The following is a 285,269-nucleotide window of genomic DNA, read 5'->3' on the forward strand; positions in this document are numbered from 1 at the left end:
TTACAGCCACAAGCTGCAGGGGCCTGACCCACAGAGAAGCCACTCCCATGTGATAGTTTCTTCACAATGTTTATGTGGGGAAAGCAGAGTGACTGGGAATCCACAGCATCACCATCGCTCCCTACTTGTGTCTTGGTGCTGAGGACAGTCCAGGCATCCATAGGGATGGGCTCAGTGCTCTTGGGCCTCTCTGAGCAGTGGGCAATGCTGTCACCAGCTCTGCACATTGCTGGTGTCCACAGAGACATTGTTCCCGTAGCAGACTTGACTTTTGTTTTATCTTCTCACTGAATAGTCAGACATTTTTGTGGTCTGACCTCATTCCGGTGTGGGTGTGCAAAAGTATGCCTCATTTACCCAATAACCTTATCATGCCTCTGGCCACGCAGCCTAGCAAAGTACAGCACTGGTTCTGATGCTGCAGAAAGACACAGAGACAGAAGTAACAGCACACAGGCAGAAGACAGGCAGTGCTTTTATTGCTGGCTTTACCCCGGGAAAGGGGATCGAGCACAGTGAAGGCACACTCCTCATGGTGCAGATCCCAAGATCCAGGGCAGCAGCAGCTCCTGTCGGCAGCAGCTTCACAGGGAGCACTGAAGATGGCAACATCTGCAATGGGACAGGAGAGCAGGATCACCCTTTGCTCAGCCATTACTGCTCCAGCACTGCTGCAATTCTGCATCTGGAGTCAGGTGTCGGAGGAAAGGGAGACCCCGGGAAGCCACTGGGTGCTGTGCAGCAGTGAGACAAAGCAGCGCCAGCACCCCCAGCTTACCAAAATATGCCCATTGCCCTCCTCCGGTTGATGTCTCTCTTCAGCTGGCAGAGTGCACACGGGCCGCACCACCAGATGGAGCAAAAGTCTTGTAGGATGGAGCCCTGCGGAGCGAGGGATAGTGCATGAAAAACCCCTTCCCACACCAAACGTTAAGCCTGTCAGCCTTTCTATTTTACATCGTCAGCACCCCGTGACATCTCACCCGGCCCTGCAGCATCCTGCTGCTCATACCCAGCAAGGACTGGGATGAAGCAGTGGGTGCTGGGGTCACCTCCAGCTCACGGTGGCGAGGCAGACGTGTCCCAGCTGGGATGCTCATGCAATACCTCTGCCCTTCCCCTTGGGCACGCCTTTCTCCTCCCCTGAGCCCCCAGCACCCATCGCCCATCCCGCGGCTGCTGTCGCTGCTGGGACAGCCGGGCACTCACCGGGATGTTGTATCTGGTGCGGTACAGGGTCCTCATGGCCACGCTGGAGCCACACAGGCAGCACTCGTTCATGTCTCCAGCCACTTGGCACGCCAGGCAGGGGAAGCAGAACGTCCCACAGAGACCTGGGGACAGTGAGACGTGGGCTCGGCTGAGGGGTGCAAATAGGGAGGAAAGAGGGAAAAGCCAGCCGAGAGCTGTGGATCTGGACATCAGGGAAGAGTTGACCTGCCTCCGGTACCCATGGGAGCGGGGTTTGCAGCAGGGGTAACGCTGCAGGAGGAGCAGGGTAAAACACCACGAAAACATCACGAGGAGCAGTAGGAATGAAGGCTGCCTATGTACTCACAGACACCACAGTCGGCGCAGCAGTCCAGCAGCTCTGTTTGCCACTCTCCCGGCTGCTGGGCAGCTGCAAACTGGGATTGGACCGTAATCACAGTTTGAGAGGCCATTGCCAGCACGGGCTCAGGTCCCTCCAGGAAGTCTGTGGTCTGGAAAGAAAAGCCATCAGAGGAAGATGCTGCGGGTGTTTCTGAAGTGGGCATCCTGCTCAGGCTGCTGCATTCAGAGAGAATTCCCTGGGGAGTCCCCACTGCCAGGGTAATGTCACCCTCACCACAAAGTGGGGGGCACAGCTCTGCCAGAAGCTGCCACTACCCTCTGAAGCGAAGCCCTCCCCAAAACCAGTCTCTGACCAAAGGCAGCAGCACATCATCCCTATGCAAGTAAAACGCCTCTGTGAAAACAGAGGTTCTCCTGCTTCAGAACTGCAGTGTTTCAACACTTCAAAATAGTCTTTTCAACTCCAAGTCATCTTTCATCATTGTCTGCGTAAAATCAGATAAAAATATCTGTGTAAAATTGTCTGCATAAAATTGTCTGCATTTTGGGCTGTTTGTTTGTTTGTTTGTTTTATTTATGATCACAGTCTCCCAAAGTTACTACTGCTTAGTTCTAGCCTCCCCAAGCTCTCAGGAGTCACCTTAATCTTTGCTTTGTTCTGTGAGAATCTCAGCCTGTTTGCTTCCCCATTTCCCTTCCTTCTTCACTTGCCTTCTTAGTGTGCTTCAAGACAGTGGGTTTTCCTTGTTTCTTTCCATCACCCTAAGCCCTGCCATCAGTTCCTCTCTCTCCTCTACTTAACTGTCTGTGCCAACAGCTCATCCTCTTCTTCCTCAGTCTTGTGGGGTCACCATGGCCTGTGGAGTTCCTCTCCATCCCATCCTTCCTCAGCATTGTTTGAGAGTAGGAAAGCTCCTGCTCCACAGTACCATCCCCAAAATCACCTGACCAATGTAACAACTCCACCTACACATCCACCAGTGGCCCCTTCCCTTCCTGACACCCCTGCAAGGCACAGCACCAGCTTCTGCCACTCTCACTTTTTGTTTTGGAGCTTTTGTTAAAACAAACAAACAAAAAAATAGAGGATTCTCCTACAGGAGAACTCCCATGCAGACACACGCTCTGGCTTTTGCCCAAGCTCAGCACCAATTTGTTAAGTACCCTAAGAGGATTGTTTTCACACCAGAATTGCACAGTTACACAAAATTAAGTATTAAAAAACACAAGAAATGGGGTGGAACAATTACTATGCCCAGCACTCAAAGCTCATTACCCACGTCAGAGTGGCACCAGCTGTGGCATTGCATTTGTACTGACTAATGCCAACAGCTGGCAAAGGGTTGATGGCTGTGCTGGAAGCTCCTGTGACTCCCCAGCATACAGACACATCCCAGTTATCAGAAACAGCCTGTTGCTGTAGGATGAGCCCTTGTTCCTGGCAGTCCCAGGAAGAGGAAAGAGATTGTTGAATTATGGTGTAAGAGGGAAGAAAGCTGGTAAAATTCTCCACATGGCTTGCTCCTGACTTTTTGCAGCTTTCTGTAGGCAGTGGAAGCATGGCTGGGCTGTCCTTATCTGAGATACCTGTGAGTGCAGCAGGGGACACTGCACCCATCATCCCTCTCCAGACACCTTCTGGCCCTGCCTTGGCCAGCTGTCCCTGTTTGTTCATCCACGAGATCCCAGGTAATTCCCACTACCTCTGCAGCCAGTGTAACACCTCCTGGCATGCCAAAACAGCAGCCCCTTCAGGAAGCCTTGGCACATGGTGATTTAAGAAGCAAGAACCAGGAGGGGCAGGGAAGGAGACAGACCATGGACAGGCTGTGCAGTGGTAAGCCCAGCATGGGGCTCCCCTGCAGCAACAAGGATGTCCAGCAGCAGGCAGGACCACAGGGACCATAGGGAGAAGTGTGCACAGGAGCAGCAGCAGCGAGAGAAATTTTAGTGGCAGGATCCCTCCAGTCAGGCTTCCCCTTCACCTCCCCAGGTAGGAGCACACCACATCCCTGCACAGATGGTGGCTGCAGTGTGGAGCAGGCAGCAGCCTGGAGAAGCCTCTGCCACAAACTCACCTACTAAGAGATGGCCCAGGCCCAGCACACCAAATGTATCACAATTTCACAATTCACACCCCCTGGCATCACCAGCCATGCTGGAATGACTGAAGGGGACAAAAGGATCCTGAGGCTCATGCAGTTACATTTCACCAACAGCCAGAGTCATAAAGCTGTATCTATAGGCACTGTATGTGCACAAATACAGTGCACTATATGAGCAACACAGTACAAAAACTGCTGTCCTCTACCTCTGTTCCCACATTTGTCAAGATGCCATCAGCAGCACCCACCATGCTGTGGTTAACCCTGAAGCAGCTTTCCAGGTAGAAAACCTCACCTTTTCTTCCAGCCCTTCCCCTTGCCCAGCATCACCACTTCAGCCACAAGCAGCTCCGTGCCACAACCAAAGCAAAGCCATGCCATACGTACTTTCCAAGCTGTCCTTGTCCCAGCAGACACTCACACCCTCTTAACACCTTGTCCTTTTCCTGGTTCTCATGCTTTATATGTGCTCTGCCAAACGACCTCTCCTCCCTCTGACTAATAGAGCAAATGGTAGCTTAGGTGCAGCTTTGTACAGTGGCAGCTTCCCTGCTGCATTCCTGCTGCCAGCCCTCGCCTTTCCCCACCCAGGCGTTCTCCAGGCCCAGAGCCCTGGTGGAAGAGGTTTCGAGAGAAGGGCAGTTTGTTTCCAGGCTCCTGTCCTGCCCTATGTGCTGCAGGAGGTGCAGCACCTTTCCTTTGTCAAACCTGAGCATCTGCAAGAACTGCCTGTAACTGCACTGGGTGACATGGGGGCGGCCTCTCTCAGGCTAAAAGTGCATTTTTCTGCATTGCCAGACATCATCCATAGGACCATCTAAGCCATCTGAGTTTAAGCAGTTGGGAGTACCGTCACACCCACCCACCCCTCAGCATGGACAGAGCCACTACTTGCCCTTAAAAAAATCTGTGGTAAAGGTGAAGACAGAGTGGGGACAAAAAAACAATCATATTTTCCTTAAAGAATGAAGCTTGGAGATATTTGCAGGGATCAAAAGTCCTTTAGCATTTCTCTTGAGAGTGATGGAGAGAGAGTGGATGCAACCTCCACCTTCTAGAGGGGAATGCAGACAGATGGGCTGTGTAATGCCATGCAGGAAGATGACACTGTTTGTACCTGGAGGACACATATAACCCATGACCCAGCCAGGTGGCTGTCCAGGGCTGTTGGTCAGTGAACCTGAAATGAGCAGGGTCTATGTTGTAGCTTCTTCCAGTAGCCGAAGGGGGAGAAAGCATGCAGAGTCTGTCCCTGGAGTCCCCGTGGCACACTGGTAGCCAGAGGTGAGGAGATGTCCAGTCTGTATCTGCAGTCCCAGCAGACCATCCTCTCTCCTTTCCTCCTGGCACACTGGTAGCTGCAGGGTGGGGGGGATGTGCAGAGTCTCTTGCCGAGGTCCAGCAGCAGCTATCCCTCTCCTTCCCTCCTGGTAACACCAGGAAGAGTGTCTCTTTTCCTTGTGCCTACTTCCCACAGCCCAGTCCAGTCTGGTCCTCTGCAGGTTATGGTGACAGGTCAAACACAGACTAGGGATGGGGTTCCCTTTTCCCCAACCAGCACACCTATCCTGCCCCCTCCACTGTGCCCATCTTTTCCATTTAGGGGTGTTTTCATCCCCAAAACCCCCTCCCATGATTCCACTGGTCTCCCTATTTTGCATCCCAGTCCTAGAAAGGTAGTGAGGGTGGGGCGGTAGGTGATTCCCAGGAGCAATTAGCTAATTAACATTTCAGTGTCAGTACTTAGTTCGAGCCAAGTGTCCCAGCCAGGCTGTTTTGTTCATAACAAACCCTTTCTGAATTAGGGGCTCCATGGCATCAGCTCATCTTGGTGTTGAAGAGATATGGACCCTGAGCGTTAATTCCTCTTCACCTGCACTAAAAACCTGGCTGGGTTGTGAGTTTTCTGTGTTATCTGGAGCAGGAGAAGGATGGGTGCTCTCAGGTGGTGCACAAGTGACATACACAGAGGTAGGAAGACAAACTCAAAACTTTATTTCTGCAGTTAAGTACAGAAAATCAAATGCAATCAAGGCAAGCTCCACATGGTGCATTTCCCAGCAAGTCAAAGCATCGGCGGCTCCTGCTTGCAGCAGCTCCAAGAACGCAGCGAGGATGGCAGCATCTGCAACAGGATGGAAGAGGAGTGTCAGGACTGAGCTGTGCCTCACCACACTGTGTATCACCCCAGTCCTCCCCCCCTCCACAAGGTCCCCAGTGACATTTCGCTTCAGGACAGGTCACTCTGGTCAACTGTCCATGGTCATTTGCCCACTGCAGCAAACTTGGTCTGGTGTCGACATGTCGGCAGGAGAGGCTCTGGGAAGTCACCTGGCTGTGTGTGATGGCAGCTTTATGGACCAGCACCAGCACCCCCAGCTTACCAGAATATGCCAAGCTCCCTCCTGCGGTTGATGTCTCTCTTCATTTGGCAAACAGAGCACACGGTGCACCACAGGGTGACACAGTAGTCAGAGCAAATGGACCCCTGTTAGGGAGAAACTGGTTAGGGACAGAGGCTTCCCAGAGACCATGTTTCAGCCAAGAAAATGTTAATCACATTCTAGGTCAAGTGCTCTTTTTTTTCTCAGCAGGCTGCAGCATCCAGAGTAGAAAACATTGAAACCCTAGGCTGGCAAACCACAGGCACCATGGAAAGAAAGGAAGGAGCCCTTTGTGCAGACTGCAGATAGCTAGTTATCTTTTGACTTCTGAGGTTCAGACTGGGAAGAAAAATGCTCACAGGAACACACAATGTGGGCAAAGTGAACTTGGGACCCTATGGTTTTGCCCTTGGGATGCCAGCAACCACCTCCTCTGCAGGAAGAAACACCCTCACGTATGCACTGTCCACCCTTCTCCCAAACCTGATTATGGATCTTTATCCGAGTGGCCAGCTTCACCTATTCTTTATTCAGCCCACAGTTATCTCAAGTCTTTCCCATCATTCAAAGCTCAAAGAAAGAAGCAGCAGCTGAGGTAGATACGAATGGGAAGAAAAGGGGAAGTGGAAATCACTTCTGTCCTGAGCCCCTCCCTTAAGAGGGGCCTTGGGGCAGCCTGCCTTTCAGCAGGGTGATGGGGAGGCGCAGCACTCACCGGGATGTTGTATCTGGTGCGGTACAGGGTCCTCATGGCCACGCTGGTCCCACACAGGCAGCACTCGTTCATGTCCCCAGCCACTTGGCACGCCAGGCAGGGGAAGCAGAACATCCCACAGCAGCCTGGCGGGGGAAGAAACACAGCATTGGCTGAGGCTCTGCCAGCCCACCTGCAACCACTGGAGCAGCTGGGAGAGCCAGGCTGTCTGGCTGCACAGTGGCACCACCAAGCCAAGCAGCAGGGGCAGGGAAAGTGTGTCCTGGGCACTCACAGACACCACAGTCAGAGCAGCAGTCCATCAGGCCTGTTTGCCACGTGCATCTTGAGACAGAGGACACGTACTGAGGCTGGATCGTCACAACAGTTGGGACAGCCATTCCCAGCTCCTCTTCTGAAAGAGACAGGAAACAGGACACTCAGTGAAAAAACTGATTATCAGTGGGAACTGAACCTCCAACCAAACTGCTGGCTAACACCCTTCAGCAGGCCACCTTTTGCCCAGCTCCCCAGCTGCCACTGGAGGTGATAGAGCATAATCATATCTTACATTTCTATCTGTTCAAGGTTTTTGCTTTATCTGACATTTTATCCAGCCTTCAAAACAGCATCAGGCCACCGATCTTCCCCACTCCACTCCATAAAGGCTTTGCTAGTACTTAGGTATGGCTCATTTTCCTTGTGCTGAGCTGGGCTGGGCAGTGAGCCCAGGCTAAAGGGAGTGACTCGGGCATTCCAGTTGTTGGACTTGGTGTATTTTACACAAGATGGATTTAGCATGGGCACAGAGCATGTGGGAAACACCTGCGGACCCATTTCCTCATAACAAAGCCAGGCTACACACAAGATAGCATAGAAAACTCGTATCTCTGGTTTCTTGACGTAGGGAGCCAGAAAGGAAGAAAATCAATGTCCAAAGTCTGAAACAATCTTCTTGCCTTTCTGTGGTTAAGCGAGCAAGTAAACCTTGAAAACCAGTAAGCCTCAGGTCTAAAATAATAATAATGATGATGATGATAATAGTAAGAATAGCAACAAGAACAATTCCTTTCTGCTTCTAATTCCCTAGCCAAGTAAAAAAGCATCGAGTATTTCTAGGTAACAATTCTAAGAAAGTCTGGGCTTGGGTGAGGTTCTCTGAGATAAGATAAACTGCCTGCTCACATTTGTTGAGCCTTCCTTTCTGTCAGTTGAGCTGGTTTATGTTATTTCTCAGAAACAGCAGTTCAATGAAGGCAGACCCATCCTACTGAGTGGTGAGCCTCCTCCTCCTCCTCCTCCTCCTCCTCCTCCTCCTCCTCCTCCTCTTGCTTCTGAGCTCAGAAGCCAGAATAGAAACTCAAATGAAGGAGTGATGCTGGGGGAGGGGAAGCACCTTCTTTCTCCATCCTTTGGGGTAACGTGTGATTCTCCAGAAATCCCACTCCTAGCTTCAGCTGGCAGCACACACCAGCCTCCAAGCCGGGCAGGGGTGCAGCTGGAGGTGGTATCAGGTGTGTGTCCACAGGGAAGTGTCTCTGCCCATCCACAGCTTCCCTCTGCCCACCAACACCAGTGCCATCCACACAAGTATTATTCACCTATTTTCTCCTCTCCTAGCCTCAAACAATAATGAAGAGTTTGAAGCATAGCTGCTCTTGCCACCAGCAGCACACCCCACTGAAGGGACAAGCAAGCACACAGAGAGACCAGGTATAAAAAGCAATCAATATCCAAGCTTCTAGTAGGGTAGCTCAGTTTAAACACAGAGTAAAGTACCAGTCGGATTCCTTCAGCACATTTATACAATTGTGTTAGCATCAGAAAGCAGTAAGCAAAGGTAAACTCTCCATAATCCAGCTTTTTAAAAGCGCCCCCCCACTTCCCCAAGTAGGATTTGCCAGATAGTTTGATTTATATTTTGTGCTAAGCAGGAACAAAAATAATCCCTACTTTGACACTATTATCCCACTCTTCCCAGGCTAACAAGTTACTAATATTTCCATACTTTTAGAGAACGAACCTGGTGAGCAGCTTTGGCCAGTGCAGACTTCCTCTCGCTGCACAAAGAGGCTCTGGCGAAGATGAAACTAAACTTACTCCCTCGGATGTTCTCATTGGCAGCCAGCAGTAAAAAAAATACAATGGGTGGGAAGTAACTTGAAGGGGGAGGTCAGGAGCTGTGCCCTGACCTACAGACTTTACACGTGCAGAACATAGTAATTTATTTTTCCTTTTCCCAGGATTAGTTTTTTGTTTTGTTTGGTTTTTTTTTTGTTTTTAATGTTTGCATGTTTATTGTCTTATTCCCTTAACTTTGCCCGCATGTTGTTGCTGCTCAGGGAAGAGCAGCTCTGAATAATGTACTTTCATTGGAACAGATATTTAGGTTTTCATTTCTTAGAAAATATGGGGACGATTTCCATAATAATTAGGCTGATTCCCTAAGAACTTGTCACAGACCATGTAGCCCAGCCACTACAGTAAAATTAACTGAGCAATTACCATACACACATAAATTTCATTTTTTAAAATACTAATATTACCGTTTCTACACTAACATGTCCCAAATACATAACCACTCATGCCCTGTGCAAGTCATGACAGTTTTGGATGTACTTCCAAATTTTGTGGAGAATCTGTGGCACCAGGACAGCACTTCTTGTTTCCCAACAGGATGCAGATAGCATGCAGAGATCCCAGAGAAGGTCTGGGTGGCTGTTTCTCAGGAGGAAGTCAAGTTCAACGCATCCCATGGGAAGTGCTGCTGATGATATTCCCTTCTCTCTCACCCTCATGAAGAATAGGGAAAGAAGTTTGGACTAAACTTCAATATGGCAGTTTTGTCAACAGGCTGGGATTTAGGGTGCTTTAAGTGAAGGCTTTTACCAGAAGTGCTGCTGAGAAAACAGGGAGCTGTGCCTTGAAATGCTTCCCTTGGCTTGCAGCAGCTCCAAAGTTTAACTGTGTCTGCCCCTGCTTTACAATGGGGCTGCCTGGCCACTCTCTGGCTGCATCATACACAATTGGTGTTCTTTGCAAGAACATTGCAATAGGCCATTGAAAACTGAGGTTTGCAAAAAATTGTAGATCAGCAGTTTTTCCCTAGAGAAGACATCCCACCAGCTGGCTGGATGAGGCTCATGGCCTAGGTGTCTGCTGGGGAGTAGGGAAACAAGAAGCTGAAATGCAGTCAGGTTTTTTAGGTGGTAAGAAGGAAAGGCTCCAGAGAGACCTCAGAGCATCTCCCAGTACCTAAAGGGAGCTACAAAAGAGCTGGAGAGGGACTTTTCACAAGGGCATGTAGTGACAGGGCAAGGGGGAATTGCTTTGAACTGGAGCAAGATAGGTTTAGTCTATATTACACAGAAATTCTTCACTGTTAGGATGGTGAGGCACTGGAACAGGTTGTCCAGCAAAGCTGTGGATGCCCCGTCCCTGGAAGTGTTCAAGGCCAGGTTGGATGGGGCTTTGAGTAATGTGGTCTAGTGGAAAGCATCCCTGCCCATAGCATGGGGCTTGAAACTAGACGATCTTTAAAGTCCCTTCCAAACCAAGTCATTCCATTTTTATTTTTAAGAAGACAATGGAAAAATTCCACTGAAATCAATACTCACAAATTAAACATATACTACAGTAAATGTAATAATGATGAAGATTCAGGAGCAGAGATTTTTAAAAAATCTCCCTTAACACCTTTTTCCTTTCTCTGCAAAGAACAAAGTACAGATTACACAGTAGACCACTGTATTTTATGGAGCAGCTACAACCAGAAACTCATTTATTCCAGTTTGGGCCACTCACATGTGTTATAAATGAAAATCTGTCCAGCCAAATTAAAATGAAAAAAATAAAATATTTATTTGCAATCAAATTCTACCTAGCCAGCCACAAGGAAAGAACAGAGCCAAGCCTGGGAATCGGCCCTGGGTGTGCAACAAGGAGTCAGCCTCAGCAGAGGTTTTCCTCTATGCCCACCCCTCCATCCTGGCACAAACGGGTTTTATAGGGAAAATTCCACCTGAGGCCAAGATTTCGGCCAGCAGTCTTTTCTTCCATTCAGAGTCCATAGGTTAATAAGATTTTCTTTTTTGGTGCTGAAGAAGAACAGTTCAGTGTCTGGGAGTTGTTGAATCCCTTGATGAAGTTTACGGAACGCTGCATTCACATGTATCTGCCTGAGAATTTCCATGATATCCATCTCAGGTCGTTTAGCGATGATCAGCGCCTGGGCTCCTGGCAAGCCACATCCTTTTACTTGTAAATCGGGTTCTAATATACACCAGGTCTCGACTTTGAGGGTGGGGGGACTCCTAATACAAACGTGTATACTCCAACAAATATTCAATATCACATATATCATACTAGAAATGGCACAAATTATATCTACTACACATAACACACGTAAATGTTTGAGCCTGTTCTCTGTACCACTTAAAACAAGTCCAACCTGCAACTTCAAACATGACCACAAATGAGCAAAGCTGCTTTCCCCAGCATGCTGCCTTGTGCTATTTACACAAACTAAGGTGTTTTCAGTGGTGAGAGGTGTGTTCATTCACAGAGGGTCCATGAATCCCATTGGTGTGCAGGTCAGGGTTCTCTCCAAAGCTCTGGTCCCACCAGTCCTTTCCAGAGACAGAGTAACAGTCTCAGGGTTTGTTTCAGACATGGAAAACGTCTTCTGCACAAGAAACTTCACCTTTTTTCTAGATGTCTCCACAGCTTCAATGGAAGAACATGTTACCCACAAACCTTGCTTCCTTCCCACAGCCTGAAATGGCTCAGGCAAAAGGGAAATTCCTGCAATGATAAAAGCTGCAGAAGAATGGAGCTGAGTAAGGCAAGGGAAAGTTTTTTCAGCCCTTAGAAATATAGCTGAGGGTCCAATGCATATCTCACCAACACAAGCCACTGCAGTTGGTACAAGCAGAGAGCTGCTTCCATGTCTGCACATCCTTCATCTCTCCCCTGCCAGGGATACTGCACACAGTGGAGAGGGTCTGCTTGGGTGGCTGATCAGACAGGAAATGATGCTATGGCTGGGAGTGTGCAGTGCCCTCTGGGCAAGGGGCCTGAACCCCTGTCCACAGGCACCCAAACATAAAGTCCAGCATACTGTGAAGAGCTCACAGCCAGGGCCAAAGGATAGCACCAGTTTCCCAGCAGGTCTTAGCCACAGCTGCTCAGACCTAAAAGTGGTTTCAAATCCCTCTGCAATGGCATGCTAGCGCTAGCAATGGTTTGTCACAGGATGTTTCACACGTCTTCTGCTTCCTGTGACTTGCTACCTTTCATGCTTTCAGTGGTGCCACTCTTTCTCCAGGTCACTCATTACAGGATAATGCCCTGTGGGAATCAAGCTTTACCTCAGAAGCTCACAAGGTAAAAAACAACTAAATAAAAAATCAACAAATAAACCCTCGTTATAAACAGGCCAGTCCAACTAACACATTTTGTGGTCTGCTGCTTCATTAACTGCCTAACTCAAAAACTCACTGAGTTGCACCTACACACAAGCAGAACTACTAGAAGGTGCAAGTGCAGATCTTCCTGTATCCATCCCCATCACCATAAAATGGTGGGAAGCAGGAGAACCTCAGCAGTTCAACTGCTCTTGGGTCAGCTCCAGAGACTTTCTGGAGTAAGCTGACCCATGGAAAATTTCCAGCTTGGACATGTGCTCTGTGCCTTTTCTATGGCAGTTTTATCCAAAGCTGACAGCTTCTTCCAGAGCAATGCAGGGTATGACAGATCTTCCATTCTGCTGTCCCCTGTGTGTCCCTGTTTTAACACCTGAGCAGGAGCTAAGTGAACAGCGACACAGGATGCACCACGAAGTTAATCCAGAATTAACCAAGGTATTGGACAGAAGGACTTCCAAAACAATTTGCAACAGTATTTGATGGGTGAAAAGTATTTTTTTTAATGTATTGATGTTACTTAGCAGAATAAGTTGTACTGTGGATTAGAAAGGGCCTTTACAACTTAATAATAATGATGTTTTTGAAGACAGATGAGAGAAGGTATTGAAAGAGTTCAACCAGGAGAGATGATGTGCAAGATGGGGAAGCTGTATGGCTCCATACCTGCTGCATGTTCATAACCCCAAGTCCTCTTTGGAGGAGAGCTTTGCTTCTCCATGTGTCTCATGACCCAACATTGTTCACCCTGATGGAAGAGTAGGTTATAACCTCTGATGGAAGCTCCCCAGCTGTTTTCTGACTTAATGTGGCATAAATAAGTCAGCACTGAACAGCTTGAATTCTTGAAGGCAATTTTTTGCCTCTCACTTCCCCTCCTGCCACTGATTTTTCAAGCAAAGCCCGAAGACAGCAGACACAGCACTCACTGCCTTTGCACCTGCCCCATGTGGATGGCTTCCCTGTGTGCATGTCCCAAGATCTCAGAGGACCCCTGGCAGCACAGCATCTCATGGCTGGGCTGAGACACGGGAAGGAGTGACAGAACACTTCCCCCATCTTACCCAGCACATGAGAAAAAACCCACTAGCAGTGGTCCTGCTGTGGAGAGTGCATTCATCAGATAAACACACAAGAAGGAAGAAACTCTGTAGGTGCCAGAGTCCTGCCTGGGGTTGAGCAATCAAAAGTTTATCACCCGCCACCTGGGAGAGGAGGCATGCACTGCACACCAGACCTTCTGCCTGCCCTTTACCTAGCCAAGAGCAACCTCAGCCCCACCAGTTCCAGGGACAATCTGTGCCTACACGGCCTTGGCTTTCTGCCCAGGGTTTTCCTCCCAGGGAGGAGGGAGGCAGGAAACTCCTACCCCTCATCTAACAGATACAGTCAAAGTAACGCTTAACTATGATCTGCCAAATCCTTCTTTTACTGCCTTGCTGCACCCACTGTGTAGCGTCATGAACGTGGAAGTGCAGGGGAAAAATGGATCATGCCAACTCTAAGCAAATAAATTCAAGGTGCCTTCCAGCAAATGCTTAAAAGCACAATAATAATGCATGTTACAGTGTACATGAAGTCTGTGTTTTCCTCCATTTTCCTCTCAAGTACTTTTATTTTCATTTATATATATTCCCTGAAAAAGTGAGTAATAGCACGACAGAATTCGGGGGAAATAAGCTCTGATGGAGCTGAAAAGCACACAGGTTTTTCTACTAAGCAGCCACCTAAGTGGTGTGGTTTCCCAATGTTGAAGTGAACACTGAACAGTGGTTTCACCAGTGTTGAAGTTTCTTCCCAAAGCAGTCCCCTGGTGTTATGTATGTGCTGCTGCTTGCGAGGTTGAGCATTGAACAGCGATAACCTAAACAGAAAATTATTCCCCTCCAATATCAAATCACAGAAAAACATTTATGTTGGAAAATACCTCTAAGATCATTGAATCCAACCATTAATGCAGCACTGCAATGTTCACCACCATGTCCCCAGGTGCCACAACCTCACACCTTTTGAACACTTCCAGGGATGGTGATTCCACCATTTGCCTGGGCAGCCTGCTCCCATGTGTGACCACCATTTCAGCAAAGGGATTTATATCCAGTCTAAACCTCCCCTGGTGTAACTTGAGACTGTTTCCTCTCCTGTCACTTGTAACCTGGGAGACGAGACCACGTCCCACCTAGTCACAAGGTCCTTTCAGGGAGTTGTAGAAAGTGAGATAATTTACATTCAGAGCTGAACTCTCTGAACACTTTGACATCAGTGCAGGGAAAAAAATAAGGTCCTGTGGGATGGGCAGGGCACCACTTTCCCCAACTGCCCTTACAACCTGTTACAGGATTGGTTCTGTTCTTTACGCACTTGATAAAACTTATTTAATATTAGGTATATTTTATTTAATTTTGTATTAGGTGTATTTCCTTGTTACTATACCTGTCACAGACAAGAAGCTCTGCAATTTGGAGGAACTGTTTTGCAGGCACAAGAAGTCAGGAGTGGCTTTGGATTTTGTTTTCCATTACGATGGGAATTTCCACCCCAGAAATTACAGCTATATTGTTAGAAGCATTGAACTTGGCATAAACACTGTTCTTTTGTTGTTGGTTTTGGTTTTGTTTCTTTTAAGTGTATTGGGCCTCTTTTTGCTTTATTCAGACAAAATCATTTCTGTACAGCTGCCTGGAAGACATAGTTTTTGATGGTTTTTTTAAACACCACCATCCATCCAAAGAAAAATGCTGTAAAACCAATGAAACTTTTTTCCATTTCCTTTGTAATTCTGGTACTGCATCTAGCACACTGCATTAAAGTTTGCTCTGGCCTTCTGCCTCCATCACAAAATGCAGGGAGGCGTTGCAGGAAAAGCAACATCACCTCTTCAGTGTATCAGGAGCCTTCAGCTAGTACCTAAACTTCTCATTATCCATGGCCAGCTAAGATGCACATTTTTTCTCGGCAGCTTTCTTTTGAAGCTCAGAGCCTCTCCTGGAATTTGCACTGTGAAGTGTTTAGCAATCAATTAATGGCCCTCTCCTAGCTTTTGCCAAAGTGGAAGTAGAAAAGGAGTGCCTTTTTTTACCAAGTCATGTCACCAATGGCTGGCGAGATGCCCGACCTACTGTCACCATGGTGTTTGCCAGTCTCCCTGGCAGCCAGGTCTGCTGCACAGACACTCCAGGTGTTTGCACAGCACAGCTCCTGCAGCATGAACTCGGGAATACAGGGAGGGAAAACCCTGACCCCTCCCATTAACAGCACTGTATTTACCAAGAAATACTAATAGCAGAACCCAGGCAGAGTCTGCCTTGGCTGACCTTCCTCTGATGAGTCTTCTCCCTGGGAAAGGACAGTGTGAGAACTCCCGTGTGCCACTGTAGGAAACAGGCTTCTAAGGCAAAGATCCAGCCACCCTGCAGGTTTCCAATGCCTGACAACCTCTCCCTTTATCCCTGCAGGAGTAGCACCCTTACCTCTACAGGGCTAATCCTGGACAAAGAGCTGGTGTTGCTTTGATACACCCTTCTACAAAGCGCAACACACAGGCAAGGGTTTCTGTTTCCCTGAGCAACTGGCAGTGATTTAGTTTGCCAGTGTTAGGGACATTTGACCTTTCTGCTGCCGGAAAAAAGCATTTGTCATCTCAACATCCTGTGGAAATACTTGGAAAAGGAGGTGAGGGAGAAAGGCAATGATAGTGGAGAAGAAACTTCCAGAGGATGTTGTTTTTGTTCTGCAAAAGCACACTAATAAAAAGCTGATGCTTAGAGACAGGAGTATTTGAAAACTTTTTAAGAAACTGTATCCAATTACAGCAGAGAGCATCTTAGTGAAGATTTGGAATAGAACACCTTGGAAATGAAGGGAGGAGATGTACATATATATGCCAATAGATGCAAACAGGAAGGTTTTAGCCAGGAAGCAGCTCGGCCTTTATCTCTTTTGCACTTTAAAAATCATTCATTTCTGTGTATTAATCATGCTTGTGCAACTAACATCCTTGGCAGCCTTTACCTCTTCTGCACTTTCAAAATTATTTATTTCCTTGTGTTAATCATAAAATTTTCATGAATTTAATATCCTCAGTATTACAGCCTGGAACCTAAATCTTTCTGTTTTTCAGGCAATAAACCTAAAATACAGTTATGTCTTATCTGTGTAAAATGAAATTAAGATTAATTTGGACAACTCTCACAGAAAACATGAAGTGATTTTCAAGTTCTGGACATGAGGACTGTTTTGGAAACTTTAATTAATATTGTATTTAGCAAGATCTTTTTCCTCTTCTCATTTTAAGACAAACACTTGTGACAAGCAGTCATCAGACAACGGTCACCAGAAGGTTCAAAAGCATGACAAAATATGAGTTCTTCCCAAATCTGAGCTACTTAAAGATACTTTAGTATGTTAAAAGAGCAACCACCTCACTAAAGTAACATTACTGAAACTGATGCATACTAGTTACAAGACTTTTTAATTACTAGTAAATGGCTAATTAACAAAGTTCAACTTCAAGTTGGATGCATCAAATTCTCCCTCTACAAAATGCAGCTATGCCACAAAACTCATCAAAACCTTAAACTGCTTTTCTAAAACTTAATACTTTCTCCATCCCAGAAATACAAACCATATTTAAGAACAACTTCTGTGTAAGGGCCATTTAGTTAGCCTGCACTTGCTATATTTACAGTTTCTAGGCATTCTCCTAGAAACAAGTTTTTCCAGTAAGACAACAAATAAGACTGATAGGCATAAGTCTAAACAAGCAGAATTAAAAAAAAAAAAAAAAAAAAAAAGTGTCAACAGTTTGTGTGATGAATTTGCAGCCCAGGGTCAACCACTGCTCACACACACTTGGCAACAGCTCTGGACTACTCTATTTTTGTTTTCAATCCTTTGTGTTCAAAGCACTCTTGACAAACAAGCTCAGCTCACTTTGTGCAGGCAACTTTGCAGAAGCCTGTCCTTTTCACATGGAAAGCACCTGCTGCAGCAGTCGCAGCAAGAGCACAAAATCTTCTTAAATACTTCTCTACTGACTCCTTATTGTGGACCTCGCACACTCGGAGTCCTGATTTTTCCTAGACATCCCAGAAGAAAAACAGTTATTGCAACCCCTCCATGAAGCAAGCTCCAACACAAACTGAAAATTACCTTTGTAATAAATCAGACCATCAAGCATGTACAGCCAGATTTTATTTACATCCAGGAGTTATTCTGCATTTTTACCTGTGCTATCACTAACAGACATCTGCTTCATATAAAATCTTGGGTTCACAGTCTCCAGAAGCGAGACAGAAATTTGCTGCTACTACACAGGACCAGCACAGCTTTTAGGAGCTTCTGTGCAGACTGAAGTTATTCCCAGATAACCAAAACTTCCATTATAGAATTATCTCAATTGCATGATTTCAGAAACAAGAATGTTTCCACCAGCTTTTATAAATAAACAATATAAAGCAGCTATATTTATATTAAAAATGTTTTCCTTCTCATGATACTTACACTTCAGTTAGATTAAAATATCAGTATAGTGATTTCAACTATCTGTTCTCTGAAGACTCTTCTACATTTAAGTCTTTTCATTTCCACAGATTTCCAAGCACAATCCCTATGAAGAGCAGAATTCCTACAGTACGATTTGAAGCAAATTTTTTCCAACAATCTTCGGGCTTGTCTATGTCCAAAGTGTAAATCTGAAAAAGCACAGTATAACATTAGAGAATTATTATTCTACAGACTCATAAATAGCTGACACATCACAAAATTATCTGCAACTTAAAAAAATTATTCTTAATCTCTAAAGTCTACCCTCAACTCCACAAGAAACAGGAATACCCTGTTTAAATTTTTTTTTGCATAACTGGCATCTGTGTTTGACAGATTTTTTTCATCATACAGCAGAAAAGTCAAGGATCTCATATGAATAGGATTCCCAGACCATCTCAATGGAAGACTATATAAACAGCTCAGTTACTAGGTGTGTCTGGTTTGATATTTAAAAGTGCAAAAATATCTGAGCATGTAAGTCTCTGAGATTTTCCTCAGTAGGTTGCCACCTAATTCTTCAATGTAACTTACATACACATAAAAATTAATGCACTTTTTCATCTCTACTGCAAGGTGTTGTTCCATGTTTCAGTAAAGACATGGCACTGGAGAGCCAGAAGTGAACCAGAGCAAGTGCCAGGCCCTGCCTTGCCACACAGAACTGGTTTCAGTCCAGTTGCTCTTAGGCAAGTCCATGCAATTCCCTTCCAAACAAGGACCTGGACACCTACAATAGTAGCCAGAATCAAGGCCTGGCTTACCCACATGGCAACTGCCTGCTGTGAGTCAAAACTAAAAGTAAAAAAAAACCAAAACAAAAAAAAAAAAAAAAAAAAAAAACAACAAAAAAAAACCAGGAACCTGAGAAGGAGCCCCTAAAACCTCAAACTGCACTTCAGCCATTGAAAAAGTTAAAACAGAAAGTATTTGACTGAAAGAAGTGAAACTTTTCCCAAGAAGTCTGCTTCATTTGTGGTTGTAGAGAGAAATCAGGGCTGGGTCCTGGTCAAATAATCAAAAACACTCTTCACAAGCTTCTAAAATATGATGTGATACACACCCTTAAACCTGCCAGCTACTCAGACACTGGGAACTTGAAACACTGAAGTGGCAAATTAAACTAAACAGCAGCTAAGATATTCTTTCAGAAACACAAGGAAAGTAGATGATATTATTTTTTTATTGGCGCACCTCTTGAGAGGGATATAATTTCATGTCATCATGACACAAATTCCTCTGCCTCAGGCAAAAATTCAGTGAATCAAGGAACTCTTGGAAATCCTGGTCCTCAAGCATCTTACTCAGCTTTCTAAACTCAGTTAAAGACACAATCAGAAATCTTGAACAAGAAGATAAGCATAAAAATGTTTAAGCAGGACTAATATTAAAAGAATTCCTCAAAAAGCTACTCTGTGGTACACAGAACAGTTTGCTCTTGTGACTTTGGCAGTCCACACAATTGTGAATTCTCCATCATTTATACTCATTAATCTGCATCCTCACTTATAAAGATTCTTAAAAGTGGTTCCCATTCATGACAGAACTACAGCACAAAGGCTCTCTGACAATTCAAACTGTAAATGATTATGCATTGGATGTAGTATTCTTTCCCTCATACATTTCCAAGCACAGTCACTACAAAAACAGTGGCTGAGTGCCAGACTACATCACTACAAGGATTCTCTTACTCAGTGATATGTTTAATATCCATTACCTGCATGAGCTCCACCCATTAAAATGCAACATTACAATCAATGTGCTTTCTAAAAAGTTCCACATTACCACAGATCTAACTGCTCAGACTAGCAATGGTTTTACTACTTGCAGCACACAATACTCTGCCATCACTTACCTATCAAGACCAGCAATTAATTTTTGAATAGACTGACTTGTCACTTACTACAACACTGTATAACACAGTTGGTAGGATTCAGAAAGAACAAGATAACAAGATCCTATCTGCATCCTTTACTGACAAAGTTATTCTTTCTATTATTCATAAAAATATCTAAACGAATGCAACTACAAGGCTGAACTGGATTGTTCTCTGCTTTTAAGAGAACTCTTTACAACTGTCAATTAACATAAAATTGTAAGGTCAACATCTGCTATTATGTGTGCCAGACACTGCAAGAACTGAATCAGAACAGTCAACACCAGAGTATTTTGCAGCACATGTCTATGTAGCAGCAGCTGCTGCTCGCAGTGAGGAGAAAATCCTTTCCTTGAGATTGCAGCTTAATGTGTGGCACTTCTGTTGGTTACAGACTGAAACACAGTGCTCCACTGTTTTTGGTCAGGACTGAAGGTCTCCTCAACCAAAAGGTCTGCAAAAGGTACTTCAGAAGACACAGCTTATTGTCAGAAGACTTTAGTTCTCTTTACAGGAACTGCTTTTCATGGGTAGCTCATGAATATATGTGTCTTGAAAAGCCCTCTGATTTCTTAGTAAGAATTTCCTCATGGAAAAAATATTAATAAATCCATCAAACCTGGTGTGCCAGGTGAGCCCCTACGGCAGCCACAGCCGAGTAATACGGGAAGGTTTGGTTGCAATTCATCCCTGCCACGCACAAACTCAGGAGCATGGCCAGGCTGAAGCCACTGAGCCACAGCTTTGTGTCTTCCTTGAACTGCAATGCAGTTGACTTCACACCAATCATGATGTCGTCCCTCTTATCCTGGAATGAAAAGGTGAATTACCACAAAATCCATAATCCAATGCCACTTCGTATGAAAAATAAAAATGGGGGATTTGCTTAAATTTTCAGTGCTTCTTACTAGGAAGCCAATTTAAGGGCAGCTGTAGGTCCCCACATTAAAATTTAAACTAGAAGGTTGGTCTTAGAGTTGTTTAGCAGCCAGGAGTTAATACCACTGCTGAAGTTATTTCCACAATGTAAAAGCGTAAGAGCACAAAGGGTACTTTCCATCTTTCCACCTGACTTGTAAAACCTTGGCAAACAGCAATAAAATATCGAAGGGCTGGGACTTCTTTGGTGCTGCTTCAGCTCAGCTGAGGGTGAAAAACTGCAAGAGGTTAGTTCTGCTGTTTGACAACAAATTTGTAAACAAAACACACAAACTTGTATCTGGAAAAACACAAGTATCTGGAAGGTTTCACTGTTACACTACCTGATGAGCATAAATGGTGTCGTACACCAGTGTCCACATGACTCCAGCAAAGTACAAGGGCAAACACACAGACCACTCACATGACCCTTTGATGGCAGACCAGCCAAGAAGGGCTCCCCAATTAAATGTAAATCCTAAAAACATTAAGAGAATAAAAAAATAGAAGTTACAAGAATGCCAGCAGCAATTAAATACAAGTTCAGAGTGTATCGTATCAGCAGCCTTTTGTATAATACCGACATTTCTATTTTTCTACCACTTATTTTCAGGCAGGTAATAAATATAAATAATTTGACATTAAATACTCTGGACATGCAAGAAAAAATACATATGCCACATATTTTTCCCTAATTTGAATTTGACTTCATTAGTGTAGGGAAACATTTGCACAGAACTATTCCAGAATACTTGAACAATGGGTCTGAAGGTAAAATGCTCAGGTGTCAGTGTAACAAAACATGTCAGCATAACTGGCTACAAAACAGTACACAGCAGCCAACTATGGTACTTCTAGCCTGAAAATGACAATTTTGGTTTAAAAACCCCTGAAGACAGATGGAATAGGAGAGCCAATATACACAGGTATATTTTAGTAGCTCAACCTAAAACATAAGCACCTTCAATATCTATTCAGGAGTTATTTTAGAAGCTGAAGACTGAAATGCTGTACAGACAAATCTGTATTTAAGAAGGGTTTTGAAATAACCCCAAAACGACAGCTCATTCTCAAATAACAAATGTTTATTTCCACCCTACTCTTCTACCTCCTATCACTGCATCAAAATAAGGAACTGATTTCTAACAACAAAAGAAAACCAACCCCAAAGCCACACATCAACTCCAATGCCTGTCATAAATTAAGAAGCTTGTGGCACAACAGAGCTTTATCTGTAAGGGATTTCTACTTTGATATAAAGTTTTAAAAAGTCAGATTGCTAAAACTCAAGTACTTGTTGGAGAATGGTTGCAGGAGAGGGATCATGGATCAATGGAACAGTTATTCATTGATACCTCTGTCTAAGACCCCAGAATCAGAAGCAGCCTGTGTCTGGCCTGGGAACAAAGCTTGGGAAACAGGCTCTGTGTCTAGGCCTGGGAAACTGTACAAGGTCTGTCTAGGCCTGGGAAATAGAACAAGGTCGGAATGAGATAATAAGGACAGGCATAGCCTTGAAGATATGCTCTGTCCTTGGAAGGCATGACTTAGCAATGAGAACTTGGCTTGGAGAACTTAGCTACAGCTGTAACCACCCATAGGAGAAGTAAAACAAAGACCTTTGTAAACTTGACCAATGAGAGCTGTTGCTGACTTTGCTTGTAGCAAACCCTATATAGACTGACAGGATTTTTGAATAAATGAAGCTTGCTTATCAATCATACTGATTGTGCTTGTCTTCCCTCCGCCTGCGCATCAAGTACTAATTTGTAAAACACCCCAAAAACTACATCTGAAGTTAAAAAAAGAGAAAAAAATCTTTCCATCTCACCCAAAACTAGCTGTGGCCAGTATGTTACTCTCTTCATCAGAGGGTAGGTGATCACAAGCAATAAAGAGGATGCTCCCAGAATGATACTGTGAAAAGTACCAAGAGGATTATTGTTTGCCAGGCTGAAGATCAGTAGACACAGTGCAGCATTGCAGAAGCTGTACACAGTACTGACCTAATTATTTTCCTTTCAATTACAGTTCCATGACTAATAAAATCCTCCCACTGACCCCAACACCTTTTCTACTCAAAATCTCTGTGCTTAACTCAGGACCCAGAACCAGACTTTAAAATCCAAAAGATAACTTATACATCACCTGTAGTAATTCAGACACAGAAGCACACAGAGTGCCAGGCTGAGCTGTCCCCCGAGAAAAACCAAGGACTGGAAAGTGGAGATATCTCCAGCTGCCAGGGGTCTGCTTGCTGTCCTTGCAACCTAAAAAAGGGAAATAATATTACTACCAGGTACATCTGTAACTGATAGGCAATTTACAATATTTGTTTCCTATTTTCTAAAGAGAAATGAAAAGGCCCTAATTCTGTTGTTTGCTTTTGTTTCTCTCTAACGGCATTTTCAGAATTCAGTCTCACTGATGTGGAGTTAATAGCTGTGAAAAGACATTTAATCCCAACTGGGATACAGTGGAGTTTAGGAACTCTTGTCTGGAACAAGAAATCATACAAGTTAAACTGAAGAAAGAAACAAGTATCAGAAAAAAAGTTAAAATAAATGAATGGTGAGTTACTTGCCAAAGGTGAGCAACACCAAAAAAACTCCAAATGACTGAATTTCACCTCAACATGAGGAAGAACTTATCTACATTGAGAGTGGAAGAGCACTGGAAGAGGCTGCCCAGGGAAGTTATGGAGTCTCCCTCTCTGGAGACATTCCAAACCCCAGCTGAACTGTGTCACTGGCTCCAGGTGACCCTGCCTTGGTAGGGGCTGAACTGGATGATCTCCAGAGATGCCTTTCAACCCTAACAATTCCATTAAATTGTTAATGTTGATGAAAATGGTGTCAAGTCTATTCAAGAGGTTCAAAAGCCAACTTTTTACAAAATATTCTGTACATAAAAAGTATCTTGCCTATGCTTGAATAATGTGAATTTAAATAAACTCTTTTAGCTTGTTCTCCCCACTGCCATCAGGTTATTCTGCTTTTCAGCAGTAAACATGCACTTAACATACCTATGACCATTTTCACTACACAGTGCAACTAAACACGGGATGTTTCACTTAAAGAAAATATGACTCAAATAATCAGTAACACAAAATCTAAACCCCAAACCACCATCACCTACACCTGTTGTTGTCTTGGCTTCTATGGCACTTGTGTTGAAGGTGGCCTTTTAAGGTACCCCAGGAAAAGCTGTGAAGGCAATTTTTAAAACTTTCCATCTGACCACATCACATAATACATAAATTAAATCATTATATTGAAAGTCCCTCTTATCACATCCTGACATCAAATCTGTTTAGCATACATAGTTGTTAACACCTTCCAAAACCTAAACCATCCAAAGCTGCCATAAACCACACCCTGATTCCCCACCTTCGCAACAGCACAAATACAAGTGCCATACTAAGAACTTCAGATACTGGATTGGCTCATTATTCTGTGTCTTGTAGGGCCGAAACCCAAACTCCAAAACCACAGGAACAATACAGGGACAAAAAACAGAAGCAAACAGTGACACATAACCAGGATGTTCCCCTCCAAGCCTGCACCTGTGCATGTTTCAGAATCTCACACTGGGCACTGCCTTATGGTTATTTCCGTCTTCTGAACAAATGGGAGATAATAAATGAAAACATACAACATAATAGAAAAGGATTAGCTCAGGGTTGGGCATGATACCCTGAACAGCCAAAATTAACAATACAACAACAAAAAGAAACACTGCTTCTAAAATTAAGGAAAAAAAAAAGTTGTTCTTGGATAGATTGTCACTAACAAGTGTAGCAAAAATGTGTTAATTCTGTGGTGCAAAACAAGGTTGAGAAATAAACTTGTTCAAGTTCAACTGCCTACAGTCAACAACAGCATGTATTTTATCTTACACAGAGGTGAGTATTCTAGAAGACTTACTACACTCCCGGACAGAGAAATGTTATACGTAATAAAATACTTTCTACTATTTTTGGAGGAAATATAGACAAATTAATTGCATGCATCTCGGACAGAAACATGGAGGAATTCCTGAACCTGGAATCCTGCACTCAGCAAGGAATCACCGGCAATGTTCATGTACTTCAGTGCCTTCAGAAACCTTGGTGCTTGGCTGAGAAAAAACAGCATGTGTTAAGTGGAGTCCCCCTCCCTGAAGACATTCAAAACTCACTCGGATGCATTCCTGTGTAACCTGCTCTAGGTGAGTTGGCCTTGGCAGTGGGGCGGAACTAGATCATCTCCTGAGGTCCCTTCTAACCCTAAAAATTCTGTTGATTCTGTGACGATGGAGATGAATGGGCATATGCTTGGTTCTCTGAATCACAGAACGGCGTGGGTTGGACGGCGACCTTAAAGATCACCTCATTACAACCCTCGTATTGTGGGCAGGGACACTTTTCACTAGACAGATTACTCACAGCCTCATACAATCTGGCAGTGAACACTTCCAGCAACGGGCCACCTAAAACTTCTCTGAGTAACCTGTTCCAATGCCTCACCATCCTCAGGCTGAAGAATTTATTCCAAGTATCTAACCTAAACCTGCTCTTTCGGTGTGAAGCCATGCCCCCTTGCGCTGTTCGTGTAAGCAGCCTTGCCCCACGGGTCGGTCGCTACCTGTCTGTCATAGTCGCGGTCCCACATGTCATTGATGGTGCAGCCGGCCCCTCGCATGAGCACGGCTCCCACGCCGAACAGGGACAGCATGCGCCAGTCCGGCAGGCAGCCGGGCGCGGCCGCCAGCCCGATGCTCCAGGTACACGGCAGGTACAGCAGCCATGTCCCTGCGGGAGACAAAACCCGCGGGGGGCTCAGCGGGGATCGGGACCCCGGGGGGGCAGCGGCCCCGACCCTCCCCGCCGCGCTCACCGGCGGGCTGGTGCAGCCGCATCAGCCGCAGGTAGGGCTGCAGCGCGGCCGGCGCGGCGCGCACCAGCTCGGCCGCCGAGAAGCAGCGCGGCCCCGGGGGCGCGGCGGGGCGGCGGAGCAGCGGCGGCGGGGCGGCGGCGAGGGGCGGGCGGGTGGCGCGGAGCCCGAATGGGCCCCGGAGGCCGGGGCCGCCCCAGCACAGCCGCGCCAGCAGCGCCGCCGCCATCTTAGCGCCGCCCCGCCGCCGGCGGGACGCGGCTGTCGGCGCTGCGCATGCGCGGCGGCCTCAGGCGGGTTGGGCTGAGGCGGGGCGGGGTGTGGGGGCAGCGCGTTCTGGGTGAAATCCTCCGAAACTCAGCGTCGTCGTTCTTAACATTCGTGTCATCTCCAAGACCTTTCCCCACTGTAGATAATTAAAAAAAAAAAAAAAAAAAAGAAAAAAAAGAAAAAAAATCAGATTTCCCATGTGGCCTTTATATCTCCTCGCTCACTCGGTTGTCCCGCCGTCTGTGTGAGGGACCGAGATGCTGGGGCTCAATGACGGCAACAGCCAGCGAGCTCCTAAAGCCGTGTGCCTCGGCTGCCGAGCCGCAGGGGACGAGGAGAGGGCTTGGCGTGGTTTGGGGAACCTCAGACCTGCACTGGAGCAGCCCGGGCGGCCACAGCAAACCCACCTTCGCTTAGCAGCAGCGGAGGTATCCGGGCATCCCCACCTGAACCCATTGGACTTCATGTTTCAGGGGCTTCCCCCACCCCTGGTGGATCAAGACTGCGATCATCGCACATGAAAATTCAGTGCATCAATTAAGTCTTGTTGCTGGGTTCGCAGGTTATCTGCGCGGAAAAATTCACGGCACCAGAGGTTTATGTCCAAAATGGAGACAGAGAAGTCCCCTGACTTTACTCAAAAGAAAAAAAAAAAAAATGGAGAGGCCAATGGGCATTGCTCTGGAGTCTCTCAAGTTTTTGAAGGACGTCCCTTTCTTTTAATCCTATTTCCCCGGCTGCACGACCCTCTTCCTTTCCCCATTGACTGAGGTACTTGAGAGGTCCAGGCTGCCTGAATCACCTAATGTGTATCCCCTACACCCTTCTCCCCGCCGCCTTTTCTTTTTATCTCTAAATCCAGGATTTTAATACAGTCTTAGATGAGCAAGTCTCTGTCAATTAGTAACATTCCTCTGAAATTCATGGTTACTCCTGTTTCTTCTTTCACCTATCAGCATCTAGCTGAGATGTGAGGGAGACTCGCAGTTTGTTTGTAAAGATGCGTTCTCCTCATTCCTTCCATATCTTCCCACTATCTTGTTCCTTCTGTTTCTTTTCCTTATATATTTTCTTAAATTCTGTCTTTATACTATCTATGGTTATATGTCTATAGATAATAGCCAAAACAGCTGCATACCTCCTTTCCATCGTTCTGAACTAAACCCCCTATATATAAACACCAGTCATTCATGTGTCATTTCACTGTTATCCATCCCAAGAGACCCATTAACAGGAACCTCAGTTGCCTCACCTTCAGGGTCATAACACCAACATATGAGTTATTGCACAAACCAGAGAGCAGAGAACAGAGCCATAAAACATGGCATAGTTTCAGTGTTTAAACGTCTTCAGATCTGCTGCTAAAAGATTCCTTGGGGAGTTCATTGTCCCTGTAGAGTATATAGATATATATATATATATTTTTTTTTTTGCATCAAACACTTCCTTCAGCTTGAATGACTCACACACTGGTAGAAAACAATGGAAACCATTTTGAACTTTAACTTCCTAAGATGCTGACTAGCAGGAGGAAGTGAAATATGATTGCGGTGGACAAGTGACTTCACTGTTTTGCCAATATTTTGCCATTGTTTTAATGAGCAGTACTCCACAGCAGTAAAATGATTTTCACAGGACCATAAAAGAAAGAGTTGCTCAACTCTGGTAGCTAATAATCTAGGTTCCATATCATGTTGATAAAGTCATCATGGGCTTTATTCAGATACAGACAAGTACCTGAGGTGTGGCTGAATAGTGAATCCTGGAAATTAATCCCCACAGCCTCTCTGCCTGCCATGTGCATAGGAACACGGATGCTCTGATTGTCACCAGGTAGATTTCCTCTATAGACACTGCTTTGGTGTTTTTATATGTGTGAAGTGGCAAGAAAACCTTGGACTGTCTGCAGGAAATTTTTAAGGAGATCATGGAAAACGAGCAATAAAGTAAACTTTTACAAAGTAAACTTTTACCATTACTGCCACTGTATTTACATTCATAATAAAGTGGCCTGGCCCTTCACTGAAATATAATCTAGGGAATAGTTCATTTCCGACTAATAAAGCTCGGTTGTCTTGTTAACATGAGTTGAACCTGATGGTCCAAATGTCCCAGACTCTAAGGAGGTTATTGGTTTCCTTATTTTCACATACACCAAATGATCTGTACCAAAGTGTGATGCAAATTACTCCACCTTCCAGGAACTGATTTACAGTAAATTCAATGTGAGTAATCTGACCTCCAGAGTCAAAGGACTAAAGAGAATTGGAATGAGTGTGAAATATGATTCTCCCTGTTCTCAAATAAGTGTACACACATATATTCAATCCCCCAAGCTTTACGACATTCACAGAGGAATAAAAACCCCAGAGATAAGGTTGGGGCAGGCACTGATGCTGTGAGGGTGCCGTTCATCTGTTTCAGACCATAACTTCCTCGTAATGCTGGGATCCAGCATCTTTCCCATTCCCTGCACTTATGTCCCTCTTGCTTTGTGTAGCTCCCTCTTGCTGCTGTCTAACAGCAGCTATTAGCTTGATGTGCAACGCTTTGTAAAGAGAAAGGTGGTTCCTGAACTGTAGAGCAAAGCTCCCCAGCCCACCATCAAGACCAGGGCTCAAGAGGAGACACGGTTGGCAGCAGCTGTCGTTTGCATGCACAAACATCCCCGGGGCCCCTCCTGGTAGTTCCTGTGTGCCAGTCACCAGCACACTGAATCACACTGAATTGGGTGGAGAGCTTCTGAACTGGTGAGCAAACACACTTGAAACACACCAACCCATGTAGGATTTCTTTCGTTTTTGTGTACTTGGGTACTTTTATTGATAATAAAAAGAAGCATGGGTAGTTATGACCAGAAGAAAAATAGGGAGTGTCCTGGTATCAGCATGTCAAAAAAGAGTCTTAAAAAAAATGAAGACTGCCAAAAGCTGGTATAAATTGGTTTCATTAAAATCTTCAAATACAAACTCACAAGCATTGGAATAAACAAAACTTTTAGAAAAGTTCTAAAAAGAAGCTACCAGGCAAATAATAACTTTGATGTTTTAGTTGTAACTTACATTTTAATAAATAATAATAATAATAACAATAATAATATATTATTAACTTTATGTTGACTGTATGTATGACTTTCCATCTTACACTCTCTTCCGTTATGGAACTTAGACAATGTAAACAAACTCAGCCTTCCTCATTTCTGATCTGTTATCCCCTGATACATAACCCTTCAAAGAATGCCTCTGCTCCATGGACACACACACTCCTTTGACAAATTGAATTAAAATATAACATTTTTAGTGTGCAGGTTTTCATCAGAGCTACAAAAGTACCTCAGTTTTGAGTTGTATCATTAAAAAAGGTTCCTTGCCCTGCATTAAACCCCATGTAGCTGGTAGCAATTTTTTAAAGCTTAAAAAGGGAGGTACAATAATGTGGGGTTGTTCTTCCCTGCTGTGCTCATAAATATAAGGCATTGAGAGTGTGGTGGGTTACATACCTTCAAGAAAGGTAGATGCAAATACATATATGCAGAAGGCCATAGCTACTGTCCTAGGCTTTTTGTTTCCTGGGGACCAGCAGCCTGTGTGCCACAGGGAGCTATTGCCAGCACAGCCAGCAACCTTCCTCATGCACATCCTCATGCAACTGCAACAGGGTGAGCATGAGAAAGGCACAGCTGGGGAGAAAAGCCACCACCAACACAGATTTCTGTCCAAAATTGCTGTTTTCCCAGTAGGAAGGATGTCAGCCTGACTGGGCACTTCTGTCCCCAGGATGCTCTATAGCAACTGATGTCCCTCTGGTGGTTGAGGGGCGAGTGGTTTCCTCAGGCTCTTTTCTGTCCCATTTCCCCAAGACAGAAGAGACCTGCGTGCATTAGGGAGTGTAAAGCAGAGAGAGCTTGAGAGCTTTACTCGTGCACAGGTTCAGGAAAGTCTTTTCCGCCTGCAGGGTGGTGCAGGTTGAAGAGTCATGAGTACTCACTGCACAGCCCTCTGATCACAGAGGGTTATTGCCAGGGCCTGGTAGGCTCCTCCTTTCCTTGCAGGGAAGAAGTGTGTGATGACAGAGGTTGACCACCCTACAGGAACAACCCGCATTTGCTGCATCAACTCGCCTTTGGAAAGCACAGAGCCACAGCTCCATCTTGTGACTGAACAATCCTAGTTTGAGAAAAATGTGTGTTGTTTCCCCAAATCTAATAGAGGATCTGGTTTCTCTGCAAGGCTTTTGCCCCTGCAAGCATCCTGACCTTGGTTTGCTTTGTGTGTCCACACTTTCCACCCCAAGATTCCCTCAGCAACCACAACCCCCTCTCAGGCTTCCCCACATAGTGTGAAGTCCCAGCTGTACAACTCAAATAAAAACCCTGCTCATCCTTTCTGAAGGCAAGCTTTTGAAGAAACTGCTTTAGGAGCTGCACTTGCAGAAACGAGAGGGAGAGAGGAGGTTGCAGTGCCTGGGCTGGCAGAGCCCCAGGTAGTGTGAAAAGCTCTCTGCATAGTGTGGAGAAGGGTTCCATGCTCAAGTACAGTGACAGGCTGGATCAAGAGCAAAACCAGCCTCTTCCTGGTCTTGTTCTACCTGGATAATTCTCCTGGAATCTTCCTTGTACCAGTTACCCAGTGAGACCTTATGTCTTCCCCAGCTAACAGTTGTACTAGCACTGCAACCTTTGCATCCCTTACCAGAATTCAATCCCATAGAAGTGTGAATTTCTAGGATTAGAATTTCCTACTAGCTAAATGCTTTACATTTATCCTGTTTGTGTTGACCACTTAAATGCAAGCAATAGCTTTGGCATTTTTGATAACATAAAAGCCGTAGGAGAAGGCTGGAAGGCCAAGCAGTCTGCCAGGACCAAGGGGCTTTTCCATAAGTTCTGGCAGTGTTTCATCATCCAGCATCCGTAGCACACGGCCGTTCAGCTCAATAGACCTGGAGAGGGACAGAGAGAATGTTTGGGCAGCTGTGCTCTGTTTGCCATTGAGTACAAACTGCTCTGGGCCTGAGTGTAAACATTAACTCAGCCCAAAGCCAAACCAAACTTCCCTTGAATGTGTGTGTACATAAATGCTCACAGACATCTGTAGCACTCCCAACTACATGGACTCCTTCAGAGAGGTAGCACAAGCACATTTAAAAGTACAGTTCCTTCTCTTCCAGTGAGGTCAACAGCTAAACAGGCTTTGAAAAGTACAAATTTAAATTGCTCTTTCTCCTGAAAATATTAATATTCTTTTTTGCACACACAGCAGATCTTTTCCCTGTGGATGCATTAACAATGTCGACAAAAAGACCCCACCCACATACATAGTCTGAACATGTTGCTGTAAATCAGGAGCTATCACTTGGGAAATCTGTGCTTGTGCAAAAAAAACCAAAACAAAACAGGACTTCAGCAGCTGGTCCAGAGCACTGACACCTGCTAGGATAAACTTGCAAATTAACATCAAGTAAATGTCCTTACAACTTAGGAAGCTTTTAGCAGCCTGAGTTTAGGAGACATGATTTAACAGAAGTCAGATCTTACTGAAAAAACCCCAGATGAGTAAATGGTAACCTCTTATTTCCCCTTGCAAATTGAATAAGGCGAGGTTTTAAAGACCACCTAAGCCTACTCACAGTCTTTTCCACAGGGCCTGGAGGAATTGCAACTTACCTGGAAAGAATATTCTCTTTGCCATGAGGCAGTAAGAGGTATTGATCCACGTGCTTGCTCGATAGGTAATCTGGTAGCTCCAAATGTTGGGTGACGTTGTAGAGGTTTAAGGCAAACAGTGTCACATCCCCTTCTCTGTACTTTGGGCTGCAAGGCAAGAGAAGGTGATGGTGGGGATCGGAATAATGTGTGACCTTGCACTCTCCCATATGGCATTTGTTGACCCAGGGGTGGCCATGAGCTCAGTTTCCAGGATATTTCACCCTTTCTGGAGGCTTACTTGAGGCTGCTTGTGCAGTGGAGGTAGACACGGAGCTTCCTCTTGTTGGCTCCTGACAGGCCAACCTGCAGCACCTTGGTACCCACCAGCTTCTTGTAGAGCAGCGAGAGCCAGTAGTCCTGGGAGGCACAAAAACACATGGAAACATTTGTGTATGTGCCACGTACTCCACACAGTGCTTAATCTAACCTTCATTTTGAAGCTCATTTCAAGGGGTTTTCCCCATAGCTTTTTGCTTTACCAAGCTTTTCACATCTACTTAAATTCACACAAACACCATAGCTAAAAGGGAAGCCCTGCCTTTGCAGGCAGCTGTGTTTAGAAGGTACCTTAGACATATTTTCCCCTTCATATGCAACTCTCAGAGCTGTCAGGAAGAGATTGCGCTTTGGAAACGCCCTTCTGCAGGTACAGAGAACCTCGGGACTGAATGCAGGGGTGTGAGCTGCCCTTCCTGCAGTAAAACTTGTACCTAAGGCACAGGTGCAGCACCAGGAAGAAGCTCCTAAACTTTAACCCCTTTCATTAACATTGTACTTTTGAACAAGTATCAGGATTTCTAAACCCAAGTCACAAGTGTATCCTCTGACGCGCGATGCCTTAGAGCAGGGCAATGTCCAGTGCAGACTCATTTTTTCCAAGACTTTCCTGGCTTTCAGAGAGCTTCTCCCAGCTCATCTGTTGGTCTTTGAGGTTTTCTTAAGAGGAAATCTGTTGTGTTTCTCCTCTGACTCACCACAAGCCCAGGAAATTACTTTTGCTATTAGCCTTCATGCTGAATCCCTCTGCAAGGAAATGCAGCCTTTTGACACTTCCTCATTTCTGTGCTAACTAAGCTAATGAACCTGGGTTTGGATTTCCCTGTCTCTGAAGCATTATTAGCTTGGATAGCATCTGTACCGCCTGCAGGTGAGGAAAAGGCACACAGTTTCAGTCCAAATTAAATCTATTTTAAATGAGGGAATGAAAAGCCCAAAGTCACAAGTCTGATGATGCAGCCTCTGGCATAGGAAGCAGCTGATCAAGTAGGATGGAAAATCCCTCTATGCTGGGTTTTCTTTCAGGCTGGCTCTACGATCACCAGTGAAAATCACAATTTGGAAGCAGAAAAATGAGAGGAAGGCTAAAAAAGGAAGATGCTGTCCTCTCACCCCAATCTAAGTGGTAGTAGTACAAAGAAATGTGCCGTATGTGCAAGAACAATTTATAATATAATGAAGTTTCATCACGGCAAAGTGTTATTTCCTAATAAATCAAACTATACTAAGTGTATATTTCAATTTAATTATCCTTCAGCCACCACTGTAGGATGAATATGCCCATGACCTATAACACTTAAGTGTTGACTTCACAGTGGCTTGGTTTTCACATGGAATATAATTGATTTAAATATCTCTTTTCACTTCTGTTTATAAACTACTTGTCACTCAGCTGAGGAGTAGTCAAACCAAAACAGGCCATCCAGAAAAACCTTGTGAGATCCAGGAGCTTCTATGTACAAACCAGAGCATTGTGTCCTACAAATCAGTTTCTGCTGTGCTGAAGACTGGCTGCACCCCTGCAGTTGGAGTAAATATTTTGTGTGCATACATATATATTTAATAATACATTAACCTGTAGTGGAACATGAGATAACTTTAGGTGCAAGGATACCTGTGACCATCCAAGCAAAAAAAGGTGTTATTAAAATAGCTGACTTGTCCCTCCACATCCAGTGTTGCCTATGCAGAGGTGCATTCAGGGGGTGTTATTTACATACCGGCAAAGGCTCAAAGTTGGCATCCACCAGGTGATAGGTCCCTGCCCCGAAGAAAACCTGCCTCATAACTACATCAATCCCCAACTTGGCTGAAAGCCCGAGTTTGTCCAACCACCTGCCAAAAAATGAGGCAAATATCATGCAGATGAAAGTGCTGACCTCAACAGTACTCTGTTGCCCTTCTCCAACCAGCTCGGGAAGCAGGAAAGCAAAACTTTAAATGACACTGACTTCCTTGAAAGCACACAACTAATTTCAAGTCTTGCATTGATTACATTAAAAAATAATTTCAGTCCACCTCTTGAAGTCCAAGTTGGTGGGAACAGTTGCTCCATTCCTTTGTTTGTAGGTGGTGGAAACAAGGAGTGGCAGCAGATTCTCCTGAACGGGCCAAGGGTCTGAAGGCTGAGAGAAATCATCACACCAACAACAAGGTTGCCTATCATTATCAGACTTTGACTTGCTGGCCCACCACGCCCTGATAGAAAGTCAGTGTGACTTATAGGATGGAAAAACCCTGCCTGCACTCCTCAGGAAGCTCAAGAAAGCCACACTCCTCCTGTGAGGCAGCCCCATTCAGCTGTCAAAACACAATTTCCCCACACCTCAGACACAGTACTCACATAAAGCCAGCAACATAAGTGTTAGACAATCTGGGAGCTCCTCCTCCATAGGCAGAGCTCGTCTCTCCCAGCCACACCTTCTTGTCTGGCACTGTCTGACCAACAATCTGGCCAGTGGGAAGAAGAGAAAGAGACAATGGTTAAATTTTTGGCTACTGAAATAAACAAAATTTAGTGTTTTAGCCAAAGGCTTACTTAGGATGTTTACATTTAAGGGATAACACTCTGAGATGGGATGTCACAGAAATTTGGATCAAAAAGGACTAGAAGTAGATTTACATCCTCCCCCAAAAAAAAAACCCCAAATTTGCCACCCATGTAAAACAGGGCAAACATCACTAAAATCCAGGTCCCATAATTCTTCTTGTGCTGAGTAGTGCTATATTCTAAATCATAAGTCTCTCAGGATCTCAAAATACAAAAAGAAAAAAAAAAAAGGCACTGGGGGGATGGGATAACCATAAATTACATCCCTGAGTAATTACTAGATCAATGAATGAGAATGTTGTAGGTGTGTGATGCACCTGGCACCACGTTTGCTGCATAGCAAACTGGTGGAGCTCATTTATTGTTAGCATCGTTAATTTTAATTTTTTTTTAATATACAATGTCAGCAGAACTCAAGCTTTCAGTATCCCTGTTTATTGCTTGTAAGAAGTAATGCTTTATTTTGGATTCTCTGTTAGTCCCCTGGAAACTGAACATAGGATTGATTGAATAGGTCAAGGCACCTCGAGGACTTCATATGTGGCTGTGGCAAAGGTATCCAGCACTTCAGGGCTCAAGAAATCTCCCCTAGTTGCACTCTGTCCATTCACATAGTAACTGGAAACGGGGAAAAAATATAGACAATATTAGGGAATAATACCACCAGTGGCACAAAACACCACTGAAAGTATTCAGTTGACTGGTACATTTATCCACAGCATGATTTTTCTGTCCAGTGCTTTTTAATTTTTTGTTTTCCAAATGTGTAGGTCTGTCACTTGTATTTAAGGGACTTCAACATATAATTACCTCAATGGGGTCAGGATATCACAGAAATTTCACCAGCAGAAGTAATAGGTTTGTTTGCATCTATTTATTTAGAATAAGGAAAACAGCACTAAGATCCAGCTTCTGGAGCTTGTTGAGGAGTCCAACACTCCTATGTGATTACTTGCTTTACTCTATCAAGTTATATATTAAAAATAGAAACTCACAGCATCTGTCCATCTGCTGGAATATTTTGGCCATTTGGAGAGAGCTGAAATGTGGGCATCCCTATGGTGTGAAGGTTGCCCTCCACGATGAGCAGAAGAGCTTTTAAGACTGGTTTGTCCAAATAAATTGGAATGGTGTTTTTTGCATTTCATCCTGCTATCACTCAGGCAGCAAAAACAGCTGAAGCCTTCCAGCCACAAGAGGAAGCTAAAACCTGATAATCCTAAATGAGTAAAGCACAGACCAGGAAGGGGAAAGGACATGTTTCATGCCTTTCTAGCAGCTCAAAATACATAGATAATGGATGTATATATACATATATATATAAAAAATAAGTATGTGCATCTTTTCTCACTGTGGTCTGACTGCTGCATGTCATGTCCTGCTTTTGACTCTGGAAAGAAAACTGCCTTCACATAGAAATCAATTTCAAACACGTGGAGTTCACGGCCCTGGGGCCAGTTTACCCCACTGTCCCTGTGTATGGGTATTCTCAGTTCAGTCAGAGAGAAAGAAGAGTTTCTAACCAGGCTAGAGCCTGGGAGAGAGTTGCAAAAGAATGTAAATAATTCTCTATCTCTCTTGCTGTTCACATTGTTTACAGATATGTTCTGCCACCGTGCGCCATTCACAGCACACCAATGGGGTGAGATGTCTTTACTTTAAGACTAATGAAATCAGTCTGCACAATGCTCTCTGTAAAAGAGTGATGTATTTGAAATAAAGTAGTTAGTGTTCACATCATCTAGCCATCTGAACTGGAGTTGTTTCGTTCCCATCCTGCCTCAACAGTGACATCCAGGAGCGCTTTAAACCTACAAATCAAAGTCGCTGCACAGGAGCAAGGGGCCAGGTGCCAGTGCTGTTTGCACTGCGTTTGGGATCTGAGGGTGAGTTACCCACACAGAGCTTGAAATTACTCGTAGAACAAACTCAAGGGAGCAGGAGGATCTGTTGGCAATTCTCCATGGACAAGGGTCAGCCAGATCTACAGGGATTTTTCTTTATATCAAACTAGACATAAAGTGAGCAAACAAAATTATCATCTTGCACATGTTGCATTCCCCGTGACAAACCCCCACTGCTGCTTTTGGGTCTCTGCACCAAGTAGATCCTTTGGAAGCTCCAGCATTTCTGTAATGTGTTCCTTCAATTCATCTCTTATTCGAACACAGAAATTTGTGGAGAGGCTCCCTAAAATCTGTTGAAAGGGGCATTTCATCCCCCTCTTTTCTGTTGAGATTGATAATTCTGTTCAAATTGACAATTTTTAAAGAAAATGAGGCAGTAATCAGAGTGACAGTGGTATCCAAGTGGTACTTACTGGTGCCATGTGACAGAGTCAATCACCTTCCCTCCCGATTTCAGGAAGCTGCAACCAGAGGGAATGGTGGAGAGTGGGGAGTTATTAGTGTAGTGCCATGCACAGCCCTCCCCTCTCCCCATGACTGGCAGTTCTGATAGTGAATGCTTGGGGGCCAGGCTTGCCATGGCTTTTAAGCAGGCTTTGGGCAGCCTGGCTGCCTCAGCAGGTTGCTGGGAGGATGAAATGACCTTTGTATAACATGTAGGTGTTTCTCAGGCTAAAAGCCCTTGTTAGCACAACCCTAGAGCCAGTACTCAATAGGAAAATGTGTGGACCACTGATGTACTTCCAGCAGCTGAGTTTTACCTGGCTGAGTACTCAGGCCTTGAACTCAAGCATGCAGGTAAGATTATAATTGTCATCTGACAAGGTAAAAAAACTTGCTCAACCCCCGCCTTAAAGCCTCTTCAGGCCTCCTGCATATAGGGGCAGACAAGCCACAATCCTCCACACCTGCCTCACGCCAGGGAGTGCTGCTGGAACCTCACACACCTACCTTCTCAGCAGTCTCTGTGTGTGCTTTCGGGGCTGCCCAACATCGGGGCCATACAGCCTGGCGTGCTGGTAGAGGGCATAGTTATTCAGCAGTTGGCGTAACTGAATGAAATCTTGCCCCAGCTGGAAGCCATCAATGCGGATGCCAGATTTCTTCCTGAAGCTGTTGGGCTCTGGGGAAGAGACATACACATCAACAACCCACTCTATTTCTTGGGCACAAAATAGGGCAGTTCCATCCACATGGGAAGCACCAGTTCAGGCTTCATCGGATCTGGCATGGTGTGGATGAGATATTTGAAGGTGAGCATGAAATCAAAAGCTCGGGGGATACAGTGTGCTGCTCTCCAGGACTCTGTCCCAGCCATAGGTGACATCTTCCACCTTGTGGGACATCATTCACTTTGTCTCAAAACCCTGGTAGGAGCAGCAAAATCATCTCAAGTTGCTCATTCATTTTGTCTTCTTCTAAAATCCCTCTGCAAATTAAGACCTTAATGTCTGTAAATATAACATCACCTTGCCTTTATATGCCATCATCCAAAATATCCAAAGTTACTAGCCCATACCCTCTGGTGGTATTTTTATAGGTGATGGCTGGTCTGGCCAACAAGCACTTACCATTCCCAAGCTCCCAGGAGATGTTGTACCTCTGGGAAGCACAGTAGTCCAGCAGTGCCTGGGCATTTGAGCTGTCCCACTGCAAGCCACCTTTCCGCAGCAAGGCATTGAGTCCAAAGATCAGGTGAAACCCCGAGCAGTTTGCAAAGCTGTAGAGAATATCCAGTGTATTTTCTGCACAGAGGAGAAAGGAAGGGTGTTTATCTCAAGGTTAGACCATGCTAGCTGAGCTCTGGCCAAGCAACAATCTTTACTGCCTGTACTTATTTAGCCTGATGTTGTAGATGTGCCCAACTTTCCTAGCCAGACAGAAGAGGTCAGGCCTCACTACACAACATCTTGCATACTTTGAGCACCTCCCAACCCCTGCAGTTGAATACTATTAAAAGCGGGATGGCAAACAGTAGAAAAAGAGTTCTCTGAATATTTTTAAAAGCGGGTGAAGTATTTATTTTTAGCTCCTAATAGCCTACAGCCCTTTTACTGTGGGGCAGAGAATTGCACCCCCTGTTTAAGTCTTACTTGTAATGGTGGTGTTTTTGTGCTTTTTCCAGTTCTTTTCAGCAAGAATCAGCTTCTCCTGGCTAGGCCATTGGGCCAGCAGTACCTTCTCAACAGCAGCAAATGCAGGCCTCGAGCCACAAGCCTCTGTAGGGCAGAAGGTTAATAGGAATTAACTCCTCACCTCCACAGCCAGCAAACCCTTGTTCCAGGAAGCTGGCAAAGCAGATAAGCCAACCTGGCATTCAGTGGTGTGGTAGGAATCATGACCCACCGTGCTGAGGGCAGGAACAGGGCAATGCTTCCTGCACTGGTCATCTCATGCGGGGAAAAGTGCTGATTTCCCCACACGGCTCACTGGCAGGAGCCATAATACACATTTCTTTCAAAGCTTATGTTTTTTCTTGGCATGCAAATCAGGAACAAGCCATAACCAGTGAGAAAGGCAGCAGCCAAACTCACAGAAGTGGCTACTTAGCAAAGTGCTATGAGGGGAAAAGTACCACTTGACTTCAAAACTGAGCATCACGCTGGTCCTACCTTAATGTAGGATTTCACAATTGTGCTATGTGCCACAGGAATATGCAGGATTTTGTTCTATCTGAAACACCTCTTGGCACTTTTGCTAAGTTCAAAGAGAAAACACCAAGCTCAAGCAGTTGACAGGAGTCCACCAGGTTTGCACTTGCCCTGTCAAAGCAGCAGGAGGGCAAGGGTGCACCCCCAGCAAAGCCCTCTGACTTTGGAAGAGAGACTGAACACTCTGTCTCCTCAGGTTATTTCTTCCACCTGTTCCTTAATTTTCATAATGAAGCCACAGCTTCTGAGCTGAACTTGACCACCTCCCAGACAATGAGGGAGCTCCCAAGATTGCTGCAGGGAGCAGAAGGCAGCAAAGGGAGAGTCTCAGCAGATGCCAGGGAGGATACAAGATCCCCTACATCCTTTCTCAACATCTCACAGCTGGCACAACTCTTCCTACAAACCATGCTGAAAGTCCACAGATCTCTTCTTCATGGATGATTGCAATACTGACCCTGTGGAGGGCCCCCAGTGGTGCTGCTGAACCCTTGCAGCATCCTCAGCCTGTGTCAAAGACCTTCCAAAACCTAGGATGGTTTCAAGTCTAACAAGTTGATGCCCACTTTACCTTGCTGTGCCTGAAATTCCCAGAGGACTTTTTCTTCTGAAGTTGAATCCTTGTGGGGATCAAAGATAAGAAAGTCTGTCTCAGTGCCACCAAACCTCAGGAAACCTGGGGACAGGGCCATTGCCAGGGTACGCAGCTTGGAATTGCTGAGGAGGGAATACCAAGAAACAGAAAATCATTATATTTATGCAGACTGTGTAGAGGGTTAACATGGCAAGTACTTTGAGAAACATGCTGCAGTAGGTAACCTGGGGTTATCCAGTAGGCTCAAAGAATTCCTGATGGCTTGCTGGGATCTGCATTCCAGCCCTCTGCACTGTACAAGTGAGCCAGGAGAGGGTCTAATGGGCAACAAGGGGAGAAGAACATACCTGAGGGAATATCATCAGGGAGCCAAATCCTGGAGGCAAAGTAAGGCAAAACTTTAAAACAATCTTGTTTTGTTTTTCACCCTAAATATCCTCCTCCCCTAGATTGTTTTGGTTTTGTTTGTGCAACACCATCATAAATGTCCTATGAGAATTTGGGCACAAAATTGACTTTACATCATCAGCCTCAACTTCCATCACAACAGCCAAAACAATTGCCTTTGTACCCAAGGGAGATTAAGAGTCCCTCCTGGGACAGGTGTTAACTCTTCCAAAGCAGGCATACAAAAGAATGTAACTGTGACTTGCTCACATCCCATGCAGGATGTGCAGCACCGACAGGCAGCCTTCTCTGGGGGAAACTGAAATGCATTGGAGGGTGGACGCTATCTGCTCTGTGGTGACAAACAGCAGATTAGAGGCCACCAAGTACTTCCTACTCCTCATGGTGGCAGGGCTGGCCTCAAGCTGAACCCCAAGGTGTGAAGGTGGGGCTGGATGTTGGACACCTGAGCACTTTCCAGTAAAGATGGTGACACCTTTCTCACCAGCTCAGTGAGGACGAAAACGTGCAGGAAAGCACGTGGGGAAGCAGGACTGGAGGAACCACATGTTTATTGAATGCTTTCATGGACGGTGATCCCACCATCTGCTTCCCTGTGCAACCTGTTCCAATGAATAATTTTTTCTTGATATCCAATCTAAAGCTCCCTTGAGGCTGTTTTCTCTCATCCAGTCTCTTGTCAGCTGTAAGAGACTGACCCACAGCTCACTACAACTTCCCTTCCAGTACTTGCGGAGGGTAATAAGGACACCCTGAAGCCTCAATTTCTCGAGGGCAATCAACCACAATTCCCTCCGTTTCCTTCTCCTTTTTTTTTCTGCTGGCAAAGCAGCTCCTCCACCAGGCTTATTTCCGAACTGAGCTTTTCCCTGCAACCCCGCAGGCCAGCTGCTCCTTCCCCGAGCACAAACGAGCCGGCGCGGCTCGCACCTGCGGAAGGTACCGCCTTCTGCCCTGGGAGGACGGAATTAGTGAACCCCGAAGCAGATGGGCTCCAGCAGCCTCTCCCCGACCCCATTTCTAGGGGTGGGGGGCTCCCCGTTGCCCCCAGCTCGCTCCACAGCGCGTTTGCTGGGATGGCCCGCCCCTTCCCCCGAAGACCCTTTCTCCTTTGCCCAGTGGGGCGAGAGGCGGCTCACCTGAGCAAGGCGACATAGCGCGGGTCCCGGGCGAGGCTGGCATCCAGGGTGAGGGAGAGGAAAGCCGAGCTCACCTCCCCTCGGGGGCTGCCCCGGAGCCCCATCCGCAGCACTGCCGCGCGGTGCCCCTCGGCCAGCGCCGGCAGCAGGAGCGGCAGGAGCGGCAGGAGCGGCAGCAGCATCCTCCACTCCCGGCCCGCCGCGCCGCCGCCGCCGGTCCCACCCCCGAGGAGGGCGGGCCGGGGCTGCAGAGCTCCGCTCCTCGCTGGGAAGAACCGCGCTGGCGTGAGCGCAGCCTTCCTCACCCTCTGGAAGAGCTCCGACAGCATCTTCGAGCCTCCCATCAGCAAGGCACCCGGCGTTACCCAGAGCGCTAACCACTGCAAAATGAACCTGTGTTTACAGCGGCTTCCTTTCCTGCTCACACCTTCGCAGCCTTGCAGCTGCTTCCTCCAGCATCCCGCCCTGCCCGAGCGGCCCTGGGCATTTCCGCGTACAAGCAGCCGGCTGGAACGTGGCTATAGGGCTGAACGCTGCCTCTCCAGGGCTGGATGTCAGCCTGGCACCCCGTCCGCGGCCTCCGCTGCGGGAAACCGGCTCCCAGCAGCGCACAGCGCTGTCAGGCTGGAACCTGACTGTCGCAACAGCCCGTGCTGCTGGAACAAGTGTTTGTCCTAATTGCAGAGGTATGAAGCTTGGAATTACTGTTACAAAATACTTTCAGGCAGGCTCTGGGGCTGTCCCCAGGTGCTCCCTGCAGAGTCCAGTCTGTATGGAAACTCCTTCGGCAGTAACTGGCCTTGCCGGGGAGGCCTGTCAGGGAAGGGCCAGCTGCAGCCACAGAGCAGGTATGGCTTAGTGACATGGAATGGCTTGGGTTGTTCCAAACCCTACACCATAGGCAGGGATGCCCCCCACTAGACCAGGTTGCTCAAAGCCCCATCCAGCCTTGCCATGAACACTTCCAGGAATGAGGTGTCCACAGCTCTGGGCAACATTTGCCAGTGTCTCACCACCCTCACAGTAAAGAGTTTCCTCCTAATATCGAGTCTAAACTGACCCTCCTTCAGCTTAAGGCCATTCCTCTCTTGTCCTACCACTCCATGCCCTTGTAAAAAGTCCTTCTCCAGCTCTCTTGTCATCCCTTCAGGTACTGGAAAGGTCACCCTGGAGCCTTCTTCTCTCCAGGTTGAACAACTCCAGATCTCTCAGCTTTTCTTCAAAGAGCTGTTCCAGCCCTCTGATCACCTTTGTGGCCTCCTAACAGGTCCACATTCTTCTTGTTTTGGGGAGCCCAGGGCTGGATGCAGTACCAGAGATGGAACAGTCTCCTCACCTAACATACTGCCCACTCTCCCTCTGACGCAGCCCAGAATACAGCTTGTTTCCTGGGCCACAAGAATGTTTCTAAGTTTCTATGCACACTACTGAAACATTTGCAGAGTTTTTAAACAACTAAATTTAACACCACCATTACATTTCCCACCTGCACCAATTCATCCTGAAGCATCCAAGTTTCTCAGGAAGTTTTGAAAATGGCTGTCTGCTGGAACAGGCTGTGAATCTGTTACTTTATTTGGGTGCAGTGCTTCCCACATGCACTGAAGTTGGGGCATTAATCTGTGGCTCAAGTGCTCGCCTGCCTGGCCCTTCCTGTTCCTGCTTGCTCTACATTTTTGTACTATTAAGTAACTCTCCACCGGAACTATAAGAACTTGACCAAATTAACTCTGGTTTTGATAAGCACATCCATGGCCCTGCCAAAAAGGAAACATCAGTGACACTTCTGACTGTCTCAGTATCTTTGTCAGGAAAATGCTTCCCATTTTGGGGGTGCAGCACCAATTATATGCCTACGCCCCAGGAAGGGCTGGGGTGACTATCTGCCAGAGGAATAACTCATCCATCAGCTGATGACTGAAGCACCAAACAAACCTCTCAGCCCCATGACTGATATCCTTATAACTAATGATATAAGAATGTAGTTCAGTGTGTGAAAAATCATCGCTGCAAATCTAGCCAAGGTTGTTACCACAGGTGCAGGAGGAAAGGTCAGAAGCTGTCAGGCAAGATGCAGCCTGTGCACAATTTCTTTCTGTTGGAATTCCCTACTTCTGCCTTTATTTCCTCCATGTTATTCTTTGAGAGGATGCATTTTGGGTAACTTGCTGCTGTGTGGTATTTCTCACAGCAAAGGCGCAAGGTGTGTATTTCAAATGGTCAAGGCTGTGTTTTGGGATCAGCTGCTGTGCACAGATATGTGTACATGAAGTCTGGCACGTGTTGTGTTTTTAGCAGCCTGTGAAGCCTTGTAGCTGGAAAACGGTGCCTTCCAGCATTAGCTTAAGGTACTAAATGAGAAGTGGCAGCTTTTGCCCGGGCATTTTTCATATGGTTTTATACATATTTTTAAATACTGCAGAGTAGGGGAGCTCAGTATAGATGAATTTGACTTATGGAAATTAGGGCAGAATTTGGGTGATGCCCTGTGAGCTACAAGGGGAACACTTAAGAACTAGGACTAGGCTTAAGTCCACTTGAGTGTTACTTGAAGCCAGCTCCAAACAAGTGTCCCATCCCTCTTCCTCACTTCAAACAAAACCTATCCCGTGCCTTGTGACATTCAAATGCTTTGGTCTTGCACTCCCTATCAGACAGTTCTGCTTCTCCCAGTAATGCCATTAGACACCCTGTGATGACTAAGGTTTTTTTAACTCAAAAGAACTAAAAATAAAACTTTCCAGGAATTTCAACTATCTAGCAGCAGCAGCAACATGCTATTGCTAGCAGGGGCACCTCTGCTGTACCTGGGCAAGCACCAACTGATACCTTTATACCTGTATCTATATATATGTCAGTGCTTTATCTTGTGTATATTGAGGGAATTCAGAAGGGAAGAGCTGCCTTTGCAAAAGGCAAACAATTCTTATGACACAGATATCTGGGCAGATGAACAGAGCTGACCTGTATCAGAATACTGTTTCTACATAAGAAGCCTCAGGAAGATGAAACGAAGGCTAAGCTGATGCCAAGAAAGCATGGAAACTGTAAAAACAGAGATGCCTGTCAGAGTGGTTTTGTGAGCTATCCTTCCTCCCTGCGCCAAGCCTGCAGCCAGACCTTGTCCTGACACAGCACACAGCTCTTGGTACTCCCTGCTGGTTTTATTTCTGAACCCAGATGGTTATGGGTGGCTGAGATGGCACACCCTGTTTATTCAGAGATGGAAATGACACCTTGGGTCTAGATTTTAGCAGCTCTCTTTGATATGCAGAGATGAAATGAAGCTTTAAAAGGAAGGACAAAGTGAAAGCTAGGAGGGATTAACTCATATGGAAATGGCTTTCCAGAACATAGGAATGCAGTAAGTTTCATTCACACAATGAAAATTAATAGCTAAATGTTATGCTAAGCCTGACTCTCTTACTAGTCCTTCCAGGGAGACAGTTTTCAGTAAGTTATGTACAGGGGTTCACGGAATCATGACTCAGAGGAAGAAAGGGAATCACACAAACACAAGAACTGGTCTATGTGGGCAAGCTGGAAAGTGGAGTGAATAGAAATAAACACTAAGAAATCTGCTCTGAGGTTTTAGGTCAGAACATTTCTCTGCACCTGAACAGACTTGCACACACAATAGCTCTCATCCAATTTACTGTGGGTTATGAAGATATTGGCAGGAACATCCAACAGAGTATATTTTTATGACCTACTTAGCTTTGAATCATCTACCATTATATCACATGGAAATAAGATAAATTCATCAATGTTGCTTCTTTTCCTTTAACACAGGCCTTAGGATACAAACATCCCATTGAAGCAAGTGAGAAATGTTTGGTTTCCAAAATATCTTGAATCCCTCCTCAGTATAAGTTTTCTCATAGCACATTCACCCATAACAGATCTTTACCAAACTAATGCATACCCATTACAACACCTGCATGTTTTATATATATATATAAGCACACTGAAGCATTGAGCATCATCTGGCAGTACAAAAATACCATGAGCAGCATCTGTTGTATTCCCTTTTTTCTCCTCTCCCATCTCCACCCAGGTGAAAAGCCCAGGTAAGAAAGCTTTATATGAAAAGCATTTAATCACACATTAATACAAGCAGTATGAAATACATGTACTGCTTTGCCTGGTAAGCTTGATTTCAGGAAAATAAGACAAGGTACATATAGGAAAGTTTCAGTGTAAATTAGTGCAGCTTCATTTAATTTCTGATCCTCTCTAAGGTCACAGAGAAAGCCTTAAGGGAATTGCACTCATCCATCAAGGCAGAGCACAGTCTGTGTGAATAGAACAGCAGAGACAACAATTGCCAATCTCTTTTTCTTTCCAGATCAGCTTTATGCAGATTTAAAACCACTGTCTTGTTTCAAACCAGGTTTTCCTACCATTTTCACAGGAGCTCTAGCATTTGTAGGGAATATTTGACTTTTTTCCTAAATGTGTATCTCATCAAAACCTAATTCCACAGCAGTGCTGGGTGTTATGTCATGTATAGTGTGAGGGTGCATTTAGCAAGTGACAGGAATAGTATTTTTCTGCTGTTCCCCTCTGGTATATAAATACATCAAATGTACACTTTAATTAGCACACAAGTACAAGTATCATGCAAAGATACCAGATGTTACTGGCTCATTAACTATTCTGTAATAAATGCAGCAATTAATGGATTATTTCCATAACATCTGGTATTGCAGTAACTCACTACTCAGAGTGAATAATTTTATAGTAACTTCCTGGGGTTCTTTTTCTTTCCCCCACCAAATCCACACAAAACTGTACCAAACTTTGGAAAAGCACCATCAAGTACCAATAAACATATAAAGTAGCTGTGTTTTCTTATGTGGGTGCTACATCTCCTGCCTAGATACGTATTCACAGTTAGGCTAGAGTGAGCATCATCTGCCTTTTGAATGTAACACAAACCAATAGAGAATTTAATGTTATCTATCATTTGGTCAAAAATAGATCTTAATTAAAAGGGCAAGGCATTAAGAGACAGACTTACATATAGCCTCAAGTCATGGCAAATATTGCTTCTACTCTTGAGGACCAACTTCACATTTTTTCATGTTTCCAAATCCAATTGTGCCTTAGGCAGTTAAATATCAGTAACAGAATTCCCTTGTGACCACTCAGTGTACCAGTGGAAATGAATCATGCTGCCTCTTAAAACTGCTGGTTTTAAATTCCTGACCGGTTTAATGCTGAATGCAGTCAAATATTGCATTTATCCAAACCATGTAAGCCAATATGAAATATTACAAGTATGGGTTTAGAGGCATGTTTATGCCAAATAAAGGCTTATAAAGAATTCAATTGCTACCTATGATTTCCCTAATGCAACAGAATGAGAAGTAGAATATTAGCATTTTCATCAGTTTTTCACCATAACCACTTTCTCTCAAGCATTCAACTCCTCACTTATTAAATTATTAAATCCTCACTGGATTTAAAAACCATTCTGTTTATTTCTAGAACCTCAACATAATTAACCTGACTATCAAGCCCCCAGTTTAACTAAGGTTTATCTTACTTTTTCTTTACTGAGAAGAGACCAAATTTTACACAGAAATGCCATGTTTAGGTGTGCCACTACCCTGGCTACCATAATTCAAAACTACTTTCATGCCCTCATGAGACCCCACCTGGAACACTGCATCCAGATCCTGCACAAGAAAGCCATGGGCGCTGTTGGAGCAGGTTCAGAAGTGGTCATGGAGATGCTCAGAGGGGTGGAGCACCTCTCCTGCTAACACAGGCCGAGAGAGCTGGGGTTGTTCAGCACAGAGAAGGCTCCAGGTGTTACAACAAATGAGGAAGAGAGACTTTTTAGAAGGGCAGGTAGTGATGGGACAAGACAGAATGGCTTTAAACTAGAAGAAGAGATATTTAGATTGGATATTAGGACGAAACTCCTTACTGTGAGGATGATGAAGCACTGGCCCTGGGTACCCAAGGAAGCTGTGGATGCCCCATGCCTTGTGTTCAAGGCCAGGCTGGGTGAGGCTTTCAACAACCTGGTCTAGAGGAAGTGTCCCTGCCCATGGCAGAGGGTTTGGAATGAGATGATCTTTAAGATTTCTTCCAATCCAAATCAGTTTATGATTCTGTAATTTAACACATCAGGCTGCCCCAGCTCTCAAGTCTGTCTTAATGTGCAGGCCATTGTCAAGTACTACACACCACCTTAGAAGTTTACTGTGTCACAGCTGAGGAAGGTTCAGGCTACTGTAAGTTCTAAAGTAGGTTCAAAGCTACTTTAATGAAGCTTAACTTTTTGCTGGAGCAAACAGTATTCAGATGCCTTTAAAAATCCCAACTAGGGTGACTGACACATGCCCATGGACTCTCAGAACTCAACAGGGCTTCTCAAATGCCAGTTCTTTAAGAATTCATCTTTATTTAGTCTTCATATTTAAGTAAGAAATTAAAAATCTTTTTTAAAAAAGGAAACTTTCTGTTTGGAAGACTGCTTCAAAGGCATCCTGTGAAAGAATTATCTCAGGGAACTGCCAGAGGCTGAATATGAATTTGATATCTGCATTTTTTAAAAAGGCTTAAACTAGGCATCCTTTACCATCTCTTGCACAATTCTGGGACAACTTCTTTGTTATGAATTCCAGCTCCTTCCATTAGCTACACTTAGAATACAGAGACTCCTGCAAGCAGGCATTTCTGGGTAGCTCACTCCAGTGCAGGTATCCTAAAGGGAATATCCAAAGATATTATTTAAGTCAGTTGTGAGCATAAGCTACTGGCAGATATACAAACAAAATAGTCAGTCCAATTCCCAAAGCACTCCTAGGGCTATGTCTAAAACCAAAAATGAAGATGATTCTGCCCTATCGCTCAAGAGAAGTTCATAATCCAAACCTTCAAATGAAGTCAACTTCTGAATTCAGAACTCACTCAAAATTGTGGTATACAAAAGACATTGCATATTAAATTACATTAAAAATTAAATTACAGCAGCTTTAAACAGGAGAGTTAAAAACTTGAAAATATCTGAATTCTGGATTCATGACAATCAGTGGGTCCCTGGGATATCTGTTGGCACTTTTAAGAGTTCTTCAACTTCTTCCTGTAAAGCCTCAGCTTTTTCACTCAGCAGCATCTACAAGAAGAAGAAACAAAGGAACAAAAATTAGAAAACAAATACAAGCATTAGCTATAATTCTTAGACAGATTAAAACACCAATGTTTCTTCCCAAACTTGCACCTGGGTCTATAAATGACCGCTGCTGCTGCTCCCAGGACCGCAGCAGCTTTGCCTCAAAGAGCCAGCATTTTTTTTGACAATTAAATTTATACCCATATAGAAAGCAGTCACACAAAAATTCATACAGCACACAGATGGTTTTCTGGATTCTGCTATCACATAATACACCAAATTTACAGAATATGAACAGTTTTGTCTGGAACTGTTAAGGAATATTTTTAACCTTAGACATTCATTTTACATGTTAGAATAATAATTTTTAAGTTGTGCCTGCCAAGCTGACAACTTTTTCCTTTATTTGAAATTTCTTACTACAGCATTTTACACCAGACATACAGGACTCCTGATATCAGCAGTTGTTTAATCCACTGCCCTGAACTGTTTGTTGCTGGCATGGAGAAGAACGGGACCCCACGCAAGCACTCTCCTAACTTCCCAGTTAGAGAAAACTCCATGAATTTAGGAGCTGAATATGAGAGTAGGGGTAGACTGCGAGATTTGTCCTTGATGTAGATAAGCAATCTGCATATATCCCTTTCTTTTGGCTCCCACAGCAGCACACTAAAAAAGCATCAAGAAACCTACAACATTATCTAAACATGACCTATTAAAGTACACAACCCCCAAAGCTGGTATGCTTACTTAATGAGAATGTGCAAACCAAAACTTTCTCATTGACTGCCTTATTTTTAAAACAACCACCCATCCTTTTATTCTAGATATTCCCTTACTTCACCAAGAGCTTGCTCTTTTAGTAGAATCAAACGTGAAGCCAATACCATTGCAGCAGCAGATCATGAATGGAGATACAGAGAGAATACCATCCCTTGATAAAGCACTTCCTGCATTTTTTGTTTAGACACAACTCAGTGTTTGTTATAAAACCCACATATTCAAAATGGAAAAGACAGGAAAGAATAAAAGGGTATGACAAAAGCAACCTAAATAGGTGAAGTCAATCCTGCACCTTGTTGGTTTCCACTTCTACAACCCTACAAATCCTATTCTTTTGTCACAATTACCACTAGAACTTCTGTAAATAAGTCCTGAGATATTGGCAGAACTGAGCATTTCAAGTATCAGATGAGCTGTCAAGCATTTTTGCCCTTTGCTTCCCCTCTGAAAAGCAGCACCACTTGGCTGTACACAACAATTGTTCTTACTACAGATCAGTATTTGGATCACAAATGTCCACTAATGCCTTTACTAGTAAACTGAATCCTTCCCTTTTAATGTTGTTCAAACATCCACTTTTGACACATTGGAGTTTTGAAGAAGTTTTTTATAGCTTTCTTTCTAACTCACCTTTGCAGATGAAATTATTTGTTTGGCTTGACGTCGTGACAAGTGCTCAATCATCCTCACCAAAGTTTCTGGATTTGCATAAGCCAAGTGTGCTAAAGTTTTGTATCCTGCATTGTAAAGCTGTTTTGCTCGTGCCTGAAAGTATAAAATTGTGTTAGATTATCAGAACAGGAAATAAGAATTACTGGTAATTACTGGTGCCAATCTCTGCACCAATCTCAAACATTTCATTCTGCATATCAATCCAATTCTCTTTTTCTAACATGAATACTCACTGAGAATTTTTATAGCCCAAAAGCACAGCTTTGTCACTAAGATTTACCACCCTAGCAATCTTATCCACCTCTTATGAATGCATTTGCCTTTATTTTCTCTGAGCCTAGATGATATGAATGCTGCTGTCTTCTCTTGTTGCCATGTTTTCTTTCATTCACTGTCACTGATAGGAATTACAGTCCCACATTCTTTGGAGGTGCCTGTCTTGTTTAGCTTCTCAGATTAAAACCGCACTGTCACTAAATTCGATGGTTTTCTGACAAACTGGTTCTACAATATGCTGGACAGGCAAGTTAAATCATTTTGCAAAGAGTAGAACCTTGGACTGAAGTCCCAGAAGAGCTTTTATTTTAACAGGAGTCTTTGATTCAGAGACTAGTTAAATTTCTTATTTAAAATACATGCAGTCCCAACATGACTTCACATGTTTCTGTAAGGATCTTCTAAATATGTAAATTCTTATTCTGCCTTACTCCCATGAACTGAAGAATCCTTACCACAAAAGAAACCTGGACTCTGTTTTCCACAGAATTCACAGAATGACTAAGTTGGAAGAGACCTTAAAGGTCATCTAGTCCAACCTATGCCCTAACACCTCAACTAAACCATGGCACTGAGTGCCACATCTAATCTTTTCTTAAACACATCTGGGGATGGTGACTCCACCACCTCCATGGGCAGGCCATTCCAGAACTTTATCACCCTTCTTGTAAAAAACTTCTTCCTAATATCCAACCTAATTTCCCTTGATGCAGCTTGAGACTGTGTCCTCTGATTCTGTCAGTTGTTGCCTGGTGAAAGAGACCAACCCCCACCTGAGTACAACCACCTTTCAAGAAGTTGTAGAGAGTGATAAGTCTCCTTTTCTCCTGGCTAAACACCCCCAGCTCCCTCAGTCGTTCCTCACAGGGTTTGTGTTCCAAGCCCCTCTCCAGCCCCGTTGCCTCCTCTGGATGCACTCAAGCATCTCAATGTCCTTCCCAAACTGAGGGGCCCAAACTGGATACAGCACTCAAGGTGTGGCCTCACCAGTGCCAAGTGCAGGGAAGAATGACCTCCCTGCCCCTGCTGGCCACACTATTCCTGATACAGGCCAGGATACCACTGATCTTCAGTACACTGCTGGCTCATGTTCAACCACCAGAACCCCCAGGTCCCTTTCTGTCCAGCCACAGCCTATAACATTGCAGGGGGTTATTGTGGCCAAAATGCAGAACTCCAACTTCCAACTGAGTATACAGCTAAATTATTGTCCAAAAATACAGTATTTTCACAGTTGCTGTGGCAGAAGCCAGAAGAAAACCATTGGCTCCAGCTCCCATTTCCTAAACAGATCACTTTTCCCCCAACCTCCAGACTGTTGTGAAATATCTGCATTATGCTGAATTCCCAGTAACAAATTACTTGGTTTTCCATATACACTTGAAAGGCACAGGAACATTTAGCACACAAGTTAATATTAAAAGGTTTCATTGAGCCACGTTTACTGACCTCTAGAACCCCTGCTACCTCCATCAGAGGGATGAGTTCTGTCTTAACACAGTATGTCAACTGCTTCGTAAGCTCTGTCAGCAAGGCTTTATAAACCCAGAATTCTTCCAATTCCTGCAGAGACAAAGATTGCTAAAAATCAGCTCCAAAGTTCTGTATTTGGGAAATATGACTGACAAAACTCTACTAAGTCAAAAAGTATCTATTTGTCTTTTAGATGGAGGAAGCACTATTATTTCTCTAAGTCATCCTTTCAGAGATCTGCAGAGGTGTATTCAGCATTCTTCAGCTAAACATCCCAAAGCTGGGGCAATTCTGAAGGATAAGCAGTGCATTATTTCAGTTGTTTCACCAACAGCACTGGCACTGATCAATGCCCTGTACAACTTGTATGTTTTCACAGTGCATAAAGCTTGCTTTTACTATCAGAAATATCATTGTATGAGCATGCTTTGCTCAACAGAAAAAATAACGTAGAACATGAAAGGTGAAGAAATATTTTTGCACAGGAAAGGTGAAATACCACACCCGTATTCAGTTCTAAAGTAAGATAACAAAACTCCAGATTTTGCAAAACCAAGCCACAAAAAAATTATTTACATTCTTTTAACACAGTACCTCACAGAAATGTAGAAGGCAGGATGCAAAGGAGGCAGCAGAATTTAGGAGATTCTGCACATATCCCCGGGACAAGTTAAATTTCTCTGAAACACTCCAAATATTGGTCTCTTTCAATAGTGTATAAAGCACAAACGTCAGGTAGAACCTGTTCACCACAGTGTGGTCCACATTCTAGGAATAAGACAAGCTAGAATTCAGAGCCAGTATAACACTGCAGATGTTCTGTTAGTACTACAAGGGAAATCTTTTCATCTCTATTCCCTTCACAACTTTAAAACATTTCTATATTACACACAAAGACATTAGAAACATTAAGAAAACTAATCAATGAGATTAAAAGAACTTTAATAATCAGAACAGAAATAAACAACACTAGCAGAAAAATAATCTCAAATTTGCAAATAATCAAATGAAATGACTAAACTGTTATCTTAGGTATGACAAATTGTCAACCTACCTTTCTGATGGTTTGACCAGAAGCCATTTTTGTAATAAAGCTTTCAGGTACTCCCACAATATCTGCTACTTTTTGCTCTGCTGCACTTAGCTGGTTGAACTAAAACAAAATTTTAAAGAATTTCCAGATATTTAGTTCTTTCAATATTATAGAAAACACAAGTACATTGTTCACAGTGCAACAGTGTTTTTCAATATCTCTATAGAATCAGTAGAGTAGTACTACAGTCACCAGTCACAGGCAGTTCTGAAGCTTCTTTGCCTACTTGTGTGAATTATCTGTAACTGTTCATCTCTGAATGCCTCATTTTAACAGAATTAAACAGATTTTAGTGCTCTCCAAGTTAAAAAAAAAAAAAAAGCATATTTACCATCAGATTGTTATCCCACTTCATGTACTATGAGTACATACCCACTGCAAATTTAATACAGAGGATTACTGAATACCCCAATGCATGTTTGCTAGCAATTTCTCACCTGTTTCAAGTATATCATCCAATCTGGGCTACAGGTAGAAGTCATATCATAGGGAGTTGACAGATATAGGAGATGAAGACTGCTCTCGAGAACCAGCCCCTCCAAACCCTTTTTCAATTCTCTGTACAGAATATTGCAGTATGCCAAGTCTATTGAACCTAGAATAGGCACACAGGGTAAGAATAAGCACAATTATAAACAGACACACAGAGTTAAATGAAGTACATTTTAACATAGAATCAGTATTGTCCTTACCTTCCACAAAAGCTAGTTATGCCATCTGAACTGGAGAGAAATATCTGTGGCCTGAATTACTGTTCTAACCTAACATGAGTAGTAAAGCAAAGCTGAGGAAAGGCAATCACCTGTTTCCATGTATGTTTATTCTGTGTGGTTTTAGAGTGCTTGCCAAATGTCTTGGCTTTACTGAAATCCCACAATGATTTTGTAAGTTGAGGGAACCCTTCAGACTCATCCCATTTCAACTACATTCCATACCCCAAAATCTTTATGATACAACAGGAAAGCAGAACATCCTGATATCTTTTTTTTAATTACAATCAGTCTACATGTCGTATGCTCCCTTTCCCTCTTCAGCTTTCCAAGAAATCCTTCTGTTTACAATAATCTGTTAATAACAATTAATTGTAAAACAAGGTCCTGAGACACTTAAATATTTAAGTGATTTTTTAAGGGTACAGCTCTGGTTTTGTTCCCAGTGGGATCAATATTATCACTCTTCATTCACATCACATTCAGTCATGTGCTACTTCACGCCCATTTTCAGTCTACATCATATAATAAAACTCTTTCTCAACAGCTTATTTTTCATTGCAGTTTAATAATAAGAATTAAAAAAGCCTTACCCTTATATGTAGCTTTACCCAAGGGTGTGATTGTCAGTGTAGATTTGGAATTGTGGTCCTTCTCAGATATTCTTCCTTTTAGGAGTCCTTTTTCTATCAGATTTTCCAGCCCATCTTTAATTATCTCTGAGAAGCTCTTCTCTTTAGACAGTAGCTGCTGCTGAACACCCAGCAGTGTACAACACATAAAATTGTCCACTTCCTCATGGGTAACTGCTATCTTCACCAGTTTGGGAAATAATTAGCATATTTAAAGTTATAACTTCACATGTTTAATAAGACATAGGAAAAAAATTACTGAACAAAGAGCAACCTTGTGTTTCTATAGAAATACATTCCAACAAATAAAATGACAGATTCTCAGTGGTGGATCTGGTGGACTGCTCTCCATCTGTTCTATTATTCTAGCTACTGCATCATGTTAACTTGTCTCCACTGTTTCTATTTGTATTTTGAATCAAGTATCAGAAATATAAATATTAATATTATATTGTATAATAAGATAGATATAATTTTGCTTTTACACATAAGGTAATTGTTGTGTTGTATGATTACTTATTGAGTTAAATGAGAAGACCTAATCAGATAAGGACAAAAATTTGATTAAAGCTTTTTTGAACTTGCAAGCCTGAATGTTTAAGCAGTTTGGTTTTTTCTACAGAATCAACAGGTGACATTTTCTTGGCATTTCTAAGCACTTAAGTTACTCACAGAGAAGAGTTAACCGATACCTTCAGTCCAACCAAAGACAACAACAGGCTCTGGATTCCCTTGGTCAACTCCAGCAGAAGATTGCTGTTGCAATTCTCCAAAGGACTGTGAACTAAATCCTGGACCTAAAAGGGGCAAGGAATATATTAGTACAGAGGACTATTCATGCATTAATTTTATACTTTCAAAAAATCAAACTGATATGCATGACTTGTCTTATAAAGAAAATAAGGGTAAACATCAAAAGCTTACAGTTCCCATCTGAAAACAAGCCACATAAAGGCAGTTTAAAGGTATTACATAAATCAAATGCTTACAACTTTAAGAGGTGAACAAAAATTAAGCTTGGCTCCTCCTGTTTATTCCACCATCTTAACCCAGCAATTTAAATTACCAACAGCTTTGTAAAAATTACCAAGTGTTTGTCTTTTTCTTGCACTATGAGAATACTTTCCCCAGCACTGTCAATGCCAGCTCGACCAGCTCTGCCCGTCATTTGTTTGTATTGGCTCTTCTTCAGGAAGTCATTGCCAACATAAGGAGCTCTGAGAATCACCCTGCAAAGAAGTCTTGAATAAGTTATGCTTTATATTCAAATTACTAAAGCAGCAATAAAATGTTACAAATTCAAATTAGGTCTTTATATGTGCCCTTTACCTCGTAACTAATAAAAATCAAATGCACCTCTTTGGACAGATGTGTAAATCAATTGTAAAGCATTAAACTATTTAAGGTGCATAAAATGTGCACACAGAAGTGGATTCTTAGCTAACAATCCTTGGTAACACAGAGTACAGCAGCCCTATAATCAGAACTTGCATATGAAAAGGTAAAACATTTTTGTTTTAAAACATTCCAACTGCAACTCCTTAGAAAAGGTTTATTTTATCATTTAAACATTATTCTTAGGAGTGTATCTAAAGAAAGCACCGTTCTTTTGAATAACACTACTAAAAACATTAAAACACTTTTCAATTTATTAAAACTTTCTTTACTCCATTTACATAAGTGCTCTTCAGTGATATACTCCGAGACACTTCCTACTGATTCACATTTCCTACATGAATACTGCAGTCTTGTGTCCCAAATTGAACACAACATCCATTATATTTCCAATTCGCTGGTAAAAGCACAAACACAGTTTAAATAGCACTGGAATTTCCAACTTATTAAAGAATTTTTTATTTTTACAAAGCAAAAATCAATGCAAAAATTAAATGCTTTGGCTCCTAACCTTCTAGCTGGTAGGTTCACTCCAGCAGCTAGAGTGGCTGTGCAAGCAAGCAGACATAGGACACCTGCAGAATAAGCTTCCTCGATGGCTTTTCGTTCATCATTTGTAAGGCCACTGTGGTGATAGGCAATACCAAAAGGGATTATTTGCTTCAAAACAGGACAGACAGTTCCATTTCCAATACTCTTTAGGTTCTTGATGAGATCTTGTTTTTCTTTCTCCTTATGAGCTCTAAATTCTCTTAGAGGAGGAAAAGCATTTCTTTAGACTTTAGACCAATCATTAAATAAAAAGAAAATAAAACCAAGAGACATGCTTACTGTCTACTTCTGTTCACCATTCATTTCTCTAACATCTAAGTTGGAGAAATAGTCATTTCCAGTAACTTTGAAACAGCAATATGCAGGAGGCTGATATAGTTGCAATAGAACTTTTCTTGTTAGGAAACACAGGAACAGAAGAGATAAAATACTAGCTGCTTTAGATTTTACAACTCAGTTTTCCCAAGTAGGAATGGGAACAGAGATATTCAACTGACTGCCAAAGTACATGACCAAATACCAGGGTACAGAGAAAAATGTTTGTTTTCTAGGCTTCCAGAAACCAGTGCCAAAGGGAAACAAAGTTAGATTAATTTAGTATGTTTCTCCTTCTTTTCTTTAGTGCTTTTCCTCTGACAATCATATTTTTCAACTGTTTTGGAATAAAAGTAAGAACTTTAAAAAAACCTTTTATTTATTAAGCCTTTTGCAATTTGCTATCACTTATGCAGTTAGCAACTTTATATGACTCCATGTTCAAAGCATTTACTTTTAATCCCCAGGGGAAAACACTTACAAACTAGATTACAATAAAGTTGTAAGCAATTATTTCATATATAATTTAAAAAAAAAAATAGAAACTTACTTCTTGAGGTATTTGCACACCATTGAAGCCACATTTTCACAATTTTTTTTAGTGGGACAAAAGATTAGGCAGGAATATTTAGGAATAACTTCAGTAACCAGTGCAATGATGTGGTCAGGATCTGCTTTCTCTAGATTACTAGAATACTGTAATAAGCACAGATTGACAAATATGTAAACCTAGGAATTAAGTTATAACCTGAATATTCAACACTTGTTCTCAACCACTGCTTGAATACTCCCATTGGATTTAATGTGACATAATTCCAAGAAGCTGTAGTATAAGCTTTTCTCCCAATCCTCACTTGAAAAACATCTAACTTAAGGGATACATGGATATGCAAATCAAATTCTTTGCTTTTTCCCTTAGTACTTCATTTTCTTTTAGCAACACCTGAGATACTGGCAGTCTACTATTAGACACATTTTCCTTTGTAAAGGTTGAAATTAATCCCTTCAAGGCAGTAGTAAGCTGGCAATATCCCCAAAAGGTGTATTTCAGTTTTGTCTGAGAGTGATGAACTGTTGAGATAATCTACCCCCGAACATAAAATATTGAGTATCTGGAATACTCAAACACATTACTTTTTGCATGTCAAAATACTGAAGAAACCTCTACCTTGAGGAGTCAAAAAGAAGTGAAAATCAAATTAAGCATTCAGTATTTTAAGGCTGTTTTTTTCATTCCCAAAGCCTAACACTTCTTTCTCATGGGTACTACAAATGAATTATCATGTTAATTTCTCTAGTAAAAGGTCTGTAAGTGAATCAGTGTAAAATAATGCATTTCACAACAGTTCTAAGAAGCTATAAGCACTTTGTTTTTACCTTGAAATTAAGGAGATGTGAAAAAGCAAATCCATTTTGTGTTTTGCTGTCCACTGTATAAATGGTGTCTCGTATCTTTATGTATTCCTTTAATTCTACCTAGCAAGACAGAAACCACAAAGAGAAATTTTAGTTAAGTTACTCAGTTTTCTCTAAAGCTATTGATGATGTATAGCTACAGCTTTTCTCTAAGCATCACAGGTCATATACATACTTGCACATAAGCACACGCCTTAGAATTTTTAAGAGAACTTAATTGTTTTAATTATTTGCCTTGATAAAGCATGGAACCATAATGAAGAATGCCAAAATTGTATCCCATGAACTATTTATAAACCATGCTGTCTTCACAGCATAGAAGAACCAGCAGTACGGATTCTAGTGGAATATAGTGATTCATCACAGTAGCTGTAATTTAGGAATTGCTTAAGTTAAAATGAAACAAATGCCTTAGCATTTGTATAATGCTAATGTATAAACATTATCGCATTTATGTATTTAGAAGTGCATGGTGCTATTTACTGGACTGTTAGCAATTAGAGAGCAATAGCAGGCCTTATATTATACTGTGCAATTAAGCACAAAAGCTGTGATACAATTCTAAACAGATTTACTATGATTTTAAAGGCAAATATCTTCTTTACTAGTTCCTGGTATCTTGTATACAGACCGGTCTAAAATTATTAGTGTAGTACTCTGCTTGCAGGAATTTCTGCAGGTCACCAACATTATTTAATGTTGCACTCATGCCAATGATCTGCGTCTTTTCTGTAAAACAAAAGTTGAGATGAATTCATTGTCACATTACCAATTTTTAACATTTCTGTTCAGTATTTAAGTCATGAGACTCCTTCTTCACCATCAATCTTTTCAAAATGCCAAAGTAGCAGGTTTGAAGGGAGATGCCACTACTAAAAAAATACTAAGAAATAATACTAAGCCACAAAATACTAACTGAGACTTAAATGTAAAACAAAAACAAAAACAAAAAAACATTTAATTGGATGCCTAAACAGCTCCTACAAAGAAATGGAAGACATCTGACAATACTCAGGATTTCACAGAGAAGTATTAGAAGAGCTTCAAAAACACCCTAACATCATTAGAGGGTCAATTAACACTTCAATGAGTAAATGCTGTTAATACATGGAGTCATGCCATGTTTTTCAAAAGCAGCCAAAACAGCACAAATCCAGAAAGTGAGCGTGTGACTTCTCTCAGAGATGCCACAACTACAAAATATTAATGACATTAACTGTAGCCATGACTTACTACTGGTGTAAAGAATTTTTGCCAGAGTAATTTCCAGTACTGCACCACGGCTTCCTGCCCCGAGCATATGCAGCTGCAGACAGAAAAGAAAAAGTAAAGGCAAGAATGCTAATGAGTTGAGAGTATTTCTAAAAAGACCTCCAAAATATATAGACATAAAGAAATACTACAGAACTGTTTGTGTTGGACTTCCTAAAGATATCCCTTGTGTAAATTTGGATTGTTAAGTTCAGATGTATTACCTTGCTTAAAAAGCATTTAAGAATCACAGAAAGGCAGGCTCATGGGCAAATGTAGAGAACAAGATTTACCTTCTATTTAGCTAGACCACAACTGACACAAACAGTTAACTCCTGACAGTAAACAGTGTGGAAATCTTTGTATTCACCAGTCTGAGGCAATTTTAAACAAAACTTGGTTTAAACAAGACTTAAAAGTAAAAACATTCCTACCAGCCAGGTTCTAGGAAAAACAGAAGTTAGTGCTTCAGCTGCCCTTTGTTTAGAAGGTACAGTGCTAAAGCATAGTCAGTCAGCCTGATGAATTCCAGGAATTAAAACCACCATTAGATGTTAGACACATTACTCAACCCCACAATCACACCTTGGTAGCACAACTCAGCCCCACCACTGCAACTGGCAATCCCCACAGCCAAATGTTACTTTGTAGTTTTCTTTTTTGTCGGTGTTTCACTGGTCATTAATACCAGACACAAAGTTGCATGGCTTCACAGCTATGAGTTAAGGTGTAGGCTTCAGAAAGTACATTCCATACAATTAAAATTATTTATGCTTCTTTTGCAACCCATTAGAGACTTCTAAGTGACAAGTAGTTACGCAGGAATTCACCATCAACCGCTACCACAGTAGATCTCTCAATATAAATCTATTACTCTGAAATAGCAATAAATGCTTCATTAAAAATAAAAAAAAAAACAAGTTTCAAAATTATAAAATTATGTGCCAATTCAGAACACAGAAAATAAAAGTAATTTTCATTATGAATACTCTAAGCAAAACCAAGCAGGCAAAGAACTGCTCCTTCCTAAATAATTGTTTATTAGAACCCTAAAAGAAACACGCATCTGATAAATCGGAGTACATCTTGTGGCCTACCTCATCTACCACAACCAGGCCGAGGTCACAGATCCTTTCTGTTTCAATTAAGGAGTTCACCAGAGCATGTCCTTTTTCTATAGTAGCAATATAAAGAGATTTTTTTACTCTCCTTTTGATTGGTGGAAATCTTCCTTTACTTCCTGCATATTCTTCAACCAGGAAACCCAATTCTATCCCAAAACTTGATAAACCCCTAACCTATAAAAGAAAAATCAATTAGAGAACAATTTCATGCTCATCGTGGATTTCAGAGCTGCCTCAACAACTCAACAGAAAACCAACCCACACCACAATCAGCTGCTGGAATTAGTGAAACATAGCTAAGAATATCTATTCCAGCTACAAAACTGAGTGTCTACACATATAATTTATATCACAGGAAGCAGTACCAGAAATACTGTATCCAGACCTTTTCCTGGACAATGGCAACATATGGCAGGATCATCAGAACATCCTTCTGCCTGCAGAGTAATTCTTGGAGAATTATTATTTCAGCTACAAGAGTTTTTCCACCACTGGTTGGCAATGAATATATCAAGTTCTTCCTTTGCTGTAGGGATTCTAACATTAAGCAATCATGCTGCCACTCTGCAAAATGAAAATGGAACTATTAGCAACCCCAGGGGTATGTTAGTTTATACAAAAATGCCTGTGTTTCATTCAGAAACTCTCAGCCTTTGAGAGTCTTTCCTCAAAAAAGCACTTAAAGCTTTCAGTGACTTCCAAAGTATTATGTAATCCAGATGAATAGATACCACCCATCCATCTAAAACACCAAAAGAGCCACTTCCTAAAACAGGACAACTACTTTCCAATGTGGTTCATGTTAAGCATTACCTTAAATATTTTTACAGTATAATGGGTGAAACAGACAATACTCCACTAGCAGCTCTTTTTTTTTTCCAACAGACCATTGATTATACTACCATAAAGTGTTTCAATCCCTCGAAGTTGTCTGAATAAATCTTTAACCTTGCTAGGTAATCCATAAAAAGGGCCTATATCAAGAGAAGATGATTCAATAGCTTTCCTAGCCACAAAAATCTCTTCAGATAAAACAGCTTCTTTAAGCTGCTTGGTCTTGGAGACCTGCAGAGTCTGGGCTCTGGCATTTCCAGTCATAGCATTTTTTAGGTGATCTTTGAGACTCTCAGATTTAAATAAAACACACTTGGAGTCTGAGGAAGTGTCAGTAGTTCTGTTCCTGTGTTCAGCACCAGCATAAAAAGACAATGGGTCTCTGATTTTGTCTGAGAAAGAATTCACACATTCATCCCTCCCTTTTGAGATTGGAGATGTTCTAGAAGCAGAAGAAAGTTCATCCATTTTTTCAAAACACAGAAGTTGTGACGATGGCAAGTCATCTAAAGTAGACTCCATTAATTCTTGATTGCCATCAGCTGGATCACTGTCACACATTTGGCAGGTGCTCTCTTTATCACTTTTGAGGACAACCACATTTGAAGCAGAGAAGTTATCTTGCTCTTTCTGGTGAACTCCTGACTGAAGGTTCCCAAGTACGATCTCTCCAGCTGTTTTCACATTTTTATCCTGCAGGTATTTGTGTTCAATATCAGCCACTTGAGCTATCAACGAATCGTTTCCATAAAAGCTATCATAGTCACCAAACATATCCTCCTCGCTATCGTTATTGCACTGCAAAAACAAAACAGGAGTTATGGACACGCTGAGGCAACACCACAGAAGGCAGAATAACTAGCAGAGCGCAAACATCAGAGCCAAGTCACCTAAGTCTGCCCCAACTTAACACAAAAGCATGTTGTGTGATGCCGACTGTGAGGAAAGCCCAGCTTAGGTTCTGAAGGAATGCCTTAACCAAGTGAAACAGATACAAGTAGGAGGATGCATGCGCAGGGAGACGACAGAGATGAATTTTTTTAAAGTTAAAGCCAAAGGGCAGCACACAAAGTCGGCCCTTCCCGACACATGCCATCCTCCCAGGCGGAGCTCCCCGGAACCCGCCATCCCCTACCGGGGCCTCCGCCGGGGGCCCCTCGCCCTCAGAACTCGGCCTCTTGCGAGCCACCGGCGAGCTGGCGGCCACGGGCTGCAATGGGGCCCGGCTCCGCTTGCTGGAGCGGCTCTTCCTGCGCACGGCCAGCTTGGTCTCCGCCATGGCGGGGGCTGCGGGCACCGTCAGGGCTGCGGGCACCGTCAGGGCCGCGGCGGGGCACGGCCGGAGCCCGCCGGGCCGGCCGCGGGCGGCGTGGCCGCCATGGCGGGAGCGGCACTGCCGGCACCGCCCCGCCGGGCAGCACGTGACCGCCTGTGGCCAATCGTCTGTCCCAGCCGGGCAGGCCGCGCTGCTATTGGCCGGCGGGCGGCAGGGAGGCGCGGCGCGGGTGTCATGGCGGCGCGGGCCGTGGCGGCGCGGAGGGGCTGGCCGCGCCTGGCTCTCGGTGCGTCCCTGCCGCTCCCCCTCTGTCTCCAGTGGCTGCGGGGTGTTCGCGTGCGTGCCGCGCCGTGCTGCCGCTAACCTTGTCTCTAATCTTGTCGCTAACCTTGACGCTCTCTCCCTTGCAGCGAAGCTGTGGGTGCGGCCGCGCCGCCTGCAGCATGAAGGACAGCCTGAGGGGCAGGCTGAGCGCTCGGACCAGGTGAGGCTTCCCTGACCTGTCCCGCCCTGCTGTCCCGCTGCTCCCCCGCCGCAGGACAGCAGCGGTGGCTGGAAACGCTTGTGCTGGTCGCTGTGGAGCTCGGGGCTCGTCAGACCCCGAGGACGGGGAGTCATCAGGCGCTGGAAGTTAAGGCCTCACGGATCTGTATTCCAACATCTTAACTAGAGCCTGTTAAACCTGATGTCTCTGTGGCTCAGACATGCAGTCAGCGACAGGACAAGGACCAGTGGCTATAAACTAGAAGCACAAGAAGTTTCACCTCAGCACGAGGAAAAACTTCTTTACACTGAGGGTGGCAGAGCTCTGGAACAGGCTGCCCACGGAGGTCATGGACTTGCCCTCTTTGGAGACATTCCAACCCCACCTGGATGTGTACCTGTGTCACCTGCTGCAGGTGACCCTGCCTTGGCAGGGGGTTGGACTGGATGATCTCCACAGGTCCCTTCAAGCCTGTTCTGTGACTCTGTGAAAAGCGAAAAATCACCTTTCATACCTTGTAAGAATTTGGTGCTGGGTGTATTCAGAAGCTTAAGCAGCCTATTCAGAAATACCTCCCAAGGAAGCTCCTTGGGAGGTATTTCTGAATCTCTTCAGAATATGTGTGAGCACACAGAAGCTTTCTTGGGCCATTTGCTTTGAAATTATTTTTTAAGAACGATTCTTGTGACTTGTCAGACAGAACTACATTTTTACCAGCTTCTGCAGATTTTGACTTCAAGTAGAAGGTGTAAGCGCTATCTTACTGAATGATTTAATAGAGTTGCTAGTGTCATTGTTACTGAAATATAAACGGCTGTTTACTTGTGAGAAGTCTTTGAAGTTGCAAGGTACAAAGAATTGAGTTAATAAAGTTATTGAAAAACTTAAGTGCAACACCAAATATCGCTTCTGGTTTCAAGGATTAAAAGTAACAAATGTTCTCTATATTCTTGAGAAGCTTACAGGTGTTAATCATTCTCTGATTTCAGCCCATACAAATGGAGAACCCCTACAAAGACCCTCCAAAGAGATGTGTCTTATGTGGAGTAAATGTGGACTATAAGAATGTGCAGGTAAGCTTTAAAATTGCTGTCCTTGGATGAAGGGAGCTGCTTTATTGTTTTTAAATGTGTGTGTAGTAAGTCAGAAACGTTTAAAAAAAACCCAATTAAAAATACATTCATATGCATAGGGGTTTAAAACTTATGAGTAGGAATGTGTGTAAGTCAAGGGACAAATAATATAGTCATGCTAAGATGCTTAATGTACTATGTGTGACAACTTTGCTGTTTAACAAATAGAGTCCTTGGTTACAATTTGGCTGCCACGAAGCATAGAAAAGCATAGAATATACTGTCTAGCTCCAAGCTGTACTTTTTTCTTCAGGTAGAACTGAATTCTGAAAAAACAGATGAAAAAATGAAAAATAGATACAAGTAGTAACACAAAGCTCAAAAAAAAAGTTCTTAAACTGACTTTGATTTTTCTTAATTTTAAATAGCTTCTTTCCCAGTTTGTTTCTCCATATACTGGCTCCATTTATGGCAGGCATATCACAGGTATGTGAAGTATTAAATTAAATCATATATGGGTTAATAATAATATTTTTGTGATTCTATGTAACTGTGCATCAGCAGTCTTTCTGGAAAGCAACTTCATACATTTTGTAACAGTATTCCTCTTAGTTGCCTGCATCAAGGAATTAAAATATCCCTTACTTGTATGCATTTTGTATTTAACAGTAAAAGTACACATGCATTTTTCTAGAAAGACTTAATCCTTGACTTGTTTAGTGTTGAAAATAATTCATCTCTTTAGGCTTGTGCAACAAGAAGCAGAAGGAAATTACAAAAGCCATTAAAAGAGCTCATGTATTTGGTAAGTATGATTTTGCTTTTGAATTTTCTAACTCAAGGCTACTTTTCCACTAAGAACACCTCCATCTATTTTTTTAACAGGATTTATGCCAGTTATGTTTAAGACCCCACAATTTCTCACAGACCCCAAGCTATGTAACATCAAGTATCCAGAGTGATATGCTGTACAGAAATAAACAATAAAGCTGTTTTTCATGTTTATATACTTGTTTGCTGGAAATGTGGTTTGCTAGCATTATGTGTGGTTGACTGAGGAGTGGATGTCAGTCATCCTTTTATTTTTCTTAATGAAGTCTCTGAAAGTCATTGTCTGAAGGAAGATTAAAGCAATATTAGAAACTGGCAGCTATATGGACTGTGGACCCCTTCCTCTGCTCAGCCGTCTTGCTAGCAGACTGGTTTTCCAGTGGCTTCAGGTGGCTGGTTTTCCCCTTGCTGGGTTGTAAGATGTGGAGAAGTAAATAAGCACTGGTTTCCTGAGGATAAATTAATGTTTTTAAACTGTGGCAGTTCACATAGACAGCTAATTCTGTAACGTGTTCATTTGATGCTCCCTGCATCAGGAGGGTAGCACTGTTTCTTCACCAGCAGCTTGAAGTTGTATCACTCTGAGGCAGTATGTGATGTGCTTATCTGACTGATAGCATCCTGTGGCATATGATTTCAGCCTTGAGAGAGACAAGACTGGTGGAACTCTGGAAGGCAAAGGGAGGGAATATCATCTTGGATTTATCTTTATGCTGAACAGGATTTGTGCACTAGGGAAAAAAAAACAACCTGCAAAAATGCCCTGTTACATACATCCTTGCAGTGCAAGAGATTGATATATCACTGGAATACACGAGCTGTAGCTTCTGGTGTGAAGTCATCTGACAGATCAGAAAGTAGGAGAGTGTGGGTATTCCTTTCCATCTCTGGTTTTTTCAAACACATCCTCATCTGTTTCAGTGCTACTCAGTATAAGCTTCCTTTCTTGGTCACTGTCCTCTTGGTCTTGAAATGGTTCTTGGTGAAGCTGCAATGATCTGGACTTCTTGGATGACTTTGAAACTGATGTGGTCCCCCTGACCTTACGCTTGTTTAGATGCCTTACTTCAGCTTCAGTGAAGTCCCTTTCCTCTACCATGAGAGTCAGTTTGTCCATGACGTTAATATGATGGTCTGTGTTACAGCAGTTCTTGGCTATTTGTTGGCCTTTGAAGGAAACAATGCATGTCTGAAGTCTGGAATTGGGGAAAAATGTTTGTAGTGCCTGGCAAAGGAGAACATTCTCCTTTGGCTCTGCTGGGTGGTTTTTGTCTTCTCCTGAGGAAAAAAAAAAAAATCAAAGTCAGTGTTGCAGAACCTCTTGCACAACTGCTGTTTTGGCTGCCTCGGGTTCAGAAGTGTTTTCTGCTTCTGCCACTTGAGTCAACTTTGGAAGGGCAAGGCTTGAATCACATTTGATTAACTTACCTGAACAATTTTGTTGCTTTTTCCTCTTTATTTCTTCTTTTAATTGGCTCACCTCTGCTAAGAGTTTCTCTACAGATCGTTCACTGACTTCTACTCTAATGCATATTTTCTGGAAGAAGAAGAGCATGTTGATCAGACTAACAGTATTCACAGTAGCTGACTTTAAAATTGTTGCAAAATCCTTGAAGGTACTCACGGTTAAATTGGACACATAGTAGTAAAAAGCTTAAGTAATGATTTGGAGGTGGATTTGTCAGATAACTTAAACCTTGTGTTGAATAAAGTGCAAGATGTTTTATTTGATCCCATCTAGGCAAAGGAGAACTAACAAACTACAGGTAGTCAGATAGTACTTCTTCAAAATAATCCTCTTGTGAGAATTTATTCATGGGCTTGAAGATTAAACATTGTACTTTAATCAAATGGGAACTTAAATCCTGAGCTTTGAGAATGTAGTGTGCAGCACAGTAAATAGAACTTTTTGACCTTTCAGTTTGTCTATGTTTTGGACAGGGCTTTGTTTTCTCATGCAGTGCAAGATGTTGTAGCCCTTGGCTGCCTTGGTTTTGTAGAACTGATGAAGGTAGGCAGGCCTTCCTGGCTTACCTTCAGTTCCTCCTGCAAGGTGGCATACATCTCATTTATCTTATGAACCTCTTGTAGGGACCCATCTTCATGGAAGAATTCTGACCTGCAACCAGGAGTAGAATGGCATAATTGGAAGCTAGTGATCCCAGTGCTTACTTAGTAGGAGTTTAGTGAGTAAAGAAGCATTTTGAACTTCAGTGCCAGATGCCTGTGTTGAGACAGACAGCTCCTGGCAAAATAAGGGACTGAATTGCCTGGTATGCTAGAATGGTAAGTAATTGTAGAAAACACGTCAACAGATGAAACAAGGTATGGCTACAGCATTTATAAAAGCACTTGTTTGCTTTTATAGAAAGGTAAGTGTAGTTGTGGTAGTGGGAAGCTACAGCTGTCAGTAAATACAACACATATTGTACCTGTGTTGTCTCACGGCTCTCACAAAACCAGAGGATACACAGGAACTGGACACTGTTCTGTAACCTTGCTGTTCTGCCATGCCCAAGTTGGTAACAACCAAAGGGACTTTCTGGAAAAGACTTAAAATGCGTAAGTGTGAAAACATGATCTATTAATATTCAAAGGTGTCTCATTGAAAGTTGAATGTTCTTGGCCATTCAGGATCTGAGGGGAGGATTACCCTTGCTAATCCTTGCTAAATGTATCATATCACATACAGATGAGGCTAAAGGCAAACTCTAAGAGCATCCAGAAGCTGATCAATGCCCGTAATTTCTCCTCTTTCTAACTACAACAAACATTAATGCAACATTTGCTTGGTAAGCCTAGCCTGTGAGCAGAATATCTCTGAAGATAAAGTTAACACCAATTTGAATATTTTGATGAACACCATATATGGTTGAAGTCCTGTACACAAAACAATTTGATCAGGAGTAGCTTATGTGTGTAAATAAACTGACAGTGTCTGCTTGGTGATGCTGGTGCTACAGATAAAAAGGGCAATCCCAGAATAGATTCCAAGGCTGTGGAATTCAACTGGGCTGTGGCAACAAAAGGAATAATCTTATTAAAAGTTTAAGTTTCAAAGGTAAAATAAACAGTGTTACTAATTCAGTTGCAACAAAGTAGAGAAACTTTCAAGTTCTAGCACATGCTGTAGACATTACCCTTCCTGAGGCCGATGTAGACCATGCTCCAATCTGTAAGTAGAACAACTTTCAGTCATCACACTAGAGGTTAAAAGGAGGAATACAAGCCCCTGATTTGATAGGTGTGACTGCAGGTTTTTATGAAGAACTCTTTCCCGGAATGTCATGGTCTGGTCTGTGTTACGTCTGAATTTGTACCATCCTATTACACTCTGCAGGCAGAAGAAAATTCACAGTTACTGTTGAATCATGGTTCCCTGTGTGTCACTGAAGCAAGTTTCATTCAGTGCAAAGTCATGTCTGAATTGTTTGCTAGTGGGTGCATAGTCAAGCAGTTAGTTACTTGAAACCTTTAAAACTTCTAAGCCTAATTCCCATCTTCTTTCCTTCAAAACCATGTGTTGAATTGGTCTGTTTCTTAGCCTGTGATCTAGTTGAAATTGCAAGCTTTCTTCTGTTTTGTTGTTTCTTTTCAGCTTCTACTTTCCCCTTGTAAAACTTTGTTCTGTGGAAAAAAGTTTATTTTCTTTTGATGAAGTGGTCCTTAACCACTTGTGAGCTGACCTCAACTGATCTTAAGGTGGAAATTGGTGTAATTCCTTTGGGATCCTTGAAGTGTTCACTTGAGAAAATGAATAATTCAAAATAAGGTTGTGACACGTATGTAGGCAAATCCTAGTCAAAGATAAGCTAAACTGTTTTTTAGGGAGGAAAAGGATGTAGCTGCCTCAACCAGCAGAATGAGGGACTATAAAAGTTTAAAATGAGAAAGGAAAAAACCTTGATGCAAGAGATAATCAGAACAGCCTCCAAAATTTGAGTGAGATCCTCAGTATGGTTTAGATATAAGAATAAAATACCTTCTTACAGCCTGATAGTATTTTCTTCAGGGCAGGTTCATTCAGTTCTCCTGCAGAGTTATAAAAGCTAGAGAAAATTAGGACAATTAGAGGGGAAGAAATTAGACTGGAAAAATAGTGTGCTGAGAATCATCTTACTTTAAAAAAAAAATTAATACTATTAAGGGTGAGGAGCTAGAATGTATGGAATACTCTTTTTTTCAGTGTGTTGACATTGTTCTGTAGTTTATATGGTATCGTAGGTCACCAGAAGGTGCAGTATGCCTTATCTCTATTTCTATATGCATAGACAAACATTAAAAAAAAAAAAAGACATAAAGAAGCAAAATAGGAATAGCATAAGGCATTTTGCATCTGCAATTCCAAAAGGTTGATAGAGCTACTATAGTTACAGCTGGGTGATTTTCTTAGGCAATGTAAATTTAACACCTGAAGAATTCAGGTTAGGGTTAATTTTAACTTTTCAGTATCCATTTCCTTAAGATTCTTACCTGAATAACTGGTAGCATGGAATATGCTTCTGTATGTCTGGAAAGAGAAGGTAACATTACTCTGCGTTCATTAGCTCAACATGTATATTCTTCTGCATGCTATGATCAACATGAAACTGATAGAAGGACCAAGAAATAATTTTATATAATTTCTTAAAATTAAATGCATTAACATAACATTAAGTAAGGCGAAGAAAGGAAATATTTTAAAATATGTTCTAATTAATTTTGTCAAATGTAAAGGGAACCACTTATATAAACTGTATTTTTTGTATACTTTTCTATTATGTCAACTGAAAAAATCAAGCTTCATAGTTTTCTCCTTTCTGTTAGGTGAAGGAGAAATATGTAGTATGAAGAATTTCACTTGAGTTATTCAGTGCACATCCACTCCAATCACATCAAGATGATAACAGAAAATACATCTGGCATTGCTTAGTGAAATTATTAAAGAGCTTGCCTTCACACACATAATTTTATAAGCTCCAAATGAGGTAACAGATGCTAATATATTACAGTTCACATCACTAATAGACAAAGATTTTCTAGGGCAGCTGTAGTCCAGGAGAGTTTGAGATGTAGTCAAGACAAGAGTCTAAACCCTAAGTTACATTTAATGTAACAAGATATTTGGCGAAGAGTAGCCATCCAAGGAACTAGGAACTGTTATTTCTTTTAAATTACTGTGCTCTCTGCAGTAAAATGGTAATCTTTTTAGCAGTTAAAATGTTACAAAATAACCCTTCTATGTGTTTTTGGTTGTTTGGGTTTGGTGTGTGTTTTTTTTTTTTGGGTTTTTTTTTTTTTTTTTTTTTTTTTTTACATCGGTGAAGCATATAGGATCTTGGAGCTTTGATCTTGCTGTGGACTGCTGTCCCTCAAAACTGAAAGCTGCCATTTACTGTCCAAAACAAAGCAGGCTATGAAAAATGTGGACACACTAACCGATTGTATAAACAACTTCAACATCATCCATTTGTGAGTCTGTAATGCTGTTCTTGGCTTCACCTTTCACATCTCCAAGGAGAAAACCTTCCTTTAGAGGGGAAGAGGAAAAAAACAATCACATTAACAGTAGCATTGAACAGACACTCTTGCTCTCCTCGGTGCTGGTGTGGCCTCACCCCCTGTCCTGTGTGCAGTTTTGGGTGCCACAATGTAAGAAAAATACAAAGCTATTAGAAAGTGTCCAAAGGAGGGCTGGAAACATAGTGGAGGATCCAGTGGGGAAGCCACAGCAGGAGTGGCTGAGGCCGTTTGGTCTGTAGTTAGGGGGAGACCTCATTGTATTCTACAGCTGCCTCAAGAGGAGAAGTGGAGCGACTGACACTGGTCTCTTCCCTCCACCGACAGTGACAGGACTGGAGGGAATGGTATGTAGCCGAGTTGGGGGAGATTTAGTCTGGATATGAGAAAAAGGCTTTCCCCCAGAAAGGTGTTTGAGCAGTGGAACAGGCTCCCCAGGGAAGTGGTCACAGCACCAAAGGGTTTGGACACCACTCTCACAGGCACGTGGTGGGATTATTGGAGTGTCCTGTGTGGGGGCTAGAAATTGGACTTACATGATCCTCGTGGGTCCCTTCCAACTCAGCATATTCTATCATAATTTTCTGTAATACCAAGTGTGAGTGCTGTTTCAGGAGAGGAAAAATGCTGTCAAAACGAACTTTTTCTATTTTTTTTTTTTTTAACAGAGCGGGTTCTCACTCATTTTCTAATACTAGCCCGCAGTTAGGAAGACATCCTCAGCGAGGCAGTGCTGTGTCTTGGTGGGTTTGCGGTGGCTCCAGCGTTGGCTGAGCCCGAGCAGTCCGCGGCCGTGCGGGAGGCTGGAGCCGGGCGGCCCGGCCGGCGCTGCGCTCTGCCCGGGCGGGCACGGCGCGGCAGCCGCCGCTCGCCTGGTTCGAGCGCGGAACAGCCGCGCTTTCCCGCCGCCCGCGCACCAAGCGGCTCCGGCGCGGCGGGACAGCCCCGCGCCCGGGCGCTCTCCCGGCAGGGCCGGGCGGGGGAGGCCCGGCGGCAGCGCGGCGGGGGCGGCCCGCCCCTCCCTCCTCTCCCACCGACCCGGAGCCGCCCTCCCCCACCGTGGCTCGGCACCCACCGTGTCTGAGTCGGTGCTGAGGTGCTGGAAGGTGAGGGCGCCGAACACGAAGCCCGAGAGCAGGGCCGAGGTGCTCTCGCCCTCCATGCCAGCAATGGCGGGACGGGCCGCGGGCGGCGGGAGCCCCCAGCGGCCGCCGGCGGCAGCGCCGCGCCCGGGCCGGCCCGCCGGACCTCCCCAGCCGCAGGACGCGGAGCGTGGGAAACGTTCTCTGGTGCTTGATCTTCCTCTGCTTTCAAGCCTAGTCAGCAAGGAGGGAGATTTAATACCGTGCCCTTTGAAACGGGACATACAGCTGTATGTCTATGCACTTCGCTCTGTTGAGAATGTGGGGAGAATCTTCCGAGTTAATGGCCTAATAAAATGTGATAAGGAGGTAATGATAATGCTAAATAATGATCTGACAGCAGTAAATTGTACCACTTCCTCCTCAGGTGTAGACTGTTTGCAGAATGCATGTTTTGTATTTTTTGAGTTGTCGCATTTTACTTATTTTTAATACTTGTATTAACATTTTTTCCCCATTATAGCAGGTATTCCTGACATAAGCCAGAAGAAAGTCCTAGAAAACAATTTCAGGAAGAGAGAGTTACAAGCGACAACATTCTTTGAAATGTGATCAGATATCTGATCTAAAGGCCACAGAGGTTTTACTCCTTTACTTCAGGAGAGCAAGTGTTTGATTTTGTCATTCATCAGGAATATAGGTAAGTACAATCTTATCCGTAGATGTTAATTTCCTGACTCTTGAAATAGAATGTATGGACCTGTGGTCTTTCAAGAGGTATTTCCATGCTTTTTAGGTCTCACACATAGTTTTTTAGGTTGCATATAAAATTATTATTTTCAGTACAGTTTCTTTTCCCTTAATTTTTTTTTTTTTTGCAAGATCTAGAAGGAGTTCTGGCATATTTATATTTAAATAAAATTCTTTAAGTGCTATTTGAAATATATGTGTATGATGCTAGTATTTAGAAGGGAAAACTGTTGTGATTCTTAATTATTGTTACAGTAGAGAGGGGGACCAGGTAAGACTTCCAATTCTCAATGCACTCATAAATTATCTAGATCTCTGAATAAGGGGATGATAAGTCTCTGGATAGTACAGAATGATGGACAAGGTTGATGGGAAAGAGTTACCATGCATTTCTTGCAATGCAGTAGTGTTAAATGGGTAACAAGTACAACACATCTAAAGGGATATATTACTACAAATGATTCCATTATGGACTATGTTGCTGTGGTAGAGACAACAAGAACAGATGATATGACAAGCTTCTTTAGCTGTTTGGGGAGGACACGTTGAAAGTGGAACTAAATGGTCCTTCAGTTCGGGAATTCCCCCAGAAGACCCTGTGTTGTGCTTGCAGTCATTCCTAAGCCAGACCTGGGAGAAAATTGTATGCATTTAATCAATGCAGTAAGTGTTAGGCATTGACAAATTAATTTATTGCATTCAGCGTCAACGATACACAAACAAGATTTATATGGACAATATATGAGATAAATACTGACAGCCGTGCAATGCCTACACATCTGTGGGTATTTATACATTGCTGAGACAAACAAATGTAATCAGAACAGTAGTGGATTTCCCTGTTTTGAGATACAAAGACTCAAGCCTGTTGTTAGCCACAGGATACAATAAATAACTTTCTGTAATTGTTGAATTTATCTTGTGTAGAAACAATAATGCTTCTGTAGTCAGAGCTGAATGTGTTACAGGCATCCTAATGAGTGTTACAGTAGTTAAAGATACTTCTTCAGTGTTTTTTTCTTCAGTCATAATTCATCTGTTGATGGCCAAAGATAAAAGCGTAACTAGCACAATCTTACTGTGGTCAGATATAAACATGCTCCTGTTTGCTGGCATAGATGGATTCTATAAAGACCTAAAGAGTAGCAGACATAACTCCGAGTGAGAATGCAGAGAAGCACATATTTGCACTTCAGTGCATGAAGACAGTGTGTTTTTCATAAATAAATATTGCACCTGACACTGCTTACTATGCAATAGGTGACCTCTAAGGTTATTCTGGCCTTTTGGAGAATTTTCCACATGTAAAGCATGAACCTCAGTCTTGATAGATATCAAAACAAATCTACCAGAGATTGTTTCACCCTTGAGTAGCAATCATGTAAGGAATTTGATAAATGTGGGGTTGAAACATTGAGAAGACATAAGCAAAACTAAAAAAGGCTTTTTGTTGTTGTTGTAGCTGGTTAAAGTTTAGTTGAAAAAAGAGATGGTCTTAGTAGTTTTCATTCTGAGTACACTCAGCAGAATTACTGGGGTGTAGAATGTTCTGATCAGTCCTGTTGGAACATTTTCTTGTCCTGAAAAACATGATCCTGGTATCCTTGGACATTAAATGATGCTGGCAAATCAGCCCTGTCTGACTCTGTGTCATCAATTTACAAGGCTTTTCTAAAAAGATCAGTCTGCTTTGTAGCATGGCAAAGCTCACAGACAAATACCAGGGAGCCCTACAACTGGTGTCAGAAGAATAATTTTAACAATAATTACATCTTCCCATGCCTAATGACAATGTCAGGATGTATTTCTGTATACTGGCTGCAAGCAGCTTTGGACAATGTTGCTACTCCAAACAGGTAAAAATTATACTCTGTATATTTCCTAAAAAAAGGATCAAATGATAGAAGGCTGACCTTCGCTGACAGTCACAATCACTGTATGTTGTATCGCGGGCTGCTCCTCACGCCGTGATACCCCGAGCGGTGCCGTGCTTGGCGGCGAGGGAAGAGAACGGGCGGCCGCTCCCCCTGTGAGCTCTGCAGTCCCAGTTCTTGGTGTGGGGACAGACAAAGGCAACATGGGACCTCGAGATGAACAGGATGGTTTTATTCAGTGAGCCCCAACACCCTCCAGGGAGGGCAAACAAAGGTTTTATACAGGAACTCAAGAGGCGGGGTATAGGAACAGCAACCAATGAGGGTAGGGCTGGGGAGGAGTCTAAGGAGGGACTAACATAGCACAAACCTATCAGGGGAAACAGGGGAGTGGAGTAACACAAAATAAGCAATAGGGTGTTGAGCCTCACTAAATAGACAGGGAAGGCTCTGGAAGCAGGGGAGGGGACTAGGAGGAATGACAGGGAATGTTCTGGGGAAAGAAGCAGGGAAAGGGAGGATTGACAACTTGGAGAGGAGGGAGTTAGGGAAGAGCTAGGGAAGATTGACAACAGGGGAGGGGAGTAGGTTAGGGAGAGGGAGGGTGAACAGACGCTGAACAAATATCAAATTAAAGAAAAAACACACTACAACTGTAATTTGCCTCAGGTTGAAATATCCCTTTGTTAATCCTTAGGGAGTGTGTTACTTCAGCATCTGAAGCACCACCTGGCTGAAACTAATGTGCCAGTATCTGCTGGGGACATGTGATGTTTGAGTGGTCTGATAAGAAAGGCGGTACAAGAAATGGAGGCTGCAGACTCTCTCCTGACATCCCTTTGGAGTCACTGGAATGGTTACTGTTGGACAGGAAGGAAGCATACCTGGAAAGAGTGGTTGCCAAAATTTCTGTGACTGTGTGATTCCTTCTTTTTGATGACCTTGGCAAGTGCTATTTCCAGGCTGGGTTCCCCTTGTGTATCAAAGGGAATGCAAAACCATAGTAGCACTCCTTGAAAGCTATCACCTCCCACTGCAGCTGTTTATCTGTTCACAGTGTATTTGAACCTGCTTAAGAGCTGACTGCGCTGCAGGAAAGGGCTGTTTATACCTGATTTAACCCTTCCATGTGAGGCAGTACAAATAGACACAGGTCCGTGCTGTGTTTGCTTCTTCTTGCACTGGAAAAATAAATGGGTTGTAATTCCAGTTCCCTCCGACAATTGGCAATTAGGCAATAGACAATGTTTTGCAATATGAAATTACCAGAACGACCTCAAAGGATCTAGAACCTAGAGTAGGCAGCTGATATCCATTCCATCTCCTTGTCATTTTCCTAGGAGACCAGAAGTTGTTTCAAGTGAATTTATTATACTTGTAGGTGTAATTTGAGATTCATTGAACTAAAGAAGCTTTGCTCTTGGATTCCTCCTGTCACCCACATCACTTCCTTCTAAGTTGGGTTCCATTTTTCCAAATGGACAGAGAGTTTTGCACATTTTCTGGTGGCTTTTCCTGATATATGGGTACTTCATAATAAAAAAGTGGTTATTTGGTATAAATTCATCACTTGTTATTTACTGGACCTTACAAAAAAAAAAAAAAAAGAATGCTACATTTTGTTGCTGCATGTTTATTTGCATTATTTGTAATACTTTCCCTCTTCTGGATAAGCTCTCTCACATCTTCTTAACAGATGTGATGCAGCAGGTTGGCTCTTGGTAATACGAACAAAAAGGGCAGGAGAATGACATGCATAATCTTTGTTTAGTCAGTGGATGGCAGAAATAATTCTGAAAGAAATTATTTTGCTGAGGAAATTTATGTAGTCACATTACAAACTGTAGTTATTCAGCTTAGTGTTGGATGCATATCTATTCACATTGGAATTTGACAAAAATTACATTTTATGGCTCTTCTGAAATAATAATAATTACTATTATATCATCATCAATTATTGTGTTATGGTGCAAAAAGCTATGCCAAATTTATGACCAAAATAGGAAGCATTTTATGAATTGCTTGAAGAAATAAAGAATTTCCTTTCTTCTTCACATCATGAGCAAATTCATTACCTTCATTCAGGGCAGAGATAAAATTTAAATCCATATTCACTTCTGTAGCAATCTCAAATGCTTTGGAGTTGACATACAGTGCTTAGACCACCAGGTCTCAGTTGTTTTTATGCTTATGGTCTCAAGAGCAGAAGGATGCTTTAGAAGCTTAAGCAGATATTTGTGGCAGAAATTTAACAAGATTAAACTCCTTGGTCATAATTGGACAAGTTCCAGTACTCAGGTTTATTCCTTTGATAGTTTTGGGACAATTTTCCATCTAATTACAATGTTTTTCCATATTGTTAATAGGTAGATGTGCAGAATCTCCTTGAATTTGGTGTCATTCCCAGTTTGGGTGGTTGAGGTGCGGGCTTTTTGTTTGTGTATTTGCTTCTTTTTCTCTCCAAACCATGTGACATCAGTGGTAACACAGTAGTAAGAAATCAAAATGGTTTTCATTATTTCAGGAGGTACAAAATGGATAAAGCAAAGAATAATTGTAAGGAGAGCCTTGGCCATATGGATCTTGTAGTACCTTTGGGCCGGATGACTTGACCACCTCAATAGAGAGGCTACTAGAAACTCTTCAGCTCTTTCTTTATATGGTTTCACAGGATGAAAAACAACTCTCCCTTATCCAGGAGAGGAAACTTCTTTCTCCCACCCAGGCTAGGCAAGTCTGTCTTTCCCTCTGTGCTTTTAAGAAATGATCTGTCTTGTTTGTGCCTAAACTTGCTGCTGAGGCATCCCACCAAGTGAGTCACCACATCTTCCTGTTCCTTGCAATACTTCATTTTGCCCACCTTTCCTGTCTCAAATCAGGTCCCAGAAATTACCTCCACCCTCCCGCCCACGGGGCTTTTAGCACTTAAGACTCTGTGCATACCGATCCCCTGTGCCGAGGCTGATGGCAGCTATTCACAGGTGCTGCCAGGTGGATCAACACCCTCTCCTCCAGCTCTCCACCACAGGCCCTGCTAGGGAATGTGTGTTAGCTGTGCAAGCCCCACTAAGGAATGGGTGTTAGCTTGAGGAAGAGACCAGAAAGGAGAATAAGGAATAGTAGCTAAAGAGAAATGAGTGAGCAAAGCTGTTTTACAATGGAGTGTTTTTCCTAGAGGAGTCTTTTGGCAGGGCAGATGAGAAATAGTGGTTAATGGTGTATCTGGCAGCAGTGGGGTGAGAGAGCTTAAGGTTGTCACTGAGAGCAAGAGCATTGGGAAGGCAGAAACACTTAAAAACTGAACCAGTGAGGTTTTGTAGAGGATGCAGAAGGCTCGGAAGGTGGCCAGCAAGGGAAGAGAGAAAGGTGAGGAAGCTAAGTAATGTAAAGATGCAAAAGAGAAGTCATATTGCTGGATAAGATTGCAATGTAATTTGAAAGACCTGAGGGATGTCATGCAGCAGCAAATTTGGATGTACAGAAGCTACTGGATTCACTATGTGGCACAAGAAGCGTGCCATGGATTCGCATGGGCTTGTGAGTGTCAGGAGTCTGCGTGCTGGAGCCTGGGTGTGTGGTGTTAATTAGAAGTGGTGCAGCCCCCTCTGACATCTGTGCTTCTCTTACAGCCTGGACGGTGTTGGATGCACATTTTACACAGGATCTTTGCAGCTTCTTCCATTTATAAGGCATCTAGTTGCTTCGCAACGCAAACCAAGCAATGGTACTTGAGGATGGGAATATTTTAAAAGGACAGCCCTGGCTGCAGACAAGCATACCAGTGTATTGGCAAAAGGAAGATCTTTTGTGGATGAGCATGTCATTGTCTTGGAAGTTGTGCCCTAAATCCTCCTTCCACCAAGGTTGGTTAATTTGTTCTGTGGGAAGGTTTTAAACAAGTAGCTGGTGGGCTCCCCTGAGGTTCTAGAGTAAATCACCTTTATATCATCTCTGATGCATGCAAAAAGACAGAAGGGTTGATGTAAGGGGTTGAGCTGGGTATTTTCTAAAAAATACTGAATTAAATTATTGAAATTTGATAGGCTAGAAGGAAAAACAGGATTATCTATTGCATTTCAATTCTGTAGTTGAATATGTGTGAAGATAGATGGCTTGTTACTTCATCACAGTGTATTTTGTAACCCTGTAATACAGGCCTTTTTGGCAAATTTGCGATAGAGTGGAGGGAGCAGGTTAATTGCCTCGTTAGTCCTTGCCTGCTGAAACTTGCATCTTCATTTCATATGTGCTATTAAAAAATAAAATAAAATAGAAAAAGCCTGACTTGCACTTCAAGCTTCTGTTTCACTCATTTGTTCAAATACCAAAACAAGACAATTATCTTACCATGAAATAGAAAATCTGAGTGAATAAGTCACAGATTTGTTCAAACATTCATGTGTATTAATAAGAGAAGTTTTTAGGCGATCTGAAAAACACACCCACCTACTTCTGTACTGTAATTTATTGGCAGGACACCTTGTGAAAACCAGTTGTCTCATTGACAAGGTTTCCTTATTGGCAGCATCTAATTATCTAGCATATATTATTACTTATCATGTCTTTTCTTTCTTCTCCCCTGGTGACCAAATGCTTATCAATTACAAGGAAGTGGGTGGAGTTAGGGTGGGACAAACGGTAAGAAATTACTTTATCACTAAGAGTATCAGTAGTGTCAGTCTTCAGTGAGCAACAGCCTTCTCCCTTAGAATGTGTAATTTTTCTTTGCCTCTGTCTCTTGAAGCGTGTTAGAGATTCTACACTACAGATGAGCATATATCCTCAGAAAGGCAGCTGGTTGGCATTTTGGAGGGGCAAACATGGAAGAAAGTAGAGAAGGTCGTGGCCTTACAGAAGACAAGATTTTGTCTATCTGGATGATTTTGTTTGTGGCATTAGTTTTGTTTCCTTCGATATTTCGAGTGTCACTGGGGATTTCTCATTTCTATATGAAAATTGTAATTGAAATGTTAGAGGTAAGTTGAGAAATTAGTTCAAAGGTATGTGTTTGCTACAGAACATGTCTAATAAAAAAATAAAAATCTGTACATTTGATAGAAATGCCATAAAAGTCAGCAGAAAAAAAAATCCATTAACTTGCATGTGTTATTTGCAACTTTATTTTATATTATAATATTTTGAGGAGTGTCTTTAATGATATTTAGTTATGTGCTGTCTTATAATCTGTTACTGGTTTGAGGGTTTTGGAGCTAAAGTAGAGATTCCATGGTATTTTCTTCTAGTTCATGCTTGTTAGAATGCTTCAGGCAAGTAGAATACTCTTGACAAGTATAAAGAAAAAGATATATTAGTTTGTGGGAGTCGGTAAGTAATAAAAACATGTACTTTAGATGTATATAAATTTCAGTGGTTTTATTTGGATTGTTTTAATTACATGGAATTAATATTCCAGGCAAGAACACTGATTCTGTGTGTTTGCTTCACCCAGTTAAATCTGGGGGATCCAGCAGTTACAAGTTCTGCTGTACAGACTTAAAGGAATCTGTGTGCAACCTTCTAAAAGTGCAATTTTTCTAGAGATAAACAGATCATGGATAAGATTCTGATCCTGCTTCTGTCAATAAAAGGTTGCTGGAGCTTTTTATAAGCCAGAATCCCATTTAGTTTTTCAAGATTGGCTTTTGATATCCATTACTAGCCAGAAGTAGGTGCTGTGAATTCATCATATTGAACAGTAAAGCATTTCCATTTTCTGGTAGATTGACTTTGTGCTTCTGGCATAAACCTGCTTTCTGTGAATATACTTTCTACTTGTGGCAGAAAACATTACTATTATTGTTGCTCTTATTATTAAGCACTTGGAGTGATCTGTTTTGCAGTAGAGCATGTCTATAACAGTGTGATCCTGTTAATATCATAACCATCTTACCTTGCCAACTGTCTTTTATCCTTCTTATGTTCTCTTTTGTTTGTTGTTGTTTCAGGCGGGGGGAGTTTTTGTTGATTTGTTTTAATAGTGATTAGGAGCTCTTGGGCAGTATCTGTCTTCAGCTGTATGAACATCATTTTGCAGATGACTGCAAAATTTTGGGGTTATATTTTTCAGATACTGATGTCAGTGGGCAGTGACTGCCTGCTGTGGTTGTATGTAATATTAGCCTTTATATGTGAAATATTTTTTAATCAGACAGTGGTATGCTAATTAGATGCTTACTTGTACCCTAATTAAGAGCTACTCTTCTATCAAACCTGTCTTTGGACAGCTTCACTGCTTTAGTTGGTGGGCATCAAAATAATTTCTGTTTTTTTTTTTTTTTCCTCCTGTGCATTTCCCAACTTCAAGAGATGTTTTGACCCACTCAGTGTGTGTTTTATGTAGGAAGGTAAAGCACATGAAGTATTTTTCTCTCCACAATTTTTGTAACAGGTTATGAGTGTGATAATTTCGTACTCACAATGTGGATGATCAACATACTGAAAAGGAAATAAGTTAATTGTTATGTGATCAGCTATAGCCTTTTGTGTCTAATTCCCTGTTGCCACAGCAGCTAATAACAGGAACAGCACAACTCCATGTGGAGTGTTATGTTTTGCTTGTAATGTGGCTCACTAGGCTCTTTGGAGGAAAGGGTAGGACTGGAAAACTCTGGGATAAAGCTTGTGTATGGAATTGCTGGGCCTGTTCTTGGAGTCTTGGGGGTTTTCACCAGAATAGAGCCAACACTGAAGCTTGGGATAAGTCAGCTTTAAAGCAGTCTTGTTTGAGATATGAACAACCTGACATTGAAACCCTGGCGAGCTGTTGGCTGGTTTCTAGCTGTGGTGTTGTGTTCCTACGATATTGCTAATGGGATAATGCCCAGAGACCGTGTGTGGGTCCTGCTGTCTCTGGAGTGGTGAAACAGGATGCCTTCCCGGAGAGCTGAGCTGGAAATGCTGAAGATGCTTAGACATGTATTAGCACACTACTGACTGTACTGAAGAAATATCACTGCTTGAGGAAGTGCCAAACAACTGCATGATGCTTCAGCAAAAATCCAACCTTTAGCACTATGGCTGGTCTCTCCACTGGGTTGCATTTGACTTAGTCTGTTATGTAGACCAGCAAAAATAATAGAAAACTTCTCACCCAAGGAGTTTCTTTCTATCTGTTTCTTACAACTGAGAAGAGGAAAAGCATGTTTTATTTTCTTCCATGTTCAGCAGCTTGAGAAAAATATTAGAGTGGAGCCTGAAATCAAGAACTTCAAAGTAAAAAGAAATATTTTTTAAAGTTTTGTTTTCAAAGGAAATGTATGATTTATTTTCTTTCTAAAATAACAAGTATCTAGATTCCTTGACAGAAAAGCAGCAGAAGGTAAAAATTATTTCCATGCATGATTTCATCTTTTCCAGTTATTCTAATCACTATTCACAGTGCTATAACACTTCAGTGAAGTCAAGAAATCAAAGTGACTTATCATATGCCACCATTACTCATTACTTAGTGATGGGTCTGAAAACTTGAGTTTTATTCTGAAACACTTTTTTTGTTCCCAACAAATTAAGTGAGGTCTAAAGATACACTTAATTTATCCTTCAAATATTTCTGGAAATTATAAAGGTGAACATGGTTTGGGTTTTGTTAGGGTTATTCTTTCACATATGCTTGTAAACTTTATTTGTAAATAATGTCTTTTCTCTGAGCTTTGTCCATCCTGGGGTTTGTTGGATCTTAGGATAGTAGCAAAGCTGTTTCAGGAATGTTACTCCAGTGATTGCAAAAAAAGACGCATTTGCTAGGATGAAATCTATGCCATGCTCTCAGAGCCCTGTGAAGAGTCAAAGAAACACATTTAATGGCTGCAGCTCTCTATTTGCTAAGAAATGTTCTGGAGTTCTACAAGATCTGAACTTCTGTATGAAATTGGAACATTGTTGCTTCTAGAGAAAAAGAAATCAGCCAACTAAAAATTGCAAGTAGTTTTTGCATTTTGTATTACAAGGATATGGAAGAATATGTATGCTGTGACCTCCTGCTGGAGTATGGCAGATTTTGCAGGCACTTCAGCTGGTGAAAAATTGCACTGCTGTGCTTTTAAATACATGGCTATCCTTAGCTGGCCTCTCCATCAAAACCCAAACAAATTATACCTGTGCTTTTATCCCAAACAAACTCTTCTCAACCCATTTCATCAGTCCACATGGAGCAGCCAGGAGATTTGTGAGTCCTTTTCACAGCCTGAGGGTGGACACTCGCATCTTCTCAGACACTGAGTGTAACACACCATTTAATCTGGGTTCATGTTTGTGATGGGCAGGGGGAAATAAGGCAGAAACCATTGTTGGGTGAGGAGGTCACAAGTGCTTGACCTTAGATGGTAATTTCAGTTCATGCTAAAAACCTACCAACCTTCTCTGTGGAAGACTTTACATGGAGAATTGCCCCAAAGCCTTTGTCACACATGAGGAAAAGATTGAGAAAAGTTAATGAAATGCGTGATTAGAAAAACCTTTTGTGAGAATATGGGAGAAGTAGTAAAATATGGGAAGAGAAGCAAAACTGAATTATTACTTAGCATGGAAAGATGGAGTATTGAGGTGTACTTGAAAGAGAAAAGGGAGGAAAAATCCTGCAAGAAATGAGATTTCAGGAAATGAACATTCCACATGTCATATCCTGTGAAGACAGTAATTAACATAAAGAAGTATTGGGTACCCTCATTTTGTTTAGAATGTAATTAAAGGAAGCTCAAACAACTGGACTGGTGGAATTAAGCTGTCAAGTATTCAGTAATCCAGCTCAGATCAACCGTTGGGTGTTAGGACTTCTTGTGTCCTCATCACTTCAGAAATTGGAGTGAGGGAAAACACAACATGAGTTCTCATTCAGTCAGCAGATGTAGGAATGAAGTTGCTACATTTAATACTTAAATTCTGTGTTAGTTGCAACATCTGTGGGTTTTTTTTGTAAGGTATTTAAAACATCCTTTCATTACTGTTTTGCAACAAGGACCAGCGTGACAGCTCTGTCTCAATACTGTGCAATACAAAGGCGATCACAAAGCCTTATTTCATTTTGGAAAACAAATTATACATACAGATGCGACCTACCAAAGGCAGAACAATACAGTAGCCACTGCAGAGTTAGTTAGTCCAGAGTAGGACCCAGACAGATGGCTTTGACAGGTATCAATTCAATGGCTGGACTGAAAGCCTAAGACCTGGATGACTCTACAGCTGTATTCCCTCCTCACTGTTTGTTCTTCAGCCTCCTATGCCAAGCCATGAGTTAGGAGAATTTAATGTCCCATGATGGTTTGTGGAAATGTATTGCCTTTTTTCTTGCTCAGACACTGCCCAAAACTTTCCTATGGTAAACCTCAGTTCTTGTAGTAGAAGAGAAAGTGGATAGCTGTTCCTTAAGCACCTCCTCTGTGCTAGTCCAGACTTTGTAGATGCCTTTCTTAACCCATCTCAGACAGCTCTTTTCCAAGCTAACGAGCCCTGTGTAACTGTTCAGCCTTTGAAAGCTCTTCCTCATCTTCCTTGGACACTGCCTTTGTAGTCTTGACTATTTAGTTTGTCAGTCACTTTTGCCTCACTCTTTCTCTGTGCTAGGAGGAAAGATTTTATAATTTACTAGTAAGCTTTATAAATTTTTGTGGGCTTTGACTTGTCTTGCTCATTTAGATTAGTTAACATGTATTTTTGGAATCAGCCTGGTCAGTGACTATCACCCTTTTTCTATCTGCAAATCAAAAGTCAGCCTCCTGGAGGTATTCCAGATCCTTTAGGACAGTATGAGCAAGCTCATTTTTGGCAGTCCTGGCCAGCTGGCAGGTGCTTTTTTTATGTAGGAGGACAATGATAGGCAAGATAAGGGTGGTAGACAGGAGATAGGAAAGCAAAGACTAAGGCAGAAGGCTTTATCAATCTCAAATATTTTATGTTTTATACTTTTTCCTCCTTGTGCCGCGCAACTGTCCTGAAGGATGTTGGGGAAGGGATGAGGACCAGCAGTATTTTCTGAAGAGGTTAAATTTGCCACATCTGCCTTTACTCTCTTTTGCAATGCTCCTGTACCTGTTCTGTATGTTCTTTCATTTCTCAGTGTGTGGGTTGCTGTTTTCATGACATCCCCTGGCTCCACCATTCTGAATGACTCTCTATGTGTTGCAAAAGATTGAGAGATTATGTACCTGTTGACCTTTTCAGGAGAATAAGTGGGAAGTATAGACAAAATGATGCTCTGTGGTGCAGTATTTTTAATTTCTTTTTTGGGGGGGTCGTTTGCTTTATGGTGTTATTAAAGATGGTTTGTATGGAGTTTAAAATATCATATAAAAGCCTATTCTGCCTTCACTTTTTTCTTTTCTTTTATGATGGCTGGTAAAAAAAAAAAAAGGTCAGCTAAGGGTAACTAAAATATCCTAGTTATGTCAAGGCAAAGTGTCCATTTTGCTACTGACTTAACTTTGATAGCTACAGAAAGGGCATGCAAAACTTTAGGGTGGCAAAAAGCTGGTTGATGTTTGCACATGAGACATGTTGTAATGTAGTGAAGACTATTTGAGATCAGTTTGTGGTGACTTGTGTGGCTGCACATGTCAGCTAGAGGGAAATACAGTGTTTAGCATGAGTTTATATGAAGCAGATGGATTATCCTTATCTATTGTAGATGGGAACCCTTAATAGCAGGTGAAGGCATAAACTGAGTGGGTCACTGAGCCTTTAATAATGAGCAGAGCCTACTCTCAAGCATCCTATGCCCTTTGTTAGGGCAGGTACCTTGACATAAATAACAGCCAGATTTTAGTACTCATGAGAGCTACATGTCTATGTATTTATGATGAAAACATTCAAAACTAGGATAACTTAAAAAATCAGGCATATTTTTATATTTTATTTTGCTAATGGAGAGTTTTATGATGTTCTATACAAGGAGAAGAAATGGTTTAGCTCAAAAAATGAATACAGGAAAGGGCGCAAGCTAATTACCAAAGGGTCTACCTTCTGGAATGCTATTGACACAAAATGTTGCCTGCTCAGTTTTCTGTCAGAGAACCACTTGAATGACCTCAAAATGAGTTAGTATATTTTATTCTTTAAAATAATTCTTTTAGTTCCATTTTTCTGGCATGTCTCTAATGTCAGTGATATTATTTTGTATAATCCTATTGCCTGAAGCTAACTGTAGAAGAGTGTATTTTGGACACATTGGATCTTATAGAGTCTCATAGGTAGCTCAGTAATTTGTTGGACCCCCCAAAAAAAACCCTGTGTCCTGAAAAGAAGTTTAAGCCAAGCAATTTTTCCTGGAAATGGCAAAAGGTAGTCTATGTAACAAATGAAACAGGAGGTGTGCAGGGCACCCTTCAGGCTAAATTTGAAAAATGAAAATCCTAGACCTGGCAAGGGTAAAAGAGCCTCAGACAATTCACCTGAAGTAATTGCAGAATGTAAATGATGAAATGAAAACCATCAACATCTACTTTTCTTGTTTTGGGAACAGTGGGCCACCCTGCAGATTGAGGAGGGAGTAAAAAAGCAGAAGGCGATGGCACCTGAAAATTTAATCTCCACTGGTAAGATCTCTGGATGAAGGGGACATAGCACTATTTATCATGTAAAAAGGCAGCTATTTAACAATCTTATTTAGAAAGGAGTTTGATGAGCAAATATCAATTGAAATTATAAACATACATAACCATGTTATAAAAAAAATATAATCTCTCAGTTTTGTGAATAAAAGGAATTAGAGACTAGTGTGGGTAGAGAAAGATATTGCTGATAAGGATTTGGGAAGCATCCTAGTTTTCATAAATGTTTTTTGCTTTCTGGCTCCATCAGCTCTCTCTTTACAGGTTTGAGAGGAATTAGTGTTCTTTGTGCTTGACATGGCTCTGCATAGTTATCTTTTGTTTCTTCTAACTCCTAATATGCAAAAAATCCAGGCTCTCAAATAAAAGAGTTACAGCATCCCATGGATCACAGATATAATTTGCACGCTTTTCTGGACATGAGGATAAAATCCAAATATTTTTTTTCCCCCAAGTATTTTTCCTTCCTTCTTTGACCAAAGAGGAGTGGGTTAAATTCTCATAGTTATCCTTTTACTTGTAGTACCATTTTTAGTGATTAGTCATGTACACTGCTTGGTTTGTCAGCTAATAATTTTCTGGTCTGATGATTTCCTGGGAGATGAAGGTTTTACTGAAGAGCAGATAGGGAAAGTTTTGTGATTCTGATCAGGGGGAGGTAGGTTGATCAAGATAAATTAAGTGTATTTTTATAATGTATACTTAATGTCATCCAATACACCCCGTCAAAAAAAAAAAAAAAAAAAAAAGGTGGGGGGCCAAACAAAAAAGCCAAGTGTCAGCTGGTATGAACCAAGAGAATTTTAGTCACTGTAATCAGCCAGATAAAAATCTGGTCTCAGAGTGACCTCAGCAGATATCTGAGACTTGCTGCTTGGCTGTCCTATGGGGTGTAGTTTTACAAATATCAGACCAAGTATGTGTTGTCATTCTTCCTGCACAATGTGTCTGTGTAATGCTTCATATGTCTGGAGGGAGAAATCCAGGCACTTTCAAGTTTCTTGATAGAGAAGTGACTCTTAACGAAGAAGGTATAGGGGAAGATAGAAGGTTCCAAGGGAAAAAAATGCAGAAGGAGGTGTTTTTTATGGCTGGGAAACAATAAAGCTAATCAACAGCAGCAAGAACAATCATACAAACTCTGCCTGAATTTGAGTCAAGGCACCAGGAAGGATCTGCTATCTTGGTAGTGTATAGGTGACATTTCTAGGTGTGAGTGGCATTGTTATTTGGTAAACAATAATGAAGTAGGTGTTGTGCTCAAGGTTATATGGTGTTATATAGCATAAGATTAGAGAAGTTCCTTGTGGAATGAACTTGTCAGTACAGAAATGAGGCATAGCAATACCATTATTGTGCTTGAGTAGGAGAAGAGCTGTTCTAAAAAGCATATGTATTTCTTGATATTCTCTTTGGAATCCATGTTATTCATTTCACCATGTGGAAGGAAGGCTCATTTCCTCATGCAGGGATCATCCAGAGAGATGAGACTCCCATGGAAAAGGAGGTTGTTGGCCGCTGCCGAGGATGTTTCAGCCTTGCTGATGTCATGTACTTCTCCAAGAAGGGCTGTGAGGCAGTTGCGGAAGATGAAGTCACTCGACGGTTCTCCTCTGAGGAGCTGCTGTCCTGGAATCTCCTCAGCAGAACCAATGCCAACCTGCACCATGTCAGCTGGAAACTGGCTGCTGTGTGGGTCACTGGCATCCTAATTCGGTATTGCCTCCTGCTGCCTTTCCGGTGAGCCACATAGGGTTTGCTGGCATCATATTTCATGGTACTTTTTACAGAAGTTGTGAAATAATATACTATTGGCTAGCAGAGGAAGGAGAACCTGACATGACCTTTCCAAGAAGCCATCTAAACTCAAATATCACTTAAAAAAAAAAAAAAGCAAATTTCTCACATTCCATATATTTTATTAGTAATTAATTTGCCTTTAAAATCCAGCAAAGCTGGATTAAGGGGTTTGTGTGCTGATTAGCTAGTAGTTTGTTGCTAGTTAGATGCTATTAATACTGGAAGGAAGCATTGTGAATCAAAGATCAAAAAGCCAAGTAAGAATACCTTCTTGCTTACTCCTCCAGTTTTGCTTCTTGCCATATAATTAAGATTATTTTACTTTGTAGCATCTGCTTGTCTGTTTTCAGCATCCTGTTGCTGATGTTGGCCACTACTGTAGTAGGACAGTTTCCAAATGGCAGGTATGTGTTTGCTGAGGGTTCTTTCAATTTCTTCTGTATTTCTTTAAGAATTTGAACTAGTAGTTGGAACACTCTGCTGAAGTCCAGAGGATAGATGTGGACTATCATGGGGTGACTTTCTCTCCTGTAAAATTATAGACTGTTGTGCGAGAGAGTTATGGCAATAGCATCTGAAAGCAGACATGCAGTGTGAGCCTTAGTATGCTCTTTGTAGTAACAGCAACTGGGGATAACTCAGACAGTTTACATTACATTGTTTACATTGTGTGACTCCATAGAACTAGAAATGTACCCATGGCTTCATTTCTTTTAGAGTGAAAGGCTGGCTGAGCAACCAGGTCCAGATGATATGTGCCACCTTAGGTGTTCGATGTCTGAGTGGCCCTGTTCATTTCCACAACAGGTGAGTGCTGCCACCTTGCCCTTTATTAGTCTAGAATGTGTTTCTTGCAGTATTTAACATCTCAAGTTTTGGAGAAGGATTTTTATTCCATTACTGCCTGGATACTTGGTGATGGTACAACTTGACCCAAAAAGCTGTTTGGATCATCCAGACTCTGTCAGGATGTTCACATGCCCTGCTGTGTATTGGCAGGGTGTGTGTAGATGGTGTAGTACTGTCTTCACACATTTAGATATTTTTCAGTGCTTGCCACCTGATTTGGCTTGTAGTCTGGAGAATAAACATTAATGAATTACTTTTATGGTTGTTGTTGCAGGGAAAACAAACCACAGGAAGGAGGTATCTGTGTAGCCAACCACACATCTCCATTGGATGTCCTAATCCTGGCCAGTGATGGATGCTATTCCTTGGTATGAACAAGACAGTTGGTAAATATAAGTAATGTTGAGATGCCCATAGATGTAGTATTGGGTAAGAGGATAAACTATCTCATAGAACAGTTGACAGCATTCACACTCACATTCTGAACTGTAAAACACTAGATGTAGGCAGGCATGTGCATATTTATGACCAAGCTGATTGGTATAATTTGTCAATAAGCTTAGAAATGGTTGCATCTCTGTTTAGAATTTAATCATTTAAGTGTGTGTGTGTGTCTTTGCTTTGTAACAAGTTTCTTTTGGGCTTTGCAGGTTGGCCAGGTACATGGAGGGCTTATGGGACTTATTCAAAAATCCTGCATGCAAACCTCTCAGCATGTCTTGTTTGAACGCTCGGAAATGAAAGACCGTCACCTGGTGAGGAAAAAGTAAGGTAGTGAGGTGATTGCTTTATTGTCTGGTCAGGTGTAGTAGTTTGTCATCAGTGGTGATATTTGTGGTTTTAAGTGATGCAGCAAATGTAGTAAGATAGTGACCTGTCATTTAACTAAATGTGGAGAATCATTAGATACATGTAAAACTGATGTTGTGAACCTAGAAAGCATGAAAACTATAAATTTGGAATATATTTCAGTCTAAAGAGAAGTTTGACTGCATTCATAGCTGGAATCTGGGAAGTTATTTTCACATGCTTCAAGTACCACCATTCTGTGGTTAAAATGCATCTTCATACAGCTTTGTAGAAAATCTACTTTTTTAGCAAGAGATACTGAGATAAAGGCCTGAAACCAGAACATATTGCAGCTGAGGCAACAGACTGTGCAAAAGGCAATTGCACAAGGGCTTGTGAGAGGTAATGAATGTTTAGATTCTTGGACAAGATAAATATGAAGTATACGCTGAAACTTTATTTTCTCTCCACAGAATTAGAGAACACATTGCAGATAAGGCCAAGTTACCCATTTTAATTTTCCCAGAAGGTAAGAAGCAACTGTATTGGTTTTTTTTTTGCTCTTCTCACTTCTTGCCACTGAGTGCAGTTTATTATGCCCAGTCTTTAGAATTGAGGTGTTTGTTTTTAGTTTGTAGAATTAATTAGCTCTTGTGAGATATTAAAAGCCAGGTTCTAGTATTTTACAACAGTTTTATGACAGTTTATTTGCTTTATCATATAAAAGAATGAAGACATATACGGCTCTGGGATTATGTTCCAGAGCTAAAGCAACTTAGTATCCTTAAGACAGTTTAGGATTAATTTCCTGATACTTTTCTCAGAGTGGATTAATCCCTTCATCTATTTTACTTCTGACCAGGCACCTGCATTAACAACACATCAGTAATGATGTTTAAGAAGGGAAGCTTTGAGGTAGGAGGAACCATCCATCCAGTAGCAATCAAGGTACTGTAACTGCAGTTTTCCAAACACGGAAGGATTGATTGAAAATGCTTCTCATGTCAGAGAAGCTGTTCATGTGTAAGCCTTAAAAAGGGATATGTTTGGTGTGCATAAAGTACTGAATAAGCCCTGAGAGACAGAAACTTGTGGTGTTAAGCAGTATGGGAAACATGTAATTTCTGTCCTTGCTCCTACGTGCTCTGAGGATAAGGACAGTTTTCTTGGCAATTTCAAGTCTTTCTGAGTAGCTTTAGCCAGGTCACTCTAGATCTGGAAATATTAGTTACTTTTCCTAGCACTATAATGTTGCCTGATCTTATGGAAGTTGTTAAAACTGGTGTGAGCATTGTCAAGGAAGCCTTTGTAGTCAGCATTTATGTAGATGACAAGTTTTTAAGTTTTGAATAAATCTTTTGCTATAGTTGTGTTGCAACAGGTCTGTCACAGTTTGAGGCCAGGCATTGCTTGTAAAGATTAACTATTAGAAACTTGTAATAAATCTTGGAACTTTACTCTCAATTTACTGATGCTTTCAGGAGGTGTGATTAGATTTTCCCTTTATTTAATAAGTTGAATTGTGACTTTGTGGCCAAAAAAAAGAGGCATTTTATATGATTTAAACTAAGGCAGCTTATTCTTCTTGTCTTCCAGTATGACCCCCGCTTTGGAGATGCCTTCTGGAACAGCACAAAGCATTCCATCATGACCTATGCTTTTAATGTGTTAACCAGCTGGGCTATTGTCTGCAATGTGTGGTACCTGCCACCGATGGTCAAAGAGGTTCTTACACTTTTGTATATTTTAAAAGTGCTTGTAAAGTGTTGTCTGGAAGAAGTCTGCATTACTACAGAAGGTGTTCTGAATCCTTATTGGTAACCTAATGGACAAAGCCCAGGAAGCAACACTGCAGTCTTGGATTTATGTAGTATACATCCCCTGCTCTGGTCAGACCTGGGACTTCAGGCTGTGTATTGTCTGAGGTTGTCCCAGAAACCAGAGAGCCTCCCATGTAGTTCTTTTTGGAGGTGAACCAGGATCAGCTGGAACTGCTCACATTTGGCTTATGGGTCTGGCATAAACCCTACTGCCTGCTGTCTGACAAAACCTGAGTTTTTAAGTGAGGCACAGAGAAAATGTCTGTGTTGTAAAGCAATTAATTAATATCTTTTTTTCAGGAAGAAGAAGATGCTGTTCACTTTGCTGACAGAGTCAAGGCTGTCATCGCTGCTCGGGCAGGAATGTCTGTGCTTCCTTGGTAAGAAGCAACACCTCTGGAATTGTTTTTAAAGGTGTATTCTGTATATATTCTGTATTCTGAAATATTAACATGGAATCTTTTAAAACTTGCTTTGTTTGCACTGTAGTCCACCACCCATACTGACTCTGATTCAGAAAATGTTACTTTATTACTTGAACAATTACATTAGAATAATTAGAATAATATAGTAGATAGAGAGAAACAGAGCTGACAGGTGGATCTAGACAGCAGGCACTTTTAGGTGAAAATTAATTACTTGCCTGTTAGATGCTGGGTTAAAAGAAGGGCATTGTGGTGTTGAAAGTCTTGGCAGTATAAATCACTTAGCATTGTCTTACAGATGTCTACATTAAGAGTGGAAACTGCTTTGACTGCATTGTCTAAATATAGTAATGTTTTCCTGCCTTGGCCCTGAAGTGAGTTTAAGGCTGTTTCTTCTCTTTATCTTTCAGGGATGGGGGACTGAAAAGGAAAAAGGTCAAAGAGTCTTTCAAGGAAGAGCAACAGAAAAGATATTGCCAGATAGTAATAGAAAATGGATCTGTGGGAAACGGAAATGTTTGCTAAATCCTATTTATTTTATCTCATTTTTCCATGACTTATCTCTACCAGAAAATAGACTGGCTTTATATTAAACCAAACATGTTTTTCTTCTGTCCCTGTAAGATATTTTACATGTGACACAACAGGGAAACCATGAAGAGATATCCTTATTTAAAGCAAAGTACTATAATTTTATAAATAAGAAAACATAAAATATGCTAATAAAATTCTCCTGATGCTGAGAAGAATCTACAGTAAAATTAATTATGTTCATTAAAATATGACTTTAAAATATTTGCAATACCTTGAGGACTTGAATGGTTACTTATAATAAATCACGTCTGTACTGCTAGACTCTCTCTCAGTGACTTAGACTAGCAATGCTCCTGTGAGCCACAGTAACCATGTTGCTCTAGAGATAGATCTCCTGATGTCAGAAGACATGAAGCCTTTCACCAAAATATGTTTTCTGAAATGTTAGAGACGAAGTGTTGCATATCAGAGGGAAAAAGCAGATGCTGGCTTTCTCCTCCGTGTCACAAGACCAGGGATGGCATTGTAGAAAGTTTTCTGCTGTGACAAAGAGCAGAACAGTGCCCAGGGCATCATGTCCCTGATGTCTGGGTGTGTGAAGCTGAGGCAAATTAGTCACAGCCAAGGACAATGTCACAGAAAATATCCTGTGTTTTTAAATCATATCTTGTGGTTTTGTTTTTTGTTTGATCCCTTTTTGAGTCTGTTTGTATGCATTGCACAAATTAAGGAAAACCTATGATGTGATATCCACTGTCCTCTGCTGCTGTTATTTCTGGATAGCTGCTTGCTTCTGCTACCACTGGATGTGAAGGCTGAGGATTTGGCCTCTGACAAGCCCATCCTCCAGGAACAGAGCAAGTATGCAATGGGAATATTTCCATCTCCTATAGCATTTGTTGGTATAAAATATTTGCTCTCTTGGTGAGTAGCTCTCATATCAAAGGATCAGGCTTCTTCAACTATCTGAATGTCCCTAATGAAACACACAAATAGCTGCTGTTTTGGCCAAGGTGCTCTTAAAACAGACCTTGGTAAGAACAGTTAATAATGTTTACATGACAGCAGTCCATTGGCTGAAGTCTCAGAAAAGACAGAGGATCAGTCTTGAGAGCACAAATACATCCTACAGAGGGACAGATGCACAGATACGACTGCCCAGCCCTGGAGACTCTAGAAAAACAATATCCAGTGGAGGGGCTAACAGAAGTGATAATTGCCCTAGAGCTACATGGCACAGAGGTAGCACAGAACTGAGCTCTCCTCTTCTGTGGCCAGGCCTGGCATTGCAACACGTATGTGAATTTCTTTCAGTGTTTCATTCACATGTATGTGAATTTCAGTCAGTGTTGCTGTCATGAGTAAGCAGTAGGAGAATCTGCCCTTTTGCACAACTTTTAGCAAACCCAGGTTAAAAAGAAAGCCACCAAGCAGTAAAGAAAATTGCCTCAGGCTCTCCTGATTTAGAACAGGTCTGCTTACTCTCAACTATAGTAGATGTGCTTCCATGGCTGTTTAAGCTGTTGATTTATTTTTTAGGTATAAAAATGTGAAGAAATGTGATTGAAAGTCTTGACAACTCTCAAATGTTTTTGGTGTGCCAGTGTTTAAAACTGGGAGATTGTCTTTCTGTGTGACTGATTTCTGAGAGTTGCTAACAGAGACTGCAGTAAGAGAAGTTTTGAGAGCATTCTTATGCACTGCTGTGTACTTTCTTTGTTCTCAGAAGTAAAATGGGAGACTGAATAGGGAAAAAGAGGGGCCAGACACAGGAAAATATGGGGAGATAAAGAACAACTGCTGGGTGAGAAATTTTCTGCTTCTGTAAGAAATTAGGAGATTTATGTGCCTTTTTTTCCTGTCCTGCAACACTTCTCCAGCTCATCAAGAGGAGTCTTGGAATGTGTGATCCTCATTGTGGTTATGACTCCAAGTTGTGTAAAAGTAAAGCTCAGACCTCTGAATGTATGAGTATTACGTGTCATTTGTGAGAGTATGGTGGGATTGTCAGTATTTTCTCAGCCATTTTTTAGCTGTCTTAGCAAAGAAAGCTGAAAACTCTGTGAAGTGGGTACTTGCATATAGAATGGGGTAATATAAAGCAAGTGATGAACCCATGAACTTGTCAAATACAAGTGGCATTTATTTTGTTAGCAGTTGGTAAAAATGCCAATCTGACTTGAAATAGAGAATACTTTGTCTTGCCCTGCTTTAAAGAAGTGTTTCTGTTTTTTGGTGTTAATTTCTTTACTTACCTTCCACCTCCTCCTTTCTTTTCTCTTGAAATGCAAATGAAATACAGAATATATCAGCAGAGGCCTTGGCAATTGCTTTTACCTGAAATTGTATATTGCCCTTAGACTGCCAAGGTTATGGGGGAATTGATTATTATCCAAAAGGTCTCCACAGATAAGTGTGTTTTTCTCCTCCACCAGGAGGGTATAGTAACAGTAAAAGAGAACATGTTCTTATGACAACAACATGAGTGGGAAGCTGACAAACAGCTTATTTTTCACAATCAAGGATCTTGCAGTCGTGTTGCTCCTCCTCTTTACTCATCTTTCACTGGTCTTGTAGGAGCCAGGTTTCAAAACTGTTAGAGTTCCTCTTTTTTACCATGTACCTTTACAGGATCAAATGCAGCATGGTCTTGTGCTCATTTGTGACAAATGATAGGCTAAAATGGAAGCAAGTGGAGTATTTGGATGGACCAGGCAATTAATGCCCAAAACGAAACCAAATAAGGAAAAAAAACCCAAACCCTGTCAGTGTAAGTAATGTTTTTGCTTGTTATATTTTTTAATGTATTTATTATCTGATAGCTGTGCAAACAACATAGACAAGATGTGTCATGTCATCATCTTGGACAAGCCTGTGAATGCTATATGCCTCCAGAACACAAATTTCCTCTATTGCTTACCATTATTTGCCCTTAATCAAAGAGCCTTATTCTTTTAATTGACTGGATGACCTAATCTCCAAATTAAATATGATACAGCTAATAAGTGCAGGGAAGACCTACATTCTAGGTAGCCTTGCTTTTTAATTTGGTGCTGCTAGCTGGTACCTATGTATGAAGCACATGAGGGATGCCAGCTGTTGCTGTGGCACTAATACATCAGGAAACTGAAACAAACCACAGTGGTCTAGGGTGCATTCATCCCAAACTTGAGCTGCCTGAGGAAATGAGACACAAGTTGAAAGTAAGTGTAGGTTGGAATGAGTGAATAAAGTAACTCCCTCCTGCTATGTGGGTGGGGTAGAGAGCAAAAATAGCTGCTGCTTCTAATTCTTGAAGATATCACTGTTTTAACGGCTGTATGGATGGAAAACCTGATATATTTTAAGAAGTTCTCCTTTAGGACCATAATGAAGCTTGGGCAGTGTGCTCATTTTTATAAGGATCTTTCCCTGTAACAAGACTGGTGTAGCTCAAGTCCTTTATTCCTTTGGCTTCGAATGGCTTTTTCTACTGCTGTCTTACATTTGGGAACGTTTTAAATGCTCATCCCTGCCTTTTCCCGTCTGGCTGCCTGTTCAAGGTGCATGGCTGAGCGTTAGAAATATGCAACGAGGGCCATCTGGTGGTGTCCAGCCACTGGCAGCAAACTGCCTGGCACTGCGGTGGCGTGGGTCCCCGCGGGGATATAATTAGCATTGACTTCGTGATTCCAGAAGGCTGATCAATCGCTTAATTATACTATATTATACTTATTAACAAGCCCATCGCCCTTCCCGACACTCTGATACGGTTTTGCCTAACTTAACTGGTCCTTGATTCCAAACACCATCACCACTGGCCAATTAAGAAATCACCCTTTGGTAAACAAATCTCCGTAACACATTCCACCTGCTCACAACAACAGGCGCAGCAAGTGACGATAAGAGTTGTTTATCATTCTTTTCTCTGATCTTCTCAGAGCCTTCCCCAGGACAATGCCCGGGAAAGTTGTGCATTGCTCTCTGTGGCCAGAGGGCGGCTGCCACATTGCACAACCTGCCCTCCCATTTCCAGGAAACCATGAAAACGTAGAAATAACGTTGCATGCTCTGGGCACTGCATTTTCGAGCACTGATCGTGGTTTACTCCCTGCGAAACTTGTGCTTGCTTGAAGTTTCAGCAGCCTTTGCTGTGTGGGGTTTCTCCAGGCCATCTATTCCCTGTCACAAATCAAAATCAGAACTACTTCTGTCCTTTAGTTCATTCAAAATCAGGTAGGGGTTTAACCCCTGAGCTTTTTTTTTTTTAATTTAATTTAATTTTATTTTAACACTCAGTAGAGGTGACAAACCTGGGATGTGGAGGCAGTACAGTACTTACATTTGCTGGAATTAGTTTCTTCAGTAGCTTGATGCTGTTTGATCTTCATCTGGGGCTGGGGATACTTTCAGAATAAGTTTTCAGGATAATGAAGATGTTCGGAACTTGTTTTCTACCAGCATGCATTTCCTTGAGCTGTAGTGAGAACTGTTAGTGCCAAATTTAATAACACAGTGTTTCACTCAAACTCTTCCATATGCAGCTTGCCGTGAACAAAACCAAGAAAAGCAGCCTGGGCAGCTCCTCACTCTAAGGAGCAAATTTTGGTTACACGTGCAGTCTGAGTCCTGATTTCAAGCAGACCACTGGAGGTTGGTCACATGTGTCACAGATGAGACTTCTGGGGTTTCTGGCCTCTTCTGTGATTTTCTTTTGGAAATGTTTCTTCTGAGGTGTTGTTCAGACTCTTTTGAGCAGGTTTCCCAGCTGTGGCACAGATTGTGGAGATGACCTGTGAGGAGCTGACAGGTTCATTTGGTGTTTGAAAAGGAGGCTTGGAAGTTAGTGGACATCCAGCATACAGAAGCCTTCCTGGTTCTTTGGTTTTTTATTGTTTTGCTGCACAGAAAGGCAGCACCTTAGCCATTTCTCCTCTCCCCTCCTCCTCTATTTATTATTCTGTTTAAGGATGGCTCCTCAATTAGTGTACCAGACTCCTCTGTGAGCAGAGTTCATTGTGATCAATTGTCATCAAGGCTCACGTTTAGTACATCCGATCAATGCTATTCTATATAATGGCTGCGGCATTGACTGATTTCTAATTTTACAGTATGTTGAGCTCTGTTGAACTCTTTTAATATGATAATTGCTTTACTAATCAGTAGTCATGATTTGTGTGCAATTGTGGATTATTTATATCAGTTGATGTCCCCTAGTATTTCTATTTGACAGTATAAAAGATACGTGTGGTGAAAGACGTGTAATATCTAAACTGTGGCTATAAATCAGAGTAATATTGGGAAAAGTACTATATCCTTGCATCTCAAACTTTCAAAAAGTAGTTTATTAAATAATTTGAAAAAGCATATTTCCTTTAATAAGGGAAGGTTATTAATAACTATATTTTAAGTTTATACAGACATCTGTCAAACAGCCTTTTTTGTAAGCATTCATTAATTAATACATGAAATATTACATTTATCAATTATATAGTATTTTTTTTCCTAAAATGCTCATTATATGTGGCTATGGACAGCTCTTCCTTTTCTCATATAATTTATGACTTTTAATAAGATGCATGTACATGCATTCAATGAAATAATAATTGAAGTTTGTTACACTTCAAATAGCCACTCTGTCCAGTGTTTTATTAATAAAATTTTCTGAAATCCACCTACAAGGGATTAGAAGGAGAGAGATTGATATAAAAATTACATTCTGGTTAGATTTGAGCTGAGGCTGATTTTTATCCAGATGCTGTCTTAAGACATTTGGGGTTTTAGGTTATTCTTTGCATGTTGCAGTGTCCATGTGACATGAGGATCTGGTGGGTGCATTGAGCTCAAGGATTATACTGTGCAGCAGCACCAGGAAGTGGCACCTCTGTCTGTGTGCCATGAGGGCTACAACTTCATTAATGGTCCTTTGGAAAGTGCAAGCTTTAATATCACTCAAGGAAAAAAAAAAACAAAAACAAAAACAAGAAAACAAACAATCCAAGATGTAAAAATAAATTAATTTAGTGGCTATCAGCATGTCTTGTCCTTCCTTAAAATCCTGCTGTGAATGGAAAAAAGTTTCTTTTTAAGTGGTTAATTATATTGACCTGGAACTTTCGGTCATTAAGGAGACCATGGAGTTCTGGAATAATACTTCCATGTTTTTTCCTTCCCTGTTTCCTCTCTCCCAATGCAGTAGAAATCCAGGCTGCCAGATCATGGTCAACAGCCAAAGGAGGTGCCATCCTTGTGGCCTGCTCCTTGTATTGGTGTCACAAATTCTAGCACGTCTGCTGGGTTGGTTGGTTTTAATTGAGCTGGATTGATTAATTCCTAGAAACCTAAACTTCTAAAGTCTGTAAATTAAATTGTTTGAGGTGGGGCATGCCTGGGTGCTGTGTTTATGAAGTGCACAGTGCTTATAAGCCCTTGCTGCTGCTGGAGACAACACACAAGGCTGCAGCTCCGTCAGTGCACATTGCCAGGCTCAAAGGCTGTGTGGAAGCCAAACTACTTTTATTTATTTTCAGTGTAATAAGAATTAGAAGTCCATGACAGCAGACAGTAAAATTCCACTTAGGATACAAAGTGAAGCTGAAAACATCTGACTCCTTGTATAAAACGTACCAATTTTTACAGTGAGTTATAGCAAATACAGTGGTAGAGAGAAAGCATACCCTGCCTGCAGCCAGAAGACAGATGACAGAATGCAGAATTCCCCTGAATGGTTTGCTGGCTACCTGCCATTCCTCAACAGCACAAGATAAAAATGAGCACTGGGATAACCACCCTGACCCTATTTACTTGCAATAATACACTGATATTTACATGAAATGGAACTGTTTGATATTCTGAAGCTGCCCAGCTCCAGTGACAGGAGACAAATGAAATGCTACTTTTTATTAAATCTGACCTACCATAAGCCAGTAACATATGCAGTAACTTAGCAAAGGGAGACTGGGGCTGTCTCATGAGGTCCAGGCTCTCTTCCTGGATTGGTTAACAAGATTTCCCCCATCCTGCAAACCAAGTTTGCAGCCGTGTTCCATACCACCAAATCTTGAGTGGTGCTGATAATTAGGAGGGATAAAGTAAGCATGGTCAAACAAACAAAAAACAAACAACAACAAAACCAAACCAAACAAAAAAACCCCAAAAAACAAAACCAAAAAAACCCAACCCAACCCAAAACACCCCCCTACCCCCAAACAAACAAACAAACAAAAAACACCCCAAAAAATTTAGGAAAGCATTGTGGTAAGACTGATCCTTTTCCTCTGTCTTTGATTCAATCCAACTTCCATTAAAAAAATGTGTTACATCACAGAGTCATGTTTATTTGGACAATAAACATATTCTTGGTAGTGACTAAAAATACACTGTTGCTAGTATTAATATGTCAAAAATTAAGAATCTCAGCAACTTCTTGCAAAGTTAAAGAAAAAAACCCAAACATTTTCTCATTGGATTTTCTGGATCCATTTGGATTTTCGCATCCATTTGGAACATATGATTTAGATAAACTTGAAGCATATCACTTCAACCACAACTTTTTTGGTATGCACTGTAATTTGTGAAATAAATTGAAAAATAAGGATATATGAAAATGTTTTCTTCCAAGTATGGCAATACTGGTATATTCTCATGGGATTTTTCTTTTTGAAAAGTACTCTATTAGAAACATGACTAACTGTAGTCTTTCTACATTAAATAGGCCTTGAAAAAATTAAAGTATGGAAAATATTTTAAACTGACACTTTTTCTGTATCTTCAATGTATATCATACTGTCTTACCCATACTGAAAGTAAGGTCTTAGTGCTTGAACAAAAAAAAAAATCCTCCTCTCTTAGGAGAACAGGCTCATTGGTCAAAGTAAGGCAGAGAAATTTTATGCCCTCACAGATTAGAGTGCAAACAAATAAAATGTAATGATGTAATCAATTTGAAACTAAATTTTCAGTAGATAGATGATCAGCAGTCAGCAGTTTATAACAGCTTTATCTTTAAAAGGCAAAGGTCACTCGGTAAGGAGAGCAAGTAGATTTGTTGGGTTTTTTTTAATAAGTCTACAGTTTTTGCAGTTAACAGCCAACTATTCTTCAATGGGAGTGCAAGATCTGTGCAAAGGCTGAACTTCAGCACAGTCATGAGAGGACTTTGGTAGCAGCTCTGTCACCAGGAGGCTGTTGGACGAGCAGGCATGTTTCCTTCCTGCTGTCCCAGGCAGACAAGGTGGTTTTTCAAGTAACTCAATAACAGAATTGATTTTTTTTTCTTCCCATTTAACATTAATAGCTTTGTGAATTATTCATGCAAGCATGGAGGGGAAGCCTGGATGCAATAAATAAGAGTATGTGTTTATGTGCAAATCTTGCCTCTGTCCTGGTCTGTTTAGCTCACACAGCATGGCTGCCTGTGCCTAAACTGCCTCCTGTCATGACACATTTTCACAGTGTTTTTCCCCACTGTTGCATAGTGAGAGCAGGGCTCAACCCAGCCACCTTCCTCTCCTCTTAAAACACCAATGCTGGTAGAGGCTGTTCCCTTCCTGCTCTTTGTTTATGGAGCCTGAGGACAGTGCCAGCAGGTCTGATAGCCAGGCTATTGAAGCAAAAAAAAAGCAATGCCTTAATTCCATGTGATGAATATTACAAGGAGAGGTCTCCAAAATCTTCTTTTGTTACTCCAGGTAGACTGATGGATTCCAGCCTTCTGAGACTCAGGAATTTGCCACACGCCATCAAATTTGACATATGGTGTGCCATTTCACTAAAGAAGAGGTTAACAAGCACATGGACTAAGTCAAATTATTTTCAGTTTTTAAGATTTTTTTTCTCAACAAACCTACAAGGCAACACTTTGCCTCGTACAGGATTATCTGTATTGCAATTAGATGCCATTAGTTGCTGTTTAAGGTACTGAAGGTACTGAAATTTCAGGTAGATAGATAGTATGACCCATTACTGTAAACACTGCACTGTTTTCCTCAGGATCTAGACAGCATCTACTGTTGCTGCTTGGGCTACATCTGTCCTTTGGATGAAGCATTTTGTTCCTTAACGTCAGATGAAAACAAAATAACCAAGCCTTTGGCCTCTGCCATTTACACCCCAGATGAAAATTCACAAGCAAGTACTAAAAAACCTGTATCACTTTCTGCTTGGGAAGCAACAAAATACAAAATTAAAATATCTTAGCCATATCTGTGTTACAAATATCAGCCAGTCTGGAAAGCAATATTCTTTTGATTTGTTTCTGTTCTGGGCTCTGGGCACTTTTCATTTACTTGAATCTACACATCTTTGTAATATTTTAAAACCACTTGTAGCGCAGATAGTAAGAACTCTTTTTTACCCTGTGTATGGCACTTACAGGTTATGGCCTTGATCCTAACTGGGTCTTATGGGCATGATCGTAACTAAACACTTAGAAGAATAAAGACACTGAAGTGTTGTTTGGCAATATCAGATCCAGTTGGACAATTGTGGTTGTGTCTAGAGGCTTCATCAGGGATCGTCCTGCTTCTGCCTCAGAGCAGTTATTTAACCAGATGAGGCAAAGGGTAGGAGGAGAGACACCAGAGCCAAAAATAGGAGCCAGAAAGTAATGCCCTTGTCCACATGACTCCCAAGGAAATAGTTCTTTAGGCCTTGGACTCCAATCTAGGTTTTTCATTGGATCCTGAGCACTTGGCTCTCAGATACATTTCTGATCGTCCAAATGCGAAGAGGCACACCAGACATCCCATTTCTATGAAACAGTTGTGAAGGATTGCCACAGAAAATATGCTGACTGCCTTTTTCTCAGAAAATGATGTTATTTCCCTTTCCCCGGAATGCTTTTTCAAGGCTGCCATCCCTCTTCAGCCTTTTTCTCCTAACTCCGCTTTCTTGGTACGGATTGTGTCACGCCTGGTGCTGCAGGGCTGGCTGTGCACAGGCAGAGCCAGTTGTCACGAAGTCTCCTTGCTCTCGGAGAGGGCCTAATGCCGCTGCGGGAGCCGGACCCTCAGTGAATCCCTTCCCTGCTCAAACCGGGAGAAACACACAGCGCAGCCCTTGCTCCTTTTCCTTTCTTTAGCTATTCCTGCCCACTTTGACATTGGCAGAGCCAGGAGCTTTCCCCGGTTTTCCTTTTCACTCGCGCTGCGCGGGCTGCCCGCCGCCGGCCCCCGTTGCAGCCGTTCTCCCCACAGCGGGCGCCCCGCCCGCCGCCGCCACGCCCGGCTCCGGCCGCTCCCCGCCCGCCGGCTCCGCCCGAGCCACGGCAGCGCCCACACCGCTGCGGGCGGGCCGGGGCGGGCCGGGGCGGCCGAGGCGGGCGGGGGCGGGCCGGGGCGGCCGGGCCTTTAGGGCCGGCGCTGGCGCTGCGCGGCCCGGCGCGCCATGGAGGTGGCGTGGGCTCTGGGGCAGGCGGGCGCCGTGTGGCTGGCCGCGGTGCTCGGGCTCATCGTGGTGCCCTCGGCGCTGGGCATCTCGCTGGGCATTTCGGAGGCCTATATGTGGGTGCTGGTGAAGACGCTGGAGGTAGGCGGGAGCTGTGGAGGGGAAGGGGGGTGTTGCCGGCTGGTTTCCCCCGGGGCAGCGCCCGTGCGCTCCGTTCCCGTCGCGTCCTCCTGGGGGTCACGTCCTGCCTGGCAGCAGCTCTGCTCGGCTGCAGCTTCGGGCTTAAAGCCCTCGCGTAAAACGAGAGGTCTGCGTTAATTTTGCGGCTGTGTAGGCTCAGGAGCGCTGCCCCTGAACCCTGAGCGGAATAAACCTTGTCACCTAAGGCTGTACCATGGCCTGGGCGAGGCTGTCGCTGCTCGCTGGCAGCTGCGCTGCGCTTGGGCTAAATGGTAGCGGGTCGTGCTCTCGGAGGGTGTAAAGGTCTGCTGCCAGCAGTGCTGATGCTCAGAGGAGGCGACTCCCATCCAAGCTGAGCCATGTACAGCGCCGCAGTTGCCGGCTGCCTCTAAATTTTCAGGGACACCCAGTTTCTCGCGGAGGAACTGCTTTCTGCACGGGGCGTATTTAATATGTGTGCAAAAGCTCTCCTTCTCAAGCTCATGGTAGTGGTGAGCAGTGGTGTTTTTAAATTGTTGTTGGACATGATAAGATTTAAATCTTTAGCACGCTTTTTCCAAGGAGGAGGGGCACCCAAATCAAGGAAACAGCTGTAAGGAGGAAAAGTGAAATGACCCACAGCATTCAGTGGCCATGCAATATACATCACTATGTGACTATGGAAAGTAGATTTTGTCCAATTTCATCTTGTTCTTCGAGGTTTTCAGGCAAGGCTTGTACTTCAAAAAAAAATCCCACCTATTAAATCGGCATTTGTTAAATACATCTTAAGCAAAATGTTTCTAGGCTTTTGGGTGAGAATGAATCTGTTCTCCGTAATTTCTGGGACTGTGAATGGTATCAAGATAACTGTTGAGGAGAGAATATGCAGTTGTTAGTGGAAAAAAGGATTTGAATAGCAGGAACTGAGGTGGTAAAGATCACTCTGGCCTGAGGGAGCAATCCAGATGGCCCAGTGAGATAGTCTTGTTTGGATGACTTGCCTTCACCTGTGAATAACCACAATTTACATTCTTTATTCCTAGATCATTAATCATTATTTTTTAGTGTCATCAAATGTTGCAACAAGAGGTGAGCCAATATGTTTTGCGCAAAATTGTGGAGAAGTATCTGGCGGCGTATTGACGATGGTTAATTGTGAGAGCTCTCCTATTGCCTTAAGGGAGGAAATAATGCCAACTTTGTGGAGTTATCGTTACACTTGCGAGTTTTTATTACTTTTGCATTAAATGCTTTCTGGAGTTGCATGCTGCTCAATATATTAAAAATTAAATTAATACATAATTATATTTGACATAGATATGATATAAACCAATGTATATATAAAGAAAAGGCAATAAAAAATTGGAAAGTATTCTGAGAAGAGTCATCTAAATTAGACTGCTATGGGAGAGTGAGGAAGCTCAATCCGCCCAGGTATTCTGCTTATCTCAACTTGGCCTTGCTTGCCTGTGAATTCTTTGTCCTCAGAATACTTGTGCGGGGAGAATCCCTGAAAGGAAGTGGCTTGTTGTGGGATGTCTCCTCTTCATTTGCTCACAGGTGTGTCTTGGTTAGAAGCCCAACAGAGGATGATTGTCTACAGCCAGGTCCTGGCAGCACCTGCAAGAGCACCTGATGTGCAATATCTAAACTGTGGCTATTAATCAGTAATATTGGGAAAAGTACTCTATCCTTGCAGGTCAAACTTTCAAGAAGTCGGTTATTTAAATAATTTGGGAAGGTCTATTTCTTTTTATAAGGGATAGTTATTAATAACTATTGTGTTAACAGTGAAATGTGCTGCTAGCTGGGCTGCTGAAACTCCCTGGGATGTTGAATTGAGAGTGCATGTTTTTTCCTGAGAAGAGCTTTTTGGCTTTGAGGTTACAGGATGCTGAAGTCTCTGATGGCTGAGGCCTTTTTCAGCTGTGTTAACTTAATAGCTTCCTTAAGCTTTCTCTTCCGCTCCCTGCCATGGGGCTCCCCAGGCCTTTCCCCCTCTTTTCCAGGAGGGAGGGTGGGCTCTCACACCTGCAGAGTGTTCAGTCAGGATGTTGCTGCTTTTGTTGCCTCTTTAATGGGCCAAATTACAGGAACTGTCTGCAAAGTGGTGGCTGTTTGTGCATCCCAGGTGATACCCTGGCTTTGCCTGTTTTTATCCCCTGTGTAGTGGAAGGACACAGTGTCTGTGATTTATTTCTTACATGGCCTGTGTTGTCAGCTTACAACGTCTGCTTTATTCGAGTTAATCTATTTTGAGGGTCCAAGTCTGTCCATAGTTCAGGGACAGTTCTACAGTTTGCTGTGATACCTCTTCAGGTCATGTCATGCAAAACAAGACATCCAAGAATGAGTCTGTGGTGTTCAGTTGTGTAGGCTGTGGGATGGGGCAAGTTATGATGGGGGGCTTGTGCTTGAATTTTTTTCTTGCCAATTAAAAAAAACCACCTTTTTCTGCTTGTTTCAGGAGGGCAGAAGCTTGTTCTTGGTGCTACAAGTATGATCTGAGAAGAGGGAGAGGGAAGCTCCTTTTAGGAACAAGGTGTTTTTGTACTTTCACCATCTGGTTTTTCTGACAAGGGACAGCAGTTGCACAATAGATTTTTCTCTCTGCTCAGCTGCCTCAACAAGCATGCGCTGCTAAGACAACGCAGCATGTACAGATGAGGATGTTCTGCTGTTGGGTTGCATTTGACCCTTAAGTACTGCACTAGGGATTACCAGCTTTATATGGATATATTTTTTCCTGTGTGATTGTATTTTTTTTCCATGTGATAAGGGAAAATGTGTAGAAAATTGTGCTAAAGAAGTATCACAGACAACACTTGCTATTTGAAAGCCAGCTTCCCCCATCATGTGGGTATTCTTGAAAGTGCATGAACTTGCTTCTGAATTACCTTACCAAACTCGGCAAACTTTTAGGAGATTGCTCATTTTTGCCTGTGGCTTTCCTTCCAGTGTTAATAGATGGATTTCTGGCACCATGTTAGTATGTTTTTTTAAAATGTGGGAGTACTGCTGCAGAAACATCTTTAGTAGCTGTTTGCCCCTATGAGGAGCTAGTCTGGACTAGGCACTTGCTGTCCTGATGCTTGTCGAGTCTCTTGCCACAGAAATATTCCCTACTGCTGAAATGCTGGGGGCTGTCTCTTGCAGTCATCACAGTGTGCTGCATTGCTCCCTGTTTTTCAACATCAACAGATAGCTTCCAATTTTAAATTTAGTACATCTTTACCCCTTGGTCTTATTTTTGCTCTGTCTTAATCCATTGCCTCTTGTGAACTCTTACTATGATTTGGGGCTGTTGAGGCCCCTGCAAACATGCTATTGGAGCTGTCTTGCCAAGCACTGGAGAATCCAGTCTTTTCAGCAAGTCCTTTGTCTTTCATTGAGGGCCCATAGAGCAGTCACTGTCATGAAGGATCAGTTTCTCTATTTCCATCAGATTGTAGAAAATCTAGAGGACTGGTTTGGACTTTGTCTATATATTTGGCAGTAGCAGTGCACCCCCAAGTGATGATCTCTGCTTTATGGATTGCAGTTCACCTTGTTAAATACTTTGGGGTCTTTTTTCCAGTCTGCTGGGTTGTTTTTTTTTTTTTTTTTGGGGGGGTGTGCCTTGCTGCCTGAGACAGAGTTGTCAGCAGCACTTTGTACAGACTGCCCTGCTTGACCTTTCTAATGGGAAAATTTCATGTGTTTTTTTAAACTCTGGGGTGCATGATACTTGTGAAATATTAAGAAACAAGAAAGCCTGAGGGAAGTGAGGTGTTTAGGTCACGTTTGAGTCAGGAAACAAATAACCTATTAACTAACATCACATTATTGTCTGTTTCCTGACTAATGGTTTGTTGATGACTGCAAGCACTTTTAGTGCTCCTCTTCTCAATCTCTCTTGGCTTTTTGTGGGGGCTTGCAGTGAGCAGACAGAGTGCTTCTTGTGTGGCTGGTTTTGCTGGCTGTAATGCACAGCAGATGCTGCACTTGTAGGTGTTGTTCATGTCCTGTAACTGATCCATCAGAGGTTTAACAGCAGCCCCTTGTAACAGAAGCAATTTCTGATACGTTATTATGCTGCCTGTAGGGAAGGTATTTTTGCTGGGCAAGAGTGTAATATTACCCTGTAGCTGGAAGTTAAGCCAAATTTCCTTGTGTTGCAGATGACCTTGCAATATGAATGGCCTAGATATGAGGAAATAAGGGCCTCTCAGTGCCTCAGGTCAAACTAGAGATTGTGGCTGTGCAGGGCCGGTGGGATGGACTGGTACTCTTGTCCTAGGTATGCCAGGCTGCAGCTTCTTCCCGTGAGTCACTGTCAGGATTGTGTGTGGTGTTGGTCATGAGGGTGGAGAATGGAGAAGGAGATGACGTAAGCTGATAAATAGATGAATCATTGTGGGCTTTGACTGCTTGTGTAACTCACTGGCTTCGGCAGCAAGCTTTGCTGACTAATGCCATTGCACAGAGTCAGTGAAGGCCTCTGTGTAATTGGTATCCTTCAAGGACTGGTGGGCAGAGGAGAATCTGAGAGAGCTCTGAAAGCTGCCAGCTCAGATGGCATCGAGAAGCATGTCTTGGAGACATGCCCGCTGTGAACGATGAACCCTTGTTTACAGGGCTCACACTGACTTTTGGACTAGTATTTTAGCTAATTTTATGCAGAATCTTGAAGTAAATCCCTGGCCTGTGTTAATGTAGACCCCAGTCCTTTGAAGGCCTTTATGTATGTTTACCACAGATTTAAAAATCAAGAGTCGTTGTAGATCAGTAAGCTTGAGAGCGCTGGGGTTGCCCTCTGCTGTAATTGCATCAGTAATTAATGCACCATATTCCAGATCAACAGCTCTTGTCTGAAACTGCTCTCAATTTTACAGCATGTGAACACTGTTAATAATCAAATGCTGTTAAAAAAATAACAGCAGCTGTATTCAGAGCTTGCCTTGAAGTAAGAGTTTGTGAAGCTGCTGTAAAAGAAGCTGCTTGACATTCCTTTTGCTGATGCCATTCGTGTTATCCTGTAGAGCTAGACTCTCAATTGCTCATTGGATACCTGTCCACCAGGAAGGACTTGCTATGCAACTCCTCTGTGAGGAAGAATTTGGGAAGCTTCTTGGAGGCAGTGCCAGGGGTGTCCCATCAGAATAAGAAGTGCATGGGAGATGAGAGAGGATGTTTTGCCCTGACTTGGAAATGATTGCTGCTCTTGGTGGTGTTGGTGTACTTGCCTCACACAAAACAACCCAATAACTGGCATGCAGATTTTGCTGTGTTAAACAAAGTGGCATTGTGTGGGATGTGCTCTTCAATCTTTCTTCTGTTACTGATGTTTGGAGAGATTCTAAGGAGGAGTGCTCACCTAAACTAGCACATAAACTTTTGACTCTGATCCAGTGGTGCTTTTAAAAGAATACCACCAGTCGTCTTTCTCCATGTGATTTCAGATTTCAGTCATCTCTCCCTTCCAAAAAATCATTGTACATTGTTCAGTCAGAGGTGGCGTTAAGGTGGTAAATGAGGTGAAAGGCTGAGCCAAATTTCTTAGGGGAGCGGGGCAACACTCTGAGGTGTTCCTAATGATTTGTCTTTTGATCCCAGCAAAGAGTGTCTAGATGTGCTTTCATGAAATGACATGTCAGGCTTGGCTTTGGAGATAGTCAGACCTCAGAGGCAAAAATTGCACATTTAAAAGAGATATGAAAAGCCCTTCCGGACTCCAGATAAGACAGTTGCTAAATAGGCAACTATCTTCCTCTATTTGTGGCAGTTGCTTAGTGATGTGTAAATGAATTTGATCTTTTGGCCACTTTAGATTTTTTTTTTTAAGGTGCTGATAAATTAGAGGACTTTGAGGGGAAAGTTGATGTTTTCCTTGCCTAGTGATGTGTGGTATCTTCAGATTCTGCATTGTGTAATTATAGCATCCAAGCTACTTTCTTGTCAGCAGTTAGGATACTAAAGTTTGAAAATAAGGCTTGTGGTGATGCTTGTAGTTCTGGAATCATGCTGTTTTCTAACTTTACATTTTCAGTCCAGTGGGTAGCCCCACTGTAGAACTATTTTTAATTTGTTCAGGAGCCTGGTATTTTATACTTATTCCCCAAAGCTGCTTCAAAAATCCCTACTAAAAACACAGGTCTGACCAAGGCCCTTGGGACTGTCAGCTCAGCATCAGCTGGAAGAAGCCACTTAGATTTGTGCCGGTGTTATTGAGAGATCCAAAAGACTTGCCAGTCTGCTTTTTGCTCATTTCCTCAGTAGAAGAGAGGCTATGGCTTGTAATCGTTTAATGCAACACACTGTTTTGCCCTCTGTGGGATGGATCAGCTCACATTGTGATAGCTCTTTATAGCACAACCTTGTCCTTCAGCATAGGAACCAGCTGAAGCAGCGATGGATGGCACGTATTCCTGACTAGCAGGAAGGAAGGGGAATTACTCACATTACTGCGGGTGGTGTCTCTTTTGTCTCCCAGCCTGGATAGAAACAAGCTTTTCACTTGATCAAAGTTGAGATTCTGGCTTTGATGGTAGTGCTTTTAATTCGGGTGCCTGAGAATACATGAAAGAATTAGATGTTAAGTGAAAATTTCTCATTTCTTACTCCTTGGTTGCTGGAACATACAGAGTTTTTGGAAATATGATGGATTGAAGTAAGAAGAAAGCTGACAGAGAACTTAAAACTTGTTTGATGCGTCATCTGGTAGATGCAAGTCCTTAGGAATGCCCAAATGCTCCTAACCGAGAGGGAGAGCTGGTCTCATCATGGCCTATTTTATTAAGTGTGCTTAAATCCCCTAAGAGACCTGGCATGGAATGTAAAACTGCCTCAGCCACTGACTTGTGGAGCACAAGTCAGTTCTCCCCTGGAGTGCACTATGCAACCCTTGTATGTGATTCCATGCTCTTGTCAGGCTCATGCAGTGCTCCCATCTCCTGGGAAGGCACAGGCAGAGTGTAAAGAGAACTGTCCTCTGCAGACTTTCTCTTTGCCACTGTTCCCCCATCCCCCAGGTGAGCTGCTGCACCTTTCTGGAGTTAGATGGACCTGAGGAGCAAAGATCAGACCAGTTAAGAAGAAGGAATGTGCTTTTCTGAGTAAGGTTGATAAATGTATCTGAGCAGTAGAAACTGACTTGAGTTACAGGACCCTGCAATTTCTCTGCTTTGGGAAGATTGCACTGCCGCTTTGCATAGCAAAATGTCAAGATACCACAGTATAGGGGCGTGGTACAAGCTTTTGGGCATTACAAAGGCCTGTCTCAACAGCCTGTGTCCTTGTGATTTGTGCTGAGGCTCAGGCTTTGACATGGTCTAGAATGAACCCATAACTGCAGGATTTCTGTAGCAAGAGCTTTTTGAAGGGAGTGTTGCATTCTCTTTCTGAGCACCAAACAAAGTGTTCTTCCAGGTTTTGATTATCACTTTGAGAGGATTTGAAAGATGAAAACTTTTTTTTCTGCTGGTGTGTATGGCTGAGACCATTAGCCAAATATGCTCTTGTTCTTCTATGTGATAAGTGACTTAGCTGTTTGTGGAGATACTAATTTGTTGAATACAGTGGTTCAAGACTGGTCAGAAATGATTGCATAAATGTATTTGCTGGTCCTTCTGTACCCCCAAATCCATTCCATAGACAAAATGTAAAATGACAGTGCTCTGAATGGGTTATTGCTTGAACACTGTTTTGGTTTGGTATTTCTCAGAACTTTTATGGTCACAGTACTGCTAAGAATGTAGCCAGAAAATTACTGAAAGTACTTGAGTACTACAGAAAGAACTGAGTTAAAATTCACTCCTAGAAGAGCTATTGCCTTAGCAGCAGCAGAACTGAGAAGGAAGGGGCTCTCTGTAGCTCACCCTAAAGCTGGTGAATTGGCCTGTTTTCCTGCTGCTCAGAGTTTCAAAATGAGAGCTGAGAGAGTTGAGGTTGTTCAGCCTGGAGAAGAGAAGGCAACTGGAACACATTGCCTGGAGAAGCTGTGGACTCTCCAACCTCTTCAAGACCTGCCTGGATGTGGCTCTGAGTAACCTGATCTGGTAGGTGCTCCTGTCCATGGAAGGGAGTTGGAACTAGGTGATCTCTAAGATCTCTTCCAACTCAAAACAATTCTACGATTCTGTGAAGATGCCAAGAAACAAGCAATTGCAGAGTCAAGGGAAATTGCAGGTTTGTTCAGCTTGGAAAATTATCGAGTGCTATCCTTTTTGGATTGAATCTGAATTTAATTGAAATTTCTATGACTGAAAATGCTGGATTTGGTTTTTAGTGAAATCAGCTGTGTGCAGGCTTCAGTTTCACTTAACCCAGTTAGGATGTTTTTGGTTCTTTTTTCTTTTTTTGCTTCAGTATGATCAAACTACTCTGAAGGAGACAGTCTGGGTTGTAATATGTCTGTCAGCTTTGTGAACACGTGCTGTGTGTGTCCTGTGTCTAGCTCAGCTCCTGGGGCTTTCCATGCGGCCTGGACTTGGTGGCTGCTGTGGCAGTAGCAAGGCTGACAGAGGCCTTTCAGGTTCTTGGTGGCTGTGTACCTGAACTGGAACAGGTGTGGAGCACTGAGTTGGCTCTCTGAAGACTGAAAGCAGAGTTGAGAAGTACTGACTAGCACTCAGTGTTGTTTTGGTTTGGTTTTTTAAACTATTAATTACTCTGAGTTTCTTCGTAAGAACAGTGTATGGGTTTGGGTTTGTGGACAAATCTGAGGAGGATGAATGATGATTACCTGATGAAGATATTCTTTGAAAATCACAATGTGTCTTTGACTAATTGTTGGGTTTTTTGGGTGACTTTTTTCCTTAAGTGCATACTGCATTTGTGAAATTAATGTTTTCTTCCTGTTCAACAGTGGGCCACTATCCGGTTACAAAAAAGTGCCAAAAAGCCGCAGCCTCCACGGATTCCTACTGCCAATGGTGAGAGCTTGGGGTAAAGTCACATTGATGAGACTAATATTGTGGTGCTGGAGTACTGAGGCCTTGTCAAATGAAGCAGTTAGATGTGTGCATGAGAGAACCTGAGAAGAGGTGGGGTGTTACATGCTCACTGAAAGTCATGGTTTATCCTCAGGCAGCTGCTCACTGCCCCAGCGGGACTAGGGGGAGAATTGCAAGGGTAAAAGCCTGAAAACCCATGGGTTGAGATAAAGACAGTTTAACAGGGGAAGCAAAAGTCACACACACAAGCAAAGCAAAACAAGGAATGAATACCCTGCTTTCCCATGGGCAGGCCGGAGGGCAGTGGGTGACAGTGACTTGGAAAGACAAATACCATCACTCCAATGTCCTGCTTTCCCCCTTCTTCCTCCCACTTTACATCTTGCCATATAGTCTGGAAGGTCAGTTTGCGTCACCTGTCTGAGCTGTCTCCTCCCACTCTTCCCAAGCACCCCCAACATCCTCACCAGCCTGGTTGTATGAAAAACAGGAAAGCCCCTGGCTCTGTAAATCCTGCTCAGTAATAACAAAAACATCTCTATATTATCAACTGTGTGTTCAGCACAAATCCATAACACAGTCCCATACCAGCTACTCTGGATAAAATTCACTCTACCCCACTAAAAATCAGCATGCTTATATATCTAATTGTTTTGCAATGCTACTGTCTAGCAAACAGTTCCTGCAGTATAAAATGCTGCTTTTACTGGCTTATACTGAGTAATTGAAAAATCAGGGGATGAGGAAGTGAAGGGTATGAAACAACATGAAATTTAACAAAACAAAGCACAACTTAAGATGGAGATTGTTCTTAGTTGATGGAAATTTTTGTGTTTAAATATGAGGTTAATTTCATCTTGAAATTTGTCTTTACACTGATGCTTGCAGGATTGCTGGCCAGCTATCTCTAGTCCTAACAGCATTAGAGTGCATTTAAATATTTCCTGGAGAGATTTAAGTGTTTGTTGGACAACACCTTTCTTTCCCAAGCTGAATGCTTTTCCTGTGGTAGGGCTGCAAGTTGAAAATGTGTGATGGGCTTGGCTTTTTTCCAGTCTGTGGCTGTTGACCTTTTACTCTCTGGAGTTAGTATCAGTGTTTGCCAAACTTCTTACACTCACTGTCTTGTAGAAAGACAGCTGAAAAGTTGCTTCATCTTTCTTCCTTTAGCCTAGTTTTGAAATTAGTTCTTTAACTATATCTCAACCCATACTGTGTGTGAGTTGTGGTAGAGTGTAGTAGGTCAGAGTTGTCTTTATGACTTTGGAGCCATGAGAGAAGTGTGTTTGCCCAGGAAACAGGAGAAGGCTGAACAAAGCATTGCAGTCAGTGCTTGCTTTTTCTCCTGGTTCCTAAATGCTTCAGTTTTGTTATTCAATTGCTCTGTTTTGACAGCATTTGGCAGCAGTGTGAGCGTTTTCTGTGTGTTCCCTCCTTAGGCTGCACAACTGGAAGCAGGCCCAGCCTGCCAGTTAGCAGAGAAGTCAGCTGTTACCTGAGCCTGTGGATTAGCTCATGTGAACATGATCCAGTAGTGGGGACTGAATTGCTGAGCTGGGTATGTGTGTTTCAGCTCCAAAGGGATATCCTTATCAATACTGCAGACACTGGGATCGCTCTGTCTGCAGGCCAGGCATGGAATGCCTTCCATGGCAGCAGATGCAACTGTCAGCATCTGTGATAACAAAATGGAGGTACTGCACAGCACCTCTGAAAACAGGTTAAAACTTGTCTTGCTTAGTTGCTGACTTTCAAGTGGCTGAGAAAAAGTACATCTTATATATCACTCGCTTGTGTCCTGAAAGTTGTGGGGTTTTTTGGGGGGAAAGGCAAGGTTAGCGGTCCTTTCAGTTAATTGTCAATGGCATATTGTCTGCTTCCCAGGCTGTCAATGATGCAGGAAGATACCCTTTTTCTTCCTGTAAGGCTGATGGTGCCCCATCACATCATGGGTCAGTGAGAGGGAAGTGACCCTACTATGCCGCTTTAGCTGTGCAGTAGGAGCTGTCATCCTCCTAGACATCTGATCATTCTTACATGTAGTTATTTCTTCTCTAGTAACCAGACATCGAGAGAGAGAGAGGTCCTAGCTAGTAGATTGTTTTTTGAACTATCCTTAAAAAAAAGCTACAAGTAGCTATTTCTCCTACAGCTGTAGGGTATGTAGTGTTAATATGTGCTGCGTTCAGAACCTGCACGAAGCTGAGTGTAGTTTGCTGTCTGGGTGGCCATTAGGGATAGTAGAAATGGCCTGAGGTAATTCATATAGATGATTGTGTGCAGGCTACATTTAAGCAGTCTTATGGATGGGGATACACAAGCCCTTTTTAATGTCTTTCATATATCTGAAATAAAAAGTTAAAATCTTTCCCCACTGGCAGTGGCTCTTTCTGCTGGAAGCTGGAATCTTAACTGTTCCTTACTTGAGAAAGTATGGGGAGATATGCGGTGCCAAGCTGTGCTCCATATCTTGCTCTTGGGAATTTTTAAAGCATAGGAGTAACTGATTTGTGATTAGGAGTTCCTGACTGTGGAAGAAAGTACTTGAGGACCAGGGCAATTTTAAGTTTAACAGTGATTAATATATAAGTTGGTGTCTGCTGAGGTGACAGAATATGATCAGACAGAGAGGCCGAATTGCATTACACAATATTTACTGAGGGAGGAGAAACTCCTGTTGATAATGAATTACAAAGCAGTTGATTATATCAGGGTAAAGGTAAATGTTTGTGTGTGTGTATGCACCTATGTGTAAGTGCTGAAAGGATGCATGTATCATCTCTTATGATTTTCCTGACCACTCAGCCAGTACCAGGAGGTGAGTTAGCCTAGGAGGGAGCACTGTAGATGTATGTACAAAGTCAAGTTTTCCTGTTCCCTGATAGAGCAAAAATGGTCTTCCCCAAACACTTCAAAGTTGTGTCCCGCAGTAAAAAAACCAAAAAACATACAAAACCAACCAAACAAAAAAACCAACCCCAAAACCAAGTGAGCGTGATTAAAGAGACACCACCTTTCTCTGCAGCAACAAATCCAGTGTGCTTTACATCTCTTGGCAGAAAGGGCTGCCAGTGCCCCTGTGTTGGTGGTGTGGTAAGAAATAGTTTCAAGAGAAAAGTTGGCTGATGTAGTTACTTGAGGAATTATGTGGTGCTGTCACTTCAAGATTCTTCTCTGCTGGAGGGCAGTGTGTGCTGGACCCAGTGGTAGCTCTTGGCTGAGTAGGTGCTTGGAGGGTAGGTGTCTATCTCACTGCAGCTGAATAACCAGTTCTCAGCTCTTTGTGTGGGTGCTGGCTGTGTTGTCTTCAAGGTGGTAGGTTTAAAAAAGACAAAAATGCTATTAAGAGATTTGAAAATTGCATTCAATAAAAGAAAAGCTTATGCAAATAATGTTAGTAGTATATAGTTACTACATAAGTAGATACTACTGAGGAGCTAATTACTCAATTCTGCTAAGATCTACTTGCTTTGTAAGTAGATGGTGTTAAATTTGAGCCTAGTGTAATTAGTTGACTGGAGTAAGTGAGAATGAAGGCTTGGGGCTAGCACTGCAATACTGAGGAAAACAGCGACTGTGGCTTGTTTTTTGTTGAGAGTAATGTTTGCTGTACTCCTGCGTAGTACTGTCTTTGGCAAGCTCAGTTCTGTCCATGGCCCAGGGATTAAAGGCCATTAAATGTGACTTGTGATTACAAGAAGGCTAAGTACATCACTGGAGCAGCATGTGTGTAATTCTGTTTGTAATACCTTCACGTGCTGCAGAGATCTTGCGTCGGAGTAGCTGTCCCAAGGCTGCAGGACAGCTGGTGCATGGGGGTGTCGTGTGACAGCAGCAGCACAGGCTGATGAGGCTAGGCATTCCAGCCCTGCTATCTCAGTTTTCCTGCAGTGTGATAAAATTCTCAGCTGGCTTCAGCTGAGAAGCTGCAGCTAGATGGGCCTACTGCTTGAGTGGTGCTGAAGAAGGGGGAAGGATAAGGGCTGTATAAGGAAGGAAATATTCCCAGCTCTGGGAACTGGAGAACAGGGGGTGGTACTTGTGTGATGGGTGCCAGAGCGTTCCCCTGGTTTCTTGCCTACAATCCATTTCCAGCAGCAGGGAGCAGACAGGTCGCACTGACTCACCTACAGTCCTAGATATTTCACAGTTTGGAGATTTTCTGAGTGCGAGAAAAATTGAATCAAAAACTAGAGCTCTGATTTGAGTTTAACATATGCATAAGTGTAGTTCCATTTTGGTAAATGAGGTCATGCATGCTTGTATAATTTAGATCCTGAAGAGCATGTGGCTTTTTGGATGTGCCATATTAATGGTTTATATTTGTAGGCTTGTCATGGGATGATGCAGTGAGGTGGCCCGCTGGTACAATTGGAAGTTGTGGCCAGGTTCCAAGCTGAAGGTGCTGATAGGTTTTGTTGCAGTGTTCTTTTTTAGTGTTTACCTCAGTGGTTTGTGGTACTTGTATCTTGGAGCTTCCCATGTTATCCCATATGTGCCATATTAGTATGTGTGATAAGATTTTTCCATATTACTTGTAATTTAAATTTCACAATTATTGGCACAGGAAACATATTGAGAGATTTTCTGCTGACAAGATTTAATTGGGAGGAAGATTTTCTACAAAAACACATCCTATGATATGGAAAGTTCCTAGTAGCTTGACAAAATTGGATGCTGTGTCCTTTCCCATTTTTTAATCTCAGCATGAAAACACAGAGATTATGCAATTGATCAGAGGGTGTCTGACAGAGTAGCAACCTGAACTTGGACCTCTGTAATAATCCAAGTTGAATGTCTCAGGGGATGGTTGTTCTGCTTAACCGTTACTCTAGATTTCCTCAGGCATCAGTTTCTGGAGCCAGACTTGCTTACTAGCAAGCAACTACTTGATTTTTGTTTAGCTTACACAATTTGTTCTTGCCTTTGAAAGCTCTGATGAGAAATTTGTGGTTATCAGACCATAAGCTTACAGGTTGGAGGAAGGGAAATACTTCTTGTTTGCACTGCAGTTCTGAACTCTCCAGGTTTCTCTCCAGGCATTATGTGGCCAGAGTTCAGCTGAAACGGTTGTTGGTGCTGAACTAAATCAAGGCTCCTCTAGGCACAACTTTCTTTGATACGGTGTTTTGAAGGTTTTGTTGTTGTTGTTGTTTGTTTAATTTTGAGTAAAATAAAAAATAGTGTGGTCTGCCTGTACTTATAGAAAATATTTGTGCTGTGATGGCAGGGAGGTGTGTTGGATTCAGAGCTGCACAATGTTATGGTCTGGGGCTTTGGCAGTATTGTGGGTGTGGGATATCAGAATGTCAGATGAGATGGGAATAGGGAAGCCTCCATCAAGGAGATTGAATGCCCTTAAATACACAGAGCATGGGAGGGAATGGAAAGGCCGAGGTCTCACCTGTTTCTTCTGAAAGCATAAGAGTCCTGGATAAAGTTTGATTTGAGAACATGCCAGATGGGTTTGCCTTCTTGCTTCATGTTCAGTAGGTAACAATTTCGTATAGTTGCTGCTCAAGGTGGTGTGAGGAAGAGGAGCTGGAAGTGGCCTCCTGCAGGGTATGCTGTGTTCAACTGCACAGCTTCTCTTCCCATCCTAGGAGGGGCTCTGAGAGTAAATTTGTCTTCTTGAGTAATACAGTAGAGTGACTAGTGGTCTGGAGGGTGATTGTTAGTTACATCACATAATTATTTTCTCAGGTGATTACCCTTTTCCTTCCCAAGGTATCATTGAAAGAGATGAAACGCCTATGGAGAAAGAAATTGCACTTCTGCATGGAGCAGACTTCGAATTCTCCCACATTTTTTACTTCTGCAGAAAGGGGTTTGAGGCTATTGTGGAAGATGAAGTCACTCAGCGATTTTCCTCAGAAGAGCTGCTCTCCTGGAATCTGCTCACAAGAACTAATGTCAACTTCCATTACATCAGCCTGAAGCTGACTGTTGTGTGGGTCATTGGGGTGGTAGTGCGGTACTGCTTCCTGCTGCCCCTACGGTAAGCTATGGTGCTGAGGGGTTTTGTCAGCCTGGGAACAGGTACATTTCTTGGTAAATGTCATCTCAGCTTTCTTTAACACAAAAGCAGCATTGGCAGATACAAAACATTAACTTGCTTAAAGGCTCCTTTTATGTTAAGAAGCGCTTTTTTGGTTTGGAGAGTAGAATAGAGCTGGTGGTCATCATTTCCATGAATGCTTCCCCTAAGTCGATGTGTATTAGTAAAATAAATGTTAGCTCTAAAGCTCCCTGACACTGTGTGCATGGGAATATCTGGGTCTGCTCCCTTTGCTACACCATGACTTTAAGCAACAGGTTAGGGAATTGCTGAGTTAGAGAACTGCATATGTAAAGTATCTGAGGAATAGTTGAATTTCTGCAATCCCTTTCCATTTTAAAGGGGGGAAGGTGTTATTACAATGAGCAAAGCTACTTACGTAGGTTTAATGTCTGTTTTGTCTGCAGCTTTAGCCTCGCAGCCATCGGTATTACATCAATGATTGTGGGAACAACTTTAGTGGGACAGCTGCCAAATTGCAGGTAGGTACTCTGTGTGAGGGATGAACTCACCAAATTGCATCAGTGCAAACAGCTGAAGATTAGGAATGGACAGATTTTTACCTATAACAGACTACCAATAGTCCATTCCACCCACAAATTTGTGTATCTTGTTTTAGTGGCATTTTGAATTTGGGCTGAGGTTGGGTTCTTGTCAGTCTTGGCACTGAGGTTGATGATTTCTGATGGGTTCCTGCTGCTGCCATGAGATATGCAAATGGGGCATTGTAGGGCAGGTAGTAGTGTTCGGATGAAAAACACCCAGCAAAGAGAGGACAGCCATGCCTAGCTAAGTGGTGCCAAGGGCATGATGTATCTTGGCAGAGTTGCTGTAGCAAGTGAGTGGTAGAGCTGGGAACATCCTTCTGTGCTCCAGAATACCAAGGAGATTTCAGCCCTGAGTTGTGTTGAGTAGGCTGGAGAATATTGCATGTGCATCTAGCTGCTTTCCAGGATGCTTCAGATGTCCCATTTCTTTCAGTGTGAAAAACTACCTGAGTGAAGTGGTTCACCTCACGTGCTCCCGCATCCTTGTCAGAGCTCTGTCTGGTACTATCCATTACCATAACAAGTGAGTGAGCAAAAGTGTGTATATGCTTATATGTGTGTGACATCCCATTGGAAATGGGGCTGCTCTCTCCTGAGCTGCAAGTTGATGTCACACTCTAAAGGCTGACTCACCTGACAGTTCCATGGAACTATTTGGTGTGTGATGTGGTGCTTAATGCACTAGCAGTCTAACAAAAAAAATATGTGATTGCAGGGAAAACAGACCTCAGAAAGGAGGAATTTGTGTTGCCAACCATACATCACCAATAGATGCGATCATTTTGACAAATGATGGATGCTATGCAATGGTATGAGGAGATCTAAGATAACCACAGCAGAGGGACCAGGAGAGGGAAAGATTGTGGGGTACTGCTTGTGGACTTCAGTATTTAACTTTCATAGCAGAGATGTTTGCTTGAGCACTGGTCACTGGGGAAAAGTATAAATTGTGTTGAAAATGGTCCATATTATGTGCTGGAGAAGTTGTCCTTGGACTGGCAATGCCAATCTGTTGAAGTACCTGAGCTAGTACCATGTGAGTGTCTCAATTCTTTCAAGTGAATGCATTTTAATAGTTCTGTGGTTACTGCTCAATCCTGGCTTGCAGCCTCCCAGTGCTTTTGGGTTTGTTGGATGTTTTTGGAGGGGTGGAGAGGAGGAAGTCCTGCCTTTCAGGTGTCTCGGATAGTGATGTGCCTTACTGGACTTGTAGGTGGGCCAGGTTCACGGTGGGCTGATGGGCATTATCCAGCGTGCCACGGTCAAGGCGTGTCCCCACGTCTGGTTCGAGCGCTCCGAGATCAAGGACCGCCATCTAGTGACAAAAAGGTGAGGTGTGTGCTGGGTTGCCTCCCCGGAGAGGCATCGGGCAGTCAAAGACCTGGATTTGGGAATGAGTTACAGTGGTGGTGTGCAGCACACTGCATCGCTCAGAATGACCGAGTGTGCTTGTTTGTGTGGGCTTTGGTGCAGTACACTGAGGTCAAAATGTCAGGTTCCCAGGTCACCAGGGAAGGCTTGAAACATTTATGCAGCGTGTCATGGTTTAGACCAAAGGTTCTGGGAAGCTTTAGATTGCAGACTGTCACAAAATATCTCAGTTGGGAAGCCATCGGCATAATAACTAATGTCTGATGAATTCAGGTGTGTATTTTGAAACCATGTGAAGATACTTAAATTCTGGTACTTTCTGTTGAAGAGAAATACTGATGATAAAATTGGCTTTCTGTGACAAAAGCTCAGTATCACTGGAAATTGTGAGCCACTAGAAATAAAAAGCTTTCTTTGTTTGGGTAGAAGGCAAATGTCTTGTTATAAGACATTTTGAAGAATATAAGCTGTATACAAAAGTGTTTTTCTGCAGAATGTCACCAAAAGCATACCTGTGAATACTGTAGTACAGGGATAAAAATTCTTCTAAATTGTAGAGAACTTTTTAGGTTAATTTTGACAGGTTAACTTCTTCACTGACTTATTGGCCTCTGCACAGCAGGACAGCTTTGCCAAGTTGTCCAAGTGTTATTCTAGTAATGTGAGCTGTAGGCATTTAGAAATCTGTTTTTTAAGAAATATGCAGTTAAGTAGCAGAGGCTGGATGGACCACTGCGTCAATACATTTTTTTCTTAAGTAGGCAATTTCTTGAAGGTTGAGTGGATCAGAGTTAGACTGGCTTAATGGCATATAATTGTTGGCTTCTCTGACAGTCATTAGTAAAATAATGCAGGGGAAAGAAAACAGGATCTTACCTCAATGTAATGCTTCAGGGATGGCTGGCACAAAGCTTCAGTTTCTGTAGGAAAAAAAATAGCAAGTACAAATTAGTGTCTAGTAAAAGGCTTTGATTTTATACATATGTAATACATAAAGCATATGCCTGGGGAAAGAACCTGTTTTTTAAGCTTTTTAAGCTTTTCTTCTGCTTCCACAGGCTCAGAGAACATGTGGCAGATAAAAGCAAGCTTCCAATCTTAATTTTTCCAGAAGGTAAGAAGCTGAACTACTTTTCTCCATTCAGTTTAGATGTCATCCCTGTTCTCTTTTCATGGCTTCTGCTGCTCAAATCTATCTTCACCTCTGGCTTCACTTTGCTAGGGCATTCCTGGTTTTCATCTTTAATATAAGATGCATATACATGGAGACAACACAATACTGTCCTTGAACATTGCTTCTCCTGGCAGAAGCTGCAGGAAGAAGAGGGGGAAGATTGTTTATTTTGCCCTGAGATTACGAATTTGCTGTCCTACAGATGTAACCCCTCAGCATTGTGCTTTTTGTCTTGCATACCTTCTGGCTTCATTCAGAGTCAGTCATGAGACAAAGGCTAAAAGTAAGCAGGGGTGAGATGCTTGACTTAATGAGCAGCAAATGCAGGCCCTTTATGGGTAAGACCTGTCTGTGGATGTTGTGTTGTACTGAAATGGCTGTGTGAAGCAATGGCTTTGTCTTCTGGACAGGCACCTGCATAAACAATACATCTGTGATGATGTTCAAGAAGGGGAGCTTTGAAATAGGAGGGACAATCTATCCTGTTGCAATCAAAGTAAGTGGAAATAGCTGGCTGCTGAATTTCAGAGTTTGGGACGGGTTTTTGTCAGAGGGTCAGGAAGCTGTCTCAACACAGCTGCTATTAAAAGCACAGTAGATCTGGCAATTGGGTAGATGCTGTGGATGGCTCCTGGAGAGTAAGTGGCTGAAATTAAAGTGAAGTCCTTTGGCCTATAGAGCCTGGCTGGTGGGCCAGATGGGGTCAGCTTCTTCCTCCAGAAAGCTGGAAGGAAGAGAAAACGAGCTAGTCCTTCCCAGTGCTGAAGGGAAGCATCCTGCTCAGAGCAGACTTAATTCTTTTGGCTGTTCAGGCAAATGGGTGACATCTGCTGCTGGTTCTGCCATGTAATCCCAGGTCTGAGAGGCTGTGATGATCTGGGGAAAGGCTTAATCGGTTTTTGTGATCCTTTGCAGTATGATCCTCAGTTTGGAGATGCCTTCTGGAACAGCAGCAAATACAATATCGTGAGCTACCTGCTGCGAATAATGACCAGCTGGGCCATCGTTTGCAATGTGTGGTACTTGCCACCAATGGTTAGAAAGGTAATCCAGCATCTGGTTGCCTGACTGCTATTTAAAAACCTGACTGTGTCTGCAAGGGCACTTTTACTCGTTTTTTTTTTTTTTTCCCCAAAACTTCTGGCCACATCATGTCTCCAAATCGGTTTTATACTGGATTTTTGTCAGTGCTGACTGATGTATGATTGGACTCTGCTTTTCCTGATGCAGCTTGGTTCCATCAGCAGTGCATCAAATATACAAAAGATAGCAGTTAATGCAGTTCTGTTCAGAGTAGCAACAATGGTAATGTTCCATCTTGTTGAAGCAAAATTTTCTCGTAATTTCAACACTAAGGGGAAAATGAGTTATCACATGGGAACATCAGATTATGATGTTGGCATGATAAGGAATGGGTTGTTTGGAAGTGAACTAATTTGATGAGGCAACAGATAAAAAAATGTTATGAAAGTCTACTTCCATTGACTTCTCTCTGATTATGTTGAATTTATGGCTCTTGAAGGAAGATGAAGATGCTGTTCAATTTGCCAACAGAGTGAGGTCAGCCATTGCTCACCAAGGAGGACTGACTGAACTCCCATGGTGAGTGATGCCCTCCTTGTTAGAATTCATGGACTATTTGTGATTAATTTGACTGATAGGTGCTTCCCTCCTTAGCTTTGTGACAAATAACATTCAACATCACTTTATTCCACTCAGGGAAAACAATGAAGTAACTCCACATGCACATATGTGAAAGTAAAAGATGTATGAAATCTTTGGAGCATGTAGCATGCAGTGAGTCTTACATAAAGGCTTGATGTTTTTGAAGTAGGTCTATTCATAGTTGTTTCTCATGTTGAGATTAAGTAGCAAAAGTGAAATTTCTTGGCAAATCTGATGAACAACAAAAAATAGGTCTTGAGGCTTTCTGCTCTTTCTCATGTCCTGCCTCAGTAAGTAGCAGGATAATGCCTAGATTTCATATGACAAAAACTTGAGAGCAAAATTCAGATGATGAGAATGAGCAAATGGATTCAACTGTGAGACCCAGCTTTGAATAATATAAGGCAAGACACAGCTGTAGTGTTGCAGAAAATTGACTGCCTCTACAGTCTGGGGAAGTAGCATCCCAGATTGCCGAAGATTTCTATTGTAGGTACAGCATGTTACCAACATGAATAGACTACTTTAATGAGCTAAATTCAAAATTTGAACTGCATTAGCATTGTGCTTAAGGTATGTTTAATAAACATGCTTGAAATTGAATGTTAGAGAAGTTCTGAAGAAAAGCCTTTAATAATAATAATTTAGATTATCTACCTTAATCAACTGTAGAGTTTTAATGTAGTGCATAGTTTGATAACAATAACAACCCTGATGGTTTGCTGTTCCCTCTTTGTTCCAGGGATGGAGGACTGAAACGAGCAAAAGTCAAAGATACCTTCAAAGAAGAACAGCAGAAAAACTACAGCAAAATGCTAGTGAGAAATGGATCAGTAGGAAGCTTGTCTGCAGAAACTGAGTCAGACTGAATGGTAGTTCTTGAAAAGTAACTTTGCACTACCAGCCTTAGCAGGAATGTGTTTTTTTTAATTAAAAAAAAAACTGTCAAAAAATAGAGCAAGACAACAACAAAATCCTTCATTGTGTGTATTCATATTCTCTGTGTGGCTGGTGCAGAGCCTGCCAAGGGCAGTGTCTCTCTGGTCTTCCCTATTCATTCTTCCACTATCCTGCCCCTCTCCATCTTCATGTGATGATGCACTGTAGCTCCTGGTATTCCCAAGTTGAATGCCTGCAGAGTTAGAAGATGAAAAAACACCCCAGCATTTCTGAATTTGTAAGGATGAAGGGAAGTACACTGAATAGATGTTGTCAGGACACTGCTTGTGAAGATGCAAGATACCTCTTGTTCATGGTACTTTAAAGGTTTAAAAAAATTGTCTTTTTATTTTCCTGTTGCTCACAGATCTTTTTGTTGTAGATGACTTAAATCACTTGCTTTAGGATGTTGTCAGAACTGTGAGATTTACTCTTTTTGTTAGCTTGCACCTGGATGTGCAAGGAGGGAGTGGAAGCAAGGGTTGCAGACACCCTACTGGATGGGAAAGGAGCTGCCCTGCCAAAAGCACAGACCATGGAACATGAAGAATTTGGTGGCCTTATAACATGGTATTGCCTTTATTGAGAACTGCTGCCTGAGGGAAGATAAGGGGCAAGTGCTCAATCTCCCTGTCCATTGCTGTTGTTGAAATTGTTTTCTTGAGCTCTGGAGCTGTAAAGGTAAGGTACAGTAAGGGTTGGATAATGTAGGCTATGACAGATTAATCTTATTGTCACAAGTTCCCATCTGCAAAAATTGTTGTTAATGGCTTGACATTCTCAAGAGAGCCACTCCAGAAACGCATCTTGTGTTTCCTGGGCTAGCAATAGCTATTACATCTATAAACATAGGATTAGTAAGTTAGCTTTGATATGAGACATGGCATGTCCAAATCTGCAATATATTGTTGCCTGAATGTAATGAGAAATAAATTCTATATTTCTAATGGGTCTTGTGTGGCATTACTACTGTCCTCTAAATCTATATAATGAAAAAAGTTATGCTTCCTGAGAACTTAACATTGGAATCATGGAAACTTCAATCAGTGACATAAAGGACCAGCTGTATTTGAATTCTGCAGATTTCTAACCTGACTTTCTTTCCTTTTTTACCCTGTCCTTGGACTCTAAGGCACATAGGATGGCTTGGTGTTTATCCTTGTTAAAGTAGCAGTAACTTATCATGCAGGCTCATCTTGAAATTACAGCATGAAGTAATATCAGGGAGACTCAATTAATGAATTTGTAATTAACTGGGAAAGAACTGAGCTAAATTTTTAGCTGAGTTAATTTCTTAGTCTTTTCCTTTTAGCAAAGAAGTTAAATTCAATACTGAAAAACATTACTGTCCTATAAGGCAAAACTTAATCTGATAGAGCATAGTCTCCTAGAAGAATTCCTGTTTCCCATTATGCACTTATACAAACAAATATATACAGAAGTGTTTTCAGGTTTAGCATGAGAAGCCTTCAAGAAGGAAATTGTTTCTGTTAAAAAGAGCTAGAGTGGTAAGACAAGTGAGACACAGCAAAGGCTTTTTGCTTAAGATGAACAGAGTTCAGCTGTGGTCTGAGTTGTTATTTCTGTTAAGATTAACTGGTCATGCAAGCTTTGGGCTAATGAAAGTGTTTGTCATAATTTGTGGATATTAGCTGTGAGGCTGAGCTCTCCTGGATTGCACTCACAATAAGAAGCTTTGTAAGGACAGCTCTTTTAAAAGCATGCCTGCCTGCTTTCTATGCCTACACACCTAAAATACAGTTTAGGTAACACATTTAAAAATCTACTCTGTATGAATATTTGGATATATGTTTTTTGAATATTTCTTATAAGGTATAGATTATGATGTATTTCTCTGTAGATGGAACAAGAACTGTTCTGGTTGAAGGTTTAAATACATGATTCCTAAGAGAAACCTTCACAGCCAGTTTATAGGCCCTCTGCTTTCTTCCTGCTTTTCGAGTTGATCATCAGTAACTGAACTGCAGTATTTTTTTGGATGCTCTGTTTGGGTGCATGTGTTTACATCAACAGGATTGTGAGCTTTGGCAAAAGTGCCCAAGGCTGCAATTTGCTTCTTGCTCAGGGCAAAATTGAATTTTAAGGCAAAAAGCCCTGCTAAGTTAAAGGATAATGACAAGGTTATCCAATGACACTGTAATGAAATGTCTGACAAGCCAAAGGGAGTTCTATGACTTAATTACAAATAGTCTCCTCTGAACTAATTTATAACAAAATCTGCCTTATTCTGGGGAGAATTTATCAAGAAATGTGTAGATTTAGCTTTGTGAATGGCATGGGTCATGATAAGGCATCATGCAGTCATTTCTTAACTGAGAATATGTAGGTGAATAAGCTGAGATTTCTTGAACCTGCAGCATCTTGTAGATCTTTACTAAGCAGAAAGTCCTGTGTGTTCCTTGACTCTTGGTGGTATATCCCCAGTCTTTTCATTTTGCTCTGAAAATGTATTCAGAGAGGCCATGTGAGCAGTGGTGATAACCAATAGGTGGTTCTGGACTGCGTCCCAGATTTGTTGCAGACATGAGATCCACATTCTTTGGTTTAGTTTTTAATTTGGAGAAGTATTTTTATGGGGCAGCAGAAATTACTAATAGCAGAGGGCCAGTGCATAGAAGGTGTGACTTGACTCAATGCCAGTTAGGCCTCTCTACTGCATTTGGAAACCTTTTTGTACATTTTTTCCTTTTCCACTGACAATGTGGGAAATTCTGCAGCTGTATTGGATTGAATGAGTAGCTCAAGAAATCAATGGCAGAACTAGAAGTTTTAGTTTCTGGTGCTGGGCGCAAAAAGCATTGATTCTTATTTTAGGACCCAAGTGCATATTTTTGTTTAGATTTAGAGAAAGACCTTTAAGTTTAGAAAAGGGTTGGCCCCTTTCAAGCTCTGATAAAACTGATGATACAGTGTTTGGACAGGTAGGTGGTTTTAAAGGTGGTGATGGAATCCAATTCAAATATTAATAATAATTTTTCTGTTGCTGAAATCTGTTATTTCTACCTTGAGCACAGTGGGCATAGCCAAGGGTTCCCTTTGTATCCTGTTAAGCCGCTCTTCCTCTAATACATTAAATGTATGCAAGCTGTCATTATGGACAGCTCCTAATTGACATGAAGGAGGCTAATGAAGAAAAACTCAATTATTGAGAGTCTTTGGAAACTTGTTTTAAAAATCTCAGTGTGATTCTGGAAGTTCCTGGCCCAATCCTGAATTTTAAGGTAATTTAAAATGGTCTTGTCCCCTCTATTACTGAACAGATTGATAAAAAGGTTTCTAGTTCAGATTTAGGTCTTCCCCCAATATTTATCTGAGAAGACTTCAAGTATCAGATTAGCAAATGTGATGTATTCCTGCTCTTCCTTATTCTAACAAGTGCTTCTCAAGAATTGGGCAGTCCTCATATTATCAAATTCTTGCTTGAGGAATGAGAATGATGTGAGACAATACTGAGATATTTAAGGAGACAATACTGAGATATTTAAGGAAAGGGCCAAAGAAAACCCCAAAGATACGCAACAAAGGTGGAAGCTGACCTTGGCTGTGAAGCCTTCTCCAGGGTATCAATACTAATGCTCTGGAAGGAAGTTCCTAGTTCTGATTTTTTTTTTTTTTTTTTTTTTTTGTGGATGGTAGACATAAGGTAGCTGTTGGATAAACAAAAATATTTCTCTTAAGGAAGCCTAATTTTATATGTAATTGTGCCTCAATTTAGACTGCAAGCTCTGAAGCCGTGGTACAATACAGAAAATTTGGGTTGGAAGGGACTTTTAAAGGCCGTCCTGTCCAATCCCCTTGCAGTGAGCATTTTCAACAGGGCTTGGAGCCCTGTCCAGCCTGACCTTAAATGTTTCCAGGGATGGGGGCTCTACCACCTCTCTGAGAAACCTGTGTTAGCATTTCACTAGCCTTGTCTCTAGTCTAATTCTGCCTTTTAGTTTAAAACGTTACCCCTTGTCATATACCCTACTATAAAGTCTGTCCCATCTTTGATGTAAGCCTCCTACAAATACGGAAAGGCCACCATAAAGTCTCCCTGGGCCCACTTCTTGAGGTTGTTCAGCTATCCTGTCCTCCAGGTGTGTTAACAGCATCACTTAGCTTGATGTCATCTGCAAATGTGCTGAGGGGGCAGTGGATCCCAGTATGTCGTGGATGAAGTTAACACTGGTCCCAATGCATCCCTCTGAGGGACACCACTGGAGCATAGCGTAGGCCAGTATGTGCTGCAGAACACAGCTTGACTCAGCCCTGTGTTGGACAGAGAGCTACTAAAAGTCATGGGGACTTCTAATATTTATTTGTGTGATAAGCTGGCTGCTCGAGCCTAGCAGTGAGGGTGAATTCTTTGATTTTGTCACACACGTGTTTTTGGATGCTGCCGTGCCACGAAGAATGGCTATGCAATTACCAATCCTGATTTTTTCCCATTAAAAAAGGTTTTTCTGTTTCTCTGAAATGAACATAATAAAACCAGCAGAACTGTGACCTTGAGAGTCAAGATACAGACTCCAATGATTGTTCACTGTCTCCATACTTTTATTAAATTTTTCTGAGGCTCTTTTTTGCTGCATAAAATCCATACAAATGAAATACAAGCACAGTCAGTAAATAGTAATGAAAAGGTAAATGCATTTTGCAAAGAAGCCAGTGCATATTAGACATTGGGATAATGATGATTTTTCTCTTTTTTTGCACAGATCACAAAGCTATTACAGTCTTTTAAAATTAATATCTGGCTTTTAGGCTCTCTAATGGTTTGTGTAACCTTACCCTTAGGCTAATAAGAAGAATTATATTGCTATTAAATACAAGAGAAACACAAGATATGATAATTGTATGGCTAAGACTGATATTTCAGTCTTAAATAGAATGGAATGGCAAAGTGCTTGGCTGTGTTTTCCAAATTGTGGCCACCTTTGGGACAGGGAGGTATGAATTTGTATTTGAGCTTCAGCACAGCAGCCCTGCAGCTCAATGAGGAGGCATGGTGAGGGAAATTTCCCTGCCACGGAAGTTTCACCACCTTTCTTCTTAGGCCAGGCATGGTGCAAGCCTGGAACCTCAGCTAGATGTGGCCAGGCTGCAGTTTGTGCATCTCTATGGTGGGAAGGGCCTGTCCCCAACCTGGCTTACTGAAATCTGGAATTTCCAGCACCCCTGGGAGCAGTGATTCTGTTGTGTCCTTGTGCTATGGTAATACACAGTTCACAGGCTGGACTGTATCCAGTTTTCTCTCACACACCAGATGATGATCTGTGCTTACAGCACATCTTGGAGACATAATTTGTAGGAGTTTTAATTTCAAAGAGAGCCCGAGAGCTGAATAGCCTGCAGCTTCTGAATTGCTCTGTCAGGTGATGTCTTGACACCATTCAACCAGGGTACTTTGGTTCATTTCACTGGAGTCTTGTCAATTCTTAAAGAATCAAAGAATTGTCTATGTTGAAAGGGACCTTTAAGATCATCTTGTTCCAAGCCCGCTTTCCTTGTTTGGGGACACCTTCCACTAGACCAGGTTGCTCAGAGCCCCATCCAGCCTGACCTTCCAGGAGCACTGTGTTCCTGGAACACTTCCAGGAATGGGGCATCCAGCCAGGATGAGGAATAGATCTGAAGAGTGAGGTTTTTAGCTATATCTTAAATACATGTCCTGCCTCAGTATTTTGAGCTTTTGATTCAGAGTTGTCTCATGCAAGTTTGCACTTTCTTTGCACTTTGCACAGAAGTCCAAAGGAAATTTTCTTTGGAACCTTGAGGCCATCACCTAATCCAGATACATTGCAGGAAAGAAATTTCCTTGCCAATCAGCACCATCTATCAGCTGATGTCTGAAGAGGGCTTTTGGGAGACCTGGCACTGAGCTTGGATGGGAGCAGGGGGAGCAGGGACCTTGTGCCTTTTACAGTTAAGTCTTCCTTGATGCTCTTGGAGTTTTCAAGTAAAAGGTATTCCCAGCAGAGCGCTGCCACCCTCATTGTGGGGGCCCTGTGTCAGTGCCAGGCTAGGCAGGCCAAAACTTTCTGCTTCTGAAGTAACTGGTTGGCATAAATCAGAGCTTTATTGGGCAGCAGCAGGTTTTTGTGTGTGCTTTGCTCATCAGGACTTTCCACCTTTCTATATTTTGTGTCATGCATTTGTTGTAACCTAATTTTTGTTTTGTTTTTTAATGTTGTCTAGGTGTGCAATTCCATGCCTGACGTTTAGGAAAGGAACAAGTTTTGATGCTGAAGGATGATATCTGTATTTACTTCCAACTTTGATTGTCTCATATTGCTTGCTTGTGGGCTCTGTCTTTCTACCTTCATTCCCACACAATAGCAAGTCACTGTCTCCTGCAATTAGTTACAAAGAGAATGATGAAATTGGCTGTGTTCTCCTCACTTCATCCTGGGATAATGGATTAGTCCAGATGCTTGGTAGCATTGCATAAAGTGAGCGTGATGGAGTGTAAGCCCAAGTGGACACAGCTCTAGCACAAAACAACCCTGGCATGGCATACTCTAATTTCCTTCCTCATGCTTCATCTTGTGGAACGGTCCCACTTAATTATTGCACTCTGGAAGTCAGCTGCCCAGGCAGGGATTAATCCTTTCCAACAATTGCAATCAAACTTCCACTTGTGCACTTGACTCCTAATGCTGGGTTTGTGCTCAGGGAAAGGCATGGGAATTCAGAAACATGAGCTCTTGAGAGCAGCAGCAATTTCCTCCTTGTCTTGTTCAGTAATAATAGTGGCACTACTTTCTGAGGAGGGAAACAAATAATGTTGTTTAGGAGGTTGTCAATTCCCAAGTTAGCCACATGAAGAAACCAGTGACCAGCTGAAGTCCCAAACACACCTGTTTAGTTGGGCTTGCCTATGGTGAAAGTTAAACATGTCTGAGGTTTTGGGAAGGAGTTGGGGGTGGGGGGTTGGGAGAGTACTTAGGATTTTAGGGTTAAGTGCCTGGTAGGTAGTAATTAAATGCTGTTTGGAATGCCTAAAAAGCTTGTATCTTTAGTCTTCAGGTGTCAAAAGGTCTTTGGAAATTATCCCTGATATCTTGAAAAAGGTGATACCCAAATATAAATCTTCAGTCCTAAGTAGTTCAGAAGTAATGTGGGCTTGGTCTAGTTCTGTGTAGAGATAACACAGGAATTAAGAGTACACAACTGGAAAGGGATGAAGTTATGGCATTAGAAATAACTTGCTGTTCAGAACATGTAGTGCTGAAGCCAAAACTGCATCTTTATAGTTTGTACTCACCTCAGTATCTTTTGGAGCTGTCAGGGTGGTCTTATGACCATCTCTTCATGCACCAAAGGGGAAGAATCTTTGCTCATATTCAAACGAATTCAAAGTCTTTGGACTTTGGAATCTGTACTGGTTAGGATTCAGCTGTGCTCCTACTTCTGTCAGTACAGGGTTTTTTACTGTGTTTTTGAGGAGCTCAAAATTAACCTTGAGCATGGCAGGAATGTTTGTGTGGCATCCCCTTTCCTCTCTTGAAATCATATGCACCTATTTAGCTCCTCAAGAAAAGTCCTGGGCAGTTGCTCATCAAGGCTATCTCAGGACTTCCATTTACCTGTAGACATGCTGATTTCTGATCCTGAAGTTATTTGAGCGGGATGTTTGCTGCTGTATTTGCAGATGTTTCTAAAGCATGTTGAGAGACTGCAGTGGTTTGCCAAAAGGGCAAAGTCTTAAGGGCCAAGACTGAGAGTTAACTTCTACTCAGGGTGGCATCGCTCTCATGTTACTAATGGTGTAGATAGAAGATGAAGATGCATGTGTGTGCTCTCTTGCAAGTACCAACCAGCCTTAGTTGATCACTGCTGTAGATGCTATATTCGATATCCAAAATTGAGGCACTTTGTGACGTCCTTTAAATTGCTGTTGTCATTCAATCCTTGTTTCTCTAATGGGCTCTCCATGAGGTGTGGGTGTTACAGTCCTCACTGATGGCTGCACCAGGAACTGGTAACTACAGGGATGTTGCTACTCTCATTCCAGGCTTTAGGTGCAAATAAGACCATTGGTCCCCTCCTGGTGGAAGCACACACCAGCTTCTTACACAGAGTTTGCATTTGATCTGGCTAAGTCACAGTAAACTTGTATTACAGAAATCCAGTTTCAGAAACCAGCCAAGTCCAGGCTTATTGTCAAAAGATAAAAATTATTTACTTGAGCCTGTAGAGTCCAGCTTTACAAGGTTGAAGTGACTTAACAGTTCAGGACCTTCTGTATTAATCTTTGCTTGAAGTAGCTTTATTTGCCCTGACACATCCCCAACTGAAATGAAATTGTAAAAAGATGGAATCTGTAAATGTGGCCACTAGTGAGGCTTGCAAGGTGTTGCATTTTAGCCTCCTCTTCATAGGGTTTTCTTCCTCACAACTAAGTATGTTACTTCTGCCAATTTTTCCAGCTTGTTGCTGTCCTTGGGGTTTTCCATCAGTAAGGCAGACTTCTTCTTCTTGTCTGCTATTTTGTTCTGGCTGTGGATCATCTTTTCCTGTAGGCTTAAAGAAGAGAGAGATCATTAACAGATAAAGAATCAGGTTGCTTGTATATGTCTCTGTGGTCCTTTAGGAAGATGGACTCTGTAGGAGGCAAAACTCTGAGCCATTAAGAAGATTGCTGTTTGAATTGGTTGTGGTCCAGAGAGAAAGCAGAAGAAATTCATCCCAGGATGTGACAGGAGAAGTGCTGTATTGAGCCTTTGATAACCCTGAAGGTTTTTTTTCATGGGCATGTGATGGCAATTCCAGCAGAACTCTTTACAGCTTACAGAATTCCCTTATTGCAGTGTCTCTCACAGCCCTCCAATGGTGTGCATTTGTGCATGCTCCTGAAGTAAAAGTAGATATTTCACACTATTCTCTTAGCAGAAATGTAAAATAAACTCTTAAGGATACTGTTTCAAGGAGGCTGTTATGCTATTGAACATCATGTTACTTTGCACAAGGGTTTGCTCGTGGTTTTCAAAACTGTTTGAGGGGGGTGCCTTTCATTGCATGTAGCTGCTTATGAAGTAATGAACAATTTTGTTTCCCCACTTTTTTGCTTTAAAGGCTTCAGTTCTAATGCTTTCTGTCTCTGAAGCTGTACAGTATTTAAGTAGGAAGATTATTTTTTAAATGGCAAAAATGCTAATGTTTGGATTTAGCTTAGAAAGCAATGTTAACTAATATGCAGAGAGAGTGAGGATAAACAGTGTTTGGAGCACTTGAACTCTCAGGTTTGGCTTCTCACATCTCTTGGGAAGGTGTGTCAAGATTTAAAAATAGGAATGGTTTGTCTTCCATGCTTTATGTGTAGCATAATCATGTTCCTTTTCAAGGTGCTTAAAAAAATACCCTTGGTTGTAATATGAATGAACATTAAAACAACAATATGAGAAGAAAACAAACACAAAACTCTTAACCACACACAGCCCAAAAGACTGGAATATGCTGCAACATCAAGGTTTCCACACCAGAAAAAAACTAGTCACCCTGTCCTTGCAGAAGTTGTGCATTTAATTTTAAACCCTTCTGTGGTTGCTGCTCTGTAGTTTACCCCAAGCCCTGGCAGCACTGCTGAGTGTGGCAGTAAAGTAAGTATCCATCATAATTTTTTAGGTAGCCCGTGGAAAGATGAAGCTGTCTGTCAAAGCTGGCTCTGAGGCCAAGGGTAGAGTCCCACTACATGGACAGAAAGCCACCATGGGGACTTTTGGCCAAAAATGTCCTTGGATTGCAGCCAGAAAACTGGGAAGCTCAGTTCCTATGGTGGCTCCTTGAAAGGTATAATCCTGTCTGTTGTGGACAGATGATGGGGAAATTGGTCAGGATGAGCAGGACTCGGGAAGGCCAGATTTTTGTGGGTGCATGAAATTGGATCTCAGTCTGGCAGGCACTTGCTGGTGCCTGAATGCTGCAAGGGTGTGTGTACAGTCACTGTTAGCACTCTCAGTGCTCCCGTGGGCTGGGGTGGCACTGGTAGGAGCAAGAGGCTGAACTCAAAGCAGTTCATGCTACAGTAGCCTTGCATCTCCAGACAGCTATGCGCCATTCATTGCATGCAGGAAAATTTGGGCAAAGTTTTCCAGGGAAGAGGAGAAAGCTTCCTGAAATGCTATGGTTTTGGAGTTGGGAAAATGTCAGAATCTGAGGCATTGATGATTCCAAGATTGTGAAAAGTCTTCGTCTTTCTGCCCTGTTGCCAAAGAAGAAGCCATAATTGGTCTGTGCTGGTTTCAGGGTTGTTTATTCTGTTTATCTCTAACATGTTCTGCTGCCCTGCCGCAGCTCTGTCCTGCAGGGCAGCGTGTGGGGCTCTGCCCTCAGTGGGATGTTACAAACATTAAATACCAGAAACTCCCTGGGCTGGATTTACAATAATGTGCCAATATCTGTCACCTACATTGAACAGTGTGTCCCCAGCCTGAACCAACAGAAAAATACCAACACCACAGTGAAACATGGAGGGCGTGAAGAAGGAGGAAAAGGACAAGACACACCCAATTTTCTCCATCTTGTCCCCTTTGGACCCCTAATCTAGAATCCTAAAATTTTACTTTTGCACCCGTGCCACACTTAATTGTTGCTTATATCAAACACTCAGAGCTTGTAATTCATCCTGTAAGATTGAAAACTCTTTTCCATGGCCAGAGATCAGAGACAGTGTCTCTGGGGGCTCTGTCCAGGGGGGTTCCTGACCCCCTGCCAGGGTTCCAGACCTTCCAGGGCAGCCAGAGGGAAGCTCTGGATTCCCACAGGAAAAGCAAACTCAGATTAGAGTGGTGGCAAGGTGGAGATGCACAACAGCCTTTTGTTGGTAGCCAGAACTCTGTTCTGGAGACCCAGAGCTCTAGGCTGCCATTTGCTGGGGTGAGAGGTTTAACTGAAAGCACTTAGATGGAATCCTTGCCTTGCAATTTCATTATGAATGTTGTAATTGTATCATTTTTGCATGGTTTTTTTTTTGTGCCTTTTCCTCTCAATGTAAGATGATGAAAGGCAGGCAGGCTCTGTTTTCGGCATATTTGTACGTGCCATTTTTGTAAATAATGCTGAATCTGCTGTCTGAGGCACACTGGTGGGCTTTCTGCACCAGGGATTCCGGGGCAGGAGGCTGCTGAAGAACTGCTGTTTGGCACAGTGTGTCCCTGCCACGTTTGCCTCCTCCTGCAAAGGAGCTGCGAGGAGCTGATGTATCACAGCACATGCAGCTAGGTGCCAGCACCAGCTCACGTTTGCTTTGCCTAACGCGTGTCCTCCCCGGCAGTGCCCAGAGCAAGAGCAGCTCAGCTCCGCGGGGCACTATTTGCATACTCTAACGAGTTGGGCCATAATTGGCCTTCATTGATTTTGTTTTCATTGAGCTAAAATAGAGTCAGAGCTTCTTAGGCAAGAAGAGCTGATTGATTTGTGGTAGGATTCAGGACTATTCAGTTGAAGGAATAATTAATTATGTTCTTCTTTAGTAATTGTCAGGGTCTAAGTTTAGTCTTACCTTTCAAGTAGACACTGCTAAATTTCCTCTCTAGACTCTGTCTCTCCTTTTACGAACTGGGAGAAGGTGTTAACATGCAGAAGACAGTTCACAGGCAGCACATAGTTTCCTTCTCTATCCTTTCATTACCACTTCTTTTTCTCCCTGCACTATCTCCCTGCTTATTCATATGCATGACATCCTTTTTTCTGGTCTTAATTGATCAGCTCAATTCTCTGGCAATTTTCTTCTAAACAATCCCAAGAAAAAACCTTTTTAACCAAAAGTTGGAAAACAAAAAAATAATCACTTATTTGAGAAAATTTAAATGGTAACCTGCTGTTAAGATTTTTATGATCTTTTTTTTGGTTCTAAGTAAAGCTCTTGCCCCAAAGAAATGTTTTCTTGGGTTGAACAAATACACCTGCAAAGCTCAGGAGCTGGGGGTGTTGACTGTGTGCTGTTTAACACTCACAAACGTGAAACTCCGGGTATGTGCATGAGTGATAGTCTTGCTGAAAGTGGAAACCTGTCCTTCCTTGTGCTCTTCTTAGCAAGTATCCATTTAATTAAACATTAGCACTGTGTGAGCAGACAGTGCTCTGTGGCAGAGGCAGATTTTATGAGCTGTTTCTGCAGAGTTGAAAGCAAGGCTATAACAGCCACCTACAGCAAGGTTCGCATTGGCACACACGTAACAAAGATGATGTTTAGTACATTTTCTCCTCTTCTCCTCTTGTGCTTGCAGCATAATGTGGTGGCAATAGTTTGCTAGTGATTTTTAAGTGGTGGATCTTATTACAAATATAAGGTTAGACACTAATGAATTGAGTCCAGGCAGTTTCTGTGCTGCTGCCAGGAATGCAGTGCTCAGTAAATACCTTACACCAAGCAAGTCAATGACAAAGGAACTGCCTGGGCAAACAACAACCAAATGCAAGGGATCATTCTTTGTAACAAATTAGTTCTTAAATAGAAGGGTCTTCCACCAGCTTCAGTGGATGAAAACTCCTGGCTCAATGAGGGCACTGAAGTGGACACAATCGCCAATAATAAGTAGGACACAACCCCTGCATGGCCTCAAGTCCTCTGCAGTATGTGAGTTTGCAGGGGTGGGAAAACCAGAAAAGAAAATTACTGAAGAAGTAACAGGGAGAGAGGTTGATGTCTTTAAGTAAAGGGACAACTCCAGCAGCAGCACAACTATTTTGTCTGAAGCATACATGGGCAGTATTGTTCAGATAGAGAAAGTACCTCTCAGTTTGTTCAGAGGGGTGCAATTTACTCTGGGGATGTTGCCTCCTTGCATGAGAGTTGGCAGAAAAACTAGGGAAACTGCCATGGAAAACCTGAAAAGTTCATTTTCTAATATGCTTTGTGGGAATGAATTAAATTTGGAAGCAAAAATGCTATGTGAAGGATCAGCTGTGTTAAGATTTTTTTTAAGATTTTTTTTTTCCTTTCTTCCCCTCTAATTTCCAAGGAAGATCAGGAGAAACACTGTTATATGCAGAAAAATAATTTTCCGAGTCAGCAGTTTACTACCAAAAAAAAAAAAAAAAAAAGAAAATTCTGAGGTTTTGGGTTTTGGTTTATTGTTCCTATTAATTTACTTTTCCCAGATGCGAGCAAACTTCTTTAGTCCTACTGCTCAACTGGAAGCAAGCTTCTTTAAAACTGATGTCTGAATGGATTTTGAATGCCATTCTGCTTCTGAAAAGTCTCTCAAAGTGTAGCAAGGTCACAGCCAGGTAATAACTGCATAGGATCTGAGGCACTCAGTAGCTGTGTAGGCTCACCTGGATCCTGCTGGGCTGAGCAGTCATCTCTGGACACCAGGCAAACCCCTTTTCCAAGCTCTACTCCCTCTGCAGATGTCTGAGCTGAAAACCTCTTATTTCCTTGCTTGCTGTCTCGCTTTTTGGTTAAATCAGCTTTTGCCACTCCTGGATTACACATACACACCCCCCACCTCTGGGCCAGCCCCATTGCCCTGGCATGATGGGCCCCAGACCCTCCAGCTGTTTTGTGCCTGTGCAGCAACTTCCATGTTGGAAACAGTGCTTTGGCTGGGAAACAAGGTTATGTGGGAAGCTGTGCAGTTTGGAGTCTGAGAGAAAAGAGGTTCAGGGGGTAAAGTGAGGCAGGAAAAACAGCTGTGTGATCTTACAGTGGTAAATCAAGGTCTGTGCAGACCAGCACGTTCCTTTGAATTGGACACTCCCGTTACATCATCTAAGCTGTTCTTTTTTTGGCAGTCACTTTTCTCTAAATAATGCTTTTTATTACTCTGTATGGTCCTATTTTGAGAGCTTAAGGTCATGGGCTTCACCATTTCCACAGAGTTGTTTTTTCTCTTTCCTACTGACCCCTTTGAAGAAGCAGGGAGGCATTGAATTTTTTTTTTTTTTTCCCATGAATAATTTTTCTCTGTAAAGTCGAGATGCTTCATCATAAAATACCTTTTTGCTAAAAAAGTGAGTGGGTGCACCATAGCCCAAAACAATTAGCACCACTTTGTGTCTGAGTGCTTTCACATGTGCCCCTTGGGATTTCTGTGATTTGTGCTGCCATCTTGCTATTTGTCCCGTGTCAGAGTTCACCCATCATTTCAGACCAAGGAAGGCAAGAGCTGGGCTATTTTGCACATGCGCTTTCTAGGTTTTCATTTGCCAGGGGCCTGAAGACTTCTGCCTCATTTGTTTTACTGGGAGTAGTTTTCTCCCCTGCATATACATCTCTTGGATTAGATTCTTATGTATTTCTGCTTTGGGACAGAGGAGGTAACAGTGTATACCAGGGCATTTGTAAAGGTTGCCTGGTTTTGTCGAGGCTGTGAAATGAACCTGAATTCCAAGTGCTCAGTACGACTTTTTCCTTTGCTTTCACTGAAAGCACTGATTAAACATGTGTTTACAGGCCTTTTAAACTTCATGTAGTTAAGGTGCACCAGAATTTCAATGACTTGTCATTTCTACTAGACTGATTACCTTGGAAATTGAAGAAATTTCTATGCTGATATGCTCTGAGTAATGAATAATCAGCTTAGAAGAAGATGAGTACCTTGGGGTTTGTAAGGATTATTGGACTGCCTGCCCTGGAGCTACAGATATTGCATTGTGAAGATAATGAATGATTAATTGGTCTCATACTTTGTACTTATTTGGTAGCAGCACTTTGGATGCACTGGTTGCTGTAGCAACTTAGAGGATACACCTTCTGAGTAAAAAATTAGAAAAAAAAAAAAGTGAAGGGGTATAGGACAAGGAGCAAAAATTGCCACCTCACTGGCTCACGTAATTGTTGTGGGCAAAATAAGAGTAAAGGGAAGAGCTGGGAAAGAGGACTACAGCAGGAATAATCCCCCCAGCTGAGAAGATGTGGAAACTCCTCTTGTCTTGAGAGAAAAGCTCTCCCTTTCTGGCTGAGACCTATTTTTTTTTCCTTTCAGAAAAAATATGGAACTATGTTAAATGCCTGAAGCAGGCTAGAAGGAGGCTGACCCTGGATCCGTCCTGGGTACCTCCTCCTTTACAAATGAATTTATTGTAGTGAGCTGCAGCTACAAGGGCTTGTTCCTACTGTTGAGTTGTTTCCTCTTCTAAGCATTCCTGCTCAGGTGTTCTGTGTCCTTGGTGGATTATTAAACCCTGTACCCCTGTGTTTCAGGGGGTGAGCTCGGAAGTAGGTGGCTATTAAAAGCAGCAGTTGGCCACAGGAAAGGTGTTAGACAAGACATGAAGTTAGTTCCTGTTATTCTTGCTTTTGTCTTTGTAACCAGTAAATCCCTATTTTCCGTCCCTGTTTGTGTGGGTATGTAAAATAACTTGCCAGGTCTAAAGGGAGCACTGGCAGCTGTGCAGCTCTAATCTTGTGTGCAACGAGGGAGAGTCACAATCACATTTTGTCTAACACTCTGCCAGAAACCATCATGCATTCATTTCACAAAGTGGAAGGAAAAAACTCTGCAATTCCTTATATAAACTAGAGAACAGGCTGTAGAGCTGCATTGTCTTCCTTCCTTCCTGATGGAACAAGAACAGATCCTATAGTGACTTGCATCAGAATAAGATGCTGAAGTAGAGGTTTTATGGGTTGTTCACCCATCCTCTGTCCAAGTGATACATCTTGGAGGAGATGGTATTTAGTAATTGTTAGAATTGTTTCTCTCATGGAAATTTCTCATTAGTTTTGAAAAAAAGCTGGTAAAATTGCACTTGAAAATGAAAACATGGACATCACATAGTTTGATAAATGGTTTACATAAATGGTTTAATGGGTAGAGCATGAAATTATTAATACTTCTGCAGCAGTATCTGTGGCTAGGACACTGACAGGGGCAAAAATCCCTGGAGCAAGGAAGTACATCTTTCAGCCAGCTTTTGAAAAGGACAGATATCTCATTAGTAGTCCAGAGATTTGAAAGTCTGTCAGTAGGAAAATAAGTCAGTTTTCTAATGTGCTGTTTCTGCTACTGAAAGTTAGAAATAATTGCCAATGTAAGAGTGGAAAGAGATGCAAATGAGTATGTTATGCTGTGAGCAAATGGAAGTTATGCTAATCTTGGTATGAAGAACCCATGTATGTTAACAATGATCAAACTGAATTGCTCATTAATAATCACCATAAGTAATATTGATCTCTACAGCACTTCCTACCCAGATGCTCAAAAATGTTTTATGAATCTTTGAAACTCTTACAAAGATCAAGGCAAGGTGAAAAATTTTATGTAGCACAGGCAGTGATGGTGGAGGTGTAGAAATGAAATCTGGGGTTATGATGCTAAAAATTTCAGCAAACAAACTGAGTTGAACTGAGAAGAACTAAAATTCCTTGACTTGATCATGTAGCATGAAGCTGCATGTTCAGTGGCACTGCTATGAAGTGGCTCTGCTCTGGGTGACCTGCAGTTGGGGATCTGTAGCAAAACTTAGTAGCTCTGTATACTGCTTGTACTGCTAAGGAGCAACTTCTCTTTATACTGATGTTGACATGTGAGATGCACTCAGAAGACAGCAAATACTGTATATTTCGTAGCAATAATGTGTGGAAAATCCTTTAGGTTTGTTTTCTGATTTGTTTATACTTTAATTAACTTTTTAAACTGCATGTCTTGTCTCATAAAATGATGAACGCTTTCCAATTTATTAAAACAGTGGTTCTATAAAAGAACAATATGCTTGAGCAACTCTTTGTGCTGATACATCATCATCAACCTGAGTAATGAGTGGGAGAGAGATAGGGCTGGATTTGGCTGCCTTGAAAACATTTGTAGATTTTATCTGGAACAGATTTTATTAAAATTGCAACAAACTTTATATAGCCCAGTATACGCTTCATTAAGGGAACATTGCCTTACAATTATGATTAATTAGATTAAACTTATGAAAGTGTGTTATTTGTTCAAATCAAAAGGGTGGCAGGGAAGAATGATGGATGATGAAAGAGTGTGATAAATGAAGAAAGCAGCTGAACTAAATTGAATGTGTATTCATCCGTTTTCACTTCATAACTAATGATAAATTGAGCATGTCACATTTAACAATACATGTCTGAGCTTAAGCACTGTCCCAGCCCCTGTAGTCTAATGTCTTTTGTCAGGTAGCTGCATTCAGAGGATGTGATATTTGGAGAAATCTACGCAGTTCATTATCTATCTGTCCCTGCAGCTAAAATCACAAATGAAGGCTTCTGCCCTCCCTTGAAATGAAATCACAGAAGTCTCAATTAGGATAGAGTTGTCTAGAAGGCAGAATCTGACTGTGAAGTGTTAATTTACTTGAAAGGCAAGTTATATATTGAAAATTGTGTGTTGTTAACAAGAATACATTTTGGGATTATTGCAAACTTGAACAAGACTATGAGGTCAGAATCTAACTCACAGGCTCAGGCACTTGCTGTGCAGCCATGTGGGAAAGATGCCATTCAGCACCGGCTGGAATGTCTGAATTTGGGGAGTTTGTATGGGCAATGACTGTCTGCCTTGGGATGGTTTGCAGGCTTCTCAACTTGTACCTCAGCCTTTCCGATGGCAATCTGCAGGTCTGGTTCTGTCCTTGGTTTTAAGGGATGTGAAGCAGTACGTCAGGAACAGGTGTGTACTGAGGGGAGGATCTTCATTTTGTCATCATCAAAATCAAAGAGGGAAACATTTTCTTCTGACATGTTTGGTCAACATTTCATACCAAAAATGTAGTTTTGGTTGGCTTTGTTGTTCCATTCCTGGTTCAAAATTATTCACATGTTAGGCCTAACTGAGTAATGATGGATTGGGCTGCTGAACTACACCAGAGATGAATTTTGAGCATGAGGTGTTTAGCATTTCCAGGAATAGTTCAGCTGTTATGCTGCAGATCCTTGTGTGCCATAGACCATAGAGAGAGAAAAGGTTGTAGTACAGTTTTAAGGAGCAACAGGAAGCAACTGCAGGAGAACTGAATGCATGAAATAATAGCTAATGGTCCTCCAAACCTGAAATGGAGGAAAGTCTTGCAGCTCCTAACAACACTGGACATAAAGGGATGTCCTGTAACCAGAAGAAGAATAAAACTGGGTAGCCAAGCATGGGCATAAGTGTCATGTAGAGGGATAGGGGGTAGGGAAGGGACAGTTTCTTGCTCTTCTCAGGTCACTTTAGTTGCTTTAGAGCAGTATCAGAGACTCTTCTTGTTCTCTCTGCTGTTCCTCAAATTCTCCTTGTCCATCTCTTGCAATCAAGTCTCTTGACATGGCAACTGCACTCCCTGTCCCTTGCTAGGAGCACTCTGTGGAGTTTCAATGATATTTTTGAACATCTAAGTAAAGAGTGGACCAAACTTTGTTCTTGTACAGTACCGCCTGTAAGACTGGATATTAAATGGGTTCTGGACAATTAAGGTAATTTAAGAAGGTTAATGATATTTAATTTTGCCAGCCTCTCTAAATTTAATGAGAGAAGGAAAGGCATTTGTATGTAAAAGTTAAGGGAACAAAATAGACTATGAAATAAAGGGAATAAAACTGTAATGTTAAACTTTTCAACCAGTTTTAGTATTGACATAATTCCACCCTAGACTGATGCCAGTGTTTTAAGTGACTGTAGTGTTGTTCAGTCCTGGCTTCATATGTCTGAATGCTTTGTGCTTCTGTGACAGACATCACACCTGGATGGGATGGATGTGAGGGAACTTCTGTGAAGTTGTCTCTGCTTTTCCTTTATCTGTTTCTCAGGAATGCTGAAAAATGTTTGTCTATTTGACTAAGGAGTACAACTGACCATTTCTTGGTGTGTAAAGAAGAAATTGATTTACATCATCTATAAAACCACAACCTGATTTCACTGAACTGTTGAAGCCTCATTCTTTGGGAAGGCTAGGATTGCACATGGCATAGCATTGGCTCCAGCAGTGAGGTTATTAGGAGTAGGACTCTGTCTAAGAGATGGAATTTGTAGTGAAATTTAGTCTGTAGTTCAATTGTACACTTAGTGGCAAGAAAAGTCTAAGGAATGGAATGGAAGTCCTGTGAAACTAGCAGTTCCATTTATCCCTCATGCCATGAAAGTGCTTTGGTGGGGTGTTTTTTCTTTATGTAGCAGACACAGAAAGAGCTGGCTTTGTGCTTATCTCTGGATGTCGTAATGCTTCTCAAGCAAGAGTTTACATTTGCTACAGAGATATTTCTGACTCTGACCTGATTGATTGAGGTGGATTTTTTTGAGAAATGGTCTATGCTGTGAAGACAGTTAACCTGGAGGTAAATGGATCATTTCAACTGTTTAGGAAATCTGAAGCTTCAGTCTCTCAATACCTGATTGTTATGGTGAGGTTAGATTTGGGTGAGAAAGAAAGGTGTGAGGTGCTGGACTTCTCTTTGGAATGTTCCCACAGGCTCTTTGGGGAGAGATTAATGCACTTTAAGCATCTCTGCGTTGCCACCAATGCAAGCCTCTTCCCTGTGAGCTCTGCTTAAGCCTCTGCATACTTTTGTGGAAAACAGGGAGCTGACTGAGTAAGGTGGGAAGGAATCTTCCAGAGAAAGTGCTGCAGATGGCTCAGCTCCTTTGAGGAGTTCACTCTTTCCACGTGCCTCAATTTTGGGTAGCCCAGTTGGAGGCTTCTTTAAAGGAGATGGCTCTGGGTACTTTCTGGACTTCAGATTTCTGCAATGCTCTTCAGTGTGAGCTCCTGTAAAAGAGGGCTAGTGGAAGTGATGCCTTTGTCTTTAAAAAGGTATTTAGGCCACCCTTCCCCCATGGCTGAGTAGAAGGCTCAGAGGAGACAGGGGTGTAGGAATCATTAAAGTGAAATGTGAGTCATGTTCATTAAAGGCAAGCTAGCAGAATGTCTTATATTAGTGGCTGTGTAATGATTAGAGCTTCCTGTAATAATGATGATGGCGATTCTACTATATGAATTGAACATTCATTCTAAGTTAATTCACACCCTTTTAACTAATAAGTTATTTAAGGGAATAAAAAAAAAGGAACCCTTTTTAGCTCTTAATTTGAATAGACTGATCAGAAGAATGCTGAAATAGCAACTCTTCCTCTGTTCTGGGGAGATTCAAACACTAATCTTTATCTCAGTTTGGTAGTTTTATTTATTTATTCGTAATTCATTGCATCTCTGCTAAATACTAGGCCTCCCTCCCACTGGACATTGTCTGTCTCTTCACTAGCAATATGTTCCTAGTAAAATTGTGATAAAGAACTTTATATTGGTGGGAAATTATTTGAAGAAAACTTAATTTTTATTTTTGTTATTCTAAGACATGGCAGGGAGATGAACAATTTACAGTTTGCCTTTCAAAATCTCCACTTTTGAGCAAGAAATCATGGTCTACAAATATTTTTATAATGAAAAAATAAAAAGGGGAAATAATTATTTACTGTATATAGTACATAAAAAATCTGAATAGCAAGATTTAAATGAGGTAAAAGGTTTAGTTTAAGTATTGAAGGAAAACTCTTATGGTGGCAGCCATGGCTTTGCAGTAGTCTCTTGATAGGGAGGAAAAACTCTGGTTAAAGCTGATTAAAGATAGCCTTGGAGATAGAATAGCAGATAAAGCCCTGGCAGAGTGGAAATAGATACAAGAGACTAATTGGTCTTTTGTACTTGCAGCTTTGGTCATTGTGAGGGTCTGGAACCACTAGCAAGTTAAGGACTTGAGAAGATGTGTTCCATTGATATCAATTTCTGCACATCAGCAAATTCACCTGAACAAGCTGACACTTTTGAGTGAGTAACATGGGTTTAGTCATTGTTTTATTCATTACTTTTCCCTTGCAGTCGGAATAGGAATGTCCAAGACAAGTTTTGGCATGGTTAGGTATAAACACTGTCCACAACACCTCAGTGTTTTACTGGTAAGTCCTGTTTAGAAGTAACAACTAAATTCTTACCATGATTTCTGTCCTGATCAAAGGATTACATTTATTAAGCTACATCTTGTATTGTCATCTATTTCAAGATGAAACTAGGCAAAATTTTAGCTCTGTAACTATGAAACCTTGAAGGAATCTCACGTTGTGTAAACCAAGAGGTTCAAAATGAAATTCTGATTAGTACAATTTGTATCTGGAAGACACGCTCTGATGCCTGGGTACATTCAAGTGTCTTCAGCAGAGTTCCAGCATTTAATGGCCTTCACAGCTTAGCTTGTGCAGAACTGCAAACATGTACATTTGGAATAACTTGTCATAATTTACTCTTTAGGCTGTGCTCTTGTTGCTGACGCACAGTCTGATCTGCAAAGCCCTCAAAGTCAGCTTTTATTTGAGTAATTTATCTTGTGGGGATGATTCTTAATGTTACTTTAGCTTTTCTTCAGATGAGAGCTTTTCTGCTTTCTTGTCCAGGACTACAAGAAAATCCTTACTGCCGTCAAAGTTGGTCTGGAATACCAGTGAATTCCAGCCCAGACCAGGCTTAGATGATCCTTTAATAAACATCAAATTCTAACTACCTTAGTTAAACTAGGCTGAAATACCAGCACCTTACATCTGATGCTGCAATTGAACATTCTCACTACATGGTACAACTAACTTGAAATTATCTCTGAAATATGGCCTTCTCCACATCCATATACCTGTGAAAAAAAAAGTCAGTTGAAATTTCTCATAAGTATCACAGAATCATTTCGGTTGGAAAAGATCTCTTAAGTCATCGAGCCCAACCTTTGATCACTACCATGTCAACTAGCACCGAGTGCCACATCCAGAGTTTTCTTGAACACCTCCAGGGATGGTGACTCTACCACCTCCCTGGACAGTTCATTATAATGTTTAATAAGCACTTTTGTGAAGAAATTCCTCCTAATGTCCCACCTGGATCTCCCCTGGTTCAGATTGAGGCTATGTCCTACTGGTTGCCTAGCAGGGAGAAGGGGTTGACCCCCACCTTGCTACCACCTCATTTTGGGGAGTTGTAGAGTGTGGTAAGACCTCCCCTTAGCTGTGGTGGTTTGCTGTTTTATAATTGTTCTTTTGAAGCATTTCTCAAATGCCTTTTGTTAATCAGTTTATAATGGCTTGCTCCATGTACCCCATTTTGTCCCCCTAAATAAACAACAGAGCTGTTTACTTCAATATTTTCCCGCCAAGTGGTTGTCAATCCCCATGTCAGTTTCCCCAGTACCTCCCTTATCTCCTTATATGCCCTTGTCAATCCGCATTGTACTGTCTCCTACCCCTGTCTGTCAGGTTGAGCACACCTCTTTTGTTCTAGAATGTTCCCTGTCTGTTGTCCCTTCCCTAGTAAGCAGTGGTTTGTATATGCTTGGACATGGGTCTGGAAGACATCAAACATCACACCAAAGGTTCGGCATGATTAATGATATTGACCTGAAATCTGCCTGACTTTTATGAATCTGTTGGTGAGTGGTGGACTCTGAATTCTGCTGGGTGCAATACAGAGGTCTGGCAGCTCACTGTGCAGTTTCATATTTATTGGTGGGCCTAACTGTTCTGATTTGAAGCCATATTTCCTCTGTCAGAAGAGTTTGTGTGCTTTCATCATCCTCACAGGTGACACTTTGCAAACAGAGCTGTGTACCACAATATAGATATTGAAGGATGCTGGCTGTTTCCAAAACAGAGAGGATGTAGAATATGTGGCAAGGCCCACTGTGCTCTGTCTAGTGTTTGCATGTTCCAGTGGAATTCAGCTGGATATTAGGGAGTGAATCAATAATCAGGATGATAATGGTCAAAAAGGATGTTCACAGACAATAATTACTGATCTTCTGGCTTTATTTTTTTGCCAGCAAATACAATGTTCTGATGAAGTTAGAATTTAATTAACTTCATCTTAACAGTATCCAAAAGCCTATACTTTGCAGGAATCAGTCATGCCTTGTCTATCTACACTGATTTTACCATTGCTCTTGTTTGTGGTAATCTTACTGTGTTGATTGTGAAAATTGCATCTGGCTTTAATATGAAATTAATGAAGATCTCTGCTTTTGAGCAACTGTCAAATCAGCGTCTTATACTTCAACCTGAACAGTAATGTATTTAAATTTAGATTTGTGGAGAAACACTGCGAAAAAATATTTTCTCCTCCCTCTCCTCTTACCTTCCTCCTTCAGCTGCCTTTCCCAGTGCTCTCCTTTACTTTCTCCTCCCTTTCATAACCTCATCTAGATACCTATTAGCTCTCTGTTTCAATAACACTGCTCTGGCTTCCACGAAAGTGCTTTTTAATGTAGGAGATGTACTTCAGCCATAACACCAGGGTCACTTTCTGAGTAACATTTTATGGGATTGATTAAACTTTAACACCATAACTGTTGACTTTATAGGCCAAGGAAGAGACACTGAGTGCTAAGCTCTGGATAATTTGTGCTTCTCAATTTTTAAAAATCAGATAGAAATAAGGTTTAATGTGCTTGATGAAGCAACCTGTTTTCTTTTTCTACAGCATGTCCTATTTTATAAGACCCACAACATTTAACATAAAGTCTTCAACTTCAATGAAGTAAAGTTATAGTAAATAACCATATATACATGTAGAAAAAGTTATTTAGCTCAGTGGGAAGAATACAAGAAGATTTAATTTGCCCCTTCTTTGGCTCCTCATGCTTTTTGCTGTTGCTAGAAAGTGAATGAATGGTTGCTCTTGGCTGAGAGTTGATGTTCCAGAAACATGTTGTCCCTTCTCACTGCAGGATCTCCCCTTGCAGTGTCTTTGGTAGGGCAGAAAACAATGGTGGTTGGCTAAATAATCAGAAAACCCCCAGCTCTCTTTAAATCTCTCCTCTCTGTGTGTGCAGTGGTTGGTGTTGAGAAGTTGCTGCACAGTGGTGCTTCTCAGCATGTTCCAAGAGGAAGAGGGATATGAAAGAGTGCTTGATGGATAATGTAACTGTAGGTACAATTCCCAGGCTGATTTTAGTCTCACATGATTTTAGGCAGGGCATCTGTAATCCACTCATCATCTCATCTGCTTGGTGGCTAGCAGAGCACTTATCTGACAGGGTTTCCCTGTGCTTTCCTGCTTGTGGGAAACTCCTCTGGCTGGAGCTAACACACTGCTCCTAATTACTGTTTATAATTAATGGTATGTATATGCTCCCCCATCCAAAGGGAAGAATGGTTGTACTTTCTTGTGGAGCCTGAAGAGTTAAATCTAATGCATGAATGACCTCAGATGGGAGGACACAGAGGTTCACTGTCACCCTGGAGGTCCTGGGGAGATGCCTCAGGCTGGAACTGGGCTTTCCCTGCACATTTTCACTCTGTCAGAGCAAACTAGTGCAGGGGTGTTGGAGAATGCTCTATTCTGCACATGAACTTCCACTGGCATTTCTGGACCTCAGATAATAAATGATAGTTAAGAGCTCATCACAAATCCCTAAAAGAATTCAGCCTGTGTTATGGTGAAACCCAGTAGCTTTCAAGGTGACAAAGATTTCCCCAGTTGGAAAAGATGGCTGGGTTTGGTCAGGGAGTGCAGTTATGGCCTGGCATCAGCAGATTTCCTGATGAAGTCACAGTAAGATTGTTATTTTAGAAAATCAATAGCATGGTTAATTGTCTTGTCCTAGATTCCTTGGGAAGGGTAACTGTGCAGCTTTAAAAAGAGCCAAAATTTAAAAGCCTTGTGCTTACTACTTCAGTTGAAATGTTTTTAAATTGAAAGCCAAGTCACACTTGTAATGCTAGCTTTGATAAAAGGGTTCACATATTCTCACATCTCTTGAGACTCAAAGGAGTCATGTGGAGGGCTGTGTCTCTCCTCTGAATGCAGAAGACATTTGGCCTCCTAGGAAGGCAGACCCCTAGAGCTGCTGGGAAAAGCTGGGGAGCTCAGGGTGGGTTATTGCCAAGGAAGAAAGGAAGGCCAATATCTCCACAAGTCCCTCACATGATACTCCTCTGTCTGGGCTGTTGCCAGTAGCACTGACCAACATCTGTCTTAGTGCCCCTCTTTGGAGATGGGTGATGCTGGGAAGGGGCAGGGATTGCACCGAGTTAAGGGCAACTCTCTAGAGCTGCTTGAAACTACTAATCATTCAAAAGCACATGTAAACTGTTGAGGAGGATTGGATATTAGAAGTGATGTCTAAGAGGAAGAGGAAGCCTCTGGCTCAGGAGATCCCTGAAACACTGATTGCTGGAAACTGGGAATAATATCCAGGAGAAAAAATGCTTTGCCTTGTCCTTATCAGATTCCTGGGGAGTCTGCCACTTGTGGCTTGCAGAGGTAAGTCCAGTACTAAATGGTCCTTGAGTCTGCTCTTAGTGCTCATAAAACGCAATTCTTATCTTAAAACTAAAATGGTTTGCTATAAGCCTTCAGGCAGCTCCATAGAACACCAAACAAAGATTGTTGTTGCTTTTTTTCCTGTGGATAGGTGGAATCTAGGAAAGTTCAGATTGCTTGTTGAAACTGAGAAGGGCCTTGGTCAGATGTCTTTTCCTTTCCACATGGATGAGTAAACCTGTATTTTCTCCTTAAGTCAAAAGTATTTCTTATATGATTTCTCACTAGCTGTTACCTTTTCTCTCTCAGGATTTGTTACTTGCAATTCCCCTTCAGTATTTTCTGTGCTCTTGAGTCTCGTGTCCTTCAGCATGTGCCACTTTAGCTGATCGCTGAAGTCTCAAGAGGGTCTGGCAGGCACTGTTGCTGTTTTCCAATCTTGCCAACTGTAATATTTCTTCCAGGCAAGGTCCCTCATAATTCAAGAGAGGTCAGTCAGGACCCGGGAGCTCAACTTGCCTTTACAATGAATCAGCAGAGGGACTGAAAGAATTTATGCAAACCATCAAAATTATTTTGTTGCTTCCCGTATTTGGGATAGGTCTGGCAGCATTGTTGAGCTTTTTCTGTTCTGCAGCAAACAGTAAGAAGTGTAGGATCCATTAAAGATCAGCCCAGGCTCCCTTCATCCTAGATGTGGGCCTTGAGTCAATCCCCCTACTGCACAGGAAACAGAAGAATGGAGGTAAACACAAGCATGTAAAAATTTATCACAAACCTGTTTGTTCTTCATTGGAGTCTCTCACCACCACTAAGTTGCTGACAGCCCTGCCTCTCACTAAGAGAATTTAATTTTTGTTTAGACCATATTTAATTCCATTCTCAGACAAAAACCACAGCTGGGCAGTTTGTCTCTTCCTGTGTGTTTGGGATTTTTTATAGACTCTCAGGAAAGAGAGGGAAGTATTTTTCTTATAGCAAACTGTACTTTCAGAATTAGGTAGTGTATAAAAAAGTCCATCTACCTGCTGTGGTGTATTATTGAAATTCAATCTGTTCCAGATTTGGCAGATTATATTTTGGTATCACTTACTTTATTTAAGGATTTGAGATTTGACTCCTGGTCCAAGCCTGAATTTTTGTTTTGGGCACTCATGTCGTAATGAGGTGCATCATAAGAGAGAGAAACATTAAACACAGAGAATTTAACCCTCAAGTATTAAGCATTTCTGTGGAGCTTGTCTCCACAGAAAAACCATGGGAAAAAACCCAAATTGAGTGGTTAAAGGTACAATGCAAAAACTGATCAGTAAAATCAGTCTGTAAACAGAATATAAAAGAGATAAAACTTGCAGTGTGTGTGCTTCATCTTCCTGGAGCCAAATCTGCTCTGGTGGGGAAGCTGTTCCTTCAGTACTGTATTTCATCTAGTATTTTATTGCCTATATGCCTTTGTAAAAGTCTATCCTTAAAAGCTAAGACATCCTCTAAATCTCATTCCAAAATACTTTTGATATGCAGATGGTTAAATTAATATGCTTTAGAAATGTAGTCAGCACAATTTTGCTAAAAATTTGAATGTAGACATATTTAGATTTAGCTCTCAGAGATTTTGAAAGGTTTTCTCTACATAGTGTCCTACTCTAAACACAATTTCTTTTACCCTAAAAGAAGTGGTAGTACCTCAGAAATGGGAATTGGACCTACTGCAGCTTGCCACCACTTTTGGGCTGTGGAACCTGCATAGTCCAGGTCCAGTTCCAAAAGGTGCAGATGTGGTTAGTTCTTTATTTCACTTCTTCACCAAGGAAAAATGTCTTTTACCCATGTAAGCATCTAAAAAGTCTAAAATCCAGGATGTGTCATCTTTGCTCAGGTGAATGGCATCTCAGTTCCTGAGCAGCCCTTGACTTGTCAGTGCTTCCAGAGCGAGGTGCTACCTCAAAATCGGGTGTAGTGGCACATGAGCTATACAGAGTAAAATGTTAAACTCACACAATACGCTTTTGCACACTTCTCTCCCTTGAGCCCGCTGCCAAAGCAGACATTAATCAGTTTTACTCTATGAGTTAGAATAGAAACTTGCTTGTAAATGACAACCATTACATTTCCGGCTTAAATTTTTACTCCTTTAAGCTAATGTTTTAAAAGACTAATCCTACCACTCTGGCAGGTGCCACGTCTTGCCTCTATATCCATTTGGCACTGCCTCTCTCTCTCTCTCTTGCTCTTTTTTTTAAGTTGAAGAATTACATTATCTCTGTGAAATAACTTTCCTTCTTTAGTTGTTCAGTTTGATTCAAGGATTTTTGATTAAGCATTCAGGGGTTATGAATAAATAAGAACCAGCAGCCCAGTAATTGGTATATCATTACTCCCTAGTAGCACATTTAATCCTCAGCTTCACTGCACCACATAACCTTTTCCTTTAGTCCTCCTTCTCCTCAATATTGCTTACAAAAAAAAAAAAAAGAGGGAGGAGGGAAAAAAGCCATGTCACTGCAAGCTTCACGAGTTACCATTAAAATGAATACTTTTTAATTTCTCTGGATGAGATGGAGCCCTGTGCTCTGGGACAATGCTGATGGATGACATTTTAATGCAGCTGAAATGTTATTTTTACTGAACCAGGGAAAACTATAAATTTTGCTTCATTGCCACTGATGGCTCTATGCATAAAACTATGGTGGCGCCCATTGCCCATGAATAATCACCTCAGCATGGCAGATGTTACTTCACAGGGAAAGCAATTCTTATGCCGAAGAATTGTGGTAAGATTAATTGTCTACAGCTGTTTCATGGCCCACAGCAATCTTGATACATTTATGATAAGTTTAAGAGCTCACTAGAGGCAGCTCATATTCCCTGTTGTGAGAGAGGGAGGAGAGGGAGTTGAATGGCTTTATTTTGACACCTGGATCCATAGAATCTGTCAGCTGCATTATAGCCTTCATAGAAAGCCTGCTGTTGGCAGGTTTGGGATGATTGTGAGTGGGCTAAGATGCAGGAATTATTTGGACAGAGATAAAGAAAGGGAGACTGAGAAGAATTATTCAAATTTGTGCAAATGAATTACTTCCATTTTTCCTCCCTCTGCCAAGTGGAAATTGAACGTAACCCGCTCTGACCTTTCTCTATTAAGTGCTGCAAATTGCAGTAAATGCATAGTTCTGAGTGCCCTAATGAGACAAAGCTCTAGCAATGCCTCATTAATAAGGAAAGTTTGACCTTGCTGGTCAGCCCTTCATGCGATATTGAAAAGAAATAGGAAAAAAGAAGAGATGACCTGCTGTAAATTTTGAACAATACCTTTGATTTAGTTTGTATATACTCCCAAGCAGACACTCCACAACCTTTTTTTCCTTTTCATTTTACTATACAAGTCAAGAAGAGGTATTTACTTACTTGGTTTCTCTGTGAATTCATGGGGACAGTGGTGATTTGTGACTGGAACACACAGGTGATCTGATGAAGCTTTTTCAAATGAGCTTTTAGTATCCTTGTATGGATTAAATAATGTTGATACCCTCCATTCTACACAGCTTTGTTTCCCTTTTTCTCACAGCCCATATCCATTATCTTAACACTGTATCTGAGTGCCAGCGTGTGTTCTGCCATTACTTGAAAAGAATAGGGCCAGGAAATTGTATTCTATTCCTAAATGCAGTTGCTGGAGCAGGAAGTTCCTCTGAGAAGGTGATGGGAGATGTTTGCTCCCCACCCTGACAGAGTCGCTCTCTGATTCTGGTCACTGTACTGTCCCAGCTGAGACAGAATCTAAACTGAATTCACCAATAAATGTCAATAATCCAGTCTAAAGAGATTTATTAGAAAATCCCAAATCTGTGAATGCATTCATATTAAGGAGAAAAAATATTGAACAAAGCTAAAAATTGGGATAGAAATATGGAAGTCAATAAATAGATTTATAAAAGATGAATGGTTATAATCTGTGGTGCTCTATGGTCAGTCTTGCTTTTAGAAATCATAAGGGGCCAAATAATGCAAGAATTGGCAAAGTATATTTCCCTTTTTAATGACTTGAACATGATACACCCCTGGCTTTTTTCATAGTTACAGCGCCTAGCTTGATTTTTGTTTATGTTCTTTGTACTTGTATATACCTATGTTGTTATATATTGACATAATTTCAGTTACATTATTTTTATTTATTATTAGTTATAATAATCATAATACATAATAGTATTCATTTAAACAATATTTTTGTAATTAATATATTTATCCATGTTTATGTTTTGCATTTGTTTCTTATGTTCTTTATTTGTGTTTATTATTTCAAAACTTTTAAGGCATGCATTCAAGAAATTTAAATAAGAAGTGAGGCTTAAATGCTTTCTCTGCTTGCTAAAACTTTCTACAAATGGTAAATGAATAGGTATAAAGTTGAAGTCTGCTCAGAAATGGTTAATGAACCAAAATAATGTTGCTCAATTTGCTTGGGTGAGTTAAAGAATAAGTTGACCAGCTCTGTTAGATGTTTATAGTTCCTTCAGGAATCGCCTCCCCTGGGATTTGTGAGTCACAGGGGAAGTGCAGGAGCATGCCTTTAGTGGTACTGTAACCAAAAGGAGGTGCATGGAGGCTCTGTGGGGCCCACAGTGCCATTTTTAGATCAAATATTGGACATTAACAAAGCACTGGAAACTGGTATCAATTTTGTACGTGGAACAGCCTCTTGGAGTGAAATATGCTGCCACACAGAAAAGAGGTTAAGTATGAGCTTTGCACATGCATCAAATATTGAAATACCAACCAAGGAATCCAGGCTTGTCCATCCAGTTCTGAAATGACAGCTTTAGAGTTGAGGCATGTCAGGTCTTTGTCAAAGTCCTGTTTCCTACAGAAGGGCAGCTGCTCCAGCCAGCTCCCTGCCTGGTCCCTGCTGCTGACATCCACAAGCTCGTGAGGCCGTGTTCAGCTGGCAGAGCACAGTGAGGATGGAGGGCTGGATTTGCCAGCTTGATGGGGTGTCGGAATCTGTGGTATTGATGATTCTGAGATTGTGAAAAGTCTTTGTCTTTCTGCCCCGTTGCCAAAGAAGAAGCCATAATTGGTCTGTGCTGGTTCCAAGGTTGTTTATTCTGTTTATCTCTAACATGTTCTGCTGCCCTGCCCAGCTCTGTCCTGCAGGGCAGCATGTGGGGCTCTGCCCTCAGTGGGATGTGACAAACATTAAATACCAGAAACTCCCTGTGCTGGATTTACAATAATGTGCCAATATCTGTCACCTACGTTGAACAGTGTGTCCCCAGCCTGAACCAACAGAAAAATGCCAACACCACAGTGAAACATGGAGAGCATGAAGAAGGAGGAAAAGGACAAGACACACCCAATTTCCTCCATCTTGTGCCCTTTGGACCCCTAATCTAGAATCCTAAAATTTTACTTTTGCACCCGTGCCACACTTAATTATTACTTATATCAAGCACTCAGAGCTTGTAATTCATCCTGTAAGATTGAAAACTCTTTTCCATAGCCAGAGATCACAGCCAGTGTCTCTGGGGGCTCTGTCCAGGGGGGTTCCTGATTCCCTGCCAGGGTCCCAGACCTTCCAGGGCAGCCAGAGGGAAGCCCTGGATTCCCACAATGGGGTAATTGTTATTCCTGCCCACAGAGGCAGGCATTTTTTGATTACACATTCCAGTACAATGTGACTGTAGTGGATGTTAATGTTGCAGGTTTCAAACCAGGAGCAGCATTCAGAAAATTTTGCAGTCCATGGGATCATTATAAGTGGTCTTCAGACTTAATGTCTATATAATCACAGATTTTTAACCAATAGTGCGTGGCAAAGAAAATTTAGGAGGGTGACCTAAATCACCAATCTAAAATGTCTAGGAATCTTTCTGGTGAAGACACATCAGTGTCTGGTGGAGCCCATAAAAGGGTTTCTATAAAGGAATCTAGACAGCTGCTGCATATAGTAAGATTCTGTGCAATGAAAAGTATGAGAATATAGAATAGAGTCCCTTTTTGGCATGGTTTATATTTCTAACTTTGCCATTGCTCTCTGATTCTACTGTCAGACCTAGAATAAAAGCTTAGTAGAAAAATACAGATCTCTGAGAGAAGAATCATAACCAACAAACATTTAAAAATCAGCATGAGAGCTCCCCTGCATCAGCATGTGTAATATAAAGGGTGTAAGTGCTACATAGACAGCAACACTCATCCCCAGCTTGCTAAGAGTAATGAGGATTTTTTATTTTTCATGAAGTTATACCTATGAACAAGTAAGATTTTCTCAATATATTCATAATTCAAAATAATTCACTAAATACTGCGCATGTATCTTAAAATTAGTATTTTTTTGGCAGTGGGCTCTGACAGACTTAATTTAAATATACCTAAGTCAAGAAAACCTGACTTATTTGGATATGTGAGTCTCACACCTCTGATTGGATGGCTGTAAGGCTTTGAATCAAATTCCCGCAGTGAATATTTATACTTAAGACCTAAAATGTTAATTTTACATCAAATTTTCCAGCATGAAGTTAAAATATACTGTTTCTGCAAACATTCCTTCAGAAGGAGTAATCTGTTTGAACACAGTGAAAACCTCTCAAAGAAGGTTGCCCACACAGCTGGAAGAATTCTGAATAAAAAATTCTTATGCATTTGCCTATAGATTGTATAATACTCACTTTCCTCTCATAAAAGGTGCTATTTGAGCCTAATAAATAAGGTTAATAATTTGTGGTCTAATTCTCTGCTCTTCAGGATCAGATTTTTCAGCACAGCTCAAGAATTGCAAATACTTAGTAAAACATTAATTATCTATGAAATATTTCTAAAGTGTTTAGTGAAGAGTAGAGACAAGTCTTTTTTTCTTACTTAGGCAGGAAAATACAACAGTATTTATTCAGACAAGCAGAAAAAATACAGAGGCAGCTAAAATTGTCTTTTGTGTCACTAAACTAAAATACGATTTCAACTAGATTTTTTTTCTGCTATAATTAACTTTGTCTTTTGACAAGTCTTTCCGAGGCATATATTAATTAAATATGGGATAATGAATAGAGACAACTAGATCGCTAGGGTATAAATCAATTGACAGGTTCTGATGATACCATAACCACAAGAATGGAGTATGTGCAGTTAATAATAACATCAAAAGACTGTGATTGATTTGGAACTTAGCGATCCTTCCACATTCATTATTATTTTATATAAAGCATAAAAACGAGTGGTGTTTTATGCAAAGACAAGATGATTCTTATCCCCTGGGTTCTTTGATAATGGAGAAATTGTCATTGTTCACAGATAAAGAAAAAGGCTGTGCTTATTACGTGGAGAGGGATGGCAGAAGATCCTGGTGTGGTCTCAGAGAAGCCCTGCAACTAAGAACAGTTTTACTGTCATTATTTATACTTCTTCAGTGGAGAATTCAGGGCCAAGTTTTCTGGTGGTTTAAAATGCTTCTGCTACTTGCAAGCCACTGAATTTTTACTAATTGATAATTTTTAATATATATTTTTTTTTTTAACCCTCAGGTTGTGCCCATTTGTCAGATTCCATTTTATGGAGTCTAAAGCCTTTTCCCTGTAAGTGATTTTTATTTTTTCCAGATAAATAAAAGCATATGCTTAAATATTTAAATGCTAATAACCTGTATTTATTAATGGTAACAGTAAGGCCAAAGAAGTGGATTTTCCCTGCAGATGTGCCTGTTTTGCACAGTAAATCTGGATCTAAGTGTGGTCTCTGTGGTATGGCAATAGTTCTTTTAGAAGGCTGTATGGTGATAAACGTGTGTGTCTATATAAACACATGCATGTCTATATAGAAATTCATTTTTTAAAAATCATATTTGTTGAGCACATCAAAAAACCTTTGGGTTGTGCCACATTCACTCCTTACATATTCAGTGCTTTCCATTTTAAATTTACTGGGTATGGGGAGATGAGATGAGGGAACAAGGGATATTTTCGTTCCTAGTTCTTCATGTTCAATCAGAGAAGTCTTCAGGCAGAAAGATGAGTTTATGCTCCTTTTAGTTATTCTATAGTTCTGTCAGAAGTGCATATGGAAAGGGCTGTAGCAGATTAAGAGGGCATTGGTGAAAGTCTTGTTACTGTCCCTTGATGAACCTTTCAAATGTGTTCAGGTATCTCTGGGCTGAGACACTGGAAAACAAAGAATGAGAGGATGCCTCTGTAGCTGCATACCAAGTGCAGCGGTGGAATGTGATGTTGGCTTTTTGATCAGACACAGCATCCAAGAATGAAGAGCTAGGTCTGAGTTTGGCAATTAACCCAGCTATCATTGCCAACTATTAATTAAATACATTAAGTTAGTCTCTGTCCCCTCCTGCCCAGCTCTGTCCCCAGGCTGGTCTGCAGAGCTTTCTGGCAGCTCTAGCACTCCTTCTTTGCTGGTAGCTTTTGAAGCTATAGATGCTGAAAAGAAAGGCCCTGTAATCCTGGAGGGCAAGTGAGCTCTGAAAATTATTGGCTGTGAAGTTTGGTGCTTCCTGCTCCTCTAAACTCCTTTTGATACTTGAGAATGTGCCGTGTTTTATGCGCATAAGGTTAGTGCCAGGGTTGAGGAGAGGCTTGGGATAGTGGAAGGAGTACTGGCATGGTGAAGGTATGAGATAGCAGATCCAATGCCCATGGAAAGCCAGGCTGCTCCAGAGCACCTCATCCACACAGGCTGCCTGAGGAGGGGAATCCCAGCACATGTGATAAGCTCCAAGAAAGGCGTTTCCAAGGCTGGAAATGTCCAGGAAGTAAAGGAGTGTCAAATACGTGGCACTGTTTACCCAGCAACACAAAAGGGAGATCAGACTCTGGGGATATTTTGGTTTATCTTGGCTGCCTCATAATCTTGCTGCATTTTAAAACCAAGTTCATTTATATTTTTATTGCAGTTATAATTTCCTGCACACACAGACCAACGAAATTGGTTGCTTCAGGGCCTTGTAATTCCATGTAATCTGCTCTGAGTCCTAAAAAAAACCTGCAGATAATTTGGGCTCAAAATCTTTTTGTAAGCTGACTTCCAAACACTTGGGCAATGACAACCATGTGTGATTTTTGAAAGTCTCTGTCTGTTCATCTAAAATGTAAATTTGCTGCTAAGGACACTGTGTTTAAGTAAATCACATTTTAAACACCAAATCCATTTTATCTGCTGAGGCCTTGGGCACATTTTAATATTGCAATGCTAGCATTTTAAGTGTATTTTTGTGAGGCCTCTAGAGCGTTATCATGGCTAGGCACCGTATAAATAACATTTATTGTTATTATCATTGTATGTCGTATTCACTCTGTTTTGCTACCATTAATAAACCATTCAGGCAATGTTGTTGTAATGTATAATATTAGCAGCAGCCTCCTTTGGGAGACATACAACTAGGTACTTAATATTCTAGCTGTTTCCTGGGCCATCTCTCCACAGGCGCAGACGCTACAGTGTGTTCAAAGTTCAGTATAAAAAAATGGGCTGGCTGTGCAAAGATCACAGCATCTTACAACACGCCTTGCAGTAACTCACTCCCTGGCCCTTGCTGTCCAAATTCTGCAACACTAGATAACAGTAAATTAGGGAAATTGCCTGTAATTTGGGGAATGCTTTGTTGCCCCTTTTAAATTTATCATTGCTCAAGAAAAAAAAAAAAAAAAGAAGATACATTCACTGTATTCATATGCCTTTGCATCAGCCATGCAGATAAAGCTGTTGCCCTTCAGCCCTCTTGTGCAGCTGCCTAGATTACAGAAAGCACTGGTGCTAAGGAAAAGTGAACTGTGAAGCCCAGGGCTGTTTCAGGGCTGTATTAATTTGCACTGAGGATCAGAGACTTATGAACATCCTCCTTTAATGGCTTGCAAAGCAAAATTGCTGTGACCTTTTCTCTTGATAAACAGCAGGCAAAATTCAACCATGCTTAAAATTGCATTCTTAAAAACACAAAAACAAATAATGTTTTTGTGCAATGACGATGATGCGAATACAAAAGAGAAAAATATGCATGTTGTGAAAGCACTGGTGGATTAGCAGGTGGCTTTTCCAGCCAGGGAGGAAAGATGGGGAGGAAACCTACCTGCTGTAAAGCCTTCTCACCACTCAGCCCCCCACATGCTTCATCAGCTCACAAGGAAGAAGATGCCAGTTGGCAGGAGCCTCTGAAGGGCACTGCTGGCCAGGTGTGACTTGGACTGGCATTTAGCAGTCTTTTAGCAGTCCTGCCTCTGTGATTTATTCACCTTTCCTATCTCTTTGTGGACTTCCTTGCAGCTTTTCCTGGATACCCTGAGCCATGACATGTGGCTGGACACACCAGCACTGGCCCAGGGGCTGTGGCATGCTGGCTGCTCAGTGCTCCAGGCAGCCTCAGCACCAGCAGACATCCAGGTCAGAGCACAAGGCAATGGCTCCATTACTTTTTAAGCTCTAAACACACTTTTCTTTCCTTGTTGCCTGTCTTGGTTGTACATTTTTCCCCTCTGGGAAATAAAGCCTTTCTGACAGCAGTCACCAATAATACACAAAGAGCTCAGAAGAATTTTTGGGTTGGAAGGTCCCTATGCTGCACAGCCCCCAGCTGTAGAAGGCTTCCAAGGGGTGCTCTGCCTGGGTGGGCAGTTCACAGGGTGTAGCTCATATTCTGTGACCGACACAGCTTCTCAGTGAAGGTAAGAGTGCCCTACCACCTCCTTTCCTATGCCATCAACAGGGGTCTTGAGGTCTTTATAGCAACTCATGCTTTTACTCAGTTTTTTTTCCTCACTCCTTCCACACAAAGTTTCAGATGCAATTTGCACATTCATGCATTACTTGTGGAGTGGTCTCTCTGGGACTGATTGTTTCATCTCTTTGAAGATGTTAACTTTTCTGTCTAATGATGTGACCATCATCATTCTAGTCTGTATTATGGCATGTAAAAGCCCTTCCAGCTCTGCACAGCCCAGGAGATAAATTTCTTTGGTTTTTTTTAAGTGGGAAACTGCATTTCAGGGTAGGGTGATGTCATGGTTTAGGGCAAATTTTGGCAGGAAACTTCTGAAGTGGTCCCTCTAGAAAAAATTTCAAGTGGCCTCTCCCCTCACTGGTTCAGGAGACACAAATCTCCTTTGAGAAAAGTGGAAAAACCTGTTTATTTAACAAGAAAAGTACTCACAAACATGAAAAAGTGAATAATATTAAACAAGAGAACCTCTCGTTCTGAAGAGATGCAAATTCAGAGAGAGAGAGAGAGAGAATCCTTGTCATGGGGTGTAACTTGGCTCTCTCAGTCTCTTATCAATCCCTCCCGTGCTGGAAAATCCTGCACCCAGTGGGCCACAGATGGGAGCTCCTGGTGTTTTTCTGGGGGTTCAGTCCAGAGCAGGGCTGATCAGTTCCAAGAAAAAGAAAAGCCACAATCTGGGGAACTTCTCTGCCTCAATCAGCTAAAAACTAACTAAAAGCAAAGGAGAGCTTGCTCCCGCTGTCTGTGCTGCAAACAACACAGTCCGTGGGAAGGAATGCTGGGGAGCAAGTGCAGCTTCTGATAACAAACTGTGCACTTCTTCCCCCCTTCATTCTTCCATCAGTCTTAAAGAAAACTTATTTCTGGGCTAAACAGATGAATGGAGATACAATTCAGCATCATAAGGTCACCCTAGGAGAGATGACTAACAGGTTTTCAACCTGCATACAGGACTGGAGGGCAGGGGGGCAGAAAATATCCTCCTCAATGTCATTTCTTAAAAGGACAATGTAGAGGAATGTGAGTAAAGAGGATGTAGCAAAACAGCCACCTGGGACTGAACAGGTGAAACATGGAGAAATTATGTGAAATTATGTAAAATATGCTTTATTTTCTTACATTCATTTCACAGTGTGATGGTTATTAGTGAGCACTGCCTCTTGAAGACAGAATTGTCTCGCGTGCTTCCTAGGTACTGAGCCATGTCATACCATCTCTATTCCAAAAGAAGGCAGAAGGTGTTACAATATTGGAATAAGGCCCTTGGATTAAAATGTTAAGGCTGCTGGAATATCACATGCAGGCTCGGTGACACTCTCTCCCACTGAACTAAACACGAGAAGGGAGATCCCACAACAGTCTTTGGTGTCTGTACGCTGGCTGTGGCATCCTTTCAGAGCCTCCCTGACCCAGACTGTCACTTGTAGAAATCCCAGGGTATTGTGTAGGCCTCACATTGTTCTTTGTGCTTATTACTTTATTTTGTCCCTTTCTTTTCCAATTTTGGGACTGACATGTGGCTCTGGTGGTGATGTGCAATGTCATAAATAGACATTTTGTGCAGTCAGTAGCCTGGGAAATCAGGGAGTGAGATGTTTCCCTTCTGCTCCTCCCTGCCTTGCCCTAGCCTGTAAAGCTCGGAGAAAATACTCTGAGGCCTAGTAAGCATAATTACTATATACTGTAATGAATGTAAGAATATTGTATATAATCCAGCTTGTTTTTTCTTTAAAAATCTTTAAAAAACTATCTGAATGGTATAATTTCATCACCATCTGTTTTAGAGCCTTATGCAAATTGTTTGCAAGGTGAATTTGGCTCCTTGAAAAAATACAGTGCTCCAGACTGTGATGGGCCCCTTGCTGGAAATCCTTCCATAGATACTGGAACTATTTTTGCCTTTTTGGAAGCTGTGAGCCTTACAGCAGCATTCCCCATGGCCATGCATTCACCCAGGAGGGAGGAAAACTGGATGTAGGGCTGGAAGGCAGCTAGAGGAGGCCAGAAGCTGTGGAGGAAAGAGCAGTGAAAGCAGATCATCAAAGTCCACTCTTGGCTGCTACCTGTTGATAGTGAAGAGAAGATGAATCACCAGTTTAGATCTGTGACAAGTTTCCTGAGATGAGAAAAAAGGGGCCCAGTAAATGCATGCAGCCTTATCCCATCATCCCTTTAATAACCTGTAATATTGCAGCAGGATGTTTTTGTCACACTGAATCTGATTGATGGTCTTGCCTATAAGACATTACAAGTGTAGAGTAAATTGACCAAACACCTAAACATACAAATTATTAAAAGGAGGGGGAAGCGGGCCCGGGCCTCCTGGGGAAAGCAGGCAGGCTTTAGTTAAGATTATCCCATTTCCAAGTGCAATTTATAGTCTATTGACTTGCAGCAGTGTCTTTTCAGATGTGAGGAAATTGTCATACATTGCAAATGAGAAGCTATTTTGACATCAGGATCGCAGCGAGTGCCAGGAAGAAATGATATCAAAGCCTGGTCTGTTAAGGTTAAATGAAGTTGCATTGTTGCCAGCAGATAGGCATTCATTTCCTTTTCTTCCCTGCCTGTCGCTGTGTACAATTACTGTGATTAGGGTGAGTAACAATGTGCTTCTACACCCATTGTATTGACAGCTCGCCTAGTTTTTTCCACTCAAGTGGCACTAGTCATTACTTAAACACTTGAGTATTTTGACAGGGAGGATCCATGCCTGCCAGTCAAGTGTATCAATGACAAGGTGGCCTTAGCCCCTGGACACTTACTGCTGAATTAAAGCAGTCAAAGCCATTGCTGCTGGAATATGATGAACCTCTTTTAGAAATGGGGCTCTGGGAAACCCAAAGAGACACTGATGCAGTTGGTGTGCTCTTCCTGTCTTCTCCACACATTACTGTCAGTGATGTGCTTGTTTGCTTGTTTTTTCTCCATCTACATTGTAAGCTCTTGGAAGAAGAGCATGATTGCAAAGTAAATTATTACAAAGGGGAAAGGAGTTAAAATTATTTGGGGCTTTTACATTTATATTGGTGAACAGTTTTATTTTGGACTGTTCTGGAAAAGAGTATCAGTTAGCAGTGGTGGGGCAGTCTGAGACTTAAATAGGTTCATTCAATTGAGAAGGTGCCTTGATTTGTTGTCAGGTACTCCTGTAGTAGTTTTCTACCTACACACTAATTTACTGTGTGCTCTGAGATCTCTTCAAATTACATCTTACATATATATCAAAAGCAAACTTATTTACCAAGGTTCCTCGATTTTTATTTTGTTTTTTTTCCCCGTGCTGAGGATAGTTTGGGTTCAATGTAGAGAAAAACACGTGAGGAATAATTAAAAAAAATAGCTTTGCATAGAAGAGTTCTGAATATTGAAATATTTGTGTTAAAGGTCTGAGGATGAAGGAGGAAAACTAACATACATAGAACACACCAAAATGGCGAGTTTTTGTCAGGCCTCATTCCAAGATTACTGGAAAAAAGAGCTGGGGCACATCCAGTCACTTAAATATTATTGTGCTTTCAAAGACCATTCAGGCTTCGCAGATGTCCTTGTATAAGTGAATGTAGGAGTGTGCACACACATACACAAAGAATTCAACAGGTTATTGTTGGAGCTACTGAACTGGTACTCTGCAATGCTGCTGGATTTTCACTATCTGCTCCCCCCTGCCTCACCCCAGCCCACACCCTCCCCTGGTGTGGCATGGTGGTAATAAAGAAAATGGTTTGCAGATTTCTACTGGAATCAGAGAGAAGTCTTAAGCTTTACTGGAAAATCAATTATGTAGTAGGCGAAGTACCCCATAATGTTCAGCAAAAAAATATGCTAACATCCAGGTCAGTACATTGGAAAACACATTTATCATGATTTCCATGAAAGCCTCAGCCTAGTGTGTCCCAAGAGCAACCTCTGAACTTTCTTGAACCAAACAGTCAAATGGATAACACTGCCTACTTAGCATTTTAAAAATTTGCTTCTCTTCTGAGCCTTGAACTGGAAGCTTCATAAAATGGGCCCTTCCTTCCGTCTCTTCAAAGAGGTTTTAATAAACATTTCCTGTAGAAAAGATATTTTTTGTTGCCTGATTTTCTTTGACTCAGCTCTAAAAAAGGGCTTTATACAGATGCCCAAGCTTCTTTTACTAGTGATTTGTCTCATGAAACATTGACTATTAAATGTAATTAAATGCACAGAACATTAAATGTGTGTACTATCAAATTATTGTTTCTGGCAGTAATTTCCTTTTTTTTCTGGCATAGGTTTCCTTTAAATATTTGCTTCCATGTTGTTTGGTATTCTTCATTTCTGTAACAGATTATAATGGAAAAGGTAATTATATATTGACAGTGATGGTCTAGATGCTGTACAAATGCAGGGCTAGAGATAGATAGAGACTGTCCTTTCACTGAGCTATTTACAACCTGAGCAAGTGATTGTGTGGAGGCTGAAAGAAAAAAGGCATAAATGGCTGCATGCCACTCAAAAATGTTGTTTCATGTAGCTGTCTGTCCCCCAGGGTATATCCAGACATCCTGGTGTGTATCCATTCCCAACTGCTCTTTTTCTGCATAGGTTGTGAACAAAACCTTTTTTTGTGAAGTGTCTATGCAGCTTCCAATAGAATTTTTGAAATAAACTAGGGGGAGCACTTGGCATCCAAGTTTGAATGGCTTGTTCTCTGAATGTTAATAAAGTATTAATGTTGTCAGGCCTTGCTGGATTTAATTCATAGTGTCATTCCTCTACACAAGACAACAATAATGGGACACAAATTCACCTGCAGATTCTGTTAGTAAAAAAGGTACATGTGGTCCCCCTCTTCGCTGCCATGATTTTTGCCCTTGATACATCCCCGAATTTACATCAAAAACTGTAGAAAAACAGCTCTGGAGGGACCATTGGAAGTAGTTTTGTGGAGTCCTCTGCCCCAAGCAGGCCTGGCAATCCTTCTGTCATTCCCAATGGATTTTGGTTCAGTTAGTGTTTAAAGATATCAATTTCTGGAAGTTTCACAGCCTATCCACATGGTTCGTCTTCAGGTTGGAGACCTTCAGCATCCTTCCTGTGACTAAACTTTTTTTTCCTCTCCCCACAGTTTATGGATACTATCTCTTGACTTACCCACAGTGAATATGGAAAAAAACCCCACTTCTCCTTTAATAATTGCAGCAGAATTTTAATGTATTTATGACTGTTAGGTCCCACATCCAGTTTATCTTCCTAAGGCTGAACAATCCCAACTTTTTTGCAGGTCATGGCTTTCTATCATCTCCCTATGTATCTAGTGAGACTTACTGATTCATCCATGTGATATCCTTTTTCTGCAGTGATAGAATTTGTTTGATAGCATTTTTTATCCACCTTTAATCATCCTTAAGCATGCAGAGAATACAGTGTATCTTTCTCCACAGTCAGAAAAGCCAGTTTCACCCTTTCAATAAAGAACAGAGTTTACTACAGACTCATAAATGCAATTATATTTTTGGCTACTGAAATCTTGTGACTTTGTAGTTGTTGATAAGCAAAGACAGAGTTTTCATGGATGAATGGAAAGTGCCTAATTGTGGTCTTGAGAATATTCTGCAGCTGGTGGGGAAAATGTTTTAGTGGAAGTCTATACAAGTTTTTTTTTTTTTAAATTACTTAGAATGGACTATTTCATGACAAGTCAGTGAAAGGAAACAACATCAGTCCTAGGAAGATAATATACTCAAAATCAAATAGTGAATTTCAGTGTATGGGGACAACATTTTTATTAAAACAGTGCTACTGCTGCTGATTGTCTTGGGCAGGTGACATGACAAACACATATACCCAAAAGTGGGCCTAAGACTTACCCTGGCCAGGGAAAATGGGAACAGAAAAGTCTATCTCCCATTGCTTTTTGCTTTTCAGTAAAAAGATGATCTCTCTTCAAAATTTATTTTAAGTGTGTAAAGAAACAGAAAGTTCAGGGTGAGAAGCACAAAGATGTCTTGCTGAAGTTAAGCTATGGAGGTGATGCTTCTAGGACCTATCATGTAATTTTTTTTGTTTTAATCTTACAGCTTATTTTAGGGAGCTTTTTTTCCTTCGCTGTTATGTTGTAGTGCACTGCCCTTCAAATCTGGTTTTGTCATCTTTTACTCTAAAATGTGATAATTCTTACATTGATTTGGCAACTGACATACTAAGCCCTGTCAAAAACTAGCAATGATCTGTGTTAATTTCTCTCTTTTATATGTTTGTATAAAATGTGATTTGTTTTCACCTCATACATAAAGCTTAAATCTTTTCCTGTTTGTCTGAAGGGAGAATGGATAACTAGGTCTTTTTATAGTCAAGTTAAGTACCAGCTGTGTCTTTAGATTCTGCAACCACCTCTGACTGATAGAGTTATTTCCTGGACAGCCAGTAAACAAAGCTGCATGGCAACACCCAAGGGACAGGAGCACTTTTAAGCATTCTTTACATGTCTAGAAAAAAGCCTGATTGTAGCAGTCAACAGTCTTGGGGGAAATGCTAAGCCTGGATATCTTCATTACTTTTCAATTAAGCAGCAAGCTTATGGATTCAGGAACCCTTGAGGGAGAAGCTGAGCTCTGAATGTAGCTCTCAGGGGTCACACTTGGGAGAGTTTATTCCCCAGACTATGTATTTTTTGGGAAAGGATCCCAAAGATGTGATTTATCGTCTGGAAGGCACAAGATGGTAAGAAGTACCTTGAGAATTACTTATATCTGATGTTCTGCTGACTTATAGGAACAGAAGATGCAGAAAACCCAACCCCCAGATTTGCTCATTGTCCTCACCTCTCATTTACTGTGCAAAAGTCACTATTTCATTGAGCTTGTGGTCCCATCAACTCCTGTTGTACTTCTATCTCCAGGTTCCTCAGAACCCAATATGATTTCATGGTTTTTAGAAGTCTTTCAGCTTCCCATCCTCTTTGATAAGCAATTCTTTCAGACATGTGTGGCATTACAGTGGCGAGATTTCCAAAAACAAGGCTGGATCCGCAAAGGATTGTGAGGTGCTTTCCAATAAAGCTGGAAGCTGACAATGCTCTGAATTGTTTAGGGAGAATGATCTGCACATGGGGAGATACTTGCTGTGACGTCATTGTGGAAGGAGAGTAGGAATAATGCCTCTGAACCCTAGTGTGACCATGGCAAGGTGTAGACCATAGTGATTGGCTTTTGAGGATATCCTTTGGGTATTGCTACAACCACAGCAAGAATAAAGTGTCATCTCCTAGAAAGCACTGTCAGAGACAAGATTCAGGCTATCTAACCACTACTAAACTGTTGCCAAGGCTTGATGATCTCCTAGAAGCCAACCTGACTCCTTTCCTGTAAGGCATTATTGGAGCAGTTTGGGAAGGAGGACTTTGGGTGATGGGTTGGCTGCCTCTGCCTGCCCAGGGAAAAATGGAATAAATGGAGAGCATACTTGGAATATCTGCTGAGTGTCAAAACAGGATGATCTACCATGGATAAAGGTATGTATGGATGCATCACAGAAGGACAAATAGGGAAAAGTAAGTAGAAAAAGCACTTCCTGTTCAGTTGCCTGATAAACAATATCTCAGAAAATGTCCTCTAGGTAATGGGAAAAAGCTCACATTGGCTTCATTGACTACACAAAACGAAATGCCTTAAAGGTTAAGGAACGACTATTAAAAATGTGAGGTGTCTTCAATTTATATTTCAGAACTATATACCCATTATAAAACAAAAATTAATTAACTTAACATCAAGAACTTCAGAATGATTGAATTAACAGTAAAATAATGATAAGGCTCCAGTTATTCTTAGACTTTTAGCAAATAATTTATTATCCAGTAAATGCTTAGATTTAGTAACATGTTTCAAGACTCACTATTTCCTGTCTTCCTTTCCATGAGTTTCAGCCCCAGTCTCAAAGACCAGGCTGAACTGTCATCTCCTATGCTGTGCTCTGCTAATTTCAGCAAAGCTCTACTGAAGATTTGGAGTCTGGTTGGAGCCAGTCTCAAAACTAAAGTCTGTGAATGCTGGGGAAAAGGAACCCCTTTTTTTCTACAACATCATGCATACTTAAAATGATCCTGGGCTGCACTACCTTGGACAAAAGCAGTTCTGCAGCAATCCTTATGAGCCTCTGCTTTCCACCAAGGTTGTTGCCAACTAATACTTAGATCAGGTGATTGGAATGTGGCATAAATGTGATTGTGTAGCCTCTGCTTGAATGTAGCCAGGAAAGCCAGAAAGCTGACACTGAATTTTCCTGTTGGACTAGTCTTATTTTCATTTTTCAGCGCCATGACATCCATGGCAGTGTAGAGTCAAATGGTGAAAATGGGCTCACCACCAGTGCAGTGGAAGCCATCCTTACATTTTCACCTCCAAGGGACAGTGGTCTGATCCCCCCACCTCCTTGCCTGCTTTGTGCAACTAAGGATCTTTGGGTGCAGAAGTCCTTTTGGGTTACTCCTGCCAGAGCCACACGGGTGGAACTAGCCATTCCTCTACCAGGGGAGCTGATAAATCCTGGCTCTGTGTAGGTCTGTTTCACAGGAATGTTCTTCTGTGTGGAGTCCCTGAAAGGAGTCCAAGAGCACTTTTCATCTGTCTCTGATAGTGAGATTTTGCTGCAGCTTTGATCTCTACTGGGGCACTGACAGAGGCTTGTTCTCTCTCTCTCTCTCTCTCTCCCCTCCCCCTCTGACCACACATTTTCCTAAGGCAATGGAAATTCTGTGTTGTAGAGTACTCTATCTGCCATTGGAGTTGGCCAGAATGAGTTCTTGGTTTGAAAAGTTACTGGAAGGGACATTATGACAGTATGACTGCAAGTTTGCTTCTTCAGAAAATAAGCTAATTAACACAACCAAAAGTAGTATTTCTACACACAAAAAAATTCCTGTGTATAATGAAAACATTAATACAAGAAGAAGCCAGGCTGAAAATTATTTGTGGGGTAGTTATACTTTAAAAAAAAAGGACCTTTAAAAAATATTAATATATTTAAAATTTAAGTGCAGAACATAAAATATCATCCTGATGCCTCCTTTGTAGCTCTGGGATTTGTGCACTGGCTTCAGGCATGATTTATATCCATAAATAAGGGCTAAGCTTCTCCTTTAACTCCGCAAAAGATTCTGTATCACATCATCAAGATACTGCCATTTTTAGTCCCAGGAAAAGCTGTTACTCACTAAATCAGATGTGCAGTTTTAATTACCTGCAGTAGAGAATGTAGAGCCTATTACTTTTCAAGCCATGTATATACTGACTGTGTAGTCATTTAATTCCAAGTTTGTTTCTTGTATTGGCTTTTGCAGCTATACAGGATAAAGGAAAATCAGGGGTCACACTGCTTCCTTAGGCAAGTTTTAATAAAATTTCTAAAGAAGATTTGCTTTCATCTTTCTAAAGAAGATGAAGTCTAAATTCTCACTAGCACAAAACGTCTTTGGTAGTTCCAAGTCAGTGTGATGAATTCCTTTTCCTAAATGTGTAGGGTCAAATTCTGCTCTCTTCACTCATGTTGTTCCCATTTCCTTTTATTTTCTGTAGTCCTTCTCAAAATAAATATGCTGAATTTGAACTTCTGTCTGCACAGCCAACACAAATTTTCACAGACAGTGAAAAACTTCTGTCAAGTTCACGGGACGTCTTCTGCTGATTAGTCTCGTTAACCAAGACTTACTGCTGTTGTTTTCTCAGTTTTGGAGAAGCAGAAAGATATTAATTCCAAAACAGACCACAAGATAAAAATAAGTAGCAGAAGCACTGTGTTATTATTGTCTTTCCTTATAGCTTTTTCTTATTTCAAGATTTTTTTTGTAAGAGTTGCTTAGTTCTGTTTCCTGATTAATCTTCAGAACATTAGCATATTCCCAGTTATTCTTAAACAAATTAGCTTGTCTTTTCATGTCTATCTGGGCTGGCTCAGGCAGAAAAAGAAAGCATGAATAAAGTAATCCTTCCAGTGTTTCCTTTTGCAAGCAACCAAGCTGTTACAGGCCCTGAGAAATCTGTCTATATAGAAATAAATACATGACATACTGTATATTTAAGTACAACTACCCCCACACCTTGTTCACACATTTTCATCTATTTTTATTTTGTTTGCCCTTTCCAGAAGAGAAATAAAGCCGCAGAAATTGAACCAGACTGCAACTGAAGTTTAAATTTCTTCATTGAGAAAAGTAGTGACACAAAAACACACACAAAAATATGTGTTCTTTACTTGTTTACCAGTTTTTGTCACTTAGAGTGGTAAAAATTGAAACCTAGAAGCAGAAAGAGTAGCTTAGCTCTTTGCACTTGGAAGTTTTATATGCTTTATGTGCCGAATTTAGACTGCCTGTTTCCCTTTGATCACACTGCGAGTGGCTCTCTGATATTAAATCAAATGTACCATATTTAGTTCAAGGACCTATTTCAGAAGAGACTGGCTGATTATTGAATGGTTATTCACTGACAGCAGAGATATGGATAACTGGAGATTAATACACGTGTCTTGTTGAGGAAAGAATCAGTATTGGTAAGGAGAGATTTCTGAAAGAACTGCATAGAAAGACATCCTAGAAAGTCAGTAAACTTCTGGCTTCCTCTTCTTGGGAACCAGTTGTGATTTTGGAATTGAGTTCAGACTGGAGTGCATAACAGCATCTTCTACTGTTACCACCTGGGTGAAGCTCATCTAGGCGAAAAGAACAAACCACCAAAGTCTCGTCTGTTCCAGAATCAAGAGAGAAAGGAAGAGAGATAGGATGTTACAGAACAGTAAAGATTTTATTTGTGGTTATGATTCCAGGTGCAGAGGGCATGAACTAGAAGCATTTAAAGCATAAGATGCTTTAGACGCCTAGGCTGTGTCACTTCATGGAGCTTCATCTTCATAGTGTGATGTGGTTCCTGGTGGATCCAATACCTTAGATGTAGAGAAGGTACCGGATAACTGGATATGAATACACCTCTTGTTGAGGAAAGAATCAGTATTGGTAAGGAGAGATTTCTGAGAGAACTGCATAGAAGGACATCCTAGAAAGCTGATAAACTTCTAGCTTCCTCTTCTATCAGTTCACCTTTCTGCTCAACAGAAAATGACATCTGCCTTTCAAGTAGTACTGACCAGCTGACATCATGCTGTGCATTTCAAAATAGTTGAAACATGTTCTGATACTCCAATCTCTCTATTTCCCAGCGGTTTGGAATTGTCAGCTTCTGAATGACTGGAAACAAAGGAGGTTGCAGTGCTATGGACACAGGTGTGCAGACTGGAACTCCTCACAGAAGCGTGCATCTTAGTTCTCTGGCAAGAACTGTCCTCATTCAGCTACTTGAAACAAATTTAGGTACCCTGTAAGAGCAGGATTTACCTTCCTGGATGGTACAGCTGTTAAAATATGCAATATGTTACACCGATGATTAATTTAATTTCAGGAAAAAAATGACTGTGCTGCCCTCAAAAGTTTTGTTTTGCTTTTCAAAGAGGCGTGTGCTGTGGGAGTTGGGGGGAAAGGCTGCCTGTTGACACCCAGAAGGAAGTGGCTGTTTTTCTCTAGGTGTTTGATCTGACTGACAGCCCTTGTCTGAACTTACTAGTGATTTGCCATTTCATTAGCTGCTAGGTTTTCAATTTCTGCCTCTTGGAAGCTACACCGCTTTGATCAAGTCCCCACAGTAATTGAATTTGCCACAGAAATAGAACACTGGAAAATTTCATTTTCTTCCCCCTGCAAAGGCAAGCATATTCTTGCTGGACTGCTTCTCTTGCTACCCCTCTGTCTCCTCCTGCCCCATTTGTCCTGCCCAGAACAGCAATGCACTTGCTGGTGGCCCCCACCATCCATCCACAAAGCCAAAAAAAAAAAAGGATTTCCTTTTGAATCAGCTCCGAGTGCATCAGCCTGTCACTTTGTAATTTTCTCCTAAATGCCTTCCACAAATAATGGTTTTCAAAATGAGCATTAACAGGCTTGATTACATGAAATTGTCCTTTTAATTTACACCAGGATTCTATTGATCACACAAGTGCAGATTAAAGTGTTCAATGAAGCCCATGATGAGGTATTAACCAGCTAAGGGTCCTCCAGGGGCTGCCAGGGACGGCCAGGAATATGCTAGAAGTGTACAGTTATTTCCCCATAATGAAGTAGCACTATGCGAAGGCATGAATCGCTGGCAGGAAGAATAGATCGGAGATGATGAGCTCTTCAAAGTCATTTCTCGCTCACTCATTCAGCCTCATGCCCAGATCCTCTTGCGATTCTTCTGCATTACTTGTCATGAAATGCCAGGATTTACTTAGCCAGCTGATGCAATTTTTATGACCTTATTGCTTTTTCACCATGGTAATAGTTTTGAATCAATTTATCAATCCAGCAGTGCCATCAGACATGTTGCCCTTAAGATCAAGTCCAGGTCATTCCATCAATTCACTGTGGTTTACGAAGATAGAGAAAAAAGCCAGGCCGTGTGGGCTATCAACTTCAAATGGCTTAGTAAACATGCTGCTGCTACTTTAACTGCTTCACTTCTGACTCCAGACCTTTCTGCTTATAAAAAATCAACCATCTTGTTCTCCTCCTCTCCCTGCATTTTAATTTTAGATGTATTAGCCATGCTGCAAATAATCTAGGAGAGAACCGGTGGAGGACTCTTCCTTCCCATGAACGCCTGGAAAAAACAAGGAGTTTTTTAATACATCTTTCACTGTTGCATTTCTAGCTCTGTTAGTTTGCTGCTTTTTGTGCATTGTGAAGGAATGGCAACACCCTCTGTCAACAATGCAGAAACGAAGGGAACACGAGCAAGCAGCAGGAAAACGTAGATTCAGGAACAGATAGCTGGATGCTGAGTTTTGCCATATTAAAAGTCTTGATCACAGTATCCAGAAGTCTTTTCCATTTGGTGGAAGTTTGATAGACAAAACCCTACATTCACAGAGCAGAAATTGATGCAAGTTGTATTGGCAGGGAAAGAGGTAGGCTCTGAATGAAATTACACAGCAAGCATGACTAAATCATGGCGGAGAAAATCTGGCAAAGAGCTAGCAGGGTATTGTGTCAGGCTAGAACAAATCCTGGTACTTCACTAAGATTTTAGGATTAGGGAAATGTTTTTCCTAGTGCACATTTCCTTTAAGGTTTTGTAAAACCAATGCTCAGTTTCAGCCAATCTGCTCTCTGAACCAATGTTGCCTTTCACAGTTTTTGGACACATAATTATTTAACTTAATTATTCTATCTCCTATAGATCTACATAGCATTGCTATAATTATTTTGGAGGAATTCTAAATTTTGCTCCACGATGTGAGAGGTATTCTCTGAGTGCTAGGAAGCAATGCACATTCCTTCACCATGGTAAGCAGGGCCTGAGGTATAAATCCCATTTTCCAGTGTTCACATGCACATGAAGAGAGCCACTGAAAGTCTTCCTGTGCCTCACTGCAGCTGTCTAAACTCTACAAACATGTGTGATTCAGGCACAATCAAAGCCTTCATAGGGAAGTGATGAAACCAGCCAGAAATCATTCACACAGCACCCACGCATGGTTTCCATATGTCCAGTGATATGTGGCATAATCTGTACCTCACTTTCACAAATCTAAGCAATGCTGTACAACAGGAATAGTATTTGTGGAAGCAGGCCATTGCAACTTGAGACATGGGAGTACCTATACAAATGAGATCAAACGTGTGATCTGAGCTGCATTGAAGCCTGAAAAATCCTTGGGGTCAGAGAACTTAAAGAATGTCTTAAAGTCCCATCACCCTTCTCCCCATTTACACCTGTGCATCTATTGATGGCTGTGGCTCTTCCTACATGCCTTGTAATGCTTGCTCCATTAGAACAGCACAGTTGGAATAATGTTATTAACCAATAAATGTTATAAACAATAAACTGGAAAACCTTATAAACCAGTTATCATCCAGGTTTATGGAAAGAACTAGTCAGACCACATGAGGACATGGGGTTGGGACTGATGTGGCTATGAGATAGGGCACAAGTATGTAAATATATAGGGTAAACACAGCTGAGAACTTCAGTGGTTGTGGTGGAATGATTTTAAATACAATGCAGAGGCAACAACTGGCTTTTGGATAGTTTTAGGAAAATCAGGGCCAAAAATTAGCTGGAGAGTGTGTCTTCAGCTGGGTAAGGACTTTCAAACTCATGACCGGTGTCAGGGCCAGCTACTGTATATAATTATCCTATGTAAAATATAGAATGATCTTGCTTTACAGCCATTGACTTCTGGTCTCCATGTCAAACTTTCAACAGAAAGCTGCTGGGAGCCCTGCCTTAGTTGTATAAGCCTAACAGCTGTTAGGCTGTTACACATTAGTAAAGCAGGTTCAAATTTATACTTGAAAAAATTAGTGGCTCATAAAAAAAATATGGAACAATGACAACCATGGGGAAAAGGTAATAATTTAAGTCATGAAAAATTAGTCAGGGAGTGATACATTACTTTTTTAAGCAAAATGTGTTGCACTAAGAAAAAAAGAAGTCCATAGCTTTAATTAATTCTGCTTAACATTAATAGAATAAGGTCAGGCACACCAAAAATTGTTGAATAAAGCAAAAACGTATGAAAGATATATAATCTGATGTTATTCATAATGAAGAAGGGTTATCTTGTGGTCAATACAGCGCCATTATTTTTAAGTTAGAAGTATGACTGCTGAAAATATACAGTGGCCATAACAACTTACCTGAGTAGATTGTGAAAATGGTTCACATAAAAAGCATTTTATGAAATGATACTCCCATTTACATGATGAAAATTTATGGCTATTTCTGTCTCTTAAACAACCCCAGGTTTTATTCTATCCAAAATAAGGAACCTTCCTAGGATGAAAGGAGGTTGGACCAGATGACCCACTGTAGTCCCTTCCAGCCTCACCCATTCTGTGATTCTGTGCATTTAAAGCTGTAGCAAAATGACAAGAATATATATTTTGGGAAAATCTTGGGCTCAAAGCCCATGTGCCAGGGAGTGACTCTCAGCCCAGTTGCTTTGTGGGTCTGTAAAAGAAGAAGCTTTTGGGCAACTACTGCAAGCATGTTGTTTATAGTCAGAAACAGCAAAATAGGCCCACACGTTTTCCTTGTGGCACTGTACAGAACCTATGGAAAGCTGAGCTTTCTGTAAAAGTAAAATGCTTTTAAAAATATGGAGAAACAAATATGTAAGAAGCATGTGTTCAAGTTCCAATTACCTGCCTTTATTGTTTGTTCCTGAGCCTGGGCTAGGCCTCTCTATAGCATTGGGAGAGATTAATCTCTGCAAAATATAGGCACCTGTGCATCTCCTGACTGGCCATGTGCCTTTCAGCATCGATGAAAAGACTTCTAGATAGTGATTTTTTTCAGGTGTCTTAAGTGATTCACTGATTTCCCCCAGCCAGTCCTGTCACAGAGACTCCCTCAAAGGCAGCTGAGAATAATTGGCTCATTTGAGTCTAAGCAGACCCCAGGACAACCTAGAATCTGAACTTCCCGAGCTAGCTCAGCTACCCTCACTTCATACTCTCTGGTATGGTAGGTTTGGGATTCTTATTTAAGCTCAAAACGAGAAGTATGCCTCTTTTTTGATGTGTCTTGTGCTCCTCACTGGGGTGTTTTATTGGTGAAAACTTTTAAAAACCCCTAGCAGCTGATCTGATTTGCTACCACCAGCCTATTCTGCCCTTCTTGAGTGCCATTTCTGCCTCCTGGATTGACTGATCCCAGGGTGTGTGTGCAGCCTTGCTCCTGCTCCTCGAAGAGGTGCTGACAAATATATGTTGCTAAGACAATTTTCTTCTGTGTTAGTGAGAGTTAAAAATGTTTAGAATATCATATTTGGCATTGCTGAAATACTAATATTATTATTATGGCTTGACAAAGGAGACAAATGTAAATAACATTCAAAACTTTTGTTTGTGCAATTGTTACAGAAAGACTGTGCAAGCACAGATTTATTCCAAGTATCTCTGTTGACTAATATATAATTGTAGTGAGTATTTTCAGTTATGAAGAGCAATGCTAGAACAGTCATCCTGTTGTGAAGTTGCTGTAGGTTCCCTACTGAAACTGCCAACAGGTCTTCAGGTAGTGATAGAGATGCCATTTATTTACTCCTGAAGCAGATTTATTTTTTGCTCATCTAATATTTTTGAATGGTTTCTAAAGGGCACTGTCATGTCATGTGTGGAAATATAGCCCTCCTGTTTAATTTCCAGTATGCTGTGTGACTGTGCTTGTATCTATTGCTTTGTCCAAGTTTATGCTGCACATGATAGGGCCTTCCTCACATTTTATTACCTTGAGGTTATTTCTTTTCCAGAATTTCCAAAGGAAAGTAGGAGCACCTGTATATCTGTAGGGATAGGGAGAAGTGAATGCAGCAGGTATTCTGGGTCTTCAGTGATGCTTAAGTGTCAAGGGGGCATCACTAGTGAAATGGGGGGAGAATAGGAAGTGCCAAAAAGTGAGAAAACTGGTATGTTGAGATAAAGATAGTTTGATAGGTGAAGTAAAAAGTCTGTGTGAAAGTAAAGCAAAAAAAGGAATTCATTCACCACACTCCATTAGCAGACAGGTGCTCAGCCATCTCCAAGAAAGTAAGTTGTCATCATATCTTATTGTTTCTTTGGAAGAAAAATGGCATTACTGTGAATGTCCCTCCCTTCTTTCTTCCCCCAGTTTATGTGCTGAGCAACCTCTGATGAAAGGCTGCCTGCGAATAAACTCTCTTCAAGGAGCTTCTCTGAGAGCATCCTTTGTGGATTGCTCACCAATGTCACAAAGTAAACATTTTCATTGTTTTCCTATGATCTTACCTGCTTGCTCTGTCCTGCCTGTTTACATTGTGAATAAATTCTAATTGATTTGTAGGTGCTGCTTGCTATTTTGCACATGTGGGTATCCCAAGAGGCATTTCTCTCTAAGCACAGGTATGCTGACAGACAGACAGGCTTCTGCATCAGCTTCATAGCCATGAAGGCTGTAACTCTTCAAGTTACTGAAAGAGAAGTTGATTTTGGTGATTGTATCCATAATTTTCTTGACTATAGTCCTATAGTGCTGGTTATTTTGGATGCGTTTAATAGGGTGTTAGGTAGGGTCCCTTCACAGTTCAGTTACAGCTTCAGATCTGATTTTGAGAAAGTGAGCTTTTTAGTTTAAGTCCAGATGTTGCCCAGTATTGGTGTCCCATCAGAAATTTTCTAATGCTGAAGTAAAACACTGAATTGGAAGAACAACTTAAAATTAAATTAAGTTGGAAGAGCAACTTAAATTCAGGTTTCACTTTTCAAAAAGTGATGACCATAAGATTTTGGAGGAAAAGCTTCAAACTTAATTGTTTGGGTTTTTTTTTTTTGTTTTTTGTTTGTTTGTTTTGTTTTTTTCCCTAGAACTTGAGAAATAGAAGAGAAAGAGAAATGCTTTTCTACTGTTTTAAACCCCTATGCTTCTTTTGGAATAGATGTTTGATTCTTGAAAACTGCTGATTTTGTTGCTGTTTTTACTTCCAAGGTCCATATTTTAAGAGAAATGCAAGAAGAGAGAGCTCCCTTGGCAGGTGCTGGCCCCTCTGAGCTCTGTTATATCTCTCCCTTCTGAGGAACAGAGGAAGTTAGAAGGTACTGGAACCCAGTATAACATCTTACCTGTGCTCCAAAGAGAAGCTAGGAAGGCCAAGGACACTTTAAGGAAGTTGTATAAATTGAGTAAAACCTGCAGAGTATGAGGTTGCTTCGATTTACAGTTTAATTTTTTCTAAGGGTTGGTGTTTTCTCAGACTTGCAAAGATTTTTTTTTTTTCTTGTGCATGTTGCATATTTCTAGCCATTCTTGAGTCTTGTACATCTGTATTCTCTTCCACCTCCCATCATCCTGGGTCTTTCTTCTTCTCTCATTTGCTTTATCAGTATGCTTTTCTATTGCTACTGCCTGAGGCACAGGGAAGTGAATTTTACTCCTATTTTTACAGTAAAATGAATTTTACTCCTAATATTTTTTCCTCTGAAGATCCATTAATCTTGATATAGCTTTCTAAAGTAGGTGGTAACACTGGTGTTGCTCTAGCAGCCTTGTCTCAGTAAGAAGCTGATAACTGAGATGGTGAAATGAGCACTAGCAAGTTTAGTCTTTTATTTGAGAGCGCTGGAAATGAGCCCATGGTTTTATTTGGAATGATCAGCTGCCTCATCTTGGAATGTATTTCTCTTCAGAAAGCGAGTTACTCTCTCCTGGCCACCATGTGTAGGTTTGGGCACTTTTAGGCCACAGGTGAATGAAAAAAGCCTAAGAATGTCTGCCACTGGCCAGGAGATCCCACCCTATAAACGCTGACACAAGGAACAGAAAGCAGCACTTTGTGTGTAACTGTGCTCTTCTTCCTAAAGGAATGGCAAAACAACTTGTCCCAAATGGTAAAATTGATTTTCATGGGCTCTGCCTAAAGTAAGGTCCTTAACTGATTCCATAGTAAAGAGGTTGCCATTGGCTGTGGGAGCAGGATCACTCTCAGTGATATTTAGTGTAATCCTCCCCATTTAATTCATTCACTGAAGCCATGATTCAGTATTTCTGATGTCAGACTTAATTCCCATAGAGGCCATTGTGGCCTCAAAAGCATTGAACTGTAGCCTTGCTGAATGAATCAGGCAAAAGAAATAGGGATAATCATCAAGGAGGAAAGTCTATATTTATACATGGATCATTGTCATTGATAATAGCTGAAAGGAAAATGCAGAAGAAATACATATGGGTTTTAATGAGGATTTTGAGTAGCAGTTCTCTAGGCACACTGCAGGAGTAATTACTCATCAGAGGTATAACTCAGGGATGACCCTTATGCAGTTTTGTGAAAGTGAACAAGACCTCTTTAAAAAAAACCACCCTCCCCTGTAATCAGTGATTTCCTTTGACAGCAGGTGCTTTAGCCCTGCCAAGACATTTTTACTATGAAGTCAGTTCAGCATCAAAGTCCTAAATGATGCATAGGATTTCACGGCTAGCTCTGTGGTTTAAATGTTATGACTGATCAGGGCAGAAGAAATGCCTTTTCATTTTGCTGATACTACAGGAAAGTTTCATGTTGTGTGGAAAGAAACTACCATTTTTTTCTCTACCTTTTCCTTTCCACCACACATCTGAAGTTTTTCCCCCTACTGTTAAAGCGGTTCAGTCTAAACAATAAAGCACCATAGGCAGGCTGTACAAAGATGAGGCCAGTTCCCGTGTTTATTAGCCTGAGAGTTCTGGGGTTTAATAATGGCCAAAAGACAGGCTTTCCTTGCAGGGAAGGGGGGGGGTATCAGCAGTCTTCAACCTTCAGGGGTCTGCCTTCTCTAACAAATATCCCAGTGCTGGTATCAAGCTGTGTGGTTCAAAACTTTGTCTTTCTTCTCGGACCAGCTGGAAAGCAGTAGTTGTCAGAAGTGCTTCTCTTCACACAACCTAGGTCTCAAACCAAGCTAAAGCTTGGGCTTAAGGCTGTGGGGCATTGTGTCCTCTGAACATGCAGAGGAGACATGGCCAAACTTTTTGGTACCCAGGGAGTGTTATGAAGACCAAGGATAAGAGAGAATTGCTCTGTTCACTCTTGAGAAATGATGAGTGTGAACAGAGCAAGGGAAACTCTCGGTGGCACAGAACATTCCTGTATGGTATTGTAGAGGGGAAGCTGGCTCCTTTCTGCTGCTGCTCATCCCTTGCCCGACACTGGAGATGTGTTAACCTGGCTGGTACAGGCTTAGTTCATGCTAGAGGCCAGTAGAGCAACTGGATTACCCTAGTGATTGGTTTTCCTTTTCATCTTTCACTTCTGTAACTTCTAATAAGAATGCATGTGGTAGAATGTTGTTTATGTGTGGGGCCTAAAGTAAGAGGGATGTTTGTTTGAGTTAGTCAAAGAGGAAAGATTCATGCTTAAAATAGAACATCTGGGTATGACTGAGCTGACATTTCTTAACAGAAGATTCAGTGTTAAAGGTATATATTTATAAATACTGGGAAAAATGGGACATGTGTAGATCTATCTCTATTGGATATTTATGAAGTATCATAGTTTTATTTGGGCAGAGGTTTGGCAATTATCAGCACCAGCCCTGTTTATTAGTTTTGAAAGTAGATCAATATCAAATTGGAATTCCATTTATTTTTGTGACTGCTTTGCGGCTGCCTAGCAAGGCGTAGCAGAATACACCTACTGGATGGTCATGCATAGCAGTTATGAGGAGAGACATGCACATGCACACTTATTGCTGTTAATTGCTTTTGTGAAATGAACTGTGTTGTAAGAAGGAATTTTCAGAGGAGAATCAGGAGGAAACTCCCATGGTAAAGGAAAATCCAGTGAAATGTTCAGGGTTCAGCTGACAGATGCCAGTGACAAGAGAAGCTCTATGGTAAGGTGTGTTCTGCTTAGCAGCTCTATTTTAACTGCCTTTTGAAGCTTTTGCAAGTGCTGGGAAAAACATTTACTTCTTACTATTCTTTCTGAAAGCTGCTAAATATGCAGAGCACTACCCCAAACCATGAAAAGTGTTCTGCTCTTGAATTGTTGTCAGTGATGATGAGAGCAATAAAAACATGATGCAACAAAAAAAAAAAAAAAAAAAAAAAAAAAAAAAAACCAAAACCTGAAAGAATATTATTTGAGATGAATCTCTAACAGTCAGCTCCTGGTTAGGCACATTATGCTTCTTTGAGGATGGCTTGGTCCCTGGCAATGTGTAAGTTTTGTTGGAGGTTACTACTGTTATGCTCAGGATAGATATAGCTTTCTGTTCCTTTAGGTTTGCACTTTATAACCAAGCTGCTGTGGTGGGCAAGGGTTGGCATTGTAGTTCTCATGGAGATGGGAGCATTATCTTGCCCCATTTTATGGACTTGTCTTCAGCTGAACTTATGGTATGAGTGCTTTGCTTGTGAAAGCATGAGAAGTAACACTCCTTGTTACATACCAAAAAGGGAACAAAAATAAAACTACAATATCTGTAGTTTGCAAACTGTTTTGAGTTTTGTGGCAGCAGCATGAATGAATGTCTTTTTGCAGTGGAAAGTTGCAGGATTCAGTAATTGAAACCTACCATTTTAGTGGTTGCCTGAAGAGACTGAGCCAAAATCTAAGATTCTGACCATTACTGATAGCAGCCTAGCATCCAAACCTAAATCCCTTGGCACAGATTCATCTCTGCATGAATGTGTACTGAGAAAGGTATGAAATATTTCACAGCCTTGCTAATATTACTCTATTTAAAAACAAAACTGAGGGAAAGAAGCCAGACACGGAGAAAAGACTAATTGCTTGGAAGCTGTTAAGAAAGCATAATGATCCTGATGCAATTAATCCACTGGAATTACTAGTTTTTAGATTCTCCTAAAGGTCCTTCTGCCTTTGATTTTGCCTGTTGCTGGTCAGTAGGTGGAACATGGCATGCTGTATTTGTCAGTTTTCTGTTCTGATCCTGTCCTTGTGAACTGTGATTTGTTGAAGGAGAGGTCTGGAATTCTGCATGTAGATGACTTCTAAGGTGACAATTCAGCTTGAGGAGAGGTGGTCCTGGCTTCTGCTTTGAGAATTTATTTCTCAGGAAGCAGAAGCTGAGTGTTGCCAGGAAAGCAAATGAGCAACCTATTACCAGTGGATTTGTCTTTCGAAGCAGAGGCACTAGCAAACTCTCTCATGCCCAAGAATTGATCTGATGGTTATGTGAACTTTGACAGAGGATACTGTCAGTCATGTAAGCAACATACATGGGTAATCTTGGTTTCACCTGGTGAGGATTCTGTTGTTAGTTGTTGTTTTAAAGCATCCTCTCAGTAAATGCATGGGCTGGTGGGCAGGAGGGTGTCAGGCTCCAACCTTATCTGAGGAATAAGCCAAAATTTCTCAAATTGAAAAGGCATTTTTCAAAATCAGAATTGTTTTTGTTGGAGCCAAAATGGGAAAAGTTTCTCTTCGCTGGTAAAGTTTCTGTGTCAGAGGAGTGCAGCAGACAATGAAATATGAAAATACAAATAGCAAAGAGCCAACAAACCATTTAGCTGAAAGTGTATGAAATATAAATACTCTCCTGTAGAGCAAGCAGGATATGCTCAGGACCTGTCTTTCCTGTGACCTACAGGATTTTAAGAGAAAAGCTTCAGAATTTTATTGGCATTGCCACTATTAGACGAACTTTTCTTTCCCTTCTCCCCAGCCTGGGGTCAGCTTTAAAGAGAGCATTAAGTGAATGGCTAATGGAATTAAGGGTATAATAATAGAAGGATATAGTGAGACAATTCTATTAACAAGAAATAAATCATGTTGAGTGTAAGGTAAGTGTTTTTTAATTGATTGATGGAAAGGATGCTCCATAGTTTTTTTCAAGGACTAACTGCCACTTGCCTTCCCATCTACAGTAAAAAGCCAAAAGGGAAAAAGAGATAAGAAAATTATGCAGTAGGGAGATAAATTATTCAGAGAAGATGGCCATTTTGTGCTGACATCACTAATGTGAAAAAGCATTAAATCTTTGATAGTAGCTGCATTCCTTAGAGATTGTGGTGGCTGCAAGAGGTATTAGAGATTACAGCTAGAATACTACTTCAGCTACCCTAGATGCCTTTAAGTGGTTTCCCAAGGTGATCCACTAAGTGAAGACTCAGCAATGCCTGTGGTACCAGACTGCTCTGACTTTTACTTACATTATTTACGTTATTCTAGTGACTTAATCAGCTCCCATGTTTTATGTAATATGGCCTGGAGATACAGGCAATGTGTGTAGAGATGAATGAAAGCTGGTGGCTTACACCTTACATGTGTAAAATTCCATTGAAAAGGGCAGAGATAGGAAAGCTAAATATGAAGTGAAGCTTTTTAGGCCAAATCTTTCTGTTCTGTGAATAATCTGATTTTACAAATAGAAACATGGTGTCAAGCTTGCACCTTTTCAGGACCTGGTTTTCTTCAGTCAGAGTGGAAAAAATTAGGTCCTAGCTAAGATGCAACTGAAATGGGAGCTTTGGCAAAAGGCAATTAAGAGTAACTACTAAAGGTCTATAGAGTATGTGAGTAAAATCAAAGCAATGTGAAGGAAGAGAGGTCATTTCATGGCCTTTTTTTTTTTTTCCTGTTGAGAGCTTTTAAGCAGTGCAATTAAAGTGCCTTTCATTGTCAGTACTTCAGCAGGACCCTTTGTGTGATGCAAGACCTTAAATCTAACCTCATTTTATTCCTCAACACTTTAATCAACTGTTCTCCCAACAATTCCCCCACCTGTTCAGTGCCTGTGTGTGTTGCTTTTGCTGAGGTTAGAGTTGCAGATGGCAGCCTGCACTGGAGGAGGTGCCTGTGTTGAAACTCACCTCTGCTGCTGGGCAGCTGTCTTGGTTTGGAAAGACAGGTGTCTTCTAAGGAAGGCAGGAGCTTCCCCTGAAATGGAAAAATGTAAACCCCCTCCTCCAAATTGTTATAAATTTGAAATTAAGGGGGGCTCTCAGGCAAAAAATATGGGAATATTTTTGGAATAACAGTTCTTTATTAGGGAAGAAAATAATAAATGCAGTGAACTAAAACAACACTGACAGAGTCAGAATACAACCTGACACCCTGTTAGGGTGTTGGCAGCAATCTAATTGGGAATTATGGCTGCAGTCCTTCTGGAGTGGCAGGTGTGGTTCTGTTGGATCAGCAATCTTGTAGAAAAGGGTGTAGTCTTCCTGCAGAGGAAGGGGCTGCTGTTCTTCTGGGAAATCTAATGTAGGAAAAGCTGTGCTGGTATTCCAGAAACTCAAGAGTATATCTAGGTAGGAATTCTTGGTTCCTCCCTCTGGGCAGAGCATCTCACAAGGGGATGTTACAGTTCTTATCAGTCAGCCAGTGACACTCAATAGCCCATTATCAGCAGATGTCTCCCCTGAGAGAGGATTGGTTGTGGAAGAGATATGGAAAACTGTTCACTTAACAGAAGACAACTAGTACACAGATGGTAATAGAATACATCTTGCTTCTCAGTCTGGGACAGCAGCACCGAGAGGCCACTTCAGCAGCCTCATTGCTGTGCTTATGTAGTGTGCTCCCACAGTTTTCCATCAGAGAGGTTGGGGTGTCTGGAAAGTCTGTTACATATGGCAGGAGTCACTTTAGTAGAAATAAAAAATTCAACAGGCTTTGAGAAAGATTTGGAACCTTTAGTGGTATGGATACTGGTGGAAACTAATGTGAGTAAATGAGTCACTGAATTTAGGCTCACTGTATTGTCACAGAGAGGCTGAGGGAGGCGTGGTGACCCGCTGAACATTTCAGAGATGGTCAGCATAAGAGGCTTTTTACTCCAAATAGGGTAACACCTGGCTTCTTGCACCACTTAGGCAACAGATTTCACTACAACCCTTTAGTGAGTGTTGACAACTGGGTCTCTTAGAGTTGAGAAATCTGAATCAATCCCATCAGGCAACTTGAGCATAACTCTGGTGTTGCTGTTTGCAGTCAACTTGGGTTACATATGAACAGGCACTGTTTTTTAAAATGGAGTGGGAACCTGCGTAATTTTTTATATGCTTGTGCAGCTCTCAAATAAAGCAAACCAAAAGTGTTTTCAAACACTTAGATTAGTAAAATGCAATAAAAATAAAACTGAGATCTCTAATTAATGTATTTTTGAAAGGCAGTCTTGTGAAACTTGCTTAGTAAGCAAGCTTGGATATTGCTGTTAACCCTGTGGTGTTGCAGTCCTGTAGCTTCAAGAACTCTCTAAATGCCCATCTTTGCATTAGTGGTGTCCTGTGGTCATCCTGTCATTGACTTGTCAGTAGCCAATCGCACCAATATTTGACCAAATGGTGTCATTTGCTGTAAATTAATTTACTTTGGCCATTAACTGCAGACAGTATGTGGTCAATTCAATTTTGTCCATTAGAGACAATAACTGTAGCCAAGCTCTTTGATGCTATTCTTAGTTCACCCCTTGGGACTACTCTTCTTACATCTTCAGAGGTACTGGTAAATTTATATTATCATTCCTTGTCTAATATTCATGATTTGTTGGCTTTGCTTTAATACATGGATAGTTAAGTCTAAATGCAAAGACTCTTGCACAGAGTAATCTCAGGGATGTGAGAGTTCTGGGAGGAGTAGAAAGCAGAGTGGTTGTGTGTAGCAAAACCAATACTTGTCTAGTTCAGAGAGTGGTTATTTTTGTGTCCTTACACCCAGGCTGACTGAGGTAACTGGTTTTGCCTCAAAACAGTGGGAGCTCCTTTGTTGCTCAGCATGTCCTTAGATTATAGCACAAGTTATATATATATATATTTAGATATTCTACTGATGGGGGTCCTACTGCTGATAACTTTTTAAACCCCTGACTTTAAAAATATTTATTATTCAAGTAAACCAGAGAAATTGGGATGCTTGTGATGCTTAGTGCTTCCATGGTTTGGTCACATATGGGTGAATCTTCTAAACTGTTTACTTTGGCTGCTTTTAAATGCTAAGATTGCTGGCAAACAAGGAAAAAGAAATAAAGGAAAGAAAATGTCTTTGCAATCTGTCCATCTTTACTCATTTACATTCTTGTATAATCTCTCATCCACATTCTCTAAAAGTTGTTGTTTTCTTGATCCCCCGTGACATGATGAAAACAAGTTGTGTTGCTTGTGCTGCATACACCCAGCACTGTTTGTTCCTGACTTAACACAAATAGCCAAGTGCTTGGTTTTGGTCTACAAAGCAGCGTCAGTGCCTATTGTATGTTATCTGTGTGTCTGTGCAGTAGGTAACTTACAGAAGTCGTGTTTTCAAACTATTGATTTAAAAAGACTAGAAGCCATATTGAAAAGAACATAACTTCTTGTGGTCATGAGTTCACTTTTTCTCCTGCTTTTCCAGTTAATGAAGAAATGTTTTTGCTTCAGTCCTCTCTGTAACAATGATAGTTATGTATGTCTTTATAGGACTTTGTCATCTAAAAATTGGATCAGGCACTGGCTTGAGAGAACCTGATTAAGTGGAAGCCAGTTGTGACTTTACTGTTGGGCCTCTAAAAGGAAGAAAAATGCTCACAGCATGACATGGAAACAGCACCTGTATAGGACACAGAAACACTCTTCCTCCAAGAGCACGTGATCTGCTCTCTATGTAGTGTAGGAACCCTTCCTACAATACTTCATGGCTTGTATTTTTGGCTGTTTGTGTAGAATTAAAAGGAGGTCAAGGTGTTATGAATTGATAGTGCTGCACAATTTTGGACAGATTAAACAGAAAGATTTCGACTTTCAGTTGTGAGCCTGCAGTACTTAGAAGGATGGAAGAAATGCTGGGGAACATGGAAAAGTGTTAACTACCAATCTCTGAAAAACAAAAAAGCAAACCTGATTTGTGGGAATCCAGGGCTTCCCTCTGGCTGCCCTGGAACCCCCCTGGACAGAGCCCCCAGAGACACTGTCTCTGATCTCTGTCCATGGAAAAGAGTTTTCAATCTTACAGAACGAATTACAAGCTCTGAGTGTTTGATATAAGCAATAATTAAGTGTGACATGGGTGCAAAAGTAAAATTTTAGGATTCTAGATTAGGGGTCCAAAGGGGACAAGATGGAGGAAATTGGGTGTGTCTTGTCCTTTTCCTCCTTCTTCATGCCCTCCATGTTTCACTGTAGTGTTGGCATTTTTCTGTTGGTTCAGGCTGGGCACACTGTCCAACGTAGGTGACAGATATTGGCACATTATTGTAAATCCAGCCCAGGGAGTTTCTGGTATTTAATGTTTGTAACATCCCACTGAGGGCAGAGCCCCACACGCTGCCCTGCAGGACAGAGCTGTGGCAGGGCAGCAGAACATGTTAGAGAGAAACAGAATAAACAACCTTGGAACCAGCACAGACCAATTATGGTTTCTTCTTTGGCAATGGGGCAGAAAGACAGAGACTTTTTACAGTCTTGGAATCATCCATACCACAGATTCCAACACTGATTTATGTGAGACCTTGGCCAACATGAGGGGCAGAGGCTGCATGTTACTAAGAGAAACTTGAAGATATAAGAGACTTGGGAAACGTATCTCCCTTACTTTGGGTTAATGCTAGCCTTTTACCCCTTGAGACATTTGCCTACATTGTGAAGGCATTGTGTCATATGGTAGAAATGGCCAGCAGTGTTTTCAGGGATCCTGGAGAAACAAGGTCTGCCTCAGCAGTTGTACCTGTAAAAAACCATAATCTTCGTTCTGCTTCAACATGATTCTGAGGTATTTTGGGTTTTTGCTGTCAAGAAGTCCCACAAACAAACACTTAACCCTGCAGCAAGGCCTACTGTAGTGCTGTCCAAAGCAAAGGAGGTCTGGAAATGATTGCTATGGCTGAAATTTGACTTTTAATGTATGTACTCTGCTAAGTGGTTAAGCTGGTGCTGGTGTAAGACGATTCTGGCTCTCCAAATATTATGACTTCTACCACTAATAGTATCTTCAAAATAGATGCAGGAGGCCATCGGAATGGTTGATACTTCTCAGTGAGTAGGATGGTTAAAAAATAAGTGTAGGAAATAGGAAAGCAAATAATAACTTTGATTTTTAAGGAGAGCAAGTGGAAGAGTAAATGCTGCAAAAATGGGAAAGGGATGTATCAGATGCATGATCTGTTGTTACATCAGGAATGTATCTACAGGTGACAGTCTTCATATGATGGGCTTCAAAGGGGGTTGTTGTTGATCCTGAAGTGCCTGGGATGGAAAATAAACTCAGTTTTGGATTCTAGTGTTTGCTAATTCACAGGATGGAATTTGGAGGGAGCAAAAGTAAGCTTATGAATTAGTAGCTTGCTCAGTCTCCTGGTGTGTATTCTTCTCAAAAGGTTAGGACAAAATCCTGTCAGTGTTGCATGGTCTCTTGCTCTTGGTTTGAAAATGAAGAAGTGTAAAGCCAAAAATAAAAGGGAAGGGCAAGAAAAAGAATTTCAACGTTGTGCAGAGCTAAAGCTGTTTAAATATCTTTATCTGTCCATTTTAAATATCTGTCATCTGCTCCATTTCTAAGCTTTCAATTCACCCATTCCTTAATTTAGCTACAGGAATTGCTTCTTATACCTTGCCTCACAACCCATCTGCTGCTATTGTGTTTTTCCTGGGGTCTTTCTCTTTAACTACTTTGCAAAATGCTAGAAATAAGTTGTTCTCTCAGGATAAAAACTCAGGGTGCCTTGAAAATGTGTCTGCTGCTGTGTTAAGTGGTGTAGTTCCTGCTCTTTTGATTTCTCCAGCCTGGGGGTTGAAGTGGGAGCTCAGTGGGAAACCTAGCAGCAGGAGGGAACTGGACAGTGTTTGGCTGTGCCCACTCCTTTGCTAATGGCCTCAGGATTTTAAATTCCCCCAGCCAGCCCATGATGGGACCTTGTAGCCTCTCCCCATGGGCTGACTCTGAAGTCACAATTACCATCTGCCAGCAGTTGTGGGGGCCCTAGGTGGGAGGCCAAAATGAGGCTTAAAGTAGTTTCCCTGCAGAGTTTTGCTCACTATTAATTTGCAACAGGTGTTTTTTCCCCCCTTCCTTAATCTGAGGAACTTCAATTTTCTTTCAGACTGATAACAGTGGTTACCTCCAAGTGTAGAGCTAAGGCTGGATCCCCTGTGTTAAACACTTAAGTGCTGGTGCTGATGTGGGGAGTTATTACCACAGTGGGAGCCTGTCTCCTCTTGCTGGCAGGAGCCATGTGTTAGCTCGTTGTTTCTCAACCCTGGCTTTGCCTCTTGACAGTGTTTGGGGTTATTAGCTCAGTTGCTAATAACTGCTTCTATCAGGACCTATTTGTTGGATATTTGTGCATCCTGATGATGAAGATATGCAGATTGCAGGTTGAGGAGGATGAACTGCAATTCATCACGCTCCTTTCAGATGGCGAGTGGGACAGAAGGAACTGAGTTCTTGGATCCAGGATAGGTCCTGGGCAGCACAAGGGCATGCTGTTGGAGGCTCAAGGCCCCTCCATGATGGAAGACCTTTACTTTCTTCCCTTATTCGTTCTCTTTCTGCTTTGATATCAGCAGGTATTCAAGCAGCTGACATGTTACTGCAGGCCTTAGTGAGAAAGGCTGTAAACACTGGTTTAAGAGTACTTGTAGAGATTCTCTTAGTTTAAGCCAATACAGGGCATGGGTGGCAATGACAAGCCTCATACCTCTAAACTGGTGAGGCACTCCAACAGAAAAGTCTTAATCAAAGGGATTAATATAATTTTATAAATTATTATTACTGATGTGCGTCTATGGGTTTTTGAATAGAAAAAATGGGATAAACCTCCCTGATTTTTGATCCCAGGGAGAAAAGTCAACACCTCAAAATTCTAAGTCACAAGGCTCATGAAAATCATTGGTTGGCAAATCACTTCCAGTAAATGCTTTTGTGTAAGATGTTTGTTTGAAGGGTTTAAATCTCATTCTGTGGTGGCCTTTTCTGTTAAAACCGGAGTAGCCACATCTGGTCTTGGAAATAAGTAACCCAAGTCCTACCAGACTATTCCAAGGAGAAGCCTCAGATACTTTACATACCCTCCCTTACACTTTCAATTTTCTTCATTCTTGTTCTAGACATCTCCTATGTCTAGGAGGAGTATCAAGAGCTTTGCTTGAGCTGTGCCTTGGAAACACAGGAGGCATTGTGTTCATTGAGATCTGGGGAGATCCAGCCAAAACAAATTAGAGGTCACTTGAGTAGCCCTGTTAACTTTGCACACACACTGCAGGAGTCCTTGCAAAGACAGAAATGGCAGCATGATCACCTCACCTTAAAAATCAGTGGTGGGGTCAGATCTTTTCTGCTTAAAACAATAGTGTTTGGACACTGAGCATTTTTCCATGGCATTCAATTATGCCCCAAGTTGTGGGAGTTTTTTGTGCATTTTTCCTGGTAAGATTTTGGAAATTTTTATTGTAAATATTGAGACTATGAAATGACTGGACTTTGTATATTACAGTCACTGAGTTGGATAATAATGGTATCTAGTCTAATGGTGTTTCTGATTTTTTCAGGGAAAACTGAATTTGCACTGGAAATGGGCAGAGCTATTAATTGCATGGTTTGCTGCTCAAACTCAGAGCAGGCTTTCATCTAGACAAATGAGAGAGATATGAGTCCACATCTATCTTCGCCCTACACATTTATTTCTTTTTCACATATGTAGAGCCAAGAGCAAGAAAAAATATCCTTTTAAAAGTTGTGAAGCGCCATATTATGAATGAAGCATATGTTACAAAAAAATATGGATTGGAAAGTAACATCACTGAGCTGAAAGGAAAGGGCACCCTGCAGAGAGGTAGCCAGCAAGGACATATCGCAGAAGCAATAATCAAATTGAGACATTAAAATGCCTTATCTCTCAAGCTGTCAGCAGAGCTCTGTCCTTGCTGCCTTCTCCCTTAAATCACATTTTGCTGTGGACTCCTGTGGAAGGTCTGCTGTCTGTCCAAAGAGTTTTGGGTGCTGTTTCCAGTAGTGGGAGGTGAGCTGTGCATGACAGCCTGCCCTCTAAGAGCTGGTTGCAATTAAACTCTCCAGAGTGTGCAGCTGGATGCCAGGTCTGTGAGTGCTGCCACTCCCTTAGGCCCTATGGGCAGGGTTGGGGCGGGATGCATCAGTTCTGATGTGCAGGAGCTGTCTGCATACGCTGCAGCTCTTACATGCCCTTGGAGGAGTCAATTTACTGCTTGGTTTACATTCTCTGCCTTTGAAGCAAAAGTGGTAGCATGCATTTGATCCTATTTTCCTATGGTTTCAGAATCCATTCGCATAGGTGAGGGCCATTTAGTGAGAAGATGATATGAAATGAGGTTCTGTTCCCTAAAAAGTTACAAAACTGCCAAGAAAAACTCCTAAAGGAAACTTCTATCTTTAGGCTTGGATGCTGACCCAAAGCAAACATTTATAATTACAAATCTGTAATTAATGGAAGGTCAATTTAGACCTTGTCCTAATACTTGGATACCAGAGAGAAAAACAGAAGCTCTTAGTCCAATAGCGTAAATATTGAAGCCTAGATTCTTCTCTTTTATAACTTGGTATTTTATGTGAAATATTGGTATGCTGGTCACAGACTCACTGGTAATACAAAATTTTTACCTGCTGTTCCTTGGAGGCCAACAGATAAAATTTCAGGGACCAAGATTTCAGTATATTGAGGGAGATTCTAACAGTCTTTGTGCAAAATCGATAGACTGCAAAAAGGGGGAAGAATATTTTTGTATTTTCCTGAATTTTTACAGGTCCCTGTTGAGCTTTCACTGGCCTCCTTGAAGCAAAACAAATAACAATCAGCCTGCTGAGACTCTAGAGGTAAAATGACAACAAATTTTGTTGCTGTGAATGCTGCCAACATGCAGCTTTAAAATATTGCCAAGAAAACTAGATAATCAAATCTTGTTAAAAGAGTTACTTAAACACAAGGTGAATGGTTTGACCAGATCAGCTGAAAGTCAACAGTTGTGTTTCCATTGCACTGAGTTAAGCTCATGTATTGGCCCCTTCCTAAATCTTTGATTCCTGGGAGCGCTAGGGAGAGGCTCGTGTGCCTTTGCCCTGCTTGGGTTGATCTGCTTTTGGACAAATGGGATATGCTCAGCTTCTGCAGGTGCCATTGAACGCTGCCTTTTTGCAAAAGGCTGGCGGTTTTTGGCTGTCTGATCTTCCCTCAGGAGCAGCTGAGGGAATGCACAATGCTAAGATTATGATGTCTGGTTCAGCAGAGGGATCAATCATGAATCGCTTTCCCAAACTGAACAAATCAGGCTCTGCTGCTTCTCTTTCACAAGTGTCTGTTTGGCTTGACTTGAGTAAGTTCATTCCCTAAGAGGCAGCTGCTTACATTCCACCTGCCTGTACCTCACCACCTCAAGCATCTGTTTTGGTTATGTAAATCAGCTTTTCTTATAATTATTGTAAGAATATTTGAGGAGCTGAGGTGTTGCTAATGTGATGTGGACTTGGATGAGCAAGAGATGTGCTGTCCCTGGCACTGTTTTTCAAGCTCCTCTGTGGACCAGAGAAATGTGAGGGACTAGTTGTCCTGAATTGAAACAGCAGGAGAACAGGTCTGTGTGTTGAAATACAGCATCTGAATTCACTGCATCCCAGCTGAATTTTTTTGGTGAGTGCTCTCACCAGCTGGCTCCGTTCCTCCCCTCACACAGCCTCCTGCACCCATGATAATCATCCACCCCTGGCTATTATAAGTAGTACAAACAAATGACAAATCTCTGTGTGCAGGAAGTTAACAAGAGGCTGATCAGTAGCTTTAGTTATCTTTCCTTCATGTTTATTGCAGTCTGCTGCAGTTATTTCAAAGGCACTGACATTGATCGACAACTTCTATTAAGGCCCATCCAAGGCAGCTGGATTGAACAGATACATTAAATAAAGCAGTTATTGCTTTTCATTGCCTTTCCGTAAAATATCACTGCTAAATAGCTTCTGCCATCAGATGCAGTTAGGTACATGGTTTTAATTTGAGGGACTGCTTTATAACACTGCACAATTGACATTGGTCTTTGTTTCCCCTACAATAATGATTGTGTACATCCTGGAGAATTGATGAGCTGTCTTCTGAGGCAGGAGGGGGGAGCAGGGAAGGGGGCAGCCACCTTTGTTGCTCTGGCTCTTTTTTATACTTGCCATGCTTGTCAGTTGTTTGCAGCACAGACAGAAATAATGTCAAGCAGGGCCCCTTATCTCAGGATGTTGTAATGTAGCTGCTGTAAGCCCTCGCCTGGAGACGAGATAAGAGCAACCTTACAAGCTTGTGGGGGAGCGAGGAGGGGGGCCAGCAGTGCCATCACTGGGACAACAATGGCAGAGCTGTCACTTGCCTATTATGGCTCTTTCTGGTGCCAAGGAAAGATATGTATGTTGAGTGGTGAATAACAAGCACAAAAATAAAAGTCCTGAATGTTCATCTAATAATGATGTATTTGTAACAGGATTATACTGCCCAATGATATTCTTTCTTTATCTCCTCAGTAAATGGTGAGGCAGCTGTGTGCTTTGGCAAGGCATGATGTCCTTTCTTTTGTGTGCTGCATATTAATCCTTTATTGAAGTAATTAAATGTGTGCTTAATGGCAATGAGCTGGCAGAATGAACGTACAATTGAATTAGCAGTTATGATGGGGACCATGCTACAAGATGAACTAAATGCAATTACTGTAGGCATTTTTCTCCAAGCTGAATCTGGCTACATGACATGACTTAATTACAGGTTGTTAGACACACTGATCCCATAGTGGTGCATGTGGAGGCACAGCTTTGGCTCTGTGTGTACCTGTAACACACACATGGGCACCATTCACTGAGAAATTCAGTCTGGTGTCAGTGCAGATTCCTGAAGGCAGCTCTTGGTTGTGCTGAAAAAACACAGATTAAAAACAAACAACAACAGGGGAATGCCGGCTCTCTGCTACTGGGGGCATCTGGTGTGGTCTTTAACCGTGGCCTGGTTGGGTGATCATCCCTCCTTTTCCACCTTGTTGGAGAATACTTGTTCCTTGAGGACAAAGAACAGGTAGTAGTCTGCTGTGTAGTCTTTTTCTCAGTATTGGTGTCTCTGGTCAAACTCGATTCTCAGCAGGAGTACAGACCAACTTGTCTGACCCCAGCTGGACATCTCTAGCTTAGCAGGAACACAGCCTGGGAGCTGGTGTTTGGAAATCTTTTAGAAACAAAAAGGAAAAAGGCAAAGCCATTTGAAGCTTTTAATTTCAGTGCTGACCAAGTTCTACAACATGATCCAGAGATGCATTAGGACAAAGGTAGTGCTGTAATTTAGAATGTGGTAAGTAGCTGAGATTTCTGACACTAGGGTGACTGTACCAACAATATGGAAAGTACAGGTTTTACAGCTCTTTAGTGGTCTAATATGTCAAATCTTGGATTCCCAGAGGAGTTTTGCCACTTGTCCAAAACTGGGCTAAGCTTCAGCTGTCACCAAGGGAAGATTGGGTCTGTTTTGGTAGCTACAGAGCCTGGCTCACTGTTAGCAGCACAAACATCTCCAGTGTCAGGGTCTGCTTTCTTTTACTGGCACACAGAAGGCAAGAAGTCCTTGTCCCATGCTTCTCTGTATTCTTAGTGCTCTGTTCCTGCTCTAGCAGCATTGCATTCCTTTGAGGGAGGCAGACCCTGAGGTATGGAATCTGCCAAGGAGGGTCCTGAGTAGGGAATGTGTTGTGGCCTCTCAGTCTGGAGGCAGCAGAAACCTTTCCTTACATGCAAGAGCTCCTCTGCCAAGCAAGCACATCCCAGAGTTTAGCAAGTCCCAAACTGCCAATCTCCTGCCACCCTTCCAGGAATGCAAGCATTCCAGGGAGTCTCCGAGTTCCTGTGCAAAGGACTCCAGATCAGTGTTGCATTTGGGTGCCCAGCTCTCTTATATTTTCTGCAGTTGAATTTCCAAATGAGGAGAAGATGGCAGCAGAAGTGATAATGAAACCTGCTGGTATAATATGTAACCATATAGTTATATATGGTATAGTATGAAACCAAAGATAATGTTTTCTATTCTAAGGTAAGCCTGCTGCTCACCAGGACTCTCGAGGTTTATTCTACAGCCTTCATTCTCTTCGGTGCCATAAATGAAACCCTATCATCCCTAATGACCATAATGACTTTCCTCGATCATGTTATTGCTACTTTGGCACATTTATTGCTTTCACATGCACTAATGGATGGGTTTGGCTATGTTAACAATTTATATATCATTTCATCCTAAAAAAAGAGCCACCTCCCACCAACCAAACTAACTTAGCCTTGAGGATTGAGTAGCTTTTAAGGAGTATAAATGAATTTAATGCTTTAGAAAGAGCTTCTGTAAATTATGAACATGACACCTATTACATTAAGCTGCATTAAGCATTAATACATCTTCATTACTGGCAGGTTGCCCAAACCTCCAAGGTTGAAAAAGCTGCCTGAAATGCCCAATGTGGTAGTCACCTAAGCTGAGATTTATTACCTCTTTTTTGGGCAGATGGGGCACCCTGACTCTCAATGTGCTTCATTTGCCCATGAAGAAATGTCCTTGGAATACCTGTTGCATGATGGTTTTTTTTCCTAGAGTTTTGCTGGCCTGTCTAATCCAAGTGTCAGACTCTAGGTGAAAAGGTGCGATAAATCTTGTGGAAGCTGCTGCAGAAATAGAAACTGTCTTCACTAAGCTTTTTAAGCCACTGTTAGTGGCAGATTTCTTGGCAGATTTTTCTAACCACTGGCCAAAAATTATCTCAGTGAGCATATAATAGTAATTTCTTATTGTAAATCCTTTCTGCACTGTAGGCACCAAAAGCTGGAATTGCTGAATACGTATTTCCAATGGTTTTGGAGGAAGAAAGTCTAAAAAATAATCACAGTACGTTAATGAGAGCCTACTCTACACAGTCAGGGAAAGAAATAAAAGTGATTTTAGTGTCTTAGAAAGCAATATCCATTAGACTCAGATTTGGCTAAAAGTGGACTGAAAGGCTCTTATTTCAACAAGATGTACAGGCTCAGGGGAAAAAAACAAGTTAAATGCTTCTGACATTGTAATTGATTTTATGTGGTACATTTATGAGACTTTCAATTCATGTTCCATATGGGATTTAGCACTGAGATGTTATTGCAACTCCTAAGATGGTTATGTTGTCATTTTGAAGGAACAATTTGGTGGTTCCTCTGCTCCCAGAACAAGTACTGACTAGGGTTCAATGTTTATGCCTTACCATAGAGAAACACTTTAAACTGGAGATGGTTTTCTCACAGATGGGAGAACACATAGCACATCTTGGGAATTTGAGTGCCACAGGATGCTGTAGTGAACCTCACGTTGGCAGGGAGAGAGTAATCCACTGTCTGGGAGAGGCTGTAATATTGAGACTGCAATCCAAGCATAAAGCAATGTGGTCACTGTATGAGATGGAGTTTTAATGGATATTGTTCATGGTGTTGGAATATATGAAGCAATAAATTGCTTTTCTGGATGATTTAATGCTGAAGCAAGGTTGAAGACTTAGGTAACTGCACATGGTTTACTGCAAATACTAGCTTTACAGAGGTAAATGTAAAACCTAATAGACAACACAGAAGGGACAGAAAAGCAAACAAACCCCAAAGCTTTTTAATCAAGGCAGTATTCCAAAGTTCAAAGTCAAGCTCTCAGAAGTTCAGAAATACCATATTTGAGGTAACATATTTAAATTACATGCTCTGGGAATGTGTATGTATTTGTGTGAGGATATTTTTATATGGATTTCAATTATACAAGCACATGTTTATTTCTTCCACATATTATCAGCTTCAGTGCACAGCATGAACCATGCACAAAGTGTTAAACAACTCCACAGTATTTCTTCCTATACTGATGGCTCAATGCCGGAGGTTATGTTAACCTTGCAATAAATATGCATTTAATAATTTCCTGATGTTGTTCTTTGTGGTGACTGTCACTCCTGTGGACAAATATTAATGAATTTGTCTTTTTTCTTTTCTGTGAAACAGCCAACTAACATACTTACATCATTGGGCATAATTCACCAGAAGTCAGTGAGAAAGTTTGAGCACATAATTAAATCTTTGTGGGATCAGGGCCTCAAATGCCTTCACTGGATTAGTGGCAATGTGAAAATAAAAATAAATTGTAAATTACATTAGTGTGCCTTATTTGAAACTGTGAAGCTTACCAGTGTCTCCTGAAAAAGCACATTAAGAGGAAATACTTACACATAGAGAATTTAGACACCTGCTTATGTCTAACTAGAGCTGTATCTACTGTTCCTTGACTTGTTTGCTTGTTTTTCTTGCTGTTTGCAAGCAAACACTAGTAGAGAAATTGTTGTTTGTCCTCTTAAGTGAAATCTAATTTGAAGGGACTTCATGTTTTAGGAAGAATATCCTGGTTCCATCGGTGTCCATGGCAAAATTCCTATATTGAGAAGTGTGATGGATATCCAGGGTGATGTCCCTAAAAGGTGATATGCCATAAAAGCTTCCTTCCTGCTGTAATGTGCCTTCAGTAAAGCTTTGTGCCTTTTGCCCCTCTCTAAAAAGTGATCCTTCTGAAAAATATACTTATTTACTTACTTAAATCATCCTATGTAGATTGTCCAGATTACTGCGCGTTTCTCAACAGAAAAATAAGATTTGCTTGTTTAATGTCTTTCCAGTTTTTAACAGAGATTTTTCATAAACAGTCATGTTAGTTATTTGTCCAGACCTTGTCATAAATGAAGTGTTTGCCAGAAGAATTACATCTACATTTGCTTTAAAATTGCTCGTAATTTCCTACACATTTTAAGTTGTAGAAGGAAATATGGTCTTGAGCCTTTTTGGCTATTGTAATGTTGTGTTCATAAGCTGGAAGAAACTATAAGTCAGTATTCTGAAAAAGAAAATAAAAAACATTGCTTCTACTAGCTTCAAAGGAATTGAGAAACTATCCTTAGATATTGAATAGAATAATTGAATCAATGCTAATATTGATGCCAAGAATTCACAAATGTATCTATAAATGGGAGGATCAAGTTCTTGGGATTTCCCTGGAAGTTGGAAAAGACTGTATTTAAGGTTAGGATCTCTTTTAATTGCAGGCTTGTCAATAATTGCAGCCAAAGACAAAAGTACATCAGTTTGGGATTTTTTTTTTTTTTTTACTAAATGCTGTCCTGACTCTAAAATATATCATAGTTTGGTACAAGAAATAGTTCTTCCTTTTAGGTATGGAAAGAGAAAATATAGATGTATTTAAAGCATGTCAGCTGCTTCCTTCTCAATATAAGCCTTGTGTTTCTACATGGTTGATGCTACAGTAAAGAGCTCAGCAAATCATTCTCTACTCTGCTTCACAGGGAAACTTAGTGAATGTACAACATATTCCCTAGCTTAGTAAGCACACACAAAGTTTTGCAGATTTCAAGGTCTGAAATTTTCTTGGAAATAGATATGAGATGGATAACTATTTATAATGCTGGGAATGTGTATAGTAAAATCTGTGAATATGTATTATCTGTAAACATTATATATATAATAATTATTTTTTTTATATATACACATGTACGCTCTGAAAGATTAGTATGGATTAGGTGCTAAACTGAGTTTCAATGTGAGACTGTACCTTGTGTATAAGTATCCAAGTGTTGTCAGTTTAATTGTCCATACCTGCTAGTGATTCACAGTGAAGTTATGTAGAAGAATTTAATATAAATAAACATTTTAAAAACTATGTGATTAGCAAATATTAAATTAAACAAAATATTGTACTTCACAGACATGAAGTTGGGAATTCTAAACTCAGGTAAAGTTAACCATATTTAAGTTTTCTCTCACAAATAGGTAGAGAAAAAGATAAGAGACAGGTTTAAGCCAAGCATCTGAAGCATTTTGCTGTGGGGCCTCTATGTGAGCTCACTCTCACACTTAGTTAACTATGGATGAAGACATCTGAAGCATTGGCTTGTGTTGCTGCAGCTTCAGCCCTAACCAGTGGGATACCAGATGCACTGAAACCATGTCATAGTTAAAACTGCATTATTTGATTATTTTAATGCTGCTTGAGCACAATTTTGCTGGGGCAGGGACCAGCTTGATGTCTCTTTCACAGCTTGAAGTGGAAATTGTTTCTCTGTTGAGTGAGTTTAGTAAGAAAATACTCTGTTATTATAAGTAAGGACTGCTTGGTCCCCATGTAGCCCCCATTTAGTATACCTGATTGCTTCTTTATTACTCATGGGTAACCTAAATATCAGAGGTGAGTTCAGTTTAATGCAGCAAGCTGCTTGTAAGGCACATGGGACTCTGTTGCTTGTAGTGAAACCCTAAATGACCTTCTTGGTGTCTATCTATGACCCAAAAAAGCAGGGCAGCAACTGATCTGATGGCAAATTTCAGCACTCTTTGAAAATTTGAAGGCAGGTACAGGAATGAACTCTTTGCATAAATGGTTTTACTGCTGGCAATGTCCAAGCCACTTCAGTTTCAAGGCAATGCTTACCCAAGGTGAACTAGCACAGAAAGGAATACCTTTTAGTTTTCTAGTTCAGGAACAGTTGGCCTTAGACTTGTACATGTTATAAATGTGCTGACAGTGTTCCTCTGAGCGTGTATTTACCTGTGGTCAGCTAGAGGATTACTTTCTGCTGGTGAATGTGCTTCAAGTAAAACCTCAGCATTTGAGTGCAGGAGTTTGGTCAGTTCCCCTTCCCTTCAGATTTTGGGAGGAAGAGATGTCTGGCACAGAGCTGTGTGTGGGATGCCTCTGCAGGCATGGGCTCAGGGATGAGGTATTAGGGAACATGAAATGGTTGTAGGTGGTGATCCCCCATGCTATGTTGATATATTTTACAAAGCCTGTTGTGCTTGACCATTTCAAGTGCTTCCCAACAGGAAGGAAGATTTGAAGTCAGGAATGTTCTGCAGAGTCAGCTGCTTGATTTGTAGCTGTGTTTTAATGGTTCATCTGACTCCAGGGTCAGAGACATTTGTTCTTTCAAATCTCAGTAGATGCAGAGTCTTTTGTCTTTGTCTCTGACTGATTTTAGCCAGAATCCATCCAGCTCAAGCATGAGGGATCCTCTTCCTTTTCCTATTAGACAATTTGTTGTCATGATTGCTATGAGCTTTCTGGATGATAAAACTGCTGAAAGTTTTAATGAGACTAAGATAGCTTTTACAAATGAGTGCTCAACATGCCATTAAAATTGTTCTCTCACTGAAAGACTTCATACTTGAGAGGCTGCTGTAGCCACGGGGAAAAAATGGCTCAGACACCAGCCAATGAAGTCAGTAAATCAAAATAAATAAATGGAAATGCCAGGGGCTATGAGCATGTACTTGATTCAGTTCAGAGCAATTACTGTTACCTGAAGGGTGGGAATCCATCATGTAGAAGCAGCCCTACCTGTGGGTGGAAAACATGCTCAGATCACTGTGGTTCCAGTTCCAGTGGTGGCCTCTCAACAGGAGACATTACCTCTGGGGGCACAGCTTGAAAGTCAAGCTTGACATTTTTCAAGGACTCCAGTTATTTCTCAACTTGCTATTTTTGCACGAGCAGCCCTCTCTCACTGCAAAGTGAGGATCCTAACTTCTGTCCAGGAGAGATGTCATTTTCTTTGGACCACTGAGCACAAACAGGTCTTGTAATGCTGTTCATTTGCACTGGCCAAACATGGTCTGCATGTAAAAATGAGCAGTGAAAGGAAGTGTGTTGGTGGAGTGATTTTAAACTTGGATTTTAAATACTGCTGTTGAATTAAAGTAGGATTCCTTCATGTATTTCCATGTTTGGTATAAATGGTGGTATGAAATTCAGCCTAATTTCCCCAGAAAGAAAATCAGTTGACCCTCACATTCTTAAAGGCTGAACTAAAAATTTGGAAGGTCACATCAAAGCTCTGTAAATAAAGTGAGTAACACTTTGGACGCTTCTGGTGGGGAGCGGTGGAGGGGGAAAATCCCTCCATAAAGAACACCCAAGTATTCAAAAAGAAATGGCTAGATTGAAATATCTCACTGTTTTTCTTCTCTGGGGCTCCATGCTGAGAATTTTATTTTCCTTTGCAATGCCTGTGCTGCTGAGCCCTTTTTTCAGAGGTAGGCTGACGTTAGCACACTGAAGGCACTAGCAGGTTCACCAGAGCAAGTTTATTTGTAATGTGGACTGAGTTGTGTTTGAGGGTGCCATTAGGATTGAGAAAGCTCCCCAAGGCTTGACTATCAATGGCACTTCAAAGGACTAGAGCTATGAACGAGCAGACGTGCTCCCTCACAGGCTCTGGGGTGAGGAGTGGGAAAGATACAGATTCAAAGGTAGGAAAAGGGGGGAGTATTTGTCCAAGGGCGCTGGTAGTGAAGTAGGCACCCCGGTCTTCATAAATGTGGTGGAGTCTGGGATCTGTAGAATGTGAGAACTCTACAGACATTACTGAGGACAGCCAGGCAGCTCTCCCTGCCTTGCTACCTTGTGTAATTCTTTGATCTAGCCAGGAGTCGAAGAGAAATGAGAGTTGAGGAGAAAGAAATACAATCACTTCTCATCTATGGTTTTTTTTTTTTTGGGGTTTTTTTTTTTTTTTTTTTTTTTTTGTCCTGAGATATATAAATGGAAAGCATATAATTTATCTTAGATTTTATCAGATATCATTTTGGATTTTGGGAATCTTTGTTAAGTTACCCAAAGCTCCTTCCTTTGTTTGGCCAGTCTAAGTAAACCTTAAACTTGGGGTAGTTCCTTTCTCTTGTGGCTTAGATGAGCACTTAGGTTTATGGAGGATGAAACCAGTGGTAGTATTTGGTCTTAACTGCTTGAGGCAGTATTAAAAATTATGTTAAAGACTAGCAAAAGTGAGCAAAACCTAGGATTTCTTGCAAACATGATCTGAGGTGCCTGCTTTTCTAAGAAGATTATATCTGTAATAAGTCTGGTAGATATGGAAGAAGGTCCATATCTTTAATTTAAGGATAGGACACTTGTGAACAAGTATTAAGTGACTTGACCAAGGTTATTCAAGCAAATGGTGTCAGAAATAGGAAACTGATGGCCAAACATGCTTTCATGCTGTAGTAATGAGTTGTAGTTAATAGTGTGGCCTTGATACCTTATAACTAAATTAACTCAACCCATGCAGCTTGTTTTGATGGGTTTTCTGCCAGTTTTAATTTTTTTCAACGAGACTTTGCCTCCCCACCTTTCTCTCTGGAGAGTTCTTTCTATATCAAAACTCATGTTGCAAAGTTTAGGAGGCAGGAGAAACAACTGTGTGTCCATATGGCATGAGACATTGGCAAAACCTCTTTGGAATTGGATCCAGATCAGGACAGGCTTTCTGGATATGTCACAAGGTAGGCAAAATACTTTAACATCCACTGATACAACCTCTTAAGAAATGGTCATGTTTCCCACAAGTATTCAAAAAGTCGATTGCCTCTTTTTCTGGTGGTTATGTAGGTGTTTCCTGTGTGGAAGTGGCTGTCTCCTGACTGTGGTCCTAGCAGTGCTAGGGACCACCACAGACTATTCTGGAGATGTTTTGTGTTACAAACCACTATTGATGAGAGAACTTTCTTTCTGCTTATGTTCTGAACTGGCTTTGCATCAACCACAGTAGAAAAGGGGTGAAGGACACCTGTGTAAAAGGTACTTACAGACTGCATCTGCATCTAGGTCCTGGCTTTACTGTCTTGTGAACTCTTCTGAGGTGGAGATGGCCGAGTGCCTTCGTCTGAACCTGAACTGCTGGGGGCAGGTTGGGACCCAGTTTGATCTCTGCAGGCTTTTTTTGCACCCAGGAATGACATCCTAGCTGGCCACATAAGCTAGGCTGGTTTGAGGAGGGAAAGTAGAATTACAGGTGTTCTAAATTTTAGGTTTTTCTATGCTAGCAGAAGGCTGTCTAATGTGTGTATTTCTCTATGTAACTATTTTTTTAACTTTTAGAGCTTGTATTTTTATTCATCCATATCTTGTCTGAGACATATTTTCCGTTTTAAACCAATGAGCTGCACTTGTTTTATTCACAAAGCAGTTCTTACTTCAGAGTAAAGGCTGTATTTTATGTTGGTATTCCTAATTAGCTCATCTTCAGAATTGCTGGGGCATACTTTTGTGTTCTAACCTTTTGGTATGCAATCTGACCTCATTTGTTTTGGAGGCAGTATCTCTGTTAGCCATTGCTTGCTCAGGACTCTAATAATACAGGCACTTGGCTACTGTTAATTATTTGTTTTGCTAGTATTTAGGTTTTTATTACAGCAGACTAAGGCTAGAAGCACATTACTCCTGGATTGCAGCCCATGTAATACAAAGGGATAGTTGTGCTATTGCTTTGGCTCCAGTGACAGACCTTGTGTGGGAATCATGGCTTAATTTTGGCAGCTCAGGAACAACTGCCCATCTTAGTGGTGTTCATGCTGCTCAGCAGGGCTCAGAAGAGACTGGAAACACATGCAGTGCCTGGGGCTTGAACTTGCTCTGTGCTGAAACCTGAGGAACAAGCAGAGAAGGCTCTTGCCATGCCTCAAAGCTGGCAGAGCAAATATATATTCAGATGACAGATAAAGAGATCCCAGGATGAGTGGAGGAAAGCTGGAGGTAAAAGCAATGATCAAGTTGTTACAGAGAGGTTATAGACATAGAGTACAAATTTCCTGACCCCTCCTCCAAGCACTCAATGAATTGCCAAGAATATGGGCATTGCCAAGATGTGAAAATGGAGGAGAGGTCTCATCTTGGGTAAACAGGGAGTTACTTTTTTCCTCATTCTGAAGAAATCTCTTCCTAAATTTATGCAGCGTTATTCACTTCCTTATGGCAGAGATGCAGAGAAGCTCTGAACGAAACGGACACCTGCAACCCATTCAGGGATGCCAAGCCCCACAAGTCTGTTGTGTCACTCCAGCAGTCCACAGCCATTCCTGCCCTGGGCAAGGGCCAAGACCCTTCCAGCACGCCCCAGCATGAGGCAGCAGTCCAGACTTGGTCCTGCACATGCTTGTTGTGGTGTATTGGAGATTCAGCTGCTGTGCTGTCAGAATCTGAGGTATTGATGATTCTGAGATTGTAAAAGGTCTCTGTCTCTCAGCCCCATTGCCAAAGAAGAAGCCATAGTTGGTCTGTGCTGTTTTCAAGGTTGTTTATTCTGTTTATCTCTAACATGTTCTGCTGCCCTGCCCAGCTCTGTCCTGCAGGGCAGCGTGTGGGGCTCTGCCCTCAGTGGGATGTTACAAACATTAAATACCAGAAACTCCCTGGGCTGGATTTACAATAATGTGCCAATATCTGTCACCTACGTTGGACAGTGTGTCCCCAGCCTGAACCAGCAGAAAAATGCCAACACCACAGTGAGACATGGAGGGCATGAAGAAGGAGGAAAAGGACAAGACACACCCAATCCCCTCCATCTTGTCCCCTTTGGACCCCTAATCTAGAATCCTAAAATTTTACTTTTGCACCTGTGCCACAATTAATTATTGCTTATATCAAACACTCAGAGCTTGTAATTCATCCTGTAAGATTGAAAACTCTTTTCCATGGCCAGAGATCAGAGACAGTGTCTCTGGGGGCTCTGTCCAGGGGGGTTCCTGACCCCCTGCCAGGGTCCCAGGCTTTCCAGGGCAGCCAGAGGGAAGCCCTGGATTCCCACACTGTGTCACCCTGGAGTTCACTATTGCCATTTTGTGAACTCCATTATGCAGATGGGAGCTTACTAGTTCCTGCAAGGATTTACCTTTTTTCCAGCCCCATCACTTGTTTTATAAAGCTATCACATACTATTTAAATACTTACCACTGTACTACGGTCTTCTTACACTAATTTTTGCTCTGATATATTGCAAAAGGACCTGTGCTAAATCCAGGGTGATAATGATTCAATATCAGTCATTATAATTTTTTGGTTCAATGATATCTGGTGAGGTTTGACTAAGATAAAAGAAATTATTCTTTAGAGGTAGACAGTCATTATTTTTCATTCTTTAGTTTATTCTTGGAATGGTCCCATTGATTTTTTTTTTTTTTTTCAGATCACTTACAGTGTTACAATGAGTAAATAAGGCAAGAATGAAAGCATACTCTGTCGGAGAGCTCAAAGCTGGGAAAAAAGCAAATTGAGTAAAATTTTTCTCTATTAGTGTATTTTCTATGGCATGTTCTTATTGCTCTTAGGTGGTAGTTTTCTACTTTGCACCAAATATACCTTTTGCTCACATGCATTATGCAGGTGCGTTCTAGACTCACTTGTATTTTCTAAAGAGGTGATTTTTTTGTTGTTTGGATTTTTTTGAAGCCCATGAACATTGTCAACTTGGACCTCCTTTTATAGAAGTCGTAATTGTTGTTATTACAACTCTCAACACCTCTTCTCTAGAAGCCCAGTGATATGTTGCACTGCTTTGGATAGATGAGCTTTAATAAACATGATAACAGAGCATTTTCTGCAGCCGGTTCTTGGGCATTCCAAGTGACTGCACAGATTGCATCTCATCAGTGCCAGGATACAACAAGGAAAACATTTGACAGTTTGAATTTAACCAGTAGCTCAGTATTAGGCTATTAATTTGAAAAAATGTTGATGAAAATTGTTGTGGGATTTTTTTTTTTTTTTTTTTTTTTTTTTTTTTTTTTTTTTTTTTTTTGCAAAACAGACCAGAAAGCATTATGAGCTCAGGATCTTGAACCAAAGATCCTGCCTGTAAGCTGTGCAGTTTCCCACTGAAGAGAGGGGTGGCACTTCATGCCAGGCCATGGGCATATCTCTCTCTGGTGGTAGTTTTGGCATCCATGGCAGGGAGTAAGAAACCACTGACAGAAGCAGCTGGGCAGTGGTTGCTTTTCCACGTTTATATGAAATCTTCATCAATGAACAGAAGTTCTTTTGGAATCAGCTAAAATGTTCATGGTCCCTATTGTTAAGACAGTTCTAAAAGAAAGCAGCCTTCATATGTGGTCTTTGGATTTTAGATACTTCATTTCTGTGTGTTTTTGAAAGGAGAATAAGGAAGCACTACAAAAATTAAATTGCCTACCAAATAAATCACAGAGCTGACCAGCTGATAGGAATTGTTCCACATGATGGAGTCACTGGGAGCCAAGTTGGGCTGCTTGTCAATTATATATCCTCTGAAGCTGGAGAGAGGGGATATCTGGCACTGTGTGCATTGGAAAGGGCCTGTAGGATGTCACTTGTATTTGTGTCTAAAACAAGCATTCTGCAAAACTCAAAGCCCTTCTGGAGCTCATATTTAATTTTGGCAGACTGATTTTTTTTTTCCCCCTCCCCTTGGGGGGCAGAGTGGAATTTTCAGAATTCACTGTGATGCAGGCTCCCCTTGCCTTAAATACTTCTGTGTGGGCACCAGTGGAAGTAGGCTCAGGCTTGTGGCACAAAAGATGACCTCTCCTTCCTGCTAATCCCACCCAGCTGCCTGGGCTGGGCTGGGCAGCAGGAGCAGGCTTTGGCTGGCAGTGTCAGCCCAGAAGCTGTTGCTCAGTGGGACTGACAGTGTGGGGGAACAGCAGGCAGGCTGTGAGCCTGGAGGAGCTTCCTGGACTGAGTGCGAGGCGTGAGTGAACAGCTCAGCGCAGCCTTTGGACATGCAGCTTGTGTACCCTTATGGCTCAGAGAAACAAACCCAGCAGAAAACAGGGTTTGTGTTCTGGCCCTGTGAGTATCAGATGCATTTTGTGCCAGCTACCAAGCAGACACTCCAGCTTTTTGTGCCAGAGGTGGCTGGAAATGACTTTGTCTCAAGCCATGTCAGCAGAGAGGCTGTGTGGTATACACAAGATGTGTACAAGGGCAGGGGGAAAAGGAGAATGCTGCAAATTAATTATTAACCAACATTATCAAAGAACACTTATTCAGCTTAGCTTAGTTATGGCTTTCACATAATTAAGTCCCCATAAATGAAATATCTATTTTTAATTTTTATTTTATTAGACACACATGCACACGTTCAACAGAATTTTTTTTTTTTTTTTGCCAGGACAACAATTAAAGCCTGAGACCTTCCAAACCTGAAAAGGGTATTCTGTAAAGGTGTGCAAAAAACGATAGCTTCTCAAAGTGTGAGGAGCTCATTGCTGTAATAGAGAGGGATAAGTGAGTAGGTGTAGAATAGGAAATCAATTTTATGAGGACTTGTTTGCATTTTATAATTAGGTGACAAATAACTATGTGACCTGACAAGCTGATGAAGTTCAGCTTAATATCGTCTGAGTGTTTTGAAAGCTTTGCTTTCTTTTTAATGAATTCCATTATAAATAGAAGTAAAATCTTCTTTTAAATGATGCTGGTAATACTTTGTTTGAATAAAATCAGTTCTGTGAGCTGAATATACAAAGAGCTAAAAGTAGGAAGGAGCCCTATTCTAAAATAGCTGAGGTAGTCTAATTGAATCTTTCATTTAAAAGTGTCTCTAAGAATTCCTCCACAAGCCACACACCAGTTGATATTAGGTATTTTTCTTATCATAACCTTTCTGGTTGACAAAAAGTTTCTGAACCTTTTCTATGGGTTCAATGCCAAGAATAGTAATAGGGAAAAAACCTTAGCGTGTATTTCTATGTTCACGTCATTCATTTGCGTAAATAGTTGCAGGAGCTTCTTTGACTTATATGGTCAGCAGATGTTGGAGCTTAAAGCACCTGCTAAGAAAAGCAGATTCTTTACAGCCATGGCTCAGCCCTGTCTCCATTGGTTTTTATTTTTCCCCTGGCCTCCTTGCTGTGGCCCAGCAGTATCTGTGCTATGAGTTCATCTGTGCAGGCAGAGTCTGCGGTGGGTCTTGGATGCTCTGCTCTGTGTATCTGCCAGCCCTGCTTTGATAATGCAGCCAAGCCACTGCTGGTTGAAATGTGAAAAATGCCAGAAGCTTCTTTTTCTGTGTGTGCAAAACCAGCCCAGGGGGCCTGTGACATGAAGAAATCATAACTTATTCTACTGTGGTGCTTAAAAAAACCCAGTAAAACCCAAAATAAATAAAACGGGTTTGCTAGCAATACCTAGGCAGCACTGCAGCTCAAAGCAGGGGTGTTGTATTATGAGAACTTGATAGTTGACAAAAGAAGTTGTATCAAGAAACAATGAAGGAACTAAATTGATCTTAAACAGACAAACTGCTCTACTGGTTACCTTGTACCTATCAGTGTGTCTGAGAATATCTTGCCTGCTATTTCTAGGAGCCGCCCGTATTTTCAGTCAAATCACATTGGTTTTAGCCCCCATATATTTGGTTACACAGTAGTAAAAACAATCTAATGTTCATAGCAGCTCTTCTCCCATCATAACCTCTATTGATCGTGTCTGTGCCATCTCTGGCTTTCAAAATAGATACACAGCAGATGTAGAGCAAGCGGGCCAGAACTGCAAGTTTGACACTAAGCATCAGCAAGATGATGGAAAGGCAGAGGATGGAAAGCCTGTCTTTAGCAGCCTTTGTTTGTTTTTAGTGCAACTGCTGTATATGAAACTTGGAGCATATTGATGGTACATACATCTATTGATGTATGTATCATCAATAGATGAAATAGATGACCTGTTGTTGGGGAATTCATAGGAATCTGACATGAAAAATACCCTGTGATGCTGGAAACATTTGAAAACCTCAGATATCTGCAGCAAGACACACAGACGGGTGATGTCCTCTTCTTTAAGAGCAAACTGTACTCCTTGAAGGGAAAAGGCAAACACTAGGCATGGCACTCAGGTCACACAGGCTGGTGGAGCTAGTCCTTATCCACAGTGAGGTGAGATTAATTGGTTGGGGTGCTCTGGGGTAGCTGAGTAACAGATGACTCTTGGAAGAACAGTGAAATGCGTGCAGCAACTGTATTCCATCCTTTTCCCTGGACAACTCCCTTGCAGAAATGTGTGCTTGCCAATCTTCAGCGTGCAGTGAGGACCTCTGCCTCACTGGAGTCCTTGGTTTTATAAGGTGAATGAATGTACTGTGGCTTCAGTGTGAATGACGTAACTGAAATGTGAAAATAAGGTTTGCCTACCTTAAAAGAAAATTGCATTACAGTTTGCAAATCCACCACTGATAAGGTTTCTTATTCAGTTATGAATCTCTAAATTATATTTAGATCAAGGTTACATTACTGCTGTTATAGGTGTCTGTAATACTATGAATACTCTGCCAAACACCGAAGTTGAAGAGTTAAAGGAATACATCATACCAATTAGTTAATGATGTACTTTTGTCTGGCCAAGTATTGTTTAAAAAAAAAAATCTGGCAAGCATTAAAGGAAGTGACATAGTTTGGCATCTCGACTGATACTGTGTGATCCTTGACCTCATTTAATTGAAGTAGTAAGTGATCTTAAATACAGTATTTCTTTCAGCTCAGAGTGATGTTCCCAATTCCTGCTTGTTGAGCCAGGCCTCTGCCATGGCTGTTCATGGCTTGCTTTTAGTTCTCAGTAAGCCTTGGCTTCTGCCTTACCCTGTGTTACTGAAGTCCATACCTTGGCATTTGTCTCAGGAGACACAATACTAGTCCCTAGCACAGGAGGTAATCTCTGTAGATGTAACTCTGCCCTGTAAATGTTACTATGCTGTTAAGAGAGGTAGGACAAGTCTAAGTCATCTCCCCGTGATGGAGATGATGGACTGGGACAATTATCTCTGATATAGCTAACACAGCCGTCCTACTGCTTGTATCAATGGGATTTGTTTTACTTAATCTGAAACCAAGTCCCTTCCAGTTGGGAGAGTGATTTATCTGAACCTTCACCTTGATCTGACGTGCTTCACAACTGTTCCCTCTCATCTTTTCCAGACAGCTGGCAAGCTAGAATTGAGGATTGCGGAGGTTTGTTTGTCAGAACACAACTTTGTAGGTGTCATGTAATCTCAAATTAACAAACCAAAACCACTACAGTGGGTTTTCCTACTGTCTGGCCTGCCAGATAGCAAGAAGTACTAAAAACAGATGGTGTGTTACAGGGTGGAAATGAGAGCAGGGCATTTGTGTTGTTCAGCAACCTGGCATGCTGTCCTGGCAGAAGCCAGTTCTTGGGAAGGTGTTTTTGGCTTTGCTGCATCTCATTCACTAAAGCACTCTCCATTGAACACTGACTGAATCTGATTCTTTGAGCAGAGCATTTAATCTTGTGCTTGGCATTAAGTTGTAGCTTTATTCTGAGACGTGTCAGAGAATAGCCTGATGTAGTATAATGGACTCCACTGGTGAGCTGGGATGGACTGTGTGCAGAGACCTCTCAGGGCATTGAATGACTGGAAAGCAAATGGGAGAAGAATTTAGATCTGTGGTGTGTAAATTAGGTTAGATGAAACATCTTCTTAATCAGATGTGACAGTCATACTGCTGTAGTTTATTAATGATAAACTAATAATGGCTATCCATAGCTGATGGAATTGGCATATCATTCCTCATTGAAGTCATTCCTAATTTGAGGCAGAGTCCTCCATCCCTGGACTGAAAGTGTTGCTGACATAAAGAGAGAGGTTTTTTTGGCTTTAGGATTGCACAGAGAAATAGTCCTGTTTGTGACAAACTCAACTTGAAAAGGCAGTCTCAGGAATGTGGGAAAAGCAGAAATGACTGGGGCATTGACACAGCTCAAAACTGGTGTTCCATATCACCAAAAAGAAAAACCCCTTAACAGTAGAAAGAGTAAGTATATATTATTGTCACAAAGATGTGTGAGAAGCCAGTGCATCTCATGCTAATCACCATGCTGAAATGGAGAAATAGATCCACTGGCTCAGCTGACAGTAGGGCACCAACACAGAGTGAACATCTTTGAGGTACCTGTTCCAGGGCAGAATTCTCTCCCTGGCTGGGGACAGGAGGTACAGGTGAATGCTGTACAGAGTCCAGTGAGGACCAGGGAAGACAGCTGGATCCCCTCTCTGGAGAGATGATTCTATTGATAGGGAGGGTTTTATTTTGCCCAGATGGCTACTGGAGCAGAACACAAAAGTAACCAGGGAAACTTAATGTGGTTTTTTTAATGAGTTTTTTTAGCATCCATCCTGGTAGAGTCTTAGAAATATCTAAGCTATTTCTGCTTGAAAGGAAGGGAAGACATAGGGCTTGATGAATAGAAGATGAATGTTCTCTAGAAGAAATTATTAGTTACACTTAAAATTATAAGGTTGGAGATTCAAATCTTTTCCCCTTAAAAAAAAATGAGGAGAGGTGAGAGGTGACCAGACTTGAAACAGTAAGGTGAATTTAATCACGTATATACAATACAAGTCTGAGGCACAAAATGCTGAGGAAGAAGGTTTAAGATATTATTTAACTTCTTTAATGATCTTAAAAGGTAGTAGGCAGTACATTAATGAACTGATAATAAATTAGAAGGATCTTTGGATAGATAAATGATAAAAAAGGGGTATTGATTTCTTAACACAGAAAGAATAGCAAAATTATTTTCAAGCAATTGCCATGGAAGACAGTTGTGAATGCCAGAAATATCTAATATTAAAGAAGTACTTGTATAAAACAGTAGGTGTTCTGGCTGCATGGCATTTGAAGCTAAAAATTTGTGCTTAAGCTTCTTCTTCCAGTAAATGACAGAAATAATTGTCCTATACTTTCAAAACATTTAAATTTTGGTAATTTATCCTTGATAACAGGTTTTCCAAAGATGTTTAACTAGGAACCAACAATACATTGCTAATGTGATATTGTGAGATTGTTGCCAAAATTATCTGTCCTTTTCCCATTTACATCTGTATGTTCCCCTGCAGCTGGATCATCAAGCTAAAGGAAAAATTATCAATGACTGTTCTGAATTTTGCCCAGTATTTGACTGTAGATGAAAAATGGGAAAGTATTGTTCAAGATAATCTATAACTCCCCCTCTACCTTTACACAATAACAACAGAAAAAAATAATAATAGTATCCCGAGTTAAATATGAAATGCACCTTAAAATTAGATGGCTAGCATCAAAACCCTCTTGGCCAGGCCAGCTGGAAGAGAAGGTCCCTGAACTAAGGCAGTTCAGTTAAAGTTGAATCACAAGAAAGGAGGAATGTGAGTATTCCAGCTTCTGAGTGCATGCTGTGCCACAGAGTAATTGCATGGCTTGTTTCAGACTACTAAGGCTGAGGGTGGTGTGAAGTGTTCCTTTTACTCAAAGATGAGATGTTTTGATCACAAGGTTAGGAAAAAAGAGAGTTGCCATGTTTTCCTAAGCTTCTGTATTGGAATACTTGCAATTATTTTGGTCAGTGATGAATATTTGTTGAAGCTCTGGACAAGGTAAAACCACGTGAAAAACTGTATTTTTATTATGTGTTGATGAAAAACTTAAATACTTTTAAGTACCTTAGAAACAAGATTGATAATCAATTGTAATAGGAAATGTAACTCATTTCTAATTTCCCTATTTAGGTAAGGCCCAAAAAGTCTTGATGTGCTATGGTTTGGGTTTGTTGTGTATGTCTGATATCCAGTGGCATGAACTAGGGTCTGGAGGAGGTTTTGTGTCAAGAACTTGATTCTCAAACTGCTAGAAACAGCAGCCCATAGCTCATGCATTGTATCTTATCTGTGTTCTCTCTTCTGACTTTTGCGTGTATGACTCTAATTTGGCATTTATTTACTCATTGCATTCTTTTGAACCTGTATTTTATTAGACTAAAACTATCCAAGCAGTGTAAGCAGGAGAGTTCCCAGAAGGAAGCTCTTGAGGATCATGGAGAGCTGGGTATTGCATAGTGCAGGTCCTTCTCCCTCACCCTGCAGACTGCAGCTTCCTACTTGCTAACATGCCAGGTATAAATCCAAACTGCTGGCACATCACCCAGACAAATATTCTGATGTTCTCACTGAAGCATGGGAAAGGGCTCCCAGGAGAAACTGCGTTTCTTAGAGGCCTCAGCTGCAGCTGTGGCTTCTGGAGATAACATTTGATTAAATGGAAGCTGCTGCTCAGCACAGCTTGTGGAACCACAGTACCATCCCCTGCTCTTTGTGCTCACAGCTCCCCTTGGCTGGGCTGGGCTGAGCTGAGGAGCCTCTTGCAGCAGGATACAGCTGGGATTTGTTAACTTGTGTAGGACCAAGCCTTTCCCTCCCTGAGCAGCCTCCAGGGGCTCCTCGGTCCTGCCTTGTCCCCTTGTGCAGTTCAGGGGTAGCCTGAAGGTGCTCACTTTTGGGTCCTAGTGGTGCTGCCCCCGGCAGCTCCTTGGAAATGCTTGTTGTAGTGTAGAAACCCTGGGGTGCTGCAGTTAAAAGGGACGTTTCTCAAGAAACACAGCTATTGCTGGTAATAAGGCTTCTTTGGAAGTGAAACATAAATTTTAAGGAATTTAGAGATTTTAGAGGAGCTAAGATTTTAGTTAGAAATAAGCCTTACTAGAGTTAATTAAAATAATAATAATAAATGAGTAGGCCTAGATGAAGTAAGGAGTTAGTAGTTAACTAATAATTGATTGCTGTTCAGCAGAATGTTTAATTAGCTGGGTTTATAATGAAGAATACAGAAACTGACAAATAGCTTTTAGGAACATAAGACAATTGTGGGACTTCTCTGTTCTGAAACCAATTGAAGACAAGGAATGGGAGTTTTACCAAGAGTTCGTTTGTCATATTTGCATTGAAAAGGTAGAAAGGTCAGAATGAGGAAGACTTCATTTACTTCCTCATTTTGGGACCCCTCCCCATGAAAGGGACCACCAACCCATTTCAAGGGACAAACTACGCATGCTTAATAGCTTTTGGAGTAATTAGCATATGAAGTGGGGAATGGGATGTACCAAAATTATGAATATGTATTTGTATTTTGTGTATTCAATACTTGTATAGATAAAAAGACTCTGTAATTACCTGGAAGGTGCGGTGTGTATTTGGGAGCCATCCCACACACTGCCCGGCACCAAATAAACATACACTTTCTAACTTTAAACTGTTAGAGAGTTTTTGTCCGTCACAGTTGGATATCGGTACTAGATCAATATCCATATTTTTTCAATAAATCAGAAGCTCCCAGCTACCAAAATTCTGGAGCCTCATCTTGGAGTCATACTGGAAGCTTATGGGCAGTTCCTTCCAGTTTAACCAAGGACATATTTTTGCTATAGACCACATACAGCTGTAGTGTTTAATTCTGGAAAAAAGCATACAAATGAAAAGACGGTGACTGGATAAGCCTGGTCTAGGGGGAAGAGGCAGCAAAAACCTGCTCTAGATGCCAAGTGCTAGGAGGGGGCCCTAAATCCAATAAGAAAAACACACGGGAAACTTCTTGGGTGAAAAGTATTGTTACTACTGTTAAAAATGGGACCACACTCCTGATACTGAAAGTGATTTCAGCATTTATTATAAAAAAGAAAGATCTAAATCATGGGGGCCCATGGTTCAAGCAGGAGTGTTCCTGTTGAGGATGCTGCAGTGCCAGCACTGGGTCCTCTTTCTTGAGCAGCGATGTTCCCAGTGTTCCAGGTGGAGTGGCATGGATTCACTGGGTCAGATGCCCCCTTTTCATCTTATTTTTTATTCCTTCAGGTTGGTTTCTGCTTGGATCCTTCATTTGCATGAGGGTTTAAGGCACTTGAGTGGTCCACTACAGTTCTGTCCAGGCTGGCTCGTTTTGCTTGTTGGGGGTAGTGCATTTTACTTAGGTGTAATATGGTACATTGAGTACCCTATTTCTTATAACTACCCTTTTACCCCTTTTACAATAACCAAACTAACAGTACCTGCTTAACAGTTATCAACTATTTTACAACAGTTTCTAACCTATTTTTTACACTAGTGTTGTCTGTTTTACAAATTAAGTATTTTATTTTTGTATGTTTGGGAGGTTTTGCCTAAAACTGCGTGCATGTTTGGGCTCTTCAGATTCAGTAACTTCAGCTTTATGACACTTTTGATAAACTAAAAAGGGGTTATTTTCTTTTTTTAATGGCAATAAAATGCTGTCTTTTGTTTTACTGGTAAGTCTAAGTATTGAGTGATTTAGTATTTTCTTGCTGTGCAACCATGAAGTCTTTTCCCCCAAGCTGACCTGCAGTGAAAGGGGAGTGGTTCTCACTGTTCCTGATTAGTTGGTCCCAGGAATATTGTACCAATTAATTACTTTGCAAATCTTTTGAGGTGGAGACTTCTAATTTTGTACCCTGTCCTGTTGGTATCCCTTGGGCATAGGCACTGATTAACAACATACCTGTAATGCACAATACATAGTCTATAGATACCGATACTGAGAGCTGTAAATGTCAAGAGAAAACATGGCCCAGGACTGCTGTTACCAGGATCTAATTAGATATCTCTGCCACCCTCACCTACTAGGTCAGGCCTTCAGTGAAATATTTTGTTCTGAGTGCTTATGAAACAGTAATTTTTTAAATCCAGGCTTAATACTCTTCCTTCTGAATAAGTAGGTTAAATGTGCCATGTTAATTTGAGAGAGAATGTAGCAGTAAGAGGCAATCATATACAATTGGAAAGAAATATTTACAGTCAGTTTATCAGGATCAGCTATCAGATGACGTCTGACATCCACCATAATCTACTGAAGAGCTAATTAGCTGTAGAAGTAGATGACAATAGTAAGTAGATGCTTTTTGCATCAGCACAAAGAATTAATTTGTCTTTTTGGGTTTTACTGATAATAAAGTCTGCTAGATAAAGATAGGCAGAGAGCCACCTGCATGTGAAAAGCAAACTTTCCTGAAGGAAGGTTAAAAGAAGATGCAGTTGTAAAAAGATGCATAAAGCAAGGTATAGGTACAGGATGAGGGGGTGCTTGGTGTAAAATAGGTGAAGGTTCTCATAGCTATAGTGAGGTAATGAAGCACAGAAGACAATTCAGCCTGTGGCCAGTAGATTTATTTCCATGCTAATTCAGATTGTCCTGGCTTTTAAAAAGCTGAGCATCCTCATTGCAGCTCTTTGAGTGTGATATTTGTTTTGGTCAGTGCTATACCATGCTGTTCTCTGCATAGAATGTTGCATTGGTGACTTTACCCAGTAACAACTCAGGGTTGCCCCTTTTCTCTTGCTACTTCTGAAATGCTGGTTATCATTGTGAACACAGTTTATGGCACAAAGACTGGATCTACTGAGGGGCTTATAAACACTAGGTACTAGTTATAAAAAATACCGTGAGGGAAAAATAGGAGCAAACTGTTTTTTCTCTAGAATGTGAGATGGGCTCTGTGGGGTATAGTAAATCTAGTTAGCAAGTGATTCCCAGTTGCTATAGTGACTAATTTAAAGAAATAAAAAAGAGGAGTGTTTACTTTTGTAGGGGACCTGTGTGGAGTTATGCTCACATTCCGAATATGTTGGTGCTTTTTGCCATTCCGGACCTGGCAAATAATTCCTCTGTGTTAGCAAGTGGGTCAGGCATGGTTGCCACTGTAATTTTTGTGTACAGCTCTGAGTTTCTGGAGCACTAATCCTAAACCAGGCCAGGTTGTTCTCAGTTGTCTCTGCTGCTCAAACAGTCTGACAGCTGTTACAATTGTGGCAGCTCCTTTATCTTCATTGCATGGCTGAAATAAAAACCAAAATGAAAACAGCTCAGGTCAATTTCTAAGGTTCATAGCTGAGCACAAATCCACAACAAAGGTGAGGGGCAGTTATCTGACTGTTCCAAAAAACTACAGGTTTACAGGTTGTAAACTGTAGGGAAATCTCAAAACCCCCGAAAACCTTTAGCTAGGATGCTTTATCCCTACTGAACTTCACAACTCCTGCACCACTGTGGGCTCTAGTTAACTGGATGACCTGTAAAGAGGCTTTATGAGTGAATGGAAGCCACTGGGAGCTTCTTGCCTCTGTTCTTTCATAGCTGAGCTACTTTGCTTTTGACATACCTATGGGGTTTTTTCCTCCATCATGTGTCCTAGTGGTCCAAGTGATAAAGTCAAGCAATTCAAAAGGGAAACAATGAATTTCCTGCCTAGGCACCTGCTGGACAAAAGCATCCTTGGCACATCCAGCCAGTGACTCACAGGGAAGGAGTGGTATTCAGAAAGTATCACTCTATTACTGTACTATATGTTTTAACATTTTGGTAGAAATGTTTCAACAATAACAAGAGACCCATATAAATTCAAACTACAGTCCAAAGCAGATTGAATTTTTATATATATGAACAATGCAGGTTTAGTTAGAATGTTTTTATATATATATATTATTTTTTTAGATTGAAGACATTTGAAGATGTGTTGCACAGTAAAATTATCAATAGAAGTCCACAATGCTTAACTGTTTGTGTTTTTTTTTCATATTTTCAACAAAAAATCCTTTAAAAAATATTTTCAAATTATTTATTAAAAAGGAGAACTTTTTCTTCTGCTGTTATCCTCTTATATTTTATTCAGGCTCTTCTATCGTGCCCACTTCCATGGTGCATGAACACTTAGCTACCAGTGCACTACAGCAGACCAGCATGAAATGGTATAAAACATGATGCCATCAGTGAGAAAGCATGATGGAAGATTTTAAAGGGCTGTGCAGGTCAGGGAGAGCATCTTGAAGCTAATGCAAAATCTGATGGGCATGATGGAGACAGGTAGAATTACACACTTACTCCACCTGGTGCCAGTCATAATCCCAGCAGCAGCATTTGGTACCAGCTGCAGCCTGTTGATTGTGTGTTTGGGGAGACTGGCAAAAAGAGTGTTACAGTGGTTCAAATTGAGTGAATCAAAAAAACCAGGAGCAAATACCTTTGCTTCTGAAAGGGCAACTTACTGGCATAGTCAGCTAGTATTCTTGAGGGTGCATTGCTCAACAGAGAGTTCAGCTGCATGTGTTGAATTCTAGGTGCAAGGAAAAGTCTATCTCCTGAATTTCTTGCTAGGAGAATAAATTGTAGTGATGCTTTTGAAATAGGTAAATTAAAGTAAGAGATTGAGGGTAGGTTATGCAGATGACTTTTGCAGTACTTTTAGTTTTACTTAACAAAGGCTTCAGATAGTTACTCCAGGCTTTCGTATGGCAAGAAGGCAGCCTAGCTAGAACAAAGCGTGTGATTTAGTAATAAGTCAATGGTGTGAACACTGGTGATGGTTCAATTTGATTTGGGAATTGATGTAAAAGCAGGTACCTAGGAAAAGTAATAGTTTATGGATCTACATCTCAATACTGGCCAAATGGAGAATGAACAGAAGCGGAGCAAATTTGGGCCTTTGTTACACAGGGTAATGCATCAGAAGAGAGAAGTGAGGAGGGCCCAGTTGAGCCTCCTTTTGTGCCTTATCTTTTCATGCAAGTGAAATACTCATGCACCAGGAGCATGGGGGTTCAAGTCATTATTTTCTAAAATAAAGAAATTTCAGGAAGCAGTGTGTGACAAAAGCATGCAAATCTTATAATACCTGAGGCACAGCATATAAATACCAAAATACCAGGAGGGCAGTTAGATATGAGTTTCAGCTACACAAGTAGCTGCAATTAGCTGTTCATCACAGCTAATAAAGGCCGTGAGATACTTGAGTGTTCTCTGCATCATAGAGTGACAAAGCTTGTGCATTTGGCTGAACACTCAGTGTACCCTCCTGCTTTGCCTTTCAAATCTGCAAGCAAGCAGCTGACTCTGCATTGCAGTGTTTGTTCTACCTGTCCTCATCAGGTCTGTAACAAGCTGAAGGAAAGATGGTGATGGAAGTAATCGATAGAGTAAAGAATGATGAACCAATGAAAAGAATCTGACTGAAAGGCCATGACGGGGACCACAACAGTCATGACAGTATCATAATTGTCATTTTGGGGAATGCTAAATTAAAGTGCTAGCATAGAAATTACAGAATCAATAATTTAAACCTTGACAAGTGTAAGGTTTTAGAAGAAAAGGTCAAGACCAGAAACTCATGTACAGAGGGGAATACTTCCCCTACTCTTTAGCTTGCCAGCACAGTCATCAGTCATGATGGGATTCCAGGCCTGTTTGCAGACTCTTTCAAACAGCAATAGTATGTTAAAGAACTGGAGGGGAAAGGGTGTTTTTATATGTGGAGATTACAGAAGTGAGGTTTCTCCTGGGTTGTATTACTATCAGCTGGTTGTGTGACCCTGAGCACAAAACAGACAACTTCCTGATGACTCCATATTTTCAACAGAAAAAGAATTGTTCCTTTAAAATTTGTGTTTTGAGGGTCCTTTCCTATACTTTGCATGGGTGGCAATTGCAAAAGTTCATATGCAACTTTCAGCTTTGCATTGCAATGGTGTGAGTTAGTGTCAGCCGTAGTAAAAATGTGGCTTCAGATCTTGATTCACAAACTCTCCTTCTGTCAATATTTGCCATACTTGGAATTTAAGGCAAGAATATAACTGAAGGTTTATAAGACTTGTGGAACCATGCAGGACAGTGTCATGATGGATAAGAAAATAAGTTGTTTTTAAATCTGTGACAACACTCCTGTGGATAGAACTTGAGTTTCAATTTCATGAGCATAAGTTGAAAGATTCATTTCAAGATTCAAAGATTCATTACAAGTTTCATTTGTAAGAAAGTAAAAAAAAAAAAGGGAACAAAAAAGATCTAAACTGGACAGCAGGAGAGAAAGTGAAATACAGGAGGTGAAAGAGAAGTATAAAGAGAAAAGGGGAAAGGATATGTAAAACTTTGCTAGATGTCTTGAGGAGCCATGTTAAGATAAAATCAGAGTTGAGGCTGGCAAGCCTCTAGAAACAAGATGAGCCCCTTTCACAAGGGCAATTATCTCTCTTGACCTGCTGGCAACTCCTTTCCTGATTCAACAGTTTTCAGGGACTGATCTTTGCAGAAGATCAGCTCTTAAAAAAATTATGAGCGAACAGAGATTCTCAAGAGCCCTGTGTAATTTTGAAAATGTGATCACAGGTATGTGGTTCCTTACTGCATGCAAATCTGTAGTGCTGTGAAAATGGAAAGAATTGCTATTTTATCCTAAACCTAAAACTTCAGATGATAGGCAGGTTTTGGCTGTAGCCTTTGTTATCATGCATAAAAAGGAAAAATATTTTTTGAAGTAGGAAAATTCATTATAATTACCATAAAATACCTTAACTTCTTCCAAGGAGTTAGGTTTTATTAGTAAATCTGCATTTGTCATGAAAGAATCAAGCCTGAGTTCTTAAATCTTACTGTTTTCTAACTCTATACTGCAACTGCACCTTATCAGGATCTCATATAAGTTAGGTTTTTCTGTACTCTTCTATTTTGTCCAAGTTCCACTCACCTTATTCAAAACTGACAAACACCATGTGATGTGCACCAAGAGCTTTTTCATATGTATTCTGCTTTAATTACCATGTGTAATGTATTTCCAACCAGCTTGTGCTCTTGCAGAAAAAATTTAAACATCTCCATAAAGCAGTTAAAAAAAATTCCAAAACTAGGATAAACTTGAACCATGAATACATTAATGAAAATCTCAATCTGTTCATGGGCATTTTGTGAGCCACAAAAAGCACCATTAATCAAGTCTATTGCCCAATTTGTGTTTTTAGTTTGACAGTACAAAATGTCACAGCATTTGGGCCTCCAAGTTCTGGTATTAACACCGGCAAGGGAACTTGATTATCACCTTTCTCTTCAGTGTGTCTATTCTTTATAACTTTTGTTTGAGAATAGGTGTGACAGTGAGCTCATGGGCACTCTATTTCACCTGTCCCCGGGACCCTGTGACTCTGATCAGATAACCCTGGACCCCTCCTTCCTGCCCCAATGGGGTTGGTGGAGAGCCAGGGAAGCCCACCCTGTCCAAAGTCTATATAGACCCCTGACATTTCCTGTTAGTTCTCTTTTGCCCCGCTCTCCACATGGACACCACAGAATAGAGAGAGCTGAACCAACATATATTGGGGTAAGAGCCTCTTTTGGGAATCTTCGCCATCTCCTGATATTCCTCCCCTCACAGCCTTGGACCTCTGAGCTAGTCTGATATTCAGGGGGCTGTGCGAGGGGGGGAACATCAAATAGGATTTTCTCCTTCTGAGGACTATAAGACAAAAGTGTGTTTGTTAGCCCACACAGTGTCCATGTATTTCCCTTGTGCCTTCAGATGAAAAATAAGCGTAGCAGTTGGAGTGTGTCCCATAATTCATGGTGGACGTGTCAATCAGTAAGCTAAAATGTCTACAGGTATCTGTGTCAGTGTCCATAGGGTAATATTGCTATTCCTTTTCTAGTGAAGGGCGTTATTCCAGTAATGGCAACACTCCTGGTGTGTGTGTGAGCTTGCCTAGGAGTAAAGCATAGCTCCTGAATATAGGTCAGGAAAGGACGTTGTTATAACTTGTGTCCTTGATGGAAACTTGTATGTGCTGAATTTGCAAAAAGTCTGAGTTCAGTGTCATCTGTTTTCAGTATTTCCCGAACAATTGATTTATTTCACATTATTAATGAACTTTGCAGCAGTTCCACTTGTCAGGCCTTCTCTGCAGGGGTCAATAATGAGAGGAAACCTGATGTTAGTGGATCCAGCTTAAGTGATTTTGTCATGCTAACGATTCAATATATCAGGACAAATGTCAGCTCCTTCCAATATGTTAATTTCTCTGATCCTATTTGCATAAAATAGGAAATACAAGTTTTCCCTCTAGGATAGTTAATGGAGATTTGTAAAGGATTTTTTATTTTACTTTTTCTGTGTTTCTAAGAAGGCTGGGGAGAATGGGACCTCATTCCTAAGCTCCATGTGTCACCTGGAAGCAAAGATGTGGCTATATTTGAGCATGAGATGTGTATCTGATTTTGTAGGACTCAGAAGGGATTGCTTGTGGGGTTGATTTCTGGTCTCCCGTGTTCAAAAGAAAGGCTTAACGCCTCAGGTTAGTGTGCTCTGAGACATTTCCCAGATTTTCTGGCAAAAATATTGCCTAATTCTGTGTCTTCATAAAATTAAACTTGTCACAAAGCACACTTGGTAGCTCTGCACTGAAAAGATTTTGGAGCATATACTTCTGACTCTGTTATCTTATCTGAGTTCTCGTTTGCTTAAGCTGAAGATTTTTCTTGGATTCTTTAGTTTTGTGAAATGTTTACCTGTGGCTCTTAAGTTCTTTAACATAACTTTAGCATGGTTTGCACCTCAAATTACTACAGGAATGACCTTACTCCTTAAAGTGCAGTTCTGTCTGCAACAGCCTTCCTTTAGGAATAATAAAAAAAACTTTATGAACATTAGAAATAGGAAAAAAAAATTCCTCAGATTACTTTCTGGAAGAGATATTTGTTTTCATGCACTTTCTTGTGGCCTGTGTCCTGACTTGCTTGGTACCTGAAGATGCTACAATATTTTAGTAATTTAAAAATTTTTTTTTCCAAAAGCAAATAAAAGGCATGTATTTAAAAAAAAGTTTTGTTCAGGTTCTCCATCACCACTTTGCTTCTACCAAAATTAAATTAAAATGAGGGATTTTGTGTAGTATGTCTCCCCTGAGCTTTTAGATAATGCTTCAGTCTTTAGGCACAGCAATAAAAGCATGGAATACTAATGGTTGAAAACACCATGAGGGGAAGCAGTCTTTCCCACAGAGTGTTAAAGTTTCTCAGGACAAAAAAAGATAAGTAGCTACTGCTTTGTTTTCTTCTACTTCCTCTGTGTATGAAATCAGTGTGATAGATCTGCAGGAAGAGATTTAGTTGCAGATGGCAGAGGTCAGTGTATTGTGTATTCAATGTAGTCAATAATAAAGTCAGGACTTATGCTAACTGAATGTTAATAAGGAATCACAAGGACCTTGGAAAGTCATTATGTCTGGTCATTTGCTTCACAATATTGCTCCAAACATGCTGCGGAGGCCAATGCAAGGGGATTAAAAAAATAATCTGGAGGAATAAGAGAAAGCGGAAAGGCTAAAAATAGAAGGTTTGTGTAATGTGTATCAGGCCATTGTAAAGACAGAAGAAAACTGTCTTACTTCATTAAATTACTTCAGCATTGAACTGCATCCTGGTTGTCCTTTCTCCCCATGAATTTGCTGTCCTGTTGGCCTTGGAGATCATGATGAAGCTACGTGTTTTTCCTGTACGAGCAGAAGCCTTTAGCTGTAAAACTGAACTGACACCCCCTGCATTCAATTGCCAAGATTAAAGAGGAAATAGTCATACAGACGTAAGTGGGTTAATTCCTGTAGCTCTAAATAATTGGGCAAAATTGTTGTTTGCTGGGATTTTAATGTCTGAACAATTCAAGATTTGTCCTAGGAGCTCTATTTTTGGGTTGGGCTCAAAAGGAGAAAACTTTAGGCTATAGGCTAGTCAATATTGACCCAGGTCAATAGTCTCTCCTTCCTGCAAACCATTTATTCTCCCTTATATTGAGTTGTTACTGCTTTGTGTCCCAGTCTTGGGATGACCAAAACTGAAAGAACAAAAACTTCAAATCCTAAATTGAATTATTTAACCTCACCCAGACAAGATCATCTTTGGAGGAGTAATACCACAGTACTTGATGTAGGATTTTGTTGTTGCTCCTCATCCTTTTTTCTAGAGGCTGATAAGGAAAGAAACCTCTCTCATGGCATTATCAATGTGAGCACTAGCAGATGTTGTTGCCCTGTGATTCATGGTTACCACTCTCCTGGCTGTTTGAAAGTCCAGCCTTTATCATTTCAGTGAGCTGTGACCAGTTCTGCAGTATACCCAGTTCTACTACTTGGCTATGCATGATACTGTCTCTGTGCCACTGAGCTGGCCTCACTAGCTAATTTATTTCAAATGCCCATAAAATGCATGTAGAAGGTAGATAGGTCTATCATAAATCTCAAAGTGTTAGCTTAATGCTTCTATTGTTTGCAGACTGGGTCTGTGGGCATAATGCCTATGTTCATTATAATTTGGTTCAAGGTTAAGAGTTCAGTAGACAAAATTGCTGGTTATACAGCAATGTTCCAGTATATTTACAGTGGAAAGGACCAGTAAGATTGTTAATATTGTGTTGAATTACTGGACAAGGTTCAAACACTTTTTATAGGACACCTTAATTTCCAGCAATTTTGCAGTAGTAAGGAAGCTCAGCCTTTGCACAGGAAGTCAGTGTGGGACATAAGGCTTCAGATGATTTGGGGTTAGGAAAATTGATAGTCTCATTTATAGATATGCTCTAGTCAATGAAGCCACATCCACAATATAAATTAAAGAGCTTGAATTTGGGAAAAATGCAGCCTGGTGAGTTACAGGGTTTCCATTGGGATTAAGTAATTTTTCTCATCATACAGTCATAAGATTTGGGCAAAAATATTTTCTGCTGCCAAGTCCTCCTGAACTAAGAGTGATTTGTACATTTTAAAAAACGTTGTCTGTGTTCAAAAATAACGTGTCCTGCAAAGTATTGTATTTTGAGGCATATCACTCCCTTACTCAGCTTGTACACAAAGTTGAGCTAAATATGATTCAGACAGAGTTTGCCTAACCCATCCTATTGCAGATGTGACACTGGAGAGATCTGGGGTATATGTTTGGCACTATTCCTGCTTTCTGGGTAGGTTTGTTCTGATAGAACATAGTTGATTAGGTAACCTGATTATTTTTCTGTGCTAGTACTGAATGTTTACACAGAAGTACCTGTAATGCCTGTGTTTTCAGCTCTGTAGGAAGCAGCTTAAATTATGATGTTCTCAGTTACAACAGTCTAAGCTGTTGATCTAGAAGTAATTGAAAATGACATGAAAATGCTGAATGGTATCAAATCTGATGATTTATTTATTAAGAACAAATTTTGACATAATAACCTGGCACCTGGTTCTAACTGGACAGGCTCACTATTTAGCAGCTGTAGGATGTCCAACAGGTTTCCCACATGGGAAGTGACTACAGAAGGTGGGGAACAATCATGGTTGATAGAAATGCAAAGGGGCCAAAGATGCCACTAATCAAAGGCAGTGTGGCTACAAATCTTGGAGGAAGGTTGCTAAGGGGTTTTCCCATCTGGGTATTGTCTTGATGGTTCTTGCTCAAATTTTCATCAGTGACATTGTCAAAACATTCACTTTTTGTACTTAAGGTAGAAGAATGGGGGATTTAACAAGATAACAAAGCAGAAGAGGAAGGTACTGAAGACTGAAAGGAAAAAAACACAGGTGGCTTTCCAACAGCAGAAAATGTGTCCCGTGCCTTATATATCAAATCCATCCATAATAAGGTAAGATAACATTATTTGTGGATGACTAATGATTAAGGGAGGAATTAATGATAGACTAGCTCTGGACTCACCAATGTGAGATGTCTGTATGAAAAATAAAGATTGCTTTAGCCAAGGTAGATGTCAATCTGCAAAGGGGTGAGGTGCTGCTATTGTATTGAGGAGACCTCACACAGATGCACAGGTCTGTTCAGATATAGTGCAAAAATGATTTAAATGCAAAAGAGGCACCTGGAAATTATTAAAGGAGTGATCTGACTGTCACTGAAAGAGCATGGCTTACTTAGCCTAGCAGTGTTCAGAGGTGATATCATTGTTTCTTATAAAGCTATCAGGAGAGTAAACTTCTGCAAGAGAGGCTACTGTCAGCATGGAGCCATGGATATAAACTATGAACTGATTTCAGCTGGAAACCTGGAGACTTTTTCTTTGTGATGTTGCCCACTGTGACAACGAGGGAATTTCTCCTTTCACCTCCTTTTGGCTCTTACCTAAGGGTAGCACAAAACTTGACTAGTGTGTAAAGGGATGTCCGGGGTACCTGAATCCACTGGGTCTAAACTCCATGTCCAATTGGAAAACTTGAAAGGCATGAGAAGGAAATAGTGTATACTATTAAACAGCTTAATGGCCCTTTATTGTTTAGTAATCTCTTTCCTCCCCAGAAATCTGGGTGAGGAAGAGCACTGTCCAAATTGAGACAATAGTCTGGCTCAGAAAAGGACCTTGAAAGCAGTTAGAAAAATGTGGCCACCACATGGAAGAAAGCTGGTAGTAATTACTACAAATCAGAAGATAAGGATAATAGAAACTTGGCATGGAAGCATAAAGTACAAGGAGAAGCATATGGCTGGCACTCTTTAGGTTAGTAAACACATAATTTTATAATTGCATTAAGGGATTAAAGATATCTCAGGAATAGTATTGGTCTGTTGCTGGAGAGAAATAAAACTGGAGATAAGAAAACAGAGCTTATCAAAAAAAGTCTTTATTCTGTATTTGCATTAAAGGTCAGATGGTCATCATGTGATGTTGATCTGGCTTTCCATTCCAGCAGTGTAAAGGTTGTCAAACAGCAACATCAAGGTGGATGCTTCTGAAGTGGTGGGGTAGGGGGTCTCAAAGCTCTGCTCATTTGTTTTTTCAATAACTGCCCAAGAAATGACTGAGGACTTCCTTGATAATATTCTTTAAACATGCTTAGATTATGTTGAGACTATGGAGAAACCAAGATGCTGCAAAGTTAGGGCAGCACTTGGTATTGCTTGAAACACTGGAAAGATTAAATCTCAGAATTTCTGAGCAGCTGCTCTTTCCTGAGTAGGGAATGAGTTGTCAGGAGGATCTGTTGGAACTGATTCTTGGCTCTGAGACATTTACCCTCTTAGTAACCGGCAGAAAGAACAAACCATAGCAGGTAACATTTTCATCAGGGAACAGAAACACAGACCTGGATCACAGGGGAGAAACTTGCTGTGTGGAACTGAACAAATAGTAATATGGGAGAAAATAGCTCCAGTAGCAATTTGTCAAAATTGTGTTGGATTTTTTCCACTCATGCTGCTTAAAATCAAAACGTTTTCCTTCATTAAGCATGCTGCAGACAGCAGTTGTGGTGTTGCCTTTGTGGAACATACCAATAGTACCTCTGGAGTCACCTGATGTGGGTTCAGCTTCTCTGTCATGTGTGTCTCCTCCAAATGCTTGAACATCCTGTGTTGGTCGAGAAGCAAACTGTGAGGTTTGATGGTGAGCTGCTGTTAACACAGTAGCTATTTGGATTCTTAGAGCAGGGGGCAGGTGTCCCTCGCATGACTATGCAAGATTATGCTAAAGGTTATAAAGAAAAATGGTTTTAAAATTCTTTCAGAATGGTTCAAGTTAGCAGGGAGAAACAGTTTACTGAAGTGACAAAAACAAGACAATTTCTGATCTGTTAATGTCACTTTATCAACAGCAAATGCTGAAAATAATGAGTATTCTCAATGTCTGACATGGCCCTATATGATACTGTCAAATAATATTTTGCTGTCATAAAAGGCAACTGGTATAATGCATCTCAGTCTGAAATCTGAGATCATTGGTTTTCAGACAGTTTCTGCAGTGCTGTAGGAATCAGAACACAAATCCGAAAGCTGAGTTTGGTAAGTTTAAATTCTTCAATTTAAGCAGGAGGAAGAATAATCTGAGTTAGGTAAACTGAAAAGTCCAAAATAACCAGGAAGTAATGGTTTGATAAAAAATGGTATCTTCTAAATTGAAGGCAGATAACTGAGACACTTAGTATGGCCTTTCTTATTGAATTCTATTTCCTATAATATAAGAACTTCTTTTGCCTAAAGTTGACTTAAACTGCTGTTTTTGAGCAAGGTCACTGATAGAGGAAAGGTGTGTGAACACGTGACAATGAAGAGTGTTGTAAAGACCATCACGATTAATAGTACACAGAGCTAGAGATTGAATTTGCACGCTATTGTTTGCTATTTCTTTCTTCCTTTATCAGTATCTTGGCTTATGTTTGTAGCTTATATATTTTTTCCTGAATTCAAAGATTCAGAATTGTGGGTTTGATTTTAACCTTCTTAGTTTCCCTTCTCCTTACATCAAGGTTGGGTGGGACCTATCCCCTGTATCTGTCCAGGATACAATGCCATATAACTGCAGTAAAAGCTTTGCATGGGCAGCAATTAACAAGCAAGCAAAATGCAACTTGTTTTTAAAAAGTTGCAAATGCTAAACATGGGGTCAATCTTTTAATTTCAGAAGTTAAAGTAGAAAATTTACCACAATGCCCTTAGGTATTTTTGAACATCTTGTGAATGTAGGCATAGGTGTTTAATCCCAGAATCCATTTAAAAGGGCTTAAATCCATACATATGTACAAATGATGAATTAAGTGGATCAATTTTGCCTTATGTGTATTCATCACCATACTGTTCATTAGCTGAGCAAAGAAAATAGCTTCAAGATTTCAGATCAAGAGTCTATCAAGGTTTGGCAAGCTGAACAGTTTATGCAGAAGCTTGGCCTCATGGGGCATGAATGCTCCAGAGTGACCTTGAAAGTGTGATTTTGCAGGACAGAATGGGCAGAAGTGTCATGGCTACAGTGCTGTGTGGGTGGGTGTAGGAGCTTGAGTTTATTAGCTGAGCTGGGAAATCAGAAAATTCCCTGGGGCTGACCTCAGAGTACAAATACCCTTAGTGAAATGGAACAAATCCAAAATGAACTGTGGGAAAAGTTCAATATTGCCTGTGACCCTGAAATATTTAATTTTGGTTAACTTATTTAAATATTAATGACTTTTGAAGCAAAACATTGCTTCAGCACAGAAATTATCCAAAAGCCTTTTCTTTAATTTTTTTTCAAGGAGAGAAAACAATTCAAAGCTGTGTGCACTTTTTGAACCTCCTAACAAGTCATGATGCCCACTGGCTGCTAGAATTCAGGTTTTCTGCTAGCAGTATAGCTCCCCCTTTCATGGCTGGGTTGTGGAAGCTTGGTAGAGGAGGAAGAGGAGGGGAAAATGGGGTTGAAAGGAGGTATTGCTGTTGCTCTCGTTGATGGAAGTGGCACCAAGAGGGTGCCATAGCCTAGCAAGAACTTCTGTGCTGACCAAACTTACTTTTTGCCATGCTTTCAACATTGGTCCCTTCAAATCATCCATATCTGAAATGTGGGAAGGTTTGGAGGGAGGAAGAGTAAATTCTTAATGATCTGTAGCTAAAAGGGCTGTTTGTCTGGAAAGTCTTGTTATTACTGGAGGTCATCTGAAGCTTCCTACTGAAGCTGCCTCAGCTAGGCTGAGAGACAGAATGGAAACCCATTAATGTTTGAGAAATTTAACTTGAGTGTGCCTTGACATGAATTTTGGAAAACTTTTTCCTGGTGTTTTCAGAACTAAATAGGAGGAGGAGGTGTAGGTAAGTGAACACAGTCTATTGAGGCAGCAAAAGACTTCTCTGTGAAAGTAGTGAATAAACTCATGAAAAAAAACCAGCACTGCTCTTAATTGTATTAATGAAATGCTGCTACATGGCAGCATTCAGACTGGCCAGCATCTACACTATGTAGCTGCACTGCAACTCAACCAATGCCTCTTCATTTTATCGTGCAATTCATCCCACCGTCATTGCCAGTCTGAACTACACTTGTAACCTCGCCTTCCAATATGCTGAATTGGCGATAAAATCAAAGTGGGGGGAGAAATATTTTTTATAAAGAACAGACATTACTCCCTTTTGACAAGAGACAAATGTTTCATTCAAATGCTGCATTTCGCATATTGGAAACAGTAATGAATTCTTGTGCACCTTTCTCCCTAGTTCACAATGTCAGCCCCAGGCACTAAGGCACTTCAGGCTTTTCTTACAAAATTAAATTTAATGTTACACCCTCCAGTGGAATGATGCATAAATCAAGTGTTTGATTTGCATGGACTCTAGTGAACAGCCCATTCTGTGCAAATATAAACCCAGACTTGAATATTATGTCAGGGACAGGAACAAAGCAATCTAGGGCTTCCAATGAGAGTCTGGTACCAAGTGTAATTCAGGCTGGTATTATGTTGCTCTCATGTCAGGGCTGTTATTAAAATTCTTAGGTTTTTCCTCCTTTTTTTCATCTGAAAAGAAAATGTTTTTTCTGACCTTCTCGTATTCAGGCAAACCAGTACACACCAGTGCTATTTATACAGTGTCTGTGAGGAGCTAAGATGGAATTGTGGAGGGTTTTAACTTCCTCTTAGATAAGTATTGAGGCTAGCAGGATAGAGGAGTAATGAAACAAGGCAAAGCAAAGATGATAATGGAATAAAAATGCAAACAAAGAAAAAGATTAGGTAGGTTTGTGCCCTTTTGGAAAAGAGTTTGCCTTCCATGTGAGTATTTATAGCCTGGACCAGGTCAACAAAATTAAGGGACTAGAAGCAACAAATACATTCTGCTTTAACATGCAAATGCATTTGTATTTTACATTACACAAATCCCCCTGCAGGGCTTTCTCCTGGAGCTGTTTGGTACTGCACTGCCATGTATTTATTACAGATAACTGTTCTTAAGTTCTTCGTGGTTGTTGGTTAAGTGCAGTAAATTGTAAACATTGTTCATCACAAACTCTGCTGAAATTTTGATTGTTTTGTGAGTCTGAAGTTTGTGGATGATGATGAGTTTCTAGCTGATCAAGGAAGTCTTTCAACAGCACTTGTGTATCAACTCCATTGGACAAAAACATACCACTGCATTAAAGCTTAGCACTGAATTGCTAATATAATTTATATTTTATCATTAAGCATCTAAGTCTTAGAAATTTAATCTTCAGCTTAGTCTTGCCCTTGTTTCCAAACAAGAAACACGCAGTTTCCTTGGATCAATCACGAACTGATCATCAAACCTGAATATTCTCCAATTCCTCTTCACTTAAGGAAGGCAACTGCTGAACCTGCTTCTTAACAATGACCTAGACCTGCCTGATGCTGTGGTAGTCAATGGCTGTGCTGATTGCAGTGACATGAATTGGTAGAGTTTCAGATCCAAAGGGGAGTGAAACAGGTTAACAGCTGGATGAATCTCTGATTGCTGGGGAGTACGCTTTGATTTTCCAAGGACCTGCTTGGCAGGATCCCATGGGAATCTGCTCTGTAGGACAGATGACTTTTGGGAAATCTATTTGACCTTCCAGGACAATCTTTTCAAGGATCAATCAACTTTGATCCTGGGGTGCAGTAAAATCAGGAAGGTGACCAACCAGATTGATGAAATGGGGAAGTTCAGTTGCGTTTTAAACTGGCGTGGAATGCAGAGGGAAAAGGTAAATAAGAAAAGCACATGCTCTCAGCTGAAATTACAAAGGGGGCCAGAATGGACTGAAGTGTCTGATGGTGTCTTTGCTGGCAGGGCTGGGATGCAGGACTAGTTTTGGGAGAAAGTGATTACCTGCTGTAGAGGATTGGCTAATAATCTGCTAACTGGATGTAGGTAAGTTTCCAGAAAGGGATGGGATAGGATGTTCCTGTGGGTGCTGAGGGAGCTGGTTAATGTCACTGCAGTTATTGTCTGAAATGCTGGACAGATTATGGTAATTGAGGGAGTCCCTGATGGTAGAAAAGGCAAATACCCATCAAAAACAGATTAATACACCAAGGACTAGACTCTAACTAATTGCAGACTTGTCAACTAGCATAAGATCTGGGTGCTAAACTCTAAAAGGGTCAGAATTAGCTCTGGAAACCTTGGACAGATGAACTCCACCCAACCTTATATATCTCATGATACCCCTCATGTATTTAGAATTATCTTTTCTCATTATGGTGCTAAAATACAATCGTTACTTACAACATTCAAGCTATTATTCTGTGGCTGGTATCAGCTTTTTCATCATAGGATCCTTCTACTTTATGCATACAGATCTCACATTTTGTTCTGAGCCCATTGTATTGAGGCTGTGTCTTCTGGAGAGAACTGGTAGAGCAGAATGTGAGTAATGCTGTAAGTGTTGAGAAGGAGCATGAGGACAGATTTCACTAGGAGGCCTGAAATCTGTTCTCAGATATCACTGCTGAGAGAAACCCTCTCAGAAAGATTAAGAGCTCTCTTGGGAGAGATGAACTTAAATACCCAAGTCAAAAAAGTATATTCATGGTCAGCTACATAACTTAGAAGGATCCTAAGGGCTTTTTAAATGCTTTTGGGAACTGTACTTTCAAGAGTTGAGTGTTTGGGAGCACACCTGCTTTTGGTGCTTGAACAGTAGTTACTTTTATGGAAAAATGAACAGGACACTTATGAGGGTTGCATATACCCTATACAACAATTACTGACTTCAAAGTCTGTTTTCTTTGAAATAAGAACTGATAAACTGAGTTATAGGTAAGTAAAATTTATTATTACTAGTATTTAAAGAAACATAAAAATAACCTGAGAAGCCTAAGACATTAACAGTTGAACGAGATGAACAAAAAAAGACCCAGAGTATGGCACATACCTAGAATTATGAAATGAAAACAGGCTTTTTAGACTTGATAATACACTAAAGACAGACTTTCCATATGACTTGATGCTTTTTGCCTTACTTTTTCCCTGTTTGTACAATAATAATTGTGTAATATGCGTGATGTTTTCCTGCTGCAACATGGGCAGTCACACATTCAAATAACAGTTTCCAAAGCCCTTCACTGAGCAGTTACTAAACAGGTCTAGAATGCCACTACTGTTAGCCACCTACATTTTCCTTCTGTTAGCATTTTCACTGTGAAATGTGCTGAAAACATCCTGAAAGGTCAGAGATTCTGCAGTGTGACCTTAATACAGCAGCTCACTTTGATTTAATTATCCTTTACTGATGTTATGGAAGTCAATAGGACTTATTAATTTTCCTGTATTAAGTACAAGTTAAGTGTTTTGATGGATGGGAATGCTTTTAAAAGTGTATTTTAAGTTCCACACCTGCCTAAGTGCTTTGCTGAATTGGAGCCTTGGCAGTTTACTGTTTTGATTGGCATCATCTATGTGATGGAACTTGGATTAACTAGATATTCTCAAACAGATGAGTGATATGAGGTGCTTAGTCTCTTAATATTTAGGTTTTTTATAAGCGTTTAAACCTTGAGTTCTTAGTATACTGAAATAGCTGCTGAAGTTGGCAGAGGTTGCATCTGCAAGAGGGATGTGACCTGAGCAATGAGGAATAAAATGAGGGTATAGGGTAATATTTGGTCTCATCATGAATAGATGATTCATAATATGAAAAGTTTTGAGATCTTGAATCCCAGGACTTGTAGATATAATTGCTATATAAGTATGTTCATACAATCCTCAGTGTATGTGAACTATGCAGGTAACACCCTTGTCACATTTCATCTGTTACCTAGACTTAAGCATCTTTGGATGATGCCTTTGTTATGCCACACTTAATCAGGACTCAGCATTTTCATTTGGGGTCCCAAAACACTTTTGGTGTATGTCAGAGCGTGGTTGGTAGGTGTCCTAGGGTGACCTTATGGTGTTTGTATCTCCAATCGGGTGTTCTGTTTATGTTTGATATTATGTTCTGTGCTTTCAGAACTGACTCTGAAAGTGAAGGTTTGTTTTGCCTTTTTATCAGCCGGTTCACCTCCCACCATGGTCTGCTGTCTAGAAGAGGATGGTGCTGGCTGGCTTGCTTTGCTTGCTTGCTTGCTTGGCTTCCTTGCTTTGCTTGCTTCTGCTTTTGCCTTTGCTTCCTAGTTAGTTTAGCTAAGCACTCCAATTCTTTCCCTGGACTGTTTCCTTTCATTTCCTTTCCTTTTCCTGAATACCATCCAACCTACTCCAGACTGGGACCTGGAAACACTGAGGAACACCCAGAGCCTGTGCTCTGTGATCTGCAGCAGCCATTCCCAGTGCCCAGAGCAATCCCCAGCGTCTAGACCCGGGCAACCACTCCCAGGAAAGACTTTCTGGATTTGTTCATCTATTCAGAGTGGTGAAAGAGTTTTGTTGTCATCTGGTGGTGTTATTTTCTTTGGTGCTGGGGAGTGCTTTGTTTGTTAAATAAACAGGTTCTTAAATAAACAGGTTCTTTACCACTTCTCTCAGAGAAAATTTTTTCCTGAACCAGGTGGGTGGGGAGGGGCCATGGGGGTTTGTTTTCTGGGGGCTCCTTCCAGAGGGTTTTCCCCAAATTTGCCCTAAACTAGGACAGTAGGACAGTCAGGATGGATGGAGACAGAGATCTCTGAAGGCAGGTGCTGGGAGATGCAGTTTGTCACAAAGGGTGTGGGTGCAGGGTCCTGCTGAGAGCTGCCAGCTGCAGCTTGGAGCAGGCCTGAAAGAGCAAGAGAGAGAGACAAGAGCAAGAGAGGGCAAGAGTAAGAGAGAGAAGGTCCCATTATGATACAATAAATCTTCTCCTGTGCTGAATATTCTAATTTTCACTAACCAATCTAGTACAAGATACAAATCCTATAGCATTTACATACAGGCTATAAGAATCATGGCATTACCATACTGTGTTACATTTTAAACCCTAAAAACTACTCTTTGGACCCCTTCTGCCAAGGGTCTGCTCTGACCCTTGGACCTGTCTGCAAGTAGAGGGTATTGTTTCATCAAAAGGGGATTACCTTCAGCAGGTCACACCTTTGTTTTCCAATTGTTCAGTAACTAAGGCTTGGTACCTCAAAGCTTGCTTTCATTTCAGTCTCGCTTATAGTTTCTATATTTTCAAAATCTTTTGCCAGGCAGTCATGTTTATAAGGCTTTCCTGTTTCATCTTCCCCAACAGGTGTAGATAGAAAGAAAAATAGACTGCCCTTCTATATGAAGACCAATATTTTAACTTTTACATTTTCTATCTGCCCACAAGTTCCTTCCAGGTAGAGCATGCTGGAAATGTCCTGTCAAAATTTCATTTAAAAAATTAATTGTTGTACAGCTAGGAAGGATGCATCACTTGTAAATTGTATTTATTGTCTCTGAGCAGCAATCAGCCCTTCTTAGCCAGTTCTTCACTGTTTTTATACTGGGCATGACACTCTGTGGGAGAGCTTTTGGCCACCTCAGATCAGCTGCTTTGGCCATGATCCCTCTTGGCTTCTTGTGCACTTCCTTGCTGGCTGAGCATGGAAAACAGAAAAGTCAGTGACTTGGGCCAAGCACTGTTCAGCAAAGCCAACACATCAGTATGTTATCAACATTATTCTCCTGCTAAATCCAAAACACACCTACAGCTACTGTACCAGCTACTAGAAAGAAAATTATCTCTGTCTCAGCTGAAACCAGGACAACCTGGTCTAATAGAATACAGATATGCTTTAATGAAAAAAAAAAAAATTTAGATCCCATTGAGATCAAACAGTCACCTTGAAAGACTTTATTCCGAAAAGTGTAGTTCTCTGTTTCATAAAAAAGATCACTGAGCAACATCCACAATTGCATGACTTACAGGGCCACTTAAGAACAAATACAACTTTAGTTGCTTTAAGAATGTTTAAATGAGCTATCCAGTTAACAAATCTGGTACCTGAACACACATGGTAGTCTTGTGTGCAATAATGACCACTGTAGAAGTTTTGACTTATACAAAGGACATAGCTACTGTGATTACTGGGAGCATGTAGCCACAGGGATGGTCACATTGGAAAACCAATCTTATCAAATGCTTTGAAATTTTTCCAGAATTTCACCAGCCATTTGCGTACATTTCCAGGCTCCCATTCTTCCCTCACATCCCTCTTCTCTCCTGGGTTTTTGCTACCATTTCAAAAGGCAAGAGTTTGGCATCTGCCACTTCTGTGGAACCCTTTTGTGAGGGCAAACAAGAGAACAACTCCTCGACAGGGATTAAAGACTTCATCTTGGAGGAATGCAAAGTTTGAGGGAGGGGCTTGTGGTGTGCTTGGAAGTAAGGAGTATGTCGGATTTCTGTTGGCATCTTTGTGATGGAGGATGTGAATGGTGATCCTTTTCTGTATTGAATACACAAAAAATAACAGGGATCATGGGAATCTATTTGAATGAAAGTGGGGAGAAATTTCAGCTTCAAAAGGTAATACAAAAATATCTTTAGTTTTATCCACTCTGGCTAGTAATGTAATATGATAAAGTACCAAGGATCTTGTTCTAAATATAAATGGGAAGACTTCAATTCAATTTTGAATTGTATTTCAAAGAACAACCTTAATAACATCCTTGTAAGGGCTGACTTGCTTTTAAGTTTTTTCATATGAATGAAGATATAGTTTAGGGATGTTATCTCTAATAAGTTTATTCCAAGTTGAGAATCTTGAACAGAAAAAAAGAAAAAAATAAAATTCCCCCCATCAGCTTTACTATGTGGGATCTAAGAGATCTGTGCAAGTACAGGTGGTGTTCAGCCAACTGAATTGCATTCCCTGTAACCAAGTTTCTGCTTGCAGACAAAGTATCGTCCTTCCAGCTTTTAAAAGTTATCTTTTTAATGTTGAATCAGAGTCCCGTTTTAAAAAGTTTAGAAAGAACTTGGCTCAGGCTAAGTGTAATGATTTTGCCTCAGCAGTTTTCTTATTAAATTCTTGTGGGAAACAACTGCAAGGTTATTCAGTGAAACAAGCATAAATACACCTATCCAACTAGCTCTGTGCTTTTATATTCAGTCATGAAGACTGATGAATCAGAGCCAGTTTCTGTGACAAAATCCAATTGTAGATATTTGCTGTCCTTGCTAATGAGAGGAAAATATAGTATAACACTGGCCTAAAGGCTCCAGCTGTGATTCCTTTGTAAGCTGCAGTGCATTAAAAAAAGCTTCAGTCAGCAAGATAAGTTAATTTTTATGACCTTTTTAAACAGTTTTAGACTGTGTCTTAGGAAAATGTCTTTAAATTTAAATGTGTAAATCCTTTTGTCTCAGGATTGCTAAGTATCTCGAGGACTCCTTTGTTTCAGAAGAAAACTCCAAAATCTAGAAAGAAATTCTATTTGTGGCAATTAAGATAAAAGGATGATCAGCTAATGTGGAATTCCAAGGTTTTCAATGGGTCCCATCACTACAATAATGGCCTAATAGAGGGGAGCTGATTTCTCTCAATGTAGGGCTTCTCAGGTTGTGTCAATTGCCATTCCTACACTTAAAAGCACTTGGAGGAACAAATTGACTTGTCACCAGAGTCGTCACTTTGTCCTGCCCCAGCTGCTGCCTTGGCCAAAGAAATTGAAGTTCAAACCTCTCTCCCGTAGAAGTGCACAAGTGTAAAACACTGGGCTGCTTTGAAAAATTGCACTGGAACCAAAGTCACAGCACATCAAATGAAACAGGTGAGAAAAAGTAGCTGAGACTTCAGGTGGGCTTCTTGCCTGTCACAGCTCAGCTCCATGCTCGTGCTTTGTGGTCAAAGCTGGCTCTGTGCATGTCTGCATTTCCATAGGATGGAAATGCATAGCAGAGGATGGAGCATGTCTCTGATAACATCCCGCTGCATGTCAGTGGACCTAGTCTCCTATGTATAAAAAGATGTTCACGCCTTGGTGTGTGAGCTGATTAGTTTTTAAACTAAGCAATTTAGATTTTGTTTTCCTAACAAATGAATAAAGCAACATGCCAGTAGTAGAATATTGGCAAATTAGGTACCAAGTATATTATGCTGTCTTTGCTTAGGGGATAAGTTCTGCTAAAGATTCACTGCCCAGAGTTGGATGCTGACACTGTAAAACCCCAAGTACTTTTTGGGTTCTGTAACTTGAAATAATATCTTTAATCAACCGATTTCAGTGGGAAAAGTAACTTTGATAGGAAGAAAGCCCCTTCTTGTCTGACCAGAATCTGATTATGAATGAGCATATTAAAATTTAATATATTTCTCCCAAATACATCTGTCTAATGTAAGATATTATCCCACCTACAAACTTTGCCATGACTTGCTCTTTACACTTGCCATGTCAAGCTAAATGGGATGGATTCACCTTGTCTTTATGGTGGCTAGAATGATTAACAGTTATCCTGACTGGTATTTGATGAGATCACAGGCAAAGAGTTTAGGATTTTTTCTTTAACTTCACTGTATTAACTTGTTGGTATCTAAGGTTGTTTTTTTTTTTTTTTCCTTACATTTTGCTCTCATTTGGTGCAAAGTCAAGAAATGTGTGTATATAATCAATTATTGGAAAGTGTAGTGGTTACAATACAGAGTTGAAAATAAATTGAATTTCTCTTTTTTGGTACTGTGAGATTGCTTCTTTTTGTGTTGGAGTTTTAGGTTTCTTTTGAATTATATAAATAGCAGCCCATAGTTGCTGTTTAATTAATTCATTTGTGGTTTATAACTTGATAGCCTCATTTGATCACACACCAAATCAAAAATCCTATTTCAGACTGAATGCAGAAAAGGACATGAACGTGTTGCACAGCACCAGTAACAAAAAATTGTGCATCTTTTTGTGAAAATAAGACTGGTTAGGGAAGTTTCTTCTGCTTTTAATTTATGTACAAAAAGTATCTCTAAATATAATTAATTGACCCAACCAGGCATGACTGCTGCTTGTAGTGCTCTTTAGAATACTGAAGAATGGCTAGAAACATACGGCCACATCATTTTGTGCAGAAATCTGTACCTTCTGCACACTGCTGAACAATACAAAATGTGTTATTGATCATATACATGATTAGATGGAGGTTAGTGGAGGGGATACCCTCTGTAAATTTCCTTTGATCCTGCTAAATGTCGTTACCAGTGTGCTACAGGAAATAAGTGAGTATAATGATTTTAGAGTGGTGTTATTGTTGGTTATATCAAAGATGAAACACTGCCTGTGTTCCCTTAACAGACTTTACAGTAGTTCCACCATGAAAGATCTGAAGATCATTATTTACTGGAAATAAAAGAACAAGGCAGAAATCGATTACTACGACACTAGATTTATGTCTCCATTGCACTCTATATACATCTCCTATTTGTTCTAACTTCATGGAAGGATATTTAATACATAATGGAAAGAGGCTTTTGCTTTTGATTTATTTTTTGTTTATTATTTTTGGCATTCCTTGGAGAAATTGTGGAAATCAATACTTGGATGGGAGTATGCCTAGATGTAGGTAGTGAGAGGCAGTGAAAATTGATATATCTGTGTGTTTTTGAGCTGATGTACATCTGGCACACCCAGGACTCTGTTGTTGCAGTATAATGTGCTCAGCCTAAGTGGGGAGAAAGTCATATTTCTTCCATCATCTGTTTACATAAAATGATCCAAGAGGCATAGATAAATTTGGGTAGTTAAGTTCAAGCTTGGAAATCTGTCCCACTGAAGCATTTAGTTGCAAGCATATATATTTGTTGCCTCAAGATGAAAGATGAAGACAGATGATGGAAAGCATGAGCATAGACTGACTTAAAATGAGGCAAGGGGTGGTGGAGGATGCCAAGTGCTCTGAAATTTCAAGTAAAGTTAACGGATTTCTTGAAAATGGGCATAGCTTTTCTTTTTGTCTTTTTATCTGGTAAGTGGAACTCCGCTGACCTTTGCTCTTGCCCTAATTCCAGGTAAGCATCTTAGATATTGCAGTTTCTGCAGTCATGTAGTAAGGGAAAATGCAAAACACTGCTCTTAAGATAAAACAGTGGGGTTTGTTTTAAAAATCCGAAAGTTGGTCACACACTGCAGCATGGTTAGACCCTAGAGAGGTTTGAAATCAAAGTCAATTTGTTGTCCCACAAACACCTTTTTGTAAGATAGCATATAAACAGTGGATGAAATAAAAGTAGGATCAACTATCTGGTTGCTTGGTGCATGGAAAGGAACAGATCAAAGGCTGGAATGCAATATGTCACAACACAGAGAGCCACACAAAGTATCCAAGAAAGAGGGCAACATTACCTCAGATACCCTGCCACCAAAGCTGTCCTCTCACAGGATATAAAACATGAACTTTTCCACAAAAATAATTCCCTTTCCCAATCAAGTATGTCTTTTGGAAGCTTGTTGCTACTCCTTTTTGATTCCTGATGTCTCATTTGTAGAAGGTCTTATTAAAGCTTCACTTGGCTGTGTATAATCTGCATAAACCAGGATCTTTGATTGCGTTCAACACCCTTGTGGGAACAGTCGCTTCCTTCCTGCAGAAAAGGTTTCACTGTTGTGTACCTGCAAAATCAGTAAGTGAACTAGTCACTGAGATGTGGCAAGATCAAATCTGATAATTGTCTCATACCTGCTCCCTGTGTGATGGGCAGGATGGAAGGAAGGGAAAGCTTTCTTGATGCCTTCCCATTCCCCTGTTTAGATAAGTAATTTGAGTATTGCTGGTTCACATTATGATAAATTTAATCTGTGGGTCACTTGAGACCATTCAAGTTATTGTGGATGGTTGAGCCTATGAAACACCACTAGGCTTCACCCAGGAAAAATACCTATTTTTTAAATTCAGGGGCAACTTGGAAACCCTGTACTTGCATGGCTTTGTAAAACATTAAAATGCTTCCCTTTCTACACAGATGAGTCTGTGACAAAGAGAAAAAAAACCCTCATGTTGTTTCCCAGACTGAAATGTTTATTCCTATTGTTCCTTGTTTGTTTTAGTCATGATTATGAGCAGCAGATGGCCAACTGCAGTAGTCTGGTATTTTTCCTCATCAGCACTGACCAGTGCTAGGTCAAATTCTGGGTATTATCTGTGGTTATGCAGTTTTGAAAATGCCTCTACCTTGCTAAAGCCTCTCCCAATAACAATTTCTAGCTGATATATGTAGCTTTACAAAAAAGAGTAAGCATCAGCTGAAGTCTAACACTGTATGTCCACCAAGGCTTCCTGGAGCCAAGCGATCAATATCCTCAGTTAAGTTTATGAGGATGCCGTGAAACCCTCTAAATGCATTCTCTTCAACCTTTCTTGTAGCCCATCAATTCCAGACTAAAAGGTCAGTCTTACTGTAGGAAAAGTCCACTCTTCAGTAAAGATTTTTTTTTTTTACTTTTCCTGCTAGGGGGTGGGTGGAGATGTTTGTTTTGGTAGGATCTGTTCCTTTATAACAAAGCTAGCAAAAAGAGCCAGAGGACAGCCCTTCTGTGTGCATGTCTTGCTATTTTTATTTCTGAATCCTCTCTGGTAAATAAGAGGTGTTTTGGGGCTTGTGACTGTCTGCTCCAAGTAGTGAAACAGCCAGTGCTGATGCACAATCTGTACTGAGCTGGCAGGGAATAAATGGAACTCCAAAAGTAAGTGCCACATTACGTTGTTAACAATTTCTTGCTTTGCTGTCATTCCTTCTAAAATAATTCCAGTTTTCCATGAAGAACTCTGTGAGGTTTGAAAACAACTGCAAAGGGAATGCCTGTCTTGTACATGCCTAAATGTTGCCTTTCCTTTTTGAGTATGTATGCAAAACTTCTCACATATTTTGTTGTCTGAATCCAGACAAAGAAATAGTCCTGGTGTCTGTAGCTGGATGTTTCTCTACCCCAAACATAGCAAGGCAAGAGGCTTCAGCAACATTTTGTGTCTCAAACTCTTTGGAGAAGAGCTTTTGGAAATTTGTTTCATTAATGGTTAGTTATTTTAAAAATTGTAGCATTAGCATAGTTCTGTTCACCCTGGTGCTCTGACTGCAAGTAGAAAGTATTTGTCTGTTGCTGAGCAGTTCTGAATGCAGCTCTCTAATATTTTATGGAAAAACTGTCACCAAATGCATATGCCTTCATGTATATTGATAAGTTACTTGAGAAGTTCAGCAAATAATAAAGAGGATGGAAGGAGAGGAGGAAATACAAAGTAAAAATCTTGAAAAATACAGTGGAAATGAGTAGCACCTTTTTTTAAAAAGTGGGTAATTTGAAGCAAAGAACTCTATCATCCTCTTTCAAATGGCAATTTCTAACCCTCAATTCTGAGTGAAAGCCTCTGTCAAAAAGCCAGAGTCAAATCTCACCACAGGGGAAAACCATATGAATCCTTCATGTTAGGCTGGATGTGAGTGCAGAAGTGATGTTCCTTGTATTTTTTCCTCAGTGAAATGAAGGGTTTTGTCCTGTAATATAGCTTCTAGGACTATTTACTTTCCCACACCTGGAGTGTTCTGAGCGCTGTCTTCCATGTTATGCTCAGGATAGTTGTCAGGTAGCAGCATAACCAAAGAGAAGGTCAAGTTAGATCAAGTGGCCGTTTCCATCTTCACCTTTTTTGAGGCTGTGCTCTTGGAGTGTGCAGCTGCCAGTGGGTTGCTGCTGTTGGACTGTAGGGAGAATTTTATCTGGATAGCTTAAAAAGACATAGGAAATGCACTGAAGGAAGGGATTTATGTAAACAGCAAGTGTGTTGATGGTAATTTGGTATGAGGTCTTGTTGTGTGTTAGGTTAAGTGGAAGCTGCTGTTTGTTAATGACTTGCCAGCATCGTAATTCCACAAATGGATTTATTACGACGTACTACTCTGAGTACAACTGCCCCATTAGTTTTGCTTCACAGTTCCTCTACTTGGGGAAACCTGGCATCAAAGACGATGCCAAAAGCAATCAGAGCTATTCTCGGGGCAGGGAAGTCTCTCATGGCTGTGCCTCCATGAAAACCTGCTGCAGCACAGCTGGACCTCTGCCCTTTGTGTCTGTGCTGTGACAGCAGCCTTCCTCTCTCACATAGTTTTTCAGAACTAAACCACAGGCAATTGGATCCCAGATAATCCTAGAGTTGATTTTAACAATTCATTAGCACCTCGCTAGGAGAGGTTGCTATTAGGAAGTGTTGGAGAGGGGTATTGGCCAAAGCAGCAGATGGGAACAGGAAGACTGTGGGAGAAGCTCTGATTTTCTCTGAGGTATCTCAGTGCTTCTCCAGCTCTGTCATTGCACCCATCACTATGGCAAACTCCCTACACTCTCCGGGTTCTTACACTCCAGGAAATAAATACATTTATGATACAACTGTTTTGCCTTCGCTGACAGTGATCATAGGTACTTTTGGACTCATTTTGGAATGAGAGCTGGAAACCCATAATAAAACTGGGTCAGGAGAAAACAGGCAGATTCTTGTTGTGCCCCATCAGCCAGGTATGGGATTACCACACAATTTCAAGAGGGAGGGGTTCAGTAACCCCTCCAGAAGGGTGTTTGTTTTGGTTTCCTTTAGTTAAAGGCAGACTTCAGTTCTAGAGAAGCCTCAAAATTTTTTTCCTTTGATTCTACCAGTTTTAGGGCAAGCCATAAAATATTTAGGCTCTATCAATTTAGAGGTGACTGTAAACAAATGAAAATGTAGGATTAAAATGAGAAAAGTAACCATCAAGTTCATCACAAAGAAGCACAGTACATTGTGCTACTGTGATATATTTAAAAATATGCATGTAAACACATGTTTTTCACATCAACACTTCCAGCTATGCACCCAGAGTAGATCAGCAAGCTAAATTCCATTCCAGGAGATAATACACACTGTGTGTAGATCATCCTCTGTGTTAGAAGCCTGGCACAGTTCCAGCTTGGATTACTTCTGTCTTGGAGGTTTTTTGTTTTTGTTTGAGTTTTTTTTTGTGAGGACAGGAGGGACAAACCCTTCTCTGGAAGTACTGCCAGTCATATAAGGGGTGACACAAACCTTGTGCAGCACATGACAAGAGATGGGCTCTTACATGGTAAAAGTTGGGAGGCTGTAAGGAGCCATCACCCAGATTAATGAATTTTTGTATGGATGTGTTCAGAAAATCACTGTATGGAACCCTACGTGGCCCCATCCTTTGCTCTGAAGAGCAACTGAGGTACATTTTCCCCCAGTAACTCCAGCAAGCAGAAGAAACCACCACAAGTGCAGACCTTTAATTCTGTCACTGCATAAAGACAGCAGGATTTAATCAAGAAGAGTTTGTTGAGGAAGGATTTCTGACCTGAAAGCACAATATAAATGATGGTAACTCTTCCCTGGCTCCCTCTGCTTGCAGGCTTCCCCTTCAGGACAGAGTGTCTGTGACACCATGGTCCTAATTCGAAGTGTTTTCTGAATAAATTGTAAATAAAGCCAGTGAAGAGTTAAATGCACCATATATTAGATTTCCATGATGAAGCCTCTAATTAAGATAACAAAAAGCCTGGTTTAATTGCATTACCTTCCATTAGCTCCCATCTTCCTTTTTTTAATAATTGTTTCTAAGGCTCTGTGTACTTTATCCCTGCTGGGACTTTCATCCCACATTTATTCAAGTGAGACTTCTGCCTTCAAAACTGCACCTTTCATCAATCTCCTATTAATTAGCCAAATGCCACATCATATTATACATTGATGCATTCCATCAAGCATGTGCCATAAGAAGAGGAGAGCCCATGGTCTGTCCCAGCTCCTCTCGGGAGCTGGTCATTGGTATTCCAGGATAAGTCAGCTTACTGTAATTTGAAATTGGTCTGCTGTCCCATTAGGAATCTGCCTGATCAATACCAAGTGAATTAGAGTTTCAGTGATCTGATTAACTCCCCATTATTTTCTACCCTGCCTGATTTAGAATGCATGATGAGACAATATTCCAGTTTCTTTGCTTTATCCCAGTTTAAATGAAATATAGACATCTGAGGAAGCAGTGGCTGTGCATTTGATTTGGCTGTGGTGTTATAAAGTCAAACACTGTGTCTGCCTTGCATTGACAGCCAGGGGCAAGGGCTGCCATGTCACATGGAGGGATGGCAGGAGGCTGGAGGGAACAGGGGCATCTTTCCATACTACTGTTCCTTTCTGGCTCATCCATTCTGGCCTTGGTTGGGCAGTCTTGGGTAGACTTACCTAACTTAGGGTAGTAGTTAGTAGCTGAGTTGGTAAGTGGCCACACCATTTCTGGTCCTACACATCTGTAAACCAAGATTTTTAGAGGTGGGAAACTCTCTATACTGACTCTCTGACTGTGAGCCTGAGAAAGGGTCTACAAGATGTGCAGTGGAAATGTGAGATTTTCTCTTAATTCATGGGATCTCTGCCATCATGAAGGAGGGAAGCTAGGGAATCTCATCAAGTTTTGTTAGGTCACAAGTTCTTCACCTTCAAGGCACAGATGATTATTTTGTGTTGGCAGCTTGTGGATGCAATCCATAAATGGAGCTTCCAGTTGATGTTTTGTTGCAAGTATATAAAAGTGTGAAACAGAACCAGAAAATAAGGCCTAATTTTGTGAATTGGGAAGGCTGATTTTAAATAGAAAGCTTGCTGGCTTTGGTTCATCTGCTAATCTTGAAATGATGTTAATAGATTCCACTTATCAACTCTTTTTTTTTTTTTTTATTCTTGTACTTCCATGGTAAAAAGGCTCTGTGTTTTTACTGCCAATTTTCTTGGCAGTTCATGTTAATATTGGTCTGGGAAAACAGGGGTGAAAAAAACCAATCCTGGTGTACTAGAAAGAACTGTATAACTTGAACTGTATAACTAAACCCTGTCTCAGTGTTCACTGCTCACTGGCTGTGGAAAAGAAGTACGACAGTCAGAAAGTATTGCCTTTGTAGTAGCTGCAGGTGTTTCAGCAAGGTATTCTTATCTAAAGAAGTTGCCCCCAAAATATAAGGCCTTTCCACCTCCACACACAAAAGACAAAAAGGAAAATGTTTCTCATTGTGCTTAGATACTCATAGTGGGTTTGGACCCAAATCTGTATTTTAAAATGTACAGTCATAATGTGCCAGTAGACAAGAATTAAAAAATACTTTAAAAATGAGAAAATTACTTGGAGAATGCTGCAGCTGCATTTATTTTAGGAGACAAAACCTTGTTTGTATTCTCTTTCACGGTGTTCATCGTGTCCTAGCCCTTTACTGCATTTTGGGGCATCAAGTTATGAGCAGGGCGGTACATTTTGTGTGCCAATAAGCAAAAAGCAGGTCAAAATCTGCTTAATATGTGTAATGTGTATATTAATATTAATTTCTCTCTTTTACAAATTAATATAGATTTGCTGAGTAGTACATGTATAATGCATAAATGCATACATAAAAGCTTAATGTGGATATACTCTCGTATGTTCCACCAGTGTACATTGACATAATTTTAGTGTTTCTTCATTGCTGCTTCATGGACAGTTTGCAGGCTGTGCTTTTTTTGGGAATATCCTTGTTTGGGGGGGATTGTGTTTATTGGGGGTTTGTTTGGCTCCTTTTTTTTTTTTTTTTTTTTTTTTTTGGTTGGGGTTCTTTGTGTGTGTTCATGGGTTTCTTTTCTTTGAGAAAAGAAAATCGAGGAGACTTGCAAGTGCCAGGAACTTGAGTCACCTGTGGGCAGTGAAACTGAAAACTCTGCCTCCCAAAGTTAAGGCTCTTCAGAGGTCTTGGTGCAGGATGTCACCGATGGGATGGTAAAGCTCTGTACGCAGCCCACTAGAGGGTGACAAAGCCTAATGTTAGGGACATGGAGGTGACACTGGGGGTCCAGAGCCCTTGGCATCCTCCTTGCCTGCTTGGGGTGCATGCTCTGGTCCACCTGCCAGGCTTAATTTCCATGTTTAATGGCATAAATTATCCCTGCCTGAGAAAGATGAGCTGAGCATTCAGCTCATTGGTAACAGCCATCTCAGAAATCTCCTCAGAACATTGTGAAATGCAAGAAACAACAGAAAAATTATGGGGGAAATAGCAGATGCAGGACAACTGACCTGATCCCCCAGTACCATATGCAAGGGCTGAAAACAATGCATTACAGGGTCAGTTTTACCAGCAAATAAGACAAGGAGCTGCACAGGGATGTCCACAAACTAATTTTGTGAACCAACCAGTTTATTCCAAACCCACTGGAGCTGGTGGGAAGGTGATATGTTGACTTGGCTGGGTTTCAGTCAAGACCACAGCAGAAAGGCACATTGTGGTGTGTTCCACCAAACACAGCTCACCCTTGGGCTGGAAAGCAAGCATAATTTATTGGGTTTGTGGGGTTTATGTTCATGAAGATAAAAATAACACATTTCCAGGGGAAATATTGTGAGCTCTGGACTGTGTGTAGCTTAATGTTTGAGTGCTATGGACTGGGCCAGTATTTGTCAGAGATCAAGGCAAGAAAACAGGAAGGGGAGAAAAAGGAGTGTTGGTAAATGTTCATGTAAAATATTGGGCTAAACTAGCAACAAAACAATTTTATAATTTAAAAGTATTGCAGTAGCACTAAAAAAAAGAACTAGTCATCTTTGGAATTGTGGAAACTGTGGAATCCTAAATAAAAAAATCTGTAGTATTTGAAAGAAGTTTGTGACAAATTACAGATGTGATTTATTACTTCAATGTTTTATTCTTATTTCTGAGAAACGCATATAAGACTCTATTAATTAAAACTCAGACTGACACTTTGGCTCCATAAGATTTAGGAATTAGTCTGATTTTATCTCATTAGTGCATTTAGTGCAGTGTTCGTCCTTTTAATTAAGCATTAAGTCCCTCCAAGGTGAGTTTTATCATCCCATAATGCATCTGGGCTTTTGCTACTTGTCTAAATACACATTAGGGGATGACAGCCACTTTGGAGAAACCTTGATTGTATTATCACTGAGGTCTGAGTTTTTTATTTGTCTGGGTTTTGGTGACAGGTTTAAATTTCTCTAGGGGCCTGCTGCAAGGAAACACTGGGATTTCAGTTGTGTCTGTATGGGTAGGAAGGCTGAATTCAAAGGGCTTGAGAAAGACCTGACCCAGTGCCCAGAGAGGCTCCCGCTGGTGGCCTTTGGAATGGGATCCAGGATGTGGTGCTAAGCACACAGCAAAGATTGTTGATGTCCCTCACATCACACTTGAGCTTCCCAGCTGGCTGGTGAGGCTAGTGGTGGGCACCATCTCACATGGCCAGCTGAGCTGGAAAGTGGCTGCTGCTCCTGGATGTAAGGCTCAGATCCCCTGGGGGCCTCTGCTTCCCATGTAAAATATGGAGGGATTGAGTCCAGGCTTCTGTGGTGCTAGTGGATCATCACTTTAATGGAAACAAGGGGGTGTCTTGTATGTACACACACATGTCATATATACACACCTGTATATATATGTGTACACATAAAAAATAGAGTAATTTTTGCCCCAAAGGATTTGGAGTGCTAGCACTTGAGGAACACTGGGCGAGCACACAAGGAAGTGATGTACAGTGACCAAAGAGGAGATTTCTAGGAGGAAGTTATCCCTGTAGACATGCTCAGCTGTGGATACAACCCTGTTTAAATGGCTGCTGGTACAGTATGGGTATGTGTATACCTCTCAAAGGAGTTGAGGTGATATCATCAGGCTATTTCAAGAAACCATTTTGCTGTCACCAGATGGCAATGTAATGATATTTTGCCATTATTTTACCTTGATATGTCACTGCCAACTTTTGCTACTCAGCGTTTCCCTGTAAGGCCTCAATAAAACATTTAAATTTTAATTTAAAAATACAAAACAAACCAGTAGTTTGTTTCCATTTCATTTTGTTGCTAACTTTATTTTAAAAAATAACTTTATTAATTTGGAAGACTGCAGGAATTAAGAACTTTGCTGCAAATGTCTGCCTCACAGGTCCAAACCTCCTAGGTCAAATAGAAAATCTTGTGATTTATTGTCATGGCTGTTACTGCTACTAACATTAATATGTGAATTTTTTTTCTTAAGTATTGTGACTGCAAAATGATGGAGTTGGGCAGCGATACAGACTTTTCTTCGTAAACAGAAAAGGCTGAAAATTGGTGATACAAGTCAGAATAAACACCTACAAATTAGGAAAAATTATTGCTATTTTTCTGACCTGTGTTACTTCTGACTTAGTGGGAATTATGTGCAATTTAATAAAATTAAATTGGGGAGCTCAGGTAGCATCAAAAAAATCTCCACAAAAATACTTCTAGGCTCCTTAGCTATTATTATGAAGCTGGGATATTCTCATGTTTTTCAATCTATAAAGAAAAAGAAAATAATTTTTCTTTTTCTCAATGCTAGTACAAATTACACAATTAAAATAACCAACATGTGGTTCCTGGACTGGACCTGGCACTTTGAAACAATCCAGTCAGAAAATCTGATGCTTTTCTATGCAGGTGTAAATCAAAAGATGTTCTCCTGAACTAAGTTTGAACCATGTTTGCATGGAAGTGGCCTGAGGAACAACTCAGTCACATACAGCAGTGCTTATTAAGTAATATGTGGCATTTGTGATTAGGTGCTGCCAAATTAATTTCTCTAAATTTCAGTTTCCCTCTCTGTAGGCAATCCTAGTTCTGCCCCCTAGGAGAGTGATAAGATTATTCTGTACAATTGCAGTGAAGCTATAGTTAGAGGTCCAGGTGTAGGGACTTGCCCCCTCCTATATAAAGAGATTAGTAATTATTAATATAATCTGAGGAAAAGTTAACTTGCCTTGCTTCAGTAATGAAAAGTCATCTATTTTTCCAATAAATTACAAGAAAAGGTTTTTTATTGTATGAGATATCCAGCCTAGCACTCTGCACAGAGTGCAGGAGTCACCTTTTGATCCCAAACATGGATGCTCAAGTTTGTAAATTTAATAAAAAAGATAAAAACCCCTATGGCAGTGTTTATAACAGAAGCAATAAACTCCGATTAGATCTCACTATTTTTGTATCAGGATCTCTTTGGCTTGCACAGAGGTGAGAGCTCTGGATGAGATAATGGCTTTAGACGAATGCTGGAGCATATGAAATTTAAAGACCTCAAAATGTCTAGGAAATTAAAATAAGTAAGTTTTCTGTCACTGTCCCCTGTCTGTTTTAACTGTCTGTACCCTTTCATCATTTGTTCGTGCATAACTGAGGTTGTATTTCTGCTCCTATTTCATGGTCTGGGTGCCTGCTTGTGATGAATATCTCCATCAGCTCATCTTTATTAACTTATAAAGCAGTGAAAAGTCTTAACCAAGCAATCAGGTACCATCAAAACATTAGAGATGCTTGTGGTATTTGTGTCTTATTGTTGGCACTTACAGCTGAGGAAAATGGATATCTAAGACGTGTAATAGAATATTTGTCATACGTTTCTCTCAGAACAAGCAGTTAAAGAAGGGGAAAGATTAGGGTGAAAGGCAGGGAGGACCTGTTGTGTTTCCCCAGGCAGACTTCATTGGCGTTAACTGGTACTAAAATGTAAGCTGTATTTGTGCAAAGACAACTGGTGACTAACTGAACCTCTAAACTGAAATCTGAGTCAGCAACTTTTACAAAATCACCTTCATAGGTGAAAGGACACCTGTGGAGATTTAAGCAATAAATTCCTCAGTATGAACTGAGTTGAAAGAAACAGAGATTAGAAAGTCTGTAGCTTTTTTTAAAGCCAGAGAAGTGTTCTGTAGCCCGTTTTAAATTTGGAAGAAGACATATAAATACTTCTGCAGTGAGTATTCCTAGACTTTAGTTGTGGTTTGAACAAAAAATTGCTCTTACTTGCCTTTTCTCGCTGTGCCTGTTACGTGAAGCTGATGAATTTACAGAAATAAAATCGACCAATATTCTGTCCTATTACAAAAAAAAAAAAAAAAATTGCAGATGTGTGGAATCCTTTAAGTACTGAACTTATGTTTGGAAAATCATTTCCAGGGTGAAAGACTCATTATGCTGAGCTGAGGTGCTTGAAGTTTTGGGTTATTCTGCACTGCATATTTCTAGGCCTTTATTCCCACTGCAGTGGGAATTATTTAATTGTGTGATAAGCTGCTTATCACACAACAGCCATTTCTTTATTTTGCTTGAGCAGTATCAAAATATTACACCCGCTGCCCATGCTGCTTTTGATAAACCTCTAGTTTCTGGGCTGCCAGTGCACACACATTGCTGGGTCATATTGAACTTCTCACCCACCACCACCCCCAGTCCTTCTCCTCAGGGCTGCTCTCAATCCCTGCGCTGTCCAGCCTCTACCTCTGCTTGGGATTGCCCTGACCCAGGTGCACAACCTTGAACTTGGCCTTGTTGAACTTCAAGTGGCAACATAAAGTGAGTCTGAAAGTCACTCATGAAGGACAGGATATTAAAGAGAGTGGTGGGGAAGAGGCAGGCTATTAATCCATATGTCATTGATGCCAAATGGGTCTTCTGCAATTGAACATCTTCCAGCAGAAACACTCAGCAGTCCAAGCATAGTGTTTGGCCTATCTTCCACCCTACTTTCTGATTTCTGGGTGTCATGGTTTGACACTGGCACAATGCCAAAACCCCCATGAAAATGCAACCTATCAGTTGAATGCTGTGAAATGCAATCGAGAACAGAGCAAAGCAGGCCAAACTTAATAACAAGGGAAAAACTTTATTACACTACTACTACTAGAAAAGACAAAAAGGAAGAAAAAAAAAACCACACAAAATTCAAAATGGAAACCTTTCAAAACATTCCTCCTCCCACCACCCAACTCCAACAAACCACAGCGAGACACATTTGGACCCTTAATCAAGTCTTCACCCTTCCACATAATCAATACTGAGTCCATCAGGGGAGAGAGGAGTCTCCCTAGCACCATAGACCCCCCAGGAAACACAGCTGCCACCTCTTGTGTTTCCATGTCACACATGGCACCGCCCAAACACACCGGGCCAGTGTGACACTGTCCTGTCCATGTCACAGTGTTCTCACCACCGTGCATGGACAGAGACTGCTTATAGGGTGCCTTTAAGGATGCTTTGCCAAGGACCAACAGGAACAACAGTCCAGTGTCTCATTTTGGGATTACAGTCTCCCCCCCATTTTCTCCTAGGGCCGAGGGTCCAAGAACAGAGATCGCCTTCTCTTCTCTGAAGACGGAGGGCATCCTCACACCCTCCTCTGCTTTCCTCTGTTCGTTCCTGAAGTGGTGGTTGCTGGAGGAGTCTCTTGGCCACCATTGCATCCCCCTAAAATGCAGTCTCTCTTGGAGGAAGGATTGGTTCACTCTATGGCTAACAAGAAGAGTCCAGCCAAAAGCCACTCCATCATCTCCCCCCAACCTTCTTTCCCTAACATCTGAGGTCCCAGGCTGTCTCTCTTTCTTTTAAGTTGAGGAGGAATAATATTTCACAAAGCTTTCATTTCTCAGGAAAGGGTTAAAATTCCCGGACTCCCCAGACAGATGAAATCTCGGCCCAGGACTCCATCTCCCATCTCCCACGCTGGGCATCTTCCCCCTGCTCCTCCTTCTCCTCTGCCGGCAAACTCCCAGGTGCCTGCAGTCTCTATCTTTTTTCCTCTAGGGTGGGGTGGGAGAACAAAGACATCTCAGACGTTTTCCACCCTTCCATCCACAGGAGCTGGCCCAGCTCGGTTCCCAATCCTTTACCCCCTGGCCTACCTCTGCAGGCCACATGGCTTCCCCTTCCTCACCCAGCTCATGGCTGGGCAGGGGAGGTCTGCACTCTCCAATGACCGGAATCAAAGAGAGCGAGTTCTCCCGGGAATTCTGCTTTTAACCCCTCTGTGTTCTCAGAGGCATGTCCACCTTCAGTTGGTCACCCCAAGTGTCAGTATCCAAACCTGACCCCTGACTGGGATGACATCTTCCTTCCAAAAAAATCATTTTTCCCTGTCAAACCACAACACTGGGGAAAGAGCAATGAGTATTTTGCAGGAAAGTGTAACTGGTGTAAACAGAATTGAAACTGGAGCAGTTGAGGAAGCACCGAGTGCGACAAATCCTCCTGTCCATGCGACAAGCATGCTCTCTATTAGAATTAGCTAATCCCAAACATCTTAAAGACTGTTTGTAGACAGAATTTGTTGCAGAAGTTGGTTATCTTCTCATAATTTTGAGATCAATATTTCCAGATTCTCTGGTCATATCAACAGACTTGGGGTGCTTGGAATCTATGATGCAACACTGGGAGTCAGATGAGGATGTGGACTGTCAGGTTGGAACCTGATCCATGGTCTGTGCTTGCCTGATTTAGGTCAGACCATGAGGGAAAGGTTTCACTTCACCCCTGAAGAAAAAGAATTGTCTTTGCCCTTCTAGAGAAACCAGTTGCCAAACATGCTTTTGCAATTTTTGAATGAAAAATTATCAGAGAGTGGGAAGATGGGCTCCTACACAAGCTGGCTTTTTATTGAATTTTTATTTGCTCAGAGTCCTGTTAGGTGGAGAGAGTGAAGCTTGGGTGAACCTACTCAAGCTAGCTGGAGAAGCCTGGAGACAGCCAGGATGCAGTGTCACACTGCCCATCCTGCTCTTTCTTGTCTCCCAACAAACTGAGGGATCTGCTGCTGTGGCACACTGCAGTGTAGACATGTGTAAGGCTGGGACTTGTGCTTCACTTCCCTCCCCTTCCTACCAGGGACCATATAAAAAGATCATTTGTAAAGCAAGTTTATAAATAGTTTAATGGCAGATGTAAAATCTTTTTACCTTTTTTTTTGAACTGGCCTTTTTTTTTTTTGTCAATCTGTCCACATGAAAAACATTCCTAGCAAAGTCCACACAAAGAAGCTTAAAGTTATTATTAGGCACATAAATTGACTGCTTCCTCATTTATATGCAGGAAAATTGCTTTAATTTATTAATCTGATTTGCATAGAAAATTATGGCACTCATTGCTGAGAAGTCTCATTTAGGAAAGGTTTTATAAAACTGTAACTAATTAGAAATAGAAGAAAATATATAAATGTGTTTAATTTTTTACCTTTCAAAACTTTTTTTCTTTAGATGAAAAAATATTTTTAAAAGGTACGTATTGCAATAATCTGGAGCTTATTTGAAAATTGCTTCTCAAATACGTATTTTATATTTAATTCAGGCCAGAGGAAAAATATTATTGAACTTAAGTTTTAAAGTTCAAAAAGGGGAAAAATAGCTTAGAGAAGCTGTTCTGTGGTAATGTAGGAAGACATTTAACTTGGTCTTCATTTAAAACCATAGTGTAAATCTTTTCAAAATGAATCAAAGTCTCTCCTGAATTATATCCTAGCCAAGTTTTACAGTCAAAAGGCTCTTAAATCAGTAAGACCTGTCCCTGTGAGAGCTGTGGTAGTGTTTTCACATTCTCTGCAAGCTCATATGCTCTTGGACTTGAAAGTGTTTTCCCTGGGCCCATTTGCTCTAGCAACAGCTGGCTGTTAGAGGCAGCACATTAGCAGCTCACAATTAAACAATATTCCAGCTAATTTGAGCTTGGGCAGATGAAGAACATCAGTGACAGTGAATTTCCTCCCTCCCACCCTCTGTTTGTTCAGTTTTAAAAAAACTTTATTTTATTTTAATTGCTCCTTGGAGACAAGGCTGCTAGAATTCTCTCTTCATCACGGTGTCCAGCTGAGAAATTGTTCTCCCATCTTGCTGAGGAAAAAGGAGAGAGTGTTCAGCACACACATACTGCAGATGTGCAAGGGGGCAAACTGAGGGAAGCAATGACAATTAAAGAGCATATGGTCAAAGATAAATCTGTACAGTAGTGCCAGTCCATATTAATCACAAGATTAGAATAACAGTGTATCTGTACAAGTAGCATGCTAAATCTCCTATTATATTTACTGGCCTTCATATATCTGGATCTGCATGTTTATCAGGATGTCTTATATGATATAGTATATGAAGTGAGGGAGAATTTATAGTATGTTTAGTGTAAATGGGCCTGATAAAAAAAGGGCTGGTAAAATGTTAACATCTGGAAAAGACATATGTCACTGGAACAGCACACACCAAAGAGGTGTGTGAATGTTTGAAAGGACAATGGAATTAAAGCTTCATCTTAACAGAACTGTAGTATGCCAAGCTCTTCACACATCTGGGTAAAAGCGTAGTAAGTTTTCATCTCAGGTTTAGCACTGTGAGGAGGCTTCTTGCCATAGCATTGTCATCAAGCTGCTTTGAGATCCTGGGGGTTTGTTAGTGGGATTTATTGTAGCAATAGATTTTTTTAGAAGGGTCTGTTTTGCCCTTTGTTCCTTGGGGGCACTGAGGGACAGGCAGAACTAATTCTATGACAGATTTTCAGTGTGTGTGAGTTTTTCAACCAAAGCAACACTTTTAACTAGTCTCCTTCTACCACTTGCATTCTGCAAGGAGTGAGTAGGAAGGGAATTGATGGCTCTAGCCATGGCATGACATTTGTAGCCTGGTATATGTTAGAAGTGCATGGCCTGGACTGGGAACTGGTGCTCCAATTGCAAGTGTGAAATGTAAATTTTGGGATGTTCTGGCACCGTCTTAAGCTTTGAAACACCCTTTCCAAAATGGCTGCTCTTCTATCACTCAGGATGGTGCAAATCTCTAAAAAGTGAATTATCTCTTAAAAATTAAACCAGTGTGACTCTCTACTGTAAAAATTAAGCACTTAAGTATCTGTGATAAAACATATGGGATTTTTCCTATCAGCCCTTCCATGAAGCTGTAAACTTTCTGCAACCTGGTTTTCCCAGAGGTAACATGAGAAAGGATTCCCTTGTGGAAGGATGGTGTCCCATGGGGTGCAGATGGGTAACAGAGATACTGAGTTGGGAGTAGCAGCCATGCTAGGCAGAGTTCTGTGTGTTGCAGCTGTCACAGACTGTTTGGTGTTACTCAGCCTCAAGCTTGAATGAAAGGAAAACCTGCTGTAGAGGAGAAGTTCTTTTAGACTACTAGAATTCCCCTGGGATTCTAGGGATTTTTTTTTTTTTAAGGTTAAAAAGGTTTCTGTTACCCCGTTGGTAGTGACTTCAAAGGAAGGATCATCACAAGTCTCAGGCTAAGCCATAAAAGCAGATGCTCTGCATTAACTCTGAGATCTACTCTTGTATTCCTTGATCAGATACTTGCCTTTAATACCTTGCCTCTCTTCACCTGGCTTGTACTTTTTGTCTTCATCACCTGCCCTTCAGAGTTCTGAGCAAGCCTCTGCGTTTCTCATTTGCAAAAAGAGAATTATCTGGAAGGAAATAGAATGAATACACAAAATATGATCAGAAGTACAGGGTGTCCTTGTCGCTGGCAATAGTCACACTCCATTTATAAGCTTAGCTTGGTGTAGCTGCACATGCTGGGGCTGGTTTGCACAGGATAGAAATGGGGCTGCTTCAGAAGCATTCAGAATGCTAGTGAGGTGTCTTATGGAGACACACTTCAACAGGAAAGATAATAGAACTGCTTTTTTAAAATCAGCTCCCAAAATAGAGAACTTTTTGTCTTGATATTTCAATAGATATGGAATTTTTAATCAGCTTTGCAAGTCATACAATTTCACTAATACCTCAGACAAGAAATACCACAATGTCTGGTATACCTCTGTCTGTTTGCTCCTGTTCTGCCACTGATCTCTATGTTTTATCTCTACCCTTATTAAGTAGCTTTAAGTAAGAGAAGAAGTTAAAATTTTCCCTGCTCACCTGAGCACCTCAGGTGGTCTATGGTCTTAGGTCAGATTTTTGAGTAAAAAGAGGATGCAACTTTCCTTGAATGAAAGCTTTTTAAAGTTTTGCACCTGCAGAAAACTTTTCAGATATTCTGACAGCCACTTCTCTTCAGTTGCATCAAAATGTCTGTAAAAATTATAACTGAGAATGAATGTGCTACATGCTTGGGGCTGCGTTGTGATGTGGACAGATCTGAGTACAACCAGAACAATTTAGGATGGCTGACCTGCTCAAGCACTACTAAATTCCTCAAAATGGAAAGCAGTTATTGCACTGCTCAAGATTTCTTAGGTGGACAAGAACTTTCTGCTGGTCAGCATCTCATTTTTCATGCCAAGTCTTCTGTTCTTTCCTGTTTCCTCCCCTGCACATGATATGTGTGCAGCAGCTTTCCTAGATTTACTGCTTTGCATCTGAATGAGGAAGCAGCTGCTGATGCTGTGATGATGCATGCAATCTAAGGCTGCCAGCTTTTTATTCCAGTCTGTGGGGGTTTTCTCTGGCTTCTACAGGGAAGCTTATTGGGCATGGTCAGAGTTTTAGGATGGGCTGGGGACACAGTTAAAATACAGTTAATGGGATGTCTATATACTCAAAGACTTGCAAATGCTTAAAATTAACTAAACAAGGTCCTGATGTGGGTAGAAGGGTTTTTTGTTTTTTTTTTTTCCTGCATGGCTGCCTTCATAGAAATGTTTCTGATTAACTTCTTTTTTTGTATATGATAGCTTCTGGACAATGTTTAAGGTTATAAACTGTGTAGGTACAGAGGCTACAGCCAAAGAGATGGCTTTGGTTTATGACCCAATTTTTGTGGCAGAATGCACAGAAATTGGTCCTGATTAACAAAATATGATTTTGTTAATGAACAGGCTGTGAAAAAAAAAAAACAACCACCTCCTATTTCTCCCTTGCTTTGTTCTTTTCATACTTTTTTTGAGCTAAACATTGCTAGTAAGTGCAATTCAGCTTAGTTATGGTACCTGTGCCTGTGTTGGGGCACTCTGCCTTGTAGTTTCTCTCTCCAGGCTGAACTCATCTCGGTAGGCATGAAACTCTCCCAAAAGTGTCTTTTCCTCAGTATTTGTGAAATGTGGGAGATTTATGCAGTGGAGAGCATTATCAGAGCTATGAAAAGGAGTTTGGGTCTTCATCTCCATTGGCCTGTCAAATGGAGTTTATTTGCAGTGAAGCTGAAAAAGAGCTCTACCTGCTGCAGGAAGTAACAGGATGAGAGAGATATGCAAAAGTTCTGTGATTATTTTCAATAAATTACAAATCTTTTTTCTTTTACAAAAACAATTTGCACACAAATGTGAACAGAAGTTCATATTTAAATAGCTAAAAAGGTCACTTGTAGCCAGAACATTGATCTGTCTGCTTGTTTCTCTAGATATAGGTGGACTAAGTTGCTGTATTTAGATGGAATTCTGCTAAGCTGGAATTCCTGTCTAAGCCTTAGGCAAAATCCAGAGCTCTTTTGGTCTCACAGTCTTCCCTTCGGTATCTGTTTGTTCACCTCAGCCGATAGTCTTCATTTCTTGTCAGTCTTTCTCATATTGAATGTATCTCTTGAACTGTTGACATGGCAAGTGGGCTTCCTCTCCTCTCCCCATCTTTCTCTGCAGAAGTGTCATGTGATTTGTGTGAGAATTTAGTGGTTTTTACTTAATACATTCCTGTGCAAGACTAGAGGGGTCTTTAAGCCAGATGTGCCAGTACCAATGTTAGAGAAAAAGAATTTGCTTCTTGGGTTGTCTGAATTGATGGATGGACAAGTACTTAAAATTTTCTTACTGCTGGTCAAAGATGTCAGGTTAATGATTTTTGTTATACACAAAGAAAATAGACAAACAGGGGTCATAACAAGTAACCTAAGAGTTTTCTTCCTTCTCTGACTGTCCAGATCCTACTGAAATTAATGTGAGGGCACATCCAGTCTCAGTCTTAAACTGAAGAAATTGTTCTGTGGGTGAACAGTTTGTTAGCCTTCATGAACCCTGTGTTTCTCCCTCCAGTGCCTTCAAATACCTACATTGCCAGTGCAGAGCCACATCCAAAGAACAAGACACATATTCATGGGACATCTTCTTTAGGAGTGGGAGGGAAATCTGATTTTCTTTATATTTGCACTTTGATTCTTGTAAGGTTTCTTGTAAGGAATGGTACAAACAACTGAAGCAGGAGGACTGAACAGTATCTTGACTTAGAAGCTGCTGTTTCAAGGTGAGAGCATGTTTGCTCATGGGGGAAGATCGAGTAGCAGTGCTCTGGCCACTTGTACCTTCCATCTGACACTGTTGTCAATAAAGGGTTAGAAACAACAAGACAGTCCTCTGCAATTAAAATACATATTAATGCAGAAGAATTCCAAGATGTATGAAAAGAATTGTAGCTTATTCTGGATCAACTGCCTCTCATGTTAATGTTTCAACATCCTGAGCAGCAAAGAAACTGTCATCGTCATAGGAGACAAGACTCATGTCCTGTTGCATAAATCCATGCTTGATGTTGATCTTATATTTAAATGCATTGCTGGTGGTGTTTGGATAAGACCAACAAGGAATTGTCAATACAGAAGAAAAATTGAGTGATGGTTCTTGTTGTGGTGTTAGAAGTACTGTGTTGGTTCCAGTAATTTTAATGAAAAATCAATAAATGCTCTATAATGGGCCATATTCAAACAAACAACCCCTCCCCCCAAGAAAAATCCCAAAACCAAACTCAATTGCACACAAAAAACCCCACAAAGCCTAAACAGACTAAAATCCATTAAAACATAAAAAAAAAAAAAAAAAAAAAAAGAAAGCACCCTACTGTGGGTCTCAGATTCAGTCAAAGAGAGAAACTGAGAGTTTCTAGCCTGGGAAAGAGTTGGAAAAGAATGTAAATAATTCTTTATCTCTCTTGTTATTCACATTGTTTATAGTGAAGTTCTGTCACTGTGTGTCAAGCACTCTGCACCGATGGTGTGGGTTGTTTTCACTTCAGGACCAATGGAACTGGTCCTCACAAAGCTCTGTATAAAAGAGCAGTGTATTTTGAATAAACCTGAGTTTTACTCTCACAGCCTTCTGGTCAGAGTCTTCTCATTCCCAACCTGCCTCGACAGCAACACCCTACAACACCAAAAACAAACCAAAACTAATAATAACTAAAAAAACCCCAAACCTACAAAACATAAAAAACCCTCCAAAAACCTATGGCAAGTTTCATCAGTACCCATTTTCCAAACAGATTAATTGAAACACAGAAAAGATGAGGAGTCTATCATCACCTTGTGAATCAGAACAGCTCAACATGCAACCCAGAAACCTGTCTTTGGGTTCTTTTACTTGAGGAGTAAGACAGCTTGCTCTGAAGGAAGGTGTCTGGCTTCCTGCGAGGAAGGAAATTAAATTAGCATGGTGGTATATGCTTTGTACATCTGGTGCGTAATATGCTTTGTGAAATGCAGATATCCAGAACAAGGATGCAGATGCTCCACTACTTGCAGAAGTTAATGACAATTATCCCAGTCTTTGATGGCAAACAAAGTCATGAGGCTCTTATTTCCACAATCCATCATGCCACTGGAGGTTTACTGCGGGATACTTCATGACGGGCTGGTGAGAAAAATATACAAACTCATACGCTGCTGTTGCAAATCAATTCTACAGCAAAGTGGAAATAACTCTTGTACCAATAAGCAGTGAGGCCTATGAAAAAATACCCGCTTTCTGAATTTTCAACTTGCAGATAACAGGAGAAGCCATCAATCATGTTAGAGAGCTCCCATTCCAGCGGTGCTGTTCTTAAAGACACACCAGATGAAATCGGACAAGACCAGAATATGCAAAGCTCCCCCTCTCTTTTTTTTTTTTTATATATCTTGCTTCTTTCTAGGGAGTTGAGCATGAGAAAGGACCTTTTTCTGTTTTCTTTCCCTACTTTTTTAAAACCAAACCTGTGTCCTGGCAAAAGCTTGTATATTGGTTGTTTGCTGTCAAAATGGCTAATTAATTGTTTCACGAATGGCTGCTAAATATACATTAATGGGATACTCCCTTTCCTTTGGCAAATAGAGGTTCTGTGGCATGTCTCTTTCCTTGGCACCCCAAGCTGGCTAAAGGCATGCACAACTCAATCTCACCACATCATGGGTTATCCAAAAGTGTGCTCCAGCTGAAGAGAAGCAAATGTCCACATTTCACTGAGTAAATTCAGAGGCACTTTGTGATTCCTTCAAACCTTCTTTTGTTCTTTTTATTTCTGCCTCTTTAGATATGTTTGAAGCATAACCCAGGCCACAGGAAAAAGGCTCCAATGCACCCTATACCTAACACACTCAGATAAACATGTGTTCCCTGTGGTCTTGCAAAAAAAAAAAAAAAAATGTCATCTCATGGGTAGCAGATAAAACATGAAACCTACTAGTCATGCTTTCAGCATCCCTTGAAATCCACCTGCATTGCCAAAGTGAATTAAAGAAAAAGGATATCATACTGGCATAGTGTTTCATTTTGTCATTGGCAGAGATGCAAAATACTCTGAAATAGAAAGAAATTGTCAGCCAGATCAAGTTACACTTTCTACTTTAATATAAATTAAATTAAGTCAAATTGCAGCACTAGAAAGCCTAAGGTGTTTTGCAGCCATTAATTTGTTGGTTTTGGGGAAAAAAAGAGCAGTATTGTCTTGATCAAGATAATATAAGGCTCAAGCTTGAAGTTATTCTCAAATAGGCCACAGAGAACCTGGCCTATTGCTGTCTCTATCTATAGACCCTTTAAAAAGTCAGGGTAGGTACACAGTTCACTCCACCCTGGTGGTGTGCTGTGCTGGTGGGAACTACTTGAGAAATATATTCTCTATATTCAGCTGGGACCTATTAAAAAACAATTGGCCAATCCTGTACTTAATTAGCCATTAATTAATTGTATTTTTGAAAATATAGCAAAATCCACATGTTGAGGAATGTGAGTCAGCCTCTGCATTGGAATTGCAGTAGGAAATCCTAGGATATAATTTCTTAGCTTGATCTGACATGGCTAAAATAGGCTGCTAACATAAAGCGCCAAAGCGTGTTGATTTTTGCTCTCATTGGATATAACAATTTGTGTGCTGCCGTGTGTAATGTGTAAGAATATATCCTGGTAATTGTCTTCTTCTCCATTCCATCACTGCCAGCGCTTTTTTTCTATTTCCAGTGGCAGTCATTAATTTAGCCTTTGTGCCAGGAGTCTAAAAAGGGATCAACTCCTTCATGTGCTTTGATCTGTGGCACTGTTAAGAATAGTGTCTGCTGGTAAACTCAGGTTTAGCTATTGCAGGAACAGATGGAAATAAGGTTTGGCCACCTGAAAATACACACTCTTACATGCCTGCTCTTCTAGACTTTTACATGTTCCAAATGTGCCTACAAATTGGCCAAGTAATCAATAGCTATGTAGGTGTTTTTTCAGAAGCTACAATCAGTTGATGAACAACATGAAAGCCAAAGCACAGATCTGTATTTTCAGTGGGTTTTACTGCTGGCACTTCATATGACCTTCTCTGGTTAGTTCAAAAGGCAAGTTCAAACACATCAGGAAATGGAGTAATACCAAATACAGCTGTCAGATGAAACTCTCTGTCCAATTGATGAATTTTTAATTTACTTTGCTCTTGTCCTTTCCAAATGGTTACCTTTCAGTTTTCCCTACACTGGGATTCTGTAGATGTTCATTTTCTGAGAAAAATGTATTTGTTGTCTAAAGGGTACCACAGTGTGTTTTCTTCTGGCAACAGGCTGATGAAAACAATAAATTATTCAATCCAAGAATATCTAAAACGATGACTCGCTGATGATTCCTGGTTTTTAGGCCTTGTTTTCATTAACTTCTACATTAATAGTCCAAATGTGCAGTTAGATTGAAATGTCCTGTGAAATTGCCATGCTTTCCTCAAATTGTGAAGCCCTCAGCCTCTAGAAACTGTTGAGAGATGTTTTTGTTCATTCTGTGAAATAAAATATGGTCTGCATTTGACAAGAAAAGATAAATCTATAGCCACTGGTTGCCACCCCTCCCTCCAAAACAAAAAAAAACACTACAGTTACAGCCACAGCAAGGGTAGGAATTGTTATTAAAGAAAGCATCAAAATGACCTTCTCTGAACTGTTTCACTTTCTCCACTTTACCTCTTTGATAATGAAAGCCAAGAAATAAGTTCAGGGAGCCCATGTACCAAGTACACTCCTGAGTAATTTTAGTTTTCTCATTCATAAGGGAAGACTAACACAGCAGGTTACCACCAGCAGAATACATTTGTTTTCACCTTGCATAAATGAGACAATATAAAATATTGCTTCTTTGTGTGTTGTAATCAAATACTGCCGTAGATGAAAACATATCCCTTGTACTGATGAAACTCTTCTGAGCTGTGCAGGTGAGTCAAAGCCTCCAAGCTCTGCTCAGAGGAGGAAGCTTAAATCCTATAAGTAAACCCATTTATTTCAAAATTATCTTTGGGTAAGAGATGGTAAATGGGCATTTGAGATGCAAATTCTGGGTTTGTAAATGCGTGGTATGTGTCCAAAAAGTAAACAAATAGCATGTGCCCAGCATATCTAAGATATTTTGCAGAGACTTTAAGCCATCTTGGTGTGTTTAAAATGGGGCAGCCCCAGGGACCTTTACCAGGGCCAGTGGTAGAGGTCCTGGTGTCAGAGGGCTCCCATCTGTCTTTGTGCACATTTTATATTGTGGGTAGTAAAACTCACCAAAAAGCACAAGCCAGTTGTGGCTGCTGCAAGAGCTCCAAACTTCCCAGTGTGACCTGTGAAAGGCTAATCTACAGTGTTGTGCTTTTCCCAGCTAATGAAGGACTTTGAGGCTTTGTTGACTTTTGTGTCGGTGTTTTCTTGTTTAAAACCTTTCTAATAGTGAAGTTTCCAAGAGGCTTTTTCCATGTTCCCAGGAGGATCAATGAGTCCTGGCAGGTGCTCACCACAGACCGAGTGCCAGGTCCTGAAAAAAGCCTTCTGCTGATCACAGTTAATTAGTCAGAGATCAAGTCCCCAGGGACCAGGATTACCTGGCATGCTATTGGCTTGCACACTGAGCTTGTGGGCTTGTATCCTTAGCATCAGTCATATTTCAAATTTAGTGCATTTCAAGAATCAAAGATCACATTTACTGTGACAGCTGCCATGAGCCATAACTGATGGTTTCAAATATTCTGAAGAATTTGTCTCGGTTTCTTTCACTTGTGGCTTTTTGTTTAAATGCTTTGACTATGTTTGTTCTATGTAAGTTTGGAGTTTTTACTGTTTCAGTTTGGTAAAATCATAGGAACAAACAGGGCTGCAAGGGAGATGATGTAGTCAAATTGTCAAACTCAAGGCAGATCCTTACAGGTGTCTACCCAATCCGTTGTACAGGATCACCTGTGATGGCAGCCTGTTCTTGTTTCCTATTGGAAACCTTGTGCTCATATCTGAGATGAATCTTCTGCTTCATATCTGCAGCCTAATCCTGTTGGATTTGATCCCATTCACAACGCCTGCTGGAGCAGGTGTTTCCTTTCATCTTGACAAAAGCATTTTTCTGCTGTTAGACTTTTCTTTCTCTCTCCTTCCCTTTAGGCTAAAACAACTCAATGGCTTCACTCTTAATAGATGGATTTAATACATTTACACAATCCCAACTGTTTTCAGGGTGTTTTTCAGCTTTTTCACATCTAACTTTTGATGTATGCATGTACCAAGAATAGCACTACCAGATGATGTAGAATTCAAGGAACTTCCTCATGGGGTCATGTAAACTAAATTAAGATATCCCTGCATGACAATTTACTATTTTGCACCAGGGACCAACTAGAGAGCATCGAACAGTACCAGATATTTGTCAACATGTTTTGGGTTCATCTGTTTGTTTTGCCTTGAAGTGATTTGGACTATTTTGTACCCAGCTCCGCCCCAGAAGGTCTGCTGTGGATAAAGGCACACTGAGGGCTAATGCAGACACCCCTTTCATGTTAAGGCCAGGAGGGTGCTTGGAGCTACTCCTTCATGGATAAGAGCAAAGAGGGCTGAACATCTGTAAGCTTTCAGGTTTGGGCTTTCCCCATGCTTGTTAACAAAATACTTGTGGGTGACCCCCAGATTCATCCTTAGCATCTCATTTGGTTGTGGAGTTCACACAAAGACAACGGATTCTTCCCTGTGTTTGATCTTGTTTGTGCTGCAAATGCTTCCTGGGAGCCTTGTTATACCCTATTTTTTTCTGGTCTGTTTTTTATTTCTCCTCAGCAATGATTGTGTTCTTTTCCAACACAGCTAAACATGGAAATATTTCCCTATATTTAGGGGGTCCTGGGAATTTTCCTTTCAGATTTGCGAAAACAACAATCTGACAAGCTGCTTCTTGGCATGACACAGCGTGTGTTAATCTATGTCATTTCCAGGCTACTTTGTTCATAGTTAATTTGTTAAGCTCTTTGTGAGTACAGACAAGTTCCCCACTGAGCAATCAGCACAGCTGCAGTGAGAGGCAGTGACCAAACAGAGCCCACTGTGCACTCTGTGTTCAGAGCTGGGATGTGAAGTCAGGCTCGGAACAGCACCCTCGGCAGAAGACAGAACTGATTTGGGGTCATCTCGGCATCTGGGATTGGTGGTGATGCCAGTCATCCTTTAAAAGGGAGAAAAAAATACTTTTTGTCTAGATGGACTAGATTTGCAGTGTAGACCCCAAAAGAATGAGTAAAACATGGCTGGTGAAAAGAGATCAAACGGTGTTGCTTAGCAAAAACAAAAGAGAGGGAGAAATTGAGTTATAGGTCTAACTTAACCCTGGCATTCACAATCATGTCCTTATTGAGTATCCCTTAGGATGGCAGTATCATAAGATCCCTCAGAATACTGAGAAACAACCCCTCCTCACCCTGCCACCTCCCCCCACCCCCCAGAAGTCTCAGTTGATCTTTCTCTGTTTTATTAGCCTCCAAATTCTAACTCTTCTGTCACTGAAAATCAGGTCCCTTCAAAATACCCAGGGCTGCATTTCAACCACTTGTGTAAATGTTGGGGGAAGCAAAAGGGATTAAATCCTTTGTGATTATCCCTGGGTTTATGGAAGGCTTTTCAAAGGCCATTGATATGAAAATGACACTTGACAAAGAGCTTGTGGACACTTCACAATTTGTGCATCCCCTCACATTTCTGTGAAAGATTAGGAGGAACGAACCACTGCAAATTCCTTTACAAGCTGGGCATGTTGTCCAGCCTGTTCCTGTGACTCTCATTAATCTAGTCTTGTACTCAGATGCCTATTTATGCGTAAGAAATTAATTTTTTTTCTTTTTTCCCTGTCTTAGAAGCCTTGTCCTCTTGTACGAATCTGGAGTCTTTTTGTCCAGCTGTTAGGGCTCTGGTTCTACAAGGTAAAGACAGTCATTTTTACTAAAGTGCTGGATAGTCACTGTCCAATTCAGTGCTGGATTTTGGGAAAACAATTTTCCCTATGCCTCTGTTGGTTGCAGTGGTGGCAGTCTGTGATTTGGAGCTAAACATGGGCAGTGCTCTTTCAGTGTCTCTATCAGTAAGAGCCATAGCTAACAGAGTGCTGAAGAAACAGGCTGTCTGGGCAAATATTAACATTTAAAGGTATATTTAGACATCCTACATCGGAGGGTTTAATTTCAGCTTGTCAGCTGCTTTTCTACACCTTTTTTATGCTCAGGAAGAATGGTTGACCATGAGGTGACCTGCAGGACACCTTTTTTTCCTTTAAACTCTGTTGCACTGCTGCATGAACCTGCAGTTTTATATTGCTGGTTCTTTCAACAGGAAAAGATTAAGATAAGATGTAAAGTGTGTGGAACATGGAAGTAAATTGCTGATTGAATGAATGAGGAAGAATGAGCATAACACTTATTCATTTCAACAACAGTTTTAAACTGCTCCGTCTCAGGCCAGGTCCTCCATCTGGAGAAAAAAAAAACAGCCACACTGTGCTATATAATGTCCTACCTGGCCTTGATGGGCCTCCAACACTTTCTTTTGAGTGGGACTGGCTATCTGGAAGGTGGCATTCAAAGATCAGAATGGCAAAGCTCATTTGTCATTTATTTCCCAGTGTGGCCACAGGGAGCTTGATAGAGCTGAGAGATAAAAACAGGTTTTTACACCTCTCCAAGGGTGATGTCATCTCCTTCACAGGCTGTGACCACTAAGAACCCACTGTATTTTTCCGAAGGATTTGGTGAGATTCAGTCACCCAGATTATCTCCTGACTGTGGGAGGAAGGGATACAGCCTGCCTGACATACAGGTCCTGCAGCATGAAATTACTAAATCTCATTGCACAATTTTGATATCTAAAGCCTTCCTAGTGACATAGTGATTCACAGACACATTGTTTGGTCAGTTTGGTTTCTAGCAAGCCCTCTGCATCTTCTATAAGCTAAAAACTGAAAGCTGATCTCCCTTAGTGGGGACAGTGTTGAGTAAACAGCTGTCAGCCTGTGCCCTAGTCACAACTGCATTCCTGAGAAAGTCAGCTGCAAATAAGTGCATACTCATTTGATAATAAGCACAAGAATGCACTGAGATTACCTTTTGTTCTTTTTTCCCATCTCTGTGGCTGGGGGGAGAACTGGGAGTTTGTTACAAAAAGGTCAAACACATAACTTTGCAGCTTTCAGCCATCTCTATTCCTTTCTTTTGCAATTCTTCTCTCTGATTAAACTTCCAGATAAGTCTAGGCACTGTTGCCCAGCCCTTCACGTTTAATGATTTTATGCATCACTTGCTCTTGGCACTGCTCACAGCCCTGCCATCTCCACTGCAGCCTGTGATCTCCTCCTCTAAATGTTTGACATCCACCAGCACTTCTCTTTTGCTCTAAGATGCCTTTTTTCTTGTGTGGTCTAGAGAGGGAAAATGATGGTGGACAACCCTGAGATGAATTACTTAATACCCAAGGATTTTCATTCTCAGCTCTTCTCATGTAAGGAAAAGCCTGTCTCTCTATTTATCTTTGTCCTATTGAAAAAGCAAACAAAAAAACCCCAAATCTACACCTTGTCCTAGATCCAGATCCCTGTCCCACAGCTCAATCTGTTTAAATGATTCTATGAAAAATGAATATGCAGCCTTCCTTCAGAGGATGTTATATGGGGACTAACCTGGTTAGGCAAAGAAGAACTTTTTCCTGGATTTTTGTTATTGTTGTAGTTGTTGTTTTTTTTTTTAATTTCTTTTTCCCTTTATAAGGGCATGTAGGGTTTATCCTGTTATTTTGAGGGGTTTATCAGAGAGATGTGTTGAGAGGAGGATGGGGTGAGGAAGCCAAAGAGAGAAGACCTGTTTACCATGTCACCTGAGGAAGATTGACAGTGAGATTTTGGTGGATGTGATTTTTTTTTTTTAAATTAACAAAAAGTTATGCATGCTTACCTCTTTGAACTCATCTCTATTTATTTCAGTGGATGTAAAACAATGACTATATCAAAGTGTTTATACAAAGTCCTGGGTGTATTTTTCCACAGTTTTTAAGAGCAGTATAGGAACCCCTGGCTTAGAAAGTTGTTAAGACCCAGATTGTTGATGCCTGTGTGTACAAAGTAATGGGACAACTCAGTGTTCTTGACTCTTCCCTTAATTTTGTGCCATTGGCTGCTGTGGAAGACGGGGTGTTGGACCCAATGTGACTTAGGGTCTGATGCAGAGCATCTGCTCCTATAATCTAACCAGGAGAAATTGTATTTTGTGTATTCAGGGACAGAGAAATGTGGGTTTCCTGTATAAAACTGCAATTCCAGTATCGTTGCAGTGGAAATGATGGGATGTTTGTTTGCAGGATTTGACCTGTAAGAAATTCAAAACTTCAGTTAGCAAGAAGGTAGCCTTTGAAAAAGCAGGAAGTCACAACAGCTATTGTCTTAGATCTTCTGATAATGCTTAAGATGGACCATAGTTCCACTTGGAAGTGCCAAACTACAAGTATTCAGCGGGTAAAATGCAATAAAGTAGATTATGTCAAATGACAGGATCTGATGATAGAGACAGCTTTTACCTGGGTACCTGAAATAGGTTTGAGGTCTTTAATTGGAGCCCCAGATGCTCACAAGACATCTTCAATGTCTCTCATGCACACTAGTTGGATTTTAGGGTTCCAGTTAATTTTTTCCATGTGCTTTTGAGTCAGCAATGGGGTAGGTACATCTGACTTTGCACAAATGGACTATCACTGCTAATACCACAAAAATGCATGCTGGACAGGGAGAAATCCATAATGTGTATAAATGCTTTCAAACTCATACAGTTTCCAGGAATACTTACATAGAGAGTTTGGGGAGCTGAGTTACCTTTGGGGAAGGCTGTTAATGAGTAAAGACAAGCAGTTTATTCCCTGGGTAATGAAGTGTTGGTGTCTCCATTTAAAGAGATTATATTTGAGAACTGCTATCACCTTCATTACCTGCATACCAGGACTTATCTTCGGGGTTCCACTTGAGTCTCTTAAGAGCCAGTGATACCATGAATGTGAAATTTCAATATTTTGGGTAGGTGATGTCTATTAATGTATCAAGAGCAGAATCTAAATTTAGATCATGGGACAAAAAAGAGGAAATGGACCCTGAATTTTTTAAGAGTGTCTAAAATAAAAGGAAATGTGTTTTATGGAAGAAAGGCCAGAGACTATTCATTTGCAGTCTTAAATAGCTGCTATGACTTTATGATTTGTACCGAGAAAGATTTCTACCACTTGGATATAGTTAACATTTATTAAATAATACTGGAATTAAGAGTGTGACTTTCAGAGGGCACCAGTTCATCAGCATTATGCACTCTGTCTTCTGTGTTGAGTTTGTAAGAGCAATTACTACAGTAGTTCATTGCCCTTTGTAATATAATCTCTGTCTGTCTCTGTGGGGATTGCAGCAGCTACAAGTGAAGAAGTATCCCATTCATAGATGCTGTGAACTCCATTTGCTTTCTGGAGTTTATGATAGCAGAGAGCACAGAAATAGCTTCTTCAGGACCACCACCAATTCATTCTGTAACTCTTTTTTTTTTCCTGTTTGTTCTGATCTCTGAAATGTGATTTTTATAAGGGCTGTAAACTCAGAGAGGGTTCTTTCCATTACCTGCCATTCAAGGGAGTTAAACTTCAGAACTAAATTTGACTTAATGTTTCATTCAACAAAATTTGCACAGATTGAGTTGTTAGTATTTTGGGTTTTTTTTCCAAGAATGTGGATTTTAGTGTAAGGAGTTGTGTATTACAGTCTTTATTGTAAAAAAACCCCAACAAACCAAATCAAAAAACAATACAACAAAAAACCTCCCAATTCTATTTTTTGTGCAAGGACTATTGAGAACTATCTGCTTTGGAGAGGCCAACTTCCAGGCCACAGACAAAATCTAAAAAGGTTTCAAAGAGTTTCTAAATCTTGCTGTGGCACCTTTCAGAAATATATGTGCAAGTCCTGAAAAAGCTTGGAGATTAATTTTTCTTTTTCCTCCCAGAGAGAGGGTCACTTTTTCTTGGAATAGATCCCATCTCCCTGAGACATATTGAAGGCATATTCAAACATTTAGCTTTAGGCTGTGGATCAACCTTTTGTAGTTCCCTGTTGTGCTAGGATAATAGTCCATGTAGCTAGAATTGTGGAAAATCCACATGAAGACTTTGCCCTTGTAATTATAGATAGAATTATCAAGTTCCAAAGGATAAAGTTATTTTCTTTGGCCCTTGGCCAAGTAAGTTAATTAGGTTATTTTCTTGAGATCATGACCTGTCACAGAACTACACTGCCCAGTTTTTAAATTTCCAATCTGCAAAATGATTCTCTTCATTTTCATTTCCCATTGCATTTTCATGAATGATATGTAAACCTCTTTTTCCCCCATCACAGGAAAAACCCTTTGTTTCATGTTTCCTAGGCACTGGGATCTATACAGTTATAAACTTTTACATCAATTTACTGTAAACAGGATGTGTACTTTGAGCAGGTTGGACCTTCTGACAAATAGAAGCATTTTATGACTTTTTGCAAAACGTACCTTTTCACCATATCATGCCTAGCTGTTTAACAGAGGGAGCTTTAAGCCTTGCCTTGACTCAAGTTTAGTGCCTGTTACTCCCTGAAGAACTTTATTCTAACAAATTATAGTTCTAGTGCAGTGAAGATTCACTGAAAATGGGGTAAAATATGGATTTGACATGTATGAGAAGGCAAAAATTGCATTATTTAATGCTGGAACCCTGAGTCGGACTGTAACCATTGCAGGCAACACTGGCAAAATTTGCTGATGAATAATCACTAAAATTGGTGTAGTGTTTTCTACAATGGACTTCACAATGTTTGCATGTAAGATTTTCAATTTTCCAAGGGGTGAGAGCAGTCTCTGCTTTGAAGACATTTCCATCCCCTGATAACTATATCACAATCAGTGTTGTGCAGGTGGCATTTTTCTTCTTTGTGTTCAGTCATCTGAACTCTGATGTACTACTGTGAAGCATAGTAGAGGCTGGGATTAACCAATAACCAATTTCTAGCTAAAAACATCACTCTTTAAAAGTAAACACATTTCTTCATTCACTGGGCTTTTATTTTTGTTGACACAGGAGATAAACAGTATCATGTTGTACTGTACACAACCCCCACTTAAGTGTGTTGCTGCTTAAATAAAGTACAGCATGGCTGATTATGGGGCTCTGCATTATGCTTTCTTTGACTTGATGGTAGTTACATCAAATATATCAATGGTAGTTGCAGTATAACTATGATGGTAGTTATATCAAACTTGGTCTTGATGGTAGTTATACCAAATGCCTCGTAAAAAGCAATTTGTAGTGCTTCCTACTGGGGTGGCAAACAACCAGGCCAAGAAAAGGCACCTCTTTTACAGCCCAGGCAGCAGGAAATAAGTCTCCATTGATTTTTTTTTTTTCCCTTTGAATGTTATGGATACTCTAGGCAAGGTGTGAAATGCTTACACTACTGAGGTGAAAAACTTTACTGAAGTTGGAACTAAATTACTGTCTGGCTTTAGCAGAGGTGCAGTGAAACATGATCTATCATGCTAAAATCCTTATGCAATCTGACCTTCTTTTTATTGGTTTTGTACTGTTCATCTTTGGCAAATGCAGAAACTTAAGCCCTAAAATTCAGTTTCTCATTCAATTCTTAGTGAAAATAAACTTTAAGTTAATCTTTCAATTATGAGAAAAGGTATAAAACCTAATTTTGTGGTTTTGGGTATTTTGGTTTGTTTGGTTTTGGAGTTTTTTTTGTTTGGCTTTGTTGGGGTGTTTTTTGGTGTTTTTTTGTTTTGGTTTTTTTTTGTTTGTTTTTCTTTTTTTTTTTGGTTGAAGCAAACAAAAAAGAATGTAACATGTTTTGTGGTTTGGTTTTTTTTTAACTCATGAATAATTGTGGAAAATATTTTGAATTATTTGCCTGTGTGTAGTTCAAAGATTTCTGGATTTCCTTGCTTGTGCATACAAAATAAGAGAAGATTAGGTACTCTTTCTACTTGAGTAATTCTTGTTGCAGCAGATAGGTTATTGTGTGGCTGAAAACTTTTATTGCTCTTGTGTTGAATTGCTCTGTACTTGTTTTGAATAAAAGTCAAAGTAGTTTTAGTGAAGACAAACCTATCTTTGAAACCTGAAGGAATCCTTCAGGCACTGGCATTTTTCTTCACCACTTGAAATCTGTAAGAGGCTTCAGAACAATTCTGCAGCTGCTTGACTTGGTGGCTTCACCCCAGTCTCTTGGTTCACAGGCATTAAGCAGAGAATCAAATTTGGTTTTTACACTGTAATTATCTGTGTGGCCTTTCTTTAACAGAGCAAAGTCCATGTGAAACTTAATTTAGATTAAATTCCCTGCCAGCAATGTCCATCAGCTGACTTTTGCTGAAGCAAGGCTGTTGCTGTCACACCCAGGAGCCTCAACAAGTGGTGGATTGTCCCAATCAGGTGTGAGGTCTTGGTGAGGAGGGCTGTAACATGAGGTTAGAGATCACTGAAGTTTCCTCCTAAGAGAAGCTGTAACTGGAGAAGCGAAGAACAAATTAAACTTAACTGATGGGAGTTTGATTTGGTTGTCTAAACAGGTTCCCTTTCCTAGGATAAATGTTCTTACAGATACTTTATTGCATATTTGCTTAAGTTACTTGGATTTTTCCAAGTTTACTTTTATGGGTGAGATGTTTCAAATAAGCATTTTTGTTACATTTTTAACTATTCATAATCAACACAGAGTTAATCCTTAAACTTGAATAATAGCATTTCATAAGAGACCAGAAAAGCTGATATTTCTTCCACTAAAAATAAGTCTCTCCAAACAATATCAGAGCTGATTATTTCACTTGCTGTGTGACATTTACTGAGTTAGTTTACACCCCGACTCATGCAAAGATGGCACAGAATAAAATGAACAGAAAAGCTCTTCCCTTTTTCTTGCTTATTGTTTTCCCTGCTGAAAAAAAAGCTCTAGCAAGAAATAAGGCTTTTCCCCAGAGCTGGTAAGAATGGTGATTTTTCAATGTGCTCCGCAACATAGAAGAAATTCTACAGGGAAACAGAGATTTTTGTCTTTAGTAGATCACGTGAAAAAATTTAGTGGAGATGATAATGTTACCCAGGGGAAGCTGACAACAACTTGAACATGAAATGCAGCGACTGGGAGATTCCAGACTGACACATTATGCTAACAACATGAATACTTCAGTCCCACTGTCTGAGAGAACCAAATTTTGAATTGAATCTGGTCATCAGAAGGTTCCCTCTGACCTTGGCTTTTTTTAACAACAGTGAATTACTTACCCTTGTAACTTAATTTCTTCTTCAAATAGCCCTGTGTGTGTATTCTAATATCAAAGCAAGTTTTGCAACAGGGTTTATCAGTTATTAGTTGGAGTAATAGTAAATTTTGTGGACTGGGATCCTTGTGGCCACAGTGAATGGGTCAGCAGATAAACCATGCTCCTTGTCTCAGCAGCTCTTTCCCTCTGGTTTGGTCAATCACACCAGTTTTTCTGTCCTACCTGCTTGGCTCCTCAGTCTCAGATTCCCCAAATCTGGATAACAGTTGCAGGTTGAGTCAGTCCATGGCAGTACAATCCTTGAATGTGGGATTATGTGGCTAAATATAATCCCTCTTTACACTTAGCTGAGGGACACCTTGTTTCTTTGTTTCTCTCTCTCTCTCTCTCTCCTTCTATTTTTTTTTTTTTTTTTTTTTTTTTTTTTTTTTTTTTTAGCTAATGCCTAATGGATTGTCAATTCATTTAGGAAACTTTTGCCCATATGCCTTTGTGGTTGGATGCTGTATAATTATACTAAACCATTTTTCCTGTGATAACCTCGTGAGTAGCACTAAAACTTTGAGTTGAGTAGATAATTTTGAGTAATCAAATAAATTGTTTTCTTCTGTAGAAAATAGTCTTTATTTTTTCTTCTAGCACTAATGAATGTAAAAAGAGGTCTGAGGCCTAAGTTTCAGAATTAGTGTTATTTATTTTATAGATTTATAGATTATGACAGACTCAGCAAGGGTTTTGAATAAAAGAAAAAAACAAAACAGAAAAATACAGCTGAATTTGATTCCTTGTGTCCTAAAAACACTTTTTGGAGCCAAATTCAGCTTTCAAGATCTGTAAATCTTGCAGCATCATGTAAATTAGATCATATATACAAGTCAAGTAACACTTAAAATTTTGTAATGGTTTTGGATTGTAGCCTCCCAGTGGTTGGAATTAACTACACCAGTGGGCTGGATTAGGATTTTTTCACAAATGAATTGTAAAGACAGATTTATGTTCTAAATTTAACCAAAGGGAATCAAACCCAGCACTTGAGGAAGAAAACTGCACTACCCAGTATTTGTTAAAAGACATTTTGATAGATAACACTTTGTCTTTAGCAACTTCCATCCAACAACTCGTACCCCTCTCTCACTACTGCTATGGCAGGAGATAAACTCTGCTGTCTCTGCTGCCTTTTGCAGTGCCCACAGAGCAAACAGCAGCTGCAAATCAGCATCATAAAAACACATTCCTGGTGATTTAGAATTTGCCTAGTGTTACTTATTTCTACAGATGTAAGGAGCTAAGTAAGATAGAATCACATGAATAGTATTGCATGATGTTTTTAATTCAAGTATGGCAGAAAATTAGAGGTGAGGTAACTTCTCCTGGTCATTTTGTCACTGACAAGATAGGGAAAATAATTACTGGAAAAATAATATTTTCACTGACAGTACAGGGTAATTAGTTTCCCAGGGAGAAGATGTTGGTAGCAAGGGGCTTTACACAGGGATCCTTTGTCATTTTATGGATGCTCATCTATCAACTGTCAGGTTGTTTCAAAAGAGTTCGGGTCATAATGTTTTCCCTCTGCACCTTTCCCATCATGGTGGCCCAAATTTGCCTGAATAGCCGTGATTTGTCTTGTTTGCCTAGTCTGGGCATTCACAATGAGGCAGGAGGTGGCCGTGTTGCTGTGGCTGCACAGTGTGGGGGATTTGTCAGGGAGACCATCCTGTGTGTTATCAGGGATGCACTGGCAGAACACACACTTTCCTTCTGCAGGCAAGGTATGCTTAGCAAACTGAGTGAGACTCCCCTAGGTGGAAGAAGTGGGGGAAGGCCTCATTTGGTTCTAATGTGGGAGAATGCCCTCCTTGGTTTGAATATTAAAGATGCATGTATAAATATATGCATAAAAATGCCCCAGTTTCATTAGTCTTTTCAACATCATATTTTGGGTCATCATTCCTAAGACACAATTATTATCTAGCTGTGACATCAGAATTAATGCAGATAAATATTGAAATTTTTTGAACTGGATCTCTCAAAGGATGCAGGTGCCTTGACACTGACAGAGGTAAAAATGATTGCTGCTTCTTGCAGAGATGGCCTCACCTATAAAGTGATAATGAAAGGGGTTTTGGATAAAACCTGAGCAAGTTTGATGCTGTGAAACAGCAGCTGAAGGTTTGCTGTACCTCCCCTGCTTTGGCTTCCACTGGAAGCTGCTGCCTGGCAGAGTGTGGCTCACCTGTACCCTGGTCCTGTGGCAGTATCTAAGTCCTTGGAAGGCTCAAATACTCTTCCTTATCTATACTGGGAAATCTTTCTTCTCAGCATTTTGCTTTCGATAGAGTTAAATTAGTCTTTGATTCCTATTGTGCCTGAAATGTCCCAACCTCTCTTTTGCTTTTCTTTTTTTTTTTTTTCTCCTGATTTCTTAATTTTTCTTCATAAAAACTTAATTCAGCTGAGAGTAGGCTGCTGTTCTTGGGACAGTAGACACTTGTCTTGCAACAGAACTAGCTTGATTTTAAATGTGTTTATAAATACTTTCACTGATGCATCATGAGCATTTAATTTTTTAATGTTAAGGAAAAAATACTTATCCTTAATGTTAAGGACAATAGTTTAAATTGTCAAGGCAAGGTTTAACACACCCGCCCTGCTTCTTCCTTTCTTTTTATTTGGGATGACTCATTTGAGTTCATTATTTATTTATAAGGAATCTGCAATCTGGACTTTAGGAATTTCTATGAGAATTCATTGACAATTGCAAAAAAAAAGGGTGAAAATATGACTTGATAAAATCTGTGTGGACGAGGGAGAAAACCTAAACCAAAAAGATTTGTCTTAAAGAGTGGTAATATTACTGCCTTACTTTAGCAACACAAGTAGTTTTATAGTTTGAATTGCTTGCATATGTAGCCCCTAATATTTTTTTTCAGTTCATTAAATGAATTGGTTGTACAGATATCTAATATGACAAATGTTAATTTCTAAGACTTTTACTGGATGAGACTAAATAAATGTAAAGAATGAAGGCTGGAGGCCTCTAGCTTGTCTCAATTTCTACTTGTGTTGCTCAGTGACACTTAAGAGTAGCTGAAAATGCTCCCTTGATGGAGTCAGATTGCTTCTTTATTAATTCCATTCATAAATACACACTGGGTGTCCAGTGGAGCACTTAAAACCCTGATAATCAAAAGCTTATTGTGTGTTTGAGAAGCTTGAAAGGGAAACTGAAGTAAATACCAAGGGAGAGTAGAATAAAGTTAGAGTTTTTCTTTCTAAGCCAGCAGGAGGTCGTCTAAAGTATAATGTTATGCACAAGTTTTACCATCGGGGCAGTGATGGGGGGTGTGAATATGTGTGCAGTTACAGTAGTAAAATCAGCGTGCCATGCATAACTAATGCAGCACTCTGCAGATGGCAGCACCCCAGAGCAGCATTTACAGCTATCTGATGGCCTCTGTGTGTGTGAGACATGGAGGACTTGTACCTTCAGCTCTGCATTTAGCTCTGCTCACTCAAACAGCACAAGGCAAAATTCCTGTAAAAGCTATTAAAGAATAGAGGCTATTTGTTTTTTCTTCAGCTGTGTTTTTCTCTAAGGCAAAAATCCTTGACTTTGAATGTTTAGGTTTTCTGGGCAGAATTTAGTTTGTTGCATTAATAAGGTTCTCTTCTCAGTGAGTGTGTATGACGAATAGAAAAGTGGTGTTTGCACTGTAGTGAGGCTGAGTTGCTTGAATTAATCTGGTTACACAAATTTCTCTCCTTCTTTTAGCTCTAGGGCAGAGTTATAGGGAGATGAAAAGCGGAGGCTCTTTCTTCCAGAGCTGCCAAGTGCCAATTCTCCATACTTTCTGTAAAGCTTATTCAGTTCTTATCAGCTGAGGATTTGCATAAGCTCTCAGACTACAGCTTTCAAAAAGCAGTTCTAATTTTAGACTCATATCACTTCTGCTTAACTGTAAATAAATATACTTTTACCTGGGTGAGAGGCATGCCCTGAGGCATGGGATCGGTGCAGAGCTTGGATCTCTTTTTGGGTCTTTTCTTAAATCTCAGACCTGGCAACCAATAAGAAACAAGTTCTGAGCTGGTAGGCACTGTGGTGCCTTGAGTCTGTGGCATAGGTGGGTGCATCCTGTGAAGAAAATTATCTGATTCTTCAGCACATCCCATTATTTTATGGAACCATTTCCATGACGGCATGGCCGCAGAGGATCTCACATGAGGAGCCATGAGAAGTACTGAGAACTGGAAATAAATACTTCTCTGAGATAAACAATAACATTGATCTTGGCCGAGCATAACACAGAATTTCTCCCAAGACCCCCCTGCCAGGTCCTTTGAAACCTCGAGGCCTAAGCAGATCCATTTTTGGGCAAAATTGCTTAGTCGCTTTCCTTTGCAGAAATACAAAACTATACTTTCTATTCTTTTTTTTTCCCCCTCTACTAATAACCATGAATGATGGCAATGTGAATGCCTTCTGTTCTACTCTCCTCATCAAAACTACAAAGAAACAGAAAGATCTGAAACTTCCAGGCCACCGCAGTAATAATAATGAGTTTTATTTTTCCAGATTACATGCTGGAGAATAAAGCAAGGAGGATGCTGCTCCATACATCCATAGTAGGCAGACTGAGAAGTTGTCTTTGTGACTCCAAATGATTTGGTATGATGAAAATTGGAACATCTCCTCAATATAGAAGTAAACTAAGTTATAGGGGAGTGAGGAGACAGTAGGGTAGCAAAAATCAGTGTTTTAGCCACCACATCTTATTGTAGATAGATTTTCCTTAGTCTATTCTGCAGTTAACATTTGTAATAGCAAAGGACTTTTCACCTGTGTTGTTCATGAAGGTATGTGATCTCACTCTACTGCATGCAGAGAAAGAGCTCTCAAAAATGCTTCTGATCATGAGGAGGAAAAGTGAGTGCAGCAGCTGTCTTCATTTGGGCAAGACTGTGCTTCTGTCTGTTCTCACTGTAGTGCAGTGTTGGAATAACCTTCATGTTTCTGAGAATTGTGTCTTCTCCCAGACTAACAAAAGCCAGAAGAGTAGAGCTTTTACACTGCTGGTGTATGGCAGAAAGGATCAAGAGACAACTAGGTTGGGGAAAAAAGCTTGCCTTTTGATACTGATTTAGAAGGGGTCAAAAAAATAGCAGGTAAATGAAACCAGTGGGATTCCAGCATGGATGAGCAGACATGGCAAAAGAGGGACTCAAAGATTTGGGTGATGCCTTGTGCTTCCTCCACCAAGAAGAATGCACAGTACTAGAACCCTGCACTGGTGTGAGGGTCTGGTGCAACCCCTGCTCTTGGCAAAGGTGGCTGGACCACGGAGTGCTCGGTACATCTGGAGCTACCGCTCATTCCAGCACCAAAGGGAGGTGACCGTGGCCCCTGGCTGGAAGACATGCACAGGGATGTGTGCTGACAAACAGGCAGCTTTAACTACACACATCCTTTCTGCTACTAATCTTCATTTGTGCATGTCAAGGGTTGTTTTTTCGGTGTGTCTGTATATATGTTTTACGTGTCTGTCAGTTTTAGAGCAATCTTCCATATTCTCCAGCATCTGCAGGCAAGTGCATAGGAGCTGAACTGTTAGTCATGTCAGGCTGGGGTTTCTGTTTGCATGATAGAACTTTGTCATGACATATGAGTTTTTAAATAAAAAACAGGGAGAGGCAGCAAATCACTTTGGTTCAGACAACGGAAGAGGGAAAAAAATATCCCACCTAAACAATAGATGTTTAAGTAGAAAGTGTTCCAGCTCCTTCTGACAAAGAGCCTCCAGAGGATTACAATGCAGTCAATGTTGCTTTAATTAAATTTAATGCTGTGTGAAATGCACTCTGAGAAACTTTGATGAATGACTGGGGCAATTCATGTGGCTCACTAAAGGGCATCCAGCTCTTGCAGGGGTGTCAAACCACGATGAATTGGTTAGTACAGGCATGTTTATAGACTGCCTAAGGAACCTTGTATCTGTGTGGTAATGTCAGAGATAATGTTATGATTCTCTGGACCTTGGGGGGCTTTGGTGACATGGTTAATGAGCCAGCCCAGGGAGTGTCCCAGTAGGTTACTTGCAGACCTCCCACATCAAAGGGAGCAGCTTTGCCCCTTCAGAGCCTGCTGTCCTCTAGATCTCTCAGCTGGCCCTTGCTTTCCGTAGGGCCACTTTTTTTTCTACCTCCTCCCCCTTCTTTTCTGGTTCTTAGTCAACATTAAGTTTGGCTGCTGAAATTCAAAGTTGTTAGTTTTTAAGTTGGTTTCTCTTTGACCCACCTACACAATGGCTTTCAAAGATTTTTATAGGAATAACAACCTCCAGTTACCCTCTCCCAAAGCCTCAAAATGATGACAACAGTAAAGCTTAAGTCAAAGAGGAAAACAAGGGAGGAAAAAACCTTAACTTTCCCTCTTTCTGTTCCTTCTTTCCCCATTACAAATAAGAGGAATGTTTCTCCCATGCAGAGTTTGGTTACAAAGCAATGGGCTGTGATAGTACAACTGGGTCTTTTATCTGCTGCACCAAAAAAAGTGAAGGAAAAAACTCCACCAAAAAACAGTGGATCAATTGATAAATGAAAGTCCATAATTCATGTTTGATTTACAGGGTTGATTATAGGCCTGTGGAAAAGTGGAAATTGTTTGACAATTTCTCTTTGTAAGGGGAAAAACCTCACTGTATGTTTGGTTTAAAGTGAGGTTAGATGGCAAGTAAACATTCTTGTAATAATACAGTGGTCTTTGCAAAATTCTTGGTCCAGGAAGTAGATGTTCAGCATATTACATCACTGAAGGCGGCAAACATCAAAGTTAATGCAAGACTACCTCAAATGATCCCTATAAAATATAAAAAACCTAACGTTTTTATTGTACTTTTGATTTTTTAGAGGGGAAAAAAAGGGTCAGGGCTCATGGATTTAATAAATGTCATATCTCACAAATCTAATGATAGATGTAAGTGTGCTGCTTTGGATGACTATATGTTTAAGACTTGTGATCTTGGGCAGAGAAATAAGTACAAATGAGAAATCACTGTGGGATCTTCTGCAATTCCATAAGCAGCATGCTAATTGATCAGGCCTCTGGATGTTCACAAATTTTGGTAGTTTAAGATGTGTGTTATGAACTTTGAGCATTCATCTACTATTGTGCTTGAATTTAAGCATTTGTTCACGTGAAACAGTACTGAAGAAATGGTAAACATAAATGTATATGTCAGTTTTTGAGTATACTTGTACATACACACTTAGGTTGAATCATATATTCACTATGTTTTGCTTTCAAATCTCTTTGTAAAGCTTCTCTATCCTTCAAAGTTTAAAAAGAACTCAAACAACAAAACACCTCACTCATACAAACAAACAATTCCCATCTAGCTGAGGCATCTCCATCTCATTGTGAAATGGCCAGAAACAGTTACTTGCTTTCTGCAAACTTTGTGTTGGACAGTTCTGCTGGTGGTGGCTTCCCACAGCAAGAGTGGGGGAAAGGGTAGTGCTGGTGATTTGTGTGGTTAATGGTGATATTGACAGGTATTAGGTCTCTCCGTGTTTTGTGAAGGTCCTAATCACTCTTTTGTAAGTTCATTAAGTGTTTAGCTACTCTTTAAATACAGTTGTAGCACATCAAGTGGTGGGATGAAGAGGCAGCTGTGCCCAGAAGCCTGTAGTATAGTGGTTATGGCAGACCTTGTTTATTTTTAGTACATGAAGTGGAACATTTCTTTCAGAAGGTTGGGATTTTTTCTACTTTTTCTAAAAGAAGTATCTATGCTGTTCATCACCAAGCCAGCACCACCCTTCTGGTGACACACTGTGTTGTGCTGTCTATCCAGAACCTTTTGCTCTCTTCCTTTTGCAGGCAGGGAAGGCTCTTGTCTCTTGGTAGGGGATGACAATGGCTTCCAGGGTGACATTGTCAACTTTGTTTGGGGTAAAAATATAGCAAAATAATTTTCATTGAAAAATTATTTGCTGAGATTGAAAGCTGTTTTTTGTTGAGAAAGCAAATAAATACATACATACAAACAAATACATTTCCTACAAAGCTACATTTACCGGAGTGCACAGAACAAATGCTGGATGTTTAGAGTGAAGGTATTTTTTAAGACTGTTGTAAAGGCCAATGTGGCTTTGAAAGGGCTGCATCATTTCTCCTCTAGTTGCAGCACTGGGAGATGCTGATCACCTGTTCCTGAAGAGCTGGAATGACCTCCTGGCCCTGCTACTACAAGGGAAGGTGGAAAATGGGCAGAGCCAAGCCAGGCCCTTTCTTCCCTCTATCTGTCTGTTATCTGAATCTGCTATCCAGGTAGAAGCACTTAAAGGGCATTTATTTAATAAGTTACTTGCTGCTGGCCAGTATTGCTATAATGAAGTTGTAACTAGATCAGACGGGAAGCAAATGCCAGGTTTGGTTTGGTAACTTGTCTCGCAGGGAAGAGGGGGAAAAGGCAGAATAAGCTGAGTGGTTTCCAAGACCCTAATCTATTTTTAAATAGGTCTCTCTGAAACTGAAGCAGCAACAACAATCTTTGCTGTAGTTAATGGGCTGTCAGTGTATCCTTTATTTGAATGACTGTTTTTTGAATCAGAAGCTGAAGACATCATGTTGTTGTCACTGAGTCAATGGCAGTAAGTCTAACAAAGGACCTTGAAGCCACTCTGAGCAGCAGTCTCTGATGGCTTCAGGGTAACAGCAAGGTCAAGGAAAAGGCAAACACACCTAACAGTGTCCAGTCTCACCAATGCAGCCACACAGAGTGTTTTTGTCAGCCAAGCTTGGAGCATTTCTTTATTACCTTTAAAGGCTAGAATGGCACAACAATAATTAAATCTGGCTCTAGAAGAGAGTTGTTACAGAAGTGAGCTTGGAGAGCCAGAGCTACGTGTGATCCCAATGAAGGGCTGGTGGGAAATGCTGATTGCTGCACCAGGGTGAGATATGGTCAGTGGGGAGCTCAGAGGGAAGTCCTGGGGCAGGACAGCTTCCTCCTGGTGCAGTTGGGCTCTGAAACTCTCATGATCTCTTGTGCATATTCCATGCCTTGGTGTTTGAAGGAATGCAGGATGGATTTTGTCTCTTTGACAGCTGCAAAGAGTGAAAGTGGATTGAAATGTACAGGTGATGTGACATTCCAGGACAGCTGCTGTGTTGGGCTACCAAGCTGCTTGAGAACTTGGAATCAGCTCACCCTCTTGGTATATTTTGTCCTTTTCCAATGATCCTTACAAAGAAATGAGTCTCCTTTTTTAGACTGTTGAGGTTTGGGAGGAGTTATCTGGGTGAAATGAAGTTGGACTGGGTGATGCTCAGCTGGTAAGTGCCTGTGTGGCGGTGGAGACAGGCAGACAGAGAGAAATTAAAGAATGCAGAGAGGCAAACATGTAGTAGATGTAATGCACCCTTTAAGCAGTGCTAAAGGAACACAATGTCTATTTTGCTAGAGGCAATAGTGCCTCAAATGGGATTCCTAGCCCATTCATGTTGGGCTTGTGGGTCAGCCCCTATCAAGAGACAATTTAGCTTCACCATATGGGTTGCAGTGGCTGGGTCTGACAAGGTGGGCTGGAGCTAAAGCTCCTTCTTTCAGTTGAGCCCTTCTTGCTTTGACGTGGTATAACTGGACATTTAAAATGATTTTAACATAAGGGTTTTTTGTATTTGGTCTCTTTGCATGGTTTAAAATTCATTTCCATGCTGTGATCTAATGGCAGTAATTACCTCAGAAGTGCATACAGTACAGGGTATGTTTATTTTTGTTTCAGCCAAGGCAAATGATTACAGGTCTTGGCTTCAATTCAGGGCTCAGCTCTGTTGGGAGAGCCAAAAAAAACATCTACCTTTGCAATCTGGAAAATTGGTCCTAAATACCTTATGTGAATGTTTGATTTAATGATATGAAGGGTAGCAAGACCAGGACAGCACAGCCCTTTGAGTCTTGATGTTGCAGTGGACTGCAAATCACTTTCTAACTCTGTTGTGGAGGGAGCTAGCTTTGTCAGACAGTGACTACAATCCCAAGTATCAAATGTGAAGTTGCTCACAATTATCCTGAGTTTCTGCAGTGTCATCTGAGCAACATTGGCAACAGCATGAAAGGCGTGAGTAACAAAATACCTGTGAGATTTGCCTGTGTGTATCAGTAGCTATAGGAATAATATAGTCTGTTACACACAAAAATTAGCTCACATAATTGTTTGCTTAGTGCTCATGACAAGCATAGCTGTTCCTTCTTTAAGTATTTCCTGGCATCTGATGAGAGAAGGTGGATAAACAGGGAGAACAATCTGCTTTATTCCTGTTGAGCAGTGTGTGGTGATAAAGCCTACCCTGCTTATTCTGTCCATACAGGGTTAACTGGGAACTTTGTGTTTGGTGCTTTTGTCAAGGTACAAAGGATTTAGTTTAATTCTTCAGCTTAAAGAATTGCAACATAAAAACCAAATCCTTAATTATGTCTCTAAAAAGCAGAAGTGAAGTTTTCATCCTTCTCTCAGTTTAGCTTATTTGTGATGCATACCAAAATATGGCTGGATATTTTGGGGAAGCACATGGGAAACACATGAAAGAATTCTGTGGATCCTATGTTTAATGTTTAGAAAGGAAATGTGCCCTATGAATATCTGACAGCACTGGGGCAATCTCTTTGTAAGCATAACTAATGTGATGTGTAGATTCCACATGTCCTTTTCTACCTTGTAACTCTTGGAAAAAACAAGAAGTTGTAGAATAAACTGGGGAGTGCTCCTCCTAATAGTTACCTGAGTAAAGAAGTGCAATGGTGATAGCTACCTTGGAGTTGCCATTAATTTCTTCAGGAACCAAGATTACTAAGCACATCTCCAGGTCATGAAAGGAGGATCTACCCTACTTTAAACATATTTTTTAAAAGTAATCATGACTATTAACCTTTGGCAGTATGGATTCAAGACATCTACAAAGGCTCCAAACCACTGAAAAGAGAAACTTGTGCTTTAAAAGGTTGACTCTTAGTTTCTAGGAAGGAGAGACATGTAGTTCTGGCTGCTTTGTTTTTTAACTCCTTAAGCTTCATTTGCTGAAGTAAAGTTGTCCTGAGTTAATACTGGAAAAGAGAAGATCAAACTTTGCCCTCCTTGAATAGAAAATATGATTTTAATGGTTTTGTATTTTCTGGCTTTCTCATTTGACTTCACAATCTAATTTCTCTGCTACCAGAGATCCTTTTAGTCGCATCTATGTGAAGAACTTAAAAGCAATATATATTTATATTCAAAACAATATCAGTGAGGGTGTGCTCCTATGAAAAAGTACATTTGGGGGCATGTACACATATATGTGTAGTGTTACTACGTAAGAAAATATGAGATGATATAGTGGTGATAAGTGAGGTTATGTCTTACATTTTCAAGAATTTTTAATGGTTTCATGAATGGTGAAACTCTCAGAAGCAATTTTAGAACATACAGAATTACTCAGGGTCACAGCCTTTCCAGATTGTGTTGCTGGAGCCTTAGATATAATTAATTTCAAATAGTGCTAGCTATAGTTACAAAGCAATGATAGATACTGTGGAAAATGCCCAAAACCACCTACAGGCACACAGCTGAAATCCCTGCTTGATTTGAGCCACAACAGGAAGGATAAAAAAATGGTCCTTTTCATGGTTTCATGAGATCAGAAGCAATACTTGGTAGTGTAGCAATTTTGCTACACCTTGTGCAGCACTCATAAAACAAGGAACTATTTCGTAGGAGAAGTGGAAGATCTGAGAGCTTCAGAAAGAGGGACTTGGAATTTCATATCTTCCATTTCAGCTCAGTGGCAATGCTCCCCGAGGTTCACAAACTTTGCACAGGTTTCTCCCAAGTATTTTGAATGTGAGAAGGAGTGTGAAAAGGAATGTGAGAAGCTGTTGCTCTCCTCAAGAAAGAAATTGCCATATTTGCTTCACTGCTGTTCACAGCAGCTGGTATAAAACCAAAACTAAAACCAAGTGTTAGTAGATCTGTAAAGCTGTCTCAAAATTACTTCAACCCTGATTTAAAAAAAAAAGTAAATCTAAAAGCTTACACAAACATACATGTAGCTTACTGTGCTTTTCCTTGGGAAAAAGTAGAACACAGCCTGAGGGTGGTTAGCACTGATGAGAGAGCAGTCACTTTTCTTAGATGTGAGGTTTTGTTGCTTGAATGAGGATGAACATGCAAGCCTTTGAAGGCCCAAGTGTTCCTCCAGCATGAAATCAGAGCAGCAAATTTACTTGAGAAGAATAGTTGCTCACAACTTAATTACGTTGATCAATGAGATGATTTAGAGTTAGGAGGGATGTGTGCAGCAAAGGTCAGAATCTGGGAAGATCTCAAGGCTGGTTTAATGTGCTCATTTCCGCAGCTCTTACTTCCCAATAGCTTCCACAGAGATTGTTAAAGTCAGCAAATGCTGAGGTCTTCAAAACATTACAGACATCTGTAAACTTCTTTATCTAGAAAAAAAATTATGTGTTTCTTTACGTCCACCAGTAGCTAAGCCAAGCTTGTTTCAAGTGAAGAAGACTTGTAATATCAAAGATATACTTAATTTTTATTGCTGCGCATAAAACATCTGACAGTATTTGCCGAGAAAACCAAACTGCCTCTCTTTGTTTGCACAAGCCAAAGGAAAAGTACAGTGTATCCATCTGCAAACGAACATCAAAGCCCTTTTGCAAAACCAGGGCTGGTGACATGTATTTGGAATACCAGTATGAGAGCCGCCTGTTACAAAGTCATGCGGGTCTGTGAATTTACCCAGCATAATCCTGATTGGAGCCATGGCTTTTCTTTTTTCTCTTTATTATCACTTTGTGCTTAACATTTGTTGATGAGTAGGATTAACAGCACATTTTCAGTGACATTTAGCTCTTTTAACAAACTCTCTTCAGTCAAAGGTTGCTGGACTGAGAAAAAAATAGGAAAAAAGTCATTAAGCAAACAAATCTTTGCCAAGAGTTGATGCTAAACATGCCATCACTCTGTGTGAGTTATTTACTGTATATGAAATTTATTCCACAAGACTCTGACCTTGATGTTGATTAACCAGAAATCCCTTCTTGTCTTGTCACTATTAACAGCTTTAGGTGCCTCAAGTGGCCCTTCTCTCATTACTTTTTCTTTTAAGCATCCATTAAGGAAGGCTTTCCCCAATTTGTCACTTCTTTCTTAGTGCTGCTCATTGGCACAACCTCTTGAGGCATGAGGAATTGGGGTGTTCCTTTAGCCTGGTGATGTATCTCAGGGGAGACTTTTACTGTTTCAGGCAATTGAGTCCATTATCCAAAAAGCCTGAAAAGGGAAATGGGATTTCTCACTAACTATATTCCTGTTTTTGAGGTCTGTCAGTGGAGGTAAGACCACTTTGTGACTTTCTGGGCAATGCAGGGTTTTGGCACTAGATCTTGTGACGCAGAGAGAGAGAATGTTAGGGCTGTTCTTTACTTGTTCAAGGCTCAAAAGGGCCTCTCTGTAGATGTCAGAGATGGAGCATCAGTAGGTTGCCCTTAGGTCATTCAGCTTTGAGCAGACCCCAAATATGGAAGATGGCTTAACATCACCTCCAGCTCAGTATAAACACAGGATCAGAGCAAGAACTGAACCTTTTTGGTGCCTGCTGCTAAGCGTGAAACCATTTACGGAACAGAAACACTGCAAGTATTCACTTTTGCTGGCAATTTCTGGAAGGCCTGAGGGGGAGAGATCAAGAGAGGAGAAGCACACAAAAATAAATGCTGGTTGGTTTTTTTGGTATTCTTTTGGGGTGACATCATATAGTGATAAGTTGAATGGACTGGAAGGATTGAAAACTGGACGTATTCTAAAGCTAGCTAGGAGTGGATTGCATTACAGAATATAGCTTGGTACCTCCTTCTGTGAAGAAACCTTGGCTGCCATAGACTTTGTAGTCACTGGCATGGATTCACTTGATGCTTTGTGATTTTGCTGCATGATACTCACCTCTGACAGTCTCTTGGTACACTCTTTTCTGGTGGAATGTGATGTTTATCACCACAGCTGTGTGAGATTGTACCCAGTCTGAAAGACTTTCAGGATCATTCAGAGTCCATGACAGTCCAACAGTTCTCCCTCTCTTTCCTACTTGTTATAACAGCTGAGTGAATCACTCATGGTTGGCTGCTCCTTCCATAGCTTATAAGCAATCCTGCAAAACCAAACATTCAAAAAAGGCATGGTGTCATTAAGATAATTTGCATAATCTTAATTCTGCTCATTCATGCAAATATGAAATATGCATCACTGTAGTATGAGTGGCTTCTGCCACCCTCCCAAGCCCAGGTTAGTTCTTTGTCATATCTTCATCCCTACAGTGGGATGGATGGTGCAAACATCCACTCCTTCTTTGTGCTTCAGTTGCTAAATTTCCTGGAAGGCCAATGTAGAGCCATTAATTTCTTCAGGGGATTACAAGGATGCTACTGGAAGTGGTATCCCTATGGTATATGTAAGATTACTAGTGATGGGAGATATATTAGACCTGCCAAATTCTTGTCCTTCTGGAGAGTATTAATGCTGAGGTGGAGGTGGGGGAACATTGGTGTGGAGAAAGTGAGTAGATACAGCTGAAAACCATTGTTCAATGTACAAATGTACATGCTTACAGCACAAATGTACATGCTTGCGTTTCGGGAAAGTTTAGGCAAAACAACATCCTTAACAGGGAATGTGAACAGTTATTACAGCTACATCTGCAGGAGAACTCAGCAAGCCAAATGCAAATTATGAGATCATGAGAGAAATACACAAATAAAAATGCTGAAATACCTTTGTGACTTAAAAACTGATTATCCTTAATGGTTTGCGGTTTGTCACAATCTATAGGTTTGTCAAATGCTTTGCTTTTATAGAAGTACAATTTTTTCATGAAACAGCCTAAGTGACAAACTTCTGTTCAGAAACTTCTGATCCAGATAGATATAATT

General features: G+C 41.1%; 9 protein-coding genes across 29 annotated transcripts; 3 read left to right on the forward strand and 6 right to left on the reverse strand.

Annotated features, from left to right (window-relative positions):
- Nucleotides 1-443: 443 nt before the first annotated feature.
- Nucleotides 444-4,184, reverse strand: LOC110468524 (placenta-specific gene 8 protein-like). Of its 5 annotated transcripts, none has more exons than XM_085578272.1 (4): nt 1,559-4,107; nt 1,210-1,334; nt 779-882; nt 444-612 (listed from the first exon to the last, which is right to left on the reverse strand). In XM_085578272.1, coding segments are annotated over exons 1-4 (429 nt in total). In that variant the 5' UTR covers nt 1,758-4,107; the 3' UTR covers nt 444-611. The 5 variants fall into 5 exon arrangements, with proteins under 5 accessions (XP_085434398.1, XP_085434400.1, XP_085434399.1 ...); XM_085578274.1 differs by lacking the exon at nt 444-612 and having other exon boundaries at nt 775-882; nt 1,559-1,703; nt 4,047-4,184; XM_085578273.1 differs by lacking the exon at nt 444-612 and having other exon boundaries at nt 775-882; nt 1,559-1,703; nt 3,633-4,109.
- Nucleotides 4,185-5,631: 1,447 nt separating this feature from the next.
- Nucleotides 5,632-8,814, reverse strand: LOC110468523 (placenta-specific gene 8 protein). 5 transcript variants are annotated; one of them, XM_021526522.3, is made up of 5 exons: nt 8,761-8,814; nt 7,033-7,152; nt 6,759-6,883; nt 6,044-6,147; nt 5,632-5,784 (listed from the first exon to the last, which is right to left on the reverse strand). In XM_021526522.3, coding segments are annotated over exons 2-5 (336 nt in total). In that variant the 5' UTR covers nt 7,139-7,152; nt 8,761-8,814; the 3' UTR covers nt 5,632-5,783. The 5 variants fall into 5 exon arrangements, with proteins under 5 accessions (XP_021382197.1, XP_085434405.1, XP_031360481.1 ...); XM_085578279.1 differs by having other exon boundaries at nt 8,746-8,814; XM_031504621.2 differs by lacking the exon at nt 5,632-5,784 and having other exon boundaries at nt 6,040-6,147.
- A 1,476-nt stretch (nt 8,815-10,290) lies between these two features.
- COQ2 (coenzyme Q2, polyprenyltransferase) lies at nt 10,291-25,601 on the reverse strand. 2 transcript variants are annotated; one of them, XR_004148236.2, is made up of 8 exons: nt 25,376-25,601; nt 25,124-25,290; nt 22,647-22,768; nt 22,330-22,415; nt 20,843-20,976; nt 20,200-20,388; nt 17,663-17,853; nt 10,291-11,555 (listed from the first exon to the last, which is right to left on the reverse strand). XR_004148236.2 is itself a non-coding variant. In XM_021526512.3 (7 exons), the coding sequence occupies exons 1-7, from the start codon at nt 25,599-25,601 to the stop codon at nt 17,740-17,742; spliced, it is 1,038 nt and encodes a 345-aa protein (XP_021382187.2). In that variant the 3' UTR covers nt 17,336-17,739. The 2 variants fall into 2 exon arrangements, 1 of the variants encoding a protein (XP_021382187.2); XM_021526512.3 differs by lacking the exon at nt 10,291-11,555 and having other exon boundaries at nt 17,336-17,853.
- Nucleotides 25,602-30,275: 4,674 nt separating this feature from the next.
- On the reverse strand, nt 30,276-41,311 carry HPSE (heparanase). Its single transcript, XM_021526521.4, has 12 exons — nt 40,877-41,311; nt 39,306-39,451; nt 38,177-38,302; nt 37,655-37,828; nt 37,035-37,206; nt 36,497-36,544; nt 34,701-34,794; nt 33,970-34,076; nt 33,347-33,461; nt 31,588-31,706; nt 31,308-31,454; nt 30,276-30,583 (listed from the first exon to the last, which is right to left on the reverse strand). The coding sequence occupies exons 1-12, from the start codon at nt 41,218-41,220 to the stop codon at nt 30,424-30,426; spliced, it is 1,752 nt and encodes a 583-aa protein (XP_021382196.3). The 5' UTR covers nt 41,221-41,311; the 3' UTR covers nt 30,276-30,423.
- Nucleotides 41,312-47,137: 5,826 nt separating this feature from the next.
- HELQ (helicase, POLQ like) lies at nt 47,138-61,938 on the reverse strand. Of its 3 annotated transcripts, XR_014954929.1 has the most exons (19): nt 61,667-61,935; nt 60,600-61,329; nt 60,083-60,261; nt 59,671-59,871; nt 58,556-58,628; nt 57,954-58,051; nt 57,284-57,382; nt 56,457-56,602; nt 55,551-55,790; nt 54,732-54,873; nt 54,337-54,441; nt 53,606-53,825; nt 52,740-52,897; nt 52,264-52,362; nt 51,804-51,977; nt 51,186-51,299; nt 49,419-49,553; nt 47,862-48,008; nt 47,269-47,597 (listed from the first exon to the last, which is right to left on the reverse strand). XR_014954929.1 is itself a non-coding variant. In XM_021526472.3 (18 exons), the coding sequence occupies exons 1-18, from the start codon at nt 61,808-61,810 to the stop codon at nt 47,922-47,924; spliced, it is 3,144 nt and encodes a 1,047-aa protein (XP_021382147.2). In that variant the 5' UTR covers nt 61,811-61,938; the 3' UTR covers nt 47,138-47,921. The 3 variants fall into 3 exon arrangements, 2 of the variants coding, with proteins under 2 accessions (XP_021382147.2, XP_077639163.1); XM_021526472.3 differs by having other exon boundaries at nt 47,138-48,008; nt 61,667-61,938; XM_077783037.2 differs by having other exon boundaries at nt 47,138-48,008; nt 55,551-55,664.
- Nucleotides 61,939-62,027: 89 nt separating this feature from the next.
- MRPS18C (mitochondrial ribosomal protein S18C) lies at nt 62,028-77,684 on the forward strand. Of its 3 annotated transcripts, XR_014954930.1 has the most exons (7): nt 62,028-62,093; nt 62,218-62,291; nt 63,281-63,364; nt 63,793-63,850; nt 64,110-64,169; nt 71,300-71,476; nt 77,030-77,684. XR_014954930.1 is itself a non-coding variant. In XM_085578288.1 (6 exons), exons 1-6 carry the CDS (start codon nt 62,042-62,044, stop codon nt 66,328-66,330), a joined length of 372 nt encoding a protein of 123 aa, XP_085434414.1. In that variant the 5' UTR covers nt 62,028-62,041; the 3' UTR covers nt 66,331-68,347. The 3 variants fall into 3 exon arrangements, 2 of the variants coding, with proteins under 2 accessions (XP_085434414.1, XP_021382146.1); XM_085578288.1 differs by lacking the exons at nt 71,300-71,476; nt 77,030-77,684 and adding an exon at nt 66,287-68,347; XM_021526471.4 differs by lacking the exons at nt 71,300-71,476; nt 77,030-77,684 and adding an exon at nt 64,250-64,369.
- Nucleotides 64,145-70,873, reverse strand: ABRAXAS1 (abraxas 1, BRCA1 A complex subunit). Of its 3 annotated transcripts, none has more exons than XM_021526470.4 (9): nt 70,770-70,873; nt 69,614-69,704; nt 68,669-68,705; nt 68,178-68,244; nt 67,336-67,529; nt 66,628-66,747; nt 66,230-66,314; nt 65,624-65,732; nt 64,145-65,473 (listed from the first exon to the last, which is right to left on the reverse strand). In XM_021526470.4, the coding sequence occupies exons 1-9, from the start codon at nt 70,854-70,856 to the stop codon at nt 65,046-65,048; spliced, it is 1,218 nt and encodes a 405-aa protein (XP_021382145.1). In that variant the 5' UTR covers nt 70,857-70,873; the 3' UTR covers nt 64,145-65,045. The 3 variants fall into 3 exon arrangements, with proteins under 3 accessions (XP_021382145.1, XP_085434407.1, XP_085434406.1); XM_085578281.1 differs by lacking the exon at nt 70,770-70,873 and adding an exon at nt 70,231-70,419; XM_085578280.1 differs by lacking the exon at nt 67,336-67,529 and having other exon boundaries at nt 66,628-66,737.
- LOC110468494 (glycerol-3-phosphate acyltransferase 3) lies at nt 77,121-91,428 on the forward strand. Of its 6 annotated transcripts, none has more exons than XM_085578284.1 (13): nt 77,121-77,263; nt 78,145-78,376; nt 84,856-84,928; nt 86,413-86,683; nt 87,094-87,147; nt 87,461-87,550; nt 87,867-87,960; nt 88,243-88,358; nt 88,855-88,910; nt 89,244-89,329; nt 89,978-90,106; nt 90,502-90,581; nt 91,037-91,428. In XM_085578284.1, the coding sequence occupies exons 2-13, from the start codon at nt 78,221-78,223 to the stop codon at nt 91,149-91,151; spliced, it is 1,320 nt and encodes a 439-aa protein (XP_085434410.1). In that variant the 5' UTR covers nt 77,121-77,263; nt 78,145-78,220; the 3' UTR covers nt 91,152-91,428. The 6 variants fall into 6 exon arrangements, with proteins under 6 accessions (XP_085434410.1, XP_021382143.1, XP_085434411.1 ...); XM_021526468.4 differs by having other exon boundaries at nt 87,073-87,147; nt 91,037-91,357; XM_085578285.1 differs by having other exon boundaries at nt 87,073-87,147; nt 89,244-89,296; nt 91,037-91,357.
- A 10,040-nt stretch (nt 91,429-101,468) lies between these two features.
- Nucleotides 101,469-123,326, forward strand: LOC110468493 (glycerol-3-phosphate acyltransferase 3). The gene is made up of 12 exons (XM_021526467.3): nt 101,469-101,666; nt 110,533-110,599; nt 116,348-116,618; nt 117,086-117,160; nt 117,660-117,749; nt 117,942-118,035; nt 118,440-118,555; nt 119,656-119,711; nt 120,182-120,267; nt 120,687-120,815; nt 121,294-121,373; nt 122,179-123,326. The coding sequence occupies exons 1-12, from the start codon at nt 101,526-101,528 to the stop codon at nt 122,303-122,305; spliced, it is 1,332 nt and encodes a 443-aa protein (XP_021382142.1). The 5' UTR covers nt 101,469-101,525; the 3' UTR covers nt 122,306-123,326.
- The last annotated feature ends 161,943 nt before the right edge of the window (nt 123,327-285,269 follow it).

The sequence above is a fragment of the Lonchura striata genome, chromosome 4 (assembly GCF_050655825.1).
Source record: "Lonchura striata isolate lonStrDom1 chromosome 4, ASM5065582v1, whole genome shotgun sequence".
Lineage (NCBI taxonomy): Eukaryota > Metazoa > Chordata > Aves > Passeriformes > Estrildidae > Lonchura > Lonchura striata.

What these genes read in the sequence shown, in the direction of transcription:
- HPSE (XM_021526521.4), bottom strand. Translation starts at nt 41,220, where the DNA reads ATGGGAGGCTCGAAGATGCTGTCGGAGCTCTTCCAGAGGGTGAGGAAG. An exon ending in CGCTATGTCGCCTTGCTCAG is followed by an intron (nt 39,452 to 40,876) that starts GTGAGCCGCCTC and finishes TTCCCTCCTCAG; the next exon opens with CAATTCCAAGCTGCGTACCC. An exon ending in CTCCTGGGAGCTTGGGAATG is followed by an intron (nt 37,207 to 37,654) that starts GTAAGTGCTTGT and finishes TCTCTTCCCCAG; the next exon opens with AGCCCAACAGCTTCAGGAAG.
- MRPS18C (XM_021526471.4), top strand. Translation starts at nt 62,042, where the DNA reads ATGGCGGCGCGGGCCGTGGCGGCGCGGAGGGGCTGGCCGCGCCTGGCT. An exon ending in CTGGCCGCGCCTGGCTCTCG is followed by an intron (nt 62,094 to 62,217) that starts GTGCGTCCCTGC and finishes TCTCCCTTGCAG; the next exon opens with CGAAGCTGTGGGTGCGGCCG. An exon ending in TTATGGCAGGCATATCACAG is followed by an intron (nt 63,851 to 64,109) that starts GTATGTGAAGTA and finishes TCATCTCTTTAG; the next exon opens with GCTTGTGCAACAAGAAGCAG.
- LOC110468494 (XM_021526468.4), top strand. Translation starts at nt 78,221, where the DNA reads ATGGAAGAAAGTAGAGAAGGTCGTGGCCTTACAGAAGACAAGATTTTG. An exon ending in TGCCTCCTGCTGCCTTTCCG is followed by an intron (nt 86,684 to 87,072) that starts GTGAGCCACATA and finishes TTTACTTTGTAG; the next exon opens with CATCTGCTTGTCTGTTTTCA. An exon ending in GGACAGTTTCCAAATGGCAG is followed by an intron (nt 87,148 to 87,460) that starts GTATGTGTTTGC and finishes CATTTCTTTTAG; the next exon opens with AGTGAAAGGCTGGCTGAGCA.
- COQ2 (XM_021526512.3), bottom strand. Translation starts at nt 25,601, where the DNA reads ATGGCGGCGGCGCTGCTGGCGCGGCTGTGCTGGGGCGGCCCCGGCCTC. An exon ending in CTGTGTCTGAATTACTACAG is followed by an intron (nt 22,416 to 22,646) that starts GTGATGTATAAG and finishes TACTTTTCACAG; the next exon opens with TATCATTCTGGGAGCATCCT. An exon ending in GGGCTCACCTGGCACACCAG is followed by an intron (nt 17,854 to 20,199) that starts GTTTGATGGATT and finishes GTGCTTTTTCAG; the next exon opens with ATTTACACTTTGGACATAGA.
- HELQ (XM_021526472.3), bottom strand. Translation starts at nt 61,810, where the DNA reads ATGGCGGAGACCAAGCTGGCCGTGCGCAGGAAGAGCCGCTCCAGCAAG. An exon ending in CACATCTCCTTAATTTCAAG is followed by an intron (nt 56,603 to 57,283) that starts GTAAAAACAAAG and finishes TGCTTATTACAG; the next exon opens with TATTCTAGTAATCTAGAGAA. An exon ending in GCCTTCTACATTTCTGTGAG is followed by an intron (nt 51,300 to 51,803) that starts GTACTGTGTTAA and finishes TTGTCTCTGCAG; the next exon opens with GAATTGGAAGAATTCTGGGT.
- LOC110468524 (XM_021526523.3), bottom strand. Translation starts at nt 1,757, where the DNA reads ATGCCCACTTCAGAAACACCCGCAGCATCTTCCTCTGATGGCTTTTCT. An exon ending in CTGCGCCGACTGTGGTGTCT is followed by an intron (nt 1,335 to 1,558) that starts GTGAGTACATAG and finishes CACTGTCCCCAG; the next exon opens with GTCTCTGTGGGACGTTCTGC. An exon ending in GCACCAGATACAACATCCCG is followed by an intron (nt 883 to 1,209) that starts GTGAGTGCCCGG and finishes CTCGCTCCGCAG; the next exon opens with GGCTCCATCCTACAAGACTT.
- LOC110468493 (XM_021526467.3), top strand. Translation starts at nt 101,526, where the DNA reads ATGGAGGTGGCGTGGGCTCTGGGGCAGGCGGGCGCCGTGTGGCTGGCC. An exon ending in ACTATCCATTACCATAACAA is followed by an intron (nt 117,750 to 117,941) that starts GTGAGTGAGCAA and finishes ATGTGATTGCAG; the next exon opens with GGAAAACAGACCTCAGAAAG. An exon ending in AATCTTAATTTTTCCAGAAG is followed by an intron (nt 119,712 to 120,181) that starts GTAAGAAGCTGA and finishes TCTTCTGGACAG; the next exon opens with GCACCTGCATAAACAATACA.
- ABRAXAS1 (XM_021526470.4), bottom strand. Translation starts at nt 70,856, where the DNA reads ATGGAGGGCGAGAGCACCTCGGCCCTGCTCTCGGGCTTCGTGTTCGGC. An exon ending in CCTTGCAGGAGGAACTGAAG is followed by an intron (nt 65,733 to 66,229) that starts GTAAGCCAGGAA and finishes TTCTTCTTCCAG; the next exon opens with AAAATATGCATTAGAGTAGA. An exon ending in AAAGCAACAAAATTGTTCAG is followed by an intron (nt 65,474 to 65,623) that starts GTAAGTTAATCA and finishes TTTTTTCCTCAG; the next exon opens with GAGAAGACAAAAACCACCCA.
- LOC110468523 (XM_031504621.2), bottom strand. Translation starts at nt 7,138, where the DNA reads ATGGCTGTCCCAACTGTTGTGACGATCCAGCCTCAGTACGTGTCCTCT. An exon ending in CTGCTCTGACTGTGGTGTCT is followed by an intron (nt 6,884 to 7,032) that starts GTGAGTGCCCAG and finishes TTCCCCCGCCAG; the next exon opens with GCTGCTGTGGGATGTTCTGC. An exon ending in GCACCAGATACAACATCCCG is followed by an intron (nt 6,148 to 6,758) that starts GTGAGTGCTGCG and finishes TCTCCCTAACAG; the next exon opens with GGGTCCATTTGCTCTGACTA.